The sequence below is a fragment of the Ochlerotatus camptorhynchus genome, unplaced genomic scaffold (genome assembly GCF_037179485.1).
Source record: "Ochlerotatus camptorhynchus isolate MF236.1 unplaced genomic scaffold, CSIRO-AGI_Acam_v1.1 ptg000231l, whole genome shotgun sequence".
Taxonomy (NCBI): domain Eukaryota; kingdom Metazoa; phylum Arthropoda; class Insecta; order Diptera; family Culicidae; genus Ochlerotatus; species Ochlerotatus camptorhynchus.
This window is the reverse complement of record NW_027040721.1, coordinates 77,748-366,105: the sequence shown is the minus strand read 5'-3', so window position 1 is coordinate 366,105 and position 288,358 is coordinate 77,748. Positions and strand designations below refer to the sequence as shown.

The window sequence follows — 288,358 nt, the reverse complement described above, 5'->3', positions numbered from 1 at the left end:
AGTTTAAGTTTTTAGTTTTAAGATTACAATTGTTATACTATACGCCGGTATAGAAACCCTGTTTAAAATAATGGCAACAAGGCAACAACAATGTAAACACACTATGATATATATCATAACAAATAAGGTTGGTAAGTTACTGTAGTAGCAGGAGCGCCTATATTAAAACATTGATGTAAATTGATTTGAATTTGGAATAAATAAAAAGTTAAATATGCTCGAATCCAAATTACAAAAATGACTAAGAAGTAGTTAATAAATAACCAAACATAAAACTGCAACGTAAGTGCTATTGTAAACAATGACTTCAAACATAAATTTATTGAAACTAATAGATCGCCAACGCATATTAACACCACCATAAGAAGTTTAAATTTTTCCCTACATGATGCTGGCATTGACGTTAACGGCGACTTTGTAGCTCTTTACTCCTATGGTAAAATCCATAAGTAAAAGTCAGGCTGTGCGTGAAACATGGCGGACTTCGTACTATCCTTTTGCTCCACCGAAAATTCCCATAAGAAACTGTCAGTTTCGATTAATTAACGTTTTAAATCATTGTTTACTAAAGCACTTACGTCAATTTAAATATTTGCTCGATCATGAGCCATTAACGGGGTCGGGCGGCAAAACAGTAGAACACGTATCAGATACGCGTTGATCACCGGGCCTGATTTTGCTTTCTGTATCGGTTTAAAGGTCTCGTGAATGCCTTTTATTTTAAGATTTATTTAGGAGATTTTTAGCCACGGGAAAGTTTATCTCCGGTTTCGAGAATGCGGATTTTTGTTTGTTTTAAAGTTATTCTAACAAAGACACCGTGGCCAACAAAGCTTTGGAAGTTGAAGACGTAAGAAGAGTTTTAATACTGCAGTCTGCTCTCAGTAGATCCATTTTCCATAGATAATTTTGCTGAAAACATATTCAAAGCCTTGCTGAAGCAGTCGTTGTAGTAAATTTAATTAAGTTGTAAATTTATTTCTGCACATAATTGATGATTCAAAACTCAAAACTACAATGGTAATATATCCCGGAAACATCATCAACTGCGAGTATGGATCCATTCCTGCGAGAACGTCTACGAGTGATTCTGGATCCGACAGACTAACCCTTTCTGTATCAAAATCCGTAGGAAAAACCACCAACACTATAGCCGAATGCACGATCTAACATACAGCTAAAATTCACGCTCCATAGTGAAAGCACTGCATAAAAATAAAATAAAACGCTGCGAAAATATACCCACAGCTCTAGCATTGGCGAGTGCCTAGTTTTACTTTCAAGCAATATACAAAGACACACTCAAACCTATTATACCGAAATATTAAAACATAAACATAAAACAACAATTTAAATTCGAGTTATATTTGTTATTCATACAATGTTTCGCATCTTTCCTTTCTTTTTCTCACCCAAAAATGCAACAAATGGCACACTGAAACCACGGCGCTGCGGTCATCAACGTACTCGCATCCGACATGGATGGTACATTCTTCCGCCAAACCATGAATTTGCAAATGTAACCAACATCCGACTATCCGCTGCCAACGTCCATACCCGGGAACAGGGTGCTGGCTGTACGGCACTACTGGTGGCAGTCGTATCGCGAAAGTTGGAGTTAACACGAGCGGAAAAACATGTGCACAACTTCATGATGGATACTCAGCTCACGAAGAGGGTAAGTGCCAAATTGAAAGTTTGTCTGCCATTTGTCTTTTGGAACGAACGAACGAACGGATGAATGAACGGGTGGCTTCCTGTTGTAAACATGGTGGCAGAGAGATCACAGTGTAGTGATAGCGATTTTCACCAGCACAGCAAGAATGCAGATACGTATCCGTATGATTTGTTTTATGGATTACTTAATGTTTTTTTTTTCGTGTTTTCCGTTTGAAATATCAATTTCTTTCATAAAAAACTAAAGCAAATTGTCATGTTAATTGGATTCTGAGAAAAAATACACACCCATCCGCCATAATTTCTCAGCTATTTTTCAACCAATTGAGGTGATTTATGTGGATGTGATTAGTTTCAACTATGCCCAAATTACGTACAGAAAATCAACTCAATTGGTTGGATTTCGGCTGTTGCGATGGGTCTCAGTACCACCGACGGCGTTTTCCTGTACCAACAATTTCGCTCTTTATTCTTTCCGTTTCATATATCAGTCTTTCTTTAATTGATTTTATTATTTTTTGTTTAATTCCATTTCCTGTCTAAGCATAACCTATTTTTCGACATTCTTAATTAGCATTGTAATTTTTTCATTCATGATACGAAAGCGTAATATGAATACTAGCAAACATTTCAAATTGCACTTGTTGCAATGTTTTGCATACTATGCTCTCTGCATTAGTAGTATCGTTATTAAACCAAAATCATTTCCACCCTTAAAACAATATTTGTGAAAATTTCGAATTGATATCACATCTGCTTTTCTTATGCATCTCAGCGAGACGTTGAAAATATGAAACATGTGAATGATTTCCGGTTGAGATTGCGTCATTCCATCTATTACCTTCTGCTGATATTTCATGCCTTTTGTAGTATTAAAGTTTAGGTTTAATGTCCCTAATGTTGGCTAAAGTGTTCCTACTTTTTTTTAACTTTTTACCAATGTTTTGCTAGCAACCAAAAATATCCATTTGCTTTGTCCAAATGAAAAACAATGGAGAACATGAGTTCTGTTCACTTCTGAGTTCACTTATCAGGCATTTGTTGCTGAGAAAATACCAATTGAACAAACATATATGGGGCCTTATGCCCCATACCCCTTTTGCTCCCCCTGGAATCTGTTTGCCAGCATACCATCAAAGATTTTAGCTACGGTCGTTTTGTGGCAATTGCAGCATGAACTTGGTGGTGGTGAAGTTGTACATAGTTAGAATTATCTGCTACCTGGAAAAATTTCACAAGTATGTAAAACGTTTGACCTGCCTCGAATCTCTAATTGACACATTCAAAAGATCGTCCTGTTCTCAGTTTTCAGCAAGGGGACAGACCCGGCGTAGTGGTTAGCATCCATGCCTACGTTAAGGGCCACCAGGTCAAATTTTCAGGTCAAAAAGTCACGAATGTCCTAAAATGTTATGAATGGATTAGAATACAAAAAAAAAACATCAGCATTTTTCAAGGCTTGAGTTGCGCTAATTAAAAATACATGCTAGTTATAGTAATTAAAAATACATTAAAGGATGGAACGGTCAAAATTGGTAAAACATGATTACGGACACACTGATTATGTTATTGTATAAATGATCAATCTGTATTTCTTTTTTGAGTTCAATGACTACAAAGTACAGAAAAATTATCTAATTAGGTTTCCAATTTTCCAAATGGGAACTGTCGAGCTTTACGTTTTCACACCTTCCATCAGATTTTGTACCGCTGTTGTATCCACCTTATTTGATTCTGATGCTTGTATAGAACTGTTACACATTTCCAACTGTCTTATGAGTTTTCTTGAGGTTCCGCTTAACTATTACCCAATATTTTTTCAATTGGGCGCAGCTCCGGCGAGTTTGGAGGATTTTTTTCTTGAGTATGACGTATGTTTCATTGTCCATAATGACGCAATCAAAGTTCTGACGCAATCAATCTGCGTGGGCATAATTTGGATGTTGCTTATGCTCGCGCAAAATGTTGATACGCTGTTCCTCTTGCTTCGACACGATTTTGACAACTGAATGGAAAATGAAAAAAAAATATAGGCAACATTTCGTACACACAGACCAACAAAATGAGCGGTGTTCAAGTTTTTAAATGCACGATTTAAAAAAAAAATACACCAAATTCGTCGCCAAGTCGACCAATTTTTGATCGTTCCACTCTTTATTATATAGTGCGTGTCAATACAATAGAGCCACCTTAAATCTTATTGTCATTAAAAACATTGTATCTCTGTTCTTTGATAACCGATTGTTCAGGACTAATGAAATAACCCAAATGTCATCGTTCCTCATAATGCCACGTAATTTTAATACAAAACTTTTGAGATATTGGCGGATATGTAATATTCGATGAACAAAAAGTTTCCCATAGTTGATCAAACCACTGATGAATATAACTTGGATCACAAAATTGGCTCACTGAAAGTTTATAAAATATAGGGGAGAACAGTACATAACGCACCTCCGGGGTAAGACGCACTTCTTCATTTTGTTTTTAGTTTTTCTTGGAATTTTTAATCCAATTATAGGATTTATTATGCAGGATTTTTAATTCAGATGCTATGCTAGAAGTGCTGCTTGATAAGACAACAAAAAAGTTACGTAAAAGCCATGAAAAACACAAATGAAAGTCAGCTGGTGCGTTCTGCCCAGGGGGTGCGTTGTATACCATTCTCCCCTACTAATATAAGCTTTTCAAATTTCTAAATTGAAACAAATGAAAAGTTTTGTCACTTAGGCTTATCTAATCATAAAGCAAAAATTTAAAAATGTCAAAAGTTCAGAAAAAAGTATCTAATAAATATTAATAAGTGAAGTTTTACATCCCATGCGTGATCAGAGATTTTATGCCTCAGAAAATTTGGATTGAACCCAGGCCTTTTGGGGTGAGAGGCAATCACGCTTACCACTACACCACCGGCGCCGCTACCTCTACAACTTTGTCTCAGACGTCATTTTTGTCAGAAGTGACGTTTTCATGCTACAATTTATTGAAACATGACAAAAACGCCATTTTGAAAAGATCCAAAATGGCCGAATTTTTATAAAAACTGTAAATGATTGCTCATAACACCCAATTATGCAAAATGTTATGTAAATCTGAAATGGTCGAGTTTTTCAATGCGTCATTTGGCCTGAAACTGCGTAACAGTGTATTATAAAGTGTCATACACAGCTACCCGGAAGAAATTTAAGTGTCATTCCAATGCGGTTGAAAGGAACTGGGTCAAACAAGTAGAAAAAATTCCGTTAAGAGGTTTGACAAATTTAAAGATATAAAAATGATCCCTTCCAGCTTGATGCTTAACGTGGTATAACTTTTTTCACCATTCACTAGAGATGAGTCAACCAGAGGAAGCGTAGGATCTGGAATAAATGGAAGAGTTGAAAGAAAACCTCAAAAACATAAATCAACAAGTTTCATTTATTTTAGCATTTGAACCAAGCTTGTCAATCAATAACCGTCGTAGCGTCTGCGGTAACGTCTGCAATGCAAATACTCCACTGCAGACGTTATCGATTGTTATCTATTAACAACTCTGATTTAAACTAAGATTTTTTTACTTTTTATTATTTGGTACCAAGCCATTTTTTGATTTTCTGGAAAGCGGGTCACAATACTTTCATCATTAATCTAAATTTAAGTATCTATCATTGAAAGAAAGAAAAGAAAATTCAGAAGCCAACAATAAAACGGAAGCTATCTCATTCATCATTTTGTATCTACTCCTAACAGCTGAAAAATGCAGCGGCCAACGTGCTACGGGAAACCTGGTTAATATACAAACACACGCGGCTAGTGAAGCGCGTAAATCCTGGCCGAGTGCGGACACATCAGCGGAAGTTCCTGTTAGCTATCTACGCGTGAGTATAAATCAAATAAAAATAAAGGCTAATGAATAGCAATAAGTACTTGTAAAATAATAGTATAAAAAACAATAGAATCAACCTGTTTTTTTTAAATAGGAGTTTTCATAATAGATTAAGTTATCTTAACTATAAAAAATCAATTTTTTTCGCGAGTAAACTAAACCCAACACACAATTTAGTTGGTTAAAAGCTGGATAAGCCTACTATTATTTGCCTAGAACAATATATTCCTGTATAACCTGTACTGCAGCTTAAACTATTTGTTGATAAATTTTAATATTTATATAGTTTAAAACTTATGAAACAGAATGTACTATTTACCTATTGTGGTAACACTGTCATCATTTGACCAATACAATATGTTTGTGCAACGTCAATAATGTGTATACCTATCCTACTAGCAGTAGAACACAACTACACATAAATTCCGCTAGTGGGAAAAAGGGATCCAAAATCCCACGTAATTAAAGGCCACTGCATAGGATCCCTGAGCTTCCCTTAGCTAAGTCGGTAAAGGCGCAGCGATAAAGCAAGACCATGCTGAAATTTTCCGGGTTGAAGAATTTCTCGACTTCTCTGGACATTAGTATAATTGTACTTGCATTTCGTTTTTCACTCGAATTTCATTTCACTTGTAGTGACATCATAATGTTTGTTTCGATCAGCTGCGTAGGAAATTTAATATGGATTATAGAATTTCTTTATGTTACCAAAATTTATGAATGTGAAGAACATGAATGTTGTGTAAGGGTTCTATAATTTTTATAATGTGGCCGCTTTATCGGTCAATCTAGATTATCCGGAGAAACAAGATATGGCCACTTTACATCAAAATATCAATCGCATATTATATACACTATGATCTTGTGATTTTGAACAAAATAGAGGAAATCGCAATGTTCCAGGACAATTTGTATAGTGAGGCCACTTTATCGGTCGTTCTGGATCCTCTGTTGGGGCAGAAGAAATTCCCTGAGGGTGTATATGGTGTCGTTAAACATATACTTAATTTCCAGGAATATACCTAACGTAAGATGCAAAAGTATGTCGATAGACGCATTTCCTATTTTACCGCGAACTCGGGTTGACTCCAGCCCTCAATCTCAGCAGGCAAATGTCTCTGGCCAATGAGACCCACATCAATCGATTCAGCAGAATTTTTCTTTTAAGAATATGTATAACATGGTGACTGAAACCGTTTGTCATCCGAGATATTCAAGTTAGTCACGGCTTTGTAAATTATTCCACCCAGCCTCACATATTGTGAGCAAAGGGGGATAAAACGGAAGTGAGGTATTGACAATCATATTGATTCATATTGACGACAAAATCTAAGAAGTTTGATTCTGGGATTCAACATTTCCCTTTTTCCCCTGCTCTTTGGCTACAGCAGCAGATGGGACCTGATCCTGGACATCTTTTGTCGGGAACGTTGTCATTTGTCTCGAAATAGTCCATCGTAGAAAACAAATTTAATGAAGGGCCAGCCGTGTATTGGATGACCTACCAAAATTATTGTTGAAAATATTGAACAACTGAGAACTCTGAGCTTCTTGCCTTGAACAAAAAAGTTACCCGGAGCCTCGAAAAGTGCACCTCACGTCAAATCCGTGGACCTAATGAGATGTAACATAGACGCACGGAATCACCTAAGAGGAAGAGTTGACAATTGGCTTCTTCCTCTTTTATTTCTATCTCTATCTCTATCTTTATCTATCTCTATCTCTATCTTACCCACATAAAATCGGCCAATCAGGAGCTGGTTCACGTTTGACAGAAAAGTGGTTCATTTTTGCCCCCGTATTGTCACCTCTTCTCTTAGGAAATCACCGGGAAAGCGAACAAAGGGAGCACCAGAGAGCAGACAAAAGAACCGCGTATTCTTTCGGGGAGAAAAACTGGAAACACGTGTGTACAAGTTGCTGATTTATTGCGTAATTAATTAAAACTTCAAAAGGCATTAAATGCAGCCAGTAATCAAGTTATTTTTCTCTTCAGCCAAGGTGGCTATACATCAAGGTGCTCATTCATTCCCAATACTCCTCCTGGATGAGTACCACCCTAATCACTTCTTTAGTCCTACTTTCCTCAAGAACTTATCCAGTATAGCCAGACTGGTTTAGTAAGAGCGTCGGCGGTCATCTCCTCACTTTCTACAAGTGAGTACACCAAATCTACAGTCCTATGTTCACACAAATCACGGATGAAGTGTCTCTTCGTATCTATGTGCTTCACTCTGCCGCTACATCTTCCAGTTTTGGTGAAACTCATACATCACATGTTATCCTCGTCAGTGTTGGCAAAATCATCAATCAACTGATATTTTTCCACTCTTATACGCTCTCAATATCACGCGTGATATTGGAACAAAATATCATGCTTAATATTGATTTTACAAGCTCCTTTGATATTGCGAGACTATTCACCACATGCATAAATCTAGTTGAGAGTTGACTCGACACAAAAATGATTCCGTTGCACATCGTTTTCTTAGAAAGAGAAAGTATAGCTTACCATCTCTTTTAACTCTTCACCGATGGCAAAAACGAAGTGGCTGCCATACGTTATGGAAGTTTCGGTTGCGTTCGAGTGTACAGCAACTCAATCTCAACACAGTTTGTTAAGATTTGCAGCTGTGAGTTTAATTAGCTTGATTTTCCGAGCTGCCATATCACAGCTTGCAAAATCAACCGCAGTTGTATGTTTGTTAATTTTTGTTTACGGAAATCAAGCGTAATCTTGGGAATTGGTGAGATTTGATTTTTTTGATATTTTCCCAACACTGATCCTCGTACATAACTGTCGGATTCCTTTCCGACTCCTCTAGCTCCTCCAATAGTTGTCTCAGCCACATCGCTTCCAGGCCAAGCATAACGCGTTATATTCAGCCTCCAAGGACGAAATAACAACTCTTGCTGGCCCAACTGACGGGCCCACCTCCGTAAAAGAATGTGAATCCCGTGGTAGAACGCCGCGTACGTCTGTCGCTTGTCCAATCGAAGTCTGAAAATCCTCCTAGCTTCCATCCGTCCTGCGGTCCATAGCTTAGCTTGAAATCCTTGGTCCCATTCGGGTCAAGCATTGACGGCCAGGTACAGACGCGCGCCAATCAAGCTCCTGTACAACGTTGTGTCTTCGAACGGTTTGCTTCCTGTAATATACTCTAGATCTATCGGTGTCTTCACGGCATGAGAGTTATCCATCTTGAACTTCCGGAGTATGCACTCCCCAAGTTACCATAGGCATGTTATTTCGCGTTTTTGATTATATACGGGCCTCATCAGAGCTTACAAATACTGATATAGCCATTGTTCAGCAGTATATAGCCAAAAAGGCGAATGGTTACTTGGGCTTCTCTTTCGATCTCATACGCGAAAAAATGATGCAGCCTGACCAAGGGATGTTACTTCGAACTTGTCACGAAGATTCCTGAATACATCATCAATCTCTTTCTCGACGAGATAGACGACTCTCCGTCCATGGCGTAAGTAGAGATAAGGGTCAGATTCGCAAGCCTTGAACTTCAAATCCAGCAGCACCGCGTGTAACGTTTTATTCCAGCATCTAGCCGACTGTCGCAGGCCATAGATGCTCTTACGCAATCTGCAAACCATGTCCTCCTTCCCCTTGATAGAATATCCGGGCAGCTGGGACATATACAATTCCTCGTCAACTGTTCCGTTCATATTATTTTAGCAGTAAACCTTTCTTGCTAGCCACCGCCAACAGCACATGTAGCGTCGCCTGTCGGGTAACCGGAGCGTATATCTCTGTGAAATCAATTCCAAACAACTGAGTGTAGCCTTTAGCGACAATACGCGGCTTGTGTTTGATTACCTTCCCCGCTTCATACCGCTTTAACTTAAAGACCCACTTCACTTCAATCCCTTTCTTCCCAGGGGTAATAGCACCTACTCCCATGTCTGGTTCACGGCATGTGCCGCTATTTTCGCGTTAATGGCATTTCTCCAATCTGGGACTAGAATTGCTTCTCTATAATCTTCGGGCTCTTTATCTACAGTCACTTGCCCCACTACAAAGTCTTTGTAACGTCCAGGCAATACACCTCGAGTACGTCGATTAGCTCTGTTTAACACTGGTTGTTCTTCTGGAAACTTCGGTTCGAAGCCAAGGAAATCACTTTCGTTCATTTCACTAGCATCATCATACTCAGACTGTTCTTATTCATCAAGCACTTGTGAGCGTCCTTCACTTTCACGATCCTCAAGAAACACTTCTTCTTCTTCTTCACAATCACTCACGCTATCACCACTCTGCTCCACAGGAATCTCCGAAGCAACTGGCTTCTCCTCCGCCTGTTCTGAATAATTTACCAGCTCCAGAAAGCGCACGTTGCGGCTTATAGTGATGCGGTTTGTTGCGAGGTCAAGAAAGCGATAGCCTTTGTGCTGACTTGAGTAGCCGACAAACACTAGCTTCTTAGCTTTCGTCTTTGGTCGGGTACGAGTACATACCCAAGTAACCAAAAGTTCTGATAAAAGGCCATTTGTGGCTTAAGCAGCTTAGTTAGTGATGGTCTTTAGAATTCTAAGCAGCCTCATTTTTAAGTCGTTATAAGAACTTGAAAGTTCCGGTATCATAATTGAAGAGCATTCTAAGCAGCTTCTGGCGGAACTTGAACGGAACTTTTAGAAAATAAATTAAAAAAGGTTTTTGTCCTCTACACCAATTCTATGTTTAGTTCGCACTTTTATGAAAGTTATTTCTAAAGGCAGGTATTAATGTGTATTGATTTATCAGCATTAGTAGTAGTAATGTAATGGAGCTGTTTGAAGAATTAAACCCAGTCCTTCTGCGTGAGAGCCCCAGCACGAACCGCTGCGTCATCTGAAATATATTAATGTGAGCTGTTGTCCCGCCTACTGTTGGAGTTTTTAGTGCCAGCTGACTGCCTTGCATACGAAACACAACACCTTGATGAATTTGAAATTGGTATTTGCCCGCATGGTATTCCAACACATTTGTGGTGCAGTGGTTAGCGTTAGTAGATCGCATGCCGAATACACGGGTTCGAGTCCAGGAAATTACTTTTTAATTATTTTTTTATGTGTTAATTGAATGTTGATGCACTGCATAAATATAAGAATTATGATTTATTCGGGCCACTGATCATTTAATATTTACGTACATTACATTTTGTTACTAATAAAGACTTGTGCGGATTGCTTCATGTGGCTTGAAAGTTCTGTCGGAACTTTATTTGAACTTTATGGAACTTGAAAGTTCTGTCGGAACTTTATTTGAACTTTATGGAACTTGAAGGTTCGGTCGGAACTTTATTTGAACTTTATGGAACTTGAAAGTTCTGTCGGAACTTTATTTGAACTTTATGGAACTGGAAGGTTTGGTTGGAACTTTATTTGAATTTTATGAAACTTGAAAGTTCTGTCGGAACTTTATTTGAACTTTATGGAACTTGAAAGTTCTGTCGGAACTTTATGTGAACTTTATGGAACTTGAAAGTTCAGTCAGAACTTTATTTGAACTTTATGGAACTTTATGGTTCGGTTGGAACTTTATTTGAACTTTATGGAACTTGAAAGTTCTGTCGGAACTTTATTTGAACTTTATGGAACTTGAAGGTTCGGTCGGAACTTTATTTGAACTTTACGGAACTTGAAAGTGATTTTAATCGTTGAATGCAGAACTTTTGGTTACTTGGGTAGGCTTCGCACCCAAACACTTTTAACTCAGCGAAATCCGGTACTTTTCCTGTCCAAATCTCGTGAGGTGTTTTATCCACAACCCTCGATGACAACCGATTCTGGACAAAGATTGCCGTAAGCACGGCCTCACCCCAATATCATTTGGGTAGCCCTGCATCCAACAGCATACAGTTGGCCATTTCCTGTAATGCACGGTCGTTGAATTCAACGAAAAACCATATGGCAAGTACATCCGCTGTCGATTGTCCAAGCCCCCGGAATAGCACCATCCGCAACAAAACACACGGCACCACAGAAAGTATATTCTGCTACCACTGGTTTGGGCAGCTGTGCATTTTTCGCTTGCACCTGTTTAGCCTGCTGTCCGGAACTCGACTTCTTGCTCGATTCACCCGAACTGTCACTGTGCTTCAAAGCAGCCAACTTGCGGCAATTTCTCTTATAATGGCCAGGTTGCTTACAGAAAAAAAACACTTTGCTTTATCGCTGTTCACCTTAGCATCCACTTTATGAACTTTTTCTTCCTTAACACTAATTCCACTGGATCCTGCTCTTGGACCCGCCCGCTTGTCACACTCATCATTAGCCACAACTAAGTCCATTGTTAAATCGTCCGCTGGCCGATTTTCCAACGATACATCAAAACTCGCGAAAGACGGACGCAAACTACGCAGCATCATTATCACCCGCAACTGCTCACTGATCCCAACACCGGTACTGTAAAGCCGATCGTAAATGTTTTCGATTTCTTCCAGGTGCTTTTCTACATCGCCACCTTCACCGAGATTAATCGAACATAATTGCTGCAGTAGCAATGCCTGGGTGCCTATCGTTGCTTTTGCAAGATAGGTTTTCAAATTATTCCACTTATCGCGCGCGGTTTCTGCTTTCTTGACGAAACGTAGCTGGCTGTCATCAATAAACAACGAAATCGTCGCGCGAGCCTTCGCATCATTCTTCTACCACTGTACATAATTTTCGTCCACTTCCTCTGGATTCGCTGTGGCAATTACGTCCCACAACTCTTCACACTCAAGTAGCGCCTTCGTCCGGAATTTCCAGGAAACATAATTTCCGCTACTCAGTTTCGCGAAAGACACTCGCATGCCGTCCGCCATTTTGATTTATCTAAAATGTACGTATAAAACATTTTTTATCTATGTCACATGGCAAAAAGTTGGAATCAAAAAACCCTAGAAAAAATCGACCTTTCATGATGAGATAGAGAACAACATTTACATATGTACTCTAAGAAAAAAACTAACTTTTTAGGATTTTGATATTTTTTTCTAATATTTTTCCAGAATAAAAATAGGTGTCTGTGCAACAAGTTGCAAAAAGAGTTTTTTTTTTTCAACACGAGTCGTCGTTATTACGACGTAATCACGACGAGTGTTGAAAAAATCAAATTTTGCATACACAATTTCTAGCACTCAAAATGATGTCGAAAAGTAGAACTGCTGCTGGATGCTGAAAGTAGTACTTTTTGACACTGTTATTTTAACTATGAAAAGTAGGCCATTATGTTATTTAAAACAATGTCAAAAAGTGACATGAGTACTAAAAAATGTTTTTTGGATGATGACTTACGTAAAAATTGGGGCCCTTTTTCCCCACTGTCTACATTTTCGCTACTCCGCCAATCGCTAAATTTGAGTTGGCGGATTAACAATTCTGCTAATTTTTTAAGCTATTAGTGAATATATGCTAAATTTGAGTTGAGAGAAAACTTTAATCTAGATTAGCAATTATGCAAACACTTTCATTTAACCATGCTGTTGATAGCCAAGATGTGACCCAGAATGAAATGTCTTTTTCTATTACATGAATATGTCCCACCTGTTTAGCTTGTTATCGTCAAACTTTTCATTTGCACATCTCTCACTCCAGATCCACCCAGTTTGTCTTTAAAAACAGATAAATGATTAAATATTTATAATTTAACACCTGTTGCCTCTAATTGTAGTCGTTTGCTACGGCTGGCACATTAACCAATTTTATCTTAAAGGGTTGCTAATTTCAGTGAGGGTTTGTCGACAACGGTAGACATGTTTATGTGTTAAGTATCCCACAATTATTACATTGAGAACGAAACCAGAAAAGATGGATGTAGAACCACATTCAAGTTTCACACAAATAGAAATAATGTATCAATTACGCCACCGTTAACCATTGTGCCATATATACATAGGTTGGTATACGCTCTAGCAGCTTCTTGAATATAACGTTGCAATGTCTGATGGAAGATGATACAATCGAAACTGCAGCACCTCGTACCTTCATAACACACCGTGAACGAGAAAAGTGGCTAACGCAATTATAATATCCGTATCACATGTCGAGTGCCAAACGATGCCAATTCCATGCTAGCTATCGTGTGTATAATGCATAGTTCTCGAAGCATTTTCTGCTCGATTGACACGTCATCGTTCTACGATTCGTACTAGCGCACCTGGACTATTCCATGCATGCAGACCTCCACCTAGAGCAAGATAATTGAAAAGCTGACGAGTGATTAAAATATTATCACCGACAAGTATAAACGTAAAACGACCGTAAAGAGCTGTTCGATAGACTGTTGGTACCATTCAGTTTGATATAGAAGATCTAATGTGGGGTGATGCATATATTATGTCATGCCCTAACAGAGAAGAGGGGGTATTAGATTTTATAGCAAGCAATACATTAGATATAAGAAAAACGTGACGAAAGGGGGGAAGGGGGACATATTATTCCTCAATTTAACGTGACATAATTAATACATGTCCCCTGTAGGGATGATAGGAGAACTTCATTCCTTTATTGAAAATGAATATAATAGGAGCAAATCAAGATTCACTGATAAACTACCACGATAAACATAAATCATTTTTAACCGTTACGCCCCGTAACGCAGGTAGGTCGCCTCTTCGTGATGCGTTACGGTTTCAGATCTATCACCAAACTCTAGTTCTGACTACTTCAAACTAGAAGAACAGGATTTTTCAGTAATCAAAGGAACACACCTTAGTCATTGTTACACAGATAAAAATTCTGAATTTTAATTGTGATGTAAACATTCATCCACGTAAACTTGTATTTTATTTCACGCAACCGAGCAACTTGTAAACAATGTTGTTTACTAAGATGGGCTTTTGTATACAATATTTGCTACATTGCATGAAATGTGGGAACTTTACATGCTATATAATGTAAACGTATATGATATCCCAAGTAACAATTCAGTAACCATTTGGCATCCACTCTGATTTATGATGGTTTTATAACGGCAATGAACAATCCATTGAGTTTAAATACAGCATTTCAAAGTGTAAAACATTCTTGCTTACACACTAAGAAATTATCGCTGACTTCGGTAATGTTTACCGAAATCTGAACAGCTGAACTTTTCGGTAAAATTTATGCAATTCAATTCAATTGCTTTGCAGCTACTTTGCAACTAGATCTCCACTAAAATGACAAGATTTGATCATTTAAACAAGGTTGAACATGTTTTTATATTATTTTCAAATTCAAAAGCCTTTAAAATGAAGGTCAAAGTTTTACCGAACGTTCAGCTATTCTGCTTTCGGTAAAATTTACCGAACACGGAAACAAAATCTTAGTGTGTAGTAATTCAGCTTTTTGCTGTTTTAAAAACCTTTTATAGTCATGGCAAGAAAGTCTAAAACTGTCTTGTTTTCAATCCCTCCTTAAAACTGTTCTGCAATTCAAGAATAAACATCATTATCAATTGTTTATTAATGTCTTGATAAAATACTTTATAAACGCGTTCTATCATTATAAAGGCAACCATAAAACCATTAGGTTTTTCATTAGATTAGAAAGCATTTATTGTTGCTTTTTAGGTTTTATTTTTTAAAATGCATCATAAACTCCCCACTCTCTCTCTCTCTCTTACAAATTGAGCCTAAAAGATGGTTCCTCATAATTAATAAAAGCCAAAAATTATGACAAGGAAATCTCAAAGTATTCGGCTAGGATGAAAAATTCAAGTCGATTTCAGCAAAATTTACTTCTGGCGGAGAAGAGTAAAGTGAGCGTGGCCCTCAAATTCATAAAACATTGTCGATAGTTTAAAAACATACCAGCCTTCTCCAGATCTTGCGTAGATGACAATCTAAATAACAACGGACAGCAAACCACTGAAACTGTTAGTTAGCGGAGATTAGCTGGTTTCCGATCCATAGCATCGTTGGATGGTGCACTTCTGTAACCATCCGGAAGAAGGTGATCTTTTTCGGGAACGATTGCAATTCCAGCTGTTCGAAATGCGAAATGTTGCAAAACAGTATCGACAACTATCTGAGTAACTGCTCCCAATCCATCGGTAGAAAACCGGCTGGAAGAATCCTGGATCCCACAGCGCAACTATCGAAAGATAAACAAACTTTGACGTTTAACTTTTTGCAGGCTACTTTGCCTCCATAAATGCTGCCATAAATCTGTTCGGGTTAGGATCAAGCAAAATGGCTTTAGATAAATGCAATTCAACCTGCAATTTTTCTTCATAAAAGCAATTTTAAAACCTTATGAATTTGTTAAGGATTTCTTGAAAGCTGGTCTTTATACGTTCGACGGAGCCGCACAACTACCACCAACCAACCGGTAGTTTCACTGTATTTCTGGATGCAGTCACGACAAGTCCGAAAACTTCACGGGCGGGATATGCCGTTGGACCGATTTCGAGGGACAGTGATATCTGGCTCTGATCGGGAAACCCGGATCCTGCAAAGAAATGAGGAAAAACATAACCTTCAAATTAGTTGGAACGCCGATTTTGCTGATGGGGGGAATGCCATATAACGAAGAAGATTTTACTTACGGAATATTGAGAGCGGCCTCACGGAACAAGCTAAAAATCCTGCCACACACAAAGTACCTTTCACCGATATAAATTACTATTATAATTGAACACGGAAACACTTCGACAACTTCGACTGAAAACGCGACGCGACCGACTTCAACGAAAGTTTGCTGTCAACTGAGCGGGCACAATTTTTTCATCCAAAATTAAGTTTAAACTACCCAACGTCAAGTTCGCTCAAGTAAACAACACGTTGAGTAATTTCTACGTAATTTTGAGTTATTTGAAACTTGAAATTTTTTTTTGAGATTTGATCAGGGATCCGATTTGAATTGGACGTGAATGCAAGATAGAGAAAATGATTATCTCAGTTAATAAGGGGTTTAATTTAATTTGCATTTAATTGTTTAAAATTAAAAAAGAACAGTTGAGTTTCGCGAATGTGTTGTGCGGAATCCAACAACATTATGGAGCATATTTGCAGGAAACGTTTTACAAAAAGTTCAAATAAATACACCAACGTTCGTGTTAAGTGTGGAATACTATTCGAACGTGAAAATGAACATGAGTGATACCTAGTTATATTTTGCAGGATATTTACGATCATTAACATTTTTCTGTCAAATCAAAGTTTTTTTAAACCTATTAATGAGTTCTTCTGAAAGTACCTAAACGTTAGGTAAAAAGAACCTAATAACGAAAGCGATATTTACCCAATCGTTTAGTTCAATCGGAAGAAGCCAATTTTAGGTTCTTTTGAACTTAATATTAGGTAGTTTTCTATTTCCGTATACACACTTATAGCGAATTTGTTTATTATTCAGTTCCAACCTGGATCGGGTATCAAGATCGGCTCTGCTTGTTTTCTGACAAGCGTCAGTTTGATCGTTTGTTTTTAAAACCTGTTTTAAAATCTCAGGTTGAGGTTCGCACTGACAAAAAGTTCGGTTTCACACTGATTTGCACCGCCGACTAGCTCGGCATTTTATTTTACTGGATCTCAGTGAAAAACTTTCCGAGATTCGATTAACAAACGAGAATTTATATGAGATCTCAGCTAACGAACAGAAATTTGGCTGAGATCTAAGTAAAAATAAATGGCAAAACTAAGTGTGTACGTTTTACGCCTTGTAACAAGACTCATATTGACCACCGAGATCTTGTAACAAGAAGAATATTTGATAGTCTTCTATGTGATTCCTAATCTTCATTCTTTGTTCTACGTGCTATGCCTTGTTAATAGAAATAAGTCCTCGGGTTGCATAACCGATAATGGTCTTGAAACAAGAAAAAACTGAGTTAGTCTTCATCTTCTATTCGGTGTTCCATAGCTTGAAGTGGTTAAGACTAGGGTTCTGATGCATGGTCATTATCGATGTCATTGCTTAATTTTGTTGCTAAGGAATCCAATTTTGACTGACAAAGGGGTGCGTCTTTGAAGGGTGCTCTCACTTTTCGAAGGGTATAAATAGCGGGACCTTTGAATTAGAATTGATTCCTTGCTATGAAGGCTGTAACTGTATCTAAACCAAATACTTCATCAATATGACATACACTAAACTAAGGACACAGAAGATACTACAATAGATTAAATTACTGGTTGTAAAGGTTTTATGTCACGAATAGAGGAAAAAACGTTCAAAGGCACATCCACGTTCAGATATAAGGGTATACACATAGTTTTGTTTCCAAAATCTCGGTTATTTCGCGACCGGCGAGCTGCTCGGCAGTAAGTTTTACTGAGATCTTGGCAAAAATTATGTTTGTTTGCTGAGTCTCGGTAAATGTTTCGCTTAATCTCAGCAAGCAAACGATCTTAGTAAAACGAATTGTCAAGCTACTCGGCGGTGCCGAAATTAACGAGATTCAGCAAACAAAACTAAGTCTGTTGGGTAAAGTATGAACAGGATGCAATTCTTGCAGTCTTATAAGAAATAAAGTTTTAGCTTAAAACATTATATCTATATGAAACTGATGATACCCGTTCAGAATACAATAACAGTATCGATTATTACTTACTCAACTTACTCTTTGAACACTTTCACAGTTGTTAATTGAGAGCTGTCTAAGCCAGTACACAGCAAAAAATTAATTTTAATATCGCACCAAAGGGGATGCACTTCAATCATGTCGAAAATATGGTGTAATATTACTTGCCAAAAAGGGCAAAATTGTAATTAATACAGTGCATGAACTGACATTACACTGTTTAAATATCATGAGCGTTCGCAGAATAAAATACTAAGGTTGTAAAACTATTGGTTGGTTGACACCCTAAGGAAAAACATTGATTTACTACATTAGATAGAAGCTGAATAACATCATAACTCTTGTATTCTATTGATTGATTGATGATGATTGGGTGGCTTATTAAAGCATTATAAAAGATTAATATTCTATTTTAATTTATTTTCCAGACTACGAAAAGTGAAAATGGACCAACGAAAATTGATGGACAACGCTAACACGATAACCGACATGGCAAAGGTTGTTAATTCACTTCACTCCACCGAACGAAAAAACTAAGTAACATTTTTTCTTTCAGACTCAAAACACCGTTTACGAAATCGTTTCCGACATGTCATCAAGGCAGGATTCACTGGAAGAGCGCATCACTACCTTAGAAGATAAGTTACAATCCATACAGGTATGTTACGGTTTCATTTAGCTGCCACATGCCCACATTCCGTTTGTTATGAAATATTACTTTTAGACGCAAATCGAAAATCTTCCGGAAGTTTTGACCCGTTGCCTAACACAGCATCAAGAGCGCATAGATCAACGAAGAAACTTTCTCCATCCTGATGCGGCAGTAACGGGGTCATCTTCCGGTTTACCAACTCCGGCTCCTCCACTTGGTTCACCAATGATGCTGCCGCACTCCAGGTATCGTGAAGCATGCCGCAATAATTTCCTATTCTCGTAGAAGCTGCATCCGCATATTGACCACATCTAACAATCAAAAAACAAAACTGACCCGTTCGAACAAACAAAATGAAATCCCCTCAAAAAAAATAACAATACGCTAAACAAAAGACACGTGTACGTCACCTTCCCGCCTGCTTCCGAGTTGATGTTCGGTGTTTAGTTCTCATCATATTTCGTAAACCAGTTTCTCTTTTAGGAGTGTCCCATCGTCATCGACACCGGCCTATCCCTGGCCCGCAAGTCCTATACTCCCGCCAATCTCCAGTAGAACGCCACACCTGGTCCCGGAAACGCTCACTCCCGCACCGGTGACGACGGCAGCATCGACCCTATCAAATTCGATCACCTACCCAAGTGGTTATCATTCTGCCTTGCAATCTGCCAGCAACCAGTCGTCTACGACCGGGGACACGCAAACGGTTACCTATAGGGGAACCAGCTGAATCGAAACCAATAGCTCAAACTCTATCTCCCTTATTTCATTCTCCAACTCCAACAACTCCAACCCGAACACCCCCACCCCGTCATCTAGTAATAGTAAATTCACCAAACAGCGGGAACGAGCGACGCGATTCTAGTTTTTAGCGGTACCCTTCCGAACCACACACTGAATTGTCACCAACTGGCTTAGAAGAGTAGAATGAACTGGCACATGTTGTACGTTAGGTACAACAAGCAAGACTTAGGGCGGCCGGGAACCAAAAGTGCATCGATACTACTTACTACAAAGGCAGAAAACTAACGAAAACGTTATGGATGGTGTGGTGACGATAATAATAACAATGATGATGATGATGATCATGATAACGTAGATAATTATATGGAAGATGATTGCAGTGACACTGAGTGTGAAATGAATGGACGTTTGGTGTGCGCAACGGAGGAAATGGTTTAAAAAAGACTATTTAGCGATTAGCAAGTAATTAAAGAGTAACGATGATAAAATTCAATAACAACTAACAAGCCACACGGAACGGGGGAAAATTGGCTGTAAATTTAATATGCAATCCATCACTAGAAGGGGTTTAATCCATCGTAAGGGATGTAGTTTCCGTTATAAGTAGTGGATGAGTATGACGAAACAAGATTTGAAAAATAGTTCATTAGTTTCAACCTATTAGCACTTAGTTTAGTACTGATGAATTTAAATTGTTACCTTTAGAATATTAGTGACATTCTCCGAAGTTTTGTAGGAAATTCTATCTCTTTGTTTAAGTATGGGCTTTAAGTGACATAAAGAGAAATATTTTTATAAAAAAAGCTACGAAAAACTTTCAAAAAGTTGACAAAAGACATAGTAATTATAACACGGAACTAAGCAAATATATTACCTATTAGTTTTATCAGAACACTCCAGATAGCAGCAAAAAGATTCAGATTGTAAAATTGGGTCACATCAATCGCGAACTATCCATTTCCTCAAGGACTTTGTTCGTATCATGATCCTCATAGGTGAGAAAAATGTCTTAAGACTGACAAGCCATCATGTATGTTTTGATTTCAACACAATAATGTCCGAAGGAAGCGATTGAGAATCGTCAACAAATTTGCTGTTATCTGCTCGGTCCCTTTCAAATACTTTCACCTTTCCATACTTCTTGCGTAGTTCAAACTATCGACTTTCGAAAGACCCTGCACACAATCGCTACAGTGACAAATATACAATTTCAAAGTGACTGAAATCTTCCTTGTTTGAGGAGTGGGAGAAACAATATTGCGAACATTAGCGAATGAATATGATTGACGATCCGTTCAGAAGACAGCATTTCTACAAACTTTTACGATTCGGAATGTAGTGACCATACAGATAGTTTAATCCAAACATACACCACATGTAATGTGATATTTAGTAATACAGTTTTAATATGAACACGAAGAATTTTGTAAAAATAATAGACAACATACTTTCAAAAGTATAAGTGAACTCCTCTTCAAAAGGATCATATCTAAGCAAAACATTGTCTTCAACATTACTTCACGTATAAATCAAATGTTATGACTTCAATGATGTTAATTTTCTGAACGTTGAAAAACCGTTTATAGTATATTACAATCTGTATAACTTCTCTGATTTAAGTGCCTTGTAAAATCCACTACAGTCTCTACTTCATACAGATACACGAAAACTAAACACATTATAAAAAAAAACTTTCAAATCCCACCTATAGGCAACTATGCCTCGCTTTCTTCAATATGAAACAAACAAGTTTGGCTTTCTTCATTCCACTCTTCCAGCTACTCCTCTGTCTAGTCCCATTAACAAAAACTGCGAGTGTTACTCCAATAGGATCTTACGATATATAGCAGGCTGTGCAAGCTGAGTAGGCTTAGAGTCCATTACGACCGGCAACGTTCCAAAGGACGAATTCGAAGCTAAATCCGCGTAGAAAAAAGCGGACCAAAATAGATTTCAGTTGCTGAAACGTTACACTCTCCTGAAAGAAAAGTAGTATTCAGAGTTTTAGATAAACGATAAAACATAAGGTTAACAATTTCCGAGGTAAACTTGAGAAACTTAGCATTAGTCTAGTGATCAACTATGATAGTGTATTCAAACTAGATTGTTATGCTGATCATCTCCTGTCGTAAGATGGACAACGGCGTGAAAACGAGAAGATAAGAAAAAGATAACAAACTGTATTTTAGTTCTCAGTAACGAATGTAGCACAACCTTGACACAAGTTTTATTATATTTTTATTACCTCAACGGATTTTATAGGAGGATAAACCAACTGCAAGGTAAACCTGTATAGCAAAGAAAACGCCGGTTTCCAAATCCTACTCACAGTATGACTAAAACGAACCGATGAACTGCAGCCCATTGCAAGTCTAATGAAACTAGAAAAAAAACGAAACCATTATGTAAAAAGATTAACAGTTTTATAGAAAAGATAATCATCATTTCTATAAATAAGAGAAGAATCGAACAAAAGTCTTGGTAAAATTGCTTTAAATAACGTAACTGAGGAAACTAATCCCATGTATCTGAGCGATGGTTCAACTGTTTGTCGTTACACACTTCAACAACACCTGGTGCCACATTATGTGAGCCGATTGCACCACCTTCATTTTTATACATCAAGCAGTCCACACAGACTTCCATTAAAAATCCCTGAAAATCCAATGCGAGTTAATCAAAGTTTTACGATGACTAGATGAAGCAACGATGTCTTCACATAATCACTTCTTCTTTACCGATTTGAACTTCATCTAATTAGCGCTACCTATACTGCCTTTCGCAGAGTTTGCGTTTGAAGTAGGCATTTGCTTCAGTAGGATCGTAACAAGTCAAAAAAGAAAAAAAGGCGTTTAAAGAGAGAGAGAAGGAATAGTAATTTCCATTTAATTCCCCTACCTTATTTGCATATCCTTGACAGATACGCGTATTTCGTCTACAATGTGCAGACATCTTCAGTGTCTTGTACTAATAGTACTATTAGTACAAGACACTGAACTATCGACTATTAGTATTCCACTATAAGACGCCGACATTCATCAGGATTAAAAAAATGTGTAATTCAAATTTAAACTCATTGACATTTCCGACTGAATATGGTTTTGGCCAGACCACTTTAGAGTATTCCATTTTGAGAATTAGACAGTACCTACTCCTTTTTAACATTGATGAGCCTTTATTTTGGAAACATGGACACACTTTTCGTTTTCTCAATGATTTATAGGAAAACTCTTGTGTAGCTTCATAAATGCTCTAAAGTCTCCAATTCATGTATCTCGAATTCTCAAAAATTAATGTATCTAAAAGGTGAAAAAACACGAATTTGGGCAAATTGGAGGTACAACAACAATCTTTACAAGATTAGAATATGTTTACGATCGATTAGAAGCTCGGTCAAGAAATGACGAAATGGGTGCTTGGGACCGTAAAAGATAATTAACTATTGATTTTATCGTGCAAAGATGTCCAAAATCCATAGATTGAATGGATGACCGGGTTGAATTTCTATTGAAGATATTTTGGGACATTTGACATAAAGTGCGGTCGGTTGTGCAATGCTACGACAGCAGCTTTATTGTTAAATGGTTCTCTTTCGTGCAGTTTAAAAAAAAACTATATGCCAGATGGATGGCGAAAAAAAAAATTTATCTTGCACACCCACGTCGAGTGGTGCACAATTTCGAGTAAGCCAAAATATTGTTTTGAGGTTATCGAAACCCGTGCAAAATGTTTTGGCACTTGTTTAAAAGGCTTTGTAGAGCCAGACTTTTCAAAAAAAAAATCACAAAAAATGGTGGTGTTTTCAAAGACTTATAGGCAAAATTTTGTTTCGGAATGATAAATTATAACATTTGTACCAACTTTGGGGGCATATAACAAGGAAAATCAATAGTGATTTTATTTCAGAGCATGATTGCATTTCTCTTGAAGATGCTCATACTTTTGATATGTCATCAGGAAACTGGAACTACCTATAGTGGGACAAAAGTTCGAGTCGTTGGGACACCCATGTAATCACTCACAAATGCCTAAACGGAGCTGTTTCATGTCGCCGAAGGACGTTTCGCCGAAGAACATTTCGCCAAATGGGTCATTTTGTCGCTCATGAAGGAAGCATTCCTATAAATCAAAAATATCTATTATTTTCGTGGATAGTGTTGCAAAAGGGGAGCGGGACATTTCGCCGGAAGACGTTTTGCCGCAGGTCATTTCGCCGAATGGGTCATTTCGCCGAAGAGCAAGCCATTTTCTACGGCTTTTGAACTTTTCTCACAGCTCAGTAAATTTTGAAATCGAAAAAAGATTAAAAAGGTTCGATTTTTTCAACCTGGTAAGCTATTCAAATGTAATGCTTCCTTTTTTGAACAGTTCTTTTGAGTTGTACTGACTTCAGAAACTTTCAAATAATAGATATTTTGTATATATTGGAATACTTGCTTCTATTAAACATGAGCAGTTCTTTCAAGTTGTGCTGATTTCTGAAATTTCATTATTTTCAATATTTTTGATTTATATGAATGCTTCTTTTTTAACATGAGCAGATCATTCGAGTTGTAATGATTTCGTTATTTTCTAAATAATCAATATTTAAAGGAATGCTTCTTTCTTTTAAACATGAGCAGTTCTTTTGAGTTGTACTGATTTCAGAAAATTTTAAAAGATCAATATTTTTGATTTACCTACATGCTTCCTTCTTTCAAACATGCGCAGTTCTTTCGAGATGCTATACATGGGAATATCTATTATTTAAATGTGATCCAAATTCATTTCGATGGTATATTGACTTCTTCTTCTTCTTCGTATTTCAAGCTTATTGCAGATCGCATATTAGCTTATTGTGTGCTCTCAACTTCGTGTTCTAGATGCACTTCCACAGTTATTAATTGAGAGCTTTCGATGCCTGTACCATTTTTGCATTAGTCCAATCATACTTCTATGCCCAGGGAAGTCGAGAAATTTTCCAACCCGAAAAATTCCTAGACCGGACCGGGAATTGAACCCAGCCACTTCCAGCATGGTCTTGCTTTGTAGCTGCGCCTTTACCGACTAAGCTAAGGGAGGCCCCAATTTGTTTATTGAGTCATGATTAAAATTCGGTGAAGTGACCCATTCGGCGAAATGTCCTTCGGTGAGATATTCTTCGGCGAGTTTTTTTTACAGTTTTCCTGTAATTTATTACAGATATATCAGTCAAAAATTACAGGGAAACTGTGAAAAATCACCGAACTGTTTACCGAACGTTCACCTGTTGAGATTTCGGCAAAATTTCACATAAATCTGTGAAATAATCTTACTGTGCAGCAAACAGCAAACAACTTTGTCGAAGATAGCTAGTACGTATTTTTTTTTTACTTTTGAAGATATTTGACGTTTTTAGCTGACAGCCTTTAGCGGAGTATTCCAAGCGTAATTGGTGAAATTATCCAAAACTTATCTTGCGACGCATCATACTGCCTGAAAGCTCAATTAGCAAGAAAACATTGGCCTTACAAGCACCGATAAGGTGACCAGAATCTGGTGTAATCTAAAGTCAACATCATTATTCATATTCATGATTATTTGTGCTGGGCTTGTTCCGAGTGCTCCCTGTCCAAAATCTGCATGTGTCAAAATGTATCGCATGAAAATTCAAAAACAGACCCACATATCATTCAGAATTTAGCTTAATTCTCTTCCCTAAATGCGGACTATCAATTTCGTCGGAATATATGAGTCATAAGGGTCAAATCTAACCGTAGGTAGATCAATTTAGGTTTTCCTCTTCCGGTTGCCTATCGAGATTCCATTTGAGACAGAAATTCATCCGGAGTAATTCCACCTTACAGAGATAACATTATTATTATTACATTATTCCCAGCATAGAATATATTCCCCTTCCGATTAAGGTAGGAGGGAAGCTCAAGTATATACCTCGCACACCTGTGTACGTATTGAGGCCTAACTCTACTGGGAATGTCTCCCGGAAGATACGTTTCATTTTTCTTGTTTCCCCAGCATTTCAACTAGCACCTCCGGTGGTAAGTCTTACACTCGTACGTATTACAAGCGACATCCGTACCTCTATTCAGTGCTGAGTGTCAGTGAAAAAAATCACGTGATATCGACCAAATTATTTTTGACATCGTCACTAGCCGAATTGATTCTCAATAAAACCATCGTCTTATTCATTTTTAATCAATGGCAAAGATTCATTTGCTAACAAAAAGAGTAATTTCAAGCATTTTGTGTCACATTATTGATAGTCAGGCAGCTAATTTAGCTAATAACAAAAACTGCACATGTTCGTCACTGACATGGTTTCCCATGAAGATTACTTTTTGTTCGAATGAGCGACCAAAGATTTTTGTCATTATAGTCGTGTCTGGTCGAGATTTTTCAACACTGCCTTCATTTCTTTTCTACGAGCTAATGGACAACCAATTGCTCGCTGTTATGCATCATGGCATAATTCATATTTGTTTCAGATTAGAATTTGATGAAGATCGCCTTCTCCTCAGCAATCCGATAAGTGGCGTCCATGTCAACAGGATTAGCATTCAGTGATTTCACGACCATCTCGCACATGGTGGGCTTTGCACTTCCATTTGGATAGGTAAAACACAAGGTGTATTTTATTTCGGCCAGATCGAAATGTTTACTTCCAACGACGACAAAATCACTGAGCAGCAAACAATGAACAAAGCGCATCAAACAAAGTAAGCAACTGTCGGTAGTATGCTTGACTCGAAAACAAGCGCTGCTGCTTCGGAAGCTGAGAGCAAACTGATGGATTCTTCATGTCTTACACATTATCATGGAACCTTTAAAGAATTCAAGTAGCAAAGCTTCTCAAAAACTAAATCGTTAAAGTTCGTTTTTAACATTCTTCTGGTAAATCGTTCTAGCTACGAATTAACTACAAATTCATCAAGTCATTGTGAGAGAAAATCGTAAACCTTGAATCAATTGTGTATGGAATTATTTTAATTTTAAATGTTTGGAGTTTTGAGCTAAGGTCAAACCTTAACACGCCTTACTCTACACTCGAAAATTTCGGTTTATCTCCTTCACCTTTCACTGTCATTCTTAGAAATCAGCGTCAAAGTGCAATAATGGCGACAGTGGCAAAGTGGAGATCATTTTTGTCTACAGACCGAGAAACACAAGCTGGTAACACATTTCTTAATTTGCTATTTTCTGTCAATGAGTTTTCCTTACTATCATATATCACACTTCTGTAGATGCTGCAGCATTGCTCTTTACAGTGCAATTAATCCTTAGCATATCATTCGGATCCGTGCTTTTTCACATCTCAGCGACTGTAGTCGCTACTATAGTAATGTCTCTTTTTTTTATGTTCGTTTTCATATACTTAGGTTCTCAGTGGCATTGTTTGGAACCTAGAAATATTTGACCAACTATAGATTTCTGTAGCATGTTTATTCCATAATCTACACTATTACACTATTCATATCATGTCGATCCAACTGTTCGATACAGGATACCTTCTCTAATCGAATCGTCGCTGTTGCCTGCCCCGGGGAAACTCAGTTGTTCCATCACTCAGAGCATCCGGAAGGAAAAACTAGGTCGTTCCTGAAATAAAAGATGAGATATTGATTAGTTTAAGTTATATGTAGACAATTTAAGGGTACGTAAGAGGATTTTTAATAATGTAAAATGCACAAAATAAAGAACAGACGTAATTCTACCTGGTATTCCCAAAAGTGTTAACAACATGATGTCATTCTTCAGTCACGATGGTTCGAAACGAAAATATTCAAACAACAAAATAAAATATCCACCCACAAGTATACCAACGATGCGAGACCTCCTCCCTCTTCAAAGGCATATTATACAAGCAAGTCCAGCAATTATGCACTGAGAGAATGTTTAAAATCGAAATCCAGATTATATGAAACACATTTACTGTGGAAGATATTCAAACTTCACTTGCTTCAGTTATGGTTTCAGAGAAGTTTGAATGTTAAGTCTCGAGCATTAACAAAATACAGCATTTAAAGTGAGCAAGACACGTCTCATCTGACATACATTCATCGAAATTGGCTTAAAACAGTACACTAGGGTGAGTAATTCGTATCACGGAAACAGACATAACAGGAAGCCAGAGTAAAGGATTGTATCGAATGGTGAAGTAAAATTTTATTTGACCAGGGAAAGGAGTATAGCAGCAATGCTAATATTTCCTCAAGCATTTTATTTTACAATAAATTCCGGTTTTAAGGAACTATCGTTTAAATATCTACATGTAAATCCATAATCAAGTATAGTGTAGTCATTTCTCGTGCCATTAAGTTTCTCAACAAATTCGATAAAAGTAGCCTTAAACCTTTGAACTAGAAACTAAATATAATGGAAACAAATTATTCTGAGCGATATATTGAGACGAAAGTTAAACTTTCAACAGTATGTTAAACATTTCTCAAATTTTAAAAAAACGCATATACACAATTTTAACTTATTTATATATGGAACAAGTTGAATTGGATATAAAATAAACAATTTCTGATGTGGCTGATATTTTTTACCAAAGAAAACTTTATCGTTACACCTACACTGAATAGAGAGATGACTCGCAGATATCAGTTCGGTCGTTTGTTATACAAAATTAACCATACGGAGAAGAAGAACTCGTTTAAAATTTCGATAACAACATGATTCTAAAATCAACGAGAAGATTAAAAATCACGAAATAGTTTTTAAAAACAAATGCTCCGTTTAGCTGTTTTTATAAACCTCCAAACTAGAAATATAGACAAGCCCCTTTTCCCCCTAAACATCTATTCCATTTATTTAGAAATAACTTGCAAAAACCCTCTAAATATAAACAAATCATACTCTCAAAACAGTTCAATCCATTATTGTAAACAAAGAGAATCTCTTCTTAAGATAAGAAATATCTCATAATCGAAAAAAGTGAAACGTGGCTGAACCACACAATGCTACAACAAACTAAAAAAAGGAGCGTTTTCATCACAATAAATGGAAGGAAATCAGCAAATGACCAATTTCTTACGAATGTTACGAAAAGATACAACCAGAATTTTATACCAAAATATATAGAAGTTTATAGGTTCCGTATGACATTACAAAACTGTGAAATATATTGTTTAAGTTACTTTGAAATTCATTTTCGAATATAAGTTACGAATAAAGAGTTAAAATTTTATCAAATTGAAAAAAAAAATCACAGCGAGCAGAGGTAAACAGACAAATTACACAAAATTACAGCAAAACAATTAGAGGTTTCATCCGGTTATTTCACCACTGGTCGTATTTTTATTTAAAACTCAAATCTAAAAAGCCTTGCACATTCAATTGGTAAATGTCCAAACCAGAAGCTTGTGAGATCCCGAATTCGAAGCAATACAGATCCAATTGACAAAACTTACCTTATCTATCAATCCCACTCACTGTAAACCATAAGTGGATGGTTGTGGCTTTATAGATTTGATTTGAAAATAAAATTACTAACAAAGCGAAATTACCGGATGAAACCGCTAGAAACAATAAAGACAGAATGAAATAATATAGCATATAGAAATAAATCATTGTAACAGACAAAATTCGTCACAGCCAACTGTAAATATACTCCCACTAGGCAAGATTATACAGCGCAGCATCAGCAAAATCGTCTGATGAAAAGAACAAACAACACATACTTACCCGTATTAAGTTGTTTTTTTTTATAATTATTATTAGTTTATACAATTTAATTCATATGCATAATAGTAGCGTGAAAAGCCTATTGTATATACTGTTATATAGTTTTAAATAAAAAAAATATTGAAAATCACGAAACAGGCGTTCATAATTAGTAAATGAGAAAAATCCATCCAAACGGCAAAATAGAAACTGTACTACTGTAAGGTAGTTGTATCAATTAGGAAACAGCGATTCCATTTACAGGTTTCCCGAGAGCCTTACCAGGTCAAGTTGGAAAACTTTTCAAGATGAAAACTGACTCGACTTCCCTGGTCATACCGGTGTCTTGCAACTCAAGATCTTCCAAGCTTGCCGTTCTAATTTTGATAATTATGTCAAGGTTTGGTTTATAACCGGTCAATTGACACTCACGGTTAACAAATCTCCAATGTCATCTGAGACGTTTTGGATTATTTTTCGGTACTTAGTCCATTTTTACTAAGCTGTTTTGCCTCACAATTGTTGCTTCTGAGAGTTGATGTAAGGTAAATTTTACATGAAACCTCAAAATGCAATTTCATACCTGTCAAATGAGTGAGATGTCGTCACTCTCCCTACAGGCACTGAGATTAAAATCATGATGTTCTGCTCAGTAAGCATAATTGGTCACTCTAAGGCTATCGAGCTCATCATGTAACATCACACAATTTATGATCGGATTGTTGTTGTTGTTGTAACCATTTAAACCCAGCTTCGACGACGACGACGCCAAGTTTTACAAAACACACGATGATCAAGTAACGTGAGTAAACAACTTCTTAATATGACGGGGCCTGTGTTTGATCCCATGATTTTCTACTTAGTACGCAAACACGGCTGCTCAACAAAAAAATAATTTTTATATCACATCAAAATGGATGCACTTCAATCGTGTCAAAAATATGGTGTAATATTACTTACCAAAAAGGACAAAATTATCATTAACACAGTGCATAAACTGACATTACGCTGCTTTACTGCATTTTTTTATTTTTGTGGCCTAAAAATTACATGAGATTTTCGACATGATTGATGTGCATCCTCTTGGATGTAATATTAAAATTTATTTTTGGTGTGTGTCTAAGGCAACCGAGGAGATTCAGTAGTGAAAGTAACAGCTGTAAAAGGCTGTCTTCAAGGAGGTGTTCTTTCTTCCCTTCTGTAGTCTCTAGTTGTTGATGACCTTCTTTTAAAACTAAAGCATCAAGGATTCGAAATAATTAGGTTTGCGGATGACATTGTCACTATACACAGCAAAAAAATAATTTTGATATCACATCAAAGTGGATGCACTACAATCATGTCGAATATTTCATGTAATTTTTATGACCACATAAATAAACAAATGCAGTAAAAGCAGCGTAATGTCAGTTCATGCATTGTATTAATGATAATTTTGTTCTTTTTAGCAAGTAATATTACACCATATTTTCGACATGATTGTAGTGCATCCACTTTGACGTGATATCAAAATTATTTTTTTGCTGTGTAGTCAGTGGAAAATTCGATAAAGTTGTTTTCGACAGAATGCAAAAAGCATTAAAATTCACACTATCGTGGTGCAAAGATGAGGGATTGAATGTCAATCCTACAAAAACAACTATTGTACCTTTTACTAAAAGACGTAAAATCTCTATCACTGATCTTAAACTAGGAGACGTAAAGCTGTCACTATTTTTAGAAGTAAAGTTTTTAGGAGTAACTTTATAGCGAATTTGTTTATTATCGGGGTTAACACCAGTTCCAACCTAGTGCGAAACCGAACTTTTTGTGAGTGTGAACCTCAACCTGAGCTAGGTTTTAAAAACAAACAAGCAAACTGACGTTTGTTAGAAAACAAGCAGACCCAATCTTGATACCCGATCCAGGTTGGAACTGAATAATAAACGAATTCGCTATTAGATAGTAAACTCTGCTGGAACAAACATATTGATCAACAAATAGGAAAAGCAACAAATGCTTTTTGGACCTGCAAAAGAACGTTTGGAAAAAAATGGGGTCTGAAGCCAAATATGATACACTGGATGTACTCGGCCATAGTTAAACCCAGGATTACCAACGCCTCACTTATATGGTGACCGAAAACTAAGCAACAAACGGCACAAGTCAAACTAATCAAGCTACAATGGTTTTCCCAAGAAACAATTCAGAGTCACAAATAAGCAAATATATTGAATAAATGCTTTATAACAGTGTACAATGCTGAATAAAACGGGTTGTCAAATTACGTTCTGGAAAAAGCTCATTGAGATCGATAGATGCGCCTTTATTCCGCTGTTTGCTCTGATTTGCTTAATATACTTATTTAAGGCTATACAAACGATGACTGTCTTCCTGATTCAACACCAGAAGTTTGATCTAATAACATACTGTCTTCTTTCCTTTATTTAACGTCGGTCTCTGTTCCGCAATCTAATGCCAATCCCCGACGGACATCGATTGCCATCCATTGAAGGCAATCGAATGTGCAGGAAGGCAGCTTCCACACCTGCGTAGGATATCGCACCCATTCAACACACATGGGCCGGGACCAACGGCTTTACTTCCCTTCCGAAGGAAGACGTGACCAGAGATTTTTATGCCTCAGAAAAATCCCACCGACCTTGGCTGGGATTGAACCCAGACGCATTGGGGTGAGAAAGCAGTCACGTTTACCACTACACCACCGGCACCGGCTAATAATAACATACTGAATAAGTGTAATTTGCACATAAATTGACGCTTTAATTCGACGGTTTTCAATTGATTTAATAACATGCTTTATTATAGTCTAATAATTGTTTTTTAGCTCCACTATTAGATTCCATTGCATTGCTTAACAATATTGCTGAATAAAGGTGAATACAGTCAGAATAATAGCTCTTATACCACTATGCGTCAATGTTTTAATTGCGTGCTTTATAAATGCTTTACAAACAGCGTATTCATTCATTATTCGACAACACCGTTTCAGGCTAACAATAAAACGAAATTGGTAGCATAGTGGTTACAGTTTCGGCTTTCCAAGTAGAAGGTCTCGAGTTGAATCCCAACTTCAACCCGTTTTTTTTATTTATTTTCTACGCCTAATTGATTATAATCGTTATCATAGATCGTATCACTCACGACAACCAATTCATCGATCTATCTAAAAGAATAGCCCAGCATCCTTTCCATCGAAATTAGAGAGATGTTAATTACTATGAATGAATTATTCATTCTCACATCTCCTTAAATTAGCTAGAGTTACGGCAGGGAGTGCTGATAGGTATTCAGATTCAAGCTTTTATTGCTTATTTATCTGTCCATATGATGTATTCTAGAATAGCTCAGATGGCAGGGCAAGCGGCTGGTGATCGGAAGGTCATGGTTCGAATCCCATTAACGACATGTGTGTGTATGTATGTATGTAATAAAATTACTAGTATGCTTCGACAGAAATAATAATGACACAACAATCACTAACCGAGAACAACCCTGCTCTGTGCCGTTCTTGTTTTCGGATTAATTATCCCGTAGTTAAATAATCGTTTAATAAATGCATAATAGTGTCTAATTAAACATTATTTCACATGAGAATCAAGCGTCTATAGAACCTTTATATACCATCGCTGTTTAAGGAAGTAATGATGTCTAATAAACGCTGAATAATCAAAAAATTGATCGGATAAAGCCCTGTTTACAACTCTTGTAAGTCGAATAAAAACTTCTCGACATACCTTATTCAACACCAAATATTTCGATGTTGTGGTTGAATAAATTCTCCAGATTTGTGTGAACAAAGCCTGAACAGAAGTTATTATTAACAATAATACAAGTATTATTAAGCATGCAGTTGAATAAAATCGTCAAGAAGTCGTTTCTTCAATAGGCAATTGTTTATTGGGTTGCTACTATTTCCATAACTGGAGCAATGCGTAGTACTCCCTCTACAGCCTTATGATGCAGTGAAAAGTGCTCTAAGGCTCAAACGGCCCATGAATTTCTTCGATGGAGATCTAAAAGAGTTTCAGATAAGTCCATTAATATTGATGAACGAAGATTGTATGCTAAAGCGACATTATTTCAACCATAATTTCCAAATTCCTGATGTGACTCGCGTTGACTGGGATGCAGGAAGACTGAATATTAGTCCTGGATCAGTAATTTTCTATACAGATGGATCGAAACAAGATAATGTGGTCAGGGCTGGTATTACCGGCCCTGGGGTTAACTTCTCGGTGTCCATGGGAAAATGGCCGACAGTATTTCAAGCCGAAATATATGCTATCTTAGAATGTGCAACGATTTGCATAAAAAGAAACTATAAAAATGCGAATATTTGCATTTGTTCAAATAGCGGCGCTGAATGCTTTGAAATCAAAAACTTACACGTCAAAACTAGTGTGGAAATGTACTAAACTATTACAGCAACTGTCCTGTCGAAATACGGTTAACCTTTATTGGGTACCTGGTCATTGTGGAATCGAAGGGAACGAAAAAGCTGATCAATTGGCAAAAATAAGGTCATCCACGAAATTCATTGGTCCTGAACCATTTTCTGAACTTTCTTTTTGTGCTTTAAAAATGAAGCTGAAAACTGGGAGAAAACAAAGGTATAGTACAACTGGCCAGTACCTTAAACCCGAACGCTTTGCATACACAAAAATTACTTTATCTTTCTAAAAAAGTAGAAGGGTCTGTGCCTAGGGGCACGAACGGAAGCTTGACGTAGGACCGCTAGTGGACGGAACAAATGTGAAGAGCATTTCGTTCTTTTAATTGATAAATTATCTATTATCTCAACTCTTTCCGTTTTTGAATTGTAGGCGTACCAAATTTGTAGTAATCTTTTTCAAATAGAAATTTAAGATTAAGAGAATCAATCAAAATCACTTGCACTGCACCCCTGATTCCAAATTTGGTTACAAGATTACAACTCTGGAGAGCATTTTGTGTAGGCGTTGGGGGTTGTGATTCTGGACAAACAAGCTCAGATAAATTCTATTTCAACTCTTTACTGATGTAAGCTTGATGGCCCTGAAAAGGGCCGTTTTATTGAAGAGATCCATGGCCACTTACGCTTGGCGTGTTTAGTGTAGGTGACAGCATCACGGACCTCATTTTCCAGGAACACCTTCAGTACACCTCGTAGATCAGATCGGAGATACGTTTGACACCACCACGGCGATCCAGACGACCGATGGCGGTTATCTCGAAGAACTTTGCGATGACGCTTGGCGCATTGCTGTTCACCACGCCGTCCGAAGCGAAAATGAGCTAATTCCACACAGCAGCGCTCTTTTATATCTTTTCAGGTTAAAGCAGAATGATGTGCAACCAAGTTGTATAAAAGCTACAAAGACTCCTCCCATTATGAGTAGTTTTCTATCAAGTAGCGACACTGGCTTTTTTCCTTTTGCATACACGGCGAATGAGAACGACCTAAATTTGAGTTTAGTTCACTCATAATTACCAAAAGTGCAGGAACTCAGCGATGAGTAAATTTGTCTCATGGTTTCATAAAAAATCTGCCAGAAAATGAGGAAATTGACGAAAACTTTATTCAGTCTCGGAGTAGTACCAATAGACTGAGTGAATCCAATCTTTACTTTTCTCAAATTCGGGAATTTTTCCCTGGAAAATCGTTAAAAAACCTGGGAAAACATGAGGCAAATTTACTCATCGCTGAATTCCTGCACTTTATTTCTTATATCTGAGATAACTAAACTCAAATTTGGGTCGTTCTCATTCGCCGTGATATCACCTTGAAAGATATCGGCGCCGGTGGTTAGCGTTATTACCTCTCACCCCAGCAGTTTTAAGGCATAACATCTCTGATCACGCCTTCCTTCGGGAAGTAAAGCCGTTGGTCCCCGGTTGAGGTGATGGGTCGATTGGTAGGGTCCCTGGCGTCGGTAGCATTGGAGCTCAGTACGGAAAACAAATCTCGCGTCACTTTTCAATAGGTCCTACCTACATTGATCGATTCTCTTCATCGACACTCTCTTTCGTAAATAACTCGCCTTTACAAATGTTTCCTGCCGTCTTCGTCGAATTAGATGCTAGATTGTTGCTTCTTCCATCGAAAATATCCGGCCGTGGCGATTCAAAGTTAATCAAGGTTGATCAAAATAATTTGTACCACTGCGTCCAGTTTGATTACATGAGCATTTTGTGTGGTCGTTGGTTCTGAATATGGACAAACAGGCAGATGAATTCTATTCCTACTCTTTACTGTAATAAGCTTGATGGCCCTGAAAAGAGCCGTTTTGGTGCCAAAGTTGATGATAACTTAACCTCCGAAACCAAACAGAGTGCGTCTTCAAAACGTAAATGACATCTATGGCCGCTTACGCTTGGCGTGTTTAGTGTAGGTGACAGCATCACGGATCTCATTTTTCAGGAACACTTTCAGCACACCTCTTAAATCAGACCAGAGATACGTCAGACACCGCCATGGCGAGACAGACGACGGATGGTGGTTATCTTGAAGAATTTGCGTTTGGTTCTGAATATGCCGATGAGTGTGCAAAATATTACGCAATTCCATCCTCCCTATTTGCACGCGTCCGAGGATTGGAGGCGAATGCCACTTCGACTTGTTTCGTCTACTTACTACTCTCTGACGACTGTGCTGGGGAAGCAGCATATGCATGTAGGTAATTGGTGGATTTGTTAGTTAATTCGACGTTTTTGGACAATTACCAGTCATTTACCAGTTTTTCAATAGTTTCTTGTTGAAAATCAACATTCGGAAGCATTGTTATCGATGCGTAGCCATATTTCTGATCGATTGGTGATAAAATTATTGAAAGTGGACCAGGGGCATCTGAGTTATTAAAGTTCAAAATCTTTCTTAATTTGTTACATGTTCCATTTTCGGTTTTCACAAAGTGTACCCCCATATAGAAATCAAAGACGTAGTCCTACGTCAAAAAGATATGAGAACATACGCTGGTTTGATAACAAGACTGTCCTTGTAAATATCACCTGAAAAACATTGGTAAACTTCATTTAGATAAATGTCGCTTTTGTAACTTAAAGAGTGAAAGCTCTGAACATTTGTTGTGTGACTGTGTTGCACTATTTCATAAACGATTCAGATATCTTGATAAGGGTCTGATGAGATCTTGGGAAATCTGGGCTGCTGCTCCCAATCAGGTAATAAATTTCATAAGGAATGTATTACCTGGTTGGGATAATTGCTTACAACAGTAGTGGTAGTTACTCAAACAATAGTGGCTTACTACTACGTTATGGCATAAATGACAAGAGGATATACCACAATAGATCAAAGTAATGGTCGCGGTGGTATCATAGAGGTAACTCTAAGATCACTGGGTCCCGAAGAAAATCATTATTATTTTTGGCTCACTCAGTACCAGAACAACGGTCCCAAGCAGTCCCAAGCTATTTCACTCACCCCTGCATGTTCTGCATGAATGCACACACCCCTGATGATATCTGTCAAACTTTCATAGCGAATCAAAACAAACATAGTGTAGTAATAGAATTTCAACTAGAATAGGGTACGTTAATCGTTTGCTTGGGACCAATAGGCTACTAAAGTGGTGAGCCAATTTAAAATCGTTAGTTTCGTATTGATTGTTGGTGGTATTATGTCCCCAACATAGGGAAAAAAGGCAGCCGAGCCCCTCATAACACAACACACAACTTATAACCGAGTTGTGTGTAAACCATTAAAACCCGGCGATGGCAGCTGCCTCATAAAACACGACAAGCAAGCAATGTAAGCATGTGTAGAAATCTTGAGCACTGATTACCGAATCCTGTAAACCAGTACATTCTGGGAGTTCAATTCCCGTTCTAACAAGAAACCGAGAATACCTTTGCAACTCTACGTATGTCACACGAAGGGCGTTTTTGTTAGTATACAGAAAAAAAAGTTGTTGAATAGGTATTACATCCAAACTGCTGCAACCAGGTCAATCAATCGGTTGTGTAATAGGGTTACGGTATGTAATGTGGGTCTAGTCCTTTCATTCGGCCTATCACGCAAATAAATAATTAATTAAGGAATATTACACAAAAAATAAGGAAAATATTGATCACTGATGGTTGATAAATGTGTACCACACACAAATCAATTTATATCACAACATTTCAATACATTTTCAGCTCTCGTAAGTAATAAAACTGGTTGAGAATATCACAATGTTCGGAGTTTTTAGCCGCCATGACTTATAAGGTTAAGATGGGAAGGTTGACTGACGATCATCAAATGGCCTGATTATGGCATTTATTGATTGGAATTACCTGATAATACACACTAGACGTAAAACTTACAGTTGCTGTTTGAATATTTTATGTTTATTTTAATTGTTTAACAACGTTTTCACAAGTAAAACATGGACCCAACTTTAGGGACACATTTCTTTTCTATGTTCCTAACTATGGCCCATGAAATTCATTTGACAGCATATAGCAATAAGAGTAACGTCAACAATGTTGTTTTGCATTTGGATGATAAGGAACGAACAGGAAGGGAGATTTTTTCTGCCAAACCTGTATAATGAACATCACAATGTTCTGATTTAGATATTCTGCGGTCAAAAGACGATAAGCGAAATTTTTAATTTTTAATTTTTAAATTGAGTGATTTAATGTAGTTTTCGTAAAATTTTCTCTAAGAAATGTTTTGAGGAATGAAGAGCATTAAGTTAACAGTGATAGTGATAAAAAAAAATACATCAGAAAACGTTACCAAGAGCGTTTTTTTGAGGATCAAACAAGATAGGACGAAGTTGCATCCATAAATAGACCCAATTTGGGGACAATAGACCCATATTACATACATTTCCCTCGTGAGTTATTGTCTTAAAAAAAGTAAGTTTTTCAACTTTTCGTGGTTTCTGATAGCAAACGACATGATAAGCATATCTAAGCATACCATTTAGCAGTAGAATATCGTTTGCAGGTAAATTCATTGATGAGTTATGATTAAAAACGTAATCGATGGCTGCATATTAGACCGAGGTTAGGGACGTATACCCTATAACGTTGTACGAGGTACATCGATTTAGCGAACAAAATTACATCCATTGATGTAATATTGTATCTGTTTTTTGCTATTACATCATTATTTCATACATCAGCTTGAATAACATTGATCGATATTACATTTTTTTGGTGTGTAGTCAATATGAATTACACAGCAAAAAAATAATTTTGATATCACGTCAAAGTGGATGCACTACAATCATGTCGAAAATATGGTGTAATATTACTTGCTAAAAAGGACAAAATTATCATTAATACAATGCATGAACTGGCATTACGCTGCTTTTACTGCATTTGTTTATTTATGTGGTCATAAAAATTACATGAAATTTTCGACATGATTGTAGTGCATCCACTTTGATGTGATATCAAAATTATTTTTTTGCTGTGTAGGTTTGAATTAAATTTGGAAAGTAATGCGATCTTTAAAAGCATTTATGGCGAGGATGCGTCCCTATCAACTCAGTGACATAAAAGGGCCTGAGGTAGAACATGGGATCTTCTGCTGTACGATCAACAATTCTCATCAATCACAGAGTAGCAACATATTGTATGTGATGTGATCAATCAAGCCGATGCTCAAGCAAACCAGTACGAAAATTCAACCAGATCTTTCCAAACTTTTTAGAACGTATGTATGTACTTACGAGAATGATAATATATAATGCATTGTGCATATAGATAAAAATTATTTGTATGTCGCTGATGAATTGACTACAGACGTGACTGGTAGCATTGCAAAAGAACTTTCTAAACTGTAGGTTAAGCATTAAGAACACCGAAATTTCTGTGCCCAAGGGTACCTACAACACAGCTTTACAAGTGTTCCCTCTATCTAGATTCATTAATGAATCACTTCGTATTATTCTTCACCAGAAATAGCAGAACCCCGGGCAGGAAATGGCAACCTCACAGTAATAATAACCAACGGAAATAGATTAGAACATACACGTCCATCTTCCTGTTCAGCTGTTAAATTATAGGTTGTTGCTACATTAATCAGTCTTCGAGTAACGATGACAAAATAATTAACCAGGCACTGCTAACAATGTGCTGAAATAATCTAAATAGCTAATCTTAAATTTACAACCGTATATAAAGCGCATCAAGCGGTACTGAGCTTATTACAACTGTGAAAATGGGTCGGCTAGGTATGTTGTTTGCACTGTTTTCAATGACATTGATTTTGTCAGAATTTGCGCTAGCAGCTCCAAGCGAGGATGTACAGAGGGTAAGTATTTGTTGCCACAAAATATTTAAAAAAAAATGTACCGTTTCTTTTTCTCATATCCATTTTAGACAAAACGAAGCCCACAAATGCCAGAAATGCCGCAACCTCCAGCCCCACCTGGTGGATTTCCCAGTCCACCTATGCCGTTCAAAAGGGTATAGAGCATGATTTTTGTTTTGTTTTTTATTTATTATAGAGGTTTTCAGTTATTGACTAGATCGCCCCTCTATAGAGCATGATGTAAACGATTGTTTTATCTCTAACGTATATTATATTCAAAATTTATCTATTCCAGATTGCAAGACAGATATCGGAAGATGTTCCTGAAGGACCTCCTGGCGATTTACCACCAATGAGTGTCCAATCGGCTTCTTGGATGGTCTGATGTCAACAGTAACATAAGCATAAAACGTGTTTGTAAAACCCAACACACAATTTCTCTGCTTTGCAGCATCCACACACCAGAATCCAGCGCGATGTCCATCAAAGTGAGGCGATGAAAAGCAGTCGAAGTGGTCAGAGGAAAAAAATGCTGAACTCCCGGATTAAGCGGGAAGCCCGCGGAACTGGTGGAAAACTCTCAACTCGAGGTGGTTAAAATGTTAGTTTGAATATCCCATTTATCTTTTTAGTGTGTTTTCTTGATTCAAGTGTACTATGACAAATCTATCGAAATAAAGCTAGCAATCAATCCAACCTTAGGGGCCATGCATTAATTATGTCACGCTAAATTGAGAGAAAATTTACCCCTCTCTCCCCTTTTGTCACGTTTTTCCTATACGTAATGCATTGCTTGCCAGAAAATCTTACAACCCTCCCCTTCTCCCTCCCCCCTTTGAGTGTGAGTGACTGACATAATATATGCATCACCTCTTATCGATACAATTATAACACAAGCCAAAATTCTCATTCATTCAAGGATAAAGGATGAATAATATTGAATAATAGAAAGATGACAGTAATTTGTAGAAAGGCTCATTTGATGTGAATTGTAGAATATATCGCTAAGTATTCCGTATCAAGTATCAAAAGTATTCCGGAAACCTGAGGATCGGCTACATTTGTATACAGTACAAGCCAATCTGGCAATAGCCTGAATTTATGTTTCCATAGTATTTATTTGGTAGGCTCATTGCCTCTGGGAGCTAAACGGAGCCGATGGAATTATTGGTGGGGCGAGGTAGGAAGCAACCGGAGGGAAGAGTTCGTGCTCAATGGGGCCGAGCGGAATGATGTGATATGGTGGAAGAGTGAGTGATGGTGGAAAATGTGCGTTAAGCACACGATTCACCAAATAATATTTTACACGAGATCCAGTCACGGATAAATCGGCAATGCGAAGCAAACTGGCGATAATAGGGTTGGAAACTAGCGAGGTTTGGTGCTTTTCAAATAACCAGATAAAGCGCCCGTTCTTCCAGACTAGTGGCCACATCGGTTTCATAATGCATTATATGATGAGCGAATATCTATAGGATTTTGTATAGACTTCAGATTATTTCATAACATTCCTGATATGATGAGATAATATCTAAAGGTCTAAGTCCTTACAAGCAGTGTTGGGAAAATATCAAAAAATCAAATCTCACCGACGCCCAAGGTCACGCTTGATTTTCGTAGACAAAAATCAACAAGCAAACAACTGCGGTTGATTTTGCAAGCTGTGATATAGCAGCTCGGAATATCAAGCTAACAAAACTCACCAGCTGCAAATCTCAAAAAACTGTGGTGAGATTGAGTTTCATGATTTTTGCTTTACACCCGAATGCAACCGAAACTTCCATAACGGCTGGCAGCAGTCACTTCGTGTCTACCATAGGCGAAGAGTAAAAAGAGATAGCAAAATATACTTTCTCTTTCTAATAAAACGATATGCAACGGAATCATTTTTGTGTCGAGTCAACCCTCAGCTTGATTTTTGCACGTTGTGAGTAGTCTCGCAATGTCATAGGAGCTTATAAAATCAATATCAAGCATGATATTTTGTTCCAATATCACGCGATTGCATGAGAGCGGAAAAATATCAATTGATTGCTGATTTTGCCAACACTGCTTGTAAATATGTATTTTTTAAATTATTTTAAATAAGTTCCGATACAGATTTTGCATATACAGCCATTCCACAGCAAAATGATATAGTGGTTCTCAGAATGTCGTAAAATTTGGTAGTTTTGTTTCTTATCGCAAAATATTAGACTCGTATTTGTTATGTTGTCATGTTAGGTGGTCCAAAAAATCGATGTTTTTCAAAAATTCATAACTTTTGAACCACTGAGCTGATTTCAAGGATACGTAAATAGAGGCCGCAATATGTTTTTATATTTTTCCTTGAAAATTTAGGCTTGTTTACACATTATATCACAAAATCAGCAATGTGTTAGTTTTTTTCGATTTTGAGTTAAACCATAAAACCATAAAAATAAATACAATCAATGTTGTGTCCAATACAAAATCTCATTTTTTATTTTATTATTTTTTTTTTGTTTTTTTTTTACGTAGGACTACGTCTTTGATTTCTATATGGGGTACACTTTGTGAAAACCGAAAATGGAACATGTAACAAATTAAGAAAGATTTTGAACGTTAATAACTCAGCTGCCCCTGATCCAATTTCAGTAATTTTATCACCAATCGATCAGAAATATGGCTACGCATCGATAACAATGCTTCCAAATGTTGATTTTCAACAAGAAACTATTGAAAAACTGGTAAATGTCCAGCATTGTCCAAAAACATCGAATTAACTAACAAATCCACCAATTACCTACATGCATATGCTGCTTCCCCAGAACAGTCGTCAGAGAGTAGTAAGTAGACGAAAAAAGTCGAAGTGGCAATCGCCTCCGATCCTCGGGTTCGTGCGAATCGGGAGGATGGAATTGCGTAATATTTTGCACACTCATCGCCATATTCAGAACCAAACGCAAATTCTTCAATATAACCACCATCCGTTGTCTGGCTCGCCGTGGCGGTGTCTGACGTATCTCCGGTTTGATTTACGAGGTGTGCTGAAGGTGTTCCTGAAAAATGGGATCCGTGATGCTGTCACCTACACTAAACACGCCAAGCGTAAGCGGCCATGAATGTCATCTACATTTTTGAAGTGACAGAGACGCACTCTGATTGGTTTCGGAGGTTAAATCATCACCAACATTGGAAACAAAACGGCTCTTTTCAGGGCCACCAAGCTCACTACAGTAAAGAGTAGGAATAGAATTCATCTGCCTGTTTGTCCATATTTAGAACCACCGACCACACAAAATGCTCATGTAATCAAACTGGAAGCAGGGATACAAATTATTTTGATCAGCCTTGATCAACTTTGAATCGCCACGGCCGGATATTTTCGATGGAAGAAGCAACAATCTAGCATCTAATTCGACGAAGACGGCAGGAAACATTTCTGGATCAACAATAGAATAGGGCCCATCAGCATTTGTAAACAAACCGTTCCAAAGCCTCACAAATCGAAGGCCGCTCACATAAACCAACACCAACATCTTGTAGGTAGAAGTTTCCCCTATCCGATGATGGTGTTGGTTTGTGTGGGTGGCCTTCGCTTTGTGAGTAAAGGGCTTTGGAACGTTTTGTTTACAAATGCTGATGGGCTCTTTTTTATTGTTGATCCAGATTTGTGAAGCCGAGTTATTTACGAAAGAGAGTGTCGATGAAGAGAATCGATCAATGTAGATAGGACCTATTGCAAAGTGACGCGAGATTTGTTTTCCGTACTGAGCTCCAATGCTACCGACGCTAGGGAGGCAGCTCCCAGAGGTGTTATGCCTTAGAACATGCCGGTGGCACCGACTGAGATTGGACCCAGGCCTGCTGGGGTGAGAGGTAATCACGCTAACCACCGGCGCCGATATCTATCACGGCGCATGAGAACGACCCAAATTTGAGTTTAGTTATCTCAGAAATAAGAAATAAAGTGCAGGAACTCAGCGATGAGTAAATTTGCCTCATGTTTTCCCAGGTTTTTCCAGGATTTTCCAGGGAAAAAATCCCGAATTTGAGAAAAGTAAAGATTGGATTCACTCAGTCTATTGTTACTACTCCGAGACTGAATAAAATTTTCGTCAATTTCCTCATTTTCTGGTAGATTTTTTAGGTTTTCCACAGGAAATCATGAGACAAATTTACTCATCGCTGAGTTCTTACACTTTTGGCGATTATGAGTGAACTAAACTCAAATTTGGGTCGTTCTCATTCGCCGTGTACGCAAAAAAAAATTGCCAGTGTTGCTACTTGATAGCTATCTACTCATAATGGGAGGAGTCTTTGTAGCTTTTATACCACTTGGTTGCTCATCATTCTGCTTTAACCTAAAAAGATATAAAGCAGCGCTGCTGTCCTGGTATCAGCTCATTTTCGCTTTGGACGGCGTGGTCAGCAATAGCAGCAGTAGGAAGGTTGTTAGTCCACTTTTCTATAACCAACAAGCAACAATTGACTGGTCGTGGCAAAGGAGGTGCCAATCGTCATCGCAAATTCTTCGAGATAACCACCATCCGTCGTCTGGCTCGCCGTGGCAGTGTCAAACGTATCTCCGGTCTGATCTACGAAGTGTGCTGAAGGTGTTCCTGAAAAATGAGGTCCGTGATGCTGTCACCTACACTAAACACGCCAAGCGTAAGATGACCTCTTCAATAAAACGGCCCTTTTCAGGGCCATCAAGCTTACATCAGTAAAAAGTTGGAATAGAATTTATCTGTGCTTGTTTGTCTATATTCAGAACCACAAGCCCCCAACGTCCACACAAACTTGGAAGCAGGGGTGCAAGTGATTTTGATTGATTCTCGTAATCAACTTTCTTTTTGAAAAAGATTACTACATTACTACTACTTCACATTTATTTCGTCCACTAGCGGTCCTACGTCAAGCTTCCGTTCGTGCCCCTAGCCACAGACCCTTTACTTTTTTTAATTACCTTTCATTTTGGATATTTGAATCTTTGAAATCAGCCGAGTGATTCAAAAGTCATAAATTCTTGAAAAAATTCGAGTTTTTGGACCATCCTAACATGGAAATGGTCACCCTAATGACATTAAAAAAAATACGATAAGGAACAAAACTACCTGTTTTTTTTACGAAATTCTGAGAACCGCTGTATCGTTTTGCTGTGGAATGGCTGATATATGCAAAATCATTGATGCATTGTCCTCTTTTCAACTACACCAACTACATGATGCTAAGCCGGCGACGGTGGTGTAGTGGTAAGCGTGACTGCTTTCTAACACCCCAATGGGTCTGGGTTCAATCCCAGCCGAGGTCGGTGGGATTTTTCTGAGACATAAAAATCTCTGGTCACGTCTTCCTTCGGAAGGGAAGTAAAGCCGTTGGTTGGTCCCAGCCCATGTGTGTTGAATGGGTGCGATATCCTACGTAGGTGTGGAAGCTGCCTTCCTGCACATTCGGTTGCAGTCAATGGATGGCAATCGATGTCCGTCGGTGATTGGCACTACATTGCGGAACAGAGACCGACGTTAAATAAAGTAAAAAAGAAAAACTACATGATGCTTACCATCTATTGTTAATTCTGCTTACGATGCTACACCTAACTCATCTGATGTCATCTGCTTCTGGTTTTGTTTATGGTAATGTCACGATCGTTGAGTGTGACTTTAAAGTAGATGACGCTCCTATGTACAGCGTATCTCAAAATTGATCGTACACTCTAGAAGATTTTTTTAACATGGTGAATAGACGTATTTTTTTTCGTGGCTGGTGATTAAATATATGTTTATTGATTTATTTTTATAATTTTGGTCATTATTGGAGGAGCCTGTATGAAGTTAGATTTATTTTAGTAAAACGCTCGCATTTTATCTTTTTACCTAGTGGACGAAAGTCTCCTTAATAAAGATATAGTTGACATTGCACTGACCTGTCCTGCAGTACTACTCATTGTTTGAAGTCTTATCCTAACTGATACTTGGACTTTAATGTAAAGCTCTTATATGCACATCAATAGCAGTTACATCTGTGCACCAGCCAAAGCCTGGAATAAAATTTAAAGTCGGTTCATTAAAAAAAAAGATAAGGTCTTGCATAAATAACAAACAGTAGGTTGAGCAAACTCATCAACATAAAAAAGAAGATAAAACGGTAAAAGAGGGTAAAAGTATAAGCGGCACATAGATAACTCACACATTGCACTTTAAAAGAATGGTTGAAATTTGAAAAAAGGAGCATGGAAAGCATAATTTATATCTTTTCTTAGGTTTTTTTATCCTAAGAACGATGGAAAAGTAAGCACCAAATAAAAAGTTACGTCATAAATTGTTTACCCTATCATAAAGTAAACAAACGATATAATAATTTAAATTATAAATATGGAAAGGCTATTAACCTGAGTGGGACTCACTCAAAATGGTTGACAAAAAATATTCCAGCAGGTGCTGTCAAAAAGAATCCAACGATCGCCTTAAGTTGATTCCTTATAGAGTCCACAAAATGGCTACAGGAGGGCTAAATATGCACATTCACTTCAAATTTTCAATTACACCAATCTCAGAAATTAGTGCCTCATTTCAACTGAAATTGCAACTTTATGTATGCTGAAAACGTTGAGTGACAGTTTTATTGTGGTACGTGTCCTGGATGCTGATATTTGTGCATTTAAATTTTCAAAGTGGTTACAAGAATAAGGATTTCACAGCAAAACACCTGAAACGCCTTAATTTTCAAGTGTCCATAGTTTTAAATATTTGAAAAAAAAATCATTTTTCATAAGCTTTGTATTGTATCGCAATGACGCATTGGTATTTGGCGTGGAACTGTTCATTTGTAAACTTCCATAATGTCAAACCAAACTTTAGCTGCCATTTCTATGTTTTCTTCTGACCTCCGTTGTTAAACGTAAGCACTTTACGTTTTTGCTACAATCCGTTGATAGTACAATTATTTTTCATTATCGTCGGACCGGACTTCTTTCGACACTTTTTTAAAGTAAGCGAATTGTAGCAAGTCCGTTTAAAATAAATATGTGTACATCCCATAAGGACACTATATTAGAACCTTTTAACTTATGGTTTGAGAACTTTAATGGTAATGGTTATGGTAGTCAGTAAGGTCCACAAATGGTTTTGTAACATCGATCAACTTTATGTGGAATATATCGCGAATTGGTTGCCTGTTATTTACTGATTACCAATTCACGATATATTCCACGTAAAGTTGAGCGATAATACAAAACCATTAATGGACCTTACTGACTACCATAACCATTACCATTAATGTTCTCAAATCATAAGTAAAAACGTTCTTATATAGTTCTCTCTCTGAAAATGTATGGAGAAAACAAGAATTCAGTGCCAACATTTCAAAGGGGCGTAATTGCATTTGTAAACAATGGCTTTAGCCGTTGATTTCTCGCAAATTAAAGCTCACTCATGAAAATTGATTGCACCAACAGGTAGAGGAATGTTTCCTCTTCCAGCTAGCATTGTTAATTTGGAGGAGTGAGCTTTTATTTGCGAGAAATCGACGGCTAAAGCCTTTGTTTACAAAAGCAATTACGCCCCTTTGAAATGTTGGCACTGAATTTGGAATGGTAATGGTTCTTAACAACCCATTATTTGTAAGGTCCAGTTCCAAAAAACCATAATACATAAGGTTGAAACTTTATCATTAAACGTTTATGTAAAGTTCCATAACCATTTCAGTTAAAGTTTAGCAGGGATTATAAACAATTTTTAACCATTTTAGGTAAGGTCAATTTATGATTCGCGTTTATGCGGGCATTGCAAAATTTTCATGCGATATTTTTTATAAAAACGCGCGGTCTCCGGTGAAAAATATAAGCCTACCCGACACCAACCTGACTTCTACCAAACCCCAACCCGATGTTGGCCCGACATTGACCCGACATAAACACATAATTGACTCGACATCGACCCGACATTTGGCCGACGTCGACCATAGATTGACCTTACATTGATCCGACATCGGGCCGACATATCTGTTCGGGATCATTCTTCTGGGTTTCTTCAAAACTCCCCTGCCGTATATCAATTGTATATAATGTCTCGTGACATTCCGTATCGAGCGCTGAGTCGGTTAACACGGTCCCGGTCTCTCACACGACATAAAGTATTAGTTGTGATTTTTTTCCACCCGCGTGGTTTTTTCGCATCACAGTGCAGTGTCCAGGTGATAAGCGCGCGTGTCTCGGAAGCACCGAAATTCGGCGAGCCCGTTTATTTCGAGTGTCCATCTCTACCCATCCCGGTGAAAGATCACCATCATCACGACGTCTCCATTGTATCGCAGTTATCGACGTCTCCATTGTGGCAGTGTGCTCTCCCTAATAGGGTGGGGCATTTTTGCAATAAGTAAAAAGTTATTTTTTTTTTGTATATAATTTTTTTTTTTTTTGATAATATTTTTTTTTTGTTGGTTGCATGGCAACGAAATATTAACAACTAGTAGTTAAGTAAATTAATTGGTGAAAGTTATTCTTAAGTTTTTTTTTTTTTTTTCATTTTTAAGCGGTTGTGCACCGCTTTTGCGCAACACTTATGGCGTCTTCGGATGCCTACGTTGCGCGAACCAGATACTACCAACCGTCTTCGAAAGGACCATGGGTTGTCTTTTTTCGGCCCAAAAATAAACCTTTGAAAACTCTCGACATTACGAGAGATTTGCTGCGGAAGTATCTGGGAATCTTGGTACACAAGGAAAGATTCAACAAACTGCGGGTAGAAGCACCGACTTATGATGTGGCAAATAAAATTGCTGAACACGAGCTTTTTAGTGTTGAGTATAACATCTACATCCCTTCTCGAGATGTGGAGATAGAAGGCGTGGTCTCCGACGCGAGTCTGACTGTCGAGGACTTGAAACATGCCTCGGGAACTTTTAAAAACTCGACATTCGCTACCGCGCTAGTGAAGATACTGGATGTAAGGCAACTGCATTCAGCATCTTTGCTAGACGGTAAAAAAGTTTATCGGCATTCAGACTCGTTTCGCGTGACTTTCGCAGGTTCGGTTCTCCCAAACTTTGTTAAAATTGATGGTGCTTTTTTTCCGGTGCGGCTGTTTGTACAGAGGGTATACAATTGTACCAACTGCAAAAGGCTGGGACACTCGGCCAGCCATTGCGGCAACAAAACTCGTTGTGGCAAATGTGGTGAAAACCACAAAGAGGATTCTTGCCACAAAGAATCAGTAAAATGCGCTTATTGTGGCGAGAATCCTCACCCCTTGCAGGAGTGCCCGATGTACAAGCAGCACTCCGATAAAGTGCAGCGTTCAATCTCTGGACGCTCCAAGCAGACATATGCTCAAATGTTGAAGGCTGCATCAGCCGTCCAAGATGCAAACCAATTTTCGATTTTGTCCGCTGAAGAATCGGACTCTGACTCATCCGATGAAGGTGATTCTACGGTGGTACACGCACCTTCAAAAGTGGACGGATCCTCAAAAAGAAAATGCCCCTCCCCGAAAGTGCGCCGTAACAAAACAAAAGTCACCTCCAGAAGATTGGCAAATTCCCAGGGTAATGGGGATGAAAAAACGAAAACGAAGGCTCCTGCTGAACCAATCCCTGGATGCAGCAGGAATTTTCCACCATTGCCCAAAAAAGATAAGAAAAATAATAAAGCTGCTCCTCAAACTTCTCAAAAGAAATCCAAGTTCGAACGAGGTTTGCTAGCTTTTTCGGACATTGTGGAATTCATATTAAATATGTTCAACATACAAGACCCTCTTAGAAGCTTAGTTTCTGCCTTGCTTCCAACGTTAGAATCATATCTTAAGCAATTGACTGTTTCATGGCCCCTCCTTGCATCAATCATATCTTTCGATGGATAATTCGTCGAACGAGGTTGAAGATATGATCACGGTGCTACAGTGGAACTGCCGTAGTCTAGTGCCTAAACTAGACTCGTTCAAATTTTTACTTCACAATTCTGATTGTGATATATTTGCTCTCTGTGAAACATGGCTTTCTTCCGATAAAGAACTCAACTTCCACGATTTTAACATTATTCGCCTGGATAGAGACGATTCTTATGGAGGAGTACTTTTAGGGATCAAAAAGTGCTACCCTTTCTACAAAATTTCCCTTCCTGCTCTATCCGGCGTCGAAATCGTTGCTTGCCAAATAAATGTGAAGAACAAAGATCTTTGCATAGCTTCAGTATACGTTCCACCAAGAACCTCCATTAGCCGTAGTCAACTCTGGAATCTAGTTTCGATTCTTCCATCACCAGTATTAATTCTGGGTGATATGAACTCCCATGGTACTGGGTGGGGCGATCTATATGACGACAATAGAGCGGCTATTTTTTACGATTTATGTGACGATTTCAATTTGACTATTTTGAACACTGGTGAAGCGACACGTATAGCAAAACCTCCGGCTCGAGAAAGCCGACTCGACCTATCTTTGTGTTCAAGATCGCTATCATTGGATTGTCAGTAGAAGGTTATCAATGATCCCCATGGTAGCGATCATTTGCCAATCATCATTTCAATAAAGTGTGGCCCTCACTCTGCAGAACCATCTCGGGTTCCATTTGATCTTACAAGGAACATCGACTGGCAGAAATATGCAACGGCGGTGACAATCGGTGTCGAATCAATAGATGCGCTTCCACCATTGGAAGAATATCGATTCCTAGCCGATTTGATTTACAAAAGCTCACTGGAAGCACAAAAAAGAAAAGTTCCAAGTGCACCCTTTAAAAGGAGACCAGCCACACCTGGTTGGGACGAAGAATGCACAAAATTGTATGTAGAAAAATCTGATGCTTTCAAAGCTTTTCGTAGACACAAAACCTCCACTTACTTCGAGGAATATTCAAAGCTTGAGACAAAGCTGAAACAATTAATCAAAGCAAAAAAACGCGGTTATTGGCGCAATTTCGTCGAGGGACTCTCACGAGAAACCTCAATGAACACCTTGTGGAGGGTGGCTCGCAACATGCGTAACCGCTCATCTTTCAATGAGAGTGAAGAATACTCCAACCGATGGATATTCGATTTCGCTAAAAAGGTCTGTCCGGACTCAGTTCCAGCACAAAATATTCTTCGAGAAGCGTCTCCTAGCGGCGGCTCTCTGGATAGACCATTCTCAATGCTGGATTTCTCTATGGCTCTTCTTTCATCGAACAACTCCTCACCGGGAAGCGATATGATTAAATTCAATCTTCTGAAAAATCTCCCAGATATCGCTAAAAGACGCTTGCTAGATTTATTCAATTCCTTGCTAGAAAACAACATTGTACCGCCTGAATGGAGACAGGTCAAAGTAATAGCCATTAAAAAACCTGGCAAACCAGCGTCTGACCATAACTCATACCGTCCGATTGCTATGCTTTCGTGCATTAGGAAATTGTTGGAGAAAATGATCCTTCGGAGACTCGATCACTGGGTCGAATCAAATAACTTGCTATCAAATACACAGTTTGGGTTCCGCAAGAGCAAAGGAACAAACGATTGTCTAGCGCTGCTTTCCACAGATATTCAACTGGCCTTTGCGCACAAGGAGCAATTGGCTTCAGTATTCTTGGACATTAAGGGGGCTTTTGATTCAGTTTCCATTGAAATTCTGTCAGACAATCTGCACAGATGTGGACTTTCTGGAATTTTAAATAATTTCTTGTACAATTTGTTGTCAGAAAAGCAAATGAACTTTTCTCTTGGAAAACTGACAACTTCCAGAATTAGTTACATGGGCCTGCCCCAAGGCTCATGTCTCAGCCCTCTTCTTTATAACTTTTATGTCAAAGATATCGACAACTGTTTGGCAGAACAATGCACGCTAAGACAACTTGCAGATGACGGTGTGGTTTCCGTAAGAGGTCCACATGCCGTGGACTTGCAAGGACCATTGCAAAATTCCTTAGATAACTTGTCTTCTTGGGCTATGAATCTAGGGATCGAATTCTCGCCGCAGAAAACTGAACTGGTAGTGTTTACTCGAAAGTGGTACCCAGCCCAAATGCAGCTTAATCTTTTGGGCAGAAACATTACCCAATCATTGTCTTTCAAGTACCTTGGGGTCTGGTTTGATTCAAAGTGCACTTGGAATGCCCATATTACGTATTTGAAGCAAAAATGTCAGCAGAGGATCAACTTTCTCCGTTCAATTTGCGGCACATGGTGGGGTGCTCATCCGGGAGACCTCATAACGCTTTATAAAACAACTATTCTCTCTGTTCTAGAGTACGGCTCTTTCTGCTTTCTCTCGGCAAGAAAAAGTCACCTAATAAAATTGGAACGAATTCAATATCGTTGTCTGCGTATTGCTCTAGGCTGTATGCACTCAACGCATAACATGAGTCTCGAGGTTCTGGCAGGAGTAACACCCCTCCAGAACCGTTTCTGGGAGCTCTCTCTCAGAATACTAATCAAATGCGGAGTGACAAACACACTTATAATTGCTAATTTTGAAGAAATTCTTGGGCTGAACACACAATCTCGATTTATGAGAATCTACCACCACTACATATCGTCGGATATGTGTCTTCCTTGTTATACTCCAGACCGTGTTCACTTCACCAATCGCAGTTCCTCAATTGAATATGATCTGACCATGAAACAAGCAACTCATGGGATTCCCGATCAACTTCGACCTATTGTTATTCCGCGTATTTTTACTGAAAAGTACCAACAAGTCAATTGCATGAAAAGATATTTTACAGACGGGTCCCGTCTCAATGGATCCACTGGCTTCGGTGTCTTCAATGAAAACTCTAGCGCCTTCCGCAAACTTCAGGAACCTTGTTCCGTTTTTGTTGCTGAGCTGGCAGCAATCAACTTCGCATTGGGGATGATGTCCAACATGCCCGCAGACCATTACTTCATCTTCTCGGATAGTCTCAGTTCCATTGAGGCTATTCGGTCGATGAAACCAAGTAGGCACTCATCTTATTTCCTTTCAAAGGTAAGGGAGCAGATGTGTGTGCTGGTCGAAAGATCATATATGATTACCTTTGTATGGGTCCCCTCACATTGCTCAATCCCAGGCAATGAGAAGGCGGACTCTCTCGCAAAGGTGGGCGCGCAGGAAGGCGAATTGTATGACAGGCAAATTTCACACGATGAATTTTACCATTTAGTGCGTCAGAGTACCCTTTCGAGTTGGCAAACCGATTGGGACACTGGAAATCTTGGACGGTGGTTACATTCAATTATTCCTAATGTTTCTTCGAGAGCGTGGTTTAAAGGCTTGGGCTTAAGTCGTGACTTCATTCGCGTGATGAGTAGACTTATGTCCAACCACTACTCGCTAGATGCTCATCTCAATAGAATAAACCTCGTGGACAGCAACATCTGTCGGTGTGGAAACGGTTACGATGACATCGAACACGCAGTTTGGCAATGTACGGATAATGACGCCGCCAGAGAGCGACTTTTGAATACCCTCGAGGCCCAAGGAAGACAACCCTATGTTCCTATCAGAGACGTGTTGGCAACCCGTGATCTCTGCTATATGCAGTCCGTTTATGTCTTTCTTCAAATGTCTAGTATAAGAATTTAATTCCTTTTGTCTTTTGTCTCTCTTTATTAGTTTTTGTTTGTCTTGTCCCCCCGTCTCGATGAGTCTCATCGTCGCCCACTGGTCACCCACCATAGCCGGTCAAACTCCGGACGAAGCTAGAACAGCACTACCGTTCATACTGGCGACAACGCTCTGATGAGACAACGAAACCCTACCTCAAGCTCCTCCCCTGATCCTATCCTTCGAAAATGTACCCTTCTAACCTCGAGTAAGCCGCGAGTAATCGGCCCAACTCCTACTAGACATAGAATTAAGTGAATTTTGTTACACACAGTGAACAATGAATTATCGGCTCCGTAAAGCTAACGCGATTGAGCCTTCCAAATAAACGAACTAGATAAAAAAAAAATGTCTCGTGACAGCCTTTTCGTGACAGCCACTTGGGTAAGCTGAGGGATGTCGTCGGTTTGTGAAGGCTGTTATGACGACAGAAACATTGAGAACCTGGTCATAAAGAAATGTATAAATACAGCCCATTTGGTTCACTACGTTCCAAGCACGATGATTTTAGTAAAGCGGGTATAGATGCGACTGTTCTAATACAGCTTTCATTCGTTCGTGCGTGCGGTGTTGCCAGTACACTTTGAATTCATAAGAGATGAACTAGCCTATGGCTAAAAATCTCTATAATGAAGAAAAAAAAAAAAAAAAACTTTGAATTCAGATCTGAACGTACGGTAGCAAGCGGTAGTAAAGCACACAAAACAACAGTCAATTCAGGTATAAACCAACTGTCGCGAGGAGGCTGTACTATTTGGAAGCCTGGTCACACCTCCTTACTTTTATATTGTCGGATTGATAACATTGTCCAGGCTATGCCACCCATATGGGTACAGCAATACACGTTAAAATTTAATGTATTGAAGATGTCTGCTGATGTTTCCTACATTACAATTTCTATTCGGGATGTTAATCAAATTTTTTTAATGGTCGAGATTTAATATGGAGAAATATCACTTTTATTTTCTATACATGGGGAATGTAACAACTCAAGGCGGGAGTAGCCGTCAACAATGCTGATGATGGTACAGCACGCAACAACCACCCTACTGCTTTCTCTCTGAGATGATCACGTTGGTCATGACGAGAGGAGCAACACAATAGTTGGGTAAAGAAGAATTGCATTATAACACACCATCGACTGGAAATGCTCTCGCAACGTGGGGCTTTAGGTAGTGATGAAAACGTCGCTAGAACTATTCCACAGCCGCAGTCAGTTTATGAGCAAAAGAAGGACGCACATTTTTTGCCTGTAGACTTGGAGACATACTTCAAGTATCCGCGTACATCGTACGAGTTAGGCAAAAGATGTGCGACTAACTTTAAAAACTGTCGCATTAATGGCCCTTCGCTCATTTTCAACTTCTATTCAATTTTCATACTGCCGTACTCTAACGGAACTATCCACCTACTCTCTTCTAAAAGATCATTCTCTAGCTAATAAATTATCACACTAAAGCTTCATGTTAGCATTTCCAACCAACTCTGAAAATCGCTAACTTCGCGTATGAAGTAACAAAAAAAACACTTTGAATGATCTATACATGATCATAACATTACTGTAAACAATTTTCACATGCGGAATATCCTGCACTATCCGGTATTACAAATGTTTATCAACTCTCGATAGGAGCTTGTGAATGTTTTTTTTTTTTCAATTTTGATATTACAGAGAGGTAGAGGTACACCTTTTATGAAACTCGTTGGACAACTGTCACCACGAAACTGAAAAAAGCTGTTCCAATCGAGCAAAGTGGTGCATTTTGACGGTTCGATTGGAACAACTAAAAAGACGAACATCAATTCAATCAAACGCACTTTTCGTCGAGCTGCGTATGTTTCGGTTTTGGAACACATTACATGTATGTTTACGTACCAATTTACGTCAAAGATGGATTACGTCTCGTGTAAAAATCGAGGTAAAAATAGTTATTTCTAAGTGTGTAGTAGACTGATGCTAAATTTTAAATTTTCCCTCCACAGTATTCAAACGGTTTCAAATCGGGTCCTGATTAGCCTTTGAAAGTTTAACCTCAGTTGTAAAGAACTGACTTGGCACAAACCATTTGAAGTTTATATGGGAATTACTATGGAGAAACCATAATTTCGATTCATATCTATCTCAAAATTCACCAGTTCACTATACTTTAGAAAATGATAACTGAGCTTGTTGAAAATTTTCTCAGCTACAGCTTTGTTGCAGACCAGTTTTCGATCAAATGCGAGATCAAATGTAAGGAACAAAAGTTATCAATGATTCAAGTCACAGATGTCTTATGTATATGCTCAATCAGCTGTTCAGCAGGCAACATTGGTGTTTCTGGCGCGTAGAATAGAGGACAAAAATCATGGCTACTATGTAACACTGCAGAATACAGTGTTGCCCACAATACAGTTGCTTAATCTTGCCAAACAATTAATAACTATTTAATTTGACGTTGCGCTGAAAAACGATTTTCTGCAAAGTTGTAGCTGATTAAAATTCCCATAAGAATAGCAATAGAATTTGTTAACAGTACAATATGTAAAAAGGCTAAAGAACAATGAACAAAAAGTTTTGTTTTCCCATAGTAATTTCCATATAAACTTCAAATGGTTTGTGCTAAGTCAGTTTCTTATCAAATGAGTTTAAACTTTCGGAGGCTATTCAGGACCCGATTTGAAACCGTTTGAACACTGTGGAGCAAATTTTGCATCAGTCTAGTGTGTGCCATATTGATAATTTAATAGTCGTTTAGATGAAAACTGTTTAACTGATTTATTATATTTCAGCTACATTTTAATTACGATTTAGGTTTATACGTGACATAGGATAACGGAAAACAAATCTCCGGGTGCAGTTCTTGTTTTTGGAACTGTTGCGAATTTGAACGAGGGAACAGATAATGAAGTTTGAAATTTATGGTGATGTAAAAGAAGCCAGGATGCTTATACTTTTCATACGCAACCTATTTATAATTATTTAAATCTTAAAAATTAAGTTTCAACCTCAACCTAAATACGCCCTACACGCTAAGATCAGATAACCCAAATGTAGGTTTACTTTACCCAAACTAGGCGTAAACTGCACAAACTCAGATATAGGTAAATTTTTTAACCCAAATATGAGTAAATTTAAGTCAAATTTGCATAAAAATAAATCATTTATGGTTCATAAGAACCCATATTTGGGTTAAAAAAAATTACCCATATGTGAGTTTGTGCAATTTACTGCCAATCTCGGTAATCTCTTTGTACCGTCTAGGTAAACTGATCTTAGCGTGTACACGGTTAGAAAAAAGTACCCAAAATTAAGTTCTTTTCACTCATCTCGGCACTATAGTGCAGGAACCCAAAAGTAGGTAAAGCGGGTCAAAGTAATTTTCATTTCCTTGTGTGCAGTTCGTATGGAATTTTCCACTGGCTTTTTAACCAAGAGTAAGTTAGTTGTACCCAACAGTAGGTAAATATGATTATACTCAACGTTGGGTTCCCACACTTTACTACCCCTGTTGGGTGGTTTTGCTCCTCCGTTTTTGACAACATTAGAAGGAGAAAAGGAGACAAACTAGTCAAAAGTAGGTAAAAGTGAACTCGCCGTTGGGTACTTTCGGTTCGATTAAAACATTAAATTTTGGTTTCAGTCTTCACGTGCATGTCTCTTATATAACACCGTCTCTGATTTTTTCCTAAGAGGAAGAGGAGACAATACGGGGGCGAAAACGAACCACTTTTCTGTCAAACGCGAACCAGTTCGTGATTGGCCGATTTGAAGTGCGTAAGATAGAGATAGAGATAGAGATAGATATACATAGAAATAGAGATATAAAAATTGGTTAAATTTTAAACATCGATGCGAGCATCGATGAGCAGCTTAAGACCGACGCACAATTGTTGCATACGTTTTCGGGTTTTTTTACAGATAATGCATGGGCTAACTGTCAAAATACCTGAAAACGTATCCATTGTGCGCCGGCCTTTACACACCAGGTGAGTCGATCGTACTTACTTTCGTCCGATGTATCGAGTTGTCAATAACTGAGTAAACGAGAAATGTGAAACTGAGTAAAAGTCACTCACTCAGTACCTGGACTTAGAAAAAATGCCAGCCATGCCGGAGGAAACGTCCTATAGGAAAAGTTACTCAAATGCCTTCAGGTAAGTAGGAATTGCTTAGGGAAACGGTGTTGAACCATTTTTTGCTGCGGTAGGATTAATCCGGAGCAGGCAATTTTCATTTCCTTGAATAAAAATCAAAACAAACCCCCATAGAAAAAATTTTAATCATTTTTGATTGAATTTTAATCTTTTTTGATTATATATCAGTATTGAAAGATAATAAAATTTAATACTGTAAAGATTATTTCGAATTTAATCATGCATGACTACTGCCGAAGTTATCATGGCTCGGACTCAATAAGGTGAAGCGGGAATCTGCATACTTTTTAAGCTTTTTTGATTTAATTTATCTTTGAGTGTGCACTTTTGGCGATTATGAGTGAACTAAACTCAAATTTGGGTCGTTCTCATTCGCCGTGCACTTAATTTTGGGTAGTTTTTTATCTCCGTGTACTTTCTTGCCGCTGTAGCGTGAAGGCCGGCGCACAATAGATACGTTTTCAGGTTTTTTGACAGTTAGCCCATGCATTATCTGTCAAAAAACCCGAAAACGTATGCATTGTGCGCCGGCCTTGAGGTGAGCACATGCACGGTAACCAGCGTAAACACATTAATGTGTAAAATTTCACTGGTTACCGTGTACACAGCAAAAAAAGTTGTTGAATATTACATCGAAGCTGCTGCAACCAGCGCAATCCATCGGTTGTGTAATATCACATTGTACGATGTACATCGATTTTGTGAACAAAATTACATCCATTGATGTAATATTGTATCTACTTTTTGCTATTACATCATTATTTCATACATCAGCTTGAATTACGTTGATCGATATTACATTTTTTTTGCTGTGTATACAGTAAATATATGGACGTCTGTCAAAAGTTGTTCCACACGCTTATTCTGGTCAACCCAAAATTGAGTCGAAGGTACTCATCTCAGCGGCAAGTATGGCTACTCAAAATTGAGTACACGCTAACTTCTGCTTACTCACCAGGTGAGTCGATCGTACTCACTTTCGTCCGATGTATCGAGTTGTCAAAAATTGAGTATACTAGAAATGTCAAACTGAGTAAAAGCCACTCAGTCAGCAAAATCCTGGACTTGGAAAAAATGCCAGTCATGTCGGAGGGAAAATGTTACTCAAAACCGGCTGAAATGCCTTCAGGTAAGTACGAATTGCTTAGGGAAACGGTGTTGAACCGTGTTTTGCTCCGGTAGAATGAATCCGAAGCAGGCAATTTACATTTTCTTGAATGAAAATCAAGACAAAAACCCTCCCCGCAACTGAAAATACCGGTGAGTGGATTTGACTCAGTCTACGTGAGAACGTAGTTTACTCAAAAGTGAGTCAACATAAGCCTACTCAATTTTGAGTAGCCATACTTGCCGCTGAGATGAGTACCTTCGACTCAATTTTGGGTTGACCAGAATAAGCGTGTAGCCTTATGTTGACTCACTTTTGAGTAAACTACGTTCTCACGTAGACTGAGTCAAATCCACTCGCCGGTATTTTCAGTTGCGGGGAGGGTTTTTGTCTTGATTTTCATTCAAGAAAATGTAAATTGCCTGCTTCGGATTCATTCTACCGGAGCAAAACACGGTTCAACACCGTTTCCCTACACGGTGTTTCGCGAAAACCCATTAATGGGTATAAAAACACCCATTTCCGCTAAAAGTGCCCCTCCTCATTTAATGGGTAAACTATGGTTTACTCATTAATGGGTAAATGGGTGTTCTGTCAATAAATGGGTGTTTTTTACCCATTTTCTTGAATTGTGTTTACCGTAAAATGGGTGAAAAAATACCCATTTTTTCAAAAGGAGGATGCAAGCGCTTGGTTATTTGTCCTCGTAGATATAAAAAACTTTCTAAAACATTGAAAATAAATGCAGGTGTTCCGATCAAATTTTATTACACGAATTACACGGCTAGCTCATCCGTAAGCCTCTCCAACGTTCCGGATTCTAATCTTTTCCGGAGATCTCCCATTTTCGCTAAAAAGCTGCGGACAGTAACTGTTTGCATTCCCAATGAATCGGTGACAGAAATGAGACGATAAAATTTCAAAGTGTTTTTTCACCCATTAGTGGGTAAAAAATATACCCATTATTCAACCGTGAACTGATTCTTTAAATGGGTATTTTTTCACCCATTTTATGATTTCAAAATTCCCCCATTTTTTGACAGCTGCATACATGGTTTGAAAATGGGTATTTTTTCAACCATAAATGGGTTTTCACGAAACACCGTGTAAGCAATTCGTACTTACCTGAAGGCATTTCAGCCGGTTTTGAGTAACATTTTCCCTCCGACATGACTGGCATTTTTTCCAAGTCCAGGATTTTGCTGACTGAGTGGCTTTTACTCAGTTTGACATTTCTAGTTTACTCAATTTTTTACAACTCGATACATCGGACGAAAGTGAGTACGATCGACTCACCTGGTGAGTAAGCAGAAGTTAGCGTGCAATCAAGAGGGCTTTAGCTTTAATCATACACGGAGATGAAAAACTACTCAAAATTAAGTACTTTTCCCTCAATTTCGGGGTTCAGCCCAATAACCCAAATTTGAGTAAATCGCATATAGTAGTTTCCATTTAACACCAGCAAAAAAAATTACCTACTCTTAAGTATATTCTACCCAAAATTATGTTTAATTCACGTAAGTTTGAGAATATGCATTTTACTCAAAAATAACTTATTGGGCTGAACTATATCTTTTTTTTTCCTTTGGTTTGTTTTCCGTCGATCTTGTTTTCCGTGCTGAGCACCAATGCTACCGACGCCAGGAAGGCAGCTCCCACACCTGGACCCTACCTATCGACTCATCAACTCATGAACCGGGGACCAACGGCTTTATACCCCGTTCACATTACAGTGTATATCACGTGATATACGCTGTCTTGCAATGAGCACTCATACATCTAGTTTTCACTGGAAATCCTATGTATGAGTGCTCAATGCAAGACAGCCTATATTACGTGATATAGACTGTAATGTGAACGGGGTATTACTTTCCTTCCGATGGAAGGCGTGATCAGAGATGTTATGCCTCAGAACATCCCGGCGGCGCCGACTGGGATTGAACCCAGGCCTGCTGGGGTGAGAGGTAATCACGCTTACCACTACACCACCGGCGCCTAATGTATGTCTGAAATCAAAATGTGGACTTGGCGGGCTCTGATCCAAGAGTTGCGTGATTTCTTTGGAAATCAGTTGAAGCAATGACGTTTGAATGGATTTTGATCTGGAACTGGACTGTGGACTCTTCGACAACATGCTGGTCTTCCGGAAGATCCAAAACACTGTAAAAGAGGTCAATTGATGAAAATTGTTCTAGAGCCCCGTGATTCATCACTTATACCTACGCTACATGAATGAATTTGTATCTGAGGTCAGATTGTAGACAATGGAGGCCATGGCTGGTCTTCCGGAAGATTCGGAACATTCGATAAAACGATAATTTCATGAAACTGATCCAAGAGCTTAGTGATTTTTAAAATCAATTGTACTGATGCTACATATAATAATTGAGACTAGGGATCGGAAGTGGACTCTTGGAGGACTCTCGGTAAGATTTGTAACTTCTGTGCTTCAATTCATGAAACTGATCCAAGATTCCGGCTCTACATAGATTTGCCATAGATTTGAATTAATGTGGTGCGAGCTGTGGATATTGGATAAGCTGATGGTATGCTTCTAAGACACTGCATTCTCAACTTATGCATATGTATATATTGACGAATAAATAAAATAAAAAGATACCAGCTGTTTCAAGAAATTACTATTTTGCGTGGTTTTTTTTGTCAAAATTGTTTTTCAATTTTATTAATTTCAAATTACTTTTTTTCTATAAATTGTCCGCCTCCATTCACAGAAAAAAAAGTTGTTGAATATTACATCCAAACTGCTGCAACCAGGTCAGTCCATCGGTTGTGTAATATAACGTTGTACGATGTACATCGATTTTGCGAACAAAATTACATCCATTGATGTAATATTATATCTGCTTTTTGCTATTACATCATTATTTCATACATCAGCTTGAATTACATTGATCGATATTACGTTTTTTTTTTTGCTGTGATTCGTTTAGTATTAGCCATCATATCAAGTAGCAGCTAAGATAGAAGGGAGGGGGCGGATTTAGCTCAATTAGGACAATTCATGGTTTTATACTCGGTATTATATGCTTATCATTTTTATACACGCTGACTAGAATCGTCCGGATATACTTATTGTCTACGATTATGCGGGACGTGAGCAATGTTTCATTCAAATCAGAAGGGGTCGAGACAAAATTGACATTTTTTTTAACGATTTGAGCTGGAAGTGCTCTATTGACTTCGCTTCGCACCTTGCGTGACTCTTTATATACCGGCTCTATCTCAACGGTAAACAAAAAAAAATACTTTCCTGCTTGTCAACTTATAACTAGAAGTTGAGCATTTTTCGTTTGTGTTTCTAAGAACAACATTAAAATTTTTATCTTTAGATAACCCAGAAAGCACGATAATAAATCATTTTTACGATAATTGAAGAAGATAATTAGCACAATGCAAGACTCCGATGATCTGGAACTGCAAGTCAATGCAGACGAAATGTGTCGCACTTGTTTGGGACAATTCCCTCTCAATCAGCTCAAACCAATTTTCTGCAACGAAATTCTTGACGGGAAGATCGTTCCTTTTCCCCAAGTATACGAAACCACATTGGGTATTAAGGTAACAGAGCATATATCTAATTTCATACCTAAATTAAAAATATGTTATGATTTCCAGCCCGTGAAAAACGATGTTTTCCCAAAGAATGTATGCGTTAATTGCAAAACCAGACTGAAAGAGTTGTTTTCCTTCAAAGAGAAAACGTCGAAATCGTTTGATTTGTTGTATGAAATCTTTGGAATTGAAAAACCTCCACCACCGCTTTCTCCTCTGTTGGCAAAGGTAATGACTACGGCAGGAACTCAAACAACTGAAATAGTCATCCGGGAAAAAGACGTCAATCTGTACAGAAGATTTCTTACCATCGAAAGAACTTCCAAACCTCCTACTAATGATTCCGCATGTCAAGTAGAACCTGTGTTGGAAGATTCATCAAGTCAAACTGAACCTATACTGAAACTAATAAAGAACGCCTCAGTTCAAGTGGATCAACCTACAGAACCAGCTGAGTATTCGAATGTCGAGCTAGATGTGTCCTATAATGAAGAGTTACTTGAAGAAACAGAAATAGGTGACGACAACGAGGATGAAAGTTACACTCACATGGATGTGATTGACGACATTGAAGAAGTTGATATCGTGGCAATCCAGGAAGAAAATATTGAGGATACCGAAATAACGGAGATCACAGATCAAGAAGAACTCAATGTTGATGGTAAGATATTCTATTGTTAGGTATGCTCTCAAAAGCAACTAAATCATATATTTATTGTCTAGACAAAGCATCTAAAAGTAAATCAAATGGCCCAATTAAGCTTGAGCCGCTATCTGACCTTGATTTGGAAAATGAAGCAATTGAATATTTAGCATACGAAATCGATAATGAACCAGAAGCAGAAACAGAGTCGGAATCCTACAAAGTTTCGTCCAAAAAAGCAGTATTCGCTAAGAAAGAGAAAGAGTGCACTTATTGCCAATTTATCACAAACCTTGGTGCGGCGTTCGATGAGCATAACGCTATACATCAACAAACACTTGAAAGTATTTTTGATAGAGCGGATTATTTCCGTTGCACGATGTGCAAGCTGGTTTATGCGACATCGATTGGATTGGAAAACCATTTAAATTCAAGAACATGTACTCCGATTAATCCTAGAAATTTTGTAGAATCTAATGAGATGCTCAAACACGAACAGTTCTATAACAATGGATTAGATATCTGTGTACCGAAGATGATATCTTTTCATATGAACGAGGACTCGCAAGTCGTTTGCAGTGCATGTAGTTTAGCCTTCGAAACACTTTCCGGTGCTGTAGATCACTTTTCCTTCACACACCAACAGGAAGAAATGAACAACGATATGAATGAGACTTGGGAGGAGAACGGCTACAATCAAATCCACGCATGTGGAATATGCAACGAACAGTTTTCGGATGCAAGCTTCATCAGACAACACGTCTACTTTCACCGACCTAGACATGAGTGTCCATTCGATTGCAAGGAATCGTTCAAAGATTTCTATAAACTAACGGTCCATTTGAATCGGAATCATCTTACAGCAACTGTCACTACTTCGTCTAGTGAAAAGAAAGAGGCTCTGCAATCAGATATAGTTTGCCAAATTTGTTTTAAAAGGTTTACCTCGAAAGCGTCGTTCAAGGTGCATTCAAAGTAAGTTACATTATGCATATTTAAGTTTAAACTGCAATTGGTTTGTGCTCCATTCCAGGAATCACTTCGCCGATCGTCGGTACACATGTACCATGTGTCCCAAAGCCTTCCTGCAAAAATCAGACCTTACTATCCACATCCGGTCGCATACGGACGAGCGACCGTTTACATGTATCATTCCCGGATGTGACAAAAAGTTCAGAACATCAAGCCACCGGCGGGATCACATGTCTACGCACGTCGAGGAGAAAAAATACCAATGTCATATCTGCCAGAAGTACTTTAAGGCTGAACGAATTCTCCAGGGACATATAAGGCAAGGATTTTCAGTTCCACAAAACTAGGGCACTATAACTGTTTGTCTCTCTATTTTTTCCTTAGGCTACACTCAGGATTTAAACCGTTTGAGTGCGCAGAGTGTGGAAAAACTTTCAGTCGGAAGCATCATGTGAAGCTGCATATGAAAACCCACGGAAAGGATGTGAATTTCACGTAATCAAAAATTAAGGTATGTTTTATTGTTTACTAAAGTAAGAATAAAGTATGATCATTGCATGGGTAACTCTGTTCTGTGCTTCACCTTCGAAACAGTCCTTAACAGATTTTTATCAGTAGGAAGCGTTGTACATTGTGATGATGTTGATGAAACTTTTTGGAGTTGCATAAAACTTGTCCTAAGATTTCCTGTGTCCATTTCTACATTTTGTACTATAATGGCAATGGAGGTCGGAACGCGTTCCAGTTTGGTGCTTCGCTGATCTACTAAAATAGCATTTGTCAGCCGAGTACTAACTTTTCCACGAGCGAAGTAACGTAGGCAGTAGCAGTAGCTTTATTCTTCTTCTTCTTGTTCTTTCGCTATTACATCCCAAGTGAAGCTTACTGCCTGCCTTCAAAATAGTGTTCTTTGAAAATTTTACAGTTATTAGTGGGTTTAGGAGGTTCCAAAGCCTGTGCCGATTTTGCATTCGAAATAGGTAAGTGTCAAGCAAATTGATGGCCTACGTCCAATAGAGTCGAGAAAAAAAATAGAAAAGGCATATTCCGATGATTCATAAACAAAGTTAATTATTCTGTAAATTATCCCCCTTGCTATTCAACTTGTGCACTTTCTCTTTGTGTATTTTCACATTATACTTGGTATAGAATTTTTTAGAACATACATCACACTCATGCTTTCTTTCCTCAGAGTGGCGCTTAATGTGATTACGGTAGCACGTGCGAGTTTGCAAATGTTTCCCACACAGATGACACTGAAACGTTTTGCCCTCTATATGCGAATCCATATGAGCTGTCCGAAGCGAAGCTGTTTTGTAGCACTTTCCACACACCGTGCATTTGAACGGACGTTCGCCATTGTGCATTCGCTGATGTAGTTTAAGCTCTCCATGCTGTGCAAATGTCTTACTACATTCTATACATCGATGCTTTTTCTCCAGGCATTTCAAGTGATGGGCCAAAGAACGCGATGTCATAAATTTTTTGTCTGAAAATTTAAATCATGTTATCAAAACTAACATATTTTTATCATCTGTAGTTCCTATCAACTTACCGCAGTGATCACAATGGAACTTCTTTCCACTGCATTTCAATCGCAAATGTTGCTGCAGTTCAGCCATCGATTCAAACGTGTTCGCTCCACAGTGTTGGCACAGATGGGATTCATACTCAATGTGCTTGTTCGCTATATGTATTCCTAGCCGGGCAGAGGAAGCGTACTCACATCCACATCCTTCAAATGGACACGGAAAGGAGTTCAGATGTGACAGAAGATGTTGCTTCATATGGTCTATCTTGATGTGCTCGGCCGAACAAATACCGCAAACGTAAGGCACTTCAACATTCTCAGAAGAATCTTTCGTACATTGTCGATGATCTGTAGCATTCATGTGATCGGATAAATCTGTACCTTGTAGATACACTTTCAAACAGACAGTGCAAATGTGATAAGTGAAGAACTCTGTTACACTGGTATTTGCATCATGTATTCGTAAGTGTTTCAAGTAACGAGATCGTCCCTTTACCGTTTTCCCACAAATGTTGCAGTGTAATTGTACCACCTGTGGAACAGTTTCGTTAGTTACTTCATCACTGTGCGTTGATTGCAGTTCATTATCGTCTGCAACAACGCTTGCAATATTATCCACTGCATTATTCGAACACTGCTCAACTGATTCGAAGGTTTCCGGTTCTTCATCATCTAAATAGTGAATATCGTCATCCGTAGCTGCTACAGGAGATTTCACCTGACTCGAGTTCACAGCATCTGTTGAAACCAAGCGGCTTCTATCGTCCATTTCTACCTCGTACTCTTCAAACTGCTCATCATCAATGAAACCAACATGATCAGTCACTATTGTACAATGAATAGCTGTGTGTTTTTTAAGGTCCTCTTCGGTATGAAAGATCTGGTCACATAGGTGACACTGATTATCTACTTGTTCGGACAGCGGAATAGTATTAGATGTAGTTTGTACCTCATCGACTACCTCCTCGTAGTTCTGCTCATGTTCAAGTATTTCAACCATGTCATCGGAAGTGGTGGAAATGTTTTCATCTATCAATTCTACTGGCTTCAAAGGAGTACAGTTTACTTTCCTTGACGAAGCAAATGCTTCGTGTAGTATTTTCTCTGTCCGTTTGCATTTTTGCTTGAACAAATAAAAACTCAGCAGTTGCCCTTTACATGTCTGACAAATCTTACCAGGCATCCCATCGGACTCAATCACCTAAAATTTCCAAACAAAGAGGTTTAGCTAAGACCCACATTGGTTTTTTCTGTCCTACCTTCAGATCTACAGAAAATTGTATTACATCCGGAATCGCCACCAGAAATCCATCTACTATCGCTGATGAAAATATGTTGAACAATCGCTCGCTAGTATCTGTCTGTGAAAGGCAAATACGGCACATATTTTCCACGTCCATATCCAAATCGTATTCATGTAGTGAGCACGACATATTTGACGAATATTAAACTTTATTAAATTTTGTTCAGTCCAGTAATACCGTCTCAGGTAATAACTACTACGAATTTATTTGCAAAGCAACGACTGTACACAGCAAAAAAAGTTGTTGAATATTACATCGAAACTGCTGCAACCAGGTCAATCCATCGGTTGTGTAATATCACATTGTACGATGTACATCGATTTTGCGAACAAAATTACATCCATTGATGTAATATTGTATCTGCTTTTTGCTTTTACATCATTATTTCATACATCAGCTTGAATTACGTTGATCGATATTACATTTTTTTTTGCTGTGTAGGTGTATTCTCGCGTCACTTTTCAAATAGACCAATGTAACATATCCACCATTTTGAGAAAATCGAAGTTGAAGTTCGACAGATTATTATTATTCAGTAGCAACGGTAAAATCACAATTTTACTTTACATGTCATGCTACAATATAGAAAGAAAAAAACGATTGGACGATTTTTCTCAATGACATAATCAATGAGTGTTAAATTGGACGTTTTGTTCTACATGGTACTAGATTCCCTTTCACAGATTTCAGAGTAGAGTAACTTTAGATTGGCCCCGCCTTTAGAAAATGAGCACCAATCATGGACAGTCCAATTGTCGGAAGTAACAATCACTTACCCATAATTTCAAACTGTACATTGGACATTTTTTTGGCCTATGATTATATTAAACAAATGAAAGTAAATTTGGATGGGTGTTTTGTATCACATACAATTATAGAAGGGCAATAGTTTGTATCGATTAACTCGATTTGTTTACATTTGTTACTTAGGACCTTTTGAAAAAATACACGAGTATTGTTGTCAAACAAAACCTTTTTTGACAAAATAAAACAAAACAATATTCCAAGAGCAAATTTTCATTACGTCGAATGTAACAAAGGTAAACAAAGTCGAGCTATCATTGTCAATCGATTCTCCTGCTATTACACTATATCAAGAGCAAATTTTCATTATGTCGTAAGTAACATTCGCACCGATCCGAGAAAAATAAAGTTTTGTTTTGATGACCGAAAAGTTATTCCTATTTCCAATTAAACACATATAATCTCATAGTGATAGCAATGTTTAACATATTTAGCCGGGTTTTAATCATACAAAGGCAAATCGCTAGCTTTCATGCTAAGAAATACTGGTTTTTGAGTCAAAAGTTATTATACGTCGTTTGGTGGCCCCTATTGTTACTTAAGTCAAAGTGTATTTACCAGGATATTCGAGAGAATTATCAATTCAAGAGCAAATTTTCATTACGTCGAATGTAACAAAGGTAAACAAAGTCGAGCTATCAGTGTCAATCGATTATCCTGCTATTACACTATATACTGTCCGAATATAGGATCAAATCCCATTTTTAAATTTATTTGCCAGTCAAATTGTTTTTTGACGTAATCACCTTCCTATCAAAATAGTTTTCGATGTTACTTAAGTCACCCAATTTCTATGGAGATGCCGTTTGACTTAAGTAACAGCGCCCATTCCTAGTTGAGCATTCAGTCGGTTAACAACGTCCCGGTTTCAGTTGCGCGGCATCTAGTTTTTTTCGGTGTTTTTTCCGCCCGAGCGGTTTTTTTCACCCCCCATTGGGTGCCCCAAGTGACCAGTGTCCAACAGAGGAAGTGGAATTCTATCGGCCGAGCCCCTTGGAGTTACCATCCAGCTTTAATTCATCCCGGTAATCCATCACCGGAGTTAACGGCGTCGTCAAGTCCATCATTTTTTCACGCCGTCGCGAGGGTGTGCAAGTGATAGTGAAACCTTCTGTCGTATCACCAGCTTGCTGACCCACCAACACCAACCATCACCACCGGATAGCAGCGTGGACCAACACCAACGCACCACGTGATAACAGCGTTTCCACACACACGCTTTGTGCCGGTGTAGTTAAGTAGCGAATAAGTTTTATTTATTGCCCCTTTGTTTTAGTTTCCCCTTTCTCCCATCCCACGCAAATATTTTCTTCTTCTTCTTCTTTTTTCTCTTGTCCCTGTGTGTTCCCTGTGTGTAGTTGTTTTGTATCTATTGCGGTGGCAGTTGCCCCGCAATGGATGGTAATAGTGATGGCGGGGGGAATACCCTTCCTGCCCTTCCCACTGAAGACGAACTGTCCGACGTGGAAACGTCAGCCACGGTGAAGAAGTACACCGGAACCATCCCGAAGCGGCCCAGGCGAAAACGAGCACCGGAGCCCGTACCGCCTACCCCATCTCCTCCTACCCCGCCTAATCCATCGCCACCAACACCACCAGCACCGTCACCCCCCGCACCACCAAACCCGTTTCCCCCTACCCCACCTAATCCCTCTCCCCCCACACCGCCAAAACCGTCTCCCCCTACTCCGCCTAACCCCGCCAAGAAAACAAAAACTGCCCCCCGCCATAAGTCATACCCAGACGCCTCGACAGGCCCATGGGTTGTTTTTTTCCGACCCAAACAAAAACCGCTTAACGTTAACCAGATCGAAAAAGATCTATTCAAGCGTTTCTCGTCAGTGACCGACATTTTGAAGGTGAGGCCAGACAAACTGCGCGTCACTGTTGGTAACCGCAAGCAGGCGAATGAGATTGTTGCCTGCGAGCTTTTTACGTTAGAGTACCGCGTTTACATTCCCAGTCGTGACGTGGAAATCGAAGGAGTGGTCACCGAAGCGAGTTTGACCTGCGATGACTTCTTGAAGAGGGGGGTTGGTGTCTTCAAGAACCCCGTTCTTCCAGAAGTCAAGATTCTTGACTGCACCCAAATGCAGTCAGCATCCCTCGACGGGACAAAAAAAATCTATTCGCTGACTGACTCGTTTCGAGTGACTTTCTCCGGATCGACTCTGCCAGATTACGTCCGAATTGGGAGGGTTCGACTTCCTGTGCGGTTGTTTATACCAAGGGTGATGAACTGCACCAAGTGCAAACAATTAGGCCACACCGCCGCCTTCTGCGGCAATAAGCCACGATGCGATCAGTGCGGCGAGAAGCATGCGGAGGGTGCTTGTGGTGCTCCTCCTAAATGTGTTTATTGTTTGGCACCTCCGCATCCTCTCGCAGATTGCCCGAAGTATAAACAGCAAGGAAAAAAACTTGAACGGTCTCTGAAGGCGCGCTCTCAGCGTTCCTTTGCGGAGATCTTGAAGACTTTCAATCCTCCTCCCAAAATCACTCCGGAAAAAGAAAACAATAATCCGTTCAATCTTCTCCCAGTTGACGAGGACGACACTGACTCAGAGGGCAATGACGGAAGTCCTTTTGTTTTCAAAGGTCCTTCAAGGAAGCGATCCAAGAATGACTCGCAGAAAACTAAAAAAACTGACTCCCAAGCCCACTTGGATAAATCAAGAGGTCACGGAAATAAACCGAAACCCAATCCACCGGGTTTTAAGCCTGTCGATTATGACAAAGAATTTCCGGGGCTTCGGGGAACATCTAAAACCCCAGATGTCCCAGTTTTGCAACCAGAACAGCAGAACGCCATGTTCACGCTTTCTGGAATTGTGGACAGCATTCTCGATCTGTTCAACATCACTGACCCTCTTCGGAGCATCATTAACATGATGCTTCCAATCGTGAAACCTTTTCTGAAGCAATTTGCTTCCAAGTGGCCCCTCCTTGCTTCATTCGTATCCTTCGATGGATAATTTTCCAAAAAATGATACGGTATCTCTCCTTCAATGGAATTGTAGAAGCATTTTACCAAAACTAGACATATTCAAATTTTTACTGCATAACATACACTGTGATGCGTTTGCTCTCTGCGAAACATGGCTCTCTCCAGATGTTAACCTTTCTCTTCACGACTACAACATTATCCGTCTCGATCGTGCAGATTCGTACGGTGGGGTGCTCCTAGGGGTCAACAAACAACACTCATTCTACAGAATCGACCTTCCTCCAGTGTCAGGTATTGAAATTGTCGCATGTCAGGTGAATATTAGAGGTAAAACCTTCAGTATTACCTCGTTATACATCCCTCCGAGAACGGCTGTTTCTCGGCGAGCGCTATCTGACATCTGCTCAGTGCTACCTGAGCCGCGGTTGATCTTAGGGGATTTTAATTCCCACGGTACAGGCTGGGGAGAGCTGTACGATGACAACCGCTCAACCATCATCTATGACCTATGCGACGATTTCAATATGACCATTCTAAACACCGGTGAAGTAACTCGAATAGCCAAACCTCCAGCAAGAGAGAGCAGACTAGACTTGTCACTCTGTTCGAACTCACTATCATTGGATTGCATGTGGGAGGTAATCCAAGACCCCTATGGTAGTGATCATTTGCCCATCAAAATTTCGATTTCCAACGGTTCATCTTCACAGTGTCCAATCAACATCGCGTACGATCTCACGAGAAACATCAATTGGGAAGAATACGCGAACGCGGTCCGTGACGGTTCAGAATCGGTCGACGTTCTCTCTCCGTTGGATGAGTACTCCTTCCTATCGCGGCTCATAGTGGATTGCGCGCTTCAAGCACAAACGAAGCCTGTTCCTGGCACTACCATTCGCAAACGTCCTCCCACTGTGTGGTGGGACCAGGAATGCACCGACGTGAATAAAGAGAAGTCTACCGCGTTTAAACAGTTTCGTAAATACGGTTCCCGCGAATACTTTGAGCGGTATACGGAGCTAGAGGAAAAGTTTAAGAGCTTGGTCAGGGCCAAAAAACGCGGTTACTGGCGTCGGTTCGTCGAAGGGCTATCGCGAGAGACTTCCATGCAAACGCTCTGGAATGTCGGCAGGAGAATGCGTAACGCGGCATCGTCGGTCAACGAGGGCAAGGAGTACTCTAACAAGTGGATTTTCGACTTCGCGCGTAAGGTTTGTCCCGATTCGGTTCCGGTCCGATGCAACACTCGCGATCCGCCGCTGGAAAACGATGACATGGACTCCCCGTTTTCGATGGTAGAATTCTCAATTGCTCTTCTTTCATGCAATAACTCAGCTCCGGGAATTGATCGAATCAAGTTCAACCTGCTCAAGAACCTCCCAGAAGTCACAAAGAGGCGATTGTTGAACTTGTTCAATCGATTCCTTGAGCTCAACGTTGTTCCGGATGATTGGAGACAAGTGAGAGTTATCGCCATCCAGAAGCCCGGTAAACCCGCTTCGGATCATAATTCGTACCGTCCCATCGCGATGCTGTCGTGTATTCGGAAGCTGTTAGAAAAAATGATTCTTCTTCGTCTGGACAAGTGGGTCGAGGTGAATGGCTTACTCTCAGATACGCAATTTGGATTCCGTAGGGGCAAAGGGACGAACGACTGCCTTGCGTTGCTTTCAACTGAAATCCAATTAGCCTATGCTGAAAAACAGCAGATGGGTTCAGTTTTCTTGGACATTAAAGGGGCGTTTGATTCTGTTTGCATCGACATCCTTTCGGACAAACTCCATGCGAGTGGGCTTTCTCCGATTATCAACAATTTCCTGTTTAATTTGTTGTCCGAGAAACGAATGAGCTTCTCTCATGGCAACACGGAAATTGCACGAATCAGCTACATGGGTCTTCCACAAGGCTCATGTTTAAGTCCCCTCCTGTACAACTTCTATGTCAAAGACATTGATGAATGTCTGGCCGAAAATTGCACGCTAAGGCAGCTTGCAGATGACGGCGTGGTTTCCATGGTTGGACCAACAGCACCGGACCTGCAAGGACCATTGCAAGATACCTTGGATAATTTGTCTACTTGGGCAATGAATCTGGGTATCGAATTCTCTCCGGAGAAAACAGAGATGGTTGTTTTTTCTAGGAAGCTTTATCCAGCACAGTTTCAGCTTCAACTTATGGGTAGAACAATCACTCACAGCATGTCGTTTAAGTATTTAGGTGTCTGGTTCGATTCCAAGTGCACTTGGGGAAAACACATAGCGTATCTGAGGCAGAGATGCCAACAGCGAATCAATTTCCTTCGTTCCATTACCGGCACTTCATGGGGAGCCCATCCGGAAGATCTGATAAGACTCTACAAGACCACCATTCTCTCGATTTTGGAGTACGGTAGCTTTTGCTTTCAATCGGCGGCGGGGACGCACATATTGAAGCTCCAAAGGATTCAATATCGTTGCATTCGAATCGCGCTAGGTTGTATGCAATCGACGCATACCATGAGTCTTGAAGTTCTTGCGGGCGTCCTCCCCTTAACAAATCGTTTTGCGGATTTATCGTTCCGGTTCCTCATCCGCTGTGAAGTCATGAACCCGCTGGTGATCGAAAACTTTGAGAAGCTGCTAGAGCGGAATCCTCAAACACGATTCATGAGCTTGTACTACGAGTACATGACTCTGGACATCGGCCCCTCCCCGTTCAACCCCAATCGCGCTGTCTCCCATCATTTCAGTGGTTCTTCCGTGAGATTTGATCTCACAATGAGGCAGGAGATTCAAGGAATTCCAGAGCCTCACCGTGCCCTGATTGTCCCAACTATTTTTGCGAACAAATACCGCCACGTCCCCACCGAGAAGAGATTTTTCACAGATGGGTCGGTGATAAATGCGTCCACTGGTTTTGGAGTATTCCACGATCTTCATAGCGCCTCATACAAGCTTCAAAAGCCGTGTTCGGTATACGTTGCTGAACTAGCAGCTATATCGTACACGTTAGAGCGTATTGCCTCACTTCCACCTGACCAATATTTCATTTTTACGGATAGCCTAAGCTCCCTGGAGGCTATGCGTTCAATGAGGCCGATGAAGCACTCGGCGTATTTCCTCCAGGAAATACGATCGTCATTGAGTGCTTTATCAAACAGCTCACATGTCATCACCTTGGTATGGGTCCCTTCTCATTGCTCTATCCCGGGCAATGAGAAAGCGGACTCGCTGGCCAAGGTGGGCGCTATGGAAGGCGATATTTACGAGCGACAAATCGCCTACCACGAATTTTTCACGATTTCTCGTCAGCAAGTCCTCGCCAACTGGCAACAAAAGTGGAATGATGGTGATCTGGGAAGATGGCTACATTCTATTGTCCCACAGGTGTCGATCAAACCCTGGTTCAAAGGGTTGGATATGAGTCGTGATTTTATTCGTGTAATGTCCAGGCTCATGTCCAATCACTGTTCGTTAAACGCCCACCTCTTCCGTATTACGCTTGCCGACAGCAACTTGTGCACCTGTGGAAACGGTTATCACGACATCGAGCATGTTGTTTGGTCCTGCTCCTTGCATCATGAGGCGAGATCCGTTCTGTGTGATTCCCTTAGGGTCCGAGGAAAACAACCCTTTAAGCCAATTAGAGACGTCTTGGCTTGCCGTGATATCGACTTTATGAAGCTTATTTACGACTTTCTTAAAGCTGTTGATTTATGTGTTTAGTGTTTTGTGTTTTAGTCATCCTTTACGTTTAAGTTTTAAATTAGTTCAAAATGCTTTCCCTTGTCCTCCCTCCAAATGATAAATAAATGTAATCCCTAATCTCGAGTAAACCGCGAGTAATCGGCCCCCGTTCTACTAACATTAGTTGTAAGAAAATGATATTCACACACAATTATGTAAAAATATTCGGCTCCGCAAAGCTAACGCATTTGAGCCTTGACAAATAAATGGATTATAAAAAAAAAAAAAAAAAAAAAGTAACAGCGCTGCGAAACCCGTGAAAATTGTACGTTCGTCGTTTCGCTTTCTCATTATTAAAGTGAATAAATCGAACTGTTTGCTGCTAAGATGATTTCGGTAGTCCTAAAATGATGAATGGGCTGCACGTAAGGAGACGTAATTGATAATTCTCCCGAATATCCTGGTAAATACACTTTGACTTAAGTAACAATAGGGGCCACCAAACGACGTATAATAACTTTTGACTCAAAAACCAGTATTTCTTAGCATGAAAGCTAGCGATTTGCATTTGTATGATTAAAACCCTGCTAAATATGTTAAACATTGCTATCACTATGAGATTATATGTGTTTACTTGGAAATAGGAATAACTTTTCGGTCATCAAAACAAAACTTTATTTTTCTCGGATTGGTGCGAATGTTACTTACGACATAATGAAAATTTGCTCTTGAATTACGTCTCCTTACGTGCAGCCCATTCATCATTTTAGGACCACCGAAATCATCTTAGCAACAAACAGTTCGATTTATTCACTTTAATAATGAGAAAGCGAAACGACGAAAGTACACTTTTCACGGGTTTCTCAGTGCTGTTACTTAAGGCAGACGGCATCTCCATAGAAATCGGGTGACTTAAGTAACATCGAAAACTATTTTGATCGGAAGGTGATTACATACGTCAAAAAGCAATTCGACTGGTAAATAAATTTAAAAATGGAATGTGATCCTATATTCGGACAGTATATAGTGTAATAGTAGGAGCATCGATTGACACTGATAGCTCGACTTTGTTTACCTTTGTTACATTCGACGTAATGAAAATTTGCTCTTGATATACTGTCCGAATATAGGATCAAATCCCATTTTTAAATTTATTTACCAGTCAAATTGCTTTTTGACGTAAACACCTTCCGATCAAAATAGTTTTCGATGTTACTTAAGTCACCCAATTTCTATGGAGATGCCGTTTGACTTAAGTAACAGCGCTGATAAACCCGTGAAAAGTGTACGTTCGTCGTTTCGCTTTCTCATTATTAAAGTGAATAAATCGAACTGTTTGTTGCTAAGATGATTTCGGTGGTCCTAAAATGATGAATGGGCTGCACGTAAAGAGACGTAATTGATAATTCTCCCGAATATCCTGGTAAATACACTTTGACTTAAGTAACAATAGGGGCCACCAAACGACGTATAATAACATTTTACTCAAAAACCAGTATTTTTTAGCATGAAAGCTAGCGATTTGCATTTGTATGATTAAAACCCGGCTAAATATGTTAAACATTGCTATCACTATGGGATTATATGTGTTTAATTGGAAATAGGAATAAATTTTCGGTCATCAAAACAAAACTTTATTTTTCTCGGATTGGTGCGAATGTTACTTACGACATAATGAAAATTTGCTCTTGATTCACCGAGATATTCACGGTATAACTCGCAACAACTCAAAATTTAGTCGAACACTGCACTGAAAAAAGTTTTCACATAGTTTCTATTAGGAACACACAATATTTTTCCAATAATAAAATTAATGATTTTCATCTGAATATCACATAGCATAATAAATGCTATGTGAATAATCATATAGATTTCATTGGACACATAAGGTTCATGTGATTTAGTGGTGCAATTTTCAATTATGGGATCACATGAAAGTTATGTGAAATTCACATGAATATTTTCCACTGGATATGTGATTTATTTAATGAGTGTGGGGCCAATATCCTTTCTATATATATATATTACTGTGTAGGATCCGGGCCAACAGGCTTATTGGTGTTAGTGAAATGTGCTAATGTTTAATGGTGTTCGTATTTCATTGCAATGTTTATATTTTACACGAAACATCTGTTGGAAGTGACTTAAATCACACTGTTCGCAGTGTGCAATGTTATGGTAGAGTGACGTTGTCATTTGAGTGCTCAGCAATGTTTACTACCTTTTTGCTTCTAACACCAGCAAGCTGCGTGTTGGCCCGGACCTCATATAAACGTCATTGCACTGGAGGGGACCCTAATAAAAATGTTATGGTTAATTTGCTCAACGACGTGTTCGGGGTATCATCCAAACAATTGCTGGAATAGTTCAACTATTGTGGTTATCGTTCGCGTGTGGTAATTTTTTTATTAGGGGAGGTGACTGTCAAATACGAACAACTGGGGGGGACGTGTTGTCAAATCAGCCTACTGATCATTCTTGTATGGCTTGTTTACGTTTGTAACCAGTTATGCGAGGTACGCGACGATTGTTCGTATTTGACAGCCACCTCCCCCCCTTGACGAACAATCGTTGCCCAGCACGGAAAAACGAGTCTTACATAAACAGCAAAAAAAATTTAATATCGATCAATATAATTTAAGCTGATGTATGAAATAATGATTCAATAGCAAAAAGCAGATACAATATTACATCAATGGATGTAATTTTGTTCGCAAAATCGATGTACACATGTTATATTACACAACCGATGGATTGACCTGGTTGCAGCAGTTTGGATGTAATCGAAGACAACACATCAAGAAGACTGGCAACTTTGCCAGAATCCAAGCGACAGATACAATAGCGCTGCGCTTGAGTGAAGGTGGAAGCAACGCATAGAAAAATGAGCAAATACACAAATCCTTCTTCTGAGGATGTAATCTTTGCTATCAAATTCGTTCGAAGCGTTTACCTTTGAGCGGCAGATGACGCGATTGTACCTGTCTAATAGCGTTCCTATGAGAAAATGGAAGAGTTGCCAGTCTTCTTGATTTGTTGTCTTCGATGTAATATTCAACAACTTTTTTTCTGTGTAGATGACTATTTTTTAACCACTTTTAGAAATTGTTCGAGCTGGCATAAAGTGGTTAAAATTAATAGCAGAAAAGTGCCGAAAATTTAGACATTTTCGGAGAAAACCATTTTTCAACAAAAGTGCGGCGTCAATTTATTTTTTGCATGCACTGTGGCCATCATTGACCAACTTCGTCGCAGGTAAGTTCAAGGTTAAAATGTTTGTAGTAATAATAATAATAATAATAAACAACTTATAATTATGATTTTCCTTCTATTATCAGCCCACCAACAACAATAGAAAACGTAGTATTTAATTTTTTTTTGTATTTCACTATGTAAATAATAATAATGTCTCAATCAGCAGTTTTAGTGAAAATAATCTGTAAAGCACCATCGATTCTTCAAACCACTACAAAGATACTCAATAGTGTCGGTGCGTCAATCGTACTTCGATTTCCGACCGGTATCTTGCACCCAGGATCAAAACAGGTACAGTTCCGCTGTCTTAAACTCAATGTACTCCCTCTTCAACTGGTTCTTTCTCAGCAGCAAGCATCGTCAAGTACAAAAAGCAGTGTATGCTGGTAGAACTCCGCAAGTTGCGGAGAAACTGGTTTGTATTTCTCGACTGCACCAGGTCAATCCGCTGTCAATCAATCGACCTATGGTAAGGTAAGCTGGTAGGTATATCTATAGACTATTCAAGTCTCGTAATTATTTCAACCTCTTCCACAGCAGCCCACAGACGCCTCCGGAATCACACAACCAACGAGATACATTCCCATCGCAATCGATCGGTTCCGAAGAATTAGCTCTTCCAACACAGGCAAACAGCAATCCGATGTGGCAAACATGCTATAGCTTCTCTTATTATATTCACGAAATAAAAATTATTATTAAATGGGTTTTATTTTATTAATATTTTTACTAACGAAATTGAAAACAAAAGACAATCATAAAAAAAAAACATCCAGTGTAACCACTTTCGAGAAAAACGTCTTTATTCATCAATCAGTTTCTCCTTACAGCAATGGCCACTGGGAGCCAGCAATGGGAGCTGGGAGCTGGGATCAAGTCTTAGAAACCGGCAGTCGGAAAGGTAGACGTTTACCTCCGGTTTCAGATGAGTTTCAGTAATGACGGCAATGTCGATGTTTCTTAAGGAAGTGAACGAACTCGATGTTCTTGCTCTTGAGCAGTGATGGAAAAGTTCGCAAAAAATCACTATGACTCGCGAACTTTTCCCTTGGAGAACTTCGTGAAATATCGCGAACTTTTCCAACACTGCTCTTGAGCGAGCAAGCTCTTCGTTTTCGTTCGATCGTGGGGCGTCATCTCGACGCCACGGTAGTCCTGGGGGATGGGACGTAACCGTTGCTACATAGGACTGACGGCTTGGATTAGCCGAAGGGTTTGGCAGCGATGCCGGCGGGACCGATGCAGCAGCAGCCAAACGGTTGTTGAGCGGAAGAACCGGAACCGGACGCCGTTGGCTAATGGCAGGGAAATTCTGCTCATTACGTGCCGGAACCTTTTTCCGACCCGGCTGGTTCCGCGTGGAGGCCATTTTGCCCCGGCGTTTTCCATCATGTCGCATGCTTCAGGTGCGTGCTTCTTGTCACATTCGTGGCAGCGATGAGGCATGTGGCAGTTGTAGGTCCCGCGTCCAAACATGAGACAGTTTAAGCATAGGGTGACGTTACGGGGGCAAGGTTGTTAACGTTCCTACTCAGAGCAACCGTAACGGTCGTTGTAATTTGCGTGACTATTTTAACAGCGCACAGCGCTCTCATTTTAGTTTACTCACTCTTCTCCACACCGGTCGCTGCTATCGCGGTTATCAATTTACTCGGCGTAGTCCGTACCGGTAGTGAGCATTTTGACAATTCTACGAATAGCAACCTTTCTCCCGCGCTGCTATCATAGAGGTAACTCTAAGACCACTGGGTCCCGAAGAAAATCATTATTATTTTTGGCTCACTCAGTACCAGAACAACGGTCCCAAGCAGTCCCAAGCTATTTCACTCACCCCTGCATGTTCTGCATGATTCCACACACCCCTGATGTTATCTGTCAAACTTTCATAGCGAATCAAAACAAACATAGTGTAGTAATAGAATTTCAACTAGAATAGGGTACGTTAATCGTTTGCTTGGGACCAATAGGCTACTAAAGTGGTGAGCCAATTTAAAATCGTTAGTTTCGTATTGATTGTTGCTGCTATCGCGCTGCAAAATTTGGTAACGCGCTTCTCAGGGCAACCGTAACGGTGCGCTGCTAAACTCATTTTAGCAGCCCTCATCATAGCGCAGCAACCGTAACGGGGGGTTGCCATACGAGTAACTAAAATAGCAGTCGGCTCCCCGTTATGGTAGCTCTCAACCACGCTGTGGAAAAGCGCCCGAATGCACTGCAGGTCCTTCAAACACGTTGTGTTTCGCTCGGGGTGGGAGAGAGAGAGAGAGAGAGAGAGAGAGAGAGAGAGAGAGAGAGAGAGAGAGAGAGAGAGAGAGAGAGAGAGAGAGAGAGAGAGAGAGAGAGAGAGAGAGAGAGAGAGAGAGAGATAGATAGATAGATAGAGAGAGAGAGAGAGAGAGAGAGAGAGAGAGAGAGAGAGCAGAGAATTACTTGATTTTTTTTACGTTTATCGCTAAATTCAACGCATGACAGTGTCACAAACGAAGTGACAGACGACTAACTGGCGAAGAAATCCATTAAAATAATGTGGTTCACTGTAATAGAATTTTCTTGGAAGCTAGTGCCATCATCCACCAGATGGGTTAGTTTTTTTGTTTTGATTTGAACAAAGTTGATTTTGTGTACAATGATTCTTTGACCGTGTGCAAAGAGTGTATCATTTTGTCATATTTTTATGCATATCAGTTTTGAGTAGAGTGAAAGAGATAGAACCAAAACATTCTAATACATTTGGTGAAAATGCTAGAACAATCCAGTAGTAGTGTTGCCCTGTCTACAATCCAGTAGTAGTGGTGTTGCCATGTGGTACACTGAAAAATTGAAATAGCAGGTTAGTCACCAAAGTTTTCGAGCCGCTCCGTCTGTCACTTCGTTTGTGACAGTGTTATCATAGAGTTACCTAAGACTAGAAGGTCCCAAAAAAACGTGCTCAACTTTTTGGCTCAGCTCTGGTACTATCATCGGTCCCAAGCTAATCTATTCACCCCTCGAAACATAGGAAAATCCACTAACCCCTCATTTTATCTGTCAAATTTTCATAGCAAATCAAAACAAACATTGTGTAGTACTAGAATTTCGACTAGAATGGGGTACATTAATCGTTTGCTTGGGACCAATAGGCTAGTCAAGTAGTGAGCCAATTTAAAATCGTTAGTTTCGTATTGATTGTTGGTGTTATCCCATTTTTGGAGAGAGAAAGAGAGAGCTTTCATTTACACTCTTACATTTTCTTGGAAGAAGAGTGACTATGTAACATACTGTTTTATGTTCACGTTCAGAATACGTGTGCGAGTATCTTTTCATGGTTTTTACCATGGCTTCATAGTGATTCCTATGGAGTGAACACCAAGGTAGCGTGCTCCGAGGCGTGCTCACCATGGCATGGGGGGTAGCTTACACTACCATTCCTTTAGGGCTGATTAGCGACCTCTAAACATTAACGTACGAACTTCAAATTTATATATGTTTGTTTTCAAACCAAAACGAATATTTTAAGAGGTTGAATTTACATATTGGTCGAATTTCTGAAAATAAGGGACGGCCTACCGACCGTTCATTCTGGTGGTGACAGAATCTGAAGAAGAAGAAGTTTAATATACAGTATGAGTGGTAGGACATGTCCTCCTTTTTCAATAATTTTTCTGCATAATCCTTTTTCCTGAAAATGTCCTCCTTTTGAGTCCTTGCATTTTTTTCCAGTAACATATTTATAAAATTGTTTTCAAAGAGCGTTGTTGTAGGGCATGTTTGTTTAATTATGTCGCAACCTCGTCTTATCTAGCAAATGCCATTCGATAGTGGGATTAGCAGTATACTATACTGCCCATAATCGCATATCAGTCCCATATGGATAGGAAATCAAGCAAAGATGGGACTGATATGCGATTATGGGTAGTATAGCTGTCAACAGCCCTAAATTTAGCCTGTGGCATATTTGGTGAATTTTCTCTTAAATTTGACAGATGGAATTTTTTTAAATATACTCCCCATTCTAGCAGACTTATTTCTGACATACTAGGAATCAATTTTGACAAACTATTTCTCGAAAATTGGACGATGAACAACAGAGGGATTTTCGAACATTATAATTTATTTTCGAAGAGTCAAATTTAAGGGAAATTTCGCCTAATGAACACAGCCTCAGATTGTTATCCAATTGGAGAATTTCAACTTAATTTTTACAGTTCGAAAATTTATTGGTTAATTTTCGAGAAGGTGTTTATCCAAATGGATTATTTGTCTGTCAGAAATAAGTCAGCTGCAAGACCAGGGTTATTTGAAAATTTCCTATCTTTAAAATGTAAGTGAAAATTCACCAAATGGAACACAGCCGTAGATTGAATCCAACATGTGTTCGATTTCGACATTCTGGTTCTATGGTATTTTAGGTTTTGGTTTAAAGTTCTATGCTGAATGAATGGTAAAATTAATAAGTAGCTTATAAATTCCTTTTGATGCACATTTCAAAAGTATAACGAGAAGCTGAATTGAATTGATAACGACTGCTACCTATTAACAATATCAATTGAATTTTTGAAAATCATGAATTTTGTGAAAGCGCACATATTAATAACCCGTTTGATAAACACTCATTGTCATCCTTTAATGTTAAGAAAAGCAAACATTGTCCTCCGTTATCTCCAAACTTCAAATGAAGTGTCCTCCTTTTCAAGTTTTTGATTTGGTAACCCTAATGAGTGGTACCATAGAGCCCCTTCTCGGAACGAGTGTATTGTTGATGGACCTGGTCTACGCTTCAAGGTTGGCTTCTTTGATAATTGGTAGGGTTAACTACCCCATTTCCGGCCTATTAAGCACAACCCGCACTTAGTCTTTCTTAATCTAGCGCAGTTAAGCACCAAACAAAATGTTATTATTACTTATGGCTTCCACATTTATTTACCTTTCCGTATGTACCGTAAGATTTGATAAAGAGAAACCAATCTTTGAGATATTGTCAGAGGTCTAACACTGCTTCTTGACGCCAAACTCGGCCTACGGATTCTAAACTCGGCCTAACGCATTGAAACACCATTGAAACGCCAATGAATTCACTACGGCCTATCGGATGAAGATAAAAATTGATTCGGTCGGAGCGCTTTTTTTGTTTTTGGGAATAATGGGTGCAAACCTTCATACCATGCGTTCTCATTGACTTCGTTCGGTAGCTTATTAACTAAAGTATCGTACCAAACGCATAATTGATTTTTTAACTCTGAAATCATGGATTTATTTGTATTGTATTTGCTCGATAGGTCCAAACTGGGCGATTAGGCCGAAGTAGTTCTCTACCCTATCACATAAAAGGTAAAATAGGTAGCACCGAGGGGGACGACTCTATCTACGTTGCAGGAAAGATTGTGTTTTGCTGTGGCTAGCTGCGTGCAGGCTGAATAGATAGAAAGAAGATTAATGGCGATTCTGAAGATTTCCTGTAAAAAGATGCAAGTAGATGCGAGAACTGAAAGAAGAGTTTTCGAAGATTGATTCGCTAGTGTGAAATTTTTTGAACATCTAGTATTGAGATTTAGATGTGTCGCCCCCCTCGGGTAGCACCATCTTCATCGAAAAGTATGTTTTGTTGACAATAATCTTAACTAGATGAAATGCAAATTTATATGATAGGTAAATGGATCAACGATAATTAAACATGCGCATTCAATCTCGACGACATCTAATTCTGCATGTCAACTCCTTTGACTCTCCTTTCTCTTATCCATTAGCTATGCACCTACGCTTCTATGTTAAGAATCAACTTAGCCTCATTTATTTTCGGTAGATTTCAATTGAATCGAATTATCTGATTATTATATTACATATTATCAATATCAAAACTTCGGGATGAGGAGGAACCATCAGGACACCCAATTGAAGCGATTTGGATGGGGAGAGTGAAGATGTCAACTCCCTGTTGCTAACATTTCGTGAATAAAGGGTGGGCTATTTTCCCCATTCATTGCGCATCTTCCTGTTGAATGGCTCGTTTTCTGACCAATTGGCTGATCAAGTTGTTGGAAGGAGATTCTTAACTGTCCCAAGGAAATGCATAGACGATTTTTTAATTATCTTTATTAAGAAGGCTTCCAGCCCTGGTCTGGTTCATCTCCGGGTGATAGACGAATTACCAATCAATGCATTTATTCGTTTTTGGCCCTTCATACAGCGATTTGCTGACGACAATCAGACGTTATAAAGCTTGATCAAGTTCAACAATGAGGAGAGCCCACAGCTATTGGACTAGTTTCCGTGCTAAAATAAGTGGTAGACCGCTATCATCATCATCATCATCATCAAAACAAAGTATTCCGGGGAATGACGTATATTCATCAAGGCAGCCTTATAACAAGTTATAACCGTAGACTGAACATAGCATAATTTTTGCTGACCTGAGCAAAGGAGATTATTTTGAGCGCAGCGTGTTAAAAAATGCGTTATATGAATTTTAAAACTTCAAAATTAGTTGGTCCGAACTAGATATTAGGAAACTTTTTAATAATTTGTACAGACATCTCAGATGACTGTATCTGTATGAATACATGCAAATAGAAGCGTCAAAATGTATTGGGGTTCAATAAATTTCATATGGTTTGAAAAGCTTATTAGACTAGCGTTTGTTTAAAATCTTAGGAAAAATATCTGGTTTTAAAATCATGTTGCTTAAATAAAATCCTTTTTGATTTAATTTTTGTTGGGCCGTTTATTAAATTTCTAATTATGAAAAATTTGCGGAAAATTCGAATATATTTACAATCAAATCGAAAGAAGCATTTAAATATTATTAGGTACAACAAATTTAAATTGTTGGCTACAAACATGATTTCAAAAGCCAGGAAACATTCGAATAAGGGGGAACAAGAACTGGAAAATTAAAACGAAAATTCAGTTGTTCCCCTGATTTGTGTTTCTGCTTTTTATTAAGACTGTTAAAACTCGTTAGCGCTCAAAAAAGCAAAAAATATACAAAAGGAGTTCGGATAATTTCTTTCGAGATAAATGTTTGCTGTATGTAGATAATACTTATAGATAATGTGTGTAGATAATACTCGTATATTTACGAGTTATTTTTTATTATAAACCCAACAAATTAGATAAATAATTTTACCACCACGAAAATAGAACAAAATGCAGTGTTTGAAATACTTAGAAATTAACAACCGATCGAATGCTTTTACCTTCGTGCATAAGAGTAAACGCTTCGTTGATCTTATCAACCGACATAGTATGAGTGATAAATTCATCCACCATTAATTTTTTATCCATGTAGCTAGTCACTAGCTTCGGAACACTTTCAACACTCTTCCATCCGCCGAAAGCGGTTCCCTTCCACGTCCTACCAGTAACCAACTGGAACGGACGGGTTGAAATGTCACGTCCAGACTCAGCCACTCCGATAATAACCGAAACACCCCATCCACGGGAGCATGATTCAAGAGCGGCACGCATGGTCAACACATTGCCGACACATTCGAAAGTGTAATCCAGTCCACCGTCGGTCTTTTCAATCAGCACCTGTTGAATTGGCTTATCGTAATCTTTGGGATTGACGAACTCTGTGCAACCAAATTGTTCGCCTAATTTGAATTTGTTTGGATTGATATCGACTCCAATTATTCTGGTTGCTCCGGCAGCCTTGCAACCCATAGCTGCTGCTAATCCAACCGCTCCCAGTCCCCAGATGGCACAGCTGCTTCCTTCTTCAACTTTCGCTGTATTAAGAGCTGCTCCGTACCCTGTCGGAATGCCACATCCCAACAGACAAACCTTCTCTAATGGCGCCGCCGCATCGATCTTACATAGAGAGATTTCCGCAACGACAGTGTACTCAGAGAAGGTTGAAGTACCCATAAAATGGAACACATTTTTTCCTTTGCAAGTGAATCGAGATGTACCATCCGGCAATACGCCCTTTCCTTGAGTTGCACGAATCTTTGGGCAAAGGTTGGTCTTAGGACTCTTGCAAAACTTACACTCGAAGCACTGTGGAATGTACAGTGGAATTACATGGTCTCCGGGCTTGAATTTCGTAACACCTTCGCCAACGCTCTCTACGATGCCTGCACCTTCATGGCCAAGAATAACCGGAAAAATGCCCTCAGAATCATGACCATCCAATGTGTATGCATCCGTATGACACACACCAGAGGCCGTAATCTTCACACGTACCTCGCCAGCCTTTGGGGGCGCAACTTCAATCGTTTCGATCGAGAGTGGTTTCTTCGGCTCCCAAGCGACGGCTGCTTTGCATGAGATTACCTGCAAAATCATTTAGGTGATTATAACTTGCTACGATAAAAAAAAACTTGCGTGAAATCACTGAATAGAAACGAATTATTTCAAAGCAATCAGGAACAAATTAATATGCGTCCATGATCAAGGGCAGATGGTCTCAGGTCTTGATTCAAATTTCGAATACGATAATATGGGAACTTTATGTTAATTGCTAGCCATGACGATAATGTAAATTAGAGAAAATGTTTGATAATACATGAAAGCGTAAGATTCACAAAAAAAAACACCTTGAGCACCACCGCGTATCAATCATGTTACGTTACATTATCACATCACAAAGAAAAACGATAAATTCACATTGCTTCAAATTTATATATTAGTACTAACCTGTCCAGCTGTACTGCTCATTGTTGCACGATTTAATAAACTGATTATTCGGGAGTCTGGAATAAAAATGAATCTTCTTGATTAAAAAAAAAAACGAGATAAAGGACAAAAAAAACTACCTATGGTTAGCAAACTCACTGTAGTTGATAACTGTTGTACCGGCAAAACCGAACTCAGTGTCGTGTGCAAAACCACACAAAACAGGCCAAAAGGAAGGGGAATATTATTACGAAGCAATAACACAACTTTGCGTTCGAATGTTAAACCCCATTATAATAGATCTGCTCACATTTGGGATGTGTCGAACAGTTTTAACCCGATGTGTGCCTTACATTAAGGAATCATCGAAAAATGCTGATATATTGAACTAGCACCACTAACTTGGTTGCGTCAGTTTTGGTATTCTTGTTTTTCTGTGGTAAAAAGAGACACCAAAAAAAATATTCAAATAGCTGGAGATAGGTAGTATACAAGTTTTAAAGTTGGATTGTTATTCCCATACACATTCGAACATCTTCCAATGGAGGTTTCCATCAGTGAGAAGAGTCTGAAACATTTTTTATCAATAGCATTATACAATGCGACGCGAATTCAAATCTACCCATTCTTCTTACTCCCAGAGTAAATTGCATTAGGTACATGCGCGTGCATGAAAAGAAGCAAAAACCGAAGCAATATCCGTAAAGCTTGAAGCTACCTAAAGTAAATAATATGGATGGCTTTATGAGTATTGAGCTATCACACAAAAAAAGGAAATCACGCACGCAATATTGAGGTCTATTGGTGTTGACGGCGACTCTATAGCTCTTTACTCCTATGGTAAAATCCATAAGCAAACGTCAGACTGTGCGTGAATCATTGCGGACTGTGTACTATCCTTTCAATCCCCCAAAAAATCCCATAAGAAACTGTCAATCTTTGCAAGAAGAGATAATTTTTCGACGGTGCCGTCAACGCCAATTTTGCCCCGCGACAGGTGAGGTGATTCGCTGTCACTAGTGAGGTGACTCTCTGTGTAAATCCTCACAGGACTTTTGTCACCTCAGTAGTAACCAATGAGCTGTACCTCATTGAGTAGTAACAGCTAGTCACCTCACCTCACTAACGGTGCAAAATGGGCCTCTTTATAGTGAACCCTGCATCACTTTTGTAAACAACTACTTCTCTCGACGATTTCTAGGAATTCAATACACCCCCACAAAACCAACATATTATGACATGTTGGTTTACGGGGGCGACTCTTTAATTTTTAGAAATCATCTAGAGAATGGATTGTTTACAAAAGCTTTGTATTGAAATATCACAATGTCATCAAAGTTACATCTTGTTCGAACTACAGAGTTGTAACTTGTTTTAATAATAGTCCATGTTACGAAACGACAGGAGCTGCTATGCCTGACAGTTATCCTACCAGAGGCACCGTCACCTGTGTGTAGCTATTTCAACGATTTTTTTTGTAGTGATTGACGCAGTAAATAAGTTGCGGCAATTGTTTCCGAAACGGATCATAATCAACAATACACAATGAATAACATCTTGTAAACATTGGCATAGTGCTTGACAATTTAGAATATAGGCTCATGCTAAACATAAGTAATAGCAAAATTAATCGAACACTAGAAGTACACAATTGTAACACAATTATGGCAGCAAAAGGAGCGCACATAACACAAAATATAGAAGCTCGGCCGTCGATATTTGAAGTAGTAGCAGCAGATTCTTTAAATACAACGTTCTATCCTGCGCTGAAAAGAGTTGCTAACGTAAGTACCAAATGAAGATTATGTGAAAGCAATTAGTTCTTCATAATAAAACCATGTTTCCTCAGTTTCTAGCCACTATCAAGCCCAGAACTTTCGGCAGTCTTATAAGGTATTACGATGAAGCTTACTTGGTATTCAATTGGGTCGTTCAAAGTTACTATCTTCGCCACAAAGGAGGATCACTGTCCGAAGTTTTCTACGGACTAACGCGCATTTCTTTGCGAACCCAAAACTTAGATCGTACTGGTCAACGCTGGTCGTTGATTTTCTTGGTTGTAGCTCCATATCTACATCACAAGATCGAGCAACACTTACAACAATGGAAAGATGATTATGAAAATGGTAGGATTTTATCGCAGAACAAGCTTCTGTTGGTTCAAGTCATTCCATACCTCAAAGCATGTTTCGAAAGCATTAAACTAGTCCAATACATCACCTACTTGGCTGGAATCAGTCCTACGCATTCACCTGTGCTGAGGGGTTTAAATCTGACTTTAACCTACTTGGCAGAAGAAGCGGAGTCGTGGACCATCAGGGATCTTTTCGGAGGTCAGGTCAAGTAAGTTGTTTTATCAAAACATTGCAAGATGTGATAGGAACAAAATATAATAGTATGACCTACTTCCAGACTAGCTACAATGTTGAGCACTGCTCTGCTGAGGGCGTTGGAGTTGTCCGCGTTTTTCCTACAGTTCATCGAATGGTGGCAAAATGAAGCTAACATGGGTGACCTTTCTAAGCTTCCGATTCCTAAGGCTCCACCGAGTGATCTCAACAGTCAGAAATACAAAGACATTTGTCCGATCTGTCTTCAGAGGTGGTTGATTCCAACGGCGATTTCCGTTTCTGGGTTGTTATCCTTGACGCATTTCTAGTATTTATTTAATAACTAATATTGTCTTCCCTCTTAACAGGTACGTCTACTGCTACCGTTGTATTGTTACACATTTGCAGAAAGAAAATAAATGTCCGGTTACAAAATATCCAGCGACTGTGAATGATCTTGTGAGAATATTTGACGACGCAGATGATTAACAACCCAGAAATTGATGTAGGTAGTATTATACTGCCGCTATTCGCATAATAGTAGCACGCACGTCCTGTGGAATTCCTATTAACATTGAACTGTTATGGGAATATCGGCAGTATACCAATAACAAACACAAAATGGTGCTGGAGCAATGGAGGCTGATCGTTAGTTCAGGTGATTGGTATTCTAAAAAATTGTTGAACATTTTTGGATCCCATACAATAATAAAGACTGACCTAACATTGTTGTATCTTGGATTTAGGTTTTCGTAAACTACAAACAAATAAAATGAAAGAAAACTATACATACTAGCCCGAGTACTAGCCTATAGCTCGCAACGTATCAAATAGGAACAAAGTGTGTTCCAATATTTATAGTGACAAGACCATTGGGAAAAAAGCGACCTAACCGTACCGAAAATATGCCCCGATAAAGGTCGGTGCAAAATGCATCCGGATTTGATTCCTACGTTCTGATATTACCAACAATTCTCTTTGTATCCCCACGGCCATGTAAATACATTTACAGGGATTTTCCGTATTTTCAGCACTGTGGAGCGAAAATTTCACAGGCACTTTTGAGCAAACTGCAACCACTCTCTCATACTCGAAATGTGCCACGACCAAATTGGCACAACACCCTATACGCTATCTGACCAAGGCGCAGGAAAAATGTTACCTTAACGGTAGATGTAAACAAATTATCCTTAAAAGCAGGGATAGATCGCTCTTTGGGACATCGTTTATTACTTTTTAATATAGAAAGCTAGGGGGAGTTTGCCAGCTATGGCACTAATACTACACTGAGGCAAAATAATCCTAAGAATTCCGTAAAACATAGCTTATGAACCTGGACAATAATTGTCCAGATGAAATTCGAAAACAGATGCAACTCTGTTGAATGTTCTCTGCAGTCCGCAAATCATTAAGAGCACACCCAACTCTTTCGCCTGATTAACGCGTTCGATTGTCAAGCCGAGCAGATCATTGCCGACAATCATTCATAAGTCGTGTTTATGGAATGCTCATACTCATGCCTATGGAATTCATATGAATCTTATGAAATCAAAATAATTTTATTCCTTGTAGAGTCCACAAATGGCCGCCACGTAAGCTATAATTGCACTTCCACCTCGAATATTCAATTACACAAATCTCGGAAATTAGAGTTCCATTTCACCTGAAATTGCTACTGCATGTATGCTGCAGCGCAGCAACCGTGAAGTAACAGTTTCATTGTAGTACGTGTCGTGGAAGCTGATATTTAGGCACTTAAAGTTTCGAAGTGATAGCGAGAATAAGGATCTCACATCGAACCAACTTAACGTTAGCTTTCTATATTAACTGACAAAACCCCAATGATGCGAAGTGCATGGCGATGCTGTTCAGAAGCACGCTTCTCGGCAACGGGACAGGCGTGCTGTGTCACACACTTTGCACCCTTGGGGTTCTGATAGTTAAAAAGTAATGAACGATGCTCCATAGCGTGATCCATCCCATCCCTACTTTACCATTATCACCCCGTCAGGACCAGGTACCAGTTTCGTAGTAATATGGAATTTTTTTTGATTTATTGACGATTCCACTTCCCGTTACACAACTCTCAGTATAAAGGTCCCCCAAACTGGCGCGTTTTTAACGCGGCGGCAGCGAATAATTCACTGCGTTTTAAATGCATGGCGGCTTACGGAACCGCTCAAACCAACGCGGCAAATTGACGCTGTTCGCGCGTTTTTGCAGCGTTTCTTTTGCATTCGCTTCCGATTCGCTGTCTCCGAAGAAGTGCGGTTTTTGTACCGATAGTGATTTTCAGGTGATAAAAAATGGCAAAAACGGAAACCTTAATAAAATTGGTTCGAAACTATTATTATAAAAGATGTCAGAACTTGTAAGTTTAATTTACTGCTCCCTGAAATTTGATCAAGATCACAGACAATCATTGGAATTTCTACAATACTCCTATCTACAAAGCTCCCTGAATCTCCCCGAAATTCTCAAAATCCTAGCAGAGCTTCTATGTATTTCAAAGAACTTCTACAAAATTCCTTGCTCTACTTGGAACTCAACTTGTACAAAGATCAGTAAACTGCTATAAACTCACTGCCCTTCAAAGAAGCTTCCGGAGGAGAAATCTAAGGTATTTGTGAGGATAGTTGACCACCCACGATTTGTACAATTGCATATGCTATGCTAAATCTAAGGAATATGGTAGTAGAACTAAATTTATTTATAAAGAGAATTAAGAAACTGTAAGTTTAATTCCAAGAGAAGAAGAAAATCCAAAGCGATGTTAGAAATAAATTCAGTTCTGATAATAATTCCATTGAATTTTTTAGGAGTATGACAAATGAATTCAAAGATGAGTTCTGGAGAAGCATTTAGCCAAACTAAACAAAATTTCCTGAGATAATTCATCTGAAATATCGCGAGAATACGAAGAGCGAACTCAACAGACTGTCCGAGAGTTCAAAGTTCTTCGAAAAAATCTAAAAAGATTCCAGTATGCTCAGAAATTATTGTTAACATCCAAGACTTCAGTATGATCATTCTTCTGGAAATATTAAACAGCTCAACACGCCACAGGTATGAAGTTCTTCACATTTTCCTGAAGTTCTACGAAATTCCTTGATACACTATGAAATTCCTTGAACTTTCTCAAATTTTCAATCTTCAACTTGAATTTCTTTGATGATCTATGAACTTTCCTGAAGTTCTGTGAGCTTCCCTTATGTTTTGCAAATTTCTCTGATGATCTATCAACATTTCTGAAGTTCTGTGAATCTCTTTGAAATTCTGCAAAGTTTTTGATGATCTACGTATTTTCCTGAAGTTCTGCAAGTTTATCTGAAGATTTACAAACTTTCTTTTAAGTTTTGCAAATTTCTTAGAAGTTATGCGAACTTCCCTGATGTTCTGTCTACGAAATTTCCCGAAGATCTCCTTTTTTATGATGATATGCATTCCAGGGGAAGTTAAGTTTTGAAATGTTTTCTAAATATTGACAAACTTTCTTTAAAATTCCACGAACTTCCGTGATCACCAGTGGTGAGAAATCAGTAATATCAAACAAACCTGTAAACAAATATCACTAAAATGAAGGAAATTGCCCAAATACTTCATCGCATTTTCCTCTGCTTGTAAAGAAACTAGCAAAATCGTGCTCTCTTGCCGTGCGGATCTATTTGCTTTTTGCTGAAGGAAGTGTTACTACTACCTAAAGCTACAACAAATTTAAACAGCACTTTTCAGTGCTCAACCTTTAAAAATTTTCTACCTTGTTCAACTCCTCTTATTCCTCTTCGATCCTTGTTTGGACCCTACCCGAGGTAATCCTTCTTGGATATCGATTTGGAAAATTCCTCTTCGATCCTTCAGATTCTTATAGTAATCTGCTTGGAAGTCGATTTGGATAAAAATTTACTGCCGCCATGGCGCCTAAACGCAAAAGAAAGGGGCAAACTCTGGACCCCCCTTCTGATGAAATTAATTTGAGTAATCAATTTGATTTGCTCACGGATGATGAGAATGATCCATCATCCAAGAAAAAATCTAGTAAACCCAGTGCCGTAAATGCCAGGGATGGGGTCACGGAACTAAAAATTGCTACATGCCATCTAAATGCATGAATTGTGGTGATTCCTCTCAAGCAAAGGACGACTGTCCTGTGAAGGAAGATCCTAAGAAATTTAAATGTTCAAATTGTGGTGAAAACCACAAATCCAATTTTTGGGAATGTAAGACTCGCAAAGCGATCCTACAATCTCGTTCTAACCGACAGGTAAGAAACGCTCCACGTTTCCGAACAGGTACAAATTCCTCTGCTGTTAACAACGATCAGCGAGGAACCAATTCTACATTCGTACCCGTAGGTACAAATATCACCCCTGCTTCAAATTTTTCATCTGTACCTACTCCCCTCGCTGCTAACAATGTTCAGCGAGTTAATGGAGCTACCTATGCTGCTATTGCAACGGGTAGAAATCAAAATACTAATCAAAGTAATTCTAACGGAAATTTTGACAATTTTGATTTAGGAAGCATTACTGCCCCTAAAATGGAATTTTTACAGAAATCATTAATTGACATGATTTCTGATATGCTTAAATCTAACTCCATGTTTGATGCTATTCAAACTGGAGTAAAATTTGCAAATAATATTGTCATGACTTTAAAATTCAGTAATGGATTTTAAAGCATTAAATATTGTAAATTGGAATGCTCGATCTCTTAAAGATAATGAAGACAAGCTATTTAACTTTTTGCGAGTTCATAACGTGCATATTGCCGTTATAACTGAAACGTTCCTTAAACCTGACCATAAGGTTAAGAAGGACGCAAATTACTTGATTTATAGAAATGATCGTCTTGATGGACCCTGTGGTGGCGTTGCCATCATTATTCATAGACGAATCAAACATAAAATTCTTTCTTCATTTGAAACCAAAGTTTTTGAAACTTTGGGAGTTTCTGTTGAAACAAAATTTGGACAACTTACGTTTATAGCTGCCTATTTGCCATTCCAATGCGTAGGCCAGCAAAAGAATTTTCTCAAGGGTGACCTCCAGAAACTTACCCGTCATAGGTCTAAATTCTTCATTATTGGTGATTTTAATTCAAAACACCGCTCATGGAATAATGCTCAAAGCAATTCCAATGGTAATATTCTGTTTGATGATTGTTCTGCAGGTTATTACACTATTCAATTTCCAAACAGCCCAACATGCTTTTCTTCTGCAAGAAATCCCTCCACTATTGATTTGGTCTTAACTGATTCATGTCAACTTTGTAGCCAACTGGTTACCCATGCTGACTTCGGTTCTGATCACCTTCCAGTAACTTTTTAAATATCCCAAGAAATAATTTGTAATCCCAACAGCTCTACTTTCAATTACCATAGAGCTGATTGGGAGCAATATCGAACATTTATGGAATATAACTTCGATCCAAATATTCCTTTGCAAACCAAAGATGAAATTAATTATGCTCTTGAATCTCTGACTACTTCTATAGTTGCAGCAAGAGCTGCCTCAGTACCAAAATGCGAGGTTAAATTCGATTCAATTATAATAGACGACGATCTTCAGCTCTTGATCCGTCTTAAAAATGTCCGTAGGAGACAATATCAAAGAACACGCGATCCTGCCATGAAGGTTATCTGGCGGGATTTGCAAAAACAAATTAAAAAGCGATTCGCTGCCCTGAGGAACAAAACTTTTGAAAATAATATTTCTAAATTAGACCCGAGTTCCAAACCCTTTTGGAAACTCACAAAAATTTTGAAAAAACCTCAAAAGCCTATTCCAGCGCTTAAAGAAGGTGGTAAAATTTTGATCACAAATTTGGCAATTTGGCTAAGCAATTCGAGAGTTCCCATAATTTCAGTTTGGGTCTTACTAGTCCTATTGAGAATCAGGTTGCTCGGGATTTTCTGAATATTTTCTTTCGGGAAAATATTTTTGATGATTCCTGGGGGACTGATTTGGACGAAGTAAGGTCTATAACTAAAAAGTTTCAAAATATGAAAGCGCCAGGTGATGATGGAATTTTCTATATCCTCATTAAAAAAACTCCCAGAGAGTACCTTGTCTTTCTTGGTAAAATTATTTAACAGATGTTTCCATTTGGCATACTTTCCTGATAAATGGAAAAATGCAAAAGTTGTTCCAATTTTGAAGCCGGATAAAAATCCAGCTGAAGCTTCTAGCTACCGCCCAATAAGTTTGCTTTCTTCAATAAGTAAACTTTTTGAAAAGATAATTTTGAATAGAATGATGCTTCACATCAATACGAACTCAATTTTTGCAGATGAGCAGTTTGGATTTCGCCATGGGCATTCAACAACTCATCAACTCTTAAGAGTTAACAATTTAATTCGTTCAAACAAAACTGAAGGCCACTCAACTGGAGTTGCTCTTCTAGACATAGAAAAAGCATTCGACAGTGTTTGGCATGAAGGTTTGATTGCTAAATTGAAAAAGTTTAATTTTCCACTTTATATTATGAAATTAGTTCAAAATTATTTAACTGACAGAACTCTGCAGGTAAATTATCAAAATTCCAAATCTAATCGACTACCTGTTAGAGCAGGAGCTCCTCAGGGTAGCATTCTTGGGCCTATATTGTATAACATTTTCACTTCGGACCTCCCTGATTTGCCTCAGGGTTGCCACAAATCTTTGTTCGCTGATGACACAGGCATTTCCGCTAAAGGAAAAAGTCTTCGTGTTATTTGCAACAGACTGCAGAAAAGTTTAGATATTTTCTCTTCTTATTTACAAAAATGGAAGATTTCTCCCAACGCTTCCAAAACTCAACTTATAATATTTCCACACAAGCCTAGAGCTTCGTTTTTGAAACCTAGTAGTAGTCACATAGTCACTATGAACGGAGTTCCAATTTCCTGGTCAAACCAAGTGAAATATCTTGGATTAATACTTGACCAAAAATTAACTTTTAAAGATCACATTGAGGGCATTCAAGCCAAATGTAACAAATATATTAAATGTTTGTATCCTCTTATTATAAACAGAAAATCCAAACTTTGCCTGAGGAATAAACTTCTAATATTTAAACAAGTTTTTAGACCGGCCATGCTTTATGCTGTGCCAATATGGTCTAGTTGTTGCACTACCAGAAAAAAAGCACTTCAAAGGATTCAGAACAAAGTTCTGAAAATGATTTTGAAGTTGCCTCCCTGGTACAGTACTACCGAGGTACATAGAATTTCGAATGTTGAGACTTTAGAACAAATGTCCAACAAAATAATGAATAATTTCAGGCAAAAATCGTTGCAATCCTCAATTGCAACGATTAATTCCCTTTATACTTAGATAAGATTTAGTTTTAGTTTTTAGTTCTAAGATATCAATTGTTATACTGACATGCAGGTTAAAAAACCTGTTTAAAATACTTAATTGCCAAGACATGAACAATGTAAAAACACTTAGATATATATCATAACAATTAAGGCTGGTACGTTACTGCAGTAACTGGAGCACCTAGGTTAAAAATGAAATGTAATTTATTTTGAATTTGGAACAAATAAAGAGTTAAAAAAAAAAAAAAGCAAAAGCGCCTCTTCTTCATCCGACGACGGATCCATTGCTCACGATCGCTACGACGCTGCGAAAAAAAAACTGTCGCTCCGGTGTGGGTACCCTCGCGAATTTCGCTACCGCGGCGTAAAAAACGCGCCAGTTTGGGGGAACCTTAACTCTCCCATCTCCTGATAAAACCCGGACTACCACTATCAGATGGGTGGCTAAACACCTCTCGTATAACATGGATTGTGATATGGATGTTACTAACATTTTGTAGTAGTTGTGAAATCGCTTGTATTTGTTTTCCACGATAATTTGCAACATTCGTTTACCAAAAATCAGTTCTCGCCGTATTTACTTACTGTTGGTTAAGTTGAAATATTTTATGTATCGAGCTAATCCTTTGCTCCTGCGTTCCGCAAATTGCATTGCCACTCATATTACACACAGTGTTACTGGATAGTAGTGTAGCTTTACACAATTTTACAGTCAGTATTTAAATCATTTGCCGGATCCACCACTTAGCCATCATTTGACTGCGACCACTTTTAGCACTTAATATATAAACTGAAACTTTCTATCGAATCAAAGTCCACATGCACCTTCTACTAGTGTTAACGTGTAGGCAATTCCGCATTGATTTTATAGTGCGCCTCGTGAGAGCAAAAAAGAAGAATGTATTACATTCAAATGAATACAAATTGGATAATGAGATAGAATAAATGTTAAAAATAAAAGCGGACACTAAAATAGTGAATATTAGGTAAAAGGTTTATGCAAACATTCTAGAATGTTAATAAAGAACATAACAGGATCTAATCACCGACTGTAAAAAAGGTAAAGAAAAGGTTAAATATTGAGTAATACACACCGTTTTCTCCTGATTCTTTGCAACCGGTCCAACCAATAAGGATGCACGCTTTTTCCGTAGTGCAGTTAAAATAAAAAGCCTTGAACAGACAGAAGATCTCCTCTTCCCTCGGTGTCCTTAATCCTGATTCCTAACGAGACAAGCGAAACATGGGGTCTCCAAGTGCAACCATTCCGAAACTGAGGATCCTCCGAAAAATCAAAATATCCCGCGAAGTCCATTCCATACAATTTTTACACCTTACTCCATCCATGTCCAAATCCAAGTTATCCTTTATTTCGGCAATTCCTTTGAGATTTAACTTGAAATGTTGAAATTTCAAAACTATCGAAGGTTAATGGCAAACAGATTCGGTGAATCTATAGTGTCAACAGTTTTGTCAACTGAAACGTTGTTTGAGATCGTCATTTGTACTTGCGGTTTGTTGCTTAATTTGATTCAAAATTATTACAAAAGTAGCGGCCTGCGGTAACATTTTCGAGTCCTGAACAAATCCAAAATGTTGTCTTCCGTGGACGGGTTTCTTGACTGCAGCATCCTTCCGCAAGTTCATTTAAAGTGAGTGTTCCGATACTATTTCCATCAGCTCAAGCTTTGTGGTATCCTTGAAACTAAAATTTGCTTGATGTTTCCTAAAGATTCTACTCCTTGAAAGGCGTTCAAATATCATCCTTTCAGAGACTCCAACAGTTTCTATGTATGCATCCGTGCTTCGTCTCATTGTTTCGCTGTGTTGTACTTCTTGTATGCTTAACAAGCCGCATGCATAAGACAATCTCTAACAACTCTTCATTTGACAAGATTTTGTGACAAAGATAATGAGAAAAGAATGCAAAGCAGTCAGGCAAAATACTGCTAATGCATTTGATCGCAAAATTGTCCATAGCGTAGCGAAGAATCCTGACGTCACAATGTGATTTCTTGTAATCCCTGATTCTTGTCGTGATACAGAAACGGCGTTGAAGAGCAACGTGATTAACCGCTTCCATTTCGCAATTCCTGAATCCTATCCTTTCCTGTTTTCTTGTCCAGTCCAATCTAGATGCGTAGAGAATCGAACGAACAAAGGGGAATCCGGTCATGACAGATCCTTCAAGAAATTCCGGGAATCCTGTTCATAAGTCCTAGCAGGAGACAATATCGAGTCACTCTCCGTAGCGAGATAGATCCTTGCACAAAAGTACAAACAAGGAAAGAATCCTTTTTCCTGTTCGGAAGAAGAAGAAACAGGCTTTAGAATGTATTCACTTTTAGGGTTGGAAATCTGCATGAATATGATAGAAATATAGACCATCCAGTTACTGATAGAGATCTTCATGTCGCATTTCAGAGGCTAGAAGAGATGAGAACTTAGAAATTAATGTAGCTTCTTCAACAACTACCTATGCATTTCACAATGTGTCTCGGAAAAGTAAATAAACTCTATGGTTGATTGTTCAAAATACGTTTAGATGTTGTGTCTTCCGCTCCGATAAGATTGTTCAAAGCACTTATTATGTTCCATATACAGTTGATGTGTTTCATACAGTAATAAAATGTTAGACTAAAATGATTGAATTTGTTTTATGTTAATGATGTTCCCTATCACGAAAAGTGTTGGCTTCTCGAGGAATGTACTAAAATGATCAAAGTATTCCTACACTTATGTTATGAGACAACCGAACTTACGTCTCGACAAATAATGGCTAATCTATTAAATTGCAAGACGTAGAAGCATAGGATACTCTACGTCATAGTCGCATTTTTGGCGGAAGTGGTTTGAAAGATAGCGCATTGCTACGCTAGGTTTTGGAAACAAACAAAAAGAAATTTATCAAATTACTTGGAATCCATGATCGCATCAACCAGTTCTAGTAGTTGAATGAGCGGGAGCGTGATCGGGAGAAGCTGCGTTGTACCGGTGAATAGGTAGGAGTTCCTCGGCGCCTGCGCGGGGAATATGATCTAAAGCAAAGGAAGGTTATTAACAACTAATAACAACGGGATTAATCAATTGCATTTACCGGTCACGATGATCTGCGCCTCTCCGGTCTTCAGTATTGGTTGAATCCTCTCGAACGCGAATGTAAGCTACCTCTCCCTATGGGAAAAATGATTCAGTGATTTAAAACGCAACTATACATACATATTCAAAAAAACTTCCATACACACCTCATGTGATCGGAACCTGGAATCATCCAGCTTCTTGATGGCATATTTCATATCTTCATGGCGCAGGAACTCTACCACACCGGTTCCATCTTTGTACACATCAGCGAAGCAAACATCACCGGCTTCTCGCATATGATCCTTCAAATCTTGCCATGACCCGGAAGCGGGCAAGCCAGTAACCATCACACGGAACTGGGATCTCCTTGCCGGTGGTCCTCGATTGCCTCTATCCCGACCGCCTCCGCGGTCACTGTTTCCTCGACTGCTGCGATAGCTTCCAGGTCCTCCACCTCGAGGAAATTCCACCCGTAGCCGGTACCCGTCGTAATCGTAACCATCGCGAGCCTTTACGGCATCGTCCGCATCGCTGCAAACAACAATTTTACCATTATCTACTCTTTATTTTGAAGCGAAAAGTCACCATCATACCGAGCATCTTCAAATTCTACAAATGCAAATGGCGGTCCGCGGCGGTTTTTCAAGTCCACGAATGTAACTTTACCGAACTTGTGGAAGAGATCCTGAATGTCCTTGGTGCGTATATCCGGGGGTAGATTTCCGACGTAAATTCGGCACTCGTTACGACCGTGAGACATCTTACAAGAAGTACCGATACAATTTTAAACGGCGATCAAAATGGCTACAAAAGACGCGACAATTTATTTAACTGTGAGCCACTGCGTACTGCAAACTAGTCAGCAAGCAAGGAAAATGACGCCAGAATCTGATAACGGACCGCCTGAGTTTGCTGAAAAACTTTTTTTCACTTTCGTTTCTCTAATTTGACGCGTCACGCACACACATAAAACTGACAGTTATGATTGGTAGCAATCATAGACTTTTTGTTGGTAGTATCCTCTGTATACGCTATTTCAAAACCAAATTGGGTAAAGTCAACCCAGATCAGTCAAAACTGAACCTACACGGTTAGAAAAAAGTACCCAAAATTAAGTTCTTTTCACTCATCTCGGCACTATAGTGCAGGAACCCAAAAGTAGGTAAAGCGGGTCAAAGTAATTTTCATTTACTTGTGTGCAGTTCGTATGGAATTTTCCACTGGCTTTTTAACCAAAAGTAAGTTAGATGTACCCAACAGTAGGTAAATATGATTATACTCAACGTTGGGTTCCCACACTTTACTACCCCTGTTGGGTGGTTTTGCTCGTCCGTTTTTGACAACATTAGTACACTCAGAAAAAAAATTAAACTAATTAGTTTAAAAATCACACTAAAACGCTATTCGCCTGGTTGACCCCAGGCTTCGTTTAGTTGCCAACAAAACGAGCCTAGTATAAACTTGAAGTATAAGGGGTATAGTTTATCTTTTGAATATTCATGCGTAGTTTACCGGTGGATTATCTATACAATGTATTTGATCACTGTCCTTTTAATTTTGGTATTTTTATTGATTGAAAAGCAATAAATTCAAACAATGTATAATTTATTTTCTTAGAAAAGTGAAAACCTTGGTGAAGCAATCAAATATTTTGCAATCGTGCTCCGGATCAGACTCTCTGGTCGACCGTTTTCTTGGTTCGGATTTGGACCCGAGAAGCTTTAGTTTAAACTGCTTGGCTAAGGATTTCTGGGCAGGCGTTTTGGTACGTACGATCTCCTGTTCCGCCGAGGCATCCGTTAGCATATCCGTGTCGGAACGGATGACCTCCTTGATGGACTGCAATTCTACCATCGATTTTCGACGCTGCTTTTTGTTCAACTTTACACGATAGTTGAAATCGAACACGGTCGATAATCCGGCGGAGGATACTTCATTCTTCGGAGAAGTCAACGATTTGATCTTTTTCGAGCTGAGCTTCTCGAGCCTTACGACCGGTATGGCTCGAAGCAACTTTTCGACGGAAGCCCCTCGTGGCAGTCAAATCTTCTTGACCAGTTACCAGCTCCCACGAGGCATCCCTAGAACAAATGAAAAATATTCAGTATTCCAATACCGATTCACCCACCTCCGCCTCACTTACTTTTCCGGTATATAAATCATACGCTGCTGCATCTCCTGGCTAAAGTCGTCCTTGTTGCTGCACAAAGGGCACTTGAGAAAGTACCCCGCCGAATGGGGAAGCTGTGCCACGCAGCTCCGATGGAACCAGCCATTCGGACAGCACGGGGCACGAATCGATTCCAGCTTCCTGTAGGTCCCATCTCATCGTTGCAAATCCCACCGGCCTCGGTCTCAGAGTATTTCACCTTATCCACCAGCGCTACGAGCTTATCGTACCACGACTGGAACGTATCCATGGATCGCACGTATGCAACAGGCACCTTTTCCGCATCCCACAGAGCGTATGAAATTTACAGAAGCACTGCTCTACGCAGCAAGTAACGGTAGCATACCGCTCCTTGCAGATGTAGCACTTTTGTCCTCGGATACGAGCTTCCTCATTCCTGATGTCCTCCTCCATGAATCCGAAGATTCCCTCCTCGTCTTCCCCATGATGGACCAAATTCGACGTCAGCAGCTGAAATAAATTTCCCATTAGCTAATCATTCACAACCTAACAAATGTAAGCAAACCTACCAGACAGCGGTAGAGCACCCGAATGCGCCACTTTTTGTGAAACACCATGAAACTCAATCCACGGATTCCACGTAATGGTCAGATTTTCCACCAGTTCCAGTCTAATCGACACAATTTCCATAATATGCACTAATGACCGCCAGCTTGGACCACGGTAAAAACAAAAAACAAAACGCGCCACCTACCCACCTACCGCTTGCAGCACGACTAATCTAGGTGTGGTAAGAAATAATCACCCTAGACATGAATACTTTGGGAAGGCTTTTTGACTGCTATTCATACTTGGTATAAAGTTTAAGTTATGATAGTGTAAAAATTTAATCTATGGAGCGTATACAACCGGTGAATTTGAAAAATGTTTATTTTTTAATCTATTAACGAATTGTATTATTTTTGAGTGTAGGACACAAGGAGACAAACTAGTCAAAAGTAGGTAAAAGTGAACTGGCCGTTGGGTACTTTTTTCTTACCGTGTACCCAAAAATGGGTAAACTGTGTTGGTAAATAAACAAGTTGAGAAATGAACAACATCGACATGAATCCGATCGACGTTGTTAATTTGTCAACTTGTCACTCCCAGCATAGTTCACCCATTTTGGGGTAGGTTCCGTTTTGACCGGTTTTGACAGATCTGGGTGGATTTTACCCAAATTTGGGTAGTTTTGAAATAGCCAACAGAGATCTCCAAGCGCAATCTCACGAACACTAAAATCCAACATCCATACGTAAAAACGAGAAAGAAGAAGAAACAAAAAGGTATCGCGATATCACAACTACTTAAAAAGGTAGCGCGCGGTCTCACGCACACTTTTGTGCATCTGGAGAACTCTACAGTACACGGTAACCGCAAAATACCCAATAATGGCTACAAAGTAAGCATTTGCGAGGGAAACTGGGACTGCCCATTAAATGAGTTAAATTTTACCCATTTATGAGTAATTACAACTACAAAAACAAGTAGTAAGTATTCATTTTTGAATAACAAATACTCATTAATTGGTAATATTTTTACTCATTTAATGGGTAGTCCCAGTCTCCCTCGAAAATGCTTACTTTGTATTCATTATTGGGTATTTTGTGGTTACCGTGTATTGAGTTCTCCAAGCAGGATCTCACGAACACTACACTAATAACATAATTCTGAATCAACAATAGAACAGGGCCCATCAACATTTGTAAACAAACCGTTCCAAAGCCATTTACTCACAAAGCTAAGGCCACCCACGCAAACCAACACCATCATCGGATAGGGGAAACTTCTACCTACACGATGATGGTGTTGGTTTACGTGGGTGGCCTTCGCTTTGTGAGTAAAGGGCTTTGGAACGGTTTGTTTACAAATGTTGATGGGCCCTTTTCTATTGTTGATCCAGAATTTTACACACACTAGCGTATACTGTCATGTGCACGGTAAGAATCAAACATCCATTTATGAGTAAAAGTGAACCCATTGCCAATAAAAGCGGCACCACTAATTAATGTGTAGTTCAGCCAATTAAGTAGTAACTGTTAGCAGAAATTCATTGTTGTTAAAATAATTTACTCATTAATGAGTAAAGCCACCTTTATCAAAAATGGGTTAACCTTCCCTAATAAAAAATAACCATAAACGAACGATAACCCAAATCATTGAACTATTCCACAAATGGTTTGGATGATACCCAGAACACGTCGTTAAGCAAATTAACCATACAATTTTTATTAGGGTTTACTCACAAAAGGGTACTTGACTGTTACCGTGCAAGCCTAGGGTTTGTTTTCGTTTTGTTGTTTATTTTTACTTTAGAATGACAGTTCTTACAGCAAACAAAAAATTTCTCACAGCTAACAAAAAATTTCATCTCACTAACACACGCAAATCGCACCAATACGAACCCGCCTGGAGAGGACTATATAGCATCCTCACTTGCCCACACGAAGGTAACCATTTAAGGTTAGTTCAAATAATACGTAACACTACATCTACGATCAAATATTACGTAACACAAAAAAATATGTTGAATATCACCACCCTCACTCTACACGGATATATCCTAAGAGAAGAGGTGATAATACGGGTGCGAAAATGAGCCACTTTTCTGTCAAACGTGAACCAGCTCCTGATTGGCCGATTTCATGTGCGTAAGATAGAGATAGAGATAGATAAAGATAGAGATAGAGAAGAGGAAGAAGCCAATTGTCACCTCTTCCTCTTAGGATATATCCTATAAAGGTTCCTCACACAAAAAATTATCGTTAATTAAATTGAAAAAACCATTGGTATAATTAAAAGTTTGCGTTGTTTCTTTTTGGTAGAAAGTCTTTAGCATTCAAAACAAAAGTCAGCCAACTTTCAATTCAAAAGTAACTCGTTTTTTACTTTTAAAAGTATAAACTTTCAAATCGAATTGTAGAACTGTCAATATAAAAACCCATGTTTTTTAAATAGACTCACGAAAGGACTTAATAAATCATGTTTTGTTGTTTTTGACATCATCCACATCCAGAGGGCCAGTCACTTTCGAATGTATGGGAATGGTAGGAAACCATTTGGAAATGCATGAAAATTTTCAGTTTTTATTCATTTCCGTCTTTATGGGCAGTTTTAGATGCACAAAAATTGCACGAGTACTTTACTATGGTGATAAGGTAAACACTCGTTTATTTGTTTCCTTCTGTGAAAGCATGTTTAGTCACAAATCGTGGATTTTCTGATATTCTCCATACTGCAAAAATGATTTTCCTACCACTGAAGGGGCGAAATCTCTCGGATCTTCAGTATAGCTACTACTCAAATCATATGATTAATTTAAAAGATGGGCATTTTTATCGCAACGATGTACACTCAAAGATAAATTAAATCATAAAAGCTTAAAAAGTATGCAGTTTCCCGCTTCACCTTATTGAGTCCGAGCCATGATTACTTCGGCAATAGTCATGCATGATTAAAATCGAAATAATCTTTCCAGTATTAAATTTTATTCTTTTTGAATACTGATATATAATCAAAAAAGATTAAAATTCAATCAAAAATTATTAAAATAGAATCTAAAATGATTAAAATTTATTCAAAAAAAGATAATCTACAATCTAATCAACCATGATTAAACTGGGATTATTATCAGATGCTTATTTTTTATTCATTCGATATGATTAAACTGAGTTTAATGTCAAATTGATTAAATTTCAAGCAAAATGGGAATAGTTCAATTTATCAGTGTATGTTTCATCTCAAATATGAATTATTTTTAATTTTACTGCTATATGCATTGAAAAAGAAATAACTATAGAAATATTTTATTTAATATATTTTCGCTTATTTATATATTTCGATATTTCTGATGATGACTGAATGGGCACTGCATTGTGGAATCATGGGAAGCATTTTACGCAAATGATACAGTTGGTGATGGTGATGGTGGGAGTAGCCTTCCTTTCCGGCAAGACTGCTCAAAACACATAAATTAGTAAAATCGGAAACAAGATCGAAAGTATTCGAAAATTTCATCAACCTACCTCCAAATCCCGTAACTGGAATATCCTTCCGATCCTTCCACCCGATAGCGTCAGAAGAGAAACAAGTGCGCCGGCGGATGAAAATGTGGGAAACTTGAAGAAACTGCTGCTGCTCATGTCAGCTGCTGGTTTCGTTTTTTTTTTCACATGTCCAATTTGGCGGGAAACGGTGGTCCAGTACTGTCAAAAACTTTGCAATGAAGAGGTTTTTGACAGTTTTTCGATTTTTATTTTAAAAAATACACTTTTAAAATTACAAGCTGAAAGTGAAAGGAAACACTTTTAAACCAAAAAAATATGTTTTATTTTGAAAATGTTCATAGTTAAAACTACGAAATTTGGGAAACTTTTAATTTGATCATGCATTATTTTTATAGCAACAATTTTTGTTCTTTGTGTGTGCACCAGTTAGGCCAGTGTATACACACACAAAAATCGTGAATAGATTTTTTTTTTAATTCTTTATTAAAGAGATTTTTAGTCTTAGGCTAGTTTATCTCTACGTTAATAGAATTGAAAAAAGCATTGTTAGAATTAAAAGTTATCATTGGTTCTTTTTGGTAGAAAGTACAGAGCTTTCAAAATAAAAAGCTGAAACTTGCCAAATTAAAAGTTTCCCTCTTTGTTAATTTTAAAAGTTGCAGCTTTTGAATCAAAATGTAGAACCGCCAAAATAAAAACCAAGGTTTTTAAAATGAAATTTGAATTATTTCACTTCAAAAGATGCCATTTTTATAGTAGTAATATTTATTATTAATGGCAAAATGAAATAATTTTCAAATTAAGAGTTCTTAAGCTTAAACAGAAAGTATTCAAACTCATAATCTTATCATTTCTAATTATTATGTATATATAAATCAATAAAAAAATAATCACTATTTTATTCGTTTGCCATTCATCGCATCATCAAATGTCATTTATGATATAAAGGAAGTGACACTTTGGCGAACGGAGCCTTTTCGACAAATTCCCAGCACCACTCCAGGGTAGCGTAGTACATGTTCCGTGTGAATCCGGTGCCCTACTAGGGAAATTCAATTTTCAATCGATGATCTTACGAAACGACATTCTTGGCCGTTGGAGACCTTCACGGTAACCAGCGTAAACACATTAATGTGTAAAAAAATACACATTTTAAGAATGTAGTACCAGTCAAAAAATGTGTATTTTAATACTCATTAATGGGTAAAAAAAAACTTCAAAACTTGCTACTGCCATAGAGGTAACTCTAAGACAAGTAGGTCCCAAAGAAACGTGCTCAACTTTTTGGCTCACCTCTGGTACTATCTTCGGTCCCAAGCTTGTCGAATCACCCCTCGAAACATAGGAAAAACCAATAACCCCTCATTTTATCTGTCAAACTTTCATAGCGAATCAAAACAAACATTGCGTAGTACTAGAATTTCGACTAGAATAGGGTACGTTAATCGTTTGCTTGGGACCAATAGGCTACTAAAGTGGTGAGCCAATTTAAAATCGTTAGTTTCGTATTGATTGTTGCTACTGCTTCGTTGATGCACGCCATTTGCCTAAGCGAATAAATTTCAGCAATTTTAGACAAAGGATGAGGAACTACGTTCCAAACTTTAAAGAGCAACGATGGACAAGCTAGAGGGTAAGTGGTTTATATTATTTTCATAGTTTAGCCCTAGAAAAAAAACATTTTTAAGTTTTTCATTGCCCGCTGTCTGGCTGTGATTTTTTTTTAAATTAAATTGTATTGAATCCGAGCAATCTTTATTTAATCAATGGCACAAATAATAAAACTCCATTCGTCCCCATCATATTAAAATTCTATAAATGATTACTTTTTACACATTTTGCAGTAAAAACCGTACTTGAAAAATGTGTAAAAAATACACTTCTTTTGACGTTTGATGGGTTTACACATAAATGTGTAAACGCAGTTTACACATTTTATGAGTAGACCCCTTTTTCCACGAAATGTGTGAATTTTTACACATTAATGTGTTTACGCTGGTTACCGTGTAAGACAAGTAGGTCCCGAAGAAACGTGCTCAAATTTTTGGCTCAGCTCTGGTACTATCTTCGGTCCCAAGCTAGTCGAATCACCCTTCGAAACATAGGAAAATCCAATAACCCCTCATTTTATCTGTCAAACTTTCATAGCAGTACTAGAATTTTGACTAGAACGAGGGGGGCGACACATCTAAATCTCAAGTTTAGATGCTCAACAAATCTCACACTAGCGAATCAATCTTCGAAAAATCTTCTTTCATTTGTTGCATCTACTTGCATCGCGCATCATCTTATTGCAGGAAATCTTCAGAATCGTCATCAATCTTCTTTCTATCTACTCAGCGTGCGCGCAGCTAGCCACAGCAAAACAAAATCTTTTCTGCATCGTAGATAGAGTCGTCCCCCTCGGACTAGAATGGGGTACGTTAATCGATTTGCTTGGGACCAATAGGCTAGTCAAGTAGTGAGCCAATTTAAAATTGTTAGTTTCGTATTGATTGTTGTCCAAACTGCTGCAACCAGGTCAATCCATCGGTTGTGTAATATAACGTTGTACGATGTACATCGATTTTGCGAACAAAATTACATCGATTGATGTCATATTGTATCTGCTTTTTGCTATTACATCATTATTTCATACATCAACTTGAATTACATTGATCGATATTACTTTTTTTTTGCTGTGTGTACGCGAAAAATACATTTATGGCGGTAAGCTCCAACTCGGATTAACTTTTAATACCGTCCCTGTTTGTATGATCTGAAAAATGTCTGCTCAGAGTTATGTTGATTAACTCTGATGTCAACATCAAACCAGCCGGACATTCTTGATCGGGATTTAATCCGAGGATAATACCGGTTGGAGCTTACCACCATTAATAAAGAATTGAATACACTTTAATACAAAAATACACGAAATTTAAAAATACATATATACGAAAAAATACAAAATACACCTTATCAAGCCGGGTACATGAATCGAAAATACTCAAGTTGACAGCCCCTCGAAAACAGCTCCTTCCTTCGATCCGGATACTGGGGACGCGACCGTGGATGCGACTTTCATCTCGTCTTTGTTAGGACAATTTCGAGGGTTGCATCGATTAGCTTGGGACCGAAGAGAGTACCAGAGCTGAGCCAAAAAATAGAGCACGTTTCTTCAGAACCATCATATAGATTTCATTGGACACATAATTTTCATGTGATTCAGTGGTGCAATTTCCAATTATGGAAAGTAATGTGAAATTCCACGCAGAAAAAACATAGTTCCACCAAACAAAATTCGTTTCATTTTTAAAAAAAATTTCAATAGAATATGGATCAATAAAAATGATGGAGTAATAAAAAAAACATTGAGTTGAAATAATACTTCTATGTTTATTGAATGGAACATCGGTTTTTATTGATTCGAAAAAATGTTTGCTAGCATCAACTTGAAGCATTATTTAAAGTAATAATTAACGTTTTTAGTTGTCGTGAAACGTATTTTTTTTGTTTCAGAATCAAATTTATTTAAATCCCCAGGATAGGTTAACTAGTCGTTATTGAAAATTGAACCAATATTTTTCAATTCTAGTTTCAAACAAGTTGCTTACTGAGCACTGTTTATTTGTTTTTTAGAACGTGTTGTCCTTGTGTGCCCTGAAGTGCACCATAATGTCGATTTGTTATTGTTGTTAGTAATTTTGAAGCGATTCTGTTGCTACCTTGGATGGTTCTGTTTAATCTCCGGAACCAGACGTAGGTTGAAGTTGGCTAGGTTCTGTTCCTCGACTTTCGGTGAGACACAGGGGGTACTGTATATGCAGTGCCAAAGAACGAATCCGTCGATGATCAACAGTGTAGCCTTATTTCACTCTATCGCAGGTCAGAGCTGAAATTTAAAATGCAAAATAATAGATTGCTTGTCGCGAAACGTTATTAATCGACATAATTTTTAAAACTGAAACTTACTTTTGAAGATCAAAGCACAGACAAACAGACATAACACTTTAAATATTTCTCATTGTAAAACATCGCCGCTAAAACATTACCGCCACCTGTTGAGTACACTGTGCTGGGTAGTACGCTGAACAGATGGCGGTAGTGTGTAAACGTCAAACACAAGGGAATTTACTATGCGCGCCACAGGTGGCAGTACTACCAACTGCGATACTTTCAAATTGACCGTTAAATGCTTGTTCGATGAACAACTTATGAGTGTTATGTCTGTTTGTCTGTGATCAAAGTTTGAAGAAAGTTTTTCCATAATAAGTATTGGGACAACCGGATGTTTCGGATAAAGACAAAATAACTCGCTAGTTATAACACATGCGTCTTTATTGCTCGAAGTTTTTATACAGAGTGTTAAACACGCAGAAAAATTTACCGTCGAAACAAAAATATTTGAGGTAAATTTAAACGTAAACTCAGTTTGTTCTGGCCACAAACATAAACTAGGTTGATTTCAAACGTATTCTATGTTTGAATTCATTGATAATAATGTTTAAAACAAAAATAATGTTACGTTTATTTTAAAAATATTCGTGTTGAAAATAAACGTGAATATTTTTGATTTATTTGAAAACTATATGCGATCAAAAATTAATATGTTTATTTTAAACATGCTTTTCATGTTTAAAATAAACAAACATATTTTGAAATTATTTGGCATTTGAATGCTGAATAAATCAAAATAAAATTGATAGCAAATAAATAGAAATTTCTGCTATTATGGAAAGTCTGTGGATGTTTGGATCCGGGGGGCCGTCGGGGTGGGTGTCCGATCAGATCCAGTTCAGTAAAACCGGTGAAACTTTGTGATATTAGCGTCATTTTTCGTTTCTGACGCTGGTCCTCATACCGGCCTCTTTCTAAGTTTAGTGTTCGGGGATGATCTGTTTTTCTTTCGACGTCGGGTGGGGGGTGAGGATGATATGGGGATCAGCATCATAAACGACGGATTGACGTTAATATTGTGATGTTCCACCGGTTTTGTCGAGCTTGGAGCACTTGCTTGCGTTGGTTTCCGGACCCTCTACTTTGGTTTCGCCGCTTGCAGGCCGTTTTCGGTTAAGTTTGCCGAATGTAAACAAGAAGGAAAAAAGGACACGCTAAAAATTGATTACCCAGATTATGTATTGTTGAAATAAACATGCTTTTGAATTTAATTTAAACATACATATTTTTGTTGAAAACATGTTTTTAATTTACTTTGAACTATTCATATTTTTATTTAATAAACATATATATTTTTAACTTAAATGAAGAAAATTTGGTTCCGTGAAAGGAAAATGGCTGCCGAAAGAGGCACGAAAAAGAGATGGATTAAGGAGAGGTGCGTACACGCAGAAAAATTTACCGTCGAAACAAAAATATTTTAGGTAAATTTAAACGTAAACTCAGTTTGTTCTGGCCACAAACATAAACTAGGTTGATTTCAAACGTATTCTACGTTTGAATCCATTGATAATAATGTTTAAAACAAAAATAATGTTACGTTTATTTTAAAAATATTCGTGTTGAAAATAAACGTGAATATTTTTGATTTATTTGAAAACTATATGCAATCAAAAATTAATATTTTTATTTTAAACATGCTTTTCATGTTTAAAATAAACAAACATATTTTGAAATTATTTTATCATTTGAATACTGAAAAAATCAAAATAAAATGGATAGCAAATTAATGGAAATTCCTGTGATTATGGAAACTCTGTGGATGTTTGGATACGGGAGGCCGTCGGGGTGGGTGCCCGATCCGATCCAGTTCAGTAAAACCGGTGAAACTTTGTGATATTAGCGTCATTTTGTCGTTTCTGACGCTGGTCCTCATACCTACAGACGGTATAGTAAACACAGACCGGCGGATAGAAATTCCGTAAAAATGGCAGCACGGTTATTTTTACATGATTTTTCCTATTGTCTAGCAACACTTGCAAATGCTTACACATAGAATGACTCGTATTCAATGCAGCAAGCTGTTATGTAAAAAAGCTTTAATTTTGGTTTGAAAATTAAGTGTTTATATAAAGGTTGCATGAATAATTCCCACTATGGCATAAAAATGTTGGGTGTATCCGATTCCCCGCGAAGAATGGTATTCTGAACCAATGAAAACTGTTTTGCGGACTGCCGGAAGATTTTCGAATAGTCGGAAGTAACCGACTTTGTAGCGTAAGTAAACTTATTTTTCACAAGTGAAGACCTAACAACAAAGCTTTTCAAACCGATTTTAGTTGCACTTTGACGAAGAGCATGTGTATTTGGACTGTGGAGGAAAAATCAGAAAAGTTTCCGGGGCTATTCCCTGCTACTCAGATGTCCAGCAAATTTCTCATCTAAAACGCACTGATCGTAGTATGGAGGATGACGTTGATGATATTGAGAACATACATCCAAGACCACAAACCTCGACAGTATGAAGTATGCAGTATCAAGATATTGAATATTTCGACGAAATTTTCCTACACCCGGATGAACATGACGGCGAAAATAGTGCCAATTTTGTTTATTATTCTCAATCCGTTAATGATACAAGTATGCAATCAAATCTTCCGGAGAATCTTGAATGTAACCAATTTGTCTGGAACAGAACCCAGAGTCAACAGTGTCAAAAATAAAGTTCTGTGAGATCAAATAGTGATTATTTTGTGTGTTAGATCAATGTGAATCTATTGCGTCCTTCGCATGATCGCATTTTAACTTATTAAAAAGCGTGATAAAAGTGCTCGTTTACGTCTCATGTTATTGGTGTCTTCGGTGCGCTTATTTCTTGCATTATAAAGAATAAGTGCACTCAAGACACCAAGCAGATTAAACGTTTTTTATCACTAAAAACATAATACAAACGGAAAACCATGTTCGGGATTACAATACTCTCCACACATTATTCGTTTATCCGTTTGGCTCAACATTTTGACAGTTCGTTTGGCTCCGCTAGATTCGTATCCGCCGGTCTGTGTTTACTATACCGTCTGTACTCATACCGGCCTCTTTCTAAGTTTAGTGTTCGGGGATGATCTGTTTTTTATTCGACGTCGGGTAGGGGGTGAGGATGATATGGGGATCGGTATCAGAAACGACGGATTGACGTTAATATTGTGATGTTCCACCGGTTTTGTCGAGCTTGGAACAATTGCTTGCGTGGGTTTCCGGACCCTCTATTTCGGTTTCGCCGCTTGCAGGCCGTTTTCGGTTAAGTTTGCCGAATGTAAAAAAAAAAGGAAAAAAGGACACGCTAAAAATTGACTACCCAGATTATGTATTGTTGAAATAAACATGCTTTTGAATTTATTTTAAACATACATATTTTTGTTGAAAACATGTTTGTAATTTACTTTGAACTATTCATATTTTTATTTAATAAACATATATATTTTTAACTTAAATGAACAAAATTTGGTTCCGTGTACTACACTGTTAAACGGTATAACATAAATTATTCCATAATACCCCTCCTTAATTTATGGAATCTCGCAAGCTGCTACGATCACGAGGTTCTTGAATAATCCCTTGCTGAACCTTATTGTGGACTGATTGTCCTCATGATACGGTATCGGCGTTTCGATCTTGTAGCCAATATCTACGAGTAAGCGCATCAACCATACTCCATCACAGGTTGCTTCACAAAGAGCGCACAACTCGGCTTCAGTGGAAGATAAAGATACTGCACGTTGCTTACGTGTTGTCCAAATCACTGTGCAATCAAATACTTTGAAAAGATATCCTGTAATTGACCGTCTCTCACTGATATCGTTCGCCCAGTCAGCGTCACAGAAAGCTGCTATCAAATGAGTATCACTATTGGTATCACTTCGTCCCTCGTATTGAAATCCTAGATCAAGGGTTCCCTTTATATAGCGCAAAATACGTTTTAGATGTGTCCAATGCGTATCTGTTGGACAGGATTGGAATTGGCTGTAGTAATTTACAGCTGCCGATAAATCCGGACGAGTAGTTAGGGTTACATACATGAGACAGCCAATTAATTCTCTGTATGGTTTACTGGTACGGTTTTCTTCGATATCCTTCTCCAAACGAAGGCGACACTCCATCGGCACAGAGCTTGCCTTACAATCGGCCATGTTAAAACGATCGAGTAAAGATTCCAGGTATCTTCGTTGACTTATTCTCATTGAGTGACGTTGCAAGTTTCGTTCAACCTTCATTCCAAGAAAACTAGTAATTTCTCCTCCATCCGTCATGTCGAAACCCCTGGCAAGGCTCGTTTTAACTGCTTCGATCTCACTTGAATTTTGCCCAATGACAAGAATTTCATCCACATATAGAATTAGAAATATCTTCCTGTTTCCAGTGCCACGTACATATAAGCACTGATCGCTCTTAGATCGTCGAAATCCCAATTGCGTCACAAAGTCATGAAACTTGTCATTGGAAGCCTGCTTTAGACCGTAAAGCGATTTATTTAACCTGCAGACCAATCCGTTTTCTTGATGCATACCCTCCGGCTGAGTCATGAATATTTCCTCTGAAAGGTCACCATTCAGGAATGCCGTCCTCACGTCCATTTGATGGACTGCTATTCGCTCTTGGTTGGCAACTGCTAACATAACACGTAAGGTGTCCAATTTAGCGACTGGCGAATATGTCTCCGTGAAGTCAAACCCTTTCTTCTGGCAAAACCCTCTAGCTACTAACCTTGCTTTAAATCGATCTGGTTGTCCATCATTGCCGGGCTTGATGCGAAATATCCATTTGCATGTTATCGCCTGCCGCCCCTCCGGAAGTTCGCATAGGGTCCATGTTCCATTTTTCTGCAGCGAATCCAACTCTTCTTGAACAGCCAACTTCTATTTCGGCTAGTCAGCTCGCGTTCATAACCCAGTGACAAAAGCAAACGACACACGACGTCGATATCGTCAATTTTTCCACCAGCATTCCGAAACAAACGAATGAGCCGATCGTATTTCACAAAATAATCCTGTAACGGACCACCCGAGTAGCGTAGTTCGAATAGCTCGCGATTCAATTGCATGCGTTTTGCAACACTTTTCCTCTCGAAAATTCGCACTAATGTATCCCACATCTGTTTCGCGGAGCTCTTCCCGTGAAGCAACTCTAACTGGTCATCGTGAATTCGAGACACGATGATAGATTTGCACTTTTTATCTTTCTTCTGACGTTTCACGAGAGCATTTTGCTTCTGCTGCTGCACTTGAACCGAATCCGCCTCTTCCACTTTTAACTCCTCTACGTCGTTAATTTCGACCTCGATACACTCGACCAAGTCATGTTCCTCTAACAAGGTCAGCATTCGAAATTTCCACGAGACGAAGCTGTGGCCATCAAACATGGCGACTCGGCGAATTTCGTCTTGCATGGAATCCGCCATTATGCAGTACAAACACGCTTAACTTCTCGTTTCCTACACAATCAACACCTATATCACTTTCGCGACGCAACACGGAACCGGTTCTGGGCCCATAACCTATTGGGACAACCGGATGTTTCGGATAAAGACAAAATAACTCGCTAGTTATAACACACGCGTCTTTATTGCTCGAAGTTTTTATGGTTTTTATACAGTGTTAAAAGGAAAATGGCTGCCGAAAGAGGCACGAAAAAGAGATGGATTAAGGAGAGATGCGTACTACACTGTTAAACGGTATAACATAAATTATTCCATAATAATAAGGAACTTTTAAACTATAAATAGCAACGATGTCGAGGCTGACAGTTTGAAACGTTCACTTAAAAAAATATTTAGTTAAAACAATAAAAACAGTTTTAAACAATTTTATTCTACATTCATTTGAATCTTTATAGAGAACTGAAAAAATAGAAATTTTGTATCAAATAATAACAAAATATTTTGTTAATTTACGCCTCAGTGTTTTTTCTGCGTGTCACATTAATATTTTCCCGAGTATTTTCCACTGGTTATGTGTACGCACACCAACATAATCGTCGGGTAGGGGAAGTCCCCTATAGACCTTTTTGAAGTTTAATCGTCTTTCTCTATCTAGCACACATGGATAAATGAACGGTTTGTTTTCCCACTAATCTGTTTCCCACTTGCTCGCACTCGTTCGATTTCAATTGTGCAGTAGTGTGCGCCGATTAAACGTCAAAAAGCCCGATGGTGTTGTTGATTTGCGTTGGCGAGCCTTATAGCGAATTCGTTTATTACCGGGGTTAACACCAACCCAGTGCGAAACCGAACTTTTTGTCAGTGTGAACCTCAACCTGAGCTAGGTTTTAAAAACAAACGAGCAAACTGACGTTTGCCAGAAAACAAGCAGACCCAATCTTGATACCCGATCCAGGTTGGAACTGAATAATAAACGAATTCGCTATTGACGAGTGCACGGATGGATTTGAGTTCACTCACTCGACAAAAAGTGACACAACAGCGGGGCCCTGTTTACTAAAAATGAACACATATGAGTTCATTTTTAGTAAACAGGGCCCCGCTGTTGTGTCACTTTTTGTCAAGTGAGTGAACTCAAATTCATCCGTGCACTCGTCAATTAGCTTTCTAGAAATCATCGTAAGAAGTCTCGCGTAACATTTGAATAGGGCCTATGATCGAAATGTAAACAACCCGATTTTTGATACCATTCTGTAGCACTGGTAATTAGCTACCAGTCGTATAGGAATGTTCCGCAATATCGATAAAAATCATTAAAAATAACTTGATTTTAAAAACGGCCGATCCACGAAATTTTTCCAATCATTCATGCTAAAACGGCCTAACCTCGGGCCTAACATATATTTTTTTCGTTCGATGAGGTTCCATTCATAAGCCTAGCGACGTAGAAGGGCCGATGATTGAAAAATTTCAAATCAAAGCTAGGCCCTACCCGCATAAACGCGAACCATAAATTGACCTTACCTAAAATGTTTAAAAATTGTTTATAATCCCTGCTAAACTTTAACTGAAATGGTTATGGAACTTTACATGAACGTTTAATGATAAAGTTTCAACCTTATGTATTATGGTTTTTTGGAACTGGACCTTACAAATAATGGGTTGTTAAGAACCATTACCGTTCCAAATTCTTGTTTTCTCCTTACATTATCGGAAAGAGAACTATATTAGAACCTTTTAACTTATGGTTTGAGAACTTTAATGGTAATGGTTATGGTAGTCAGTAAGGTCCACGAATGGTTTTGTAACATCGATCAACTTTATGTGGAATATATCGCGAATTGGTTGCCTGTAATTTACTGATTACCAATTCACGATATCTTCCACGTAAAGTTGAGCGATAATACAAAACCATTAATGGACCTTACTGACTACCATAACCATTACCATTAATGTTCTCAAATCATAAGTAAGAACGTTCTTATATAGTTCTCTTTCTGAAAATGTATGGAGAAAACAAGAATTTAGAATGGTAATGGTTCTTAACAACCCATTATTTGTAAGGTCCAGTTCCAAAAAACTATTATACATAAGGTTGAAACTTTATCATTAAACGTTCATGTAAAGTTCCATAACCATTTCAGTTAAAGTTTAGCAGGGATTATAAACAATTTTTAACCATTTTAGGTAAGGTCAATTTATGGTTCGCGTTTATGCGGGTACTGCTTGAGGCAGGGCCGATGATTTATTTGACGTTAAGAAAAGGCTTAGCAAAGGCCTACAATTTATGATGACAAGCACAACGCCTTAACAAAAAGGGCCTAACCATTTAAAGATTCACAAAAAGGCTTATTACTGTGATATTAAATTTTTATCGATTTTCATGTATTTTTGAAAACGTTTCGCATGTTTTGGATGTTGTGTACTGAGATATAGTTACTATTGTTATTGTGAACAATATAAATGCCTAAAATACTTCAATTTATTTATATAGGAATTAAATACTGGCGGAAAAATTTACAATTCATTTTCTGGATTGTTTACATTTTGGACATAGGCCCTTTTCAAATGTTACGCGAGAAGTCATTGTTTACAAAAGCTGTTACGCCCTAATTTCAGCTCAATCTAGAATTTGTGCAAAAAAGTAGCCATAATGTAAACAGGGCATCAGAGTATACCAGCATGAGATTTCAGGAGCAACTGAAATGCGTGTTGGTTAGATAGTACACTAGCGCTAGCAGATCCCAGATCCGCACAGGTGTAGTAAACTCCTCATAAATCAAAAGAATCGATTCACATGTTCCAAAATCTCCCAATCTTAAAACGGTTTACCGTTTCGCCCGTTTCGTGAGTGCACTCATGTTTCTCCTGTTTCTCCCATTTTGACAGCTGCAAGTGCATCCCTCTCATCGTGAACGTCATAAACTTGAAGCCGTCATAAGTTGAGTGTCCGTCCGTGGCGAAACGTCTAACATTTTTTTTTAATTTTTATCATTGCAAAAATTTAGTTAATTCTTCGTATCTATGTTGTATCAAATTGCTCTAAATTTACCGAAAAGTGAGTGCAAAAACAGTTACCACTTCGGGACTATCTATGTTGAAGCCGGAGCGCAAATTTTCGGTTGATCCGGAACGAGCCAAGAAAGATCGCAATTGAAAAAGGAAAAATTTCCGGAGTAGTTTCTCTTCTCATACTGTCGTTCCGCTCCTTTCATAACTCCACCGTCGGAATAGATATCATCAGCAACAGTGGTATTAGAGTGAAAAAAGAGTGCGCAACGGAAATAATAGCCAGAAGAAGGAAAATATCAGTGTTCGGATAGTGGAAAAAGTAAATAGGAAAAATTAAATAAGTGAAAAAGCTCTTGTTTGCAGTGCATTCAGTGCAGCGCTTCTGTCTGTCCCATTTTGTCCGCGGAATTTTCGTCGATGAATTGAACAATGTCGAAAAACAAAATTGCGAGTTCCAAACTCGAAAGTGATCACATCGAGATAAAGTCAAAGGTAAATGATTCTATGGTAGTCTATTCCGCGATACAATTTGTTGAATATGTTGTTTCCCTCGTAGTTTGATGCAGAATTCCGACGGTGGTCACTGAAACGTTCTGAGCAACACAATTTTGATGCATTCCAGTCGCTGATTGAAAGATTGCACAAACTAGAACGTTCTCAGCTGCTGGTGTCTTATATTGATCCGCGTGATAACGATTTGCTACCAATAAATAATGATGACAACTTTGGCAGAGCATTAACAACCGCCCGACCGCTACTCCGCGTTATCATTCAACGTAAAGGTAAGCTCTTTTGATTCTTACCTATCCTCCACAGAGATAAATATCCGCATTTGCCAGTCGCGCAGCACTTAAAATATAGGTAGGTACATAATCATCAATGCTTCCCGTGTCCTCAATTAAACGTCACCGAGAACAATAATTAATTTTGTTACGATCGACTGTATATAGCAATCATGTATGGGTACTTACATATTCAAACAGTGAATCACTCGCGGAAAGCTAAGGCCAATAGGAACAAAGTTTATTATGCTGGAGTTGCGCGACAGACAAACCGTTCTTTGTTTGTACGTATTTGGTCAATCGACTACGTCTGGATGGTTGATTGATGATCAGTTTTTCCAGCGAAAAAGAATGTGCACCCAGAATGTCGACTACCTTATAATATATTCAAAATTATCGAAATCTCGTGGTACACAAAAATAAAATTTTGTTCAATGTTCAGCCAAATTTTACTATCAAACTTCTATTTATTTGAAACATGAGCGTTCTATCGGGTCTATCCCGTTTGACATAATACCATTTGGCATAATACTTGAAAATTGTACTTGAAGCTGCTAAGCGGTCAGTGGACTTTTTTTTTTTTTGAAAAAAACCCATAATTATTTTGAAAATCCGTAACTGCGACATTTCAAATATATACTGTGCGACATTTGAGATTAACTCGAGTATAGTAATAAACTGAATTTTATCAAAAATATTTTCTTAAAATGGTCCATTTACCGAAATTAAATTTTCCAAAATATACCGTTTTTTGAAAAACAATTTTTCGTAACATACCAAATCCAATATTTTGATAAACAATGGAATATTTCCATCCTTAAGTAGTAGGTAATAATAAAGAGAAAATGTTCTATTTTACTATAGAAGGGAATATATTTATCTTTAAATATTTTTATTAAGAAGAAAATGTATACATCTTTGAATATTTTAATTAAAATAATAAATAATAAATGAAACTCCGGTGAATGGCTCATTTGGGGAAAATAAATTCAGGTAAATGTATCATTCCGGGGATTGGCAGATAACTTTACGGGAAGCATCACATTTCGGGAAATGACATCTAATAAATATTTTTCGTATGTACGATACTAAAATAACCCTTTTTACGGTATTATGCCAAACGACCATTATTCCAAACAACTGTTATGAAAAACGACTATTATTCCAAACGGGATTCTAGCAATGAAAAACCATCGGGAATTAATTATGTATCACTTATCGTATTCCCATCTTTTGACGTAGGATTAGGTCTTTCGGCAACATATTGGGGGTGCAATTTCAAAAATACCCCAATTGACCGCATTACGAAAAGTGGTCAGGTTTTGACCACATATAACTCTGTCAATAGCGGATGGATTTTAATTCTAAACAAGCCAATCGATTTGAAATTTTGCTACGAATCACACTTTATAACGGACACTTTATAACTATTGAAAATTACACAAATGTACAACTGTTGCAATAGTGATCAAAATTATCACCGATTGTCTGCAAACAGCGCATTCCCTAGCACAGATTTCAAAATCGAATTCGATCCTGTCTCCCTGAACGGTGCTGATTCGATCACGGACGCTATAAAAAGCAAAAAAATCTCGAATTTATATGAACGAAAATTGAGCAAGAAATTCCTACAATCAATTATTGCTTTTTTTATTATCTATTGAATAAACCAAAAGTTCTGTGCGTTTGTGCACGAAAATGCGTAATTTTAACATCAGAAAACGAGGCGTTTCCAAGAAGGTGAAAGTGGTTTCACTAACACAGTCGCCGAATATTGATTCCAAGCACTGAGCATGCCAGACCGTACCTATCTTTATGCCTTTTGTTGCAAATTATAAGCACTTGCCGAATTCTCTTCATATAGAAGAGGCTAAAATTTGCATCAAAAAGCATAAACGTAGGTACCGTCCGGTAGGCTCAGATTCTGTGATTGATGTGTTTTCTCTAATACAATTTTTCTTTCCGCACCGCTATCATCTAAAAGAACATCGAGGACAAATTTCCACAGCATTGTTCTAAACTGGCTTCCAAGCTTCCATCCATCGGTCCTTTTCAGGACCACAAATGACTGATAAAAGAGTTAACTAAAGAGTAAGAGCTTGTATCCAAGACAAATCGTCCAGGATTGGCTTGTACTACATGGAAATCGACAGAGCATCTCACAAACAGAACTCTCAAATTGTGCCGAATTTCAAACTATCGAACTTTTTCACTGATAACGAGTTAAGAAATCAATCTAATATATACACAGCAAAAAAAAAATAATATCGATCAACGTAATTCAAGCTGATGTATGAAATAACGATGTAATAGCAAAAAGCAGATACAATATTACATCAATGGATGTAATTTTGTTCGCAAAATCGATGTACATCGTACAATGTGATATTACACAACCGATGGATTGACCTGGTTGCAGCAGTTTCGATGTAATACTCAACAACTTTTTTTTGCTGTGTACTATACTTTTGCTGACATCAAAACTACCTTTCGTAATCCTACGTCAAATCAACGGTCGTGTCTTGGATACAACCTCTTACCTTTTTTGTTCGGGTCATGGTTACAGCGACCAACGCATAATATCTTTAGTGATATACCCGTGTCCTTTGTTTAGTGCATGTCGCAGTATCTACACTGAACCTATGACAAACGTAAATTTTACCTGAAAATGCAGGTGACTTCTTAAAAACATGAATATTATAAGCTTTGCGGGATTGTTGTTCGGCATTCTTATAACGTGTTCCGCCCATTGTACCTCTCCAGCTTTGGTAACTTTCTGGCTACTGGATTCGTCATAGAGTTGCGCTTGCTCTTGGTACACTATTCTTCTCCATACACCGTTTTCACATACTCCTAAGCACACGTCGTTCGAAAACTCTTAGTGCTTGGAGGTCCTCCTCGAGTATTATCCACGTTCCGTACCCGCAAAGATCCACCGGTATTATCAGCGTGTTGTACACGGTACACTTAATACGGGGGAGAAGTTTACCAGACCTCAAGGTCTTGTGAAATCCGTAGTAAGCAAGACTTCCAGAAATAATGCATCTCCGAATTTCTGTGGAGTTGTTATCCGACGTCACCAATGATCCGAGGTATACCAATTCATCCACCACCTCGAACTCATCTCGTCAATTATCAATTATCTGCCTATGCGAGCTCTATCGCGCTCGGTTCCTCCAGCCAACAGGTGATTAGTCTACGACGTATTCACCTTTAATCCAACCTTCATGTTTCAGGCTGGTGTACTGCTCAGCAACCGCCAGAAACGTCCTTCCAACAATGTCCACGTCGTCAACACAAGTGGTGCAAGGGTGCACAGATAAGATACCTAATATTCCTTTTAACGTTTAATCGTCTTTCTCTATCAAGCATACCTGGATGAATGGACGGTTTGTTTTCCGACTAATCTGTTTCCCTCTTGCTTGCACTCATTCGATTTAACTGGCCGATTAAACGTCAAAAGCTCTATAGCTGCTCATAGCATAAGATTGTTGAAAGTTCGCCGGTAGCGGTAGAGCAGGTCGGTCCGCCTTGAGTGTGCCGGGCAGTTCGTTTGTCGTGCGTGCAACGTAGGTTAACCTGCAGAAGAGGTTGATTTAGAAAATTTGTTATCAGAAGCGAACCCCATACGTTAAGAAATATTGTCAATGCTTACAAGTATTGACAATACTATTGATGATGTGAATACATAAAATTTATTTGTCTCTCATAGAGAATTCATAAATGTTGTCTCTCATGGAGAAATCAAGCCAGAGATTAGATTTGTTTGTCTGCCACAAACGATTTGTTGTTCACCTGAAATAGCTGTCTCGGCAACACTAATCAAGGCAGTGTTGCCACATTTTTTTTTCAAATTTCAATCTGTATTTTCATAGCAATTTTTTTTAATCTATCTGGTTGACAAAAATCTGTATGATTTCTTTGTTATTGTCAAAGTGCGGATCTACGTAAATCCCCATTGAGTTCATACATAGTTCAGAAAGAGTTTGTTAAAAGGTTAGAATCTTGAAAAATTACAAAAGATGCTTTCTAAAGAATTTATCTACCACTAGCTGAGTGTTCCCGGCCTTGCTCGGGATTCAATATAAGCTTGTCGGAAGATGACACCACTATGCCACGCGATGGCAAGAAGGATCGAAAACATACGTCATCTCAGAAGACAGATGATGCCATCCCTGGTTTGTCGTCTTAGTCTGGCAAAGGACAGCCTCAGAAAAACCTCCGATCGCGAGCCTATCCAGATGACTCGACAAACAAACCTTTGAATGTAATACAAATTACTAATGATCTGACGAAGCGATACTCGGCCGTGACTGAAATCACGAAGGTTAGGCGCAATAAACTTCGTGTCTCCGTCTCTAACCTGAAGCAGGCTAACGAGATTGCTGCCTCCCAGCTCTTCACGCTCGAGTATAGAGTTTACATCCCAACTCGTGATGTGGAGATCGAAGGTGTGGTCACCGAAGCGAGTCTGACCCCCAAGATCTTGGAGAAGCAGGCGGTTGGCCGTTTCAAGAACCCTTTGCTTCCCCCGATGAACATACTGGATGTCCACAAACTGGGCTTAGTATCTGTCTGCGAGGGTAAAAAGAGTTTAACCCACACAAACTCGTTTCGGGTGAACTTTTCTGGTTCAGCCTTTCCTCACTACATCGAGCTGGGAAAACTTCAACTACCTGTGCGCTTGTTCGTTCCCCGGGTCATGAACTGCCAAAACTGTAAGCAGTTGGGACATACATCCTCTCACTGTGGCAGCAAGGCACGCTGTTACAAACGGGGGGAGAAGCACGAGGATGGCACCTGCCAGTCAGTGCACAAAATGCGTGTACTGTAAGGGAACTCCTCGTGGTCTCTCGTCGTGCCCGGTGTACAAACAACGCGGGAAGAAATTACAACGCTCAGTTAAGGAACGTTCACGGCAGTCTTTTGCAAAAATACTTAAGACAGCCACGCCATCGACCAACGACAAAAATCCATTTTCTCTTTTGTCAGATGACGAGACTGACTCTGACTTGGCTGAGGAGGGAACTTCTTTCAGTTTTCCGGAAGGTTCTGCACGGAAACGAAAATGCATCCGTTCGCGGAGAGTTGCAAAACAAGAACCTCAAGTCAGCTTGCACAAATCAAGGAGTGGTGGAAAAAAGGAGACTTCTACTCCTCCTGGGTTCTGCAGAGCTGACCGAGGGGCTGTCAACTTGAGTATTTTCGAATCATGTACCCGACTTGAAAAAATGTATTTTATATTTTTTTTCGTATTTATGTATTTTTAAGTTTTGTGTATTTTTGTATTAAAGTGTATCCAATTCATTATTAATTTTTTTTTTCGTGGACAAAGTATTTTTGAGTATTTTTAGCATTTTTATTGGGGTATTTTAGATTCAACGTGTACACATTTACAATTTTTTTTGTGTATTTTTCGAATATTCAATTCAGCGGATTTATGAAGTTGATCGCCCCTCGGAACTGACTATAACCAGGATTTTCCACCTCTTCCGGGGACATCGAAAACCCCCGATACCCCAGGTTTAAGAACAGAAGCCCCTTCTTCATCGGGACTGTTCTTATTTGATGGCATTGTAGACGAAATCCTCAAGTACCTCGATATTTCTGATCCTCTGAAAAGCATTGTTCTGGCAATGCTTCCTACTGTGAAGACCCTCTTGAAGCAATTGACATTGAAGTGGCCCCTCCTTGCAGTAATCATTTCTTTTGATGGATAATTTTCCAAACGAGGTCGGGGATTTGATCAATGTTATACAGTGGAATTGTCGAAGTCTTATACCTAAATTAGACTCTTTTAAGTTTTTAGTTCACAATAATGATTGTGATGTATTTGCTCTTTGTGGAACTTGGCTCTCTTCAGATATTGATCATCCTTTTTATGATTTTAACATTATTCGGCTGGATCGTGAGGATTCGCGTGGAGGAGGGCTACTTTTGGGGATCAAAAAGTGCCATTACTTCTATAGAGTGAATCTTCCTCAATTTCCAGGTATTGAAGTTGCCGCATGTCAGGCTATTATTAAAGGTAAGAGCCTTTGTATTGTTTCTGTTTATATTCCTCCTAGAGCCGTTGTTAACCGAAAACAACTTTCAGATATCTATTCGGTACTTCCTGCTCCACGGTTGATTATGGGAGATTTGAATTCCCACGGTACAGGCTGGGGGAACTGACAACCATTCTACTTTGATATATGACCTCTGCGTCAGCTTCAATATGACAATTCTTAACAATGGAAAAGTAACACGTTTGGCTGGCCCATGACCATGACCGATCACGTACGTTTCATTAAAAAACCTAGTGACTTTAAAGGGACTTCCCGTTGATACGTATGTGGTATCACGTAGACTCTACTTGAGTCACGTAAATTTGACATAAAAGTGAAAAGAGAGACTCCACGTGATTTTTCACGTAACAATAGCGTGTCGATTATTTTGAGTGTAGGTCATACAAATGTATCCGCGGCAATACACTCAACATAATTGACACGTTATTGTTACGTGAAAAATCACGTGGAGCCTCTCTTTTCACTTTTATGTCAAATTTACGTGACATAAGTAGAGTTTACGTGATACCACGTGTATCACCGGGAAGCCCCTTTAAAGTCTCTAGGATTTTTAATGAAACGCATGTGATTTGCACATACACGAATTTGATGTGCATTTCACGTAAACCTTAAGTAATTTTCACATATGAAAAAAATAAATGAGTGCCTTACTCATAATGGGTACACAATATGGTGGCATTGCAATGTGCATGTTTACATACCAGTTAAAATCTAGGTAATGCTGGGGCTTATTTTCGTGAGGCAATTTCGTGTTGTAAGTATAATAGCTAAACATTTGATCATACAATGATTTAATTGCCATTCTATGTTTTTTGTAGTGCAGCAAGCAAGGATTAACAATTTCGTATTTGTATGTTTTGTGGAAGCTGACATGTGTGCTCTTGAAGTTTTATGCTAAGACTTCCTTAGAGTATCACCTTAGACCGACATTAGGAACAAAAACCCTATATCATCTATAATAATAATGAAGAAGAATACATCAACACTTACACTTAAAATGCGTTTATTTTTTATTCGTTTGTATCATTTACAGGAGACAGTATAGAAGAGATTACAGGATACGGCACAATTAGACCTCGGAACCTTATAAGCAGTATCCTCGGACAAACACCGGTGAAATCAAAAAGCTTAGCTATTTCTAACCCACACGATTTCCGACAAGTAAGATACTGCATTCAAGGAAGCCTTACCAAATATAAAGCATGCTATTAATACTTTAAGGTTTCCGCCATTATTGACGTTGATATTGTACCGGAGACTTGCAGACGTGTTCGCCTGCTAAAGCATGGCAGTGATAAACCGCTTGGTTTCTATATCCGGTAAGACTATATACAAGTAACGCAGTAAATAGTTACTCAATTATCTTTTAAAATTGATTCAGGGACGGTACATCAGTGCGCGTTACTGCAAACGGTCTGGAGAAACAGCCAGGAATTTTCATTTCTCGTTTAGTCCCAGGTGGCCTGGCAGAAAGCACAGGACTGCTAGCAGTGAATGACGAAGTACTCGAGGTTAATGGTATTGAAGTGAATGGAAAAACCCTGGATCAGGTTACCGACATGATGGTTGCGAATAGTTCAAATCTTATTATCACGGTAAAACCTGCTAACCAAAGAACGTTGGCTCCTCCGAGGCGTGGATCATTTTCCCGCAATAGTCAACTTTCCGGTGGTTCACATCAATCACACCACACAACTGGGTCAGAAGAAAATGATCAGGATGATCAGGATGAAATTCGAGATCTTACCGGTGCCGCCACTCTTGAAGAGAATGCTTTAATTACGCAAAAAGATGGGGTCCTCCACTTGTGAGGCAGTGCACGTAGTGAATGCGAGTGAACAAGTTCTGAGATGATGATTTATAGTTAGTTAGCACTACCCTTCACCTTCTAGATGCCTTCCCACAACAGCCTCCACGAGAATGTGTAAATTATTGTCCTTAATAATCGTCGGTAAAATTTTGAAGAGAGTGCACTATTGTGCGATGATTATGCCTCCAATATTTAGATGTCTTTTTAGGTTATTTGTATCAATTTATAGCAAACAGTATTCCACAGATCATTCCGTTCGTTATATTTTTGCACACGATTATGTGAAACAAGTTTATATTATCCATTAAGAAAATACAGTATATGCATTTGGGTGAATTTTGTGGCCCACCAGACCATTATTTGTTATGCTTTTTAGTATCTTCTACCTATTTGTTAGGGATAACCTTACCCTGTGCTAATATGCTTGGTTGGTATTATTTTTCTGTAAACTATGTGTATACACATTTTACACGTATTTCTTATCGCTTCTACTGAATCTTGATGTATTTCTGTACTTAAACGAATGCGCCTACTTCTCGATTGTTACGAGAATAGAGTACTTATCATTATGAAAATGTTTTATTTGTTATTCTCATTGTAAATCGTTGGTATCATATCTATTTCCAAAAGTGCTCAATCAGTTAAATACGCATCAAAATTTAAAAAAACACAAAACCATGTATTACTTAGACACTAGTGCCTTTTAGCATTGGACGATGGATAAAATCTTAAAATTCATTAACATACCTAGCCTTCAGATCAACCTTTACCCAATGAAAAAAAAACACACAATAGCAATTCAACATCAAATACAATTGAATAACGAGGGTTGATCAGTTATCTTAATCACGCCTTTCTATACAAAAATGTGTAGTTAATAGTACTAGTATACCCAATAACAGATAACAGAACCTTATGGCAATAGAACATTCCTAGTACCTACAGTGCAGACTTTAACAGATGTTTGTAATAAAGATCAAATACCACTGAAATAATAAACAAAAAACAACATCTTCCGGTGTCCGGGACATTTACAAATGTTAAAAAGATGATCTAATTTGATTCTAATTTAAAGGCAAATGCCGTCATTAAAAGTGCATACACGAGTAAATTGTTGGCCTTTTTATACACATACCAAATAAAATCTGAAAAAGGTAAATGCTGGCAAAAGAACAATTCGCCACAAACTTGTACTTAAAAAAGCGATAGATGAAAATGTTCATGAAACAATTCAAATAAAAGTTTAAAAAAGTAAGTTTTACTTATACATTACAACACTCATACATTTTCAAAGTATAATATGAATTTGAGAAGGAAATCTATAAATGAAGAATCGCAGTTGATTATCAGTATGTATAACAGCTGTTCAAGTGAAATATATACCTAATATTTTTTAGGAACCGAATGTTATTACTTTCCGAAAAATCCCTGCACATTATATAATATTGCATACCGTCAGACGGGGTAGGCGAAAGCGGGGTAAGATGATCATATGGGGCAAGGCGAGCATCGTCTCTAAACCACAATTTTGAAAGTTAATTTTGTAGAAATGTGTGTTTACACAACTTCGCTGTGTAACCCGACCTATAACGAATAGAAGTTGTGCCCGCAGCCTCGGATACAACATATACCTCGTCGAAGGGACGGATCGCTCTTTGGAACTTCGTTTATTACTTTTAAATATTGCTCTGAGATCGGGACGACTAGGCTGTGTCCAGTCTTCTGGAATGGAATTTTTCAGCCATTCTTTATTGAGAACCCTACTAAAAATGACCATAAAATAGAGCTTAACGACTTGTTCGGGGTATTTGTGGGATAGTTTACCTATCCGGGATACAGTTCGTTTATTGTATTTGTTTATTAGGGAAGTCTGAGGAGTGTGGTCTAGCATTCCGGTGATAGGTTTTTTAGTATGGGGTACCCGACGTCATCTAGGCCAGTCGATTTCCCGGTAGCCTCCGAGTTTATCTTCTAAGATGTAGATGCTGTCCAAAGAGTGCGTCGAAAGGTTTTTTACTCGACGAAAGCGATCATCGTACCCATCAATGGCCGAGAGAGCGGCAAAATATTCCCCCATAGCGTGGGCGATCTTATCAGGGTCTCTAGTGGTGGTACCATCATAGAGGTAACTCTAAGACCAGAAGGTCCCGAAGAAACGAGCTCAACTTTTTGGCTCAGCTTCGGTCCCAAGCTAATCGATGCATCCCTCGAAACATTGGAAAATACACGAACCCCTCATTTTATCTTTCAAACTTTCATAGCTAATCAAAATTAACATAAAGGGTGATACGGTCAAAATTTGGTCAAGGGAAAACGCGTGGAAATCGGTGAAATCGTTTATTTAAAAAATCAAATTAAATTTCTTTTTCAAGTTCAATTAGTATAAAATTCAGGAAAAATATTCAGTTAGGCTTCCGCTTTTCCAAATCCGAATTGCCGGGCCTTACGCTTGACCCCTGCCATCAGATTTTGTACAGCCACCTTGTCCACCTTCTTCGCCGCAGAAAGCCAGTTTGCCTTGAACTGCTGCTCGCCCTTAGCAGTTTTTTTGGTCTTCTTTAGGTTCCGCTTGACAATAGCCCAGTATTTCTCAATTGGGCGGAGCTCTGGCGTGTTGGGAGGGTTCTTGTCCTTGGGAACCACCTGCACGTTGTTGGCGGCGTACCACTCCATGGCCTTTTTACCGTAATGGCAAGATGCCAAATCCGGCCAAAACAGTACGGAACAACCGTGTTTCTTCAGGAAAGGCAGCAGACGTTTATTCAAACACTCTTTCACGTAAATTTCTTGGTTGACAGTCCCGGAAGCTATGAAAATGCTGCTTTTCAAGCCACAGGTACAGATGGCTTGCCAAACCAGATATTTCTTTGCGAACTTTGACAGTTTCATGTGCTTGAAAACATCTGCTACCTTTCCCCTTCCTTTTGCCGTATAAAACTCATGTCCCGGAAGCTGCTTGTAGTCGGCTTTGACGTAGGTTTTTACTCGTCCATTACCACGCAGTCAAACTTCGTCAGCATCGTCGTGTACAGCCTCCGGGATCGCGCTTTGGCCGTCGTATTTTGTTTATCATCGCGATTTGGAGTCACTACCTTCTTGTAAGTCGATAGTCCGGCTCGTTTTTTGGCTCGATGCACGGTTGTAGACGATACACCCAGCTTATTTGCGGCATCTCGGAGAGAGAGGTTAGGGTTTCGCTTGAAACTACCGGCAACTCTCTTTGTCGTCTCAGCGGCTTCCGGTTTTCGATTTCCCCCCGATCCAGACTTCCTGGCTGTCGACAAACGTTCCCCAAACACTTTAATTACATTTGTAACGGTTGATTTGGCAACTTTTAGCGATTTTGCCAACTTTGCGTGCGAGTAGCTCGGATTTTCGCGATGCGCGAGCAAAATTTTGATACGCTGCTCTTCTTGCTTGGACGGCATTTTGACAACTGAAGAGTGAATTCCAAAATGAAAATAGGAGCAACATTCTACACAGACACACCTTCAAAATGAGGGGTGTTCAGGTTTTTTAAATGCAAAATTGAAAGAAATACGTCAAGTTGATATTGACCAAATTTTGACCGTATCACCCTTTAGTGTAGTACTAGAGTTCCGACTAGAATGGGGTACGTTAATCGATTTGTTCGGGACCAATAGGCTAGTCACGTAGTGAGCCAATTTAAAATCGTATTGATTGTTGGCAGGCTTGCTTCCACTCACTTGCTATAAAAACATGATTTTCTGAATTTTGGAATCATTAGATGTTATAATCATATTTTGTAATTGTTAGATACAAGAAGAGGTTGAAAGGCAAGTGTTTGACACATTAAACCTGTCAAGTTCGCTTTCAGATAGTCACAATCAGCAATTTTACGACTCGTGAGCGCTCACTCTGAGTGAACGCTCACGAATCATAAAATCGCTTATTGTAACACTCTGGTAGCGAAATTGACAGGTTTTATGAGTCAAACAATTGCCTCTCATCCGCTTCTTGTATCTAACAAGTACAAAATATCATTATAACATCGAATGATTTCAAAATTCAGAAAATCATTTTTTATAGCAAGTGAGTGGAAGCAACCCTGATTGTTGGTACCATCTTCCCGGATGGCCATTCCGCGACATGTCCGTTTCCCATTTGATGGCATGCTGGATGATGGCCGTTCATATCTCCAAGTACCAGAATGGGTCGTTCGAGGTCTTGAAGCAGATCGCTGAGGTGTTGTTTAAGTGTGTGTATCTTTCCGAAACAACTGAACTCGGGAATGGGTGTTCGAGTCTGACCGCCACGATTGGAAGGTCTGTGTCTAGATGTATGGTCAAAAACGGTGTTGGTGCCAGGACCCCGATTGCCGTCGAGTGGAATTTTTTTTTTTCGTTTCTCTTTAAGGTGTTGACCACTCAGCGTACGATTCATGCCGTTGAAGGTGGCCCGGTGGACCTCCTGGAGGGCATCTGATCACAAACCAGGGTTACTTCCACTCACTTCGCTATAAAAAATGTTTTTCGAATTTATGGAATCATTGGATGCTAAAATGATATTTTATACTTTTTAGATACAATCCCGCATAATCGTGAACCATTAATTGACCTTATCGAAAATGGTTAAAAACTGTTTATAATCCCTGCTAAACTTCAACTGAAATGGTTATGGAACTTTACATCAACGTTTAATGATAAAGTTTGAACCTTATGTATTATGGAAGTGGACCTTACTAGAGTCGGTGTATAATGAGTCACGCCAAGAGTGAAGCCAAGTCTACCAATTGAACTGTCAAACCGGCTACCTATCGTGCAAAGTAAACAAACATTACGATGCTATGAAAGGTCCACGAAAGGTATTGCAATAAAATATAAAATATAATCGAACAAATGATCATAAACACGCAGTGATCATTAAATTGTCATGGAATACGTTTGGTAGCGATCATTAATGAGAATTTCTACTATTTTTTGTTGAGATGATTGGACAAAATCACTGATATAATGATTTACAACAGCCGCTATTTTTTTTTGCTCGCTGGAAGTCATTTGAAGTTGATGTAGCAGTCCTCTGTTGCCAAGTGAAAAGAAATGGAATCTTTCGAAAACCGTGATGCGAGTTCAACTGTTTTTCTCTTGGCGTGACTCATTATACACCGACTCTAGACCTTACAAATAATGGGTTGTTAAGAACCATTACCATTCAAAATTTTTGTTTTCTCCATAAATTTTCGGAAAGAGAACTATATTAGAACCTTTTAACTTATGGTTTGAGAACATTAATGGTAATGGTTATGGTAGTGAGTAAGGTCAATGAATGGTTTTGTAACATCGATCAACTTTATGTGGAATATATCGTGATTTGGTTGCCTGTAAATTACTGATTACCAATTCACGATATATTCCACGTAAAGTTGAGCGATAATACAAAACCATTAATGGACTTTACTGACTACCACAACCTGGGAGGGAGAAGCAAATACTACACACAAAATCAAATAAATCAATCACAATATTGCGCAAGAAAATTCTTGGCAAATAAAAATTATCAAGTAATTTGTTCCCATAATGAGGGGTTTCGGTTTTCCGTGTCTCTGTTGTTTACGTGTTACCGTCGGATGACTTAATGCTTGTGGAAAGTTGGAGTTGAAAAATCACTTGTAGAGACTCGTAGTGAATCAGCCAAAATGAAGTGTCAGGTGAAACACTGCGGCCGGAACAGCAGAAATTATCCTGGATTGGGTTTTTTGCGCTTTCCTACTGATTATATCACAAGATCCCAATGGATTAAGTTCTGTCGGATGGATTCCGGAACCGGCGAAATTAAACCAAGCTCGCGAGTCTGTAGCGTATGTGTTGACGGTACAAGTGTTTTGCATTTTATCAATGTTGCTATGATCTTTTTTAATTATTTGCAGGCCCATTTCTTAGAGGACTACTTCCGCGTCGATAAAAATGGGAAGAAAACGAAAAAAAAGATGTCGTTCCGTCGATTGAAGCTTTCTTGCTACCTCCTGAAGACGAACCGGAAGAGAGCGATCGGTTGTTGGACTTGTATAAATCCCGTCCCGTTGATAGCCGAAGTATGTTGAGTTGATTTGAGCTGAAATTTTGTTGTTACCAACTGTTATGAAATGATGAATAAATGTGTGAATATTTTAAGCATTTCCTTTATTTACCAATAACAGTACATCACATTAACAAACAATCCCATAAAGATGGTCAGATATAGACATTTGAATACCCAAACCAAACCCGTACCCAATTCATAAAAATTTCAAGAACCCGAACCCGACCTGACCACTGTAATTAATGGAATTAATTTAATAACGGCTACTTCCTGTGCCGGAGTTGAAGTTTTTGCGTGCCCCTCGATGCTACCCGTACCCAAATATACCCCTTACCCGATCCGAACTCAAAAATATTTTCTTCGTATACTCGTACCCGACACGAACCCGAAAATTTAGAGTAACCGTACCTGAATATCTCTACAACCCCCTCCATTTTCGAAAACTATCAAATTTACGATATAACATGCTTGATACACTACAATTTAGCTAAATTACATACCGATTCCTGAACTGAAGAAACGAAAATTTTGCAGTGCAAATTGTTTTCAAGCAAGAAAATATTTTGTATTCGATATCAATACTTCCCATTGATTGATGTTTTGTACTGCTGGCTCCCACTGACAGTTTGTGACAGCTCATTTCTGGCTTCACTTGACATTCACATTTTCCGAGTCTGTTTCTCCCTCCCAGACCATAACCATAACCATTGTGAATCAATTTTAGATCGTTAGTTTCCACCGGTTGTTTATACTATTTAGATTTCAATATTTTTTGAGTGTAGAACACCTATATGTAGTCACCTTGCAAGGGGGAGAGGTTACCGTGTATTTTATTTTTCACTGGGGTCAGGGTCAGGTGAAAACATTTTCGGACCACCTTTCATGTTTTGTATTGCCTTGAAAATACATGCTGTACGGCGAATGAGAACACCCAAATCTGAGTTTAGTTAACCCTTAATCACAAAGTGCAGGAACTCAGCAATAAGTACATTTGCCTAATGTTTTCCCAGGTTTTTTTTCAGGAAAATTCCCGATTATGAGAAAAGTAAAGATTGGATTCACTCAGTCTATTGTTACTACTCCTACTGAGTAAAATTTTCGTCATTTCCTCACTTTCCGGTAGATTTTTGAGGTTTTCCTCAGAAAAACATGAGGCAAATTTAATCATCGTTAAATTCCTGCACTTTTGGCGATTATGAGTGAACTAAACTCAAATTTAGGGTGTTCTCAGTCGCCGTGTGCAGTGTCATCGGATCTCTTGATGCGGGGTGCACAAAATTTTTCCGATTTTTCAAGCTCAATTTTTAATGATTTAAGATTTTTCGACATAAGCAACAGTAGATACCTACTAGTGTATTTTTTAACGCTACTCTTCACTCGAAGTGATTGTTAAGTACTCCAAACAATGCCTGAAAAACCTGTCAAGTCCGAACCCAAGCGGGATGAGGTGGAACTGGAAACCCAATTCATTATGCGTATGCCCTTGGTAAGCGAATTTTTGCCTGGTTAGATTTGAATGGAAGTAAAAGCTAATAATAATTAATATAATTTCACCTAAACAGGAACCGTCAAAATTATTAAGGGAAGCAATACAAACTGGTGCAAACAATCTTAAGGACAGGCTTTCTATTCGCCTCGACAATGATTTACGCTATGGCGAGGTTCGCTTCGATCACTGGCTGTTACATGCAAAAGTGGTTGACCTGCCGACTGTTGTGGAAAGCCTCAAGACCATCGATAACAAGAACTTTTATAAAACTGCTGATTTGTGTCAGTTGGTGAGTAATGCTGTCCTTGTTTTTAGATTATGTTTACAGTATTTATTTGTTTGTCTGTGCTTAGATGATCTGTAAAGAGGAACCTGATTTGCCTTCTGCTGAAGAGGAATCTCCGAACAAAAACAAAAAGAAGGATCCCAATAAGGTCGACAAAAAGTATCTGTGGCCACACGGTATAACTCCACCTTGCAAAAATGTTCGCAAGCGTCGCTTCCGTAAAACATTGAAGAAAAAGTTTGTGGAGGCACCTGAAATCGAAAAAGAGGTTAAACGTTTACTTCGCGTGGACAATGAAGCAGTGAACGTTAAATGGGAACTCATTACTGAGGATGAAGATCCAAATAAATCCATCTCTGATTCAAAACATGACGGTCCTAATAAAAGTCCGTCTAAAAGCAACAAAAAAGGCGGCGCCAATAAAGACGTTGGAGAGCATGATATATTTGGAGAGGAAGTTTCGGACTCGGATGAAGATGAGAATCCGATCAACAAGAGTATCGACATTGACGAGAGCAGCCGCCTTTCTGCGGAAGCAGATGATAGCCGGTTGTCTGATTCTAGCTCCTACATGGGAACTCAATCTTCTGATAGGAACGCTGCAACCGAGTTTAGTAAGGGCATGTTCAGCAACATCGGTGGTTCTCGGTCTAGGAGAGCTGAAACGCTGCTGGGATCCAAATACGAAGATAATTCCCGGCTGGATTCGGACAATGAGTCGACTGAGTTTATGACTTCTTCCAAATCAGATTCACTAAGTAGCCGTATGTATGAACTGCGTCGCCAGCTGAGCGAGTTAAAATCACAAAGAATTCAGAAGGAGCAGGAAATTCGGACCATCGAGAATCAAACCCTGCGGCAGCGTTTGCAGGACAATTTGGACAGCTTGTTGAGTCAGATAGTAGAGAAGGAGATGGAGGTAAGGGGAACGCGTTTTGTGTTGTGATTTTGTATAAATTTATTTTGTCTGTTGTATTTTCAGATTCAGGATCTAGAACAACCGTTGCAGTAAACGTCAGATGATTATGAGATGACCGGAGTGAAGGTAGGTATGATGCTTGTGATTTTAACTGGAAACATAAATATATAGGCGAAAGGAACGAACGGGTGCAAATATTTATTTAAATATCACATGTTTTATGTCCCTTGTTATCAAGAACCAAGAAAATTAGAGTTATCATTGGCATTTTGCTTTCTATCCGCTATTCGGGACCCAAATTGCAGCGCACGCTTGCGGAGTTTAGCGGTTAGTTTTAAACCCAATGAATAGCCACACAACCGCAGTGTAAGTTTGTCACCAATGCCTTCGCCCAGTGGATGGTAACATCTTTGAGAAGCCTTCAAGCTTTGTACAACCGAAATAAAATCCTCCTGGAGATACGGTGTCCTCGGTGTAACCCCATGGTCGCAAATAATTCGGTCGTCTCTTGCTAGGTTTCTACTCGGCAGCCGTCTACAATCCAAATCTAGTTCGGACAGTAAGTTGTCGAAGGCCGAATTTATTTCGCTATCGCTTGTCTGTACATTCTTTGACTTGATATTACGGTAGAATGCAGCCCGATGTCGTGAATATCCGCCAAACAGTTCATCTGCTCCAGATCCTAGCAGCAGAATCTTTAAACGGAAGTTTAGTTAAACGATTAATCTGATTTTATGTTGATATGTGCTGATATGGTAAGCTTACCCTACAAGCGCTTTTATATTCGTTATCATTAAATGTTCCTTCGCCACGTGATGCAAACCATAAAGCCGCTCCTAAAGATTCATCCAATACGGATTTAAGAGGAAATACTAAGTTTGATATTCGCTCCTTATGGTTTTGGAGTTCCTTGCGGGTCACATTTATTTCGACGAAATGCCATTGACTGAAATTGGAGTTAGAAAAGTATATAAGATTGATCGGTAAGGCGTTACCTAGTATCCTTTTACCGATGAGGTTTCAGTTGTCGTAGTTCGCTCAAAGAACTGCGCCCAGTTATCCGATCAGGTACGTCCCAATCAATTTCTGCCGTCGCACTATCCGTAGTCAGTTTCTTCTTGAACTTGGGATTTCCAGGTCGAATAATTTTTTCAAACGCTACATTGAGAAGACATATAGGCATATCCGCAGGAACAAAACGATCGGCTAGCAGTGCAATAATGGTACAGTCAATTCCACCGGAGAAAAGAATTCCAACCTTAGGGTGTTGACACGCAGTTTGCGATGTGACGCACTGTTTGCAATAGTCAGGTGTGTTGAGAATTCGTTCACGAACCGATTGAGATAGGACTTCCAACAAATGGACACATAAATTTGAAACAATAGGATTGTTCAGTAGGTGATCAAAGGTGTCGTTTTCCGTTGAAGCAAAGTCTTTTAGAATATGATGGTAGTTGAAAGAGGTCTGTAAAAAGCATTTTTTAAAGATTGGGTTATATTTTCATATTAAGTAGGTATATTACCTGAGTATGATTACTGCTGAACCATGGAAGTTCTAAAACACTATTATTGATGCCTAACGAATCAAATTTCATATTGTCGTTATGGTTCCAAGGTAGTAGATTCAATTCGTTAGTATCCAAATTTATGAAATAAATTCCATTCGGTGGGAGCTCAATTACATCCATCGCAGATGCGTTAGCTTTAACGGATTTTTTTTAATAAAATATTTAACAACAGTTTTAAGCAAATGGTCTCACCTATAACACTAGATATGATGATTCCATCATCTGACTGACCTAGCAGAAGGGAATTCCTACCAATACTGTCGCGAGCAAAGTATACTCTTTGGAGTTGTTTATCCAACAGTACTAGACTGAATGGCCCTTTCAACTGTTTGAATAGTTCACCCAATTCGTCCAAATTTGTAACCATTGATTCAATTCTATCCAATAACCACCGCGTATCGCTTTCCGCTAGATTGTCTCGATCGACGAACAAATCTCCATTGAATAGTAAGGCGAATCGATCGGTTTCAATCGGTTGACGGGTGATCTCATAACCCTGTTGCCACAGAACGGAACTATACATCAGAACGCGCTGGTCGTAATTGAGTTGCCCGGCAAAATCGGGACCTCTGTTGTCCAGTAAACATTGACACTGTAGTAACTAAAAAAAAGTGCTTATTATATGGAACGAAAATATTCTATGGCAATCGAAGTGGAAAATACTTACTACAGATTGTCCTAATTGTACCGAATTGGTCCTGGACACAAAACAAAATATTCCGCACATCTTGATTTAAATTAACCTCGAATGACTTGTGAGTGCAATAATATTATGAAAGAATGACTATCGCCCATCGCCCGATACGCTGTTTACTGTTATTTGCCGATCGACATCCTCCGCGACAGAACCGAAAGAACGGAAAGAACCGACAAAACACAACAACGCACGTGTGCCAGTGGCGTGCTACTCACTAGGGGGTGGGGGTGTTGAAAACAAAACCGGCACATCTTCACGAACACCCTGTGTGTGGTGATAGAGCTGTCAAATCAAAAGACCGCAACCGCATTGTTTTGTTTTGCTCTTACATTGGCCACACTTGGTACTGTTCGGTTCGGATAACACGTGAAATCGCAAACTCAGTTCGGTCGAAATTATAACTCTCCACAGTCAAAATGGTCAAGAAAAAGATAGACAACCGGATCCGTGTGATGATAGAAAACGGTGTGAAGCTGGGCCATCGGTCGATGTTTGTTGTGGTCGGTGATAAGGGGCGGGATCAAGTGCCTATTTTGTACGACATGCTGACAAAAACATCGGTTAAGGCACGACCTACAGTGCTGTGGTGTTATAAAAATAAGGACGAAGCTATATCCAAGTAAGAATTGCAGCAACTTTCCATTTCACTTGGTGAATACCTAATTCTTACCATTTCCTTTATCTACCACAGTCACGGAAAGAAGCGTGCGAAGAAAATCCAAGCCGGTAAGATTGATATCAATGAGTCGGACTTGTTCGACACTTTTCGGGTGTCGACGACAATTCACGGCAGGTATTATAAGGACTCGCATACGATTCTTGGTAAAACCTATGGGGTCTGCGTATTGCAGGACTTTGAAGCATTGACTCCGAATCTATTAGCTAGAACGATCGAGACAGTAGAGGGAGGTGGATTGATCATTCTACTGCTGAAAACCATCAATTCCTTGAAGCAACTTTATACGATGAGCATGGATGTACACAAGCGATATCGAACGGAAGCTCATCAAGATCTTACGTGTCGTTTCAATGAACGTTTGATTCTTTCGTTAGCCGACTGTTCACGTTGTTTGTTGGTAAATGATGATTTGACTGTGCTACCGCTGTCTTCGAAAACTGCCGAGGTCAAGCCCGTCGAAGTCAGCGCGGTGCGGAAAAGTGCCAATGATGAAATGCTTGAAGAACTGAAGGAGAGCCTTTCTGATGCTCCTCCAGCAGGCCCGCTCGTAAACCTCTGCAAAACGCATGATCAAGCAAAAGCTGTAGCTCAGTTTATAGATGCTCTTGCTGAGAAACAACTCAAACCACCGACATCGTTGACCGCTGGCAGAGGCCGTGGTAAATCAGCCGCCATGGGCTTGGCAATTTCCGCCGCCATAGCTTTTGGATACGTAAACGTTTACGTTACCTCGCCGTCGCCAGAAAATTTAGTAACACTGTTTGAGTTTATTATGAAAGGGTTTGACGTTCTGGAATACCAGGAGCACACGGATTATACCATAATCAGATCTACTAATCCAGATTTCAACAAGGCCATCATCCGCATAAACGTTACCCGAAACAACCGCCAAACAATTCAGTACATTTCTCCATCTGATGCACATTTGTTAAATGCTGCTGATTTGTTGATCATCGATGAAGCAGCAGCCATTCCGCTTCCTCTAGTAAAAGCTATGCTTGGGCCGTATCTGGTTTTCATGGCTTCTACTATCAACGGTTATGAAGGTACCGGTCGTTCATTAAGCTTGAAATTGCTGTCACAGATCCAGAAGGACAATAATGCTCCTCCACCGGTAAGAATTCGTATAATATGTTAACATACAGCATTCGGAATATTTTCCTTTTGCAGATAAAACTGGAAGAATCCATTCGTTACAGTCCGCATGATGCCGTTGAATCTTGGCTAACAGCTCTGCTCTGTCTTGACGCTACGGTTGTCCCAAATCTCAACTCCGGTTGCCCTACACCGGACGCTTGTGAGTTATACTACATCGATCGTGACGCTTTGTTCTCGTATCACCGTGCAGCGGAAGCATTCCTACAACGTGTGGTTTGCATTTGCGTTTCATCGCACTACAAAAACAGCCCCAACGATTTGCAAATGATGAGTGATGCTCCGGCACATCATCTGTTCTGTCTGCTTGGGCCGATTACTAAGAAAGATCAGCTTCCGGAGATACTCGTAGTCATTCAGGTTTGCTTGGAAGGACAGATATCGGCGCAGTCGGTTCAGAATTCCTTGGCCCGTGGGATGAAGAGTGCCGGTGATTTGATTCCTTGGAACATAGCTGAACAGTATGGCGATCAACAGTTTCCCAAGTTGAGCGGTGCTAGAATTGTGCGCATAGCTACGCATCCAAATTATCAACGGGTAGGTTGAATGCTTATTGTATTGTCGTATAATTTCGCAGCATAAAGGGGAAATTTTCTCAAATACTTACACTTCTCTAGATGGGATACGGCAAAAGAGCATTGAAACAGCTGAAAAATTATTATGAAGGAAATTTTACATCCTTATCGAATGATCTGGAAGGCGATGAGGATCAGGACAACGGAATCCAGACAATTGACGACGAAGATGTAGGTTTGTTGAAAGAAGTTATTGAGCCTCGAAAAAAGGTTCCCACACTGCTCAAGCGCTTGTCCGAACGTAGACCTGAGCATCTTGATTATCTGGGAACATCATTCGGTTTGACAAACGATTTACTACGATTCTGGAAGAGTCAAAAATTTGTTCCAGTATATTTAAGCCAAAAGGAAAATGACCTAACGGGGGAACATTCTTGCATTATGCTATCGCCTATCAGCACTAGTCTGGACAAATTTGAAACCAATGATTGGTTGAAGGAATATTTCATCGACTTCCGTAGACGTATCCTGAAGCTTCTGGGAAAAGCATTCAATAAATTCAACACAGGCATGTCCCTATCACTGCTCGATAATCGTGCAATCAAAATCGAAGGACAAGGTAAGATGATGCAACTAACGACTTGTTAGCAGAATTTTCATTTGATCCAAAACTGTTATATTTTTTTCAGAATTAACTAAAAAAACAATCGATGAGTACTTGCTTCCACACGACATACAACGGCTGGAGATGTACTCCCGAAACCAGGTTGAATACAAGTTGATCATGGACCTAACATCGGACTTGGCTCTTCTCTATTTCCAATCCAAAATGGCCAGTGCCCAAATTGATTCACTCCAGAAGGCGATACTTCTGGGGACGGGCCTACAGCACAAAACAATAGAGCGCCTGTCTGAGGAATTCAACATGCCAAACAATCAAGTGCTTGCAAAGTTTTACGATTGTATGAAGAAACTAACGAAGTACATCGATTCCGTACTGGAACGAACCATTGAGAGTACAATGGTGAGCGAGAATGCATTGAATACGGGAGAAAATCTGTTGGCACTTGATAGATCTATCAACGATGATCTTTCGGAGGATGTCCAAAAGCTCGAAAAGAAACAAAAGAAAGAACTTGCCCTATTGAAAAAAGAGAACCTGGAGCAATATGTTATCAAGGGAACGGACGAAGAGTGGAAAAACACATTGGTAAAACATAAGTCTACCATCGTGTCAATTAAGAGGTAAATGTTTGCGATACACATATGCGATGTAATTGAAAAATGTATTTTATTTTATCTAGCGGAGAGAAACGTCTCGGAGAAGGCAAAGATCTATCGTTTGCTGATAGTGAAAATTCCTACAAGAAGAAGAAGGCTAAGCAAGCTGGTTTCGGAAAGAAACAGAAATTCCGCAAAGACAAGCAGCACTGATGCAGCGCCAATGCGGATATTTTTTAAATGTATTGTTTTAAATATGGTACAGTAAAAAATGCCTATCATGAACAAAACTGTGATTTGATTTATACTTCCGAAGGGACGGTTCATACCACATGCACAGACAATGACGTGTCTGTGGTACATGTTTTGGTGAGTATAGGTTACGAGAGTGGAGGTTACCGTGTAGAAGCCGAAAAAAGGGTCCATTTCAAGATTTTTTGGCGAACAGAAACACCTTTAAAGAATGCGGTTTGCAGCATTTTATTGAAAATATTTTCCCAAATTTTAGTTTTTGAAATTTGCAGCTAGGTGGCGCTCCAGTCATCTAAGTGATGGCTGGAAGCGGTTTCCGGGCGGAAACGATTTGCAGCCGGAGGTAGTCCTAGAACAAAATGGATAAAAGTTACATAATCTAGAATGTTTAAACTAGTGAAGTACCTGACCGATTTAAAAACATTGCTTTTTGACAAAATGGCGCGCGTTTGACAAAAGAGGTCTGATTTTCAGGCAAAAATATCAAATATAATTGTTAATTACAAAAAAAAGACTTGAAGATAAAGATAAAAACTCAGGTACTTCACTAGAAAAAAGTAGGCTACAAAAAATCAATTAGGAATATGACTTTCGCAGACTAGCGAAGAAATCAATTAAAATAATGTAGTTCGCTATTATAGAATATAGTAGAATTTTCTTAAAAGCTTGTGCCATCAGCTACCAGCTACCAGATGGGATAGTATTCTTGTTTTGATTTGAATAAAGTTGATTTTTTATGCAATAATCTTTGACAGTGTGCAAAGAGTGTATCATTTTGTCATTTTTTATGCATTTCAGTTTTGAGTAGTGTGAAAGAGATAGACAGACATTTGGACGTGGTACCCTGAAAAATTTGCAATAGCAGGTTCGTCACCAAAGTTTTCGAGCCTGTCACTTCGTTTGTGCCTGAGCCCTCGCTGTTTCGTTCGTGAAAGTCGTCGACATAAAGTTGGAGCAACGAATTTGCGAGGAACACGACATTACAGTCGACGAAGCAATATCCACTAAGGATGACGCTGGAGGACGGAGCAGTGGAGGTGATTTGTCCGAGGTGTCGGACAAAAAAAATCCGCCGATTTTCTCGGAAGGTATGGTCATAGAGGTAACTCTAAGACCAGAAGGTTATGAAGAAACGCGCTCAAATTTTTGGCTCAGCTCTGGTACTATCATAGAGGTAACTCTAAGACTAGAAGGTCCCAAAGAAACGTGCTCAACTTTTTGGCTCAGCTCTGGTACTCTCTTCGGCCCAAGCTAATCGATTCACCCCTCAAAACATAGGAAAATCCACTAACCCCTCATTTTATCTGTCAAACTTTCATAGCGAATCAAAACAAACATAGTGTAGTAATAGAATTTCAACTAGAATAGGGTACGTTAATCGTTTGCTTGGGACCAATAGGCTACTAAAGTGGTGAGCCAATTTAAAATCGTTAGTTTCGTATTGATTGTTGGTACAATGCTGAATAAAACAAGTTGTCGAATTATGTGCTGAAAAAAGCTCATTGAGATCGATAGATGCGCCTTTATTCCGCCGTTTGCTCTGATATGATTAATTTACTTATTAAAAGCTTTATAAACGTTGACTGTCTTTCTGATTCAGAACCAGAAGTTTGATCTAATAACAAACTGAATAAGTGTAATTTTCACATACATTGTCGCTTTAATTCGACTGTTTTCAATTGCTTTAATAAAATGCTTTATTAGACGTCTTATAAATGTTTTCTAGCTCCATTATTAGATTTCATTGCATTACTTTACAATATTGCTGTATAAAGGTGAATACAGTCAGCAAAATAGCTCTTATACTACTATGCGTCCATGTTTTAGTTGAATGCTTTGTAAATGCTTTATAAACGACGTATTAGATTCATTATTCCACAACACTGCCCAAAACAATTCAGAGTCACAAATAAGCATATAGATTGAATAAATGCTTTATAACAGTGTACAATCAACAATCAATACGAAACTAACGATTTTAAATTGGCTCACCACTTTAGTAGCCTATTGGTCCCAAGCAAACGATTAACGTACCCTATTCTAGTTGAAATTCTATTACTACACTATGTTTGTTTTGATTCGCTATGAAAGTTTGACAGATAACATCAGGGGTGTGTGGATTCATGCAGAACATGCAGGGGTGAGTGAAATAGCTTGGGACTGCTTGGGACCGTTGTTCTGGTACTGAGTGAGCCAAAAATAATAATGATTTTCTTCGGGACCCAGTGGTCTTAGAGTTACCTCTATGGTACAATGCTGAATAAAACGGGTTGTCAAATTATGTGCTCAGAAAACCTCATTGAGATCGATGATGCGCCTTTATTCCGCTGATTGCTCTGATTTGATTAATATACTTATTAAAATCTATACAAACGATGACTGTCTTCCTGATTCAACACCAGAAGTTTGATCTAATCAGTGCTAACATTTGAAAACGGCACAAAAGCCATTTGTAAACAAATGGTTTGTGGGCCCTTTACTCACTACTTGAAGTACACCCACGCGACACAACAGCAACATCGGGTAGGGGAAATTTTCCCCTTCATGACGATGCTGTTGGTTTGCGTGGGCGTTCTTCGGGTAGCGAGTAAAGGGCTACATACTGAATAAGTGTAATTTTCACATACATTGACGCTTTAATCCGACTGTTTCAATTGATTTAATAACATGCTTTATTATACGTCTAATAATTGTTTTCTAGCTCCATTACTAGATTCCATTGCATTGCTTAACAATATTGCTGAATAAAGGTGAATACAGTCAGAATAATAGCTCTTATACCACTATGCGTCCATGTTTTAATTGCATGCTTTACAAACGGCGTATTCATTCATTATTCCACAATAGTGCTTCAGACTAATAACAAAACGAAATTGGTAGCATAGTAAGTTACCGTTTCCGCTTTCCAAGTAGAAGGTCGCGAGTTTAATCCCAGCATCAACCCTTTTTTTTTTTATTTATGTTCTACTCCTAATTAATTTAAATCGTAATCATAAATCGTATCACTCACGACAACCAATTCATAGATCTATAGAAAAGAATAGCGTCCTTTCCATCGAAATTAGAGGGATGGAGAGGTAACGTTGGTCTAATGTTAAACAACTATGAATGAATTAATCATTCTCACATCTCCTTGAATTAGCTAGAGTTACGGCTGGATGTGCTGATAGGTTTTCAGATTCAAGCTTTTATTGCTTATATAGCTGCTCATATGATGTATTCTAGGATAGCTCAGATGGCAAGGCAAGCGGCTGGTGATCGGAAGGTCATGGTTCGAATCCCATTTAACGACATGTGTGTGTGTGTATGTATGTATGTAATAAATTCGACAGAAAAAAATGTGACCAACAATCACTAACGAGAACAACCCTGCTCATTCTGTCACGCACGCTGAGCCGATCAAGTCGCATCGGTCTCGTTGTACGACACTATCATTTGAGTTTTGAGTTTTTCCCCACGCGAGGGTTTTTTCTCGCCAAAGTTAATTGGCATAGTGTTTAGACGACTAGTGCGCGAGTGAGGAAGCCGTTAATGATATGCCGAGTGCTTTCATTACGGTCCAGCTTTAACCCAGCATCATCGCAACATCATCAGCAAAATCATCACCACTATCGGTACATCACCCCATCGATAGCAACAACGAAAGAGCGTCATATTGCCTACCGAGTCGACCGAGGCACACCAGCATCGAGGTTATTGACTCTGCAGCCGTTGGATCAAACAATTATATCTCTCCAGTCTGCTGCCGCCTCAGTGCGTTAGGTATAAATCGTGTCGTTTGTATTGTTCTCGCCAGTATAGCATCTTCCTTGTTTCCCTGGTCCAATATTAGATTGGTGTTTAATTAGGGTGATCCAAAAATCCAATTTTTTTTCGCTTGATTTTTTTTTTCTTGATTTTTTTTTTATTATTATTTTTGTATTACTTAGGGTGATCCAAAACTCTGTAAATAGTATATAATCATTATTTTTTTTTTATTTTTTTTTTTATTTTTTTTTCTTTGCATGTATTACTCGTTAGTAGAGTGAAACTATATATATATATATTTTTTTCTATTTTTGATATTATTTGAAATTACTGCAATTATTTGTAAAAATTTTTACAAAAAACACCATTGCGGCGATATTTAACCGCAATGGATGAAAATGATAAAGGCGGGGGATGGTCGCTTTCCATCTCAGATGACGAAACTCTTAATTCCACCTCACACGAAAGTCTCGAGGAAGTTGTGGAAATGGAAACCCTTGACGTTCCAGTTGACTCGCTCTCCAGCAAAAATACTGGAGCATATCCCAAGAAAAGGTATCGCCCACAACCCTCTCCCCCACCATCTCCTCCTCGTCCACCTGCACCCCCCCACACCATTGCCCCCAAAAACCTCTGCGCTCCCCCGCCTAAAGGCTTACCCAGAAGCCTCGAAAGGCCCATGGGTTGTTTTTTTCCGGCCCAAACAAAAACCTTTGAACATTCCGAGGATCTCTAAGGATCTAACAACACATTTTTCGGCCGTTACCGATATTTTCAAGGTAACACCAATAAAACTGCGCGTTACCGTTGATGACCGGAAGCAGGCTAACCAAATTGTTGCGTGCGAGCTTTTTTCATTGGAATACCGAGTCTACATACCCAGTAGTGAGGTAGAAATTGAAGGAGTGGTCACCGAAGCGAGTTTGACTAGTGATGATTTCTTGGGTCCCGATTCCTTCGGAATCTTTAAAAACCGTGCTCTGCCGAAGGTGAAGATATTGGACTGCCTTCAAATGCAGTCAGTATCCATCGTAGGCTCCAAAAAAACTTATTCCTTGTCAAACTCGTTTCGTGTGACGTTTTCGGGTTCAGCGTTACCTCACTACGTCGCTATTGGCAAGGTTCGGCTGCCTGTACGCCTGTTTGTACCTCGGGTAATGAACTGCTCGAAATGTAAACAACTTGGTCATACATCGGACTACTGCTCGAACAAACCACGCTGCGATCAGTGTGGCGAGCAACATCAAGAGGGCCCTTGCGGTGCTCCACCAAAATGCGTGTACTGCAAGGAGAGCCTGCATACCCTGACTAACTGCCCGAGGTATAAACAGCAGGGAGAAAAACTTAAGCGGTCTCTGCAAGCTCGCTCCAAGAGAACACTAGCAGAACTCTTGAAGAATACCGCTTCATCTTCTCAGACCACACCAAAAAACAGTAACACGTTCTCCATTTTGCCAGTTGATGATCTAGACTCTGACTCAGAGGGCGGTGAGGGTAGTCCGTTTGTCTTTAAAGGCAATACGAGAAAACGAGCAAAACAACACACCACCGAAAAGCCTCGTAAGGCCACTCGTACGGACCACCCTTCCACCTTGGAAAAATCAAGAGGTAACGGAAATACACCGAAACCCATTCCACCGGGTTTTAAACCTTGTAATTATGACAAGAACTTTCCGTCACTTCCAGGAGCATCTAAAACCCCAGATGTCCCAGTTTTTCGGCCAGAAAAGCAGCTGAATAATCAGCAAGAACATGCCCCCATGTTCACGTTTTCTGGTATTGTGGATAGCTTCTTCAGTATATTCAATGTCTCTGACTCAACGAGGAGCATTATTAATTTAGTGCTGCCAATGGTGAAAACTCTTTTGAAGCAACTAGCGTCTAGGTGGTCCTTCCTTGCATCGATCATATCTTTCGATGGATAATTCTCCGAATGAGGTCGGGGATATGATCTCTGTTCTTCAGTGGAACTGTAGAAGTCTTATGCCAAAACTTGACACATTTAAATTTTTAGTTAACAACTCACTTTCTGATGCATTTGCCCTTTGTGAAACATGGCTCTCTTCAGACAACGATCTTGCTTTCCACGATTTCAACATTATTCGCCTTGACCGCGCAGATTCGTATGGAGGGGTGCTTCTGGGGATCAACAAGCTCCATTCCTTCTACAGAATCGATCTGGCTTCGGTGACAGGCATTGAAGTTGTTGCATGTCAGGTTAATATTCGAGGTAAATGCCTCAGTATTGCCTCAGTATATCTTCCACCGCGAACTGCGATTTCTCGTCAAAGTTTCTCGGATATCTGCACGGCTATGCCGGAGCCACGGTTGATCTTGGGAGATTTTAACTCTCACGGTAGAGGCTGGGGGGAACTGTACGACGACAACCGCTCAACCTTGATATACGACATGTGAGACTTCTTCAAAATGACAATTCTGAACACCGGGGAAGCAACACGAGTAGCCAAACCTCCAGCAAAAATAAGCAGATTAGACCTCTCACTTTGTTCGAGTTCACTATCGTTGGATTGCTCGTGGAAAGTAATTCAAGATCCCTACGGTAGTGACCATTTGCCAATCAAAATTTCTATTACCAATGGTTCATCTTCTACTCGTTCGGTCGACATCGCGTACGATCTTACAAAAAACATTGACTGGCGAAAATTCGCGACCGCGGTTCTTGATGCCAGCCAATCGGTTGACGTACTTCTTCCGCTGGACGAGTACTCCTTTCTCGCGCGTCTTATCATCGATTCTGCGCTGCGAGCACAGACGAAACGTGTTCCGGGTATTTCCGTCCGCAAGCGACCTCCCACCCCGTGGTGGGATAAGAATTGCACCGACGCGAACAGCGAGAAGTCCGCCGCGTTTAAACGGTTCCGCAAACACGGCAAGGTCGGGGATTTCGAGCGGTACACCGACCTCGAGAAAACTTTAAAGGACTTAATTAAAGCAAAAAAACGCGGTTACTGGCGTCGGTTCGTCGATGGTTTGTCGCGAGAGACTTCCATGAGAACACTCTGGAATGTCGGCAGGAGAATGCGAAACGCGTCATCACCGATTAACGAAGACAAGGAGTACTCGGACAGTTGGATATTCAGCTTCGCGCGGAAAGTTTGCCCGGATTCGGTGTCGGTTCAAACCAACGTTCGTGATCGTCCGTCGGGTAATAACGAAATAGATTCCCCGTTTTCGATGGTGGAATTCTCACTTGCTCTCCTTTCATGTAACAATTCAGCTCCAGGAATGGATAGAATCAAGTTCAACTTGCTTAAAAATCTCCCAGATGTCGCGAAGAGACGCTTGTTGAACTTATTCAATCAATTTCTGGAGCACAACATTGTTCCGGATGACTGGAGACAAGTAAGAGTTATCGCCATTCGAAAACCCGGTAAACCCGCGTCGGATTATAACTCGTACCGTCCCATCGCGATGCTGTCCTGTATACGGAAATTATTGGAGAAAATGATTCTTTTTCGTCTAGACAAATGGGTCGAGTCGAATGGTTTACTTTCAGATACGCAATTTGGATTTCGGAGAGGCAAAGGAACGAGCGACTGTCTTGCGTTGCTTTCAACTGAAATTCAACTGGCCTATGCGCAAAAACAGCAAATGGGTTCAGTTTTCTTGGACATTAAGGGGGCTTTTGATTCTGTTTGTATCGATGTCCTTTCGGATAAACTCCACGATAGTGGGCTTTCACCAATTATGAACAACTATTTGAGCAACTTGTTGTCTGAGAAATATATGAGCTTCTCTCATGGAAACTCGACAACTTCACGAATTAGTTACATGGGTCTCCCCCAGGGCTCATGTTTAAGCCCCCTTCTTTATAATTTTTATGTAAAAGACATTGATGGTTGTCTTGATGAAAATTGCTCGCTAAGGCAGCTTGCAGATGACGGCGTTGTATCCGTTATAGGGCCAAGTGCACCGGACCTGCAAGGACCATTGCAAGATACCTTAGACAATTTGTCTACTTGGGCTATGAAGCTGGGTATCGAATTCTCTCCGGAGAAAACTGAGTTGGTTGTTTTTTCTAGGAAGCATCATCCTGCACAGTTACAGCTTCAACTAAAGGGTAGAACAATCACTCAAAGTATATCTTTCAAGTATTTAGGTGTCTGGTTCGATTCCAAAAGCACATGGGGAAAACATATTGCGTATGTGAAACAAAAATGCCGATGAAGCACTCCTCGTATTTCCTGACCGAAATCCGAGCAAAATTGAGTACTTTATCTAACTGCTCCTATACTATCACCTTAGCTTGGGTCCCATCTCATTGCTCAATTCCGGGTAATGAGAAAGCGGACTCGCTAGCTAAGGTGGGCGCTATGGAAGGCGATATTTTTGATCGACAAATCGCCTTTGCGGAATTTTTCTCAATTACCCGTCAGCACGTCCTCACCAACTGGCAACAAAAATGGAATGAGAGTGATCTGGGAAGATGGTTACATTCTATTCTCCCACAGGTGTCGAACAAGCCATGGTTCAAAGGATTGGACATGAGCCGTGACTTTATACGTGTCATATCAAGGCTCATGTCCAATCACTACTCGTTAGACTCGCATTTCTTCCGAATCGGGCTCGCAGGCAGTAATTTGTGCGCTTGTGGTAGTGGCTATCACGATATCGACCACGTGCTTTGGTCATGCACCCTACATTGTGTTGCTAGATCCGAGTTATCCGCATCCCTCAGGGCCCGAGGAAAACAACCTATGCGGCCCGTTAGAGACATCTTGGCGAGCCGAGATCTCGAATATTTTAATTTAATTTATGTGTTTTTAAAACGGATCGATCTGAGGATTTAGTAGTTAGTGTCATCTTGTGTTCCCCCAAGTTGTTAGCTGCCCATCGGTGTACCCCCATGTTTGTCTTTTTCGTCAGTTGGTCGCTTAGTTCGAGATAAAAAGCACATTGCTCTCCAAACCTTGTGTTCTCAATCCCTACCCTGCCATCCATTTGTTACAATTTGTTACCCCTAACCTCGAGATAGCCGCGAGTAATCGGCCCCCGCTTTACTAACGTTAGTTTTAAGAAATTTTGTCATCCAAACAATGAATATCGGCTCCGCAAAGCTACGGCAAATGAGCCTGGAAAAATAAACGCATTTAAAAAAAAAAAAAAAAAAAACAACCCTGCTCGTGGCGTTCTTATTTTCGGATTAATTATCCCGTAGTTGAATAATCGTTTAATAATTGTATCATGATGTAATAATTAAACATTGTTTCACATGAGAATCAAGCGTCTACATGCACCTTTATACCATCGCTGTTTAAGGAAGTACAGATGTCTAATAAACGCTGAATAATCAAAACTTTGATCGAATAAGCTCTGTTACAACTTTTGTAAGTCGAATAAAAGCTTCTAGACATACCTTATTCAACACCAAATATTTCGATGTTGTAGTTGAATAAATTCTCCAGATTTGCGTGAACAAAGCCTGAACAGAAGTTATTATTAAAAATAGTACAAGTATTATTAAGCATGAAGTGGAATAAAATCGTCAAGAAGTCGTTTCTTCAATAGGCAATTGTTTGTTGGGTACTGTCTTAAATTTAAAGTTAAAGGAACTGGACCGAGTACTCGCGGTTGTCTCGAGGTTAGTGGAGATTTACAATTTTTGGATGGGAAAAGGGAAGAAGGAGGTTTGAAATGTGGTTTACGATACAACTATTTAATTAATCCTAAAGCATGAAATTATTTCTATTCATCTTGAAAACAAACATTGCAAAAAAAAAACCCCACACGTACAAAATACAAACTAAACACAAGGTTAATCAAACTTACAATCTAAGGTTAATATCCTTAAAGTAAACATATATAAGTTTCATAAACTCCAGATCGCGTCTAGCCAGAATATCCCGAACTGGAACATTAGGTTGTCTACCTCGAGCCCGAATGGAATCATAAAAATGTGATCTGACTCCATGATACCATAGAGGTAACTCTAAGACCACTGGGTCCCGAAGAAAATCATTATTATTTTTGGCTCACTCAGTACCAGAACAACGGTCCCAAGCAGTCCTAAGCTATTTCACTCACCCCTGCATGTTCTGCATGAATCCACACACCCCTGATGTTATCTGTCAAACTTTCATAGCGAATCAAAACAAACATAGTGTAGTAATAGAATTTCAACTAGAATAGGGTAGGTTATCGTTTGCTTGGGACCAATAGGCTACTAAAGTGGTGAGCCAATTTAAAATCGTTAGTTTCGTATTGATTGTTGCTACTACTAGATTGAACTAGCATTTTCACCGAATGTACTAGAATGTTTTGGTCCTATCTCTTTCACTCTACTCAAAACTGAAATGCATAAAAAAATGACAAAATGATACGCACTCTTTGCACACTGTCAAAGAATCATTGTACACAAAATCAACTTTGTTCAAATCAAAACAAAAAAACTAGCCCATCTGGTGAATGATGGCACAAGCTTCCAAGAAAATTCTATTACAGTGAACCACATTATTTAAATGGATTTCTTCGCCAGTTAGTCGCCTGTCACTTCGTTTGTGGTACTTCTTGCTAGGACGCAGTGGAGTGTGTGAGCCAATTTAAAATCGTTAGTTTCCACCGGCTGGTATGGCGAGGGGGGCGACACATCTAGATTTTCTCCTTTTTACTAAAAATCACGCTTATTATTTATTTATCTACTCACCGTGCACTATCTGTTTCCATCTGTGACATCTAATTTCATCGACTCTCGCATCTTTCATCTTTCTTAACATCGCCCGGATCTTCTCGCGAAAGAATCAATCGCCGAACGAACAAAAACAGTAAACGTCAGCAAACCAATGTTGTTTGTTTATATTTGGTTGCTAGTTGATGGCAAATTGAACAAGTTCAAACTCAGAATTCTGAAAGTTTCGTAAATCAAAATCCGTTCGGTGGGTGAACTGGTGACATCGAACGATGGTTCAATCGGAAAGATTTTAGATAGTAAGTTTTCAAGCTACGATGGATTGCTTTTAATTAAATCATTTTTATATTTTCAAGACGTTCGGTTCACAGATGGCGATTACACTTCAGCTTTTGCCGAAATGACTAGGTAATTCTTTGTTAAAGCCGTGACTATTATCGGGATCTATCTTGCTTCAAACACTTACAGGACGATATCTAAATATTGTCTTCCCGGAAAGGAATCGCTTGGAAAGCTTAGAGGGTCCAACATTTCGAATCGAACGGATTTTTACCATTTTAACACATTACAGGTTTGTTTCGAATATTTGTTCCGAAGATCAAAAACGTATCCGTATAGTTTTTCTTTCAGATCAAGAAAACTAGATCCGGACAATTTATCTGTTTTTGATTTATACCCAATAGCCGTTTTAGTGTCGACCAAGTATTAGGCAGCTCGGATACCAGATTTTACCCTGGCAGAAATTAACCTGTTCCACACGACTTGGAAAGTGCAGCTGAACTGAAAATTACCGAATTGCATTCAAATCCGAACCGAATTGCAAAGAAGTCATCCTGGAATTCTGGATAATACTATTCCTCCTAAGTATCTGCTACTATACCAACCGGCCAGTGTTAAGATTGGCCTTATTGATCGTAATACTTTCTAATTTATATACGGTGCGTGCGTGAAACCACATTTGCTCACTATTGGTAGATAGCATTTTCCGTGAATATCACCATTTTAACCCACCCACAAAGTATTGTTTGACTATCCGCTGCGCAAATTGGACTGTTTCAAGTAGTTATGGAATATGAATTCATTGTGCTCTGTGACCTTTGGCAGCGTGCCTCTTCATCCCTAATGGGTACCGGAAGGAGATTTTCTTCATTCTGTTCAAAATGGTACCATGGTACTGCAGGAGGCAGTTGTCGAATGCATAACCTGTACCCTTTTGCTAAGGATGAAACAGTAAGTTCAAGTTACACTATATAATTATAATTTCTACAGGTAGATTATAATTTGTATTTTTTACTGATGGATAGCGTGATTCTTGATCTTTTTTTCAGTCAACTGCGAGTTTGTGACCACGCATAAGAGATGCCAACAAACGCATCGATAAATGTTAATCCTGCCGATTTATTAACAAAAAAGAAAATCGATTAAAAGGATCGATCATCGAAATCCAAAATCTTTGAAAAAATCTAAAAAAATGTTTTGAAATGCTGAAAAACATGAGCACTATTGACAAAACTGGCGCACTTTCCCTGCGTGTAAAAAAATACTTGCAACCTAAAAAATTGAATAACGTCTGATTTCATATTGAATTTTACAATTAGGTTCATTCGAGAATCGAGGTGATAGAAGTTATGTTTATCTTACGTGTAATTTAGTTCATAATGAATATTTTTATAGCTATATGTTTTTTATATTCATCTTTAATCAACTTAAAAATAAGCGTCATCCTTTGACCAAAATACACCATGATTTTATTTCATAAAATATCCGTTTCCGAAAGTTGTCATCTAAATAACAATTGTTAAGTTTTGATGGATGTTTTGAAATTGTCCACTGGTTTTAATTCGTACGCCTTCTGTTCTTCTATTACTTCGCCATCGAAACACCGTCTTCATTGCAGTTCTCCAACAAATCCCACAAATACTGATCATAAATCTGTAGAAAAAGTTTAAGGCTTCATCGGATGAACTTTCCGATGTCTTCCAATCTGCCGAAATTTTGGAGTTGTTCTACTAGCTTTGGTTATAAAGCTTCCAAAATTCCTAATCATCGAGCTTGTCGTAATGCGTATAACTTCGTTAGTCGTAAGCCAGCTCCACTCGGAATTACCTTTGATATCGGTTAGTACCGCCTGCTGGTTGGAGTTCTGAACGTCAGTCATGTAACTACTGTTAATACAAATTTTTGTTCGGGACTGGAATGTCTAACATGCGTCGGCATATGTTTCGTCTTGGGTGGATTTCGTCTGCGAAGCATTGGAAGTTTCCCAATCGGTCTTAAACTATTCTTTCATGTCTGTACCCTGAGTCCTGAGATGGTGCTACAGTGGTTCGTTTCTAAAATTAAATTCACTATAAATCAAAACGACAAAAACGGTGCCGAAAATAGATTCACCTGACAGTTTTTTGATACTCGTCGGTCGTTAATATTTAATTGCAAATCCTGCTTGAATCCAAAAATGACGCATCTTCGGAGATGGTAGGATAGGAATGTCGTAGTTGTTGTCTTCGATTCGGGCCAGGATGTTGTTATTTTCGTCGACTTTGAGGATATACGGATGATTGAACGTACCGGTTGAAAAAAGACGAAGAGTTTGACGGTTAATAAGAATGAACTTACCGGGCAGTATTTGGTTCATCCTTTGATAAGCTAGGGGAAATTACGGAAAGACCCTGATCTCAATCGTAGTCGTCAATGAAGTCCGCTCCCTTGATGTTTTAGGTCAGTGTATTCTCCTTGATTGGAAGTCTTTCTTAGTTCTTGATTTACATATAAAAGCAATGTTTACATGGAAAAAGAACATTTCCATCATCTTTACCGTGGTGATCGTACGGACAAAGTTGATGTTTATAATCTTGGTTCCGGTATGAGAATGCGCTGAATCAGTTTCCAGATGATGGGATGTAGTGCTGATGGCTTCTCAATTGGCTCGCCATAGTTGCTGCAACATCAACTTAAAGAATTTGCTGCAATGAAAAACAGGAAAATTTACAACTTTCGCGTCAATAAAAAAACTACTTACCTAAACAGCCCCACCTACTACGTGAACCCCCGCGTTTGGAAGCAAATGAAAAAATATATACACGCACGTTTACTTTTTACTAGGAATCCTATCCGTAGTGTTTGCAGCTATTTCCATCGACTTCAATCTACTGTAGCATCGAAAAAGTAGATGCCAGTGAATGCTCGAACGAATGGTAGGAAATTAAATCCATCAAAAGTACACTGAGCTAAAAAATCAGATGCACATCGTGCGTAATCTAAATGGAATTTTAGATGTGTCGCCCCCCTCGTGGTATGGTGACGTCATATCAGTACGAGAGCAACGATGTGGAGCCGATATCGATTTTCCTGGTATTTCGATTTCGACAGGCATCCGCATAGCGAAAATGAAACCCTAATAAAATTTGTATGGTTATTTTGATTAAGGACGTGTTAGGGGTATCATCCAAACCATTCGTGGAATAGTTCTATAATTTGTGTTATCGTTCATTTATGGTATTTGTTTATTAGGGAAGTGAATCGAAACATCAAGTCGGTTCACCGTCGACGGCAAAGTGAGGAATATGTCATGCCGACACTGCCGCGAATACATCTGCTATTACAGAACTCGTACGCCGAGCGGCGCCGGTGGTGTAGTAGTAAGCGTAATTACCTCTCACTCCAGCAGGCCTGACTTCAATCCCTGTCATAACATCTCTGATCACGCCTTCCTTCCTTCGGATGGGAAGTAAAGCCGTTGGTCCCCGGTTCATGAGTTGATGGGTCGATAGGTCCAGGTGTGGGAGCTGCCTCCCTGGCGTCGGTAGAATTGGTGCTCAGCACGGAAAACAAAATCGGCGGAAAACAAATCAAGGAAAAAACAACAAGGGACAGTCCTATGGGGTTGTATCAACAATCAATACGAAACTAACGATTTTAAATTGGCTCACCACTTGACTAGCCTATTGGTCCCAAGCAAACGATTAACGTAACCTATTCTAGTCAAAATTCTAGTACTACGCAATGTTTGTTTTGATTCGCTATGAAAGTTTGACAGATAAAATGAGCGGTTATTGGTTTTCCCTATGTTTCGAGGGGTGAATCGATTAGCTTGGGACCGAAGAGAGTACCAGCAACAATCAATACGAACCTAACGATTTTAAATTGGCTCACTACTTGACCAGCCTATTGGTCCCAAGCAAATCGATTAACGTATCCCATTCTAGTCAAAATTCTAGTACTACACAATGTTTGTTTTGATTCGCTATGAAAGTTTGACAGATAAAATGAGGAGTTATTGGATTTTCCTATGTTTTGAGGGGTGAATCGATTAGCTTGGGACCGAAGATAGTACCAGAGCTGAGCCAAAAAGTTGAGCACGTTTCTTCGGGACCTACTATAGTCTTAGAGTTACCTCTATGGTACCAGAGCTGAGCCAAAAAGTTGAGCACGTTATTTCGGGACCTTCTAGTCTTAGAGTTACCTCTATGGTTGTATGCAATGGTGAGGTAGGACAACGTGGTCTTCTATAATAAATCTTATTTGTTAACTGCAACAAGGGCCTTTTTTGTGTAGGAATATGAATTTGAGCGGGGTTCTCTCTGTTTATACTTTTTAGTAAGACGCTCTTGACATAGATGGACCACAGCGACTCACGACGAGCTACTGATTCCGATCAATAGCGGTGCGGCTTCTTCCTCTTTATATGCATACTCATGTGGGCTGCAGCTCGTTGCTTGCAGGCAGCCTTTCGTTGTGTACTGGAGAATCCCACCACTCACAACGCGGTAATTGAATAAACACCGTTTGGTGAGACCAGACGGAATTCAACTTTGAAATCTGTGAAAGGGAAATCGCTTTTTGCAGGCAATTGGTGATAATTTTAATTATTATAGCAACAGTTGCACATTCGTGCAATATTCAACATTGACATATACTGAGAAATGCTAAAGTATTTAATTTAACAGATGCGTAGAAATATTTCTGATGGATTGATGATAACAATTTTGAAATTGGTCCAGAGGCAGCTGAGTTATTAACGCTTAAAATCTTTCATAATTTTGTTACATGTTCCATTTTCGGTTTTCATAAAGTGTACCCCCATATAGAAATCAAAGACGTAGTCCTACGTCAAAAAAGAAGTCGTACATCGCAAGCAGATGTCTTCAATACGAGATAAACTAGCCTACGGCTAAAAATCTCTGGCCGCCTCATCGCTGTCAGGGTGCAAAACATGATCCTCTGTAATATATATGCGCCATCGGGGACAACTTCTCGTGCAGACAGAGAGAGATTCTACAACGACACGATCGCATACTATCTCCGACACAACACGCAATACGTCATCCCCGCTGGCGATTTCAACTGCGTGCTTCGTCCGAGAGACTTCACGAGTGCAAACACAAGTCCGGCGCTCCAGGCGACCGTACGGCAGCTGCAGCTTCAAGACCGGTAGCTGAAGCTATATACCATCACCACCGCACCCACATTCGTCACGCACAATGCGGCATCCAGGCTCGATCACATGTATGTAAGCTTTAGGTTTGGCAAGCATCTGTTAAGTGCTGTCACACACGTATGTTCGTTTAGAGACCACAACCCCATCTCTGTCGCGAACAAGGACGCGGATTCTGGTCCCTCCACTCTCATCTTTCGACTGCCGAAAACATCAACGGTTTCTAAGTCCGGTGGCAGTTTTAGACCCGCCAACGGACCCGAAAAATAATTATAATAAAACAACGAAATTAAAACATTTTTTACTGTAGCGCCGCTGAGCGCCGTTCGTGACTACCAGGACTGTAAACTAAAAGATCTACCTCAAGAGTGTCTACAGAAGCGTCTGCTTCCTCTGATGAAGCAACACGAGGGCCCTACGATCTTCTGGCTGGATCTAGCTTCGTGTCACTATTCAAATGTTTTCCTGGAGCGATACGACGCCAACGGGGTCACTTTCGTACCCAAGGACATAACCCGACCCCCTTCCCCCCCCCCCCCCCAAAGCACTGGAACTAAGGCCCATCGAAAAATACTGGGCTATTGGGCCTTATTACGGGTGTCACTACACGGTGATTAAGAAGTGATACTCAGAATAAGAGCCGTGATTGCCGTACAAATCAAATGAAAATCACTTCACCGTGACGACAAGTGACTAGTTTCCACCGTGAAGTGACATCCATAATAAGCCCCATTATGATAAAAAGCCCCACGGAAGCATCCCAAGGAGGTCAAATCTGAGGAAGACATGAAGAAAAAGTGGGTTTCTGTACAGAAGAAGCTGCAGTTGCAGCCAGATGTCACTGCTACCCCATGTAAACATAGAACTGAGAGCATCGCGACTAAGTTGCGTCGTAAGGCTGACCAGGGCCCCTTATCCAATATTCATTGACGTTTTTTTGAAGAATAAACATTATGTTTTTAATAAAAAAATAATTGCTGGCTATATGACTGAAAAAAATCTTATTTTTTATTGAACACCCGAAACTACCCCCATACAAAAACTTTTTCTTATGGATTCGATAATTTTAGGCTGTATCAAACATCTATTGTTATAGTAGGGTCGGGTGGGGCAAGAGTGCCACCCCAATGATGTTGAAAATAAACTTATTTTCAATGCTAATCTCCTATGAAAGTATGGATAGTGTTCATTTGCAGAATTATTAAAAGTTCTGTCCAACATGAAGTCCTGCAAAAATCGCAAAAAAATCATTTTGTGCTGATGTGTTGAAAATCGAAATAATTTATAATAATTAGACATCATAAAATAAGGATTTTCGAATTTCCAAATATTGTTGCCTACAATTCCTGCATTGAGGCATCACTAATAATGATTAATTGAAACATCAATAACAAAGATTAAGTAAATATTCCATATAATTGGTCAAAAATCATCTTCTTAAAAATGAACCTCATACGGACCAAGAGTGCACCCCTATATTTATGAATAAAATTGTAGAAAAATGTCATGGAAATTGCATAATTGTACATTTAAGTCTTTGGAAAGTTGGTTTTCACTAAATTTGGCAAAACTAGCTACATTAAATATCAACAACAATTGTTTTAATTTGAATTCATTGGGAAGTTCATTTGTTATGTATTGAACAATATTGTAAAATCCAATAGTTAAATCGAGTAAATAATAACAGCTGTTGCTAGCATGACTAATAATCCAAAGGCAATGTTTATAAACAAGCATTAAAAGATTTCACTCAGTTTAAGACCCAATGCCCTTTTGCCCCGTTGCAGTTTCAAAAAAAGATTTGAGATGACATTTTGAAAAAACAAAACGTAAACAACTTTTGACGAGATTTAATTTGCATTACATTGCTGATGTATGAAGGCAATAATATGAACTTGGAATACGGTGTAGACATTCCTATGAATATCCACTGTTTGGCATATATAGAAGGTACAATTGTTAAGGTGGCACTCTTGCCCCACCCCACTAGATCCTACTTTGGCATTTACAAAACATTTTTGGTATCTCAAAACAACCAAAAACTTTTAGGAGGAAAGGCTTAAGTAAAATTAGTAATGCTTCAATATAGGATAACGGCACGGTAAGACTATAAAAAATGATTTGGAGTATTATCAGCCTGGTGTAGTATTTACAGTGAGTTTTCACTGGAGACCTGGCCCTATGACCTTCTTCTGTGCTTGAAAACGGAAACGAAATAAATGAATTGGGAGTTCTGGGATCTTAATACTACGTAACATGAACAAAGGATTAAAGAACGGTCTTTCATAGCTTTCTTTCTATCGTACAACTAGACCAACCACATCAACGATAAACATTTATTCATAAATAAATAAAATTTCCCTAAGATTTATCCTTCGCATTATTCGCTTACTTTTCTTTTTAACTATGTTGCATATATGTTTTACACGATTTTCATATATATATATATATATATATTATTTTCATTGTCGTTCCCTAAATAATGCTTTCGTTAGTTCAAGGTATTGTTATCAATAGCAGTTATTATACATATTGTGTAAATAGGTGGATTTTGTATACAACAGTTTCTGTTGCTTAATTTCCAATAAAAGTGTATCCATACCATGGTGTGTTCAAGTGTTAATACGATTCGCAAATATAGTTAGGTGCAGCGTGTGATTGTATCGTAATAGGCTAAATACTTTGTTGAGACGACTGTTTTATATTGTTCTAGTTGTTAATTTAGTTTTGTTATTAGTCAACAACAGTATAACAATTAAATTGATTCTGCTGTTCGTGATAATGTTAAATTTAAAGTAATTTTCAGTGTACAAATGGAAACATATAAAGCAAACGCTGCATTTTACAAATTAAACTAAACGATAGGTAAATCATCAATCGATAGTTTTTGTATAATGCAATCAGAAAAAATAACACAACAATATCGATATCTTTTAGGACCGACATATCTAAGCAATAGGATTAACTTTCTTATAGAACATCTTCTTTTACTGCTAGCTACTCTTTTAATTTTTCATCTCCTCAAGACAATTTCTAGATCTCGCTAATACATACGCTCTATCTGTTCCTATATAATTAGTTTCACCTTTTATAAACTCTCTTTTTTGGTATTTTCTGCTATTTAATACATGTAGTACATCTTAATCTGGGTATTGTCAGCGGTAAGAATGATTTTTTTTTCTGATGTTAGTGGATGCTTCATTATTTTTCAACAGCGGTAGTTTCAAAGAGCAAGAATAGTAATAAGTTTTAATTTGAAAGTTTCGTGGTTTATTTGTATGATAACAATTTAGATGAAAATGTCTGCATATTTTATAATTTCCAAGGATAAAATTTATCAATACTTGATTTTGTGTATTTTGTATATATGTATGTGTGTATGATTTTGACTCTCTATGCTCGTTACAATTACTATAACACACAGGGGGTCGTTTCCTAAATTTTAAACACGTTGTAGTTTTGTTGTTTGTAAATTTCGCAACGTCCTGTAAAATATTGTATTATTCTGTAATGTTAGCGATTCTGATCTTAATTTCAATACTAGTAAACTAATACAGCGAATGGACAATCGATTCCCGGTCCGGCAGGAGCCGAACTTTCATGGAACCATCAGCACCACAGGAGAAGAGGCGACCGCCCTGATCGATCTGCAACTGCGTCACACCTTGGCCAATGTGCTTGAAGAAGCTGCTGCGCGCATGCTCACCTATGAAGCTGTACAGCAGCGTGTGAACCGTTAAGCCCCAAACCTAAAATAACCGGTCAAGGGATTTTGGTTAGTTAATTATTAGTTTTAAAGCCAATGGACATACCTTTATATCACCATCGGCTGATCCAGTCACAAAATGTTCCTCGTGTGGATCGATAGCCAGGCATTTGATCGGATTTTCATGAGCCTAAAAAAATACGTTGAGATTACAATAATACTTGATCGATTTTCTATACTTCTGAAACATTTATAATCGATTATTCAACGGATTACTCTTGGAAAAACATATGCTGATACTATTCGCAAAACAGTTACATGTAGATAAGAAATCCATAGGACATGGGACTGTTTTGCGAATAGTGGGAAGCTCAAAGAAACTTCCTTTTGGAAGTTAATCGGCCTTTTATGGGAAGTTTAAGGGACATCCAAGTTACTTCTAACAGGATATCCAAGGAACATCCAACTTCAAAATAAAGTTTAAGGCTAGATTCAAAGAATTTTCGGAAGGAAGTTCTTTGAACTACTAAAAGGATATTCTGAGGATATCAAACGGCTAGTTTTGGTAATTTCCAAAGGGCAGTTTTCAGAACTAATTTAAGCAATTCAAGGAACTTTTGAAGTTAAGTTTAAGGAATATCCCAAAGGAAGTTCAAAGAATTTCCTAACATAATAGTATTTCTGGAGGGTTGGCACTTTCATCACCATTGCCAGTAATTTCCTCCAATCAACAAAGTTTCAAGCTCAAACACTGATTGCATCTATTCTTATTAACAATACACTACACTTTCATTGAGAACATCGATTTAGTACGTCACGCTCTAAGAGGGAAAAGAGGTTGGGTTGATTTTCCCTAAATTTCGCGTGACGCACTTAATGCATGCTCCCAAACCACCAAACCACATTATCAATTTTCTATTGCTTACCTGGAAGCGATGTCTAAGTACACGCTGTCGTACATCGAATATGCATATATCACCTTTCTTGCCAGCAGATATCAACAATTGATGTTGTGGCGCATACGCCAGACTAGATGCACCCTGATCATGACAAGTGAAAGCTGCAAACATACAACATGTTGAAAATAGCTCTTTCCAAGCATAATATGAGTGAAGCAGACTTACCCGACACAAGGGCCTTTTTCTGGGGTAAAAGGGTATCCCAAATGGCAACATTCTTACTTTCTGAACTCTGGCCAGCTGTGAAGAAAGCCGAAATAGTTAGTTTTGCTCTTCATTTACCTAACATTGGACAATTATTTCAATTTACCTGTTGCCACTAAACTACACGAACCGAGAAATACGAAATCAGTTATTCCCTTATTATGGCATAAATAGGTCTACAATAAAGTGCAATATTAGACAATGATCACCCTACACAAATTCAAAAGATAAACTTACAAAGAACGGTCTATTGCTCTGACTAGCTAATCCAACTTGCCACAAACTCAATTTGCCATCGCCATCGGCTATGCCAAATTTGTTACCATGCTGTGAGAACCGGCATCTGGTGACCTTTGCAAATGTTCCCGGTGGTCGTGGTGTGCAAACCACTTGCTGGTGACCCCATTCCCACATTTGCACCGACCCATCTTGACCGCCTGTTAGATAGAGTGGCATTAGCGGATGAGCGCTCATGCGCTTGATGTTGTCCACCTTATGCTTGAGCACCTTCATTTAAAAAAAAAGAAAAACGTTGTTAGATATCATCAAAATTGTCTTGGCGATGTGCAACAAATGCTTCTATCTACAAATAAGTGAATCAACACCATCGCAAATGATCATTACAACTTGGAAAATGTATTAACAAAACATTTATTTACAACATGAATTGATGAAAAACAATCTAGATACAAAGTTGAAGGAGATGATCACAAACAGAAAGAAAATATTAAAATGAAATAAAAATCTTTAGCATGATCAAAATACTCATTTCAATGTACCGGTTTCAGCAAGTGCTTTGAACGCTCAATAACCAGTTTGCAGAAGCGTGGACACTGACTTCCGGGAAATGTTGCTCCTTTTATCTGATGTGGCGTGATGGTGAGTTTCAAAGTTAAAAGATGAATCACACATATACGTTAACATAAGAAACATTGATAGTGAATAGCAGAAATGATTTTATGAACGTTCTGAATCTGGCATCCACAGTTCCCAATATATATTCTATGCTTGGGAATATTCAATTTTATCAATTTATTGAATGATAGTTGAGTACTTCCTGATTAGACCTATAGGATTATGTTGTATGTGTTACCTATGTTGTAGACCGAGACAAGAGATGGATGCCATTCTTTTAAGAATAAAAACGAATATTTTCTATCATTGACTCCTCTTATGCCTTAATTATGGTTGTATGACTTCCGATATTTTTAAATACTTTCTTCAAAATATTTAAACACCTTAAAACAAACAAAAAGAATATATCCTTCCCGTTGGTCACTTTTGAAACTTTGCTAAAGGTGGAAGGGCTTAATCTCATGCATTTAGCCTGCCAGTGTTAAAAAAAATCAAATCTCACCAATAATCATAATCACGCGTTAGGTAAGTAGCCCTTAAAGCAATATAATAAATCTTCTATTTAATTTATTTTAGCCTGCCGGTAACCGCAAGTCAGTCACGACAGTTTTTTTTTTCATAAATTACTTTACGCAAGATTTCAATACCGTCTTGTGTTCAACTGTAAGAAAAGCATCATCGAAATGCTTGGCTCCCAATGACGGTTCGTGACAGCTTGATTCTGGCTCCTTTTGACGTTCATATTTTTCGAGTCTGCTTCTCCCTTGCAGGTCTAGACTATATAGGAAGTTTCCGTCTTCGGGAAAGTAGTTCAGCTGACCAAGGTCTTCTAAATTGTGGACAGGTTAGTTCAGAATTCGCTAACTGGCAAACAGTAACGAACAAGTTTGTCGAAAACAACAACTTCCAAGATGGTCAGGATATCAAGATATCAGGCATAACATTTGATAACGGCACAAAAGCATTTGTAAACAAACTTTCTAAGGCCCTTTACACGTGAACCAAAGTACGTCATCGCAAACCAATACCACTTTGGGAAAGGTGATAGTTGCCCCTATCCGATGATGTTGTTGGTTTGCGTGGGCGTACTTTGGTTCGCGTGTAAAGGGCCTTAGAAAGTTTGTTTACAAATGCTTGTGTGCCGTTATAAAATTTTATGCCTGATATATCTTATAGGTACAGGAAGGTACAGGGACCTCCCTTAATTCAGTCGGTAAAGGTGCAGCTATAAACCAAGTTTATTTTCGATTCAGATGTACTCTAGCACCACGTGGTGAGAAAAATACAAATTTACTTGTTCACCATTACCACTTGGAAGGCCTCGAACATGTTACTAAACTTGTCGGTAACAGAAACTTCGTAGAAAGCCAAAACCTAGTTTGATTAATTGATCTTCCAGGGCCCCCATATTCTAAATTCATTAGATCTACAAATGTTTTTGAACAAGCCTGATTTATTTCAGAAACGAGATATTGTTATTTATTGCATTCAGTTCCAACACTGAGGTATAACACATTCATAAAAAAGGAGCCGTCCTACCCCGATGTTTTTCAAGCTGTAACAGCTTCTGTAATACCCCATAATTTATAGAAAAAAATATATATTTTTCTCTGTAAGTACATCTTGTAGATTGTACTCGGAAAAAAGCAACACTTTAATTTGTGTATAACTTTTTATTGCATGGGTAAAAATTGATGAAATTTTGAGTAAAACTAGTTTAGAGTGTAATGTTTACATGTGCAAAATCTCGTCACAATCTGTCAAGTGGTTATCGAGATGGCTTCCAAGCAAGAAGTGCTTCGACAAAAAAAATTATGGGAGCGGTCGTGGAAAATCTAGGCCAGTTCCACAGGTGGATCGCAAGAAAAGCGAAGACGACCGACCCCGTGAACGCAAGGAAGGTGAGGGATTACTTCAAGCGCAATCCGAACCTTTCGATTCGGGACGAGGCCAAGAAGGTCAATTCTTTCATCTGGTTCGTCCAGCAGACAATGAAGCGGGCCGGACTTCATTTCTTCAAGGTAAGGAAGGCACCTAACCGAACCGATAAACAGAATATGGTGGCCAAATCCCGCGCCAGGAAGCTGTACCATAGAGATAACTCTAAGACCAGATAGTCCCGAAGAAACGTGTTCAACTTTCTGACTCTCTTCAGTCCCAAGCTAATCGATGCACCCCTCGAAACATAGGAAAATCCACGAACCCCTAATTTTATCTGTCAAACTGTCAAAAGCGAATCAAAACAAACATAGTGTAGTACTAGAATTTCGACTAGAATGGGGTACGTTAAACGATTTGCTTGGGACCAATAGGCTAGTCAAGTAGTTACCGAATTTAAAATCGTTAGTTTCCACCGGTTGGCTGTACTGCAAGTGGTTGGTGCAGCCGAATTGCATCGTAATGGACGACGAGACGTACATTAAAGCGGACGCCCAGCAGATCCCGGCCTGGCGTTTTTCGTCGGTAAGTCCCGCCTGTATGTTCCGGAGAAGTTCCAGAAGAAGAAGGTCGACAAATTTGCCAAGAAGTACTTAGTGTGGCTGGCGATTTGTGGGTGCGGCAAATTCAGCAAGCCGTACATAACGACCAGCACCATCAACGGCCAAATATGTAAAGCCAAATATGTCACGAAGGTGACACTCTGTTTTGGCCGGATCTGGCATCGTGCCATTACGCGACACCGGTGATGGAGTGGTACGAAGCCAACGATGTTGTTTTTGTGCCGAAGGTGGAAAATCCGCCAAACTCGTCAGAACTTCGCCCAATAGAAAAATTCTGGACGATTATGAAGGGCAAGCTCCAGAAAACAGGGAAGGTCTTCAAAAACAACAAGGATTTGAAGAAAGAGTGGATGAAAGTGTGTAAGAAAGATGGCGCAAGTGTTGCACAGGATTTGATGGGTAGCGTTCAGTCCAAGGTGCGGGTATTTAGCCTAGGAGAGGAGGTTGAATAAACCAATTTTGCAAAAACATAGCTAATATGTGTTTATTTATTTCCCTAAGAGATTAAAAAATATCCGACTCAAAATGAAGTTTTGGTGGTCATTTTTGTCTGTTGCTTTTTTTCGAGTACAGTCTTTAGTAAAATTTCCTCAATAATATAATTATTGTAACGGTAATAGCTCTAAAACATTGAATTCCGTAAACACAAGTGCCATACACAATGCTTGTTTTTGTTGTTAGTTTGGCGATTCACCTGTTATCAAGCTAAAATGTGTCTTAAGGGGTTACGCCTACCTGCAAACTTTCAAAAAATCGATTTTTTTATTGTCCTAATCGAAAGTATATAAAGTCAAGAATATTTCCTCAAAAGATCAAGTTGATCCGATGAAAATTGTGAAAGTTATGCGACGTACAAAAATATTCACTTATAGTGGACTAAATCCAATTTGAAACTTTAAACGCGATTATCTCGGAATCATATTTTCAAAACCGCTGCCAAAAACTTCTCGAATTGTATACATTCGATTCGTCCGATTCGTTTTGATTTCTGTTCAGAACTATTTTGTGCAGTCCACGATCGTTCGGATTTCGTCAATCATTTAATTTCGAATTTTTACAGCCGATCAAAGACAAATTTTAAGGATCAAAAATCGGCACTTCAACTTTGCAAGGCCGCCATTTTGTCAAAAACAAAAAAAAAAAAACCGAACGATCAAGGACTAGTTTAACACATGCTTTAACGATTTAGCATGGTTTTTTTTTTATTTCAGATGATTACATCACAAACCGCAGTTGGCACCGCAAAAAGCGTTTTTTAGAACTTCGTCCACGGGGAGCAGCCGTGCGGGACACCAGGACCTCGTTTTTACAGTATCGACTAATAAATGTACCATTTAATGTGTGTTCAATAAACGGCAGAAAACCGATTTTCAATATGTTGCTTCGTTTTCGAGAAAACAAAAATCCAAACTTCCGCTTTTTTTCGGTCTTGCAGGTAGGCGTAACCCCTTAAAAAGAATATCTATTATTTCAAGAGTTGATTATTTCAAATCAATTTAATTGTTTTGCCAAAATTAAAGTGTTCAGTTAAAAAAAAATCACAAAAGTTAGCATTTTTAATAAGATTTTTAATAAAAAATATCCATAAAATATAGGCAATTTTTTTGTTTCGTTATTTAAGTTTTTAACCTTTTTTGTTTAGTTTACTTACGTGCATATTTTTCCTAGAAAAAAAAAATCTTGATGTTTCCCTACATCTTTGCCTGGCTACAAAATAGTGAGTTGACAACCTCGAAATGGCGTGATACCTAGCGCCGGTCCTTACAAGTTCCTACCTCACGCTTCCACAAGTCATATGGTTATGTTCGACTACCACTGGCGCGGTAACCATAGCACGGCGATAGAGGAAATGCTTCACCTAGCCTGAACGTCTGTTCATCATGGAGGTGCGGCTCAAACAGCGTCTGACTGGCATCCAAAGACTGAATAAGAAATGCTTATCCTCGGAAGCTACACCTAAGATGTTCGGGGTATAAAACCACTGCGACCAGTAATTTGATCTATTCTGGTATACCGCGTGTCTTTATTTTAGTGCATGTCATATTACTCCATCAGTATTGAGAAATGATGAAGTATAATATTTTGATACAGTTGTCATTCTTGTCTATCCTAAGAAATCGATTCCAATTGGGTTCTTTAATTTTGAAAAATGTATCGTTTTTTATACATCATCTGAAAGAGCTTCGTTTTCGGAGCACAGCGATATTTTTTTCGAACCCACACACTTTTATCTCGATTTTTAAATCAAGATGTAAAGCAAAATAATAACTTCACTGTTTGACACTAAACTAACAAACTGACAGCTCGCTCTCATACAAAGTGACACCGAGGGGCGCTAATTTTTTGCAAATGTAATCGTACTTATTTAAAACAGTTCCAGTGTACCAAAATTGATGAAATTTTGGGGTTGGGTTCCATTTTTAATGCAGATTACGAACATGCATTTACCTCAATACCCTTAAAGAACCCAATTGAAAGTTCCCGCTATTTATACCCTTCGGAGTGTTGGAACACCCTCCAAAAGCGCGCCCCTTTGTCAGTCAAAAACGGATTCCTTAGCAACAAAATCAAGCAATGACACTGATAATGACCATGCATCAGAACCCTAGTCATAAACACATCAAACAAACATTAAAAAAAAAATTGATATCACATCAAAACGGATGCACTTCAATCATAGAGGTAACTCTAAGACCAGAAGGTCCCGAAGAAACGAGCTCAACTTTTTGGTTCAGCTCTGGTACTATCTTCGGTCCCATGCTAATCGATTCACCCCTCGAAACATAGGAAAATCCACTAACCCCTCATTTTATCTGTCAAACTTTCATAGCGAATCAAAACAAACATTGTGTAGTACTAGAATTTCGACTAGAATGGGGTACGTTAATCGTTTGCTTGGGACCAATAGGCTAGTCAAGTAGTGAGCCAATTTAAAATCGTTAGTTTCGAATTGATTGTTGCTTCAATCGTGTCGAAAATATGGTGTAATATGACTTGCCAAAAAGGACAAAATTATCATTAATACAGTGCATGAACTGACATTACGCTGCTTTTACTGCATTTGGTTTATTTTTGTGGCCATACAAATTACATGAGATTTTCGACATAACTGAAATATTAAAATTTATTTTTTGCTGTGTAGAGAACAACGAAAAAAATATTAGGAATCACTTAGATGACAAATAACTAACTCCTTTTATTCCTTCAAGCCGAGTCTTGTCACTATTAACATGTACTACGGGCGTGTCATGGGCCGCCACGGTTGTTTTGAGCACTTCCAACAACTCCTTCAAGTTTCGACGTTCAACTCGGCATGATCCGGCAAGGATGGGGGCATCACTCGCGTTAACTCCGAGCCTCCATCATTGCAGGAGATAGAAGCAGCTATTCGAAGCATGACATCGAACCAATTCATAACTTTTGCATGCGGGTTCATGGCTTAGCTAAATATTTCCCGCGAACACGGAGCCAGATGTCAGTAGTGTGCTTTGGTCAGCAATTTTATTGTTTATGCTATGGTCATTTATGTCGGTTTGTCGGTGGAATAAACGCGGACCAAACTGTGGATGTGTGAGGAACTTACGGATGTTTCCATTACATCTAATGAATCTTCTAATATGAATGGCTAGTTTTTTACAAATGATTCAACATTGCAGTCACATCTCCCACCATAAACATTGTGTCACATTTCTTGCGTCCAAGTGATCTCACAAAGATAGGAATGTAGTTAGTTTACACGCGTGTTATCGTTAGAAGCGGACATGAAAAAAATGTTGTTACAGTAATGAAACTTACCACGGACGCGCCACGTCCTGATTGTCCTGCAATACCAGGTTGTGGACTAGACGGCACACCGAAATTTTGTGCGGCATTGATGTTTGTGTTGGTTAAATGTCTGTAAAATAAGGGTTAATATTAAATGACTGGTGCTGATAAGGAGGGAATCAAAAATATTTCAAAATGATAAAATGACAAGCGATCAATCAGCCAAATGATAACGCTTTGTCAGAAACGGCAAGCAATGATGACATAATCATCTGGTTTTTTTTTTCATAAAAAACTGCCTCTGCAATAATAGATTGATCCAAACGGGGGAGGGAAGTAAAGGCGTTGGTTCTGGCCCATGTGCGTTGAATGGGTTCGATATCTTACGCAGGTGTGGAAACTGCCTTACTGCACATTCGATTGCCGTCAATGGATGGCAATCGATGTCCGTCGGTGATTGGCACTAGATTGCGGAACAGAGGCCGACGTTAAATAAAGGAATGAATAAAGATAAACGGCAGAAGAAAACGAAAAAAAATTTGCAAGCTGCTTCACGGACATACGAAGGAGTTGATACACGTAAGTAAATGGGATTTTTTTTTAGTCAGATGTCATTTCACCGTTCCGATCAAGTTATGTCATCAACCGTGTGTGTTGCAACAAAGTCTTGCAAACAATATATCGTTTTCCTTCTACCGTTCCGATCAAGCAATGATGCAGAGAGAAGTATGTAGTTCTCGCAAGCGTTTTGTCTTTATTATTTGTTGCTTTCTGTGATTCGACTCCCTGCTGCACAAGGTTGTTGCCATTTATTTGCCATATAAAAAAAATGTGAAATCATTAAAAGTTATTATGATATTTTGCACATGCTGTAAGTTACATGAAGAGGTTGTAAAGTATATGTGTTTAGCACATGAAACATGTCAATTTAACTTTCAGAGAGTCATAATTTAATGATCAGTGAATATTCACTCTTGAATGTGAAACTGACAGGATTTATATGCCAAACACATATTGTACAACCTCTTTGTAGCTTACAAGTTCAAAACACCATTATACCTCTATGGTAATACAAAAAGACATATATTGGAGATATGATGTCCTTTTCGGAGTCATCAGTTGTTGGAGGAAAATAAATGTAAGAATCAAACTTAATGTTTTAAATAATCCAATAACCAACTATTCCTTTATTCAGAAGCAGCAATTATTAGAGCATTGTGGAGCAAACAAATGCAAAACGATCAACTTAACAACAACCAGTGCAACAGGGTATAGAATTATGAATAGGTTTGCTATACATGATAGTTACTAAAAATAATAGTTTTTTGTTAATTATAATAAAGTAAAAATGCACAAATAAGTTAAATTTTATTTAAAAAAAATCCGGATGAAATAATGCAGTACCACTGTATTAAAACACATCACTTGAAACAGCATTTCATTCCCGAAACACATAATATTCACCTGAAAAGTACGATGGAAAATACATACGTACCTTTTCAGGCGCAATATTACGTGAATTTTATTAGCAGTAATAGAAACCCGACATAAAAAGACATTTTCAATGACAGATGGTTTACTGTTAAGTACTGTCAATAGAGATTTTCCCTTCTTTCAAAGATGAGCTGTTCTTTTGAGTATTTCTGTTTGTTTAAATTATTAATGAAATTTGAAACACTTATTGGCATGACATAGGAGTACGAATATTTGAATATGTTAATTAAGAAGACAATATTTCCTTCTTTATCAAACTTTTTTATTATGATATACAGAGCAAGAAATATTCCTTTCTTTGATAAAATATTCATATATTCTAAAAATCGTGTCCTTTTCCATTCCACTTATACACCGTTGGAAAAATTTGCTCATGCTGTTCACCCCTCCCTTTAGAACAAAATCAAGTTCACATCGTTAGTAAAATTACTTATCATAAATATATTGTGCATGTTTTTGCACTATTGAAGGTCATTATCATAAGATTGCTGATAAAATATAAAACATAAAAAAATGTTCTTAAAATTGATTTCGAGTCATATTAGTGCATGTAACCAGGGGTCCTATTCACCGCTCATGTTGTAGTGGAAATATTTACTTTTTGATTTGTCTATCTTTTATTGCCATTTAACGCAATATATGGTTTGTAAGTTGTTAAGGTATTAGATATTGATTAAACACTCGCCTTTGTTATTATATATTGGTAGTAATGTCTATTTTAAGTTTATTTTTGGAGTGAGCGGTGAAGGGAACCCTTGATCGTTCTTGGGTCATTCACTGCTCATATGGATGTAAACAAAAGTAAAAATGCCGATGGTTTAATATGATCAGCAGGCATCTTAAACGAGTGAACAAGTCGGTCGCATGTTTAGAACTCATTTTGAGAACTCTTTCAACAAATTTCAACTAAATCAGCGGCGAATGGAGGCCGAGGCAGCTTGCGTTTAACAGCATGAAAATGAATTCTCCCTCTAACATCTAAACAAGTGTTCCACCCCTCAGACATTTTTGCATGCCAAATGCTACTTTCGCCATATCTAATGATTCCCAAAAACATTTTTTATAGGTAAATTAATGGCAGCAACCCTGGATACTGAAAATGATTTTGACAACTTACTTATCTGTAGATGTCTGTATAACTAGGAAGTTGCTTGACGGTACCGTTTCGATATCCTTCATTAGGTTCATGATATCCATCTCGCATTCGTCCTCCATCCAATTGGGTGATTCCAGCAGCAGAGAGATATCCATTTCTTGTACCTCTCTGGGAGTGGCCAATGCCAACAATCCAGAATTCACTAGATTGAGACAGAAAGCGGAAATCTGCTCCTGGTCCTTATGGATAATACGAACGGGTTCTGGAATGTTCTGAAGATGTGTTTGCCCACCAGCAACCACTGCGGACTCGTTTCCAACGGGTGTACCGGAATCGTTGGCCGAATTAGTTATAGATCCGACCGTTGTGTCGATTAGATTAAGTGAGGGTTTCTTCTTGCCAAATACTGCTCGAATGAAGATATCCTGCACAAGCTCGATACGTACCAAGTAGTTCCACAGCCTTCGGGAGGGTGCAGCGGATGAAAGACATGGGCTAAACGGTGTGTTGGATTTCTCCAACAGTGAACGATACTTATGGATTGCGGGGCCTTTTGCTTCTGACTCGACAAAACAGCCTACAACCCGAAAACGCGATCATAATTAATGGAGTTAAATAAAAAATCATATCGAGTGGTGGATTTACCTGGAATGTAATCAACCGATGCAGGACCTCGGTTTTCTAATTCTTCTTTCAGCAGATCTTGCCACGAAGACAAGGAACGAAGAATGCCATGAATCAACGGACTGCACACCGGTAGTTCTGTGGGTACAGCATAATAGAGCAAGAGCAAATAAGATTACTGGTAGTCAGTATTTTCTCTTACCTTTATGATATGAACTAGCAAAGTGCAAAAATCTCAATAATAAAGTATTTAAAAAAACTCTTACCTTGCATTTCAATTCCTGCAACATTGATGAATGTCTGCAAGTGGTTTTGGGCAACCCTTATCAATGCCAGTCGCATAACAGACCACGAATAGGAGTTTGGATTAGAGTGCTCCGTGTTTTCACGTCGATGCTTTCTTACAGCAGCGGATACCTGACTGGCTTTTGGATCGTTGTTTAACGGGTCATTGAAAACGTCCTCGTCATCGTCGTCTTCGTCTAAATCGGATACCGCAGAATCAGCTGAATCGTAATCGTCTTCATCGGGATCACCTTCATTTTCCAGAAAAAATGATTACATTGTTAGTTGGTAGACAAAAACGGATAAATGGGGATGAATCTTACCTTTCGGAATTGGCTTTGTGAGGAAATATGCCACCATAGACATCTCAGGAGGAACGAACTGCTCGCGATAAGTAGGCTTATCCTCCTTCATGTTGGCTGGACCTTGCGGTCCAGCGAAATGCCCAAGCAGTTTCATGTTCAGTTTCACTCGCTGTTTCGTTAGTGAAGTAACCGCTCCCCAGACGCTCCCGTCGGTCACTGGGCTATCCAGGCTTTCCTGCTGGACCTGCGCTTGCACGACTTGTTGGGCAGCCTGCACATGTGACGTAGCCTTACGGAGAAGCTTTTTAACACCTCCGCCGTACAGCGTGGACCATGTGTAGTCTGTGAAATTTTGTCCAGCCAATCGATACAATATGTGACAATCGCAGGTCGTTAAAGCGTACACGAAAAGTGCCATATAGGTGGCAACGAATGATTCACACAATAGTACATTCAATCGAGGTGTGTCTTCATCCTTTTCGCGAGCAAGAAGCGCCCGGAGATTGGTTACACCTGGCCATTTGGAAGGAGGCGTACTTACAGCGAGTGGTTCGTCAGTCGAATACTTCCGTCGTCTTTGGTGTGCCGCAGCGTTTGCCATGAGATGTGTACTTTGGCAGCTTGCGTTTAGCTTAGCGATTGTTTCCATTCCAGGGCTATTACAACCTTCATTGACGGTCGATTGCTTTACGCTGAATGTATCCGAATCGCAGAGGGATTGATAGATACATGCAGATAGCGCAACCCCAAGGTCCCGCAATACAAAGATTCCATTTGGAAAAACTGTGCGTTGAGCATGTGGTGGGTTCCTCATGTCTACTATAGTTTGCAGCATATCGTGGGTATGAGATTGTAAGTAGCGCAAGGGATCTGCTATTACTGTCTTATTGCCAGCTACGCATGCACTTAACAGTGGTAGAGTAGTGGGGAATGGTAACGGACTAAGCAATTGTTGTTGAGTTTTCTCCTGTTGGAGTTCCTGCAACAGTAAAACCAGTTCCATCCGAACGGATGCTAGACCACCACCACTTGCTCCATGAAGCGAACAATAACTCAACAAGGTTCTTAAAAGCGTTTCATTTGCTTTCAACCAACGTTTCCTTCTGGCGGCCCGATGCACTTTGGCTTCAAAGTCTTGTTTCTCCTGGATTAGAATTTCATGCAAAGTCGGTTTATCATGCGGGAATTTATTCGACAACACCGGGGTGTCTCGATCTATTGCATCCGTTGTGTTATTGTCCTCAATTGCTGTATTATCCGAGTCTCCGCTGCTGTAATTACAGAGCTGCTTTAGGGCTTCAACTTCCCGCTCCAACCACACGTACAATTGGTATCGTAACTGCCCTCCATCAACTTCAAATCCAGTGGCTAATGTTGATAGTTCTTCCATAAGAATCTTCAAACATGCTATGAATTTCAACTGCTGAGCCATTATATCTAAACTTCCTTTGGAGTCCGCCTCGTTTTCGTCCGAACGTTCGGTTTTCTCTTCCACGTCAGTTTTCTTCAGCTGTATGCCTTCGTAACTATCTTCATCGTCCTCATTCTTTTCATCGTCATCCCACTCGAGTTTGAATTCATCAGCACCATTTGATACCTGAGATAAAACAGGAGCACCCCAATCGAAACAACTTGCCGGTGTGCTCCAATCTACGGTCGTCGATGAGGCTGGGGCGCTCCAATCCAAAGAATTTGATGTTTCCTTTCCGGAATCTGCTTGGCTTGTCTTGCTCCAATCAATAATTCCAGTTGTAATAGAGTTACATTGCGTTTTGGCATCATTAGGCGTTTGCGGCTGACTGGTTAAGTCCTGATCAATGACCTTCGATGGAAGTTTGCTAAGTACTTCTAAAGCAAGTGCTGGACAACCTGCCTTGAAGTGTGCATGAGCTGTTGTGAAATACAGTTGTCGTTCCAGTGGCGTAATAGAATCTTCCAGCTGGATCTGCTTGTCGGTAGTAAGGCCTGGCTTTGTTGAGGATGTTGTTTCATTTCCGTAACTGAATCCGGCTAGAACTACTTGGGCACGTTTCTTATCTTGAGCAGATGATGCGATATGCTGACGAATAAGTAAGGGATGCGTGCGTAGATATACATAAAAGTTAAAGACGTTTGGATTCGTAGCATGTGATCCTTCTGCATGACTCGCAGCGTTATCATCGTCGAATAGGGGGTGCATGCTACCAATGTTACTGTTTAGCAATGTACTAAGACTGCCAGAATAATCTTTGAGAAGCCAAAGAGCCATTGATCTTAGGAAGGGATCAGGATGAGCACGGCTAAGATCTTGATTTTCACCATTTTTATCGCATCCTAAAACTTCTTCATACAGCAGTCTCTTGAAGCTTGGTGGAGTAGCATCGTGTTCTCCTTCGTACAAACGTGTGATAACGAGCGCTAGCTGTAAATCCTGTAATTTGGTCAAACAGACCTCTAAGGCGTCATTTAATGAATTCGCGAGTAAGAAGAACGCTACTGCATGTTCGAAACGTTGTTTACCCAAAAGAGCGAACGCATTTTTCAGAGCAGCCTTGCGCCAACGATTATCATTGAAATTATTAGCAAAGAAAGCAGTCATTTTATCATCTCTCTGCGATCTGTACAATCCCCAAACGACAGACTTCTTTTTCATTGCCATGTAGTACAACGCAGCATCCAGAGGATCTTGGTTCGCTTGGAAGGAGGCCTTCGCCAAGCGATCGATACATGGTCTCAAAAGACTATTATTCTTCAACCACCAACCAACACCTAATTCTTTCAACACACTCCACTTTGGTTGACCTTTCGCATACGAAGGAATGAAATTTAACAACTCTTCTTCGCTTTCGGAGTGGAAAGCCCAAACTATGTTGGCGGTTCCAACTCCCTGTTTCTGGAACGATTGTCTTTGAGCGATCGGTAAACAACGGAGTAGGTAGTTGTAGTGTTTCATGGCAAGCAAAAATCTCAAACCACGGTCGTCTAAAGAGTCCGTTGAAACGCTCTCGGTATTTGGAACCCCTGTCAAGTTTTCCTTGGCGATCGCAGTCTTGGCAGCATCAATTGCAAATCTTTCTGCAAAATCCGTATTGCACGTAGATACTGTGTCCGCAAGCGCTAGAAGGTGCATCTGGTCAAGTGATGAAAGACCCGGTAGGTGAGTGTGAGTTAATAAGCGGGAAAGCAGTTGACCTTGTCTTGGGCCGAAATGCGACAGATAGTGTCTTTCCGGAAGCGAAGAACGTCGATCGGTAATACGGCTGACATCTGGTTCATCTTCCAGTAGATCATCAAGCGATTCGTCGACCACGTTGCTCTCGAACAGTTCATTGTAGTCCTGCAATTTAGACATGTTCACATCTAGTACTGTAAACGGGGATGGAAAGTATCAAAAACCTTTATTTCTTCGCTCTGCTGTGTAGGTAATCCGACGGTTTCTTTGTCAGCCGCCAGTAGGGTCCACAGCGGTAATGGAGGAATCGACGTTATTTCGGCATAATCCAAAGTCAATTCCTCAGGAATCTGTCAATGTAAATTAGTGGATTAATATCGAATGCTTTTCTTTATCAATATGCTATTTTACACAGTGCAACACTTCAGTTTAAGAACAATCTCTGTACCTACTCTGCAGATAGTAGAAAGAAAGAAACTTTAGGGAATGTTCATAATCTACGTGGATGCGATTGGGGCCTCCCTTAGCTCAGTCGGTAAAGGCGCGGTTATAAGCCAAAAGCATATTGGAGACGGCTGGATTCGATTCCCGGTCTCGTCTAGGCATTTCTCGACATCGACTTCCCTGGGCATAAATTATGATTGTACTTGCCACACAATAATATTAATGCAAAAATGGTACAGGCCTCCCGCATAAATGCGAACCATTACTTGACCTTATAAAAATTGTTTATAATTTCTGCTAAACTTTAACTGAAATGGTTATGGAACTTCATATGAACGTTTATGTGAGTTAGAAAACCCTCAATTAATAACTGTTGAAGTGCTCAGAGAACTCAAAGTTGATAGCTGGCGTAAAGTCAGCTGGGGACGTAATAAACCACAAAGAAGAAGTTGTGGATGCGTCAGAATGAGCTTTTCGTACATCAAATTTCGATCAATAAGTGGTCAAATTATGCAAGAATGATTTATTTTAAATCTGCATCTTTGTCACTTCTAAAGTCTCCCAAGAGCTCATTGCCATTTATGACTGATCTATCATGTGCTATCATGATGCTGCCCACAAATCCGGATTGTTTGCGTTACGTTATTTGTGTACCGCACCAAAGCGATGTGAAATACACATGTATTTTTCTTCTTCTTATTCTTCTTCTCATTTTGGTTTATGAGTTTTTATAGTGTTATTTAGTTTAAGGAAATAAATTTGGCTATTTTCGGTAATTTCTATAGTCAGAATTAAGTAATAATGCTTCATATTGTTGTATTAATTTAAAATTGTGTAATTTGTTCTAGTTTGAGAATATTTTAAGCAATCAAATATAATATGGTTGGTATCCTCTTTTACCCCACTTGTGTCACATTTGTCGTCTCTAACCATGTTCCCTGAATATAATGTTTCGTTAGGTAGTGTGTAAAAATTTCTTAGTCTACCTTCCTGTGACTATTTCGTGTGTGTATAAATTATATTTGTCAACCCATGGTTTAAGTTTCAGATCTTTTAATAAATTGTAGTGTAATTTGTCTTTCTGTGATGAGAGTATAGTGTATATATCTTCTATATCTTCTATAGTTTCGTGTTTTGCTAAATTGAGAGAGTCTCCCAATGGTATTTTTGAATTTATACTTTGAGTAAATTGACATCCTTCTTTTGCTAGTAGGAGGAGGAGGGGCATAGTGAACAGTTGGGGCAGAGTTAGCATCCAGCAGTTTGGCTCTGGATCTCCAGGTGCATGAAACAAATCAACTGGTAGTAGGTTCAATATCATTATGATATTGATCCTACCTCCAACAAATTTCTTCCGAACGGCCGGAAGTCCAAGCTGTTGCACGGGATGCTCACTATGCCCCTCTTACCCCTAAGTCTGCTTTCTCATTTCCTAAGATTCCTTTATGTCCTGGGACCCACTGTAGTTTTATCGTTTTATTTGTTGTCTTTAGTTTTGTGATGATATTGTGAATTAAAAATTATCGTTCAGGTTTTTATTATTTATGCTAATTAATGCTGATTTTGATTCAGTGCACATAAAAATTGGTTTTCGATTTTAGTGTTTATGATGTCCAGAGCCATGTTTATAGCCATTAATTCTACATTCATAATCGATAGTTCCTTACTGACTTTGCATTTATTTTTTTCGTTATTATTCTCGATCCATAATCCTATTCCACATGATTCTTTTGTTTTCGATACATCTGTATATATTTTATAAAAATTATCACGTGTTTCGTTTAAAAAGTTTATGAAAATGGTTTTTATTGTATCATTATTCATATCGGATGTTTGTTTTAATGTTTTCATTAATAATTTTTTTATGTTGTTTGTGTTGAGTTGTGTGTTAAAATGTAATTATTTTCATATATCGTGTGTTCCAAAAAAGTGTAATGCTTAGGAAGTTCATCTAGTTCTAAGAATTTATGTGTTATGTTAACTAACGGTTTATTATGGGTAAATGTTTTTATTGCTTCTTTCTTTGCAAACCATTTTGCCCTACATTGAATTGGGATTTCCCCTGATTCCGCGTACAATACATTATAGGTGTTGATTTCAGAAGATGTAAGCAAGTTCTAAGTGAGGCATTGATTAATTGAGTTTTTTTCATTAAGTTTGTCTTTGTTGTTCCCCCATATATTGTTATTCCATAGTCTGTTTCCAACCAAGCAACTATTTTTCTTGGTATTTTAAGATTGTCTAGTTGTGTTAATAATATGTTTATGTCTACCGAATCAAAAGCTTTTGTGAGATCTTAAAAAATTGTACCTATGACATGTTTCGAGCGGTTTACTTCTGTTATTGCGGAGTTAATATAATTAATACAATTAATTGCCGAGTAGCTTGCTCTAAAACCAAATGAAAGTTTGGGTATTAGTTAGTTTTCCTCTATAAAGGAGTTAATTTTTTTTTTAACTTCTAAGTTTATTATCTTTAAATTTATATTGATAAGTCTATAAGATGTTTCTAATGTTTTATCTTTACCCGGTGCGTATAAATCAATCCGATTTTATTTGTTTTAAGAAATAATATGACAATTTAGCAGCAGACGTATCCTTTTTCCCTTTTATTATTTTAATCATATTTTCAATGTTTAATGATTGTACATATTTTTCTTGTTCTACGTTGTAAATGTAAATTTGCAAATTTGTATTATTTTCTTGTTTGATGTTGATGTTTAATTCTAAAAAAATATTTGCTAGGGTTTTATTATTAAATAGTTCTATATTATCTTTATTTTTGTAGTTACCACTAACACATCTTACTATTTTCCACTTTTTATCGATAGTCGTATTTTCATTGATTTCCTGGAACATATTGCTTCTGTACTGCATTACTTATTTCTTAAGTGCCAGTGCCACTTTAAAATTTATTTCTGCTTTTTTAAATTCATGTTTGTTTTCTTGATTGTTTTGTCTGAATTTTGTAAAGTTTTTTATGTTTTCGTTCCAGTAAGGTAGGGGAAATGACGACTTCGGCATGACAGACTATTTTCGGCAACCAAAATTGAAACACTATTTTCACTGGATTTTCTAACGAAAAAACTTCGCTGAATGCATGCAAACGATTCTTTATGCTTTCAGCTTCAATTTGACTATATTTTTACCACTGAGAAAAAGCAATCTTGCAGGGTTTTCTTGAAATGAAACACACGCACTACAAATTGTAGCTGATTTCGAGTTGCCGATAATAGAACAGCAGATTTACATGCAGTTCAAATGAAACGGTTGCCGCAGAAAAACTGGTTGCCGACAATACTCGCCCTCACTAGAGAAGATTGGAGCGTTTCAAAATAGTTTTTGACAATTCTTTCGACTGAAATTGTTAGAGCAGCTGGCAGCAAAAGATTGTAAACGAACCAATACTGCATATGTGTGCGTTCCATAGAGAAAAAGGCTATAGAAAGAAGGTCACTGCTTAGGTTGCCGAGAATACGTAAATTCCCCTATATTTTTTTCTTGCTTTTTGAGTTTAGCTACCTATACTTGTTTTAATGCTTCGTTAATTCCTCTATTCAAATTATTTATATTTTTATGAGATTTTGGATTAATTTGATTTATATTATGAATTGCTTTTCCTTTGTTAATTATTGTTTTTGGAATATTATTATCAAATTTATTGAATGCGTTTATTACAATTGATATTCCTGTACCACCGTAACCGTCTATTCTACAGCTTTTAACCAAGCTGTAATTTATAAATTTTTATTTTTCGTCTGGCTTAAACCAAGTTTCTTGAAGTAGGAATATGGGAATATTTTTGCTTTTTAGGTATGTTTTAATTGTTTATCTTTTATGGAGAGGTCTTAAACTTTGAATGTTTAATTGGGATATATTTGAGTGTTCTAAATAGGATTGATAGGATGACATTACTTTGAAGTAAAAGATTTATTATGTTTTATGTTGTTTATTTGTTAGACTTGATAAGTTTTGTATCATTGAACCAATCTCGATCGATGCTGTATGGTTGTCGGTTTTTTTATCCGTGATTTTGGAAAAGATGTTTTATAGTTGTATTGTTAGGTTTTGTTTTTGTGTGGTTTGTAGTTTTTCAGCTTCTGCACGGATAGAAATCCCCTTATACCTTTTGGCAAATTTCCATTGCTGATTATTCATAAATTGTATAAGTCAACTAATAAGCAGACGCCTTGCAAAAAGTTAATAAAGATCATGTGTCAAATGAAATGTATAAGCGGTCACACATACCTTCTATGCATTCTAATAGGACCTATGTGGTTTGTCTTATGGAATGTATAAGGCTGATGTTTTGGCAAAAATGTATAAGTGAAACGCATGAATCAAATAATTGATTTTCGTTTCGTGTTCTGACCTATTCAGGGATTATTTCAACTGTTGGATAAGTATTTTTTTTATTATTTCCGGTTTAGAATTGTCTGTTTGATTTGGTGTGTTATTTTGTGTCAGATTTTACACATTTTGTTTGTAATCGATTTTCGTCTTGTTCGAGTTATTTACATGTCTGAACTCTCTGTTTGACGTTCCATTTAAGGGAAATCAACGGTGGACTCCAGAAGAGCATAGCTGTTCTTAGTGCTAATTTCAGGCTTTGGATATAGTTGTTCTGCTTCTTGATATGTCATTCACATGTTCCATTCTTATGCGTTCTGGGCAATCCTTGCTAGTCGGTCACAGTTCCTACATTTTCGCCTGTTCGTTTTCTGACATTCTGTGTGATATTCTGTTTCGTATTTCCCACATTTAATGCATGTCGTCTTACTTTTACATGCTGCGTTTTTGTGACCTAACCTCCAACACTTTGTGCAAATTCTGACAGGATAAATGTAAATTTCTGGTTTCGCATTTTTTTTCACAGATCTCGTACCGATTAGTCCCGATCGTGCGTCTTTCGGATCTTTCCGTCGTTTTATTTTTTCTACTCTGATGATTTTTTGTTTCACTTACTGCATTTTGATAGATTTCTCGCTCTGTGATTGACGTAGGTATGTTTTTAATGATTCCCGTAGTTTCGAGTAACATTTTTGGAATGAAAGCTTTGTAGTTATTGTTTTTTAATGTTTGTGTTGAATTGAGGATTTTTTCTGTGTCTTTTGGTTTTTTGTATGCAAGTTTATATCTGTATTGTCCTGCGCGGTTCAGTTCGGTGAATTGGTCAAGTTTTATTTCATGTAAAAAATTACCCACTTCCATGGGTTCTAGCAAGTTTTCACCGAGATGGGTTCAAAGAATACTACATTGTGTTGGTCGTTTTTAACCCAGTTATGTGGTTCTGGTTGATTTTTATTGTTGTTTTTTTCTGTTGGTTTTGTGTCTGTGTTATTTTTGCTTGTGCTTGGTGTTTGTGAGTTGATTGTAGTGTTAAAAGTTAGCGTTTGATTTGGTGTAATTGTTTCTGATTGTTGTTGTGATTATTTTGTTTTTTTTTAATTGTTTGTTGTTTTTGTCTTTGTTTTCCGTATGTTTGTCTCGTATTTTTCTTGTTCTTTGTTCGTCTGTGTTCTTTTTCATTTCGTCTTCCGTAAATCTCTCAAAGAGGTCATTGTCAGATAGGGGCAACGATATCTCCAACCATTCCTTACTTTTGTCTAGTGGTAAGTTGGGACCTTCTTCCCGTGTGTCTTTTATTGGAATATAAATTTGTCATTCATTTCTACTCGGGATATGAGATCCCAATAATCAGAAGAGAGGGAGAACGAATTCTCTCACCACACAATTAGGCATAGGCAAATGAAATAGACCGCGTGGATTGTAAAGTTATATATATATCGCTAGAATAGATGGGACAGTGAAATGTATAAGATCAATAAGGAATACAGTGAATTTATCCTCATTTTGTATCAGCAAACGGTTGACGGAATAAAGACTGCGTAAGGCAATTTATTCACAGAAACTACTTTTTGAAAGCTGATCCGAAACTGGAAGAAGTCGTTTCCTTTTCAGGTTGAGAACATTCTTGGTGAGTATACTGGTTATGATAGTGGTGACGACCCCATTGGTTTCTCACTACATAATCAGAAAGCTGCTGTTTCTGCCAACAGGTTATGGGCCCAGACGAGTTGACGTTTAGGAGTTAGTTTATAGAATTGTTCAGACGGAGGCCTTCTCTCTGTGGAACAATTTCTAGGGTTTGCTCAGTCGGAGACCTTCTTTTCTGAGGAGCAAACATAGGGATTATTTGAGAAAAGTTTTGCTCAGACGGAGACCATTTTTCTGTGGAGCAAACTTTGATCAAAAGATTATCGACTAGACTATTTTAGACGGCCTTCTTCTTTTTTTTATTATTATTGCAAATATGGAAAACCGTCTCAAGCGAGTGGTTATTCCAATGTTTAGAGGGGACGAAAAGACATTCCCGTTCTGGAAGAAAAGAATGGAGCAACATTTTAAATATGAAGGTTTGTTGCACACTCTCGACAAAACTCCTGAAGAAGAAGATTATTTCCATGCGATCGCCGGGGCTACCGCCGAACAAGAGAATGCGAGGAAAGCCGCATTACAAAAACGGCTTAAAGAAGAGGATACAGCAGTTAATGAGCTGTGGCTTGCATTGGATGATGAGCCAATGGGGCATGTTATACATTATAACTATGCTAAGGAAATTATGACTCGATTAGGGGAAATTTTTCAAAAACATGGGCCGATGGCTATGATTGGACTCCGGGCGAAATTATATTCGTTAAAATCCCAAAAATTTAACTCTTTGAAGCAACTCTTTGCAGCTCACCAACAAATTGTTAGGGAAATTGAGAGTATGGGGGAGACTATTGGAGGGGTCGAAAAATTAAATACTTTGCTCGTTGCTATACCGCAGGAATTCCAAAATTTGATTGGTGCCCTCTCTGTGTTGAGGAAGGACGACTTGGAATTGATGTCACTGGAGCAAGTCCAGCGGGTATTTTTGGACGCCGAAGAAAATAAGGGCAAGCGAAACGATTCGGGACCATCACAGGTGGCCATGTACGCACCCCAGCAACAACCCCAGCATCGACCAGATCATCGACCCGATCAGCGATACGAACAGAGACGCCAGCAAAGTTCGGTGAGATGCTTTGAATGTGGTCGGTACGGACACAAGAAACGTAATTGTCGCGAAGCACGCCGCAAGAAGGAAGCCGAAAGGACGGAATTTAGGAACCACCCGGGAGGACAACGTCGTGATGTGGCTATGGTCACGCGACAGAATGGCGCGTTCAGAGTACGGATACCGTTGGAGATACTATCCGAGGATTCCGTTCGTGATTATAAAATAGCGAAGATGCATCTCACCAAGATGCCGGTGCCATCCGGTGGGGTAACCTTGCTGGATTCAGGAGCTACGAAACATATGTTTCATGACATCGGAATGTTCAATGATTTGTGGGACGCCGTGGCTGCCATTCAAACGGCCAAAAAGGGAGAGATGTTGAGATCTGAAAAGTCCGGAAATGTGAACATAGGAACAAATAAAAATTTCAATGTTACACTGTATAATGCTCTTTATGTTCCTGATCTGAGTTACAATATTGTTTCTGTTTCAAGAATCGAGTCTTCTGGGAAGTCAGTTGTATTCAGAAATGGTGGAGTGGAAATTTTCGATGAAAAAGGAATGTTGATTCTTACGGGAGAAAGAGTTGACGGTTTGTATATCTTGAACGTTAAGTTTGATGGAAATTCAGATAAAGTATTTTCTGGCAAGGTATTAAAAGATCATGAGTTGTGGCATGTTCGGTTCGGTCATTTGGGAGCACAGAATTTATTTAAACTGATGAAGGACAAAATGGTAGAGAGGTTGAATATTGAACTATCTTCCATGTCTGGTTCCCCATTGACATGCAAATCATGCATTTATGGAAGACAAACCAGAGAAGCTTTTGATAATTCGCCTAAGATCCGATCTAGTAGACCACTAGAGCTAATTCACTCTGATGTTTGTGGTCAGCTACCAGAAGATACACATGACGGATACAGATACTTTGTAACGTTCATTGATGATTATACACATTTTGTAGTTGTATATTTAATCCGCTATAAGAGCGAAGTCTTGGAAAAATTTCGGGAATATGAGGCTATGGTAACTTCACATTTTTCTCTTCGAATTTCGAGGTTGCGAACAGATAATGGTGGGGAGTATTTCAGCGGAGATTTTGTGACGTTCTGTCGAGATAAAGGGATTCAGATGACACCCACTGTTCCGTATACACCACAACAAAATGGTGTCAGCGAAAGGATGAACCGGACCTTAATGGATAAAGTGAGAACAATTCTTCATGAGAGTAATTGTCCGTCAATGTTTTGGGGAGAGGCATTATATGCCTCAACATATGTATTAAACCGTAGTCCTACAAGTGCATTGAACGTTTCAAAAACGCCCTTTGAAATGTGGTTTGGGGTAAAACCTGACGTAAGCAAACTTAGAGTGTTTGGTTGTATTGCCTATGTACACGTGAATAAGGAATACCGTACAAAGTTGGACAAGAGAAGCAAGTCTCTTTGTATGATGGGGTATGCACCAAACGGGTACAGACTATGGGATGAAGATATACGAAAGGTTATAATTTCAAGAGATGTAAAATTTGATGAACATAGTTTTTATTTCACAAAAATTAAAGAAACATCCGAAGAAGAACCGATTTTCTGTGAGGTAGAAAGAAGACCTGAACCTGAAATTTTTGAAGTAGAGAATCATTCCATATCTGATGAAAACAGTGACGATGAGTTCATGAGTGGGGAAGAAGTAGTTGAGGATGAATATAATCCTGAAGAAGGAAATCGTCCTAAAAGAACTGTTAACGCCCCTGCGTGGCTAAATGATTTTGAAACTGTTTTTCTATCTTTGAGCGGTTCAGGTGAAATTCCACAGAATATTGATGAATTACGTAAACGGAGTGATTGGGGTCAATGGAAGCAAGCCATTGATGAAGAATTAAACGCCTTGAAGGAAAACAACACATGGTCATTAATCAACGAGCTACCGGACAGAAAAAAGGCTATTAATTCCATGTGGGTGTTTAGTATCAAGGAAGAAGGAGAGTCCATTCGATATAAAGCAAGGTTAGTAGCGAAGGGGTGTTCGCAACGTCCAGGTGTTGACTACTGTGAAACCTTTGCTCCAGTGGCAAAGATGACAACTGTAAGGACGATGCTTTCGATTGCAGTAAAGAAAGATTGGTTAATACATCAAATGGATGTCAAAACTGCATTTCTCAACGGAACACTGAACGAAGAGATTTATATGAAACTTCCTCGAGATGAGAATGGAAACATTAAGACATGTAAGTTGAATAAAAGTCTCTATGGGTTGAAGCAAGCCGGTAGGAGCTGGAATCAACACTTTGATAAAATAATGTCACAATTAGGGTTTCAGAGGCTGAATTGCGACACATGTCTTTATAATTGCTCTAAAAAGGGTCTTTTTATCATCTTGTACGTAGATGATATATTGATTTTTGGAACTAACATATCTGCTATCAATTGGATTAAGGAAATGCTATCGAACCATTTCAAGATGAAGGATTTAGGGGAAGTTAAAAGTTTCCTGGGTTTAGATATTACCAGAAATCTTGAGAGAGGTACATTAGAGCTGTCTCAGCAATCCTATATTGAGAAGATTTTGAATATATTTGGTATGATGGACTGTAAGTCGATGGCTACACCTATGGATGCGAACTATAAATGGGTAAGATCTGAAAAATGTACTGATAAACCATTTAAGCAATTGTTGGGATGCTTACAGTACTTGACACTAATGTCAAGACCTGACATAACTATTGCTGTGAGTATTTTGAGTCAATTTCAGAGCATGCCAGGAGATGATCATTGGGCAGGATTGAAGAGGATCCTTCGATACCTTCAAGGAACGAAATCGCGACGCTTGGTTTACTACCGTGAGAAGGATGACGAGCCATTAAAGGGATACGCGGATGCGGACTTCGCAAACGATATTGAAGAGAGAAAGTCAAATTCCGGAAACGCTTTTCTGGTTTATGGCAACATCGTGTCCTGGAAGAGCAAGCGGCAGCACATTGTGACGCTATCATCAACAGAAGCGGAACTGGTTTCATTATGTGACGCTTCTAAGGAAGGTGTATGGATATCGTGTATGCTGCGGGAGATGGGAATCTCGTTCACTCCATTCACCATATACGAGGACAACATTCCCTGCATTCGAATATCGGAGGAACCTAGAGAGCATCAGCGAACAAAACATATTGATGTGCGGTATATGTTCATTAGAAACTTGATTAATGAGAAGAAAATTAAATTGGAATATATTAAGAGTGAAGATCAGATTGCAGATGTATTTACAAAACCCCTATTAAAATCAAGATTTTATAAAATGTGCGAATTGTTAGGAATGATAAATTGAAGGGAAGTATTGGAATATAAATTTGTCATTCATTTCTACTCGGGATATGAGATCCCAATAATCAGAAGAGAGGGAGAACGAATTCTCTCACCACACAATTAGGCATAGGCAAATGAAATAGACCGCGTGGATTGTAAAGTTATATATATATCGCTAGAATAGATGGGACAGTGAAATGTATAAGATCAATAAGGAATACAGTGAATTTATCCTCATTTTGTATCAGCAAACGGTTGACGGAATAAAGACTGCGTAAGGCAATTTATTCACAGAAACTACTTTTTGAAAGCTGATCCGAAACTGGAAGAAGTCGTTTCCTTTTCAGGTTGAGAACATTCTTGGTGAGTATACTGGTTATGATAGTGGTGACGACCCCATTGGTTTCTCACTACATAATCAGAAAGCTGCTGTTTCTGCCAACATCTTTCATACTTGGTTTTACCCAACCATGAAATCTGAACCTAACTCCAAAGATTACCTACTTTTTCTCTTTTTTTACTATTTATACCTTGAAAAGTAACTATCACTAATAAGAATATCACTCTATTCAATGTTTACAAGTATTTACACTATGAACAAACTGTTAATTTATCGGATTTAAAAGAAAATAAAGAAATTTTTTATCAATCAAAACGCACGCGGTTTGCAAAATTCGCTTCACTACACTTGACGCACTATATTGCTTGGTTTGTGTGGTCCGCTCTTAACGACGGTTTCAGGATGGATTTTTTTTTTCCATTACGTGATTTTTTTTTAGTGTAGAACGTCCCTAAAGTGCTTAATGACGTATTCGGGGTATCATACAACCCATTTGTGGAATAGTTTTACCATTTTGGTTATCGTTTTTTTATGTTATTTGTTTATTATTTGGAGTATTTGGGAACTTCACCCTATTAATCAAATAGTCGGATTTCTTAGACAGAGCATAAATAAGACCCTATTTTCTCGAGGTTCTAGGTCATGTGGTAATTTTGGCTAAGAAAGGCGGTTTTATAAAATAAACATTCCATAACTTTTATAAAATAAACATTCCTTAACTTACATTACAAGTTGTGGGTTAGAGCCGAACCAGTCAACCGAACAAACAATTTGAGTTGATTAAAGGCTGAAATGGCTTTTTATTATCTGAAGAAGCATATTTTTACAAGCTCTTATTCTCTTTTAATGTTTGTTGGGAATGGCTTTAAGCCCCTATAATAATAAAACAAAAATTCATTGCTGCAAGATTCCAAAAGAATCGGTTGATTTTTGGTAAATATTTTTCAGAGAAACGTTTTTTACGAATACACCTTTTACTTTCACGAATGATACGTTGTAGAGGAACGACACATCCACATCTCAATTCTAAGATGCCCGAAAACTTCACGCTAACGAATCAGTCAGAACAATCTACGAAAAATCTTTATTTCATGTCACGCATCTAAATCCATCTTCTCGTATCGCGTTCATCAATCTTCTTTCCATCTACTAGTCGCGAGCGCATCTAAGGACAGAAAAACAAAATCTGCATTTTCGGTAAAGTCGACACCCTCACCTTATGCAAAAGAAGATGCATTAGCTGTCTCCCTGGCGTCGGTAGCATTGGTGCTCAGCACGGAAAACAAGATCGACGGAAAACAAAATCAAGGAAAAAAAAACGTCTGACATTGGAAAATATACACAATTTCTTATTTGGAAAAGAAATCGATATGTTGAGCATAAGAAAATCGTCCGTTTGGACTTAGTTAAACTTACAGGAAGAAGGTTCAAGGTAATTCCAATGAGGATTGGAATGATTCCAACGACTTTATGAAGAGACCTCCTGGGGAATTCTGGAAATTATTCTCAAGGAATTCCGAAAAGAATTCCAATGAGCTTTGCGAGGAGACTTTCAGGTGAATTATATGGAGAATACCAAGAGAATTATGAGTAGAATTATATGGCAATGTGAATTCCATTGAGATTGGATGATAATTCAAATGATATTTTAATTACAATTCCAAGGTGATTCTGAATACAATCCCAAAAAAAAATACTGGAAAGAACCCTAAAAGAATTTTCATGAATTCTACGAGAATTGTAATAAGAATTTCAAGATAATCTGAAACTTAAGATAGTTTCAAAGGTATTCTAAAGAAAATATCAATTTTTGACAGTATTTAAACGAGACATTACTTTGGAAATGCTGAGGAAATAGACTTAGAGAAGATCCATATATTTAGCGTAGCATTTTAGGGTGACCAGTCATGTAGGAAAATACACTACAAGGGGGACAGGGTTCAAAGTTGGTGCTTCATCAAATGTTTCATAAAGTACCAACTTTGGTTCCCCTCTCTATTCCTTCTGTGTATTTTTCTACACGGCTGGTCACCTTAAAAGGAGCCTGACAAATCTGCAATGCATTCTCCAGTTCTCGTTTGGGAAACTTGTTGAAATTATTCTTTCTTACAGGTCTAAGCCCAACTTGCATTTTCCTGCATTCCATCCCTGAGATTTTTTCCTGTAAGAAGGAATAATTTGATCAAGTTTTTTCAGCGAAAGCTGGAGTTTGCCTTATTGTGTTAAAATTTCTGGTAGAAAATGAGCGATTAATTCCAACGTAAATTTTTATTAGAAATTAGAGAAAACTTTAGAATTACTCAAAGGGAATTCTCCAAAGAAAACCTGTTAAGAGTTCCGACGAAATTAAGGTAGTTCAGACATAGGAATAATTTCCAACATTGAATGATCTTTTTTCATTGTGAACAAATTTTAGTAAATTTTGAGCAAAAAGAATAATGTTTTAACTACAAAAGAGCAAATTTGGTTCATAGTGCTTTAAGAAACAGAGAGAAAAATGGTAGTAAAATAAGAAGCGATTTACTAAAACTGCTCTAACTTCGTACAGACTTGGTCAATCAAGTCACAAATGATACGTATAAACCTTGAGTGCTTATAAGTCAACCAGCAGCTAAAATGTCAGAAATGCTGATGCTCATACTGAAATAAAAAGCACTCTTTGGACATTCATGGAGAGGCTAACAAAATCATAGTGTATTATTTTGATATGACCTGCAGTTGGAAGCTGTTGTGATTGTTTAAAAGCTGTCAATCGGTAGTGCAAAACAGGGCACTAGATAATTTTCAAGGACAGCAATGAAATGTCAAGGGTAGTTTACTTTGATATAATTATGATTAGCTGTTTTTTTTGTTGAGACGTCACCACCCAATTAGCGAACTCCCAACTAAAAAGCACCCCAACGAGAGAATGATAGTATTTTACATATATTGCCAATCCAGAGAATAAATAGCATTTGACGTCAGATTATAAGCTTTAATAGCATGCTGCGGTTGCCAGTTGCGTTGTAATTTCAGGAGTGATTTGAGATTTGGGCGTAATTGCATTTGTAAACAAACACGTCAATCACAGATTTCTCGCGATTAAAAGCTCAATCTCGAAAACTAATAACGCTATGAGGTAGAAGAATGATTCCTCTATCATTTGGTATATTTTATTCAGGGGTTTGGGCTTTAATTCAAGAGAAATCGGCAATTGACGTCTTTGTTTACAAAAGCAATTACGCCCAAATCTCAAATCACTCCGGATTTGTTTTCCCTGAAATGGCAATACACGAACCAAAAAGTCGTTTGAAACCCTGAAAGTTGTGAATAGAATCGTAGTTATATCAGAGAGAAGAAGAAAATTAAGTGCTGCACTGTGTAACAGCAGGTTTTATACTTAGCATATCACATCACAATTTGCCTTGAATAAAACCTTCTGTTTTGTTTCGAATAAAAAAATCGACTTATTTTTCTGGAACTTAACACTAGACGTTACAATAGCTATTCACTGTATTTAAATAAATTTCTATAATTATCACGACAACTCCATAATACCAGCTCTAGTAAAGTTATGCATTCACTAAAAACGCTAAAGCTAGCTAATGCAGAACAAAACAAAGCTACAGGTTAGGTTTGCATTAAAGATCTGAGAAGTTTAACTAAAAATATTTCGGCTTGACCTTTGAAGAATACCAAGTGAGAAGCAATGAGGAGTATTATTAGTGTTGGAGTTATTGTTATTCACCTTCATATTGAATTACATAATGCTTTTGTGTGAGTTTAAATGGATCTGCTGTGATAATACCTATCTGTCTTTATAACCCAACAAACGTTGAAAGCTGAGAAACGTGTGTAATCAGTTTAAGTATAGGCATGTTCAAGGGCGTAGCCAGGTTTCGAGCTAGGGAGGGGCGAAAAAAAAATTACCATGGAAAATTTGGCCGAATGCCATTTCACCGAACGCCATTTCCTCGAAAGCCTTTGTGTTGCCGAGTTTAGGGGGGGGGCAGTCGCCCCCCCCCCTGCCCCTATCTGGCTACGCCTATGGGCATGTTGCCTTGTACCTATAATGAATCAGCCAATGTTTCTATGCGGCTTCCAATGTTAGTTCGGCAGTTTTCACCGATGATAAACTTGATCAGTATGTTGCCAGAGAAAAAAAAGCGATGAAGCCAATAGTTTCGAAACCATTCGAAAATGAAGTTAGTAAATAATGATTGTTTAGTAATGTAAAGAGACTCGAAAATAAGTAGAGCTGAAAGAGAAGGGCAAAACTAAAACTAAATCGCACCTGTGTCGTCGATCCTCTCGGTTCAAGAGGACTAACAGTGCCTGCTGGACAGCTAACAGAAAGTGTGCGAGATCTAGACCAACCACGCTGTAACACGTAACGGAAAAATAGAGAAAAAACATGAATGGTGAAGTGGGTGACAAAATTTTGTTTCCTGCAAATTTTGAGCTTTGTTTGCTAATTTTGTCCATGTTAAACGTGTGTTTGCTGTAGTCTGAAAGAGATAGTTATAATGTCTCAATATAATCAAAATTTTGTAGAAACGTTTACTGTCAACGAATGGTGATAGCAGTAATAGCAGGTTATTGTACACGATATTACACAGTACCACGATACCTAAAAGCGAGCATTCTGAAAAGTTTACTATCTGCATTCAATACAAAACACTAGAGGTATTGGAAACATTCGCTATACAGTAAAGGTTTCACTGGAAATCCAAATTAATGATGATCCATTTTCAATCATGGTGAAATGGGATGCAATACATGTTGTAGGTACGCGGTATAAACAGAGTTCACGAAAAATGGATGAAGCGATAAGATGCTTGATATTGAAATTGGGTTAATCTCAACAAGTGCACAACAGGAACTAGAATATGATAGGGTGATAAAAAATTCAAATCATATTAATCACACGTTTGACTATGAAGATTATCAGCTAAACGAAAGTACTTAAAAACTCAAACCATACCTGTCTGTTGAGGCTCTCTTCTTCGCTTCCGCCTCCACGAATAGTATACGAACCACTGATGCATCGGACCAGATGTGCCAGAATTGCTTTAACCCAACGAATTTTACCGGAGTTGAGCAGTTCCATTAGTTGTTTCGGATGATACTGTGGTAAAACAGGACAGGCGATCCTGGACGCCTCAAACAGACCGTAGTCAGTCATGTAGTCGTGCACTGGTTGCTGCTGTTCGTTGCCACTATTAAGCTGACCAGTGCTGGCAGTACCAGGTTTCTTCTTCTTGCTATCGTTCGAGAGCATTTGAAGGTTTATGGAACTCACACGGGATAATACTGGCATCGATGACACATTGGCCAAACGTCTCTGAGTATTCTCTTGTGCGAGCGAACGAAGATCCTCATCTTTCAAGTAACGATTGTCGTACAAATCTTCAATCTCCATATGATTGATGGCATTATTTTGCGGTTTCCATTGAGAGTAGACATGCATTTCGGAATCCATACCAGCAACAAATATACCGTCCCGAACCCAAGATATTTGCATTGGCAAAGGAGGCAGACCGTCGGCTGTTTGCAGCCCAATCTGGCGTAGTTTCATCCATCGTATTTCATCATTGAAATGGGGCTGCGCCAGAGAACTTGCCTTCCTTAGAAGTGGCCGATTTGACGATTGCGATTCCTTCATGGCTTTCATGTTTGATTGTGCCAGGTCACTGGAAACCGGTGTGAATAGCATTATTTTGCTACCAACAGCAACGGTGAGAATGTGGGAACCGTCTTCCTTTGAAACCCAGTCCAGTTGAACGAGATGCTTTTGAGTAAGTGGACACGTATTACCATGCTCCGTTATACTTTTTCGCAGTGACTGAAGTGTACTGAAGCTCGGCACTGCCAACAACCCTGAACCGGGCTTTGCTAGAGACTCTGGAGTGACGTCTCCGTTACGACTTGATCGAATTTCGTCATGGGACAACGTTTGCAACATTTGATTCAATCGTTGTTTCTTTTGCAAAGTTCGATTATCGTACAGGTAGCTTAAATCCAAATGTGGATCAACTTGAATTCTCGGTAAGTGAATGTTCTTCAGATGAATAGTGTCCTCAAGAACCCACTCGCTGCCACCGGTACTTTCACATTCATAGATAGCAACGCAAAGATTTACATAGCGTGATTCCGGATCGCTGCTTTTTGTCGGTCTAGTGAACGATTTCCCATATTTGTATGCGCATGCGATTCTTCCCGAATAAGCCGCACTTATGTGCAAGAGCTGTCCATTAACATCGATGGTCGATTCTTGGTCCTTCCGTATCATTTCCCATTCGAACCATTCATATTTGAAGTTCAGTTTGCTCTCTGCACTAGCATCGCTTTTAGGCGCCTTGCACTTCCAAAAGCGGACAGTCGAATCGGAACAAGCGGTTACAATTATGTACGGTGCAAAGCAAGCCGGATAAATCGAAGATGAGCTCAGGTGTCCAGCAGCTGGTGCGGCATGTATGACATCTACCCCGTCAGGTAGTGGTAGTTCTTGGGTACATACCTTGGTCGTTGTAATGTTGACATGCGGACTTTGATCGATTGGAATTTTAGCGTCTTCTGGTATTTGAACTCCAGCCATTGAAGCCCGGTGGATAAACTCAGGGTCGTCCAGATCCTGAACCAGGTTGCTATCTGGCACATACATCATACTACTGCTCAGTTCGTCTGGTGCGGCTGGTTGGGATGCAATTACAATGCGCCACATGTGAATGGTAGTTCCGGTTTGTGTCCGTTCTAGTACCACCAAATAGAAAGGTTCTTCAAATTGAGCATTTCTCTGTAAATCCACCATTGCGCCCATCTGGCCGTCCATCAATCCCACAGGTGGTTTGTTTTCATTTCCAGCAAAAATGGGTTCTTCCGAGCGTTCCCCCGTTATGAGTTGCTCTTGGAATACATGAAGGAATTGAGTGTTTTGCCAATCGTGGGTAGCATCGTCGATTGCATCCAACTGTATTATGCATCCTGGCCTAGCCGTTGATTGCTGTGAAACGATCTTTATTTTATCGTGCAAAGCTGACTGTGTTGCGGGTACGTTATCCGAGGATGATTCCGTCGAGAGCGACACCATCGAGTCCATTCGACGGAAGCGTCTTTCGGAGCTAGAAATCTCGGCAAGAAGTGTTCTAGCATCAATCACCGCTTGGTACACCCGTAGACTTTCGCCATCGCTCGCCACAAAACACGCCGATGGAGAGTTACTCAAATTTCCTAACGTGGTACTAGGAAGCAGTGTCGGAATCCAAGCTACGTTACTGAATGCAGAGATTTCTGGCGAATTGATGCGAGCCAATTCACTAACTCCTCCAGATTGCGAAAGTGGTCCAACTGCATCCACACGCCACAGGATTAATTCCGAGCAGAATCCAGATGGCGTGCATATGTCCTTCGGACGATGCGGTTTGTAATCGGGATCGCCTGACTGTTTGCCAGGGTAACTTGCGTTCGAACTTGGAATGTCTGGAATATTATGATGGGAGGTTGTGAGCAAAAGGGGCAACACCGGATGGCAAGTTATATCGTTCACGCGGAATCGATGACCAGATGCTCTCGAAGCATGGCCTATGCTCAGAACCTGGGAGAATTTAGTTTTATCCGCAAAAGTAAGCTGCCATAGATTGAGCGTTCCGTTTGAATGCTTTGTTACCATCGAGATGACTGGTGATGGAGGAGCAGTTAGGATGTCCGAATGTTCTGCTGCATTTTCATTGCCAGTGGCTTCCCCGGCTCCTTTGGATTCAGCATCGCCATCTCCACTTGCTGCGTCGTTGTCTTCTTCGTGACCTTCATTTTCTTCCAGGACACTGGGAAGTGATGTTACGATATCACTGTTCACATCGGGATTGTTGCTACCGTTACTTCCGTTGCTTGCTTTTGGTCCTTTCACTATCATATCGCGAAAACCTAGGTTTCCTCCAGTGTTGTATAGAGCGACCGTAGTGGACATTGACATTGCATCACCCAATGGGAACGCAGAAGGAATCCTTGTAGAGAACGACACCTGTGCCTGCCGGAACGATCCGGGATGATACTCGTCGAGCCACTCAACCACCCATATCAGATAACTTCCATCGATTGGATGGATCGAAAACAACAAATCCGGGCTGTGATGCCAATCTCGAAGCAGACATTCGATTTTCATATCCAGTGAATCCGTGACGTGTATATTTCCACCGTCATTGGCCAACGAATTTATTGAAGTTGTATTCGATAACGTGTGATGACTTGGTAATCCTGCATGGGAAGCACCTCCTACCGAAGGTGAACGGTGCGTCGGATAAGGAGGATGATCTTCACTGTTGCTCTCGTCTTGTGAAAATGTAGATTTCATTTTTGGTTTTCTCCTGCCATCTTCGTTCGGTAAATCGTCTTCGTGTAGTCCTTCGGAATGTCCATCGCTGTTTGCTCCAGACAATAAATCTTCCTTTTCGATAACTTTTCTAGTCATTTCTTGTAAAATAGCCTCTGCTTGCAGAGAGAAATGCATCTCTTTGTTGTTGAGCCAATGTAGAATGAAATTAGGCTGCGTCGAAGGGTCGTTCGTGTGCATCGAAGGTACCAGTGGTATGTCCGTTTCGGCGTTGATTGAGGCAGCCAAATGGAAATGCAATCCTGGCGTCATTCCAGTACCATGATAACCGTATGAGTGGAAATCATGTACACTGTAGGTAGACGGGAGTGTCGGTATTGGTGGATTTCCGAAACCAGCGCTTGCCCCTGGACCCCCGAAACCCGCTCCCATTCCATTGAGGCCAGTGGCACCGTTATGCTTGGCATGACGTCTTATGTGGAAGCATGTCTTCATGTGCTTCAAACGCTGCATAAAACGATGTTTGTGCCTGTGAGTTCGAAACTTTGGGTTTTGTGATGCAAGGGGATCGAATTGGTTCATATTGACTAAGCCATCATCCGGTAAGACCGTTTCCACCCATATACGACAGATGTTATCCAAGCACGATGTCACAAGCATGTTGGAAACGGATCCCTTAGGCATGTATTTGCTTGTTTTGCGCCAAGATAGATGAGTCACGGCTCTTGGGTGAGCAACATACACGAAGCCATAGCTCGCTTCCGGTATGCCGCAAAAGCTTTGCGATTGTGCTTGATCAAAACTTTTATTCGGAAACAAGACTGTAATGGAAAATAACAAATGAGGAGTTAATTGTAAATTTGTATGCATACTGTTGATATACGTACTGTGCTTGTTTTCGTACCACACCTTGACCAAACGATCGCTTTTCCCGGATGTAGCAAATAGCGTGCCATCCGGGCTAAAAGCCATGTGATGAACTGGTGTGGCGGTGTGACATTTCCAAACACAATCCCAATGTGAATCGGATTCTTCCTCATTTGTCGGGGTTCTGGGGTCACGATCGCCACCAATTTCGAACTTGACGGCTAAAATATTTGCAAATGTTAGCATTAAGTCATTGACGGTAAGAGTAACCGAGTCTTACATGTAGGTTCATCGTCATCCTGCTTAGACAGTCGCTCATGCCAGAGCTGCAAAACCGTACCGCCAGTCAGCAGACGAGTTCCTTCCAAATTCCAAGACAGAGAACTGATGTGCGATGTTGCTTGCAAGCTACCCGTCTGAACCCATCTATATATGAGAAGTAACTATTTTATTATATTCTAATTAATTAATTTAAAAAAAATCATACTTGTATTCCAACCCATGTGATAAAGGTCGGTCACTGTGTATCAGTGGTGTTGGCTCGAAGATGCATATTTTGTCCTCGTAAGCGGCAGCGATTTTACCCGTATCAGTACTGCAATCAAGCGCCGAGATCCGTATGTAGTTATGTACCGCTCCTGGGATAATCTGAACTCGCTCGAAATTACTAGCTAAGATAACAATGTTACACCCTGCTGCGTACGCCTGTTTGGTAGTGATTAGAGAAAAACATAACGAACAAAGATCAATATTTATATCCCATAGTGACAGACAAATTACGTAAATACAGCAGACAAATGGTACCAGCATCCACCTCCTTCGTTTCTACGACGACGACGACAACGACGATGATGAGATGATAAAACGCTAGAACATATTGTATTTCCCTTCTTCAGCATTTCAGAGCATCGTTGAGATATTTGCAGAAAAAAGAGACGACTTAACTAAGGAAACATGCCTAAATGAAGAGGAATTCGAAAAAAAAGGAATTTTTGCATCGTCCTTCTCCGATTTGTATGATAATTATAGTAATTACTTGTTACGATTCCATTTTTCCTAAAATTCGACCATTTTGGAACTTTGTTGAAAATTGTTGCACGGAAACGGCATTTGCAGAGAAAAATAATGTCTTTCTGGGAAAACTAAACAAATTTTTTTTTAATTAAATGCATATTCAATGGGCATTTTAAAAACAAGACGCCACTACACACCGAATTTAAACTGCTGAAAATCTGCAAAATTTGCTGATTCTAGACTTGATGAAAGATTAGCAAACTTTCCAGCAAAATAATACTGCTGAATCTTCCAGCAACTCCAACTTCTCAGTCAGTCAGAATATGAGTCAGAACCTATGACGAGCCTTGTATAAGATTGACAAAATACACTACGGCGGAAGGGTGGTGGTCTAAAATTGGTCAAAAATATGCAAGCCCAGACAAGGTGATCTTAGTTTCACGTTCCCACTTGCAAATAGTAGATGTCGCCACACAACGTAAACAAAGGGATTGTACCCGGTGAAAACTAACGATTTTAAATTGGCTCACTACTTGACTAGTCTATTGGTCCCAAGCAAATCGATTAACGTGCTCCATTCTAGTCGAAATTCTAGTACTACACTATGTTTGTTTTAATTCGCTATGAAAGTTTGACATATGAAATGAGGGGTTCGTGGATTTTCCTATGTTTCGAGGGGTGGATCGATTAGCTTGGGATCGAAGATAGTACCAGAGCTGAGCCAAAAATTTGAGCACGTTTCTTCGGGACCTTCTGCTCTTAGAGTTACCTCTGTGATTGGAAACCAACTTGTAATTTCACCAGTGGCGTTTCCTTAACCTCAATCTACCTGTGCACCAACTCTCAAAACATAAACAATTATTAAAATATTGCTTGCAATGGATAGAGATCTAGTAAACTAGAAGATTAAGTGTATTTTTCAACCAACTCGAGTATGAATATGGTATTAAATCTGGTTTTGAAAGTTGGTGCACAGGTAAAAAGTGAGGTTCGGGACGACACTGAATTTCACCATGTGTGGATGTAAAACAACAGACACGAATAAGAGCGAATTCATGATTTTCGTGGTGATATGAAATAAACTCTTACAAATTAAAACTGATTGATTGAGTTTCATTTTCTTTTATCATAAATGACAACACAAATACTTTGGTTTCTTCTATTATATTTTGCTCTTGAATTCGATCAGCCATCAGATTAATGCTTTGACCATAGTTGAGCGATGAAGGCTTGTCATGGGTCGTATGAATAAAAATAACTTTCCCGTTTCTCTTACGGGGTAAGTAAAGTGAACGGTTTGAGAGGCTACAGCTTAAATCCATTTAAGGCCATCAACCGACATACAAAGTACACCGTTGTAGCAACCGGTGGAAACTAACGATTTTAAATTGGCTCACTACTTGATTAGCCTATTGGTCCCAAGCAAATCGATTAACGTACCCCATGCAAAAAAATCTATTCTCAAACATTCTTTCTAATTCACGCTATGTTGGCATATGGTCCTAAGTTCCCTCTTCCTATTTTTAATATCTAGTGATTTGGTAAAGCAGTGTGCCTTGAGATGTAAAATATATGCTTAAAAAGAATATATTCTAGTTAAATTCAAATAAATATTCCAATTTCTCCAACAGATCTTTTTTTGCCTTTGGACATGTGTTAGTTTCGAAATTCTAACCAATTAAGACAATCTACCAGAATATCAAAATGAAGTGAAAACTATTGTAGGAAAATGGTGAGAAGTTTCTAATAAGCACTCCTCTGTTTACAGACCAAATCTGATATTTACAGCAGCCGATTTAATAAACGAAAATATATAAACAGTCAAGAAGTGATCGTTTGAGCTTTACTGAAGTGCAAGTACCATAAAACCTATTTTAAATGTTTAAACGTTATTGGAGTATGCTTCAACTTTGAAATAGCGTTTTATTTCTTCATCTATGTTGTGTAAAGGGTGTCCACGATGAAATTGCCACACTATGAAATTGCTCTAACTTTTTAACCGTTGGGTAGAATTTAATGAAAATTTGGGTGGATTTAGTTCATAGTGCATTATTTACATCCTGCAAGTTTTAAAGTCCTGTGATCAAAACTCGCGGAAATGGAGTCGAAAGAACAGCTCGTGCGTGATAAAATCTTGCGCATTCATCACGAGAACAAGGATCTCTCGCATCGTTCCATCGATAAAACGTTGGGAATCGCGAATTCCACGGTGTCGCGAGTGATTAAGCGGTTCGAGGAACGGTTGACCACCGATCGGAAGCCCAGAAGTGAAGGAAAAAGTATTCCGTACAACACCAAAAATCACAACCGCGTAGTTGGGGCCTTCAACCGAAATCCGAACGCCTCCGTTAGGGATGTGGCTAAGAAGCTGCACCTAAGCCGAAGTTTTGTCCAGAAGGCCAAAACTAAGGCTGGGCTTCGAACGTTCAAGGTACAAAAGGCCCCTAATCGCGACGAGAAGCAGAACAAGTCCGCCAAAACCCGTGCCAGGAAGTTGTACCTCAACATGCTGACGAAAGTTGAATGCTGCATCATGGACGACGAAACATATGTGAAGGCCGACTTCAAACAGATCCCCGGCAACCTGTTTTTCACGGCCAAGGATAAGTTCAGCGTTCCGGAGCATGTCCGCACTCAGAAGATGTCCAAATTTGCGAAGAAATTCCTGGTTTGGCAAGCCATCTGCACGTGCGGGAAGCGGAGTGCACCTTTCGTGACCCAGGACACGATGAACGGACAGGTGTACATAAAAGAGTGCCTCCAGAAGCGGCTGCTTCCTCTCCTGAAAGCACACAACGTCCCAACAATCTTCTGGCCGGATTTGGCCTCATGCCACTACTCCAAGGACGTGCTGAAGTGGTATGCGGACAATAAGGTCAATTTCGTGCCGAAAATGTTCAACCCTCCCAACACTCCGGAGCTCCGCCCCATCGAGAAGTACTGGGCGATTATGAAGCAGCACCTTCTTAAACGACCTAAGGTAGTGAAGACAGTCGAGGAACTGAAGAAAGTATGGATTTACATGCAAAAAACGGTTGATTCACAGGTTGTGCAGAATCTTATGGCCGGGGTTAAGGCCAAGGTGCGGGCATTTGCGTATGGACTGTAAATAAAATACGAGTAAAATGGTAAAATGAAGTTTAATAGTTATTTCTCAATCCCTGAAAATTTGATGGCAATCGGATGAAAACTCGAATTTTGCGAATCAATTTTGTGTGTGGCAATTTCATCGTGGACACCCTTTATCTATATCTTTATTAAAACAAAAAAGTTTCATTCACTACCTTATTTGTTTAAAAAATGTGAATAAACAAAATCCATGCAAAGCAGAACGTCTAAAAATATGGCCGTTTAGCGCATACGCCAAGATGCTAGAGTAGAACTATTGATAAAAAAAAAGTTATATTATAAATACAAGCGTTATAATATAACTTACACTACACATTTGCCTGATATTAACAGAGTAAGTTGAGTTTTCTTTCAATGGTTTCGTTAATTAAATCTTTCAATGGTCTGAGCTAGTGAATACTCGTAAATGTGCTGTTCAAAATATGGCACAACTTTTCACACTTTGTTCCTTAATGCTGAACATATACTAGTAAAAGGCCACACAAAACTCGACACTAAAGGAGAACAGTTTACGACTTTTTGTAAAGGCGCTTAAAATAGTTATAAAAGGTTACTCTACTACTGTTACGGTGCGTTAAAGAACACGTCAGCTAAGAATTTTATGAAAGTCAACAATCTTTTCGGAAAATGAGGAGAACCGCATTGTAGTGTTTTGTGGATTTCCCATCTACATACATCATTTGAGGGCTACCGTGAAGTATTTCATCTCAGAAAAAAATGCTTTCGCAAAGGCTTTCCCAAAAGGATTCAACAGCGAGCGTTCAGAATATGGAACGCATAGTCACTTTCTTAAATGTTTTCTTTTAATAAAATTTGATTAATTATGCATACAGATGTATTTTATATAGTACTTGTATGACGTACGTGGGACTGCCACTATTCGCATAACAGCCATATGTCCTGTAGATTTCCTATCTACATGTAGCAGCAGTACACGACTATGAGAAGAATTATTTTTTAAATAGCAAACTTGTTTTTATTCAGATCCGATAACGTTGAGATCTTCTTATCCGTTCAGAATATGGTGCTTGCACGGCAGGTGATATTTTACACTAAGGAAAATAATAACATTTGAAAATATTATAAGCCCAATACTGCCATGTGTATATGAAGCTCCATAGCACATGGGACAATTGTGCGACCACCGACAGTATAATCCTTCACTTTAGTAACGTCAACGCGGGAGGGACACGACCTTTACAATTCTGTACATTACTTCCTTCCCTGTAGCTAACAACGTACCACAATCACAAAACCTTAATGCTTTGACTTGTGAAAAGCGAAGTGTAAAATGAATAAGGACTCTACAATACACTAATTGTACACTAATTGATATGAATTATAAATAAATAAATTAAAAAAAGTGGTGTTGAGTACTTGGCACTGATGAAGTCTGCAAGTAGTAGACGAAATACGCGTATCTGTCAAAAGATAAGCAATTATAACGGAATTAAAAGGAAATATACCAACCCACTCAAAGCTCTTCATAAAAAAAGATCTCACCAAAGGAACCAAATGAACCTGCAACAAGTTTTCTCGTAGTGTTTCGTAGGGTATCCTTGAATCATCGCAGCTATCTTTTTTAAAGACTACCACATCTTTCTTCTTGTATTACGTTGTATCGGGTGGTAATAGTCCCATCAGCAGACGCTCCACTTGTCGGAGATCAACCCTAGAAGCACGCTAGTCGTATATCGAATGTATAAACTTTATTTATAACACAATTATAATAATGCAAACATTGCAAATCCGCGACAAATCCGCGAAAATCGCGAAATCCGCGAAATTCGCGAAATCCGCGCCTGTTGTAACAGCCCTGCAAATGCTATCTGAATAAATAGGTTATAAGACAGCATTGTGAAAAATGTGTATTCACTCCGTTGTCTATACTCACATACACTAGAGTCGCTTTTTACGCGGTTTTTTTTTTCACGGTTTTTTTTACACGGTTTTTTTCAAGCGGTTTTTTTTACGCGGATTTCGGAATTTACGCGGTTTTTTTTACGCGGATTTTGATTTTTTTACGCGGATATCAGAATTTACGCGGTTTATCATTATACACTAGAGTCGCTTTTTACGCGGTTTTTTTTACACGGTCTTTTTTTACGCGGTTTTTTTTACACAGATTTCAGAATTTACGCAGTTTGTTTACGCGGATTCCGGAATTTACGCGGTTTTTTTTTACGCGGGACGTATCACCCGCGTAAAAAGCGACTCCAGTGTACATATTAACCACAGACAAACAGACATAACATATTGAATATTTCTCACTGTAAAACATTGTCGCAAATACATTACCGCCATCTGTTGAATACACTGTGGTTGGTAGTACGCTGAACAGATGGCGGTAGTGTGTAAACGTCAAACGCAATGGAATTGACTATGCGCGCCACAGGTGGCGGTACTACCAACTACGATACTTTTAAATTGACCGTTAAATGCTTGTTCGATGAACAACTTGCGAGTGTTATGTCTGTTTGTCTGTGTATTAACCTTTCATCTGTACTCGCGATGATGTACAAAGTTAAACACGAAAAAAATATGCAAAACCTACTGACTTTGGAATTCGCTCAACGTTTAGTTTCACATGGTTCATCATCTCACTGCGTCCTAGCAAGAAGAACGGTCGACTTGTTTCGCGCTCCGTTAATTTGGAAGTTTTCTCGCTATTATCTGACGTAAATAATCAGTTTTTTCTCGCTTAGTGATTCCTGGCATAATTCCCGATAAATTTATCAAAAAGTGAGTTTTTTCTGAGAAGAAAGTGTGTTTTCGGCATCATCGGAAGGAAAATTGTTTTTGCGATTGCCAATTCGCCAACCATTTTGCGCACCATCGGTGCGTGGTCACGCATACCTGTACACACGGATCATCGTCATCGAGTGTCAGCATCTGCCTCCACATTCAAACCGCTCATCCATCTCGTGTGTTCAGCTGAGTGCCGAGCTTCATACAAGCACACACCAACGAAGACCGCCCGCACACGCGGATCGAAGATCATCAAAGCTGCGCGTCGCTCCGCTGCTGCTGTGTAAACGCTCGGTGGTAGTAGTATAGGATTATCAGATAAGTTATTGTTCTTGTTTCTTTCTTTCTCCCATCAGTTAAATTTTAAGTTTGTGTTTCTGTGTTTGTATTTTTTTTTTCTCGTGTATTGTGTCCGAGTAATTTTGATTATCGTTGCAGTGGTAGAGCGTTTTTCGCTCCCACTAGTACGGCAAAATGGACATTTTGTCGGAAGACGAAATGGACGTTTTGTCGGAAGATGACACCACTTTGCCACGCGATAGCAAGAAGGGTCGAAAACGTCTGTCATCCCAGAAATCAGATGATGCCATCCCTGCTTCGTCATCTCAGTCTGGTAATGGACAGGGACAGATAAGCCCCCGATCGCGAGCCTACCCAGAAGACTCGACTGGCCCATGGGTTGTTTACTTTCAGCCCAAAAAGAAACCTTTGAATGTAATGCAAATTACTAATGATCTGACGAAGCGGTTCTCGGCCGTGACCGAAATCTCGAAGGTGAGGTACAATAAACTTCGCGTTGTCGTCTCTAACCTGAAACAAGCTAACGAGATTGCTGCCTCCCAGCTCTTTACACTCGAGTATAGAGTGTACATCCCAGCTCGTAATGTGGAGATCGAAGGTGTGGTCACCGAATCGAGTCTGACCCCCGAGATCTTGGCGAAGCAAGCGGTTGGCCGTTTCAAGAACCCCTTGCTTCCCACGGTTGAGATACTGGAAGTCCAGAAGCTGAACTCAGTATCTTTCAGCGAGGGTAAAAAGAGCTTTACCCCCACAGACTCGTTTCGAGTGACCTTTTCTGGTTCAGCCCTTCCTCACTACATCGAGTTGGGAAAACTTCGGCTACCTGTGCGTTTGTTTATTCCTCGGGTCATGAACTGCCAAAACTGCAAACAGTTGGGACATACGGCCTCTCACTGTGGCAGCAAGGCACGCTGTTCCAAATGCGGGGAGAAGCACGAGGATGGCGCCTGCACAGTCACTGCACCAAAATGCGTGTACTGTAAGGGAACTCCTCATGGTCTCTCATCGTGCCCGGCGTACAAACAACGCGGGGAGAAACTAGAACGCTCTCTTAAGGAGCGTTCCAGGCAGTCTTTTGCAGCAATGCTAAAAACAGCCACACCATCAACCAACGACAAAAATCCCTTTGCTGTTTTGTCTGATGACGAGTCTGACTCTGACTTGGCTGAGGAGGGAGTTTCTTTCAGTTTTCCGGAAGGTTCTGCACGGAAACGAAAACGCATCCGTTCGCGGAAAGTTGCAGATAAGGAACCCCAAATCAGCTTGCCCAAATCAAGGAGTGATGGAAAAAAGGAAGTTTCAACTCCTCCTGGTTTCCGCAGAACTGACTATAACCAGAACTTTCCATCTCTCCCGGGGACATCAAAAACCCCTGATGGCCCATTTTTAAGAACAGAAGCCCTTTCTTCATCCGGGTTGTTCTCATTTGATAAAATTGTGGACGATATTCTCAAGTACCTCAATATTTCTGATCCTCTCAAAAGCATTGTTCTGGCAATGCTTCCTTCTGTGAAGACCCTCTTGAAGCAATTGACATTGAAGTGGCCCCTCATTGCAGCAATCATTTCCTTCGATGGATAATTTTCCAAACGAGGTCGGGGATTTGATCACTGTTCTACAGTGGAATTGTCGAAGTCTCATTCCTAAATTAGATTCTTTTAAGTTTTTAATTCACAATAATGATTGTGATGCATTTGCTGTTTGTGAAACTTGGCTCTCTTCAGATATCGATCTTCCTTTTTATGATTTTAACATTATTCGACTGGATCGTGAGGATTCGCGTGGAGGAGGGGTACTTTTGGGGATCAAAAAGTGTCATTCCTTCTATAGAGTGAATCTTCCACAATTTCCAGGTATTGAAGTTGTTGCATGTCAGGCTATTATTAAAGGTAAGAGCCTTTGTATTGCTTCTGTTTATATTCCTCCTAGAGCCGTTGTTAATCGCAAACAACTTTCAGATATCTGTTCGGTACTTCCTGCTCCACGGTTGATTATGGGAGATTTTAATTCCCACGGTACAGGCTGGGGGGAACTGTATGATGACAACCGTTCTACTTTGATATATGACCTCTGCGACAGCTTTAATATGACAATTCTTAACAATGGAGAAGTAACACGTTTGGCTGGCCCATCCTCGAATGGAAGTACGATCTTACCCGTAATATCGATTGGACAAAGTTCAAGAATGTGATAGAAGATGCCCTAACGTCGGTAGAAGGGCTTCCACCGTTGGAGGAATATAACTTCCTCTCCAATCTGATCTTGGACAGCGCGCTTCAAGTTCAAACTCGGCCGGTTCCAGGAACGTCTTTCCGTAGGAAACCTCCTTCCCCTTGGTGGGACCACCAATGCACTGAGGTTTATCGTAAAAAGTCCGACGCGTTTAAGCTTTTCCGGAAACGTGGAACACCCGTACATTTCGAAGCGTACTCGGCTCTTGAACGCGAACTCAAGAGCCTCATCAAAGCCATGAAACGCGGATACTGGCGGCAATTCGTGGACGGATTATCGCGCGAAACGTCGATGAATACGCTTTGGAATGCGGCGCGAAGGATGCGTAACCGGTCTTCAAACAACGAGAGCGAGGAGTACTCCGATAGTTGGATTCTCAAGTTCGCGCGAAAAGTATGTCCTGATTCTGTGCCGGCACAGATGATTCCTCGCGAAACGACGAACTCGGTAGACGAGATCAGCCAGCCTTTTACAATGCTGGAGCTCTCACTCGCGCTCCTTTCGTGTGGCAATTCGGCTCCGGGGGCTGATAGAATCAAGTTCAACTTGTTGAAGAACCTCCCAGACGTCGCTAAGAGGCGCATGTTGAACTTGTTTGGTCAGTTCCTGGAGCTTAATATTGTTCCGGATGATTGGAGGCGGGTGAAAGTTATAGCCATTAAAAAGCCTGGAAAACCCGCGTCAGATCACAACTCGTATCGTCCCATTGCGATGCTATCGTGTATTCGAAAATTGTTGGAGAAAATGATCCTTTTTCGCCTGGACAAATGGGTTGAGTTGAACCACCTACTCTCAGATACTCAATTTGGTTTCCGTAGGGGCAAGGGAACGAACGACTGTCTCGCGTTGCTTTCCACTGAAATTCAATTGGCTTTTGCTAATAAAGAGCAAATGGCTTCTGTCTTCTTGGATATTAAGGGGGCTTTTGATTCAGTATCGGTTGAAGTCCTTTCAGACAAACTCCACGCTTGTGGCCTTTCTCCATTAATTAATAACTTTTTGTACAATTTGCTGTCAGAGAAACATATGAGCTTTTCTCATGGAAACTCTACAGCTTCTCGATTTAGTTACATGGGTCTCCCCCAGGGCTCATGTTTAAGCCCCCTTCTGTATAATTTCTACGTCAGAGAAATTGACAATTGTCTAAGGGACAACTGCACATTGAGACAACTTGCAGATGACGGAGTAGTGTCTATGACAGGACCCAGAGAGGCCGACCTGCAAGGACCCTTACAGGATACCTTAGACAATTTGTCTACTTGGGCTATCCAGCTAGGTATCGAATTCTCCACGGAGAAAACTGAGTTGGTCGTTTTTTCTAGGAAGCATAGCCCAGCACAACCAAAGCTTCAACTTTTGGGTAAACCGATCACTCATTCTATGTCCTTCAAATATCTTGGGGTCTGGTTCGATTCAAAATGCACCTGGAGATCCCACATTGAGTATCTGAAGCGGAAATGCCAACAAAGGATCAATTTTCTCCGAACAATTACCGGAACGTGGTGGGGAGCCCATCCGCAAGATCTTCTAACGTTGTACCGGACAACGATTTTATCGGTTTTAGAATACGGTAGTTTTTGTTTCCAGTCGGCGGCTAAAACTCACATCATCAAACTGGAACGGATCCAGTATCGCTGTCTTCGTATCGCGTTAGGATGCATGCACTCGACTCATACGATGAGTCTCGAAGTGTTAGCGGGCATGTTGCCACTCTCTGATCGGTTTTCGGAATTATCCCTCAGGCTCCTCACCCGTTGTGAAATTATGAACCCACTGGTGATTGCAAACTTTGAGAAGCTTCTTGAGCTAAACCCTCAAACTCGTTTTATGTCATTGTACTACGTGTACATAACACAGGATGTCAGCCCTTCGCAGCATAATCCCTATCGTGTTTGCTTCTCCGACTTCGACAATTCTGTTCTATTTGATTTATCCATGACGCAAGAGATTCGCGGAATCTCAGAGCATCATCGTTCCATGATTGCTCCGTCAATTTTCGCTGCAAAGTTTGGCCAAGTTGATTCCGCAAGATCGTTCTTCACAGATGGGTCACTAATAGAGGCGTCCGCAGGTTTTGGTATTTATAACGAATTTCATAGCGCCTCTCGAATGCTTCAAGCTCCTTGTTCCGTATATGTTGCGGAACTGGCGGCAATACATTATACGCTAGCAACGATCGCCTCACTTGCACCAGATCATTATTTTATTTTTACGGATAGTCTCAGTTCTGTCGAGGCTATTCGCTCCATGAGGCCGGTAAAGCACTCCTCGTATTTTCTCATGAAAATACGAGAGCTTCTAAGTGCTTTATCTTTAAGATCTTTTGTCATCACCTTTGCATGGGTCCCATCTCATTGCTCGATTGCGGGCAATGAGAAGGCGGACTCGCTTGCAAAGGTGGGCGCTATGGAAGGCGATATTTACGATCGACAAATCGCCTACGACGAATTTTTCTTCATTTATCGTCAACAGTCACTCGCCAGCTGGCAAAATAAATGGAGTGAAGGGAGTTTGGGACGATGGTTGTATTCAATTATCCCTAAGGTGTCGAAGTGTCCTTGGTTCAAAGGTTTGGAGGTGGGTCGAGACTTCATTCGTGTGATGTCTCGCCTCATGTCCAATCACTATTCACTAAGCGCTCACTTGTTCCGTGTTGGGCTGGGGGACAGTAATCTCTGTGAATGTGGACAAGGTTACCAGGACGCAGATCACATTATTTGGTCATGTGCTGAGCACCGTGGAGTCAGATCCGAGTTGTACGATTCCCTTCGGGCTCGAGGTAGACAACCTAATGTTCCAGTTCGGGATATTTTGGCTAGACGCGATCTGGAGTTTATGCAACTCATATATGTTTTCTTGAAGAATATTAACCATAGATTGTAAGTTTGATTAACCTTGTGTTTAGTTTGTGTTTTGTATGTGTGTGTGTATTTTTTTTTTGTAGATTTGTTTCTGTAATAATTGTATAATTACAGAGTTGATATAACGTCGATAGGATTAAGTATTTGTTTTAGAAATAGTGAAATTTTTGAATCATAAATCATATTCCAAATCTCCTTTTCCCTCTCCCGATCCAAACAATTGTCATCCACTAACCTCGAGAAGACCGCGAGTAATCGGTTCCAATCCTTTAATTTTAGATTTAAGACATTTATAATATATAAAGAAAATGATAACTTGGCTCTGTAAAGTTTATTCGAATGAGCCTGTACAAATAAAGTAATTAACAAAAAAAAAAAAAAAAAACATGGTTCATGAAATTTAATTTAATATCCACGTACAATAAACCAACACTTGGAGAATATTACTGAAAGGTTATTTACTGAAAGGATTATGATTTAAGAAGAGACCCAAGTATTTGGAACTTTGACATTTGTGTAGAGTCTGAAACTAAAACTTTTCGATTAATAACAACTTCGTGATGCAAGATTTGGAGAAAAAATAATTAAAATGTGAGATATTGTAAAATATTCAAGATCACAGATTTGAAAAAAAAAATCATATTTATGGGTCGTGGAGTCATAATTGTTAAGCCTATGATACTTGGAAGCATTTTAAGGGTTATAACAAATTACAGAACAATCTATAGAATCTTGCGGACAATCAGTGGAATTTTCAGTAAAATTTAAAAGTATTCAAAGTGTTGATTTCAAACAAATATTGAGGAGGAATCCAACATGATTTTCGAAGGAGAAGTTCTGAGCAGAATTCCAGAATTATTCTGACATGAAGTCCTTAGAAATTGTGATGAATTTGGAGGGATTTCTGTGGAGAAGAATGCAAGTTCTAAATTAAATTCATGTGTAACTTTAGAAGTATTCAAAAGGAAAAATAATTATGTTGAGAATTCAACAAGAAACAGAGTTCTACAAGTGTTTTGGGGATAATTTCAACCCTAGTGTGAAAGATTTATCACAGAGCACCAACAAAATTGATAGCAAAAAAATTGTGATAATTAGATAGAAATTCTTTAAAGTACTACAAGGGGTTTCTAAATATTTTTTTCAAAGATTTCTGCTGTTTTGAATAGAGTTAAAAGAAAATTTTGAAAATATTTTAAATGAATCAAAATCTTCAAATAGGTTCAAGGGAATTATGAGAAGGATACCAATCAAATTCTTAGAAGGGTTTTCAAGGAAGTTCAAAAAAAAATTCAACTGTAAATATAACGCGGAGCATTTTCTGGTTAAATTCGGATGAATTCCATAATAATTCAGAGCAGAATACCAAGTTAATTATGGAATTCGTATCATGAGAATTTTGAATAAAATTACACGGTTATTTTGATTTCGAATTGAAAACGAAAAATTAAAACCCCGGAAAAACCAGCATCTTCAATATTTTCTTTAAGGCCCATGCATTTTACATCTGAAATTGAAACGATAAAAATCAATTTGAAATATTGCCGTGTGATCAAATTCTAAAAACAATAAGACGGGAAACTGAAGAAAGTTATGCAGTAAATAGAGCAAGACAATCAATTGGTAAAGAATTACTCGGTTTTAATGGTTTAATCTGAAATTCTGGTGTAAACATTTGTTCCTATGGTATGGTAAATTTACTTTTCCCGGTTCTCTCGTTGAATTCACCGGTTACTTTTCAAACTCCCGGATATTTCCCCGTTCGCTGACCATCCTGTAAATCTGTTTTCTATGTCCAGCGACTCGAAATTAAAACAAAAACCAACAATTGGGAATTAAAACAAAATAACCGAAATCATGAAGATTCGTTCAACCCCTCATTCCTCTTACAACAAATTTATTAAGATAATTCAAAAATTGTAAAGAAATTCTAACGAGCGGAATTTAAGTATTTTCATCATTGTATCAAAAGTTTCACTTACCGGGGATGCATTTTGCAATACTTTACGTTTCTGCTACTGTAAATACACGATGTTGCTATTGCAATGCTATTATAAGTCCTATGAATTTAATTAAAACAGTTGAAGCTTCTATGTGATTTATCCTAAACTACTACTATATTCGCATAAAGACCAAAGTGAATTTAAGAAGAGAATCACCCTCGATCTGGTGGTTATTATTATACAAGTGACTTGAAAGCAAACTACAAAAGGCTTTCTGATCGTTCATTTCTCAGTGCAATTGAATTGAACGCCGAATCGACTCATCTAACCCGGACTTAACAAGTCCCATGTCCTATGGACTTCCTATCGGCTATCTACTGTTTTGCGAATAGTGGCAGTAAAGATGGATTAAAAACACATTTGTCCTGAATGAAACTAAAACTAAATACCTATGTTGTACAGCGAACACTGTAAAAGATTAACAACAGCGTTAATCAAATAAAAAAAAAAAAAACAACATAACAGCACCTGCTAAGGAATCGTCATTATCGATGTCTAAACACGCTTTTTCGATGTGAGCATGTATTATACAGCTTCATTGATTTCGCCTCCTTGTTGGTTTGTGTGTATTCAATGAAGGGCGAAAAATTTTATCAGTCAAGTGACTAGCAGTACGAATTCTTTCCTTTAGGTTTTTGGAAGGTTGCATCAAAAACGATAATTTTCACAAAATTCAATCAATAATGCTAGCAGAAACCCTGCTCAAAATGAAATGCACAGCAGATAGTTTAAGCTGGATCACCTTCAACAGTTCAATAGTGGATTAATTACTCTATAACATTGAGCTGTGCAAGCTAAGAAAAATAAAATTGGGTTGTAGATAAGAAAAATTACGTATTCCTTTAGAACTCTTTTAGGATAGTGACACCATTTCTTCTTGTGTATGTATCTTTTCTCACATTTATAGTAGTTTGGCACAATTCTAGAATATCATGGTTTAGGCAAATACTGGCAGATAGGAATATTTTTCTTCATCATCATCGTCATCGTCGCACATCCAAGATCGAAACGGAGGAAGAGTAGACAACTCAACATACAGTGAATGGAACTCCTTCGACGGATCCGACTGCAAAACAACGATCTCCAGCATTGCAGGCGCCGCTCAAAATCTGGTGACAATTCATGATTTCGGCATGGATTTCACGTTCTTCGTGCACCACAGATTTTCAAGCAACCGATCCGAGCAGATTTCGCATTTTTACGCACAAATTTGCACTATTTTTACAATTTTTCACACTCGCGGAGGACGAACTGAATATTTTTTGGTAATCTTTTTCACCTTTCACAAATGACAACAGTGACAGAGATAAGACAGGGTTAAACTACGGCGAAATCACTATCGAAAATTTAATGAGTGCGTTTAGTAGGTGCGGGAAACATTTCACAAAACTATATATCGACAGTGAGCATGCACAAGGGCGTAAACGCGATGATCGCTTCTCTTCGTCGATTTTCTCTTTTGTTAATAACTCGCTAGAATTAACGTTTCTCGGTGCGTTTGCTGCAAATTCTAGAAAATTGTTTCGCTTAGCTGTAGTAGCAATGCAAAGAGAAAATCGATGAAGAGGATCGATCATCGCGTATACGCCCTTATGCATGCTCACTGTCGATGTATTTGTATTTTTGTAACGCTTCACGCAGAACACAGGACCTTAACTCTCCGAGCAACAAACCAAAACCAATTTTTTCACTGTTATTGTAATATCATCGAAAATTTTCAATCGATTTCTGATGTTTTTATCGAAGACTACCCGCATAAACGCGAACCATAAATTGACCTTACCTAAAATGGTTAAAAATTGTTTATAATCCCTGCTAAACTTTAACTGAAATGGTTATGGAACTTTACATGAACGTTTAATGATAAAGTTTCAACCTTATGTATTAAGGTTTTTTGGAACTGGACCTTACAAATAATGGGTTGTTAAGAACCATTACCATTCCAAATTCTTGTTTTCTCCATACATTTTCAGAAAGAGAACTATATAAGAACGTTTTTACTTATGATTTGAGAACATTAATGGTAATGGTTATGGTAGTCAGTAAGGTCCATTAATGGTTTTGTATTATCGCTCAACTTTACGTGGAATATATCGTGAATTGGTAATCAGTAAATTACAGGCAACATGTAAAGTTCCATAACCATTTCAGTTAAAGTTTAGCAGGGATTATAAACAATTTTTAACCATTTTAGGTAAGGTCAATTTATGGTTCGCGTTTATGCAGGTAGCCCAAAGATGAATACTAAGATGAAACTGTCGGAAGAAAAACTTTCTATTTTAGTGTCCTCTTTCACGTTCCCTTTCATCCAATGAGAACCCCCCGTATTCAAGGTAATTTTGTGGTTTTGCTGCCCCCTCGGAAGAGATGAAATTTTGCGCTCATTTTTATCAAAACAATCACACCAAAATCAGAGATGTCCCATTTTTTAATTACTCGATTAACAACTAATCGATTATTTTTTGTTCGCTGTGCTGCCATTTTTCCACCAGAGAGAGTGCAGCACATGTTTGAAACGATCGGTGATGATCCTGTGGAGATGTTAATGCTTATATCGGCATGATCTAACCGATTATAAATAGTTTACTTTTCGGTTCGTTAATCGATTAAACGATTATTCGAATGAAAATCGGACATCACTAGATGAATGTGAAACGTCATTTCAAATATAAGACCGTTCATAAATAATGATACAATTTGAAAGGGACCGGGGCTAATCACAAATTTCGTCCCATGGTAACTGAAATAAACACGAGTGTTCACCGGTTGACTAGCCTACCGGTCCCAAGTACATCTATTAACGCGAGGATTAACGTTCCCCATTCTAGTCGAAATTCTTGTATTACACTCACGGCCAACTCGGGCCAATCATACCAACTCAGCGACTGAGAATAATTGACTCAGAGAATTTTCTTTCCATACGAAATTTACTCAGATTTGGAAGAAACTGCAGTTAGGGTTAACTACCCCATTTCCGGCCTATTAAGCACAACCCGCACTTAGTCTTTCTTAATCTAGCGCAGTTTAGCACCAAACGGAATGTTATTATTACTGATGGGTTCCAAATTTATTTACCTTTCCGTACGTACCATAAGATTTGATAAAGAGAAATCAATCGTTGAGATATTGTCAAAAGTCTAACACTGCTTCTTGACACCAAACTCGGCCTACGGATTCTAAACTCGGCCTAACGCATTGAAACGCCAATGAAACGCCAATGAATTCACTTCGGCCTATCGGATGAAGATAAAAATGGCTTCGGTCGGAGCGCTTCTTTTGTTTTTTAAGAATAATGGGTGCAAACCTTTGTATCACGCGTTCTCACTGACTTCGTTCCATAGATTATTAACTGAAGTATCGTACCAAACGCATAATTGACTTGTTAATTCTGAAATCATGGATTTATTTGAAGTTTTCTGCTCGATAGGTCAAAAATGGGCGATTAGGTCGAAGTAGTTCTCTACCCTACTCATAGCTTAAGCCTAGTATACAGATCGAAGCGAAACGAAATTTGAAGCACTCGTAAAATCATGAGATTTCGCTAGCGAAAAAGGTTGTGAAAAAATGTTTGTGGAACATTTTTAGGATTCCTTTTTCACAGTTGGTTTACAGCGAGGTTTACAGTTCATGTGAAACGAAATCGATCAGTTTACACCTCCGGTGAATTAAAAATCTGACAGATACGCTATTTCTCGAAACGTCAACTTTTCGCTTAGCTGCTGCCCTAATAAAAATTGTATGGTTAATTTGCTTAACGACGTGTTCTGGGTATCATCCAAACCATTTGTGGAATAGTTCAATGATTTGGGTTATCGTTCGTTTATGGTTATTTTTTATTAGGGTGCTCTTTCCGCGAGCGCTGCATGCGCGAAAAAATATAAACGTAAGCGAAAAAGATGCGATCCACAAAATTAGATTTCGCTGGATCGTATTTGTTTACTGTTCAAAGCGAAGTGTAAATTTGTCAATTGCGTTATTCACGCAGGTGAAAAATTTAGCATTTTGTACTCGATTTTGTATGAGATTTTCGCTTCGCTTTGATCTCTATACAGGCCTTCATGAGTAACTGCAGTTTCTTCCAAATCTGAGTAAATTTAGCATGGAAAGAAAATTCTCTGAGTCAATTATTCTCAGTCGCTGAGTTGGTATGATTGGCCGTGCATATGTTTGTTATGATTTTCGCTATGACAGTTTGACAGATAAAATGAGGGATTCGTGGATTTTCGCACACGCTCGTCTGATTTTACTCTAAAGTGAGTAACTTTGACTCAGTTTCGTATTTGTATACTAAATGTCAAAAACTGGGTAACATTAATTTAACAAAGTGAGTAACATTTACTCTAATTAAATAAATATGGATCTTTACTGTTTTGAGTAAGATCAAATGTAATAAACGTCCGAAAATTTTGAAGTCCTGAGCTGAAAGCAAATTCCTCGAGAAATTAGTAAGTAAAGCCGTTGGTCCCTGGTTCATGAATTAATGGGTCGATACGTATGGTCCAGGAGAAGCTGACTCCCTGGCGTCGGTAGCATTGGTACTCAGGACGGAAAACAAGATCGACGAGAAAAAAAAACGTCAAACGCCATGGCAATTGTCTAGGACTGAGCGACGCAGGTTGAGATGTTACCAATCAAGAAAACTTTAAATTGACCGTTAATTGCTTATTCGATGAAAAGTATCCGATTGGTTTATGTCGGTTGATCTGGACTGAAAGTTTACCGTGACTTTTAATGGCCACCCACGTTGCCGTTGGGCGTTTGCGTTGCGTTGACGTAAATCTGTCAGTAAGACAATAGATTTAGCTGTCATTTTGCCGCTACGCGTCAGATACGGATCTAATGTGGGTGATCCTTTATTGTGGCATAAGTAAAGCGTATAAATAGAAGATGTGACAAATTTACAAGGGGTAGGGGATGATAGGACATGTGATATAGTAAAATCAATTATTATACAGTCAGAACAATAGTTTTATTTAAGACATCCACTTTATAAGTTTATCCAGGTATGTAGGTAAAGATGGTGTGCAAAAAATAATTTGAAATATTTAGGGTTTAGGGATCTAATCTGGGCCTACAATGTTTCTATTATACGCCCTGGGTCATGCGGAGATGAACCTCAAAATCGAACCATTTTTTAGCTGTCAACTCGAACCAATTTACGAATACAAGTATTGCAGCCCATCAATATGAGAAATATTCGAATTATTCAATTTATGAACTGCCTTATGCGGCATTACAGTCCCATTAGCATTTTTGGTGAAAATCAATTGTACATTGAAATAGATTGTCAAGTAACATTACTTTACAGTATATTTGAAAAATTTCCTACTTTGTTTATAAAATGTCGCGAAAAATACCAAAACTATGTTGTCCCATCCATAGCCCATGGAGGAAAAAAAAACTTCAACAGCGTTTTTCTCAGCTTGCTGTTTCAACAAATGGGACAACTATTCTGAAAATGTATGCCAGAGCTGCCGACATTCAAAAAACACTCCGCATGAACCAGTACGTACACGCTTATCACTAAAACTCAGTATTCAAACTATTGAAGCATACATGCCTAATCAAACGGTGTGTTTGTCAAAAAAAATTGTAAATGGCTTAAAATATACATTTTTTCAATATTGGAACAACTAATTTAAAAACCGATACATCTTTGGTCCATGAAATACGTTCAGTTCATAGATCTAACAGCAAGGTACAAAGATTTCCTTAAACATATGAGCAAATATGGAACACTCACTAACAGACGGATCAATGTATTGCTTTAAAATTTTGATTGTCAATTATACAGAAAGCGGCAAGACGAGAAAATAAATAGTTGAATTTAAAAATTTGCTTTGTTTGATCTAGTAGTGATCTGGAAACTTTCGTGATTGTAAACAGTGTAAATTTTAGCCTGAAACATTTAATTTGAAACCCTGCTAAGATTTTTGATTTTATCTCGAAGATAATTGTTTTCATTTTGGTTCAATACATTGGTGAAAGGTAGGTGTATTGAATACTACAATATTCAAAAATGTGTATAGTTATCGCCGAAAACAGCATTCTTCGGACTACGAATAGTTTGGATACTACAACTCATTTTATCTGTGGTGTAACAAGTGGGAAATTATGTGGACCGTTGTAGATTCGTCTCAAATTACCCTCCAAAAGGGTGTCACAGCAGTGTATGATTATCATAAATAAATACTAATATATATATGTATGTTGTTTAGTCTTCTTAATGCTAAACATTCAACGACGCTTTCCGTTTACGTCTTTTGTCGACTTATGAATATTCACAGTATAGAATACCTTTATGCGTCTAATGTTCGTGGAGATTACACCACCCGACTATTAGTTTAGAGTAAATTACTTATCAGCAGGTGCTGCTGAACCAGTTGGTGCTGCTCCAGCAGGTCTCTGACCGGGTAAAGTTGCTGAATTAGTACAGTTACATATCGCTTCGAAAATTCTTAAAACTATTCCACGCGTGCGAGTTACAACACGATGTTGTTTCAGACCGCTGAGTAGTTTATTACCTGAAATTAAAACATATTCTTAGAGATCAATTTGAAATTACTAGCTTACGAATTCTGAAGAGATAGTCATTTTATGTTTTTTTTTCATATGGGAAATTTATTGTATTCAAATACTAACAAGTATTATTAAATTTATCAAATAAACATTAATATAAACACATAACAAACACAAAACCAGTATTGCATACTAGAATGCTACAATGATTTATCCAAATTCATAGTCATAGTCATAGCCTAAGGTAAATAGCCGACATTTCATCGACGTCATCTTTTAAGGGAAAACAAACACATCTGGGTTGTACTCAGCAGCACACTTCGCCGAATAAAATACTTTTTCGCAGGGGTCCTTGTATGTAGTTTCTAAAAACAGCAATGAATATCGCTTATTCATTTGAATGTCGTTAATAACAACATCAACTTACGAGTGTTTTTGCATGCGTTCAAAGCTTCTTTAGCGGGAACCTTGAGCTCTGGTGGCAGCATGGCTTCGATTTGTGCAGTTGTCTTGGATAGACTTAGTTCCCCTTTTTTCGTGAGCTGTGGATGAAATATCAGTTTCTATAATGTTCGTCAAATATTTACAAAAAAATTCTGGAAAACTGTTTTGTTACTGGGTAAAGATAGAGTGGCAATTGCCCCCTTCTGGTTATTCCTATGTTTGACAAAGTGGTCTACTGCATTCATTGTTGTAAATGTCAACTCCATCACACTTCATTAAAGTCACGCATGTTACTGGAGACAACGGGTTAGATTCTCGATCTGGTCCAATAATTTAACGTGTTATAAAATTACTCGAATTCCTTGGGCATATTAGTATCTTCGAGCATGCCTCGCAATATACGAATGCAAAAATTGTATAGGTTTGAAAAGTGTTTAATAGACACATGTGGACAAACCAAATTTAAGTGGGACGTAATAGACATGAAGAAATAAATTCTTTAATACAGTGCGAACCATGCACAACCTGCTCATTAGTAAACATAATCTCAAAACTTAATAAATTAAAATACCAATTTTATTGAAAATTTACCAATGTTTCATTTATTTAGTGTTAGATAATTTTACCTGACCGTTCATTTTTTTATTGCTTTAAGATAAAATAATATTCGACGAACATAATAGTCTAAATGACAGAAAGAATTTAATAGTTTCGAGTAATGTAGAAAGAATTTAAAACCTTTAATTACTATATTTTAAAAACTTTCTGTGAGCCAAATATAACCATTTTGTGAACCTATTCGTGTGAAATTATGTAGTTATATTCATCAGTGTTCTGATCATTTATGGGCAACTTTTTGTATAAATACATCAAAATTATGAATACAAGCAAATTTTCAGTGAAGGAAGGTTTTTTTTTATTATAATTACGTCTAATCCGGAGAAAAATTTTGGTTATTTCATAAGTCATAAAAACTTCATAGCGATTGGTAAACAAACAACAATGTTTTTAATGTGGTGGGTAAATTTAATAAAAAATAATCATACCTGAATTGTTAAGTGATGAGTTTTACGATTTATGAATTATGATGTTATGATTTATTGCACCTTCCTCGTGGTTATTATGTCCTAACTTGCACAGTTGTGAATTGAAGTCTTCCTAAGCTTGTATCATTTTTGTATTCACATCCTATTTAGCATCGATTCTCAACGTTCCTCCACCGTGTGATAAAGCTCGCTCAACATCGATTATTTTCATGTGCTTTTCGCTTTCTTTTTCGTGAGAATCGATTACATATCGTGTGGAAAGAATAACATTGGGATATTAAACTCACCGTTCCTGCCATTTGAGCAATGCACATGGTATAGCATTTCAATTCCTTGTCCGCATCATTCGGGAAGTTTCCTGATTTTAGCTCATCCAGTGATGCTAGAAGTTTGGTATACAACTTATTGGTAGTTTATTTCATTGAAAACCTAATAATTCACCTTCAACGACATTGAATTTTGGCGCGCACGCTTTTCTCATCATATCCAATGAGTTTCTTAGCTGTTTCATCGTCATCTACAAAATAGTGAATTCATAATTAAATGCTTTTAAACAAAACATAAAGATACTCACCGCACCATTGCTAGGATCTGGGATCCCCAAAGCTGATATCAAGAGCGCTACCGTTACAACGTTCATATCGAGTACTCATGCTTGATCTAAGAGACGTTTGCACATTGATTTCTCACATCACCAAATAACCGCCCACTGAAGCGAGCTTTCGAATTTATGTTGAGAAACTGCAATGTCACCTCTAGGAAAAAAAAAACGACAAAATTGCTCATTTCCACTTCCACGATAATTATATGATTGAGATCACACAAGTGGCGGTCTACGCGTAAGAATAAAATGAAATATCCGACGGGAATGCGGTGTCATAATTATTAGTTTGAAGGAACTATTGAAAGCTAATCGATGCGCATCAATCGGTACAACGAGGCTACATTTATATACACGTGATTGACTTTAAGCGTAGACAGGAGCACTCAATCCAAATCGAGTTAACAATGTATGCGCATTATATGTATGTTAGACTTGTCCGATTGCTTAATTTGTTTCAATTATATATGTAAGCTATAGACGGCCTCACCAGGCAATGATTGTTTTCAGCAACCAAAATAAATAAATCAATTTCACTGGATTCTTAGATCACAAAACTTAATTCAATGTATATACACGATGCCTTGGTGTTTTAGCTCAAATCGGTCGGGGGCAGACATCTGGATGAGATCACCGCCAAAAGATGCGCTAAAGGTGGAAGATGTAACGATGACAATAATCCGAATGAGGAAGGCACGCATACGACGGCTATAACTTTCTACGACTGTAGCACTGTAGTAGCTGGCAAGCTGTTGAAGACAGGTAAAGTCAAATTGGTATCGTCAGCGTGCTCGCTGTGGACTACATAGCAACTAGAAGGATGCTTAAGTCCATCGAACACCAGGCTAGGAACTGTAAAGGCCAAGACCGATCTTAGCTGTGTAGAAGATGCGATACCATTTCACGCGACTGTAATAAGAAGTCAAAGTGCATGCTCTGCAAAAAGGAGGACGGAAATGACCACACGGGAGGCTTCAAATGTCCAACAACGTACAAAAAGGTGATAGCGACAAAAAGTAATTGAGGTAACCCAAACATACCACAATCATTGCGTCACATCACATTATCTGAGTTGGGCCAAAAGTAATAAGATTGCGTACATAAAAACAAAATTATGGTGTAAATCCAGGAACATAAAAAAATTTCATTGGTCGAAAGGTACAGTAGCAGCACCTACCCCACCCGTGTCCGCTCGAGATCGTCAAGTCGACGATGACAGGAACACATACCGTGGTAACAATAGAGATTTTCACGTCCGGTTGTATTGGTGCGATATGTGAGAGCGTGTAAGTGAATATCCGAGGAAAATACATAACAAATCGATGTCAAACTCATTTTGACAGATCTACTTTCATACAATTTTTAGGTTAGCCAGAGGAAAATAATAAACAACTTTACACCAACAATCAATACGAAACTAACGATTTTAAATTGGCTCACTACTTGACTAGCCTATTGGTCCCAAGTAAATCGCCTAACCTACACCATTCTAGTATAAATTCCAGTACTACACTATGTTTGTTTTGATTCGTTATGAAAGTTTGACAGATAAAATTAGGGGTTAGTGGATTTTTCTATGTTCCGAGGGGTGAATCGATTAGCTTGGGACCGAAGATAGTACCAGAGCTGAGCCAAAAAGTTGAGCTCGTTTCTTCGGGACCTTCTGGTCTTAGAGTTACCTCTATGTTTACACGGCGTTGCTCCCGCTAGTGTGCGTGCGTTAAACGTCATTAATCTCTATAGCTGCAATTTCCAAACCTACGACTGGATGCCTTCCTTCAAATAACAACTGGAGTGCGGTAAAAATCGGTAGAACCAACTATCAATACGAAACTATCGATTTAAAATTGGCTCACTACTTGACTAGCTTATTGGTCCCAAGCAAATCGATTAACGTACCCCATTTTGGTCAACATTCTAGTACTACAGAATGTTTATTTTGATTAGCTATGAAAGTTTGACAGAAAAAATGAGGGGTTAGTGGAATTTCCTATGTTTCGAGGGGTGAATCGATTAGTTGGGACCGAAGATAGTACCAGAGCTGAGCCAAAAAGTAGAGCTCGTTTCTTCGGGACCTACTAGTCTTAGAGTTACCTCTATGGTAGAACCATAGAGGTAACTCTAAGACCACTGGGTCCCGAAGAAAATCATTATTATTTTTGGCTCACTCAGTACCAGAACAACGGTCCCAAGTAGTCCCAAGCTATTTCACTCACCCCTGCATGTTCTGCATGAATCCACACACCCCTGATGTTATCTGTCAAACTTTCATAGCGAATCAAAACAAACATAGTGTAGTAATAGAATTTCAACTAGAATAGGGTACGTTAATCGTTTGCTTGGGACCAATAGGCTACTAAAGTGGTGAGCCAATTTAAAATCGTTAGTTTCGTATTGATTGTTGGTAGAACTGTTTCAAACACATCGTCGGTACTTGAGCGGGTCGGAGATCATCTCTTTTTGACAGTGGTGGCGGGAGGGGGGGGGGGGGGCTTCCTCACAATCCCTCTCCAAAGGGGGAGTTTGGTAAAGAGAGATGATAAAACCGATTTGTACCATCCTAAAGTTGTCCTAGCTTGCTGTCTACTCTCTATATGCAATTTTCACACTGCCGTACTCTAAACGGAACTATCAGTTCTATACTTTCATCTCCTCATTCTATCGTATAAAAATTACCACTTTATTAGTATGCTATTTGAATTTAGCATCTTCAACTATAAAAAATGTTTTATTGACCTAAACCTGCTAAAATTACATGAGCTATCAGAATCCAAACATTTTAAAATATTTTTTGGAAGTGAATTGATAAATATGTTATCGGTTTTTATGCGGTTTCCCACATTTTGTCATAACCAGTTTGTTATTTCACACGCGTTAAAATTTGATAAACTAAATAAGGAAAACAAAGGAAGGAACTTTCCTACTTGCTGCAACTTTTCGTAATGGCAGTGAGCTACTTGCTCACTGCCATTACGAAAAATTGCAGCAACTTGTTTATGACTGAAATAAGTCATACAGATGTTTCGGCCACTGTGTTCAGTGACCAGGCTTTAGGTCGAGATCCTAACTGACAAAAAGTTTCGGCTGTGAACCAGTTTCAACCCGGATCAAAAACTAATTGATTTACTGTCGTGCGATACGCGTGCGATGAGCAGATACAAAGAAGATTGATGAAGATTTTGTAGATTTCCTACAAAAATATAGAGCACGATGCGAGTAGATAGATTCAAATGCGTAAAATGAAAATAAAAAATAGTTGTAGATATATTCGATTGCGTGAGCATTTCGAACATCTCAGGATTGAGATTTAGCGAGGGGGGCGACACATCTAAATCTCAATTCTAGATGCTCAAAAAATCTCACACTAGCGAATCAATCTTCGAAAAATCATCTTTCATTTCTCGCATCTACTTGCATCGTGCTTCATCTTTTTGCAGGAAATCTTCAAAATCGACATAAATCTTCCTTCTATCTACTCAGCGTGCGTGCAGCTAGCCACAGCAAAACACAATCTTTTCTGCATCGTAGATAGAGTCGTCCCCCTCGAAATTTAGTTATGTTGACCTGCTCAAAAATATGTTTTCCTTTGCAAATCATGCAAAAGTTTTGAAAATTCAGGGATTTAATGCATAAATTAACACAGCCTATTCATACATACCATTTCTAGGCCTTTCCTCCGCCTGAAAAATATAGACAGCATTTGTCAGCATTTTCTTCAATCTCAATATAATATATATATATAATATAATAATAACAGATATGTAGATCCTACCGATTTATCTTGAAGCTTAACTTCGGCGCTTTTCTGAGCTTCATTGAGCACCTCGTCCACGAAGACGTTCATCTCGCTCATTTTATCAGGGTCCTGTTTAAACTCCGCTATGCGACTGTCGATGTCATACTCGAGACTCCGTGACTCCTGGATGTCTAAGTTCATTACAACACGCATTTTGATTGATGTTAACTGAGTTCAGTTGATCAGTTATTGCAATGTCTGCAATAAAGAATAAATAACTTTCTAAAAATTGAAACTACTTATGTCACCTAGGAAAAACTAGGAAATGCCCTGAAGTTTTCGAAGTTATTCTGAAATTTCAGGAATTTCTTTAAGGTTTAGCAACGAAATAATTAATAAAGTTCTATGATTTTCACTGAAATTCTCAAGATTTGTCTGAAGTTCAAATAATCGAAACTAATTCATAACATTTTTTTTAAATAATGGAACTTCGTTGATGTTCTCTAATCAACTCAGCTTAATTTTCTAAATTTTTTAGATCTTGAAAATTCTATAATCTCACATTTTCCGGATGTTCATATATTTTTTTCTCTGAGCAAATCGAAGTTTCAGAAAATTCTTGGTAATTTTCTTGAAACTTCTTTAAGGTTTCTGCAATTTCCTTGAAATTTTTTGAACTACCCTTTAATTCTCTGATCTATCTTGATGTTGTCGGAGCTTCCCTAAAGCTTTCAATTCTAATGAATATCTCGGTTCTGCTTTAAAGTAAATGCATTTATCGTGAACACCTTTAAACTTCCCTGGAATTCTCTGGATTTCTGTGAAGTTCCTGAAATATTTCTGAAGTTTTCATAAATTTTCTGAAGGTCTCTGTATTGAATCTCTCGGAACATCTTAAGAATGGTTCTCGATTTTGTTTTAGCACATCATGGAACCACATGTCTGAGATGGAACTATCCTGAACTTGTCTCATGCTTATAGATTTTAAAAACCAATACAATAGTCTGGGCTAAAGTTTAGGGGACTTCCCTTTTAGATCTCTGGAATTCCCCAAAGATCTCTAGATCTGAGATAAATAGAACTTCTTAGAAGTTTGCACAATTTTGCTAATACGAAACTTCAAGACATTAAAAATGTTGTGAACTTAGACTTACTAAAATGAAGAAAGGGTCCAACTTAAATATTTAATAGATTTGATAGTAACACTGTTTCTTTAAAACTGATTGTGATGTCTTAAAACGTTTGCGTAAATTGCTGTTGTTGTTGTATTTTGAATGCATTTAATTTTTTATTATAGTCACTTTAACACTCTTGGGTCATTCGTGACTTGTCCGGGGATAAGATTTGAACTCGTAACATTGGCGTGAAAGGTATGGATGTTAACCACTAATACATTTGATAAATATCCACCAAAGTTATGGAAAAGCTTGGAAAACTCAGGGAACTTTATTTAGCCAAATGAGTGGACACCCTGTACATAAAGAAAGACGATTAAACGTAAAAAAAACTCTATACAAGGGCGTCAACTTCGAATTGTTAAAAAATTAGAACAAAATGTAGGCCTATCCTAGCTACACACTTAAAGCAGATTGTTTTTTTCCTTTGATTTGTTTTTCGTCGATCTTGTTTTCCGTGCTGAGCACCAATGCTACCGACGCCAGGGAGGCAGCTCCCACACCTGGACCCTACCTATCGACCCATCACAACACATGAACCGGGGACGAACGGCTTTACTTCCAAAGGAAGGCGTGATCAGAGATGTAATGCCTCAGAACATCCCGGCGGCGCCGACTGGGATTGAACCCAAGCCTGCTGGGGTGAGAGGTAATCACGCTTACCACTACACCACGGCACCGCTTGATACAATTTCTACTTGTTATGAAACAATACTAGAAGAAGAACATGTATTTATGTGGTGAGATATGTTGCGAAAATTGGATGGGTGGGTTCGATTCCCACCTGTAGGCAGTGGATTTTTTTTCACAATTTTCGCAACACATCTCACCACATAAATACATGTTCTTGTCTTCGAATATCGTTTCAAAACAAGTAGAAATAGTTTAACTCAACATTATTTATTTACCCTTGCAATCTAATATTTTAACATGCTTTACGCTGTGTCAATATGGTTTTATTGATTCCCTACCAGAACAAAGGCACTTCAAAGGAGTCCCTGGTACAGTATTACCAGGATACATAGAATTTCGAATGTTGAGACTTTAGAACACCTAGAGCACCCAGGTTAAATTAAATGTAAATTGCTTGGTAAATATTTTTGAATTTAGAACAAATAAAGAGTTAAACAAAAATCTTATAGTGTGATGAGAACTGTCCGGCCGATAGTTTCTCGGTCATAACCCAAAAACGGTAAGAGATGCCAACTCGGAAATTTTTACCAGTGACATTTACATGTAGGTTCCTTCCTTTTTTGTAAAAAATGCATTGATGGCTTTTATATTTTGTAATTTTACTGCGCAGTGAATATTCTTTCTGATTACATTTTTCATGAATTGCTGAGATTCCGTATGACTTTAATATGCCATGATCTTTATACTACGGCACTTCGGTCATGAGTTCATGTCATGTGATGTTCTGGACAATCAGAAAACTTCAACTAAAATTTTTCGGGAATTTTTTTTTTTTTAATTTCATTATCGTTCATACAACTATAAACTCTTCCCTTGGGTAAAATGTCATAACATTTTGTGACGGTTCAGCCCACTTCGTTCAATTATTTAAAAAAAATCCTAGATGTCACTCGGCTCCGAAACATTTTTTTTTATAAAGACTTCGGGATCATCTTCATGAAAAAGAGGAAGCCGAGCGGTTGACTCTGGAAAAAAAGAAGAGAAAATAAGAAAGAACGAACTGTTGAGTACGAAAAAAGCAAAACAGTAGATCGCCTCCCAGGAATAATCAGAAGAACTCATCAAAACTATTAAAAATCCTAAATTTCATCAGAACATGTTTCACTAAAATTATTCAATTTCCTTCGGTTCTGTAAAGTTTTTTTTTTAAGACAGCTGAGCGTAAACAAAAAAACGAATCGAAAAAAAAAAATGCCCGATGAAATCGAGATTTATCTATGTTATTTTTAATTAAATCCAATACTAACAAGTTTACATTTTCATTTATAAAGCTGTAGACGGTCACGGAATGAATATAATAATGAGATTCATTTTTAACAGCTAATTAGAAGACTCCAGTCCCTACTTAACTGGTTTACTGGTATGTAAGTAGAAAATTGCCTTGCAGTCAAGAGGAACATTATCTAGATTTGCTTGTTATCTTCTACACAGATGATACGAACAAAAACCTGTTGAGGTATGAATGATTTAAATGTTTGTTTTCGAGATAAAATTCATGCACCTCAACTAATTTAACAAAGAAAACTATACCGAGCTTCATCATTCATGCGACCAGCATCGGAACCAGTGGAAGGAGAAAAATCAATTTCGTTATCTTTGCAATCAATCAGTGTCCAGCTTTTCTCACCTGTTTCCCTTGTGAATCTAGAAGCGTTTCGCATAAGGTTGTTCCGCACGCAACGATAATCTTTCCTCACTTCACTTTTTGTCAGTTTTCTATGCTCTATTCTACAAGTAGGTAACGAATCAAACTAAATATGACCACAACAATCCACTAAATCGCACTAGGAACAATGATGTAGGCTTTTCAACACTACGGATCAAAAATCCGCGACTTCAGACTCGAGAAATCTCTTCAAATAAATTTATTACTAGTCTCGACGCTTAACATGTAAAAATCGCACACTGCACACTTCATCACGACGCGATGCGAGTTTCGCGTGCGAGAGAGGGAACAAGTGCTTCTCTCACCTCGACAAGTGTAGTATACAACAGCAGCAGCTTTGTAAATTGGTAAATATCACAAATCCGCATGCTCTCGTTATCTCACGCTTGTGAACAGCTCGCTCGCTCTCTTGACGATAGCACGCGTGCTTGATTGATCTGTGCTATAGGAGTTAACTAGCGGTCACGAGATACCAATCATACCAGTCAGTAGGGGTAAACAAACCAATCGACGCATATGTAGGTATTAATGGATTCACAATGTTTCTACAATTTATTAGGCTGCTGGTACCTATGCCCCTTAGTGAGAGGAAAGATGGCTTGACATTGATTTGATACCTTTAATCATTCCGCGAAAATCGCGAAAGTAGGTGTTTTCACAGTTCTCGACCAACAATAGAAAAGGACCCATCATCAGCTTTTGTAAACAAAACATGTGATTCCCTTTTCAAGTGAATGGAAGCTCGGCTAACAGCAATAAAACAACGTAATATGCATCAGCGTAATTAGGTTCTTTCAGGGTATTGAGGTAAATGCATATTCGTAATCTGCATTGAAAATGGATCCGAAATAATAAAAATTTCATCAATTTTGGTGCACAGGAACTATTTTATAAAAGTGCAAATTCACCATCATTGCGCCCTTCAGTGGAACTTTGTGTGGGAGCAAGCTGTCAATTTGTTAGTTTAGTGTCAAACAGTGCAGCTATGAAATCGAAAAATTTACATTGTGCTCAAAATATGAAGCTATTTCAGATGATGTATAATAATCGAAATATTTTTCAAAATTAAAGAACCCAATTCATTTTGACGTATGAAAATTGATGTAATCGCAAAAAGCAAGTACCTACAATATTAGATCATTAAATCATTTTTTTTTTCGCAAATTCTGTGTACACCGTACAACGTAATATAACACAACCCATGGAATGACCTATATGTGCATGTTTCTATGTAATATTCAACAGGTTTTTTGCTGTGTATGCAAACCAGCATACTATCGTGAAGGGGAGAATTCCTCCAAGCTGATAAATTGTTGGTTTGTATAGGCGAGCTTTGAATCGCGCGGAAACGATATTAGTTTTGTTTACCAACCTTATGGGCCCTTTTCAATTGTTAGTCGAAAGTTTTGTCCTATATCTTGTATTTATTTATACTACGTTTGTTTGGCTGCGCGGTACGTAATAGCGCAGGAGGCTTGCTATGCATATAGGTAGGTATATAGGTACAATAAAGAAGAGAAGGAAATGTGCATCTGTGTAGTGTCAGTGTCAGTTCTCTTTCGTATCGGTAAAGGGCTATGGGAGAGAGAAAGAGCCGTTTCTCTGCGTTTGATTGCATTGGGTGGGATCGAAGCAGGCGGTAATCAACATCAACATGATCCGATTATGTTGTGTCGTTGATGCCGTTCCGCTATGTTGACGGTTGATGTCAATAGGGTTCCACAAATAATTTGGATGATACCCCGAAAACACGTCGTTACACCTAACCCTTTTTTTACGCGGCTTCATTTTTCAAATTTTATTTTTCTGTGGTGAACATATTTTTCGATGATTTTTTGACACCAGTTGCATCAAGTTTGGTTTTATTTGAACATCGGAAAAAATGGGAATTAGGAACGCATAAAAATTGCTGGATGTGGTTATTTTTATTAGGTATGGGCCATTTGGGGCAAGAAGAGCATCGTCTCCCATACAAAATCATGCAAATTATACAAAATGCAAACATATAGCGATTAACATAGTAGGTCTTAGAAAATAAAGTTTAATGAACTTGTTTGTTATTCTGGCATTGGTTAGCTGAAGTGTCACAAGCATATTTTTTTTTTAAATTGCATTATAAAGTTTTGAAAATCTGGTCTGGAATGGGGCAAGACGAGCACCATCAATTTATAAGTGTTCTAAGGGCCCTATTATGTTAGTCGAGTAGAGCGTCACTGCTGGTCACTGGCCAAATTTGTGTTACTTATGTTATGCTAAAACAGAAGTAACGCTCGACTCGACTCGGGCTCATTATGTCTAAAATTCATTCCATACGCAACAATATCATTAAATTTATCAAGTTCGTGATGATAACGAAAAATAAAGCACAGTTAAGATTAATTTATCATAGAAGTTCAACAATATAAGAAAATATTATGGTTTCGAGTAAAATCTCATGAATCTTATATAAGCATTGTCTAATTTTGATGTACTTTGCAAAAACTAACATTTGTAACTTTTATAAGGAGGCACGGCAACAGATCTTGGAGCACGCGCAGAAGACGACAGGCTGCCGGCCCCTGATCTTCAAGAAGTTGAGGAGGAAATTGGTTGACTGAAGAACAACAAAGCAACTGGTGTAGATCAACTACCAAGTGACCTATTCAAATACGGTAGTGAAACATTGGCTAGAGCGCTGCACTGGGTATTTGCCAAGATTTGGGAGGATGAGATATGAGAAATGGATGGAAGGTGTATGTAGGAGCTCAGTAGCAGTCGACCAAAGAGTCCGAACCTACTGACGAAATGAGTGGACGGAATGAGTTGAATGAACACGATGCATGTGGTTGTCTGTGTAATTGGAATGACAAACTGTTAGAATGTTTTCGTATAAAAAGGCCTATCAATAAACAGCTAAGCAAGTTGACTTTTGAAACCTCAACTATCGACAAGTGTTTTTCTTTACTCCATATGAAGAAAAGCTCCTCTTGTTAAAGTGGAGTACGAGGATAGAATTTCGGTAGTGAAAGTGCTATACTGTGTCCTATCTACAAAAACGGAGTATGTATTTTTTGTTAAGAAAGTTTTTCTTTTCTTTTGCCTTGCCCGGCAGCACATAACATATTAATGTGGAGCTTCATGCCAAATAACTGATAAAAAGTTGGCCCCTTTGTTGTGTTGCCTCAGCGGTATAACTGGTATAGTTGGCCATCGATCTGTCAAAATAAAATTTTCATGATATCGACACTGTGCGTTCACAAGGACCAATGTTGAAAACGTAAACAATGGTTTCTTTCGTAAATTTCTCGTAGTTCAAAGTCAATTCATGTAAGCGTCCAATTCTATCAGATAGGGGGACTCTCCCTCTACATAATCATCAACCGGTGAACACTCGTGTTTATTTCAGTTACCGTTGGGACGTAATTTGTGACTAGCCCCGATCCCTTTCAAATTGTATCATTATTTATGTACGTTCCTTATATTTTAAATGACGTTTCATTTTCAGTGATGGCCGATTTTCATTCGAATAATCGATAAACCGATTAACGAACCGAACAGTAAAATATATGTAATCGGTTATATCTTGCCGATATAAGCATTAACTTCTTCAGAGGATCATCACCGATCGTTTCAAACAAGTTTTGCACTCTCATTGGTGGAAAAATGACAGGACAGCGAACAAAAAATAATCGATTAGTTGTTAATCGAGTAATTAAAAAATGGGACACCTCTGATTTTGGTGTGATTGTTTTGATAAAAAAGCGAGGGGGCAGCTAAACCACAAAATTACCTTGCATACTGGGGGTATTCATTGGATGAAAGGGACCGTGAAAGAGGACACTAAAATTGAAAGTTTTTCTTCCGACAGTTTCATCTTAGTATTCATCTTTGTAATCATCGTGGTGGTTAGCATAGCATTTGCAATGTAAAATTAGACGAACTATACGTTGTATTCGGGGTACTCGTATACAACGTATATTCGTTATAAGTCAGGGTAACACAGTAGTCATGGAATTATAAACCAAGTTATTGTTATTTTAATAGAATTGACTATCCCCTTGATTCCCTTTCTCATTTTACATCTGGTATAATCAATTGACAGATCGATGTCTTTCTATACCACTTGAAATCACTGAAATGGGTCGATTTTTGATGATCGAGTTCCACATATCTAGATAGAGCTGGAATTAGGGCGTAACAGATTTTGTAAACAATGACTTTTCTCGATGATATCTAGAAAGCCAAGGCTCGCCTACTCAAATCAACGTCACCATCGTGTAGGGGAAGACTTCTCCTTCCCGTTGGTTATGTTGGTTGCGTGGGCGTGCCTTGAGTTTCGAGAAATCATCGAGAGAAGTCATTGTTTACAAAAGCTGTTTCGCCGCCCTAATTCCAGCTCTATCAAGATATGTTATGTACCGGGTGATTGTTTTTCTTTTTTCCTTTGGTTTGTTTTTTTCCGTCGATCTTGTTTTCCGTGCTGAGCACCAATGCTACCGACGTGCCAGGAAGGCAGCTCCCACACCTGGACCCTACCTATCGACCCATCAACTCATGAACCGGGGACCAACGGCTTTACTTCCCATCCGAAGGAAGGCGTGATCAGAGATGTTATGTCTCAGAACATCCCGGCGGCGCCGACTGGGATTGAACCCAGGCCTACTGGGGGGTGATTGTGGACAGGCGTTAGAAATTGGCTTTGTGGAACCGGAAAGAACAAGACAGCCAGTTTTGGAAAGCTGTTGCTGTGGAAGGTGCTGTGTTGTTGCTTACTCTGAGTAAAACGGCAGTTTGCTGCACCCTGGTCCGAGCCAGATTTTGGTCGGAAAAGTGGCAGGAAAAGCGGTACGTGCTCCATTTTCTATTTTACCATTGTTCCGGGAGGTAGTTTGGTGGATGTTGTTCTGCAGATTTAGACCATTTAGACTGTGCCGGAGTAGTCATTTTACTCCGTGTATAAAATTTTCCTTGTTCTTCGGCAGGTTTTGTCAGAACAATATACTTTTTTTTGTGTAAATAATAAAATCACTATTTTGCCAAACAGTGATACGGCAAGGTTTGTCGATAATTTTGATTTTGGGCATTGCTTGGAAATAGTGAATGTGACGACAATTTTAAGATTATTTTTGCAATTTTTAACCTAAGGTTGCTATTTTATCCAGGACGACACCCCAATCTGAGCCCAATCTGATCCAGATTTTTGTCAGATGAAATCTTGCTTACATCCATTTTATATCCTTGTCACCGGCGCTGCTAATGTACGAAGTTAAATACGAAAAAATAATATGTAAAACTTACAGACGTTGGAACTTGCTCAACGCGAAACTAAACATGGTTCATAACGGCGCCGGTGGTGTAGTGGTAAGCGTGATTACCTCTCACCCCAGCAGGCCTGGGTTTAATCCCAGTCGGCGCCGCCGGGATGTTCTGAGGCATAACATCTCTGATCACGCCTTCCTTCGGATGGGAAGTAAAGCCGTTGGTCCCCGGTTCATGAGTTGATGGGTCGATAGGTAGGGTCCAGGTGTGGGAGCTGCCTTCCTGGCACGTCGGTAGCATTGGTGCTCAGCACGGAAAAAACAAACCAAAGGAAAAAAAAAAAATAAACATGGTTCATGAAATTTAATACCCACATCCAATAGACCAATACTTGAAGAATATGACTGAAAGGATAAAAAAGCGATTTACGAAGATTCCCAAGATTCTGGGGTTTTGTCATTTGTGTGGATTCTGAAACTAGAACTTTTCTTAGAAATTTTCGTGATGCAATATTTGGAGAAAAAATAATTAACGATTTAGAAATTTTTTCAAGATCACAGAATAAATCATACTTGAGTCATAATTGGCAAGGCTCTGATACTAGGAAGCATTTGAAAAGTTATAACAATCTTGCAGACAAACCCTGGAATTTTTAGTAAAATTTAAAAGTAGTCAAAGTGTTTATTTCAAACAAATATTGAGGAGGATTTCCACATAATTTTCCAAGGAGAAGTTCTGAGCAGAATTTCAGAATTATTCTGACTTGAAGTGCTTATAAATTTTTAGATGAATTTGGAGAGATTCCTGTGGAGGAGGATGCTCTAAAAAGTTCTAAATTGAATTCTTAGATAATTTTGGAAGATTTCAGGAAGAGTTGTAAAAAGAAAACTAAGGAAAATTCCTACGCAATTCTGAGGTGAAGTTTAAGAAGAATTTCAATAGAATTATGATGAGAATTCAACAAGAAATATAGTTCTAAGAGTGTTCTGGTGATAATTTTAACCCTACTGCTAAAGATTCATCACAGAGCTCCAACAAAATTGATTGCAAAAAAAAATGCTGATAATTAGAAAGAAATTCTTTAAACTCCAAGGGGTTTCTAAATAAAATTTCGAAAGATTTCTGCTGTATTGAATAGAGTTAAAAGAAAATTTTGAAAAGAATTTCAAAGCAATCAAAGTCTCCGAAGGGAATTCTAAGAAGAATTTTTCATTTTCATTTTGCAGCGTTTGGTGGGGCAATGGGAGCGCAAGTCAATCCAAAGCCGAGGATAAAGGACGGGTAATTGCTGAATAGTCTATGCGGACCACTTGAACGCCATGGGAAAAGGAAGGGATTGAAGAGGCCGGTTATTGGGGGGTTTTGAGGAAATGACACATAGTGATGCTAAATGTAAAGAAACCGAAAATCCATCTCCCACTGATTCATCCTTTCACATATATACCAAATTGATATCTTAAAGCAATAATCCAAATAAACAGACAATAAAAAGGCTAGTTGTCAGTTGCTTTAAAGGCTAGTTGCCTCCCTAAGCGGACCCTCCGCATCCTAACTCTTCTGTTAATCCACTGAATGCTACTAGGCTGTCTAAATTTTCTTATTTAAGTTCGTTTGATGATTATGATATCTCTAGTCTAATTTAATAAATAATTGAAATCTCTAATCCACCTACCATGCTTTATTAAGTACCTGCACTTGTGAATGTAATCTAAAATTTAACGTGTTTCAAGTTGTTTTTGACTTTGACCTATATTTTATATATATTAATTCGTCCCAGGTGACACCTACAAGTGACTAAAATGCTTCACTTTGAAGTAAGTTTCCTAGCTGATTTTAAATTACATAGGGTATATGCTTCAACTACGCTCACACGTTTCCACTATGTCGCACCACAAAAATACGTATGGTTATGTCACAATAGAAACACGCCACAGTGGAAATCCCGAGCCATAGTTCAAACACTTATCCCAAATCAATTATTATTATTATTTAGCTTTATTAAGGAGGCTTTCAGCCTTGGGCTGGTTCGCCTCCAACATCCCAAATCAAAATGAAGCTCATATAAGATTAGTTGCAATACCATGTACAAAAATGGTGTTTAACATTGTTTCCTGAGTAATACCTCAATGAAAACAACAACGAAAGCTTGTCACGCAAGTAGAAGGAGCACTGTTGGGCACTTTCTGAAATATTTCAATAGTATAATTCCCTTGCAAACCCCAATAAATCTATCTGCGTAAAAATTAATAAAATAAGAGTGATTTGCGGCAAAACCCGCCAGTATCGCACCCAACGTCAGTGCCTATACGTAAGCGTACTACAACGCGGCTTTTAAATAAAGGAGTAACAAGTGTGATACTATCACTTCAGGCTAGAACTTTGGTTCTCTTATGCAATGGTTCATCAGAGAGGGGAAGCTCAGTAATCCTCATCGCATGTTCATGACGCTATTCTGTCACAGCCTGAGCCAACGATGCCGGACCTAAACCAACCGTCTCCAACGCTCCACTCTGAAGCATAAGATTAGGCCCGCCCACCAACGTCCAGGTTAAAAAACTAGCCAAGGGGAGGGAAGGGAATTCTAAGAAGAATTACAATCAAATTCTTACAAGAAAATTTAAAAAAAGAATTCAACGGTAATTATTAAGCGGAGTGTTTTCTGGTTAATTTTAGAAAAAAATATAATATTTTAGAACATAATTCCAAGTTAATTCTGGAATTCATATCATGAGAATTTTGAATAAAATTGCATGGTTATTTTAATTTCGCATTGAAAACGAAAAATTAAAACCTCGGAAAAGAATAGTTCAGATTCAGTTTTACAATTATTGTTTTCAAGGTCGAGCATCTTCAATATTTTAAAAAATTATGAAATTGAAACGACAAAAATTAATTTGAAATTTTTCTGAGTGATTAAATTCTAAACGAAACGAGACGAGAAACTGTAGAAAATTATACAGCAAATAGAGCTAGACATTCATTTGGTAAAGAATCACTCTGTTTTAATGGTTTATTCTGAAATTTTGGTACACAAATTTGTTCCTATGGTATGGTAAATTTATTTTAATTCTCTCGTCGAATTCCCGGGTTTTCCCGGTTACTTTTCAAATTCCCGGATATTTCCCGGTTCGCTGGCCACCCTGAATCTTTTAAACAATATATTAATTAATTTAAAAAAAATGATGATAATGGGATTGCAACAGGACAAAGAATGGTTTACCTTTTAAGTTTTTTTTGTAAGGGATTGCACAGGATTTTAGAATTTTTGCATCCCAATGTAAATATATTATTCTTTACCATTTGAATTATGTATCGACCACCGACCTCGGCTGGGATTGAACCCAGACCCATTGAGGTGAGAAAGCAGTCACGCTTACCACTATACCACCGGCGCCGGCACAACCAGGATTCGTTTTTTAAAGTTATAGTTTCATCTGAATACCCAACTAACCATATCGTGTCTCAGTGACATCGTCTCACTCTGAACCTACATTTAAAGTTATATTGTGATTATATGATTACTTTGATGCTCACATAAAATGTTGTGCTGTGTTAACTAATAGTACTTTATAAACATCAAGCTAACCCAACCCACGGTGCCTGCACGGTATTGTGGACCATCAGAATGATTCATCGGTTACGAAGAGAAGTACTTCTCAAACTGAAGTGATACATTTCTCAATTTTGTAATCGTTTGTTACAAGATTTATAATGTACTGTCACGTCTTTATAAGTTATTTGGTGTTGGTTAGTAGGATTAATAAAATAATGTGTATTAAAATATTGTTAATTTGTTAGTAGGGAGTTGTTTAAACTTTAAAATGTATAAAAGTAATGTGGGGAGAGGTTACAACACAGTGGGTGCAACTACTACAAGGAGATGCAGACGGGAAATGGAGAAAGAATTTTTCGATTGGGATATAGGATGGAGGGATGGAAAAGCGAAGGGACAGAAGTTAGGTAGCCCATGAACGACCCGCCATTCTTCTTAACTGTCCAGGCGTTCGCGTATGAAAGGTGTCGAAAAGTTAACTGCCGTTATACGCATAAGAGTCCCACAGTGCATAAGGAAGGATTGCATAGAACATGGGACAGTTATGCGTATAACGGCAGTTAAAGTGCTTAAAATAGCCAAACAATAAGTGAGTGGTACTCTACTTATAATCGCATATCAGTCCCATCTTTGCTTGATTTCCTATCCATATAGGACTGATATGCGATTATGGGCAGTACTATTGAATTCGAGTGTGACGATTTGCCGCAGCTTAGCAGTTCCTAGGGCTGGTATGTTTAAAAGTAAAGAAACTAGCCTTCTTCAAGCTAGACCGAAAATAATCGGCGTGGAGGAATTTGTCTCGTGACCCCTCCCTAACCGCCAAGGAGACGTTCCCCTCTGGGTAGTCACTCCGGCCTTGCCTGGGCTCTGCCGATGTAAGCATATGAGCACCCACAATAGTTTTCCTCAATAAAAGCTTTTAATCTTGAACCACACTTACATTGTTTCCATAACTCTAATCAGGTGACAGTATTCTGCACATTTGGTCGCGTAGCCCCTCCGATTGCCCAGTAGTATGCCAACCTTGAAACCCAGCTCGAGAGGTCTATGGCTATTGAGAACTTGCCGGGAACAGACAGTAGAGTTACAATTTTTCAACTTTATCCTAAAGTAAACTTAATATTATCACCCATCATATGCCCGTCCACGTCCGAAACCCATCCCCCACACAAAATCAAATAAACGCCTGGAAAAACGAGAATATGGGTATACATCGTACTATTGCAACTACGGGTAATCATCGAAAGTACTTGCATTTTACTCAGGCACTTTTGAGCAAACTGTAATCACTTTCTCATACTCGAAATGTGCCTCGACCAACGATACGCTCTCTGATCAAAGTGCAGGGTAACATGCAATCATTGAAGTTTCTGTACAATAATAGAAAAACATGTTGTCTTGTCAAAACAGTGCAATTATAATCGAGTTTCGTTAGGGTGGCCAGCTTGCCCGAATTTTCCCTACTGTGATAGTGTTCAAAGAGCACAAAGCCGAGGCCAGCGTAAAGATTAAAATGGAACGTGATAGAAGGATAAGACATTATTTGAATGCATGCCACAAGAAATGTTATGGCAACTTTTTTGTTATACCTAAATAGATAATGCATTCTAAAGGATCAGCACCTCTGAACATCTAAAGTTTCAAAGTGAATGTGATCGGCTCTGGCGCAGGGTCTGAAGGAGGAGCAACCACACGCATTGGAGGCAGCTTGCGAATCTTTCGTCCATGGCGACCATCCTTCCTATGCCACAAACCCGATCGCGGCCGGTTGCCAAGTTCGCGATTTTTCTGAGCCGAACCAATTGGAGTCTTATTGTGATAAATGTTCGAAACGCGTCCAACGGTGGCCATACACGTTTGCTTGAACGCAAATTCCTGCTTCGAAGGAAGCTGAACTACTACCAATTCACCGAATTTGCGCAGAATAGTTCCGTAAGTCCCCGCTGAATGAATAAGGTGACACGCTTGACCGGGATACTTTTCAACGCAATTAATCTGTGTTCCGACTTGCAATGCTCCTAATGGATACGCATCACCTTCGTTGGCGCGAACTAAAATAAACATGTTTAATGTAAAAAATATATAATGCAGTAATTGGATTTCAAAATAACCTGGAATTCTAGGAATGAATCTGGATGTTTTGATCAAATCACCAGCTTTCATGTTTTCTGTAGCGATAATGTATTTTAGTTCATCTCCAACAGCGACTAAAGCTACTTTTGCTGTTCGGCAGCCATCGTGGATCACGTCGATAACCTTCTCAACTTGCGGTGGACCTTCCAGGGGCCCATCACGAACCCACTTGATCCAGTGGTATTTGTGCTTGATGCCTCCTCCAATTCCTTTAGCAACCAGACGTCCTGTTTCCGGATCCCGACCAGCCAAGTTAGTCACTTTTAAGGGTTCCACGGTGTACTGTTCAGGATAGTGCACGATCCTACGGTAAGCTTTGCCTGTTCCTGGTTTCGGTTTATTCATTACCCGGGCCAAGCTTTCCGTGGAAATGCTTGATATCGCTATGACTCGAACATCGTTGACAAGGGGTTTTATTGCCAAATTTTGGAATAATCTGGCCAAAGATGCCATTCGCAATAATAATTATTATCCGGTCTGTTTATGCAATCAACAGCACAGTTTTGAGATTTTTCGATTCGAACCAGCCAGCAGCACATGCACTGATTGTTTTGACGTTTCGTTTCGATAACCAACGTTTATCAAAATGCAGAGGTATATATCAGAATGAAAGTCAGATGGTGTGTGTGAATAGAGATTAGTGACGTTTAACGCACGCACACTAGCGGGTGTATCGCCGAGTGAAGTTTTTTGACGTAGGACTACGTCTTTGATTTCTACACAGAAAAAAAAGTTGTTGAATATTACATCCAAACTGCTGCAACCAGGTCAATCCATCGGTTGTGTAATATAACGTTGTACGATGTACATCGATTTTGCGAACAAAATTACATCCATTGATGTAATATTGTATCTGCTTTTAGCTATTACATCATTATTTCATACATCAGCTTGAATTACATTGATCGATATTACATTTTTTTTTGCTGTGTATATGGGGGTACACTTTGTGAAAACCGAAAATGGAACATGTAACAAATTAAGAAAGATTTTGAACGTTAATAACTCAGCTGCCCCTGGTCCAATTTCAATAATTTTATCACCTTTCGATCAGAAATATGGCTACGCATCGATAACAATGCTTCCAAATGTTGATGTTCAGCAAGAAACTATTGAAAAACTGGTAAATTTCCAGCATTGTCCAAAAGCGTCGAATTAACTAACAAATCCACCAATTACCTACATGCATAAGCTGCTTCCCCAGCACAGTCGTCAGAGAGTAGTAAGTAGACGAAACAAGTCGAAGTGGCATTCGCCTCCGATCCTCGGGCGCGTGCGGATAGGGAGGATGGAATTGCGTAATATTTTGCACACTCATCTCCATACTCAGAACCACACGCTCCCAATGACCACACATAATGCTCTCCAGAGTGTTATCTTGTACCAAACTTGGAAACAGGGGATACACTCAAAAAATATATCACAAATGTAATGCATGAAATCCATGTGAATTTCACTAAGCTTTCAAAAAAAAAAAAAGTTGACGACAACCTAAAGAAATGGACTTTGTCGTTCAGTTTTTTCCTGAAAAGTTTTGTAAATAAGCTAGAATGAAATAAAAAAGTTTTTTTTTTCCATACAGTTTTAACCGCTTTACTACCAATCCCCAGAGAGCCAAAACATTAAAATTTGAAAGAGAAAATTCACTCTCAATATCTCAACATTCCATGTACTTTGATGACACTCTGTAACATTTGGTGGGGGAGGAAGGATTAACATTTGAAGTCCCTCCCATTTAGCATATTCTGCATAAAAAATACATAACAATTCAGCTTCTAAGAAAATACTATTTATCAAAAATTTCTAGGAAAAAAAACTAAACGTTAATGAATGATTTTTGACTTATTTTCACCATAATATGTATCCATCCAGTTTTTCAAATTTCTAACTTACTATCAATGGAACAGCGCCATCAATGATAAAAAAATAGCCATGACTTGGTGAAAACTATTTTTGTAGTTCTTTAAGAAATCTATTCCAACTCTTTTTTATATGAACTTAGTGGCCCTGAAAAGGGCCGGTTTGGTAAGATTTTCGACGGGGAAATTAAGCGCGTTCACCACGGATACGACGAGCCAGCTGGATGTCCTTTGGCATGATTGTGACACGCTTGGCGTGGATGGCACACAGGTTGGTATCTTCGAACAGACCGACCAGATAAGCCTCGCTAGCTTCCTGTAGAGCCATAACAGCTGAGCTCTGGAAGCGCAGATCGGTCTTGAAGTCCTGGGCAATTTCACGGACGAGACGCTGGAAAGGCAACTTGCGGATCAGCAGTTCGGTCGATTTCTGATAACGACGGATCTCACGCAGGGCGACGGTGCCTGGCCGGAAGCGATGAGGCTTCTTTACTCCTCCGGTGGCTGGAGCGCTTTTGCGAGCGGCCTTCGTTGCCAACTGCTTGCGAGGAGCCTTTCCTCCAGTGGACTTGCGAGCGGTCTGCTTGGTGCGAGCCATTTTCCGACGCATACGATGTATACGATGTGTTCACGTTGAAAGCTAACTGTGGAATAAAAAATAAAAACGACTTCCATTCTGTTTTATAACATGCGTTTGCTGTGATCAACCAATCAGAAACGATGAAAGAACAAGAATACAACAACTATTTAACAAGAAGAATTTAACCCTCGAGTAGGTATAAAAAAGCCGAAATTTGGAATTTTTGTTCACATTCGCTGCCAGACTGTTGAGCAGTTCAGTCGATTTGAATTCTCTCTAGTTTCGTTCGTTCGTTCGCAAGTCGAATTAGCTCCGCGTTGTATAGTGACGCTCTCGCTGACCCAGCCATGGGTAAGAAATCGCGCGGTAACGCGAGTGCCGGCTTACCGGGAAAACAGACTCTCCCAGGAGACGGCGCGACCACCGAGCCAGCTCAGAAGAAGCAGAAGAAAACCCCATTGCCCGTCCCGACAGGCGTTGCGGACCCGCAGCCGGGGCCTCCCGGAACTAAACGACCCAGACCTGAAGACATCAGCGCCACCGCATCGGCAGCAAAAAAGCTGCTGAGCAACAATCCGTTCTCCGCCCTGCAGAACGGAGCCCAGTCGGACCCTGAGACGGTGCCTAAAAAAGTTAAGTTGCCACCCTTCTATGTGAAGGGCTTCCCTCCCGGGCTATGGGAGCAGCTGGATTTCTACATTAAGCAGGGCCTTCGCTGCACCATTCAACGGTGCACGGAAGGCTACAAACTGATGGTCTCGGCCGAAAATCACTACAACGCAGTCCAGGCCCTCTTGGACAGGATGAAGCTGGAGTACTTCTCCCACGACGTCGAGGCCACCAAGCCGCTGAAAGTGGTGCTGCGCGGGCTCCACGACATGGACACCACCACCTTAATGGACGAGATTAAGGCGAACGGCCTCAAGCCGGTCGAAATCCACAAGATGACCCACAGCAAGGCCATCAAGTATCGTGACCAGCTCTACTTGGTCCATCTGCAGAAGAACTCCACAACCGTGAAGGATCTCCATACGACACGCACACTGTTCCACATCGTAGTGAAGTGGGAGCGGTATAAGCCAACCCACCGTGGCGTCACTCAGTGCTCGAACTGCCTATTGTTCGGGCACGGCACCAGGAACTGCCGCATGACCAGCCGCTGCATCAAATGCGGCAAAAACCACAAGATCGACGACTGCGACAGCATCGAGGAAGCCGCTCCCACATGCGCCAACTGCGGTGCTGCCCACAAGGCCACGAGTAAGGCCTGTCCGAAGCGGGCCGAATACGCCGAGATCCGGAAGAAGGCCTCGTCCAACAACCAGCCCGGTCGCAAGAAGGTCCCGGAAAACAACGCGCAGAACTTTCCTCCGTTATCACCGGTCCAACCACGGCCAATTCCAGTGTTGGCGCCGCTCCCGCTCAACCAACAGTTGGCTGCTGCCCAGTCGGCTGCCGCTGCAGTACCCAGTCAAGCCTTCGGCCCATCGACGGATCCCCCTGCTCCGGGATTGGCCGGTACAACCGGTGAAGCTACAGACGATTCTCCGCTGTCAACGGATGAGATCGTCACACTGTTGGCCCAGGCCATCATCATCAAGCGCACCTGCGCAACAAGAACACAACAGCTCCAAGCTATCATCTCCTTCGTCGCTAATTATGGACCGTGAACCCATAAAGATCGCCAACTGGAACGCTCGCTCCGTAGGGGCGAAAAACATTGAGCTTGCAGACTTCCTCCGCAAGCACGACATCGACGTGGGCCTTCTCACCGAGACCCACCTCAAGACCGGTGACAGCTTCTGGCTGCCCGACCACAGCATTGTCCGGCTTGATCGCACCAGCTCCAGGGGGGGCGGTGTCGCGGTCATCATCAAGAAAGGCATCAAGTACTGCACCCTACCCCACTACCGCACTTCCATCATCGAGGCCGTCGGCGTTGAGGTGGAAACATCGACCGGAAACGTCCGGTTCATCGCCGCCTACTGCCCCCGGCAATGTACCGTTAGCAATGGTACAGCACAGCAGTTCAAGAACGACCTTGCCATCATAACCCACACCAATGCCCGCTTTGTAATCGGAGGGGACCTGAACGCCCGGCACGAGGCCTGGCGGAACTACCAGCAGAACCAGAACGGCCGCCTGCTATTCGACCATTCCCAGCATGGTCTCTATTCCGTCTGGTTTCCGGACGAACCAACCTTCACATCACCGACGGGCAACCCATCGACGCTGGACCTGTTCTTGGCAAACACCAGATTAGCCAAGCCGGTTGCCGTCAACGACCTGAGTTCGGACCACCAACCGGTGCTGACCGAGCTGGGCTACAACGTGGCCCCTGCACCGTGCCAGCGGAAGGACTACCATCGAGTCAACTGGGTCCAGTTTCGACGCGTGGTCGACCGCCACATCGACGACAACCCACCGCTCGACACAGTGGATGACATCGACCGGGCCCTGGAGGGTCTCCATCAAGCCATATCCGTGGCTAACGAAGAGTGCGTTCGACGAGTTCCTGTGAGGGGTAAGTTTCAAGCAATTGATTCCCACACCAAACTCTTGATTCGGCTCAGAAATGTTCGTAGACGCCAGTTTCAGCGGACTGGGGATCTGCAGCGTAAATACGAAATGGTCGATCTGAATCGGCAGATCGCTTCCAGAATGGTCTCAATCCGGAACGAGAGTTTCGGGCGGCTCGTCCAGAACCTGGACGACCGTTCCAGACCATTCTGGAAGGTTGCCAAGGTGCTGAAGTCTCACCCCAAGCCCATTCCACCACTTAGAGTCAATGACGAACGGCTTATCACCAACGAAGAGAAGGCCAATGCGATTGGGGAGCACATTGCCCAGTCGCATTTGCTTGGCTCTAAAATCCCAAGTCCACTCGAGAACCAGGTTGCGCAGTGCGTCCTGACGTTAGATGCCTCCCCTTGTGCCGTCCCTCCAGAAGAACGGATTACAGAGGAACAAATTTGCTCAGCGCTGAAATACAGTAAGAACATGAAGGCTCCCGGGTTTGACGGAATATTCAACCTAGCGTTGAAAAATCTCAGCCCGAGGGTGCACTCGCTGCTAGCTGCCACCTTCAACAGATGCTTGGAGCTGCACTACTTTCCAAGCATCTGGAAGGTGGCAAAAATCATCCCGATCCGCAAACCTGGGAAAGACCCTTCACTACCGTCAAGCTACAGACCGATTAGCCTGCTCTCAGCGCTGAGCAAGCTGTTCGAAAAATTGATCCTCAGCCGACTAAACAAGTTTGTGGAGGAACATGACATTCTTCTTCCGGAACAGTTCGGGTTCCGTAAGGGGCATTCCACCAATCATCAGCTAGTGCGGGTGATGAATAACATCCGGAGTAACAAAGCTGTATCCAAGTCCACAGCCATGGCCTTGTTAGACGTCGAAAAGGCGTTTGACAATGTCTGGCACGACGGACTTATATACAAGCTTTGTAACTCCAACTTTCCACCATACCTTGTGAAAATCACCCGTAACTATCTCCAGCAAAGGTCGTTCAGGGTGTCGTTGAATAGTTCCCTTTCGGGACAATTTCCGATCCCAGCAGGTGTTCCGCAAGGGAGTCTGCTGGGACCACTGCTTTACAGCATCTACACGTCGGACATCCCTCCTCTAGGAGACGGTTGCGTGTTCTTTCTGTTTGCAGATGACACCGCGATAGCCGTCAAGGGTAGGATGCCTCGTGAAATTACGAACAAGCTCCAACGATGCCTTGACACCTTTACTGATTATGCCACCACGTGGAAAATCAAAATCAACGCCTCGAAAACCCAAGCGATCATGTTCCTTCACAGACAATCATTAAAACTTAAACCGTCTCCCTCCTGTACCGTAATAATGGATGGTACAAGGGTCGAGTGGTCCACTGATGTTACTTATCTCGGGATGTTGTTCGATGAGAAGCTCCTGTTCCGCTCGCACATAGAGAAAACCCTAGTTAAGTGCTCCGCCTTGGTTAGGTGTTTGTATCCGCTCATTTGCCGCAGATCCCGCCTCTCAAGGCAAAACAAACTGGCTGTTTACAAACAGATCATAGCCCCCGCGATCTTCTATGCCGCCCCGGTGTGGGAATCGTGCGCTCAGACCCACAGGAACAAAATCCAGGTTGCACAGAATAGAGTGTTGAGGATGATCCTAGATCGTCCATTCGACACAAGAATAGCAGACCTCCATCAAGAGGCAGAAATTCCCAAAGTAGATTCCAAAATTGATGATATGACAACTAAATTTATTCAAAAATGCAATCTTTCTGAACATGCTTTAATAAGCAATTTGTACATAGTAGGTTAAGTGTATATAGTAGAGTAGGTTAGTTTTAAGCTGTAAATAGTAGTATTAAGTAGTTTCTCTTCAAATTCTAAAAACAAAACAAACCAATCCCACCAAGGTGGTCGACCGTGTACTAAGTCTAGGACTAATTCTGTAAAACAAATTTTGAATTTTGCCCATACCTAAAGATGAAGAAAGCAATTAAATCACTTAGTAAAAATTTATATGGTAATCGTCCAAGTTAAACTAAAATAAAGATCATTTAAACTAAACTAACTAACTAAATTTTTGTTCACTTTCGTCTCAACCTTCATCAACGATAAACAAACCATCTCCAACAATGACTGGACGCGGCAAGGGAGGAAAAGGACTCGGCAAAGGAGGAGCAAAGCGTCATCGAAAAGTGCTGCGTGACAACATTCAGGGTATTACTAAACCTGCTATCCGTCGTCTGGCTCGTCGTGGTGGAGTCAAGCGAATTTCTGGGCTTATTTACGAGGAAAGTAGAGGCGTGTTAAAGGTATTTTTGGAGAACGTTATCCGTGATGCTGTTACTTACACCGAACACGCTAAGAGGAAGACGGTCACCGCGATGGATGTCGTTTACGCTCTGAAGCGACAGGGACGCACTCTGTACGGTTTCGGAGGATAAATTAGTATCATCGACGCGGCTCATCGACTAAAAAACTGGCCCTTTTCAGGGCCATCAAATGAATTAAAAAGGTGATTTTGATTAACTTCCTTGTCGGGATTTAAAAGGTGGTAGGGATGTGATCGAATGATGATTTTTTTCGGTTTAAGATTATTAGATTTAACCTAAGTTGGTTGTTACTGGTATGAGATCTACCACTACTAATCCAGTACCGACAATCAATTGCATTCATTTGTTGTGTTGGGGTAAGTACCCGCATAAACGCGAACCATCACATGACCTTACCGATAATGGTTATAAATTGTTTATAATCCCTGCTAAACTTCAACTGAAATGGTTATGGAACTTTACATGAACGTTTGTGTGATAAAGTTTTAACCTTATGTATTATGGTTTTTTGGAAGCGGACCTTACAAATAATGGGTTGTTAAGAACCATTACCATTCCAAATTTTTGTTTTCTCCATACATTATCGGAAAGAGAACTATATTAGAACGTTTTTACTTATGGTTTAAGAACATTAATGGTTATGGTTATGGTAGTCAGTAAGGTCCATTAATAGTTTTGTATTATCGCTCAACTTTACGTGAAATATATCGTGAATTGGTAATCAGTAATTTACAGGCAACCAATTCGCGATATATTCCTCATAAAGTTGATCGATGTTACAAAACCATTCATGGACCTTACTGGTTACCATAACCATTACCATTAATGTTCTCAAACCATAATTTAAAAGGTTTTAGTATAGTTTTCTTTCCGAAAATGTATGGAGAAAACAAGAATTTTGAATGGTAATGGTTCTTAACAACCCATTATTTATAAGGTCCACTTCCAAAAAACTATAATACTTAAGGTTAAAACTTTATCATTAAACGTTCATGTAAAGTTCCATAACCATTTCAGTTGAAGTTTAGCAGGGATTATAAACAATTTATAACCATTTTAGGTAAGGTCAATTTATGGTTCGCGCTTATGCGGGTAGTGCGTTTCCAGTGTTCCAGTCGAAATACAAAAGAATCAACAAAAACCGCCTCGGTTGTACGCGCCTTGGTTAATCTGAGGGCAATCATAGAGAATAAACAGAGAGAACCCAGCTAAAATTCCTATTCCTACACAAAACACAAACTCCTGCTGCAGTTAACAAAAATATTTATTATATCATACCACGTTGTCCTACGTCATCATTGCGTACAACCCCATTGGGTTGTCCCTTGTAGTTTTTTCCTTTGCATGGCTGCCATCCCGATGTCAATTCTAGACTAACATTTGAAAAGGGCGTAATTCCAAAATGACCATATCGAGAAAATCGCTTCTGAATTTTGATGACCTAAAAATTAATCCTATTTCACGACTTTCCATTTTCTGGATGATTTTATAAACTTGACATATAGTTAATAGTATAATCTATCATCATGCATCACTAAAAACTCAAAAAAAGTTTTCTATGTCGTGAAATCGAGAAGAAAACATCATACGCCCTGATAATTTCATACATGTTGTTACCCCCCGGCAGTGCTGAGATTTGTCATTGTCAGTGACAGACTTTTGCGCGATATTGACAAAATTGTTTTTCACATAGTCAATGATAGACTTGATCCTCAAAAAAATCTTTGTCAAAATCTCATTCATTTTTTCGTCAATGACAAAGATTCACCTGGTAACAGAAAGGGTAATTTCTTGCATTCTGAGTCACATTATTGTTATCCAAGCTGTTCAGGACGTAGATGCTTGTTCACTTTAATGGCTCCATGTGATTGTTTTCCTCAAGCCATTTAATTTCATTTTAAATTTAGCTAATAAACAAATCAGCACATGTTCGTCACTGACAAAAATGCCACTGACAATTGACATGGTTTGCCTTGACGATGACTGTTAGCTCAAACGAGTGACCAAAGCAGAATTTTGAGTATCACCGTGTATTGTCGAAATTGTGCAGCACTGCCCCCCGGATCTTCCACCCTTTGAACTGCCAACACTGGTGATACGCCGTGGAAGTACACCCTCGGGACTTTTTGTTTGTTGTTCCGCCTTGGTTCTTCGTTCGCAAATTTTGTGAGAGTGGAATTACGCCCGGAGATTTTTTTGGTCTTCTTTTTGTTCGTTGTTTACACGTGAACTATCAATCGGATGCATTTCAAATGAATCGGGCGTGACTAGATACTACAGACTCAATACGTTTGGCATAATAAAACGATATAATTCGTAGTTCTGGTCCAAGGCGTAACAACCAGATGCATCTTAGGCTGTGAACCATTTGCCGAGTTAAATTTAACTCGTGGTTAAAAGTGACATTTCGAAAGTTATTTTCTATGTTCGAAAATCCCCGTGCTGTCGATCGACCGGTTTTCGAGCCACGGTTGTCAAAATTTAACTTCTTGTCTGTCAGAAATAACCATGCTCGGATAGCAGGGTTAATCGATAACTTTTCATCTGTCAAATTTTAACCAAAAGTTAAAATAATCCACCAAATGGTTCAGAGCCTTAGAGTTGAAAGTTGGAAATACGCCATGTAAGAAGAAACGTGTTTGATGATTTGAAGTGATATTTTCTTCTACTTTTTCGTGTTTATCGAGTAGTTTGTGAACTATTCTCTCTATATGTGGCAAAATATGGTTTGTTTACATTTTGGCTCTTCCGCCCCTTTCAAATGTTAGTCTAGAATTATGATGAATTTGATTACCATCGGATTGAACTAGCATAGAAATTGCTGACGTTTATCGTACGCACACAACGTCACGTATAGGTATACGCAAAATTCATCAGGAAAAAAACTTCATAGCGGAAAATTTTCCCGATAAAAACAAATCACTGACACAATCACACTTTAGAAATCTCGCGTCACTTTTCAAATAGACCAATGTAACATATCCACCATTTTGAGAAAATCGAAGTTGAAGTTCGACAGATTATTAATTTACCTGTTTAAAAACAATACATTTTGCAATACTATTTTTAATGTAGTCAGCATATAATAACGTTGAAAATTCAGAAGAAACAGTAAAATCACAATTTTACTTTGAATTTCATGCTACAACATAGAAAAAATCACATAGGACGTTTTGACAAGTCGAGTTGTACATCGGACATGCTACATTGGACGATTTTTCTCAATGACATAATCAATGAGTGTTACATTGGACGTTTTGTCTACATGATACTAGATTCCCTTTCACAGATTTCAGAGTATAGTACCTAACTTTAGATTGGCCCCGCCTTTGGAAAATGAGCACCAATCATGTTAGGCAGTCCGAATGACCGAAGTAACAATCATGTACCCATCATTTCTAACTGTACATTGGACAATTTTTTACCTATCTTAAATAAATGAAAGTGAATTTGGATGGATGTTTTTGTATGACATACAATGATAGAAGAGCAACAGTTTGTATCGCTTAACTCGGTTTGTTTACATTTGTTACATTGGTCTATTTGAAAAGTGGCGCGAGAAATCTCTATTTTCACCAAATCGACAGTGAGCATGCATAAAGGCGAATACGCGATGATCGATTCTCTTAATCGATTTTCTCTTTGCATTGCTACAGCTAAGCAAAACAATTTTCTATAATTTGTTCAATGCAGAGTAGTAACAGGTTGTATTGGCTATCAAAAGCAACACCAAACGCACCGAAAACTTTAAATCTAGCGAGTTATTAACCAGGGGGCTGGCAACCCTATATCAATCCTATACGTTTGACAGTAGGCAACATCACGGGCCTTATTTAAATACGGCCCGCCTGACGTATACATGGCAGAAAGGGACAGAAAAGCGTGTTATAAGCTGGAAGACAAGAGCAGATGATAACATCAAAAACATGGCTGCCAGCCAGGCCCCTGTTATTAACAAATGAGAAAATCGATCATCGCGTATAGGCCCTTATGCATGCTCACTGTCGAAATGTACTAGAATGTTTTGGTTCTATCTCTTTCACTCTACTCAAAACTGAAATGCATAAAAAAATGACAAAATGATACACTCTTTGCACACTGTCAAAGAATCATTGTACACAAAATCAACTTTGTGCAAAACCAAAACAAAAATACTATCCCATCTGGTGGATGATGGCAGAGAACTTCGGAGAGCCGGCGCCGGTGGTGTAGTGGTAAGCGTGACTGCTTTCAAACACCTTAGTGGGTCTGGGTTCAATCCCAGCCGAGGTCGGTGGGATTTTTCTGAGGCACAAAAATCTCTAGTCACGTCTTCCTTCGGAAGGGAAGTAAAGCCGTTGGTCCCGGCCCATTTGTGTTGAATGGGTGCGATATCCTACGCAGGTGTGGAAGCTGCCTTCCTGCACATTCGATTGCCGTCAATGGATGGCAATCGATGTCCGTCGGTGATTGGGACTAGATTGCGGAACAGAGACCGACGTTAAATAAAGGAAAGAAGAAGAAGAAAAGAACTTCGAGATTAGGGCGTAATTCGTTTTGTAAAAAACTCGTCAATCGCCTATTTCTAGCGATCTCAAATGATCACAATCTCAAAAACTAATATCACAATCAGGTATATGTATGATTCCTTTATCATTTGGTATAGTTTGTGCGCGAGATTGAGCTTTTACTCACTAGAAATCGGCGATTGACGTGTTTGTTTACAACAGCAATTACGCCCAAATCTCAAAGTTCTCCGGCAGTTAAGCAATCCTCGAGGCTATGCCAATGCTCAGGGAGTATTTTTTTGGACACAGTTTATCGCGGTTTGTCTTTCTTATTGAGCGTTTCCCTTGTTTTATTTTTATGGAGAATATTTTTATTTTACTGGTGCAATTTAAATTATTCATTGTGCCTCCACATTTTTTATTATGCATTTCAACTTAAATATTGGCACATCTGTCGGTTTTTTATGGGACAGTTATTGATTTTTTAGGGTGCATTTTATTGTTTCAAATGGTGCAAAATATGGGATGCCTATGGGAAATTCTCCCCTTTCCGATAGTGTTCTTGGTTTGCTTGGGCGAACTTCGGTTCGAGCGAAAATGACCTTACATGTTTTATTTACAAAAACTGATAGGCCCCTTTCAATTGTTACGCGAGATTTCATGGTATACCATTGGCGTTGACGACGACTCTGTAGCTCTTTACTCCTATGGTAAAATCCATAAGCAAACGTCAGACTGTGCGTGAAACATGGCGGACTTCGTACTATCCTTTCACTCCACCGAAAAATCCCATATGAAACTGACAATCTTTTCTAGAAGAGACCATTTTTCGACGGTCCCGTCAACGCCAATCCACGCATCTCCTTTACGGATCGTTCGCTTTGCGTAAGGAATGCCAATTGGTGGTTGCGATTAAAGCCCTCTAGTTCAGCTGGTGACATGCCGCCATGTTATTGAAACCAACATCTGAAACGTCACAATTCCAGTGTGAACTGCTAAAATGGCGTGACTGAATTGTCTTATTTTTATAAAATGAAATTATTTTCCCTTTTATGCCATATAAATTGTTGACTTCGTGGTAGAAAATCAGAAAATAATATTTTATGAGTCCTAAGTTTATTTTTCACAAAATGTAAGCAAAAATATTAAGAATATCCATAATATCAGTCACGCCTTTTTTGAAATTTTGGCTTGAATCTTCTATTTGTTTACAAATTATGAGCTGTCAGTGGGGCCCACAATTCGCGGGCCCACAGCGATGTTAGCTCTTTTCAAGGCAAGGCAAACAAGATAGGGATGCCACCCAGCTGCTCTAGTTACTGTAGGGCTTTAGTTGCTATCAGTTTCGACCTCTCATTGAATAAAGCTATTAATTTATTTTCAGTCAACAAGGTCCTCATTCCTGTCAAATTTTCATTGGCGTGTGAAATCTAATTTATCGATGCACTCGTAAATGTGCACGAATACTAATATGCGCATTATAATGCTTTCTTTACACATGACACGGGTAGCTGATAGCATGATAGCTGTTGTTGATAAATCGCTATAAGTGCTAACTATGAATTTGTTACCGTAGGTTTATTTAAGGGATATGTTATACGGGTTTCTATATGACATGCTATGTTTAGGCATTTTCGAGTTTCATTTTGACTTTTAGGAAATTTATAAATATATAATTATAATGACGTTGCTTCTGGCAATGAAGACAAATCACATTGCGAACTTATCGTCTGGCTGAAACGCGATGTTTACTATTTCCAAATAAAGGTTTACTAGTATGTGTGCATGTTAAACAACATCGTCCGTTGACTATATAGATAGAGAGATGCTAGTCCTGATATAAAATTCACCATCATCATCTACTCAGTGGGGATTACAGCTGCTGCGAAAATGGTGCTAACAGAGGCAACTTCAAGTACTTTCAATTATTTTGCTTTCGGGAGCAATCTTTTCTCGAAAAGAATCCGCATGGAAAGCCCTACTGCAGTCAGAAAAGGAATAGGATTTTTAGAGGTAATATCCATGTATATTTTGAGTTTTAAAGGTAATGAAAATGAATGATCATTCTTCAGAACTATAGATTAGATTTTTTCCACTACGCTGCACGATGGCGTGGCGCACCAGCAACTATCGTAGAAGACAAAGGCCATCGAGTGTGGGGAGCAATCTGGGAAATCGGTATTGAAAATCTTCCCGATCTAGACAAGCAGGAAGGTGTTCATAATCAAGTGTACAAGCCATTGACGTTGCCTATATGCACCACAAAGGGAGAAACGCTTCAGTGTCGCGTTTATCAGCTTGTAAAAAATCCACCAAAACTAGAAAGTATTGAAGAAACCCGACCATTTGAGCGGCAGCCGTCGCAAACCTATATGAATATCATAATTCGAGGAGCAACAGAAACCGGGTTACCAATTGAATATGTAGAATATCTTAATACTATTAAACATAATGGACACTCCGGGGATCCCCATTTCGAGATAGACCTGGCCGTTCAGGACAAATTGCATTAGGAAGAGAATGTGATTTTCAAAATTAGTTAAAAACCGATGTCTACGGTTAAAACAAATGGACAAGGCGTTTCTATAATGAGTACAGTGTGTATCGATTTTTTTCTAAAGCATAGCTTTCCTTTTGTCGACCCAATACATATTATCAAAATATACAATGCAACACGCGCTCGTGATATGTTCAATCTTGAAAAAAAAACGACTCTAGAATCGAAACCCGAGCTAATTCATGTTGTTCTATATTATATTCCGAACGTCCCCCAAGTGATTATACCTCGACTGGCGCCCATTCAGGCTCACATTGATCTTATTCAGGATTATTTAATCAAAGATTACATGGTATAATAGTTATGTAGTGATTTGTGATTCTTTTAATTATAAGCGATTTTTGCATTATATTATTAATATAATATAAGATATTCGCCTTACTCTATTGGCGGCAAATTCTCTAGAAGGCAGTACAAAGTACCCATTTTTTTCTGATAACAGGTAGGGTAAGGTGGGACAAGATGGTCCAGTTGGTACGTTCATTTATCTATTTGTTTGTCAATATCAACAGGTTCAATACAGCCCAGTTTGCTTTTCAAACCAGCATTGGGGATACATTCAGCCTGTTGATTTTCACAAACAAATAAAAAATAAATCAAGTAGGGGAAATGTATGTAATGTCGGGCTAAGTGTCCCTAATTTGGGCCCATACATAAATTCAGCAATCGACTAAATTTTCAATAGCAACAGCGATGGGCCCAATCTTAGATCCATAGGCCAACATTTCAGCCATTTCCCATATATAAAAATAAAACATTCAATAACTTTTAAGCGATGGAAATTGATGTGTTTTTACGAATAATCAAGGCTAGGGTGAATCGACATTCAAGTCGTAGGAATTTCGGATAGATAAATCTTAGTTTACACAATATCTAAACATAGCATTATGTTTATTCTCTTTATCTATTAACTTAGTTAATCTAAAGCAGATACGCGTGATGGGAAAGCAAGTTTTCTAAATCTATGTTGAATTTTATACATCAAAAATAATTATTCATAAAGCCAATTTTTTCAGACACAATCAAAATCGAAAAAAAACGAATTATTTTTCGAGTTGCAACATTTTTTAATAAAAAAATTAAATCAATCAACATCCTACCATTTTTGACAGCCTGAATTCTGAATAGATAGGTATTCAAGTTTGTCCAATATTCGTTTGAATTGAAAAATAGCCGCGTAAAACGGCGGACACTAATATTTCAAACGTTTCCTCGACGCACATCGGACAGTTGTTACAGACAATGTGATTTTATGTACAGTGCGAGGAAAGCAGCAGTAACTCTTTCTCTCGTGTCTGCTGCATGTTATCATCTTACAACACTAGATGAAACTACATGATACACATAGAACTAATACGAATAAATTACCTCTACGTTTTACATTTAAAATGATGGACTTCCTAGTTTGATCTCCACACCGGATTTAGAGTCAAAATCACCGATTCTACGGTAGTTCAATCATGCCTTGTTTCCAGGTGCTGGCAAACGGAATTTTCAGTATCTTCAGCTTGGTCTTGGGGAGTGATCGGTCAAGAATGCTGTTGACTGTAGTAAGGGGAACGATTTCGACCTGCGCCGGAGTGTCGGGCGTGTTTGAGCTGTTGGCGATCGGTACTTCATCTACTCCAGGCACCGGTTTCAGTATTGGTATGCTTTCACCGGGACTGTTTTTATCATCTCGATTTTTCGTATCACACTGATCTATGTACAACTCCGTCACCCGCAGTAGTTCAACCGTTACAGGCCAAATGAAAATCTCGAGAGTGTCCTTCAGCTTTGCTATTCCGCTAAGTACCATATGATTCGTAGCTGCAGATTGAGAAACGTACGTCGGAATCAGGAGCAGCTTCTTGATGTTGTTGCACTTATTTATGTGTTTGTCGAATCCAACTTTCACATCGCAATTGATAAGTTCAAGCTGACTTAGACTTGGAATTTTTGATATACCTTCCAAAACTGCGAACATGTTGACATTTTCCTGACCCTTTTCCAGTCGCAATCGTTGCAGATTAATCATACTAGGAAGGATTTCAGCAAGATTATGACCAATTTCGGTACATTCTCCCAATTCGAGTGACTCTAGGTTTACCAAATTCTCCAGTGCCTTGATTGAGGTTGATCCCAGTCTCTGAATTGAAGTCAATGAGAGATGTCGAAGACATGTAAGGAAGCCAAGTTGCGAGAGATCATTATCCACTGACACTGCAGCGGATGATTTAAGCCTCAGCTCTTGAAGGTACTTGCCGTATTGAAAGTTTGAAAAGTCTAGAGGATCATTCTTGATCGCGAGGGCATTGATAACCTTGAGATTAGGATTCGACTTTAACAAATTGCCAACCACCGTCGAAGAACAGCGACATAGATCAATTCTTTCAAGGTTATCGACATGGGAGATGTTTTCTGCAAACCTGTGCCACATTTCGTCACTATTCCCGGAGATTAACATTTTCCGCAGATCTAAATGCTTGGTGCCGTTCTTGTGCAAGGTGTTGGCGAGACCACTCCAATCGTTGACATGCGAATTCTTCATGCGAACAGTCCTCCACAACCGCGGATGATTCGCAACTTGGTTCCACATTCGACAAACACAACTCGCACGCAGCAGTTCCTGCAAATGGGAATAAGATGAAAATTTATAATATTAATCCTACTACTTAAGTCTAACTACTGAATAAAGCCGTTTGGATTAAGTTTGTTTTAACCAAAACATCATTATTTTGTCATTTAGGGACTATTCAATAATTACATAAACATTGAAGGGGAGGGGTGTATTGAATTTGCATACATTTTCTTATATGGGAGGGAGCAGAGGTGGCAACAGTACATTTTTTGAAAAACCATCGTCCAGAGCGAAACAAAACAGCCAGCACACGGGCGACCGTGTATAACTACATTCCAAGCAAACAGCGGAGATAGAGAATAAATAAAATCTCGCAGCCTGATTTTTCCAAACAGTTTATTGTAATGAAATTTTAGCTGCAGGCTTGCGTGTGACAGTAAATTACCAACTCCCTTATTTACGCATAATTTTAACATCAATGCTTATGAGTGGTCAGTCTTCATTCTTATCTTTTAATTCCATGCAATAAACATCAAATAAATGCAGTAATTAGCCAGAAATCAGCAAAATTCTACACAACATAAAATTATGTCGCGCGCGCCGCCGGTCTTGTCTGCTTCTTTGTGCGAAAATGTTCTGTCGCTGGCAGAAAACAGTTTAGAAATGTCATGACATTTTTGCTGCTTGCCAGTTTGTTTTTGTGTGTCGTCACAATGGTTATCGCAAAATGTATCAAATGTTAAGGAAAAAATGTTAAACTCCAGGACTCGTGCCACCACTGGGAGGGAGGAGGTCTCAGTAATTTATTCGTTGGCATTAGTAGATTAAATGCAGAACATATAAATATTAGATTTTTAAAACTGTATTAAGGGGAGGCATATCGTGTGTCCAATCTACAGAAAGGACGACAAGTTGGATTGCTGCAATTACTGCGCAATGACACTCCAATTAACATCACAAATTCGATTGAGATTTAAAAGCATTCTCCAACTCTAATCTAATCTGATTTTTTAAAAACATTTAAACATGTGAAAAATCAAAATCTCGTAGGTTTTTTTTTTACACGGTACGTATCCCCCGTGTAAAAAAAGACCTGAGTGTACCATGCCGCCGCCTACCACCGATTGCAACAGTTCGTGGGGCAATACCAGGCGTCATTCGTGGATACCCGCGCGACCACGGACCAGATTTTCGTGATTCGGGAAGTTTTGCAGAAATGCCGCGAAAATAACTTGATTGCGATTGATCTAGGCGACGATGAATCGAGTGATGTGCGTTGCCGAGGTTCCTTAAGAACACCTTCGAATCTCGAAGAGGGTTACTGTAACTGTAATATGATGGGATTTCGTGTCTGCTGTTTAATATCGCATTAGAATGTGTTGTTCTGTGGAGTGCAGTTGGAAGACGGAACGTGGAAGAGACGAATGAATCACGAATTGCAGCAATTGCTGGGAGAAGCTCCCATCGTCCACACCGCAAAAATCGGGCGACTACGGTGGTCTGGGCAAGTCGTAAGAATGTCGAATGAAAGCCCGGTGAAAATGATTCTCGATAATGAACCGACTGGAACGATACGAAGAAGCGCGCAGGGGCAAGGTGGATCGACCAGGTGGAAGCTGCGAAGCTGACGACGAGCAACCATGGATCGAATGGAAGGGAGACGATTTCTGTGTACATCAAAGTACACCCGGACCTAAGCTTGATTGGTAAGGTAAGTGAGTCCACAACTCCTCTGTCTCCAACTCGACAGGAAATGTTAGTCTCAAGTCTGGATTGGGATTGATAAGCAGGGCTGTTACAAGATTTTCTAAAATCGATCCGCGAAATCCGCGATTCCTCAAAATAAATCCGCGACTTCAAATACTAATCCGCGACAAAAAAAAAACTGTTTTCATTGCCTAAAAATACCATTTGTATAATACTACATGGTATTTCAAGCTTATTGCTTATAGCATATTAGATTTTTGCCTTCTCTCAACTTAGTACTTCAACTTTCACATTTTAATTGAGAGCTTTCTATACCTGTACCATCCTATCCTCAATTTTCCAACCCCAAAAATTAATAGACCGGACGGGAATCGAACTCAGTCGCCTCCAGCATGGACCTGCTTTGTAGCTGCGTTTTTACCAACTGAGCTAAAGGAGTATCGTTTGTAAACTTAAAAAAAAATATTTATGTATAGTATAAATTCTGAGTAATTATGTAACACCCTTACATTATGAGATTCTATTGCATAATACCGGCCTAGATTTGATGAAACATTATTTAAAAAATTTATGTATTTTCATTTGAAATGCAAATTTTCTTGAAAGTTAACCTTTGCGTCTCTGACGTATTTTGGTGTCCTAAAGGTTGTAGTTAATTTGGCTCTAGTTTTCTCAATTTTTGACCGATTCAAACCAAACACCCTGCACATAATCGAGAAATTGCCAGAGTTTCATAAGTCACACTTATTGGTCACGTCGCGGTTCTGTATCTACACGGATATTCCTTGGGGTCTGCCGAATCGTATTCATGTGACTGTGTGGATCATGAACGACTTATTACAATGTATACCGGAAATTATAGGTTTTCCAAATCGTCCAGGACATCATTTGATTTGTTCTACTAAATCAACCAAGACTACAATAATGTCTGTAGTATCAAAAAATTTCCAGTCAGATTCAAAGTGTCTATGTGGATCATACATAATCTATTTCCGAGTAATCCAGATGTTGTAGGTTCTTCAAATCGTCCTGGAGTTCAGATAATTTGATCTACTAGATCAACCGAGATTGGGACAATGTCTTTAGTATCGAAATATTTCCAGACAAATGCACAGTGTCTATGTGGATCATGCATGAACTATTGCCATGTATACCAGATGTTTTAAGTTCTCCAAATTGTTCTGAAGTTCAGATGATTTATTCTACTAGGTCAACCATGACTGGGATAAAGTCTGTAGTATCGAAATATTGTTAGGATTCATAGTCTCTATATGGATGATGTTTAATTATTTTCACGTATACCAGATGACTAGGTTCGCCAAATCGTCCTGCACTTCAGATGATTTGTTTTACTAGATCAACAAAAACTAGGATAATATCTGTAGTATCGAAATATCGAATTGGACATCCTAGAACATTTGGCATACACGGAAATAGGTTGGCATGATCCACATAGACACTGCAAATTTGTTTGGGCATATTTCGATACTACATATATTGAATTAGTCTTGGGTGATCAAGTAGAAAAATAATCTGATCTCCAGAATGATTTCAGAACCTATAACATCTTGTATACGTAGCAATAGGTCGGGTACAATCCACATAGACACTTTGAATCTATTTGGACATATTTCGATACTACAGACATTATTGCAGTCTTGGTTGATATAGTAGAACAAATCAACTGAACTCCAGGACGGTTTGGAGAATCTAGAATATCCGGTACACATGGCAATTACTCGCATATATACGATTCGTTTATGATTTGACAACGAAAAATGCTATGTTCATATTGGAAATAAAAAAAAAACATGATAATGACAAACCTCAGGGAATTTCCGTGTAAATCCGGTATGACTTATGGAATTAAGATCATTTCTAGATTATTTGCAGGGTGTTTAGTTTGAACCGGTAAAAAATTGAAAGCCAAATGAACAACAAAATTTATGACAGCTAAATAATACGGGACGGAAAGGTTACAATGAATTCCACAATTTGTGTGACAGTACATAATTCAATTCGCTATTTTCGCGACATCATTTAATGTTTCCGCGATTTTCGCGACTGAAACTTCAAATCCGCGACAAATCCGCGAAAATCGCGAAATCCGCGAAATTCGCGATATCCGCGCCTGTTGTAACAGCCCTGGATAAGCTGCGGCTCACTCTACTCTTTGTAAAAAAAATCTGAAAGCGAAGGATGACTCGGAGCAATATCCGGAGGTATCGAACAGTATAATCAACTGTCATTGCATTGAGAGCATCAAGAGCGAAGAAGAAGTTGAGCAAAATGCGACAGGGGTTCTCCTGGTGCATCGTAACGGAGGTTTTAACTTGCGTGGCTGGTTGCCAAATAGTGAACACACGTTATTCACTGCTCTTTTCAAAATAAGCATAATTGTCCCATTCGTTATAAGAGCACGCTGAGAAAAACTCTGTTGAACATTGTTTTCTCTATGGGCTCTTATGGAAAGGGCAACATAGTTTTGGTATAGATCGCGACATTTTCTTAACAAAGCTTTTCGTGTAAACTGTTAAGCGATGATACTTTACAGTCGATTCCATTGGAAATTCCAATTCTCATTTTCGCCAAAAATGCTAATGGGATAGTTATACCGCACAGGGAAGTTACTGTATCTAGCAGTACGGGAGTTGATTTGCGTGAAACCATGCAGAATGAAACAATCCAGAAAAGCGGAGCAAAACGCAATGCTTGGATGATAATTCGCGGAAATATTCAATTTCAGCCTAGACTGGTTGTAGTTATAAAATAGCAGAGCATTGTGATCTAATCGAAACAATATGTACAGCACCAATCAAACTGATATGGTTCTTAACGCAGTTCAAATCAGATTTACGAAAATAGCGCCGATTCTTCTAGCTCTGTGTGATGTCGTAATCTTGATCTACAACTGCTCACGAGAAGTGCCGGCCGCAGCAGAATCGAGACAATAGCTTAGTTATTTCATTTAACTTATTTGGATACCGCAATCAAGACACCACCTCCAATTGATTTGAAACAATGCAGGCGGTTACGGTCTCAATGCAATTCAGGCTTTCTATGGCAATCAATGCATGAATTCGTATGTTGTGTGGCAAGCACAATGATACTCTATGCCCTGGGAAGTCGAAAAAAAATCCAACCCGAAAGATTTTCTACACCAAACAGGGAACTGAACCCTCCGTTTCCGGCTTGTTAATATCGTGCCTTGGAGACAGAATAGGTTATCTGAGGCTATGCGGGACCGAAAGTAGGTGTTTTGTATTAGATCGTTAGGATTTCTCAGATGGCTAAACAACCACACGATTTCCATGCAAAAAAAAAAATGATGCGGAATTGTATGTAAAAATACGCCACATTATGTACGACGATCGAAACGACTTTTCCATACGCTATTCGCGGTGAGTATGTCTTCATATGAAGTTTTTAGCTTTTAACATTGCATCAGTGGAAGACTGGACTAACTCTGTAATAATTGCAAGAAAATACACTATTCCTTACCTGTACTTTAAGATATTGAAACGTTTGCTGCAGTACATCATAACCAATTGATACGTTGGAGAAGAAATTCGACGCAAACAACCTATTTTGTTCGACTCCAGCAGCAAGCGAGGAAGTCCGTGTACTGTTGTTCTGGCTGATGGCAGCCAAGTCCGCTGCAATGAAGCTTCGACTATTGGCCTGATTGTTGGCGGCGACTTGTTTTGCATTACCTACAGCTTTCCGGCTGTCGTCGGATCTGCAAGGTGGAAGATACAATGTAATTCAGATTGCTTAAACGGTATGTTTGTTGGAGAAATGTCTAGTATGGATGGAGGATGAAGAAGGAATAGAAGGTAATAATTTAGAACAACCATTTTGGGATCTGTGGATGTGGGATTCAACCCTGAAACAAAAGAAAATAAAAACCGCACATTTGCGGATGGTCGTAGGATGTTGCTGTCCAACGTAGAGTAGTAACTGAGGAAAAACTATAAGATGGAATGTGCTCAGGTGTGTTGATAAGCCAACCAAGTCCGTTGCTACTTACACTGTTGGCTGCATCGGAGCTTGCACTAACGATTGCTGCTGTACCGGTGGCTGCTGTTGTGGTAGTGGTTGTTTAGATAGCTTTTTATTCTTCGGTGGAGCTGGTTTGCCTTTCGGAACAACAATGAACTGATGGTTTCCTACAACAATCACATCCTGGGGAGGAGGTTCTTTTCCACTGCTTTTAGGTGTACCTGGACCGGTTTTGGGTGGCTGCTGAGGTGGAGTGGGTTTCTTTTGTTTATCAACTACAGGGACGGTTGTAGCAGTTGCATTGCCATTGTTCAACGATTGAGCTGCTAATGGTTGGATTGCAGTGATAGAATTTATCACGGGTCTTTCAAACGTCGCCATGCTTTCGAGATCCGAGACAGTTGATTGTTCATCCATGCAAATCTTAAAAAGTGAGATACAACAGAGAAAAGTCACCACCTTTCACGGTAGAGTGCATTGAGAGGGGTTTCTCACCTTACAGGTAAATCTTCGAGCCAGAATTTCGGCTGTAGTTGCTTCAACACACTCCGGATGGTACATACACAGGCAAGAGACGCATTGAAGTTGAGGAATCATCCCCATTGCCGGTAGACACTGGATGGTACATGTTTCGACTCTGGGCGAAGATGATGACATCATTCAGCAGATCCCAAATAAGTATTGTTCATATTAGGGTGAAAAGGGTTTGAAAATGCTGGATTATAGTGAAATGAATGATACCAGGAATGCATAGGAAGAGGTTGGATGGGAAGTTTTCATCGAAAGCATGTATCAGATATAGAAAACATTACTTACTTGTTTTTCAGCTTTGCTGACTTGGCTGCATTGAAAGTATTTTCGTTCGGTTTTTGACCGACTGTAGTGGTTGTGGTGCCACGATGACCCCCGACGGATGCCCCAGATTTGGGTGAGGTTTGGGAATTTGAACGAGAAGAAGGTGGGGTGCGGGACTGACCGAGCGATGTACGCGACGTAGAAGTAGGAGGCGGGCTAGCTCCTTTTGGCATTTTTGGTTTCGGAATGCGTTTGCCTAGATTATTATCCGAAACTAATTCCGCCACTGGCACCGAATTAATTGAACGTCGTGGCGTACTACCATACGATTTAGCACTCCTATGGGAAGGGAATTTATTAAAACAACATCCACGAAGCTTTTCTACCAAGGCTAACCTAATAATCTCTTCATCTGGAGAACCACCAACAGATTCTTTCATGAACGTAAAATTGTCCATTGTTAGTCCCTCGTGTAGGGCCATAACAATATCATTTCGCGTGCGTAGTTTTTTCCCCGTTGGAGTAATGTAATATACCTCGCCTTTGTCCTTGCTATTACCGTCCATATTAGCACGGTATACCTAAAAAAAAATGCGTAATATGAGAACACCCCATCAGACATCGAACAGACTCCCCACTACTATCTGGTATCCTTAAAAAACAGAAAAGGATCCCACAAATCAACCACTTCTCTAACTCACCAATTCCCGCTTCCAGCCGAACTTGAACGGCAACTTAAAAGCTTCGTCCTGAGCATTGACGGGTGCGGTCACTTTTCGCTTGGCCTGACTGGACGCCATTAGCATCGCAGCTTTACCGCTCGGTTCAAAAATGCCAGATCCACCTCCTCCCGTTGATGCTTCTAGTTCAACCAGAGACTCCATTTCGTCCTACATCCATAAGCGCCACATCGATGCATGGTGAATGAATGAGTCCGTTCAATAACAATATGAGAAAACAGAAAAAGAAAAGAAGTGCGGAGTGTTATCATCTTTTCCCTTCAATTCTGCCTTCTTTGACAAGACACACAGAAAACTGCCAACGAAGCCAGAAATAAAATGGATACCTGTTTTTCTGCGACACCCCCCAAAGTTTCTACTGCCGAAGCATCAGATCCGCTTGCCGGAAGTCCTCCCGTCGATGGCGATGATGATAAAAGAGTTGATTTAAATTCTCGAGCCTTCTTTAGGTTTACAAAAGCGGAAATCGAATTCGACAATCTGGGCGAACCTAAAGCTCCTGTTTTGGTAGTAATTTTCAGCGACAATCCGATGAATTTCCGAATGACGACGGGGCGTGAAAAAACGAAAACAAAAAAATTACATAATTATCGGTACACCACATTCGGTCGTTTGTCAACTGAGTGACATTTTTTGAAAAACTCGAGACTATCGGATCGGAATCTGACACGGGAGCTAAAATAAAAATGGAAGCGCGAGCTAAAAGAGCACCAAGTAGGAGGCGGAAAACAGAAGGAATGTAATGTACAGTAAAACGAAATCGATTACCGTTCTCACTACGGGTGGCGTCCTCGTCGAATCCAGCAAAATCGTCTTCATCACTATCACACTCTAACACGCGATGCTTGCGTTTTTCACTGCTGCCGTGACCAGTTCCTCCTGTTGCCGTAAATGTGCTGCTAGTTCCAGTCGTTCCTCCGGCCACGAGTGGTGGTTGCTGGTGCTGGTCCCGAAAATGCAGCTTATGTTGCTGTGCCATTCCTGCACCAATACACACGACGCTTCACAAATCCGTAGGTGATGCTATCCGGCCGCGGAACCAACACAAATAATGCGCGCACACGACACACGGTATTCGCGGAGATGCGATATTATTCGAAAATGACTACGATGGAACTGGAGTCACGCAGTGGATGGAAACTTCACTTGAGATCGCACTTTTCCCTCGTAATGATCACACTGAAAGTAATGACAAAATCGCCTGCTATTAGAACACCACTACCGTCGTAGATTATTATTTTGTTTATTCGGCTTTTCGTTATGCTGCGCTATTTTCTTTTCTTTCTGTTTTGAATGATTCTCAAAGTCACGAATTTTCACATTCTCGCTCACACGCTGCAAACAGTGTTGTGTACAAAGAGCACCTCGGAAGCAGTGTTGCCAGATAGCAATATCCTACCTACGATAATATAAATTCAAACAGGATCAAAAGGTCTAACATGCATGCTGTGTTTATTGCGCATTACGCACATTATAAATGCGATTAGCACACTAAGATTTTTTTTACAGTTTTCTGTAATTTTTTTACCGAATACGAAACATTGGGTAATTTTTTTTAATTAAAGTATTATAGGGGAAATGACGGATTCGGCATGACAGACTATTTTCGGCAACCCAAATTGAAACACTATTTTCACTGGATTTTCTTACGAAAACACTTCGCTGAATGCAAACGATTATTTATGCTTTCAGCTTCAATTTGACTATATTTTTACCACTGAGAAAAAGCAATCTAGCAAGGTTTTCTTGAAATGCAACACACGCACTACAAATTGTAGCTGATTTCGAGTTGCCGATAATAGAACAGCAGATTTACATGCAGTTCAAATGGAACGGTTGCCGAAGAAAAACTGGTTGCCGACAATACTCGCTCTCACTAGAGAAGATTGAAGCTTTGTAAAAGCGCTTCAAAACAGTTTTTGACAATTCTTTCGACTGAAATTTTTAGAGCAGCTGGCAGCAAAAGATTGTAAACAAACCAATACTGCATATGTGTGCGTTCCATAGAGAAAAAGGCTTTAGAAAGAAGGTCGCTGCTTAGGTTGCCGAGAATACGTAAATTCCCCTATTTCAGTAAATTATCTTCCCTTGTGAGTTGTCAAAATTTACTGACCTGGACTATATATTTTACTTTATTTTCCTGAAAAAATCATACACCAGATAATTTATATTGATTAAGGTTCAAATGAAAACAAGAAATAACCTAAGATATAGGATTGCAGAGGACAACAAATAAAGTAATGGAGACTTCTGTCAGCGATAAACGTTAATTTTTTGTCAATGATATAACAAGCACTTATTTTATTGAATGTATGCATCAAAACACTAATAATCTTCATTAGCATTCATTTTAGCAAATTTTTCCCTTTCTGATTTTTCCTCCTGCTCAATGTTATCTTTTGCTTCAAAAGAACTGTTAGGAATGATGTTTCTGGATTATTGGATGTCATTGTTCTGATTTCTTTTTCTATCAAATTAAAAATATCTTCTTTTGCTTTTCTTTTCTTTCCGATCTCTTCTTCTTGTCTTTTAATGTGGTGTCTGACTAACTTCCTTTCTTTTTCTGAGCTCCCATTAATTCACCTTCTTTCTTTTGTTCCTGTTTAGTGTCGGATGGCTTATATATAATATTTTTAGTTTTCAATCTGTCCTACTTATAATACCTTCATTTAGTTTCGTAAGATTTCCTCGCGAACTTGGCATTCAAAATTAAGTCCTTCGAAACAACAAAATTGTTTACATCATTATCAAAAAATGCATGCCACTCAAAATATTTTTACGGCTATTGAAATGCTGTTCACTAAGCCTTGTTCGGTTCTCTGGCAGCAAATGCTTGGATAGTAAAAACTTCCTTTCTACTTCTGAATTGGAATGCGATACGCATGTTACAATGTTAAACAATATTCTGAGTTCTGAGAAACTTCCATATCAAAATAGAGGATCCAGAATTTCCAAATCACAATCTGAATCAAACGTTTGACCTGCCAATTTCACACTTGCATGTACGAGTTATTCGTGTATCTTAGATTTGCCTAATTTGAAATCAATTATTTTTGACTAAACGGACGATTTCTTGACATCATAGTGACCAAAAATGAATGAATCCTATCATATATGTCGAAAAGAATAAACTCATTCGACTCAAGAAACTTCAGCAAATTCGTCTTTTCTGCTGATCCTATAACAAAAAGAACCTGCTTTTTGATATCCGGTAGCAGTAATATCAACTTGATGTACTAAGTTACCAACTCAACATCAGTCAGAGCTTAAAAAGCAAGCTGCTTTGTCGCTTTTGAAGTGGTGGAACTATTTAACTGCCCTGGCACTGAGAATAATGAAAATAAACGTTTACTCATTCTTTGAATATGATTATGTTTAACTAATTGTTGGTATATTAGTATGTTAATCAAATGAAGACTTATAAATAGAAAAAAATTAATACAAAATTCAAACTTTATTGAACTAATCCGCGCCATAACAAGCAAATCCGCGCCAGAACAAATCTGATAAGCAAATCCGCACCAAATCCGCGTAACAACCCTGTAATTGATGCACCCCTCGAAATATGTGAAAATCCACGAACCTCTCATTTTATCTGTCAAACTTTCATAGCGAAACAAAACAAACATATAGCGAATTCGTTTATTATCGGGGTTGGAACCAGTTCCAACCCAGTGCGAAACCGAACTTTTTGTCAGTGCGAACCTCAACCTGAGCTAGGTTTTAAAAACAAACGAGCAAACTGACGTTTGTCAGAAAACAAGCAGACCCAATCCTGATACCCGATCCAGGTTGGAACTGAATAATAAACGAATTCGCTAATAGTGTCGTACCAGAATTTTGACTAGAATGTGGTACGTTAATCGATTTGCTTGTGACCAATAGGCTATTTAAGTGGTGAGCCAATTTTAAATCGTTAGTTTCCACTGGTTTATAATAATCAGCTATCGACCCAGTATAGCAAACCGCGCGCAAATTCGTTTTTTGCGGTTGAGGAGGACATGGCGTCTGTACGACTAAAAATATCTATAATAAGGTATTACATACACAACCAAGAACCGACACTCAACTGCGAAATGACAGCAAAGGTTCAAATTCACAGTATGAAGTTCACAAATCTATTCAGTATTTTTTTCAAACATCTGGTCTTTACTGCTGTACAGTTCGATCAGTAATTTCGGTAAATTTCTATAAATTACTTAAAATTAATGCAACAATATGTTTTGCAAAGCTTTCGGTAAGAAATATATTAAACAGAACGAAACCAGCAGAAAAAAACAATACCGAACAAGATTTAAGAAATTTGGTGTAAGTGCGTCTTTATGCTAAATAATTTTGGTGTTTTCGGCGCAGTGATCTCGGCACTTGATTCATAAGGAAAAAAAATGCGCCGAAGACACGAAGACGATACAACAACGTAAAAGCCCACTCTTATTAACGATTCCGCGCTTTTTAGGAGACCAGTCTCAAATGCAAAATACATCAATATCTTGTTGTAACCTGAGTTTTCAAATGCAATAAAACATACTTTGGTGAAACATGTATTCAAACAAACTTTGATGGAGTCATGGGGGTTCGAGCACTCCTGACTCAGAGCTTTTGGCGGGAATCAACTGAGAAAGAGCAAAACAGTTTAAACTTGAACAAAATTTCAAGCAGTTTACCATTTTTTTATAATGCGTTAATGTTTCCAGGCTCATTTGCCGTAACTTTGCGGAGCCGATATTCATTGTTTGGATTACAAAATTACTTGAATGAAACTAACGTTGGTAAAGTGAAGGCCGATTACTCGCGGCTATCTCGAGGTTAGGGTAATATATTGTATCAAATGGATGGCAGGGTAGGGATTGAGAACACATGGTTTGGAGAGTAATGTGCTCTTGGTATCGAACTAAGCGACATACTGATGAAAAAGACAGACATAGGGGTACACCGATGGGAAGTTTACAACTTGGGAGAACACAAGATGACACTAACTACTAAATCCTCAGATCTATCTGTTTTAAAAACATATAAATTAAATTCCAATAGTCGAGATCTCGGCTCACCAAGATGTCTCTAACGGCCGCATAGGTTGTTTTCCTCGGGCCCTGAGGGGTGTGGATAACTCGGATCGAGCAACACAATGGAGGGTGCAGACCAAATCACGTGTTCGATCTCGTGATAACCACCACCACAAGCGCACAAATTGCTGCCTGTGAGCCCGATTCGAGACTAACGAGCAGTGGTTGGACATGAGCCTCGATATGACACATATAAAGTCACGGCTCATGTCCAACCCTTTGAACCACGGCTTGTTCGACACCTGTTGGAGAATACAATGTAACCATCTTCCCAAAGGAATGAGAGTCCATTTATGTTGCCAGTTGGCGAGGACTTCCCTAATAAAAATTGTATGGTTAATTTGCTTAACGACGTGTTCTGGGTATCATCCAAACCATTTGTGGAATAGTTCAATGATTTGGGTTATCGTTCGTTTATGGTTATTTTTTATTAGGGTTGCTGACGGGTAATTGAGAAAAATTCCGCAAAGGCGATTTGTCGAATATCGCCTTCCATAGCGCTTGCAGTTTTCCATTAGCTTGCAAAATAAAATCGATCGAATCCGCAGTACCCAGGGACTACACATTAACCCGTAAAGTACCAGGACGAGATTTTTTTTTTTCAAAATGTTCGTTCTCAACAGCTGACTCAAAACATATCATTCCACCTAAATCTGCATTCTGGACCACTGTGCACTGTTGGGCACTTTCTGAAATATTTCAATTGTATAATTCCCTGTATATAAATAAAAATAAAATAAGAGTGATTTGCGGCAAAACCCGCCAGTATCGCACCCAACGTCGGTGCCTATACGTAAGCGTAGTACTACGTACTACTGCTCTCAAACAAAGGAGTAACAAGTGTGATACTCTCACTGCTGGACTAGATCTTTGGTTTTCTCATGCAGTGGTTCATCAGAGAGGGGAAGGAAGTAAACCCCATCGCCTGCCCATGGCGCCATTCTATCGCGGCATGGGCCAGCAACGCCGGCCATAAACCTACCGTCTCCAACACTCCACTATAAAGCATGAAATTAAGCCCGCCCGCCAACAGCAAGGTGCAAAAACTAGCCAAAGGGAGGGTATATTCAAGGCAAAATAATCATGTTGCATGTAAAATCATGTCAAACTGACAAGGAAGATCATTGAAATCAGTTTATGGTATATCCGGTGAAATTTGGAAATATTGGCATCGATTTCTGCGGTCCCATAATCTGTTCCTTTAGGCTAAAGTAAAACTTAAAGCAACATAACAATACAGCAAGTCAAATCATGCAAGCACGAATGCGATATGGAAAATGCAGACTATTCGAGGAGATTCTTTTGACATAGACAGCCACATTGATATCAGTTCCGGGACAATAATATTCGAAGTTCAATCAGTTCAGACATAGTAATATTCGAGGTAAAATAATCATGCTACATGAAAAAAAAAAACAAAAACATATTTGGATCTCTCACAAGTGAGTAGGGTTCTAGCAGGGCGTAGCCTCCCTCAAAAGTTAGATCCAATATTCCTCTTTAATAAAAGTCCAGGTTTATAAAAATTGGTTGTAACATTGCTGAGGACGAGAGTTTTGAAGAAAGAAAAAAACTCGTACTGGTACTTTACGGGTTAAAAGAGTAATTGTTGCTACAGAAATGATTAAAAATTATTCATTTGTGAGTTAAAAACTTTGCTCATTTAATGGGTAGAGTTAATATTGCGTATTTTATAGTAATAATTGAGTATTCTGCGGTTCCCGTCAACCCGAACAATGGATTAGGTTCTAAGTATTGTTGGTTGCATCGAAAACTGGACTGCTTCAAAAATGCAAAAAGTATGCTTCATGAGGAATAAGTGCTCCGTAGACAACAAAACGATTTGGCGTAAACGTGCACTTTTATCACACTTTTTAATAAGTGAAACCGCGGCTATTTTTGTCCATTTAAATGCGCAATAACATTGACAGATTCTCTTCGTAGATTTTCTCTTTGCATCTCCATACCAAGACATTTTCAGCAAGGGGGGGAGGTGGCTGTCAAATACGAACAGTCGTCGCCTACCTCGCATAACTGGGATAACTGGTTCCAAACGTAAACAAGCCATAAGAAACCTACACCGTTTGTTTACGTTTGGAACCAGTTTCATACAAGAATGATCAGTAGGCTGATTTGACAGTACGTCCCCCCAGATTTTCAGTTATTTTCAACACGTAGTGTTCGCAGAAAGAAACTATTATCTAGCATCTCAGTGCTAACATTTGAAAACGGCACAAAAGCCATTTGTAAACAAATGGTTTGTGGGCCCTTTACTCACTACTTGAAGTACACCCACGCGACACAACAGCAACATCGGGTAGGGGAAATTTTCCCCTTCCTGACGATGCTGTTGGTTTGCGTGGGCGTTCTTCGGGTAGCGAGTAAAGGGCCCACAAACCATTTGTTTACAAATGGCTTTTGTGCCGTTTTCAAATGTTAGCACTGAATCTAATACGTTAAACACGGATTCGTTTATTTTTGTTTGGTTTGTAGTGATAGGACAAAAATTGGTTATTTTTTTATTAAAAAACAACGAAATATTTTTGAAAAAAGCAAGATAGAGACATACTATAATCTACGAAGATGTGTATTCTTGCTTTCTGCACAACGTTGTAGGAGATACATAATTTGTGTAACAACCAAAACTGTTGGGGCGAATGGACATCTCTACCAAACGACCCTACCAACACTGCCGCTGAGCTCACTGGTGGCAGTCGTAGCTGTCACCCATTGACGCATGATAGCCGAGCAGCATAAACGTCAGAATATTCCAGAAGTTTGTGATGCGCACCGCGATCAACGCGATAAGTCTTTGTATTTTAATCGTTACAATAAAGTTTTAATTCGTTATAAGTTTACGTCGCGTGTTTATTCTCACAAGAAGAAATCTAGACTAACATTTGAAAGGGGCGCAAGAGCCAAAATGTAAACAAACCATATTTTGCCACATATAGAGAGAATAGTTCACAAACTACTCGATAAACACGAAAAAGTAGAAGAAAATATCACTTCAAATCATCAAAAACGTTTCTTCTTACATGGCGTATTTCCAACTTTCAACTCTATGATGTATCTGGTTGTTATGCCTTGCACCAGAACTACGAATTATATCGTTTTAATATGCCAAACGTATTGAGTCTGTAGTATCTAGTCACGCCCGATTCATTTGAAACGCATCCGATTGATATTTCACGTGTAAACAACGAACAAAAAGAAGACCAAAAAATCTCCGGGCGTAATTCCACTCTCACAAAATTTGCGAACGAAGAACCAAGGCGGAACAACAAACAAAAAATCCCGAGGGTGTACTTCCACGGCGTATCACCAGTGTTGGCAGTTCAAAGGGTGGATGATCTGGGGGGTAACAACATGTATGAAATTATCAGGGCGTATGATGTTTTCTTCTCAATTTCACGACAAAGAAAACTTTTTTTGAGTTTTTAGTGATGCACGATGATAGATTACACTATTAACTATATGTCAAGCTTATAAAATCAACCAGAAAATGGAAAGTCGTGTAATAGGATTAATTTTTAGGTCAACAAAATTCAGAAGCGATTTTCTCGATATGGCCATTTTGGAATTACGCCCTTTTCAAATGTTAGTCTAGAAATGTTCTCGGCCACCGCCACATGCGAACGCCAAAAAACAAGTTATGTAAAAAAACAGATTTTAGTGGGTCATATATGAACAATACAATTTAACTGACTTAAACGAGCACATGGAAAGTTAGTGTCTTCAGGACACTTTCTTGTAATAATGTATTCTTCAGCCACAGACAAACAGACATAACTCTCGCAAGTTGTTCATCAAACATTTAACGGTCAATTGAAAAGTATCTTATGTCGTTTTCGTTTTTGCGGTGTAGCACCGGTGTAGTGTAAGCAGAAATAAGCGCGAGTCTTTGACAGCTCAACATCATTTGTTGGTAAACAAAGGTGCATCCTATATCCACACCGTAAAATATTTCGGTGTACGGCAGTGTAGCACCGGTGTAGCTACACCGCAAAAACGAAAACGACATTAGTTGGTAGTACCGCCACCTGAGGCGTGCAAATTCAATTCTCATGCGTTTGACGTTTATACCAACAATCAATACGAAACTATCGATTTTAAATTGGCTCACTACTTGACTAGCCTATTGGTCCCAAGCAAATCGATTAACGTACCCCATTCTAGTATAAATTCCAGTACTACATTATGTTTGTTTTGATTCGCTATGAAAGTTTGACAGATAAAATGAGGGGTTTGTGGATTTTCCTGTTTCGAGGGGTGCATCGATTAGCTTGGGACCGAAGATAGTACCAGAGAGCTGAGCCAAAAAGTTGAGCTCATTTCTTCGGGACCTTCTGGTCTTAGAGTTACCTCTATGTTTATACCCCGTACACATTACAGCCTATATCACGTAATATAGGCTGTCTTGCAATGAGCACTCATACATAGGATTTCCAGTGAAAGCTAGATGCATGAGTGCTCATTGTAAGACAGCGTATATCACGTGATATACGCTGTAATGTGAACGGGGTATTACACACTACCGCTATCTGTTCAGCGTACTCAACAGATGGCGGTAATGTTTTAGCGACGATGTTTTAGTGAAAAATATTCAATGTGCTATGTCTGTTTGTCTGTGCTTCAGCAATGTAATGCATTATAATATTGACATTTGGGGAAAAAATCATCTCACTTCCAGGGGAATTACTCAATAACGAATAGCGTCAAAAGATAGATCTTTCAATTGAAACTATCTTTCAGACACCACATACTTAAAATCAAGTCGACAGTGAGCATGCATAAGGGCGTATACGCGATGATACATTCTCTTCACCGATTTTATCTTTGCATTGCTACAGCTAAACATTTTTTTTCTCAAAAATTTGGTCAATTTAGAGTTGTAACAGACTGTATTGGCTATCAAAAGCAACAGCAAACGCACCGAAAAACGTTAATTGTAGCGAATTATTAACAAAAGAGAAAATCGACGAAGAGAATCGATCATCGCGTTTACGCCTTTATGCATGCTCACCGTCGAAGTTTTCCCACTCATCTCAAACGATCACTTTTTTTTGGGTAGATCACTGTGCATAGGAATGTGGCACCATGCTGTCAGTAGTTGTGGGATCAAAACTGACAGCTTGCATGAATCTATTGTTTTTTCCTTGACCTGAAAGTATTATAACTGACAGGTTTTCGTTATCTGTAGCAACAAATTAGAAATTACTTACCCACCGCTAGCTGAATGATTATTCGTTATTTATTGTATACAAATCACGTTAACAATAAGTGACGATAAGTCAAAAATATTATGCATGAAAAAACATTAAAATTATGATTGAGTGCCAACATATGGCAACACTGCTATTCACTGTGCGTTGTCGTCCTTCGGAATTTTTCGTACACAACTACCATCGCACATAGATCAATCCATGATCGTCCGCAACACACACATGCACGTACGCCCACCAAAACCTCACACGCTATGAATCCCGCGAGAAAAATGCGACACAAAGAGGAAGAAAAGTGAGGTTATTTAAATTTCCTTTCACGTCAGACAAACCACTTTAAAATATTGGTTTTCACGACATTAATGCACATCATTTCAACTGATACACGATGTTTTACGCTTAACCTATTGGACTATTACCGATCGGTATGGGTCACACGCGAAATTCACGTAAAAAACCGTTCGCAAAACCTCACAGCGAAATGATGCAAACCTCCGCTTGCCGAACAAACTCACGATTGATTGATAAAAACTTGCTGGTTTGGCTACTGGCTGCTGTGCTCCACGGTTGTTTGTGTGCGTGCGCGACGCAACATTATTTGGCCTTTATCGCGTTTACTGGGTCCTTTAACTGCTTGCCCAGTGAAAAAAGTTTGGCGTTTTGAATGTAAATAAATTATGCAACGCCGGGTTTTTACGCATGGCATTCGTGGTTGTCACTTTTTTCCAGTGATTTCGTTCACTTTAAAAAACATGCAAGCTGATGTAATACTTTAGTCGATTATTTAATTGAAATACATGTTAAGGACGTTCCGGTTATTCATTAATTACATCCTAGGCGATTGACTGAAAGGTGGTTGATAAAATGAATCAGTTAGTGTGTAGATTTAGTCGACCAGCATCGAACTTTCTTGTCCGCCATGTGAACGAATATTCCAGTGCGACCGTCCGATCATTTAACTCTAATGCGACTGGTGTCGTTCGGCGAAGTGAGGGAGCATTGGTGAACCATGTCCGTGGAATGTTGATGCGGAACCACTGGAGCAACGTGCCAATGCGGAATGCTCTATACTCGGTTCAAGTTTTGAGTTCGCGTGCGTTTTGCAGCAAACGAGATCCGGACGAAGATGAGCCGGGAATAGATCCGGAACCTGTGCCGTTTTCAAGTCAACTCCCAGCGACTGTAGCCATTCCGGAGGTATGGCCTCACCTGCCAGTGATTGCAACCAAGCGGAATCCCGTTTTCCCCAGATTCATGAAGATCTTAGAGGTAAATTATAGGTATATTGATTGTTGGCGATTATACACGCTTAGTTTCTTTTGTAGGTAACAAACCCAATGCTAATTGACCTAATTAGACGGAAGGTAAAGTTAAACCAACCATATGCTGGTATTTTCCTCAAAAAAGATGACGAAAATCCCAACGAAGTGGTGGACAATCTGTCCGAAGTCTACGACGTTGGTACATTTGCACAAATTCAAGAAATGCAAGATCTGGGCGATAAGCTCCGTCTAGTAGTGACGGCCCATAGACGTATAAAAATCGTTGGCCAGTTGTACGAGGATCTGGATGCCATCCATGAGGGAAAGCGTATGTATTAAACTTTTAGCTCAAAATCAATAAACATAGAACATTCTAACCGAAATCTCACAGCAATGACAATAAAATATCCGTTCTCTAAAACGCAAATCAATGTCTCAGTGGACGAGAGCGACGCCGAAAAACGACGTCGGAAGCACAAGAACCGAAATAAGAAAATTATACGGAACGTCAACAACGACAGTACCTTGGACGGCGAATCAGTTGAGGAACCTCCAAAGAAACGGTTGCTTCAGGAAGGAGAGCAACAGCCCTTACTGATGGTAGAGGTTGAAAATGTCAAACATGAATCGTTCAAGCACACGGATGAGGTAAAAGCACTGACGCAGGAAGTTATCAAAACCATTCGGGACATTATCACGATGAATCCTCTTTACCGGTATGGAAAACTAGTTAAACTATGGAGCGAAACATGTGTTTAATACAGTTTCTATCTTTCAGGGAGAGTTTACAGCAGATGCTCAATCAAAATCAACGTGTCGTTGATAATCCAGTGTATCTGTGTGATTTGGGAGCTTCTTTGTCAGCAGCAGATCCGCCAGAGCTACAGGGTATTCTGGAAGAAATGGATGTAAGTAACTTTTAATCATCACCGATCTACCGACTACGCTCAGGCAGCATGGCGTTGCTTTCTTGGGAGAAAATAATTTAATAGGACATTAAGATATTTTTGAAGTATGTAGTGTTGATACCTACTTTGGTAGGTAAATGCAGAAATAGGAAAACGTTATTGGAGGGCAGCGGCAAAATAGTTATAACTCAAGACTCTAGACACATCACAAATTCAGGAAACTTTGTAGAAGTGGGAACTTTGTACAATTTTGGAGAGATTTGTAGAAGCTAAGGGAACATTGTTTATTTTCAGGAAACCTCTTTAAAGCTTGAGGACCGTAATATAGACCGGAAAATAGACAAAGCATTTACTCAGTCTAAGGAGTATTCTAGTAGACTGAGTGACATACATATTCCTCGATTTTCCTCGTATTAAAATATCGTATCTCTGAAATATTTTACTAACTACAAACTATAAAAAAAAACACTGATTTTAGCGTAAAATCGAAGACAACATATCAAGAAGACTGGCAAGTTTGCCATAATCCAAGCGACGCCAGATACAGAAGCGCTGTGATCGAGCGAAGGTGGAAGTAAAGCATAGACAAAATGAGCAAATACACAAACCTTTGCTTTCCAATTCGTTCGGAGCATTTACCTTAGAACGATAGATGACGCGATTGTGCCTGTCTTATACCGGTCGTATGAGAAAATGGGAGAGTTGCCAGTCTTTTTATTATGTTTTCACATTTTTTACTGGATTAAATATTTTCCACATTGGATTATGGCGAAGGGCTGCTAGGCATTAAATATTTTATCAACTCACTCTATGATTTGTTTTTTTTTTTCAGATACCCAAACGATTGATGCTGGCCCTGTCACTGCTGAAAAAGGAACTCGAGCTTTCGAAATTACAAGCCAAAATTGGCCGGGAAGTGGAAGAAAAGGTTAAACAACAGCACCGGAAATACATTCTACAGGAACAACTGAAAGTTATCAAGAAGGAACTTGGTATCGAGAAAGAAGACAAGGACGCCATTGGGGAGAAGTACCGCGAGCGCATCAAAGACAAGGTGGTCCCCAAAGCGGTCGCCGACGTTATAGAGGAAGAATTAAATAAACTTAATTTCCTGGAGAGCCATAGTTCGGAGTTCAAGTAAGTCGATTTGTTTTCTTGTTGTAATGTTTATCAAACTCACCTAAATGTTTTCCTGTTCAGTGTGACCCGAAACTACCTGGATTGGTTGACGACGCTCCCTTGGGGTGTTATGAGTGAAGAAAACTTGGACATTGATCGTGCCTCGGAAATTCTCGATGCAGATCATTACGGCATGGAGGACATTAAGAAGCGCATTCTGGAGTTTATTGCTGTGAGTCAATTGAAGGGTACGACTCAAGGCAAAATCCTGTGCTTCTATGGACCACCGGGTGTTGGTAAAACGAGTATTGCTCGTTCCATTGCACGGGCGCTCAATCGGGAATACTTCCGGTTCAGTGTCGGTGGAATGACTGACGTGGCGGAAATCAAGGGCCACCGTAGGACATACGTTGGAGCGATGCCAGGAAAATTAATACAGTGTTTGAAGAAGACTAAAACGGAAAATCCTTTGGTACTGATAGACGAGGTCGATAAGATTGGAAAGTAAGGTTTAATCACCATATTCATCTGAACTCAGAAATATGTTCTCATAACGTTCCACGTATTACAGAGGTTATCAAGGTGATCCCAGTTCGGCGCTTCTCGAACTTTTAGATCCGGAACAAAACGTAAATTTCCTCGATCATTACCTCGATGTACCAGTTGATCTATCCAAAGTACTGTTCATTTGCACAGCCAACGTTATAGATACCATTCCTGAGCCATTGCGAGATCGTATGGAAATGATTGATATGTCAGGTAATTTCTAATCTGATGAAACTGTTTTTTTAATCCTTATTCACCAGCTATAAATATTCTCAGGCTACGTTGCTGAGGAAAAGGTGGCAATCGCAAAGCAATACCTGATTCCTCAAGCAAAAAAGAATTGCGGACTGGAGGATAAGCATATCAACATCACCGACGAAGCGTTGAACTTGTTGATTCGCTCTTACTGTCGTGAGTCTGGAGTGCGAAACCTGCAGAAGCAAATAGAGAAAGTTTTTCGGAAGGTGACATTTAAAATAGTTCGCAAGGAAATTGAATCAGCTGAAATCACTGGCGACAATCTCAACGAACTGGTAGGCAAACCAATTTTTACTCATGATCGAATGTACGAATCGACGCCACCGGGGGTGGTCATGGGGCTGGCATGGACAGCCATGGGTGGTTCTGCTTTGTATATCGAAACCGCCAAACGAAAGCTAATCGAGCCAAAGGACAAAACAGGCGATGGATCACTAGAACTAACCGGTCATTTGGGCGACGTGATGAAAGAATCTGCCCGAATTGCTCTTACCGTGGCACGAAATTACATTAAACGGGACGACCCGAATAACGATTTCCTCGAGTCTAGTCACATTCACTTGCATGTCCCAGAGGGAGCAACGCCAAAAGATGGTCCAAGTGCCGGTGTTACGATAGTTACAGCGCTGATGTCTCTTGCCAAGGGTATACCCATCCGGCAGAACGTAGCGATGACCGGGGAAGTGTCACTTATGGGCAAGGTTCTACCGGTTGGTGGTATTAAAGAGAAAACAATCGCTGCCAAACGAAGTGGGGTGGATTGTATTATTGTACCGGAGGAGAATAAGAAAGATTACACCGATCTGCCTAAGTTTATCACGGATGGATTGGAAGTGCATTTCGTTGACCAGTATGCAGATGTTTATAAGATTGTGTTCGACGAGAACAGTAAGAGGGGATAGTAGTTAGAGACGATTTACAGCTTCAGTGAAGTGTGTAAGCTATTATTGTTAGGCCTTCGTTAGTGTTCATGTTGAAGAATCGAATAAAGGCAATGCATTGGAGATGAATTATTGGTATAATGTTTTTTTTCAACAGCTTCGAACCTAGTCTTCAGTCAGACTCCCTGCAGCAATTCTCGCAAATTTGAGCGATAAGAAATCAGCTAATCAGTTACTCGTAAAATTTCCGTCTGCAACTTTCATCGTTGCAGCCTTCGACGAAGTTGTTTTGTATAGTATTCTCAATCTATGTCCGAGATTTGGTGAAATTTGACCAATATTTGGATTTTTGGTAAGCAATTGAATAGGATCGTTCGTACATTTTCACATACAAAATTTAAAATTATCCCGCAATCGAGATTATAACCAAATTTGTTCAAATTTTGCACAGTTGTTGGAGACCTCGATACGCATGGGGGGAAGTGGACCCACTACATAATTGGAAAAATGGTCATGAAAACAGCAAAACGTAACAAAACATTGAGATACTTTATTTGAAAATGTATAAGCCATGCACTTGGACCCCACTATGAATTGTATATATGTAACAGTAGGGTATAAGTAACTGTTGTTGAACAAAATTACGTTGAGATTAGCTGCTAATACCTACCCACCTGCATGATACACCAGCTTAAATATAGTGTTCAAAAGTTATGAAAACGGACGTAAAACCTTAAAACGAAGAGATAGCCATTTGTTTCCTTCTGCAAAAATGTGAATTTTAACGCACTTACACTTCTGTAGAACATTGTTCAAACAAAAGAGTTATGGTAAAAACACACTTTATAAGGAGTATACTACCGTTTGTACCCCATTTTCATTCTACAACTTCGTCCAGTTAAGGGATAGAACATTTTCGTCTTCGATGTTTATCAATTTAAACAAGAGATAAAAAGGATATTCTTTTAACTTTAAGCTGCTCCTCAAACTTCTCAAAAGAAATCCAAGTCCGAACGAGGTTTGCTAGCTTTTTCGTACATTGTGGGATTCATATTAAATATGTTCAACATACAAGACCCTCTTAGAAGCTTAGTTTCTGCCTTGCTTCCAACATAAGAATCATTTCTTAAGCAATTGACTGTTTCATGGCCCCTCCTTGCATCAATCATATCTTACGAAGGATAATTCATAAACCAGGTCAAAGATATGATTACTGCGCTATATACAGTGGAACTGCCGTAGTCTAGTGCCTAAACTAGACTTGTTCATATTTTTACAATTCTGATTGTGATACATTATTTTGCTATCTGTGAAACATGGCTTTCTTCCGATAAATAACTTATCTTTCACGATTTTGACATTATTCGCCTGGATAGAGACGATTCTTTTGGAGGAGTACTTTTAAGGATCAAAAAGTGCTACCCTTTCTACGAAAATTTCCCTTCCTGCCCAAGTAACCAACAAGCCCGCTAATTCGCCTTTTTGCAATAAATACACGGCTAACATAGGACATGTTCAGGTTTATATTACGTGCATACTAGCCTTATATTACAAAAAGGCGAATTAGCGGGATTGTTGGTTACTTAATAAGGGAAATTTTGTAGAAAGGGTAAATTAGGGTAAAAGGTGAATTAGCGGGCTTGTTGGTTACTTAGGTGCTCCAGGCGTTGAAATCGTCGCTTGTCAAATAAATGTGAAGAACAAAGATCTTTGCATAGCTTTAGTATACAGTGTATCTCAAAATCGAGCGTACAGATGTCATTAAATTTTAGAAGAAAAAAAAAGCCCAATTTAAAGAGATACGTTTCTGATTTTTTGGCTGCTGAATCAATTATTGGTACAGTATTGGGCTTATTTGATTGCGTTTATTAAAAGTAAGAGGTGTTTGAGAAAAACGCTTTTTTTTAAATACCTCAAGATCTTGAAATGCAATGAACTAAACTTCTTGAATGTTTGCTCATTTTTAGTCATAATAAAGGTCATTAATAAACCACTAATTTTTCTAAAATTTATCCACTAGATAAAAAGTTGAAAATCGAGCGATTTACTAAAAAAAACTAACTTCATACAGGTTATTCCAGTAATGTCCACAACTATAAGGAAAAATCAATAAATATCTGTTTAACCACCAGCTAAGATTTAAAAGAAAATATCTATTTACAATGCTTCAAAAAAAAACCATTAGGGTGTACGTTCAATTTTGCGATACACTGTATATACGTATACGTTTCACCAAGAACCTCCATTAGCCGTAGTCAACTCTGGAATCTAGTTTTGATTCTGCCATCCCCAGTATTATTTCTGGGTTATATGAACTTTCATGGTACTGAGTGGGGCGATCTATACGATGACAATAGAGAGGCTATTTTTAACGATTTATAGGACGATTTCAACTTGACAGTGTTCAAGGTGAAGCGACACGTAAAGCAAAACCTCCGGCTCGAGAAAGCCGACTCGATCTATCTTTGTGGTCAAGATCGCTATCATTGGATTGTCTGTGGAATGTTATCAATGATCCCCATGATAGTGATTATTTGCCAATCATCATTTCAATTAAGTGTGACCCTCACTCTGCAGAACCATCTCGAGTTCCATTTGATCTTACAAGGAACATCGACTGGCATAAATATGCAACGGCGGTGACAATCGATATCGATTCCTCACCGATTTGATTTACAAAAGCTCCCTGGAAGCACAAAAAAGAAAAGTTCCAAGTGCACCCTTCAAAAGGAGACCAGCTGCACCTGGATGGGACGAAGAATTCACACAATTGTATGTAGAGAAAATCTGAACATACTTCGAGGAATATTCAAAGTTTGAGACAAAGCTGAAACAATTAATCAAAGCAAAAAATCAAGAACACCTTGTGTAGGGTGGCTCACAACATTCGATTTCGCTAAAAGGTTCTGTCCGGACTCAGTTCCAGCACAACATATTCTTCGAGAAGCGTCTCGGTGACACAATGCTGGAATCTATGACTCTTGTAACATTGAACAACTCCTCATCGGGAAGCGATATAATTTAATTAAATCTTCTGGATAATCTCCCAGATATCGCTAAAAGACGCTTGCTAAACTTATTCAATTCCTTACTAGAAAACAACATTAAAGGGCGAACACGAAATTATTGCGACACATTCAACAGGGCTTAACTTTTTTTTACCATTGGGTAAAAATCAACCAAATTTTGCACACTTTCTCATTGATGTGTATTGTGTACATGCTGTCAAACTCGAAGTCGTGTTTTTCGATTCAACGAAAATGGAGGTGAACCAACGCGAGTTGAGAGAACAAATTCTTTCCAAACACCTGGAATTTCCTGACCTGTCGCACCGGCAGTTGGGAAAAATGTTGAACATTCCCCATTCAACCGTCTCCAGAGTGTTGAAGCGGTTCCAGGAGCGGTTGACGTTGAACCACGGCAAAGGAGCTGGAAGAAAACCGGGACCGGAGAACAAAAAGATGGAGGGAAAGGTGAAGCGGATGATTAAAGCAAATCCCAACGTCTCAAGCCGTGATTTGGCTAAAAAGATCGGCATGTCGCAGAGCTACGTCCAGAATGCAAAGAAGAGAGCTGGACTACATACATACTAGGTACAGAACTTCCCAAACCGCGATGAGCGGCAACAATCGACGGCTAAAACTCGGGCATGGAAGCTCTACGAGAAGATGCTGACAAAATATAGCTGCTGTGTGATGGACGACGAAACGTATATAAAAGCCCATTTTAAGCAAATTCCGGGGTTGGAGTTTTTCACCGGCAAGAGCAAATTCGATGTGGACCACAAATTTAAGAAGAAGAAAATGTCGAAGTTCGCCTCCAAATATCTCATTTGGCAGGCCATCTGCTCTTGCGGACTAAGGAGTGAGCCTTTCGTGACAAAGGGCACAGTAAATGGCGAGATCTACAAATCTGAGTGCCTCGAGAAGCGCCTTTTGCCGTTCTTGCAGCAGCACGACGAAGCTCCGCTATTTTGGCCAGATTTGGCATCATGCCACTATTCTAAAAGTGTCCTGGAGTGGTATGAGGCCAATTCTGTCCATTTTGTTCCAAAGGACATGAATCCGCCAAACTGTCCGGAGCTGCGCCCGGTGGAGCAGTACTGGGAAATAATGAAGCGGGAACTTCGGAAGAGCAAGAAGACAGTCAAAGACGAGAAGGACATCTTAAGAAAATGGAAAAAAACTGAGAAACTGGTACCGGATGACACTGTAAAGACTTTGATGGAGGGCATCAAGCGAAAATGCGTTCAATTTTACACTCAAGGTTCCATCGATTAACTTTTCTTTTGATTTTTGAAGTAAATATATGTATAAAAGTATCCTAAAATTTTGGTTTGATTCTAAACATTATAAGAAAATTGGCATTACATTTTCGGTGTCGCAATAATTTCGTGGTCGCCCTTTATACTGCCTGAATGGAGACAGGTCACTGTATTAGCCATTCCACATTCCACAGATATTCAACTGGCCTTTGCGCAGAAGGAGCAATTGGATTCAGTATTTTTGGATAATAAAGGGGCTTTTGATTCAGACAATCTGCACAGATGTGGACTTTCTGGAATTTTTAATAATTTCTTGTACATTTTGTTGTCAGAAAATCAGATGAACTTTTCTTTTGCACAACTGACAACTTCCAGTATTAGTTATATGGGCCTGTCCCAAGGCTCATGTCTCACACCTCTTCTTTATAACTTTTATGTTAAAGATATCGACAACTGCTTGGCAGAACAATGCACGTTAAGACAACATGCTGATGACGGTGTGTGTTCGAAGAAAAGTTGCGGACATCGCCACAATTTACCGAATTCATGAACATTTATTCTGAGAGTAAACGATGTTATAAATTCCTAAAAGGATTTCAGTATGTTAAATTTAGTATAAATTACCGGGTATCAATTACGACATACTTTTGCTAATTCAACACCTCTTCAAACATAAATCCGATTGCGTCGTAGGCATCCCTAGCTTGCGCAGTTTCAGCTGTTGCATATTAAATATTGATTAGCAAACGGGTGCTTATAATCTTTAAATTAATTAATTTTCCCTTACCTTTTAGTTCGGTAATATAGACTTAATTGTAGTTTGTAGAATAATATAGCAGTTTCTCCTAAATTATTGATTAGCAAACGGGTGCTTATAATCTTTAAATTAATTAATTTTCCCTTACCTTTTAGTTCGGTAATATAGACTTAATTGTAGTTTGTAGAATAATATAGCAGTTTCTCCTAAATTTCTATTTATAGATGTAACCTATTATTTAAGAACACTAGTCAGTAATTTGATTCGGTATTTGTAATTTGTTCTTCTCACCTTATGTTAATTTCAGTATTAACTGTAGGAAAAAAACTATGTTTAAGCACTAGATAGGTTAGCTTAGGTTAAGAAACTAGATTTTAAGGAAACTTTTAGATATTAAGCATAGCATAATTTTCACTTTCACTTTCTTTCTATCGAGCTACTTTTTCTTCTATACACGTTTGGCAAGTCATCAACGGATGACAGATCGCGATCACGGCAGCGAAGATGACGTAGCGATCATGCAGTGGTGATCATGCGAGATCAGTGACGGGTCCCGCTGCTCACTTCTCATCACTCACAGGAAGTCGAGGGGTTCGCCGAATCGATAGGCGTAGTAACAGTGTGGTTTCCGTAAGAGGTCCACATGCCATAAATTTGCAAGGACCATTGCAAACTTCCTTAGATAACTTGTCTTCTTGGGCTAGGAATCTAGGGATCGAATTCTCGCCGCAGAAAACTGAACTGATAGTGTTTACTCGAAAGCGCGACCCACATCCCAAATGCAGTTTAATCTTTTGTACAGAAACATTACCAAATCATTATCTTTCAAGTACCTTGGAGTCTGTTTTGATTCAAAGTGCACTTGGAATATCCATATTACGTATTTGAAGCAAGGATGTCAGCAGAGGATCAACTTTCTTCGTTCAATCTGCGACACTTGGTGGGGTGCTCATCCGGGAGACCTCATAACGCTTTATAAAACAACTATTCTCTCTGTTCTAGAGTACGGCTCTTTCTGCTTCCTCTAGGCAAGAAAACGTCACCTAATAAAACTGGAACGAATTCAATATCGTTGTCTGCGTATTACTCTCGGCTGTATACACTCAACGCATAACATGAGTCTCGAGTTTCTCGCAGGATTAACACCTCTCCAGAACCGTTTATCGGAGCTTTTTCTCAGAATACTAATCAAATGCGGAGTGACGAATACACTTATAGTTTCAAATTTTGAAGAAATTCTTTGGTTGAACACACAATCTCGATTTATAAGAATTTACCACCACTACATATCATCCAGACATTGCTCACTTCATCAATCGCAGTTCCTCAATTGAATATGATCTGACCATGAAACAAGTAATTCATGGGATTCCAGATCAACTTCGACCTATTATTATACCGCGCATTTTTACTAAATAGTACCAACACGGCAATTGCGTGAAAAGATATTTTACAGACTGGTCCCGTCTAAAAAGGATCCACTGGCTTCGATGTCTTCAATGAAAACTCTCTACGCCTTCCGCATACTTCAGGAATCTTGTTCCGTGTTTGTTGTTGCAATCAACTGCATTGGGGATGATTTCCAACATGCCCACAGACCATTACTTCATCTTCTAGGATAGTCTCAGTTCGATTGAGGCTGTTCGATCGATGAAACTAGGTAGGCACTCATCTTATTCCCTTTCAAAGGTAAGGGAGCAGGTGAGTGTGCTGGTCGAAAGATTACCTTTGTATGGGTCCCCTCACATGGCTCAATCTCAGACAATAAGAAGGCAAGGTGGGCGCGCAGGAAGGCGAATTGTATGACAGGTTACATTCAATTATTCCTAATGTGTCTTCGAGAGCATGGTTTAAAGGTTTGGGCTTAGGTCGTGACTTACGTCCAACCACTATTCGGTAGATGCGCATCTCCATAGAATAAACCTCGTGAACAACAACATCTGTTGGTGTGGAAACGGTTTTGCCGCGGATACACTTGCATGACAATTTATGAACACGAGCATTATGCGTATAATAAATTATGAACATATCCATGGTCACACTTGTATAGTTTTTGTATAGTTGTTGTGTAGTGCTTACAATTATTATATAAATAATGCTCATGCTCATAGTTTGTCATCCAAGTGTATCCGCGGCATTACGATGACATCGATCACGCAGTTTCGCAATGTACAGATCAAGGTTGCAAAGACTCATTTCAGCTAAGACAATGTTTTTCTAAATTATGAAATAATTAGATGCCATGATCAAATTTTGAATTGGTAGGATACAAGAAGAGATTGCAAAGAATGTGTTTGACATATTAAACCTGTTTATTTCACTTCATGAGAGTCACAATCAGCGATTTTTCACAAACTCACTCACTCACTCACTCACTCACTCAGCGATCAGCAAATCGCTGATTGTGACTCATAGAAAGCAAAATTTACAGGTTTTATGTTTCCAACGCATACTTTGTAACCTCTTCTTGTAAGTTACAAGTAAAACATGCCATCATACCATCTTTTGGTTTTATTATTCCGAAAAACATTATTTTAGCTGAAATGAGTCTTTGCAACCTTGGTACAGATAATGACGCCACCAGAGTGTGACTTTTTAATACCCAATGAAGGAAACCGTATATCAGAGACGTGTTGGGAACCCCCGATCTCTACTATATGCTGTCCATTTATATGTTTTGGCAAATGTCTAGTATAAGAATTTAATTGATTAGTTTTTGTTTGTCTTGTCCCCTCGTCTCGATGAGTCTCATCGTCGTTCACTGGTCACCATAGCCGGTCGAACTCCAGACGAATCTAGAACCGCACTACCGTTCATACTGGCGACAACGCTCTGATGAGGCAACGAAACCCCACCCCCAAGCTACTCCTCTGATCCTGTCCTTCGACAATGTACCCCTCTAACCTCGGGTAAGCCGCGAGTATTCGGCCCAACTCCTACTAGACATAGCAATAAGTAAATTTTGTTACAGACAATGAACTATCGGCTCTTCAAAGCTAACGCGATTGAGCCTTCCAAATATACAGACTAGATAAAAAGATGGTGTTTTCTGCCAATGTAATCACACTGTCCCAGTGCACCAAAATTGAATAACTGTCGGATTTCGGCTCCAATTTTAAAACGAATAACGAATATGTAATTATCACAATACCTGTAAAGAACCCTGTTAACTGGGGCCACATTATGAAACCAAGACGAAACTGTTTTCATACAAGCGTTCATACGAAAAACGCTTCACTTCAACTTCCCGCACAAGCAGCACCGGTGGTGTAGTGGTAAGCGTGATTAGCTCTCACCTCAGCAGGCCTGGGTTCAATCCCAGTCGGCGCCGCCGGGATTTTTTGAGGCGTAACATCTCTGATGATTTGCTGCTTCTAATGGTTGGTTTCCACGCTTTTTTTTAAACGTCGATAAATTGACATAGATTTTGATATTTATGCCTTGTCTATGCGGATTTCGAAAAATAAACGGTTTTCCGCAGTTTTCGAAATTTATGTGGTTTTAACTCTCAGTCTTTTGGTACTACTCCTAGAATGAATAAAATTGTCGTCAATTTTCCTCACTTTCCGGAAGATTTTTTAGGTTTTCCTTTGGAAAACATGAGGAAAATTTACTCATCGCTGAGTTCCTGCACTTTTTGCGATTATGAGTAAATTGAACTCAAATTTTGGTTGATCTCATTGGCCGTGCATTCATATCGTCCTACGTTATCTGGCCTCCTAGATAAAGTAAACTTATTTTTGTTGTTTCTTTTGTTGTTCTAAAAACACCAATCGTATAACAAAAAAAAACCCCAAACAAGTGTGGTGATGCTTTCCAAATGATTGCAGACCCATAATAAGAACGCATATTTAATTAAAAAAGAATTGAAAGGGACGATTATCTAATATTAATTTTAATAGCATTACTGAAAATATGCAAATGTAAATAAATGTGTAATGAGCATTACAACAATACAAAATTAACATATAAAAACGTGATTGTTTACGAATTAAAATTTAATATGCTACTACGAGAGGGCTCAAATGCACTTTTGGTCCACGTCACCCCTGGCAACACTGGTGTGCATCTTTCCCGTTTGGGTAAAGATCCAGATAAGCCCTGGTACCTGGTAGTTTTCAAGCTACCTCAAGCTTTTGCCAATGCCCAGGGAGAAACACCCTATTTCGATTATTTCGATTTAAAACAAAGATTTTAGAAACATAAATATCAAATTATGTTTTCAATCAAGATTTTAAGTAACATCAAAATAATATCAAAGTATGAACTCGATATCTTATCTAATCTTATGTAATCTAATCTAATCTAATATAAGCGCAGCCAGTACGAGAAAGCATCCTGGAAAATGATTACGTTAGATGACGCCTTATCATTTTTCTTGTCAATATTGATGTTGGCAGCATATTTGCGATATGATATTCCTATTTTTTAATTCAAAATATGTTTGGTTCGCGTTTTGGTTTAATTTAATTCAAGGTGAATCTTAGTAATCAAGACTTTGAAATTTTAATTACTTATCTTAACGTTAACATACACTTGCGAAAACACACAAACCATACACTTCATTGAAAAAAAAACACTGATTGACAAAGGCACTGATAAGTAAAACTATATTTACAAAGACGCTGATACTGACTGATAATAATCCACCAAAATTTTCAAGAAGATTAGGTGAGCTGATTTCGATAGCCTGGTGTCACCATAGCCTAATCCTTCCGGCATAGTCACTTGAAAATTTTCCAAAATCAAAACCGATCAGTGCAACCCTATGATAAGCAGCAATCAATCGAGTTGTTAATCATATGCTTAAAAACTCAATTGATGGCAACAAATAAAAGACCTGCAACTGATATTTTACACTAATAAATTAAGCTATTCCCATTTTTCTTGAAATTTAATCAATTTGAAATATCGAATGATTAAAAATTAACACCGTAAAACGGGGTATCTTTGATAATGCGGGTAACTTTGATAGTATAATATAAAGATTTAATTTACTCGTTGTGCTTTTTCTAAATTAGTAACATTGCTTCCATATTGTAGCTTAGGGCATTTCCGTTGATATCGTATATAGTTTTTATATAGTATGTACTACATATTTTAAAAACATATTAAAAAACAAATTTCGTGTTTTTCACCTGTTTGAAAAAGCACTCAAACCATCACTTATGAAATGTATTTCCGATACAGCCATCACAAATTCAATGTTGTATTCTTATTGCTTATGAAGTTTTTTTTTGATTATATACTCATTCAAAGTTCCATATTTAAAGAACTAAATTGTTTGAGTTTCAACCATATTTTTCTACATTCATCGAGCACTATCAAACTAACCCCAAATCAAAATATTGAAGTTCGGTCACAAAACTAATAAAATAGTGCAAATGCTTTAATTTCCGTTAAACATATTACTAACGAATTAAGTATTGGATCGTCAGTACTTGTTTTAAAAATAAAAAATTTGAAAAACATTCATTGCTGTAAAAAATATTTAGAATATACTTTAAAAAACTATCAATGTTACCCCGTTTTACGGTACTCTCTTTCTAAAAAATAATCATCCGAATTAAACCCAGTTTAATCATGGTTGATTAGATTGAAAATTATCTTTTTTTGAATAAATTTTAATCATTTTTGAATCTATTTTAATAATTTTTGATTGAATTTTAATCTTTTTTGATTATTTAGGGGAATTTACGTATTCTCGGCAACCTAAGCAGCGACCTTCTTTCTATAGCCTTTTTCTCTATGGAACGCACACATATGCAGTATTGGTTTGTTTACAATCTTTTGCTGCCAGCTGCTCTAACAATTTCAGTCGAAAGAATTGTCAAAAACTGTTTTGAAACGCTTTTACAAAGCTCCAATCTTCTCTAGTGAGAGCGAGTATTGTCGGCAACCAGTTTTTCTTCGGCAACCGTTCCATTTGAACTGCATGTAAATCTGCTGTTCTATTATCGGCAACTCGAAATCAGCTAAAATTTGTAGTGCGTGTGTTTCATTTCAAGAAAACCCTGCTAGATTGCTTTTTCTCAGTGGTAAAAATATAGTCAAATTGAAGCTGAAAGCATAAAGAATCGTTTGCATGTATTCAGCGAAGTGTTTTCGAAAGAAAATCCAGTGAAAATAGTGTTTCAATTTGGGTTGCCGAAAATAGTCTGTCTTGCCGAAGCCGTCATTTCCCCTATTAATATTCAAAAAGAATTAAATTTAATGCTGGAAAGATTAATTCAAATTTAATCATGTATGACTACTGCCGAAGTAATCATGGCTTGGACTCAATAAGGTGAAGCGGGAACCTGCATACTTTTTAAGCTTTTTTGATTTAATTTATCTCTGAGTGTACACGCTGTTTCACGAAAACCCATTAATGGGTATAAAACCACCCATTTTCGCTAAAAGTGCCCTTCCTCATTTAATGGGTAATCTATGGTTTACTCATTAATGGGTAAATGGGGGATCTGTCAATAAATGGGTGTTTTTTACCCATATTCTTAAATTGTGTTTTTCGTAAAATACCCATTTATTCAAATGGAGGATGCTGGTGCTGGGTTATTTGTCCTCGTTTAAAAAAAAAGAAAAACTTTCTAATATTTACTTTGAAAATAAATGCAGGTGTTGCGAAAAAAATTATTACACGGGATATTATAATACCATATTTGATAAAACTGTATAAACTTATCCGTAAAGGCCGGCGCATGCATGGGCTAACTATCAAAAAACCCGAAAACGTATCTATTGTGCACCGGCCTTAAGTCTCTCCAATGTTTCGGAATCTAAACTTTTCCGGAGATCGTCCATTTTTGCTAAAAAAAAATGTGGACAGTAACTGTTTGCATTCCCAATGGTCGGTGACGGAATGAGACGATAAAATTTCCAAGTGTTTTTCACCCATTAGTGGGTAAAAAATATACCCATTATGCTATGGTGAACTGATTCTTTAAGGTGATACTCTAAGGAAGCCTTAGCGTGACACTTTAAAGGCACAAATGTCAGCTTCCACAAAACATACAAATTTGAAATTGCTACTCCTTGTTTGCTGTGCTACTACCATTTATACCCATTTTATGATTTCCAAATTCCCCCATTTTTTGACAGCTGCATACATGGTTTGAAAATGGGTATTTTTTACCCATAAATGGGTTTACACGAAACACCGTGTAGCACTTCATTAACAATTTGGCACGATAAACAACTAATATACTTAAAATTCAAGCGTTCAGAATCATAAGGGCCTAACTGCGATGATCGATTCTCTACGAAGCAGATCCAGCATCGGAAAAAGGCTCGTCCAGATACGCCAGCGTTCGTACAGGTCTTTGGGAATGGTAACGACCGAATCTGTACCGCTGGCCCAAATTTCCTGAATCAGGATTTTGTCATGAACGAGGAAAAACGAAATAAGTCCTAGTGGATCGAACAAGGTCATCACCACTTTAACTACTTCGCACTTCGTAGAGACATGTCTGTCTTCCAAGATTGGCTGAAGATCATCTCTCATGACCAGCGAATCCAAACACATAAAGCAACCAACGATACAGACAAAACGGTTACTACGACTACCATGACAAACTCGCTCTGTAACATAGCTCGATCCGAGTGGTAGAAGGATAATGATATATTGCTTGCCCGTTTTGTTGCAATATGCACGGATAAGGACATAGCTTGATTTGAATCGAGAAAACACATAACATAAAAATTCCCATTAACACACGTGTATCATCTTCGGCTTTC

General features: G+C 39.0%; 20 protein-coding genes across 31 annotated transcripts in view; 10 read left to right on the top strand and 10 right to left on the bottom strand.

Annotated features, from left to right (window-relative positions):
- Positions 1-29,212, top strand: part of SK (small conductance calcium-activated potassium channel) — a 685,909-nt gene extending 656,697 nt beyond the window's left edge. For 6 of the 7 annotated variants that reach the window (XM_065225563.1, XM_065225561.1, XM_065225562.1 and 3 more), the window contains 6 exons: positions 1,568-1,678; positions 5,407-5,534; positions 18,452-18,521; positions 18,580-18,681; positions 18,748-18,920; positions 19,147-29,212. In XM_065225563.1, coding sequence (XP_065081635.1) covers positions 1,568-1,678; positions 5,407-5,534; positions 18,452-18,521; positions 18,580-18,681; positions 18,748-18,920; positions 19,147-19,405 — 843 coding nt within the window. In that variant the 3' untranslated portion in view covers positions 19,406-29,212. The remainder of the gene's footprint in view (positions 1-1,567; positions 1,679-5,406; positions 5,535-18,451; positions 18,522-18,579; positions 18,682-18,747; positions 18,921-19,146) is intronic. The other variant, XM_065225559.1, reaches the window with a different exon arrangement.
- Positions 29,213-39,159: 9,947 nt separating this feature from the next.
- LOC135704119 (uncharacterized) lies at positions 39,160-40,007 on the top strand. The gene is made up of 4 exons (XM_065225543.1): positions 39,160-39,316; positions 39,385-39,471; positions 39,612-39,695; positions 39,768-40,007. Exons 1-4 carry the CDS (start codon positions 39,224-39,226, stop codon positions 39,912-39,914), a joined length of 411 nt encoding a protein of 136 aa, XP_065081615.1. The 5' UTR covers positions 39,160-39,223; the 3' UTR covers positions 39,915-40,007.
- A 21,385-nt stretch (positions 40,008-61,392) lies between these two features.
- On the top strand, positions 61,393-63,819 carry LOC135704118 (zinc finger protein 26-like). The gene is made up of 5 exons (XM_065225542.1): positions 61,393-61,655; positions 61,713-62,310; positions 62,373-63,267; positions 63,326-63,583; positions 63,649-63,819. The coding sequence occupies exons 1-5, from the start codon at positions 61,488-61,490 to the stop codon at positions 63,761-63,763; spliced, it is 2,034 nt and encodes a 677-aa protein (XP_065081614.1). The 5' UTR covers positions 61,393-61,487; the 3' UTR covers positions 63,764-63,819.
- A 67-nt stretch (positions 63,820-63,886) lies between these two features.
- LOC135704117 (zinc finger protein 184-like) lies at positions 63,887-66,296 on the bottom strand. The gene is made up of 3 exons (XM_065225541.1): positions 66,055-66,296; positions 64,820-65,996; positions 63,887-64,753 (listed from the first exon to the last, which is right to left on the bottom strand). The coding sequence occupies exons 1-3, from the start codon at positions 66,226-66,228 to the stop codon at positions 64,332-64,334; spliced, it is 1,773 nt and encodes a 590-aa protein (XP_065081613.1). The 5' UTR covers positions 66,229-66,296; the 3' UTR covers positions 63,887-64,331.
- A 17,526-nt stretch (positions 66,297-83,822) lies between these two features.
- On the bottom strand, positions 83,823-85,594 carry LOC135704116 (alcohol dehydrogenase class-3-like). Its single transcript, XM_065225538.1, has 3 exons — positions 85,525-85,594; positions 85,387-85,442; positions 83,823-85,023 (listed from the first exon to the last, which is right to left on the bottom strand). The coding sequence occupies exons 2-3, from the start codon at positions 85,405-85,407 to the stop codon at positions 83,911-83,913; spliced, it is 1,134 nt and encodes a 377-aa protein (XP_065081610.1). The 5' UTR covers positions 85,408-85,442; positions 85,525-85,594; the 3' UTR covers positions 83,823-83,910.
- Positions 85,595-86,986: 1,392 nt separating this feature from the next.
- Positions 86,987-88,414, top strand: Pex12 (peroxin 12). Its single transcript, XM_065225537.1, has 4 exons — positions 86,987-87,149; positions 87,215-87,708; positions 87,778-87,999; positions 88,064-88,414. Exons 1-4 carry the CDS (start codon positions 87,030-87,032, stop codon positions 88,182-88,184), a joined length of 957 nt encoding a protein of 318 aa, XP_065081609.1. The 5' UTR covers positions 86,987-87,029; the 3' UTR covers positions 88,185-88,414.
- An 8,694-nt stretch (positions 88,415-97,108) lies between these two features.
- Positions 97,109-98,968, bottom strand: SF2 (splicing factor 2). Its single transcript, XM_065225551.1, has 4 exons — positions 98,670-98,968; positions 98,241-98,607; positions 98,093-98,169; positions 97,109-98,033 (listed from the first exon to the last, which is right to left on the bottom strand). Exons 1-4 carry the CDS (start codon positions 98,834-98,836, stop codon positions 97,940-97,942), a joined length of 705 nt encoding a protein of 234 aa, XP_065081623.1. The 5' UTR covers positions 98,837-98,968; the 3' UTR covers positions 97,109-97,939.
- Positions 98,969-116,528: 17,560 nt separating this feature from the next.
- Positions 116,529-126,388, top strand: par-6 (partitioning defective protein 6). The gene is made up of 5 exons (XM_065225567.1): positions 116,529-117,067; positions 117,132-117,357; positions 124,459-124,586; positions 124,647-124,744; positions 124,807-126,388. Exons 1-5 carry the CDS (start codon positions 117,005-117,007, stop codon positions 125,234-125,236), a joined length of 945 nt encoding a protein of 314 aa, XP_065081639.1. The 5' UTR covers positions 116,529-117,004; the 3' UTR covers positions 125,237-126,388.
- Positions 126,389-132,538: 6,150 nt separating this feature from the next.
- Taf7 (TATA-box binding protein associated factor 7) lies at positions 132,539-134,139 on the top strand. The gene is made up of 4 exons (XM_065225536.1): positions 132,539-132,760; positions 132,837-133,052; positions 133,117-133,968; positions 134,032-134,139. Exons 1-4 carry the CDS (start codon positions 132,680-132,682, stop codon positions 134,059-134,061), a joined length of 1,179 nt encoding a protein of 392 aa, XP_065081608.1. The 5' UTR covers positions 132,539-132,679; the 3' UTR covers positions 134,062-134,139.
- A 10-nt stretch (positions 134,140-134,149) lies between these two features.
- LOC135704112 (asparagine synthetase domain-containing protein CG17486) lies at positions 134,150-136,371 on the bottom strand. The gene is made up of 6 exons (XM_065225535.1): positions 136,204-136,371; positions 135,729-136,137; positions 135,492-135,670; positions 134,979-135,433; positions 134,734-134,914; positions 134,150-134,663 (listed from the first exon to the last, which is right to left on the bottom strand). The coding sequence occupies exons 1-6, from the start codon at positions 136,261-136,263 to the stop codon at positions 134,202-134,204; spliced, it is 1,746 nt and encodes a 581-aa protein (XP_065081607.1). The 5' UTR covers positions 136,264-136,371; the 3' UTR covers positions 134,150-134,201.
- A 185-nt stretch (positions 136,372-136,556) lies between these two features.
- l(1)G0020 (RNA cytidine acetyltransferase l(1)G0020) lies at positions 136,557-140,058 on the top strand. Its single transcript, XM_065225534.1, has 6 exons — positions 136,557-136,852; positions 136,925-138,026; positions 138,083-138,604; positions 138,685-139,201; positions 139,272-139,827; positions 139,887-140,058. Exons 1-6 carry the CDS (start codon positions 136,650-136,652, stop codon positions 140,014-140,016), a joined length of 3,030 nt encoding a protein of 1,009 aa, XP_065081606.1. The 5' UTR covers positions 136,557-136,649; the 3' UTR covers positions 140,017-140,058.
- An 18,146-nt stretch (positions 140,059-158,204) lies between these two features.
- On the bottom strand, positions 158,205-210,699 carry Rbcn-3A (Rabconnectin-3A). 3 transcript variants are annotated; one of them, XM_065225552.1, is made up of 19 exons: positions 210,454-210,699; positions 195,617-195,834; positions 195,410-195,555; positions 195,150-195,350; positions 190,918-195,083; positions 190,228-190,314; positions 175,052-175,177; positions 171,695-174,992; positions 171,353-171,622; positions 171,108-171,224; positions 170,484-171,039; positions 167,903-168,002; positions 161,531-161,614; positions 160,989-161,258; positions 160,858-160,927; positions 160,713-160,787; positions 160,515-160,648; positions 159,695-159,778; positions 158,205-159,631 (listed from the first exon to the last, which is right to left on the bottom strand). In XM_065225552.1, the coding sequence occupies exons 1-19, from the start codon at positions 210,538-210,540 to the stop codon at positions 159,431-159,433; spliced, it is 10,290 nt and encodes a 3,429-aa protein (XP_065081624.1). In that variant the 5' UTR covers positions 210,541-210,699; the 3' UTR covers positions 158,205-159,430. The 3 variants fall into 3 exon arrangements, with proteins under 3 accessions (XP_065081624.1, XP_065081625.1, XP_065081626.1); XM_065225553.1 differs by lacking the exon at positions 161,531-161,614; XM_065225554.1 differs by lacking the exon at positions 190,228-190,314.
- Positions 210,700-214,999: 4,300 nt separating this feature from the next.
- On the bottom strand, positions 215,000-225,543 carry LOC135704110 (uncharacterized). The gene is made up of 4 exons (XM_065225533.1): positions 225,258-225,543; positions 221,799-222,020; positions 221,685-221,706; positions 215,000-215,940 (listed from the first exon to the last, which is right to left on the bottom strand). Exons 2-4 carry the CDS (start codon positions 221,973-221,975, stop codon positions 215,771-215,773), a joined length of 369 nt encoding a protein of 122 aa, XP_065081605.1. The 5' UTR covers positions 221,976-222,020; positions 225,258-225,543; the 3' UTR covers positions 215,000-215,770.
- Positions 216,194-218,138, bottom strand: lush. The gene is made up of 5 exons (XM_065225532.1): positions 218,000-218,138; positions 217,867-217,942; positions 217,713-217,807; positions 216,363-216,477; positions 216,194-216,300 (listed from the first exon to the last, which is right to left on the bottom strand). The coding sequence occupies exons 1-5, from the start codon at positions 218,063-218,065 to the stop codon at positions 216,212-216,214; spliced, it is 441 nt and encodes a 146-aa protein (XP_065081604.1). The 5' UTR covers positions 218,066-218,138; the 3' UTR covers positions 216,194-216,211.
- Positions 225,544-235,549: 10,006 nt separating the features above from the next.
- mRpL2 (mitochondrial ribosomal protein L2) lies at positions 235,550-236,768 on the bottom strand. Its single transcript, XM_065225531.1, has 2 exons — positions 236,202-236,768; positions 235,550-236,141 (listed from the first exon to the last, which is right to left on the bottom strand). Exons 1-2 carry the CDS (start codon positions 236,674-236,676, stop codon positions 235,723-235,725), a joined length of 894 nt encoding a protein of 297 aa, XP_065081603.1. The 5' UTR covers positions 236,677-236,768; the 3' UTR covers positions 235,550-235,722.
- Positions 236,769-238,210: 1,442 nt separating this feature from the next.
- LOC135704123 (histone H3-like) lies at positions 238,211-238,692 on the bottom strand. Its single transcript, XM_065225550.1, has one exon. It carries the CDS (start codon positions 238,690-238,692, stop codon positions 238,270-238,272), a length of 423 nt encoding a protein of 140 aa, XP_065081622.1. The 3' UTR covers positions 238,211-238,269.
- A 4,600-nt stretch (positions 238,693-243,292) lies between these two features.
- On the top strand, positions 243,293-243,604 carry LOC135704130 (histone H4-like). The gene has a single exon (XM_065225568.1). It carries the CDS (start codon positions 243,293-243,295, stop codon positions 243,602-243,604), a length of 312 nt encoding a protein of 103 aa, XP_065081640.1.
- A 6,096-nt stretch (positions 243,605-249,700) lies between these two features.
- LOC135704107 (gamma-glutamylcyclotransferase-like) lies at positions 249,701-250,628 on the top strand. The gene is made up of 2 exons (XM_065225530.1): positions 249,701-249,993; positions 250,053-250,628. Exons 1-2 carry the CDS (start codon positions 249,871-249,873, stop codon positions 250,491-250,493), a joined length of 564 nt encoding a protein of 187 aa, XP_065081602.1. The 5' UTR covers positions 249,701-249,870; the 3' UTR covers positions 250,494-250,628.
- Positions 250,629-251,411: 783 nt separating this feature from the next.
- On the bottom strand, positions 251,412-271,142 carry LOC135704122 (uncharacterized). Of its 3 annotated transcripts, none has more exons than XM_065225546.1 (10): positions 271,049-271,142; positions 261,110-261,520; positions 260,668-260,840; positions 260,303-260,491; positions 259,998-260,182; positions 259,623-259,940; positions 259,302-259,443; positions 258,835-259,229; positions 258,306-258,543; positions 251,412-253,145 (listed from the first exon to the last, which is right to left on the bottom strand). In XM_065225546.1, exons 2-10 carry the CDS (start codon positions 261,318-261,320, stop codon positions 251,982-251,984), a joined length of 3,015 nt encoding a protein of 1,004 aa, XP_065081618.1. In that variant the 5' UTR covers positions 261,321-261,520; positions 271,049-271,142; the 3' UTR covers positions 251,412-251,981. The 3 variants fall into 3 exon arrangements, with proteins under 3 accessions (XP_065081618.1, XP_065081620.1, XP_065081621.1); XM_065225548.1 differs by having other exon boundaries at positions 259,623-259,937; XM_065225549.1 differs by lacking the exons at positions 258,835-259,229; positions 259,302-259,443.
- A 216-nt stretch (positions 271,143-271,358) lies between these two features.
- Lon (Lon protease) lies at positions 271,359-275,732 on the top strand. Of its 2 annotated transcripts, none has more exons than XM_065225545.1 (8): positions 271,359-271,898; positions 271,955-272,219; positions 272,331-272,607; positions 272,670-272,799; positions 273,632-273,936; positions 274,000-274,422; positions 274,490-274,677; positions 274,741-275,732. In XM_065225545.1, exons 1-8 carry the CDS (start codon positions 271,494-271,496, stop codon positions 275,622-275,624), a joined length of 2,877 nt encoding a protein of 958 aa, XP_065081617.1. In that variant the 5' UTR covers positions 271,359-271,493; the 3' UTR covers positions 275,625-275,732. The 2 variants fall into 2 exon arrangements, with proteins under 2 accessions (XP_065081617.1, XP_065081616.1); XM_065225544.1 differs by having other exon boundaries at positions 272,283-272,607.
- Positions 275,733-288,358: the final 12,626 nt, after the last annotated feature.

What these genes read in the sequence shown, in the direction of transcription:
- LOC135704119 (XM_065225543.1), top strand. Translation starts at nt 39,224, where the DNA reads ATGGGTCGGCTAGGTATGTTGTTTGCACTGTTTTCAATGACATTGATT. An exon ending in CACCTATGCCGTTCAAAAGG is followed by an intron (nt 39,472 to 39,611) that starts GTATAGAGCATG and finishes TATCTATTCCAG; the next exon opens with ATTGCAAGACAGATATCGGA. An exon ending in TCCAATCGGCTTCTTGGATG is followed by an intron (nt 39,696 to 39,767) that starts GTCTGATGTCAA and finishes TCTGCTTTGCAG; the next exon opens with CATCCACACACCAGAATCCA.
- Pex12 (XM_065225537.1), top strand. Translation starts at nt 87,030, where the DNA reads ATGGCAGCAAAAGGAGCGCACATAACACAAAATATAGAAGCTCGGCCG. An exon ending in CGCTGAAAAGAGTTGCTAAC is followed by an intron (nt 87,150 to 87,214) that starts GTAAGTACCAAA and finishes ATGTTTCCTCAG; the next exon opens with TTTCTAGCCACTATCAAGCC. An exon ending in CTTTTCGGAGGTCAGGTCAA is followed by an intron (nt 87,709 to 87,777) that starts GTAAGTTGTTTT and finishes ACCTACTTCCAG; the next exon opens with ACTAGCTACAATGTTGAGCA.
- par-6 (XM_065225567.1), top strand. Translation starts at nt 117,005, where the DNA reads ATGTCGAAAAACAAAATTGCGAGTTCCAAACTCGAAAGTGATCACATC. An exon ending in ACATCGAGATAAAGTCAAAG is followed by an intron (nt 117,068 to 117,131) that starts GTAAATGATTCT and finishes TTTCCCTCGTAG; the next exon opens with TTTGATGCAGAATTCCGACG. An exon ending in ACCCACACGATTTCCGACAA is followed by an intron (nt 124,587 to 124,646) that starts GTAAGATACTGC and finishes TAATACTTTAAG; the next exon opens with GTTTCCGCCATTATTGACGT.
- LOC135704110 (XM_065225533.1), bottom strand. Translation starts at nt 221,975, where the DNA reads ATGCGTGTTGTAATGAACTTAGACATCCAGGAGTCACGGAGTCTCGAG. An exon ending in TTAAGCTTCAAGATAAATCG is followed by an intron (nt 221,707 to 221,798) that starts GTAGGATCTACA and finishes TATATTTTTCAG; the next exon opens with GCGGAGGAAAGGCCTAGAAA. An exon ending in GGAGGAAAGGCCTAGAAATG is followed by an intron (nt 215,941 to 221,684) that starts GTATGTATGAAT and finishes TTTTAATTTCAG; the next exon opens with GTAATAAACTACTCAGCGGT.
- LOC135704122 (XM_065225546.1), bottom strand. Translation starts at nt 261,320, where the DNA reads ATGGCACAGCAACATAAGCTGCATTTTCGGGACCAGCACCAGCAACCA. An exon ending in TCGGCTGGAAGCGGGAATTG is followed by an intron (nt 260,183 to 260,302) that starts GTGAGTTAGAGA and finishes ATTTTTTTTTAG; the next exon opens with GTATACCGTGCTAATATGGA. An exon ending in GCTCCGATGCAGCCAACAGT is followed by an intron (nt 258,544 to 258,834) that starts GTAAGTAGCAAC and finishes TCCACCTTGCAG; the next exon opens with ATCCGACGACAGCCGGAAAG.
- LOC135704116 (XM_065225538.1), bottom strand. Translation starts at nt 85,407, where the DNA reads ATGAGCAGTACAGCTGGACAG. An exon ending in TGAGCAGTACAGCTGGACAG is followed by an intron (nt 85,024 to 85,386) that starts GTTAGTACTAAT and finishes ATGATTTTGCAG; the next exon opens with GTAATCTCATGCAAAGCAGC.
- LOC135704112 (XM_065225535.1), bottom strand. Translation starts at nt 136,263, where the DNA reads ATGTGCGGAATATTTTGTTTTGTGTCCAGGACCAATTCGGTACAATTA. An exon ending in CATCATATCTAGTGTTATAG is followed by an intron (nt 135,671 to 135,728) that starts GTGAGACCATTT and finishes AATCCGTTAAAG; the next exon opens with CTAACGCATCTGCGATGGAT. An exon ending in CGACAACTGAAACCTCATCG is followed by an intron (nt 134,915 to 134,978) that starts GTAAAAGGATAC and finishes CTCCAATTTCAG; the next exon opens with TCAATGGCATTTCGTCGAAA.
- LOC135704117 (XM_065225541.1), bottom strand. Translation starts at nt 66,228, where the DNA reads ATGTCGTGCTCACTACATGAATACGATTTGGATATGGACGTGGAAAAT. An exon ending in AATTTTCTGTAGATCTGAAG is followed by an intron (nt 65,997 to 66,054) that starts GTAGGACAGAAA and finishes TGGAAATTTTAG; the next exon opens with GTGATTGAGTCCGATGGGAT. An exon ending in GTTCCATTGTGATCACTGCG is followed by an intron (nt 64,754 to 64,819) that starts GTAAGTTGATAG and finishes TTAAATTTTCAG; the next exon opens with ACAAAAAATTTATGACATCG.
- LOC135704130 (XM_065225568.1), top strand. Translation starts at nt 243,293, where the DNA reads ATGACTGGACGCGGCAAGGGAGGAAAAGGACTCGGCAAAGGAGGAGCA.
- LOC135704123 (XM_065225550.1), bottom strand. Translation starts at nt 238,692, where the DNA reads ATGCGTCGGAAAATGGCTCGCACCAAGCAGACCGCTCGCAAGTCCACT.
- lush (XM_065225532.1), bottom strand. Translation starts at nt 218,065, where the DNA reads ATGAACGTTGTAACGGTAGCGCTCTTGATATCAGCTTTGGGGATCCCA. An exon ending in CAGATCCTAGCAATGGTGCG is followed by an intron (nt 217,943 to 217,999) that starts GTGAGTATCTTT and finishes ACTATTTTGTAG; the next exon opens with ATGACGATGAAACAGCTAAG. An exon ending in TTGCTCAAATGGCAGGAACG is followed by an intron (nt 216,478 to 217,712) that starts GTGAGTTTAATA and finishes TTTCATCCACAG; the next exon opens with CTCACGAAAAAAGGGGAACT.
- Taf7 (XM_065225536.1), top strand. Translation starts at nt 132,680, where the DNA reads ATGCCTGAAAAACCTGTCAAGTCCGAACCCAAGCGGGATGAGGTGGAA. An exon ending in TCATTATGCGTATGCCCTTG is followed by an intron (nt 132,761 to 132,836) that starts GTAAGCGAATTT and finishes TCACCTAAACAG; the next exon opens with GAACCGTCAAAATTATTAAG. An exon ending in CTGCTGATTTGTGTCAGTTG is followed by an intron (nt 133,053 to 133,116) that starts GTGAGTAATGCT and finishes GTCTGTGCTTAG; the next exon opens with ATGATCTGTAAAGAGGAACC.
- Lon (XM_065225544.1), top strand. Translation starts at nt 271,494, where the DNA reads ATGAATCAGTTAGTGTGTAGATTTAGTCGACCAGCATCGAACTTTCTT. An exon ending in TGCCATCCATGAGGGAAAGC is followed by an intron (nt 272,220 to 272,282) that starts GTATGTATTAAA and finishes GAAATCTCACAG; the next exon opens with CAATGACAATAAAATATCCG. An exon ending in GTATTCTGGAAGAAATGGAT is followed by an intron (nt 272,800 to 273,631) that starts GTAAGTAACTTT and finishes TTTTTTTTTCAG; the next exon opens with ATACCCAAACGATTGATGCT.
- LOC135704107 (XM_065225530.1), top strand. Translation starts at nt 249,871, where the DNA reads ATGGTGCTAACAGAGGCAACTTCAAGTACTTTCAATTATTTTGCTTTC. An exon ending in AAGGAATAGGATTTTTAGAG is followed by an intron (nt 249,994 to 250,052) that starts GTAATATCCATG and finishes ATCATTCTTCAG; the next exon opens with AACTATAGATTAGATTTTTT.
- mRpL2 (XM_065225531.1), bottom strand. Translation starts at nt 236,676, where the DNA reads ATGGCATCTTTGGCCAGATTATTCCAAAATTTGGCAATAAAACCCCTT. An exon ending in ATTCATTCCTAGAATTCCAG is followed by an intron (nt 236,142 to 236,201) that starts GTTATTTTGAAA and finishes TGTTTATTTTAG; the next exon opens with TTCGCGCCAACGAAGGTGAT.
- SF2 (XM_065225551.1), bottom strand. Translation starts at nt 98,836, where the DNA reads ATGTCTCACGGTCGTAACGAGTGCCGAATTTACGTCGGAAATCTACCC. An exon ending in GTAGAATTTGAAGATGCTCG is followed by an intron (nt 98,608 to 98,669) that starts GTATGATGGTGA and finishes TGTTGTTTGCAG; the next exon opens with CGATGCGGACGATGCCGTAA. An exon ending in CCAGGTTCCGATCACATGAG is followed by an intron (nt 98,170 to 98,240) that starts GTGTGTATGGAA and finishes TTTTTCCCATAG; the next exon opens with GGAGAGGTAGCTTACATTCG.
- Rbcn-3A (XM_065225552.1), bottom strand. Translation starts at nt 210,540, where the DNA reads ATGAATTGTCACCAGATTTTGAGCGGCGCCTGCAATGCTGGAGATCGT. An exon ending in TCGAAGGAGTTCCATTCACT is followed by an intron (nt 195,835 to 210,453) that starts GTATGTTGAGTT and finishes ACTACCAAACAG; the next exon opens with GCGTACGCAGCAGGGTGTAA. An exon ending in AGAGCAATAGACCGTTCTTT is followed by an intron (nt 160,928 to 160,988) that starts GTAAGTTTATCT and finishes ACTTTATTGTAG; the next exon opens with ACCTATTTATGCCATAATAA.
- LOC135704118 (XM_065225542.1), top strand. Translation starts at nt 61,488, where the DNA reads ATGCAAGACTCCGATGATCTGGAACTGCAAGTCAATGCAGACGAAATG. An exon ending in AGAAGAACTCAATGTTGATG is followed by an intron (nt 62,311 to 62,372) that starts GTAAGATATTCT and finishes TTTATTGTCTAG; the next exon opens with ACAAAGCATCTAAAAGTAAA. An exon ending in ATTCTCCAGGGACATATAAG is followed by an intron (nt 63,584 to 63,648) that starts GCAAGGATTTTC and finishes TTTTTTCCTTAG; the next exon opens with GCTACACTCAGGATTTAAAC.